Source organism: Nuphar pumila, chromosome 13 (assembly GCF_984573655.1).
Source record: "Nuphar pumila chromosome 13, dmNupPumi1.hap1.1, whole genome shotgun sequence".
In the NCBI taxonomy this organism is placed as follows: Eukaryota; Viridiplantae; Streptophyta; class Magnoliopsida; order Nymphaeales; family Nymphaeaceae; genus Nuphar; species Nuphar pumila.
In genome coordinates, this window is record NC_143261.1 from 5,247,385 (window position 1) to 5,508,341 (window position 260,957).

At 37.3% G+C, this 260,957-nt stretch overlaps 4 protein-coding genes and 2 long non-coding RNA genes across 10 annotated transcripts; 3 read left to right on the forward strand and 3 right to left on the reverse strand.

Moving 5' to 3' along the window:
* Window positions 1–3,256: 3,256 nt before the first annotated feature.
* LOC149817600 (uncharacterized) lies at window positions 3,257–4,717 on the reverse strand. The gene is made up of 2 exons (XR_016427213.1): window positions 4,578–4,717; window positions 3,257–3,337 (listed from the first exon to the last, which is right to left on the reverse strand). It is a non-coding gene; the product is annotated as an uncharacterized LOC149817600 (long non-coding RNA).
* Window positions 4,718–21,565: 16,848 nt separating this feature from the next.
* LOC149817601 (uncharacterized) lies at window positions 21,566–24,029 on the reverse strand. The gene is made up of 2 exons (XR_016427336.1): window positions 22,003–24,029; window positions 21,566–21,853 (listed from the first exon to the last, which is right to left on the reverse strand). It is a non-coding gene; the product is annotated as an uncharacterized LOC149817601 (long non-coding RNA).
* Window positions 24,030–37,660: 13,631 nt separating this feature from the next.
* On the reverse strand, window positions 37,661–42,551 carry LOC149817602 (CBL-interacting protein kinase 1-like). Of its 3 annotated transcripts, XM_089985278.1 has the most exons (13): window positions 42,120–42,551; window positions 41,755–41,817; window positions 41,320–41,391; window positions 41,005–41,112; window positions 40,735–40,815; window positions 40,611–40,664; window positions 40,224–40,349; window positions 39,647–39,871; window positions 39,472–39,573; window positions 39,035–39,151; window positions 38,817–38,879; window positions 38,603–38,677; window positions 37,661–37,963 (listed from the first exon to the last, which is right to left on the reverse strand). In XM_089985278.1, exons 1-13 carry the CDS (start codon window positions 42,267–42,269, stop codon window positions 37,892–37,894), a joined length of 1,308 nt encoding a protein of 435 aa, XP_089841404.1. In that variant the 5' UTR covers window positions 42,270–42,551; the 3' UTR covers window positions 37,661–37,891. The 3 variants fall into 3 exon arrangements, with proteins under 3 accessions (XP_089841404.1, XP_089841406.1, XP_089841405.1); XM_089985280.1 differs by lacking the exon at window positions 41,320–41,391; XM_089985279.1 differs by lacking the exon at window positions 40,611–40,664.
* Window positions 42,552–73,160: 30,609 nt separating this feature from the next.
* Window positions 73,161–83,657, forward strand: LOC149817603 (acyl transferase 7-like). Its single transcript, XM_089985463.1, has 3 exons — window positions 73,161–73,467; window positions 81,434–81,825; window positions 82,800–83,657. Exons 1-3 carry the CDS (start codon window positions 73,161–73,163, stop codon window positions 83,655–83,657), a joined length of 1,557 nt encoding a protein of 518 aa, XP_089841589.1.
* An 18,803-nt stretch (window positions 83,658–102,460) lies between these two features.
* Window positions 102,461–183,442, forward strand: LOC149817604 (uncharacterized). 3 transcript variants are annotated; one of them, XM_089984843.1, is made up of 7 exons: window positions 102,461–102,602; window positions 114,920–115,017; window positions 134,399–134,476; window positions 145,289–145,346; window positions 181,542–181,664; window positions 182,836–183,003; window positions 183,090–183,442. In XM_089984843.1, the coding sequence occupies exons 2-7, from the start codon at window positions 114,968–114,970 to the stop codon at window positions 183,156–183,158; spliced, it is 546 nt and encodes a 181-aa protein (XP_089840969.1). In that variant the 5' UTR covers window positions 102,461–102,602; window positions 114,920–114,967; the 3' UTR covers window positions 183,159–183,442. The 3 variants fall into 3 exon arrangements, with proteins under 3 accessions (XP_089840969.1, XP_089840970.1, XP_089840971.1); XM_089984844.1 differs by having other exon boundaries at window positions 102,463–102,602; window positions 182,836–182,997; XM_089984845.1 differs by lacking the exon at window positions 181,542–181,664 and having other exon boundaries at window positions 102,463–102,602; window positions 183,090–183,362.
* Window positions 183,443–203,020: 19,578 nt separating this feature from the next.
* Window positions 203,021–221,150, forward strand: LOC149817605 (Pectin lyase-like superfamily protein). Its single transcript, XM_089984846.1, has 6 exons — window positions 203,021–203,751; window positions 204,584–204,904; window positions 205,096–205,216; window positions 205,373–205,547; window positions 205,674–205,744; window positions 220,280–221,150. The coding sequence occupies exons 1-6, from the start codon at window positions 203,734–203,736 to the stop codon at window positions 220,987–220,989; spliced, it is 1,416 nt and encodes a 471-aa protein (XP_089840972.1). The 5' UTR covers window positions 203,021–203,733; the 3' UTR covers window positions 220,990–221,150.
* Window positions 221,151–260,957: the final 39,807 nt, after the last annotated feature.

Consider the following 260,957-nt stretch of genomic DNA (forward strand, 5'->3'; position numbering starts at 1 on the left):
TTCATTCAAATCTTCACATAGCGTGATATAGTCTGTTCTGCAAAAAAGGGAAACAACAAGTTTTCAGTTTTTCTTTAGTCACCTGCGTAAATATTCTGTCAGCAAAAAAAAAACAAGGGCTGCAGGAATTTCTTTGAGGTTGAAAGTTGCCTTTCAATATCCTGATTCTTTTAGCTATTATCGGGCTGTGTGCTGGGCATATTGTTCTTATTGTGAAATATAGATTCATTTCCTTCTCCTTTTGGTCTTTCATCAAGCTTTCTTAGTCAACTCGTGTCTGAAAAATTAAACAATTCCAATTTCCTGACTTGGAAGAGGCAGATCATTCATTTTATTAGGAGTCAGGATCTTTCTAGACATCTGGATGGATCTGTTCCAGTCCCTCCAGAGTTTAAATCATGTGAAGAAAAGGACAGTAAAGGAGCATCTACCACAATATATGTTAGAAATTCAGAATTTGTAACTTGGATGAAAAGAGACCAGGCGTTAGTTGCTTATATTACTTCTACGTTGTTACAAGAGGTGCTTGTGGCAATTCCAGATGACTGTACAACCATGCAACTTTGGGACAGATTAGTTCAAACATATTCACAAGTTTCTCAGGCCAGGATTATGTTTCTTAAAAGAGAATTTCAGATGTTAAGAAAGGAATTCATGACTATCATGGAGTACTTGAACAAAATAAAGATCATCACAGATCAACTAGCAGTTGTTGGGTGTGCAGTGAGTGATAAATATATGCTACAACAAACTTTGAATGGATTGGAGCCTGAATATCATATGATTGTTACTTCCTTATTGTGTTTACCTGATCTGCCCAGATTTTAAGACCTGTGTGCAAAACTACTTCAGTATGAGATGAACTTAAAAGGGTTCTCTGAAGAATCATATATGCATACAGGCACACAAGATGTTCTTGCTACAGGGGTAGCTTATGGACGAGGACGAGGAAGTTATGATGTTAAAGGAAGAAGAGGACCAGGAAGAAGTGGACAAGGAGGCCGTGGAATATTACCTACACCCAATATAGCTCCCAACTCACAGTGACATAGGCCAATTCCTACTTGTTTTCTGTGTAATAAAAAGGGGCACATCAAAGCTAACTGTTGGTTTAATCCCCTGAATAAAGGAAAATCAACACAGACTGAAGCAAAGAGAGGAACTGATAGCTCAAAGGCCAGTGGAGAAGTAAAAGAGTTACTATTGTCAGCCTTAGCATGATTAAATCTGAAACAGAATGAGCAGGGTACTTGGTATGTGGACTCTGGAGTAACGACTCATGTTACTGGTGATGCTGGTAAGCTCGTAAACCTTGTTCCTTACATCGGTAGAAATAGTATAGTGACTGAGGATGGCTCCCACCATTCTATCTCTCATATTGGAAATTCCGTTATACCTATGTCAAAGTCTTCTCTCAGTCTTTCAAAGGTTCTTTATGCTCCTAACGTCAAGAAAAATATTCTCTGTTTCTAAGCTTGTCGATGATATCAATGCTTCAATTGAATTTACTCCCTCTTTTGTTCTTGTTAAGGATCTCTGCACGAGGGAAACATTCGCTAAAGGAAAATGACAAGGCAATATGTATGTTTTCCAAGAAGATCCTGCTACTCGTGTTCGCCCTGTTGATCCCAACTTGAAGCTCTCCTCATCGTCGTTTTCAGTGATTCCTTCATATGTTTTTAGTGTCTCTGAGTCCAATAAGCCAAATCTTTGGCATGGTCGTTTAGGTCATTGCAGTAGTAGTTTCATTCAGAAGCTTGTCTCAAATAACCTCATTCCCAAGTCTAGTTTAGGAATGGATATCAATGACAACAAATGTTCTAGTTGTCTCTTATGTAAGAGTCATGTTTTACCTTTTCATTCTATCAATAAAAGAGCTTCGAAACCTTTTGAGATTATATATTCTGATGTTTGGCGGCCAGCTCCAGTTGCTTCTGTATCTGGAACTAGATATTACCTTATATTTGTTGACAGTTATTCTCGTTATACTTGGATTTTCTTTATGAAACACAAGTCTGAGACTTTCAAGTTCCAAAATTTTCTCTTTTGTCAAGAATCAATTTTCTGAAAATATTCTTTGCTTCCAATGTGATGGAGGAGGTGAATTCTCTTCAAGTGACTTTATTAATTTTTTTCAAAGTAATGGAATAAGGAGAATGATGTCTTGCCCTCATACATACAGAAGTGAGAGAATCAATCTCTCGATCCCTCCTTTTATGTGATAATCAAAGTGCCATCAATATGTCCTTCAATCCCATTTATCACAGTCGTGCCAAACACATCGAAATAGATCAACATTTTGTGAGACAAAAGGTAGAAGAGAAGGAGATTGAGCCTGAATTTGTATGAACCACCGATCAAGTGGCTGATATATTCACAAAAGGATTGACTAAAGACAGATTTTGGATGTTAAAAGGCAAGTTGTTCATGGTTCAAAACCATGTACAACTTAAGGGAAGGTGAAAAGACGTGTTTGGATCATGGGTCAGGGTCCAGACCTGTGATCATGCATCCTTTTATTAATGGCACATATGTAATTTTCCTTATTGTAAAAGGGTATTTTAGTACCCTAAATTTGTATTAGTAATAGCATAAAATGATAGGATTAGTAGCAGCCGATTCCTGGATTGGGAATTAGGGTTCTCTGCAGCTCCTTCTCTCTTCCTGTGTTCCTCATCTTCACGCATGGTAAAACTCTGGATTTATAAAATCTAACATTTTCATTCTAGGAGGTTATTGCAACTCTGGTCTCTTAGATCTTTCAATAGGTGAAGTAAATTTGCCATTCTAATCTGGTTTGATTCGGAATAGCTACCATTTTCAGAACAAAGAAATATGATAGTAAACTATTGCAGTGACAAAATGCCACTTCAAAATCTAAGAGTTTGTTGGGCATCTTTCGTTGTTTGTTTTAGTGAAAGCATTTAGGTCTTTCTAATTTTTTAACCGAACTGCAGAGGGATGCTGTTATGGGTATTGCAATTTGCTATCACCAAGTTTTAAAGCAATAAACACTGAAAAACTTGTAGAAAAAGTGGCAAGAAATCCCATAACTTTTGTCAAACAAAAAAGCTCAACAGGAAATTACAGAAAATATCTATGCAGCATTCCATGAATATGCTGGAAATCTAGAACAGAGTTTCAACTCAATGTTGTAAGAGAACTTCATCCTCGATGCTTTCCTGGTTCCTGCATTAATCGAATAATGGGCACTATCAAGCTGCACCTAGCTGACTGTTTGAATTCTTATCTGCAGGCTGCTCGAGTGTTTGCAAATCAAGTAAGGGAATGCAGGAGAAAGACCTCCCAACTAATGTCTTCTAATTTCGAATTCTACCTGTTTCAATGCAAAAAATATAAACATCAAGCAAAGGCGATGAAACATTTGAATAGTAAAAAATGTACTTGTTAGTTTACCTCCTTCAATGGAAATCCATGTATACTCAATACTTCATCAATAGTGTGTTCTGGCTACAATGGTTGGTGCAGTGCAGCACAAAAAACCTTTATAACCTTAATTGTGTTATTCTTTCCACAGATTCTAGGGACAATGATCTTTGGCTCTTATATGTTTAGCCTGTCCGTCTGCGATCAATATCTTCCAAAACTCTTTCTCAAATGAGATCGTTAATTTTCTGAAGATGGGTATTATGGAAGATATCTAGTTTTTTTGATCTCTAATAAATGAAAAACTATCCCCAGTGGGCAGGAGAGAGTGCTTCTGGAGTTTAACCCTGTGGGCACCAAAACAGGGCCATGGTCAACATGGCACCTCTCGACCTCATGTCTGAACCAGAGGGATTATGGATGCAAACGGTTTGGATTCGGATCAGATGTGGCCAATACCATATTTGACCAATTGAATGTTAGGTAAACTTATTAGAATTCTGATGGTGAAAATCTCAAACCAGATCCCTTTTTTTTACATGTAATTGGGTTCTGATATCCATCAAATTCAGATATTTGTCAGATAAAAAATCAAAACCATGTTCACATCGGATTATAATTGGATATGATTTTGGCTTACCAAATGCAACTAAATGGAATCGAATTTGGTCAGATATCGGGTAAATTCCGATTCATTGACATCCATGAGCGCGATGGTTTCTTCTCGTTATCCAAAAAAAGGCTAGGAAAATTTTCACAAACTCATAATTCGTTTGAATGTTACGGGACTTTCATCCCACCGCAAGAAACAAACAAAAAATCATCTGCAAGAACTTGTTTTTTTTTTCTGAAAACTCAATGTAACCCATTTTATTTTGCTTTATTAGAAACTAAGAACATGAAAGATTTTTATGCATACCTGAGCAAGACTAGGACTAACGACTAGGTGGACAAAAGGTCATCATACACCAAAAAGTGAACAACTAAACAGCAAGACATAATTGGTGACTCAAGAAAAAAGCTTCTACAACAATCAGAAAAGGAAAAAGCGATGGAGGACAAAACAAACAGTAAAAAGGAGAGAAAGGAGAGCCAGGGAAGAGGCAGTGCAGGAGAAGGGCAACAACAGAGCTGTTTCTGTTGTAGACCTTCCCATGCTCTGCCTTCACCCTGCCTGCCCTCCACCTTACCTTGGCTGCACCACCACCCACTTTTGAATCCCCAAAATCTTGACTGTTGCTGGCTTTGGTGTATGACCACCCTTAAAGAAAGGTGGCCCAACAAAAGAAGTTGCAATGAATTGAAAGATATATGGGGAAGTAGTATTTTATTGGTTGAGAAGAGAGAAGGGAGGAGGTTGGTATATATTGACGTTCAAGAGCCACAAATTTGGAGTACAGATGCAGTACGCAGCTTCGCATTTCAAAAGTACAAAGGACGTGTTGATTGGTATAACATATACTGCACGTGTACTGGCTGCATTCATTTGAAAGTTTTTCAGTTCACCAATAACGTTCTTACTTGACTTTATTGCGTGATCTTTTTCTTTTGGTGTCAAACAACGAAAATAGGAGCGGTTGGTTAGCCATCATTTGAAATAGGATGGGTTTCATTCTACATTCAATCTTAGCCGTCCAATCGCGGCCAGGATTGATCCACATTTTTATCTTTTCGTGGACTGATTCTAACTGTTTAGATGCATCAGATAGACGGCTAGGATTTCATCCTACGTGGAGTCCTTTAGTAACCAAGTACGGCAATGGTAGTACAAGAACATGGCAAGATTGAATATACGAAAGATTAAAACCATTCTATCTTTGGAGGAGTTAGTATTTGGTACTTGTACGATTCCAGATAAGGAACCTTTGTTGGAAAAGCATCAAAGGTTGATTAGATTTCATTCATGGCCGAGATGAACGGCACTCACTCGAGAACCCACCAAACCTATTTGTCATGCATGGGGATCAGGAACCTTGAACGGCATCCAAAGTTCTTTGATGCCGTTTATGGCCAAGATGAACAACACCTGATGATCCATCAAATTCCATCCAATGAACTTTGGATGCTTTTCTGTCCTAATCTCCTTGGATTCAATTTGCATACTTGGGGTACGTTTGGTTGCTTTTTAAAAAATGAGGAAGTAAATCTCACGAGAATCACTCTTACCCGATTTGTTTTTTCGTGAGATTCCACTTCTCATGTTTGGTTGGTTGGAGAAAAGGAATCTCATTTGTAAGAGATCCATTTTTTTTTGTTTGGTAAGTTGACACATTCATTTCTCATATTATAAATAATTGAATCATGGATCGGATACAGATCATATATTGGATCAATATTTTTTTATTTAATGACCATGAATTGGATCAATAGGTTTTTTGGATTTAATGGATCATGGTCCATGAATTGTATCAATGGTGTATCAATGGATTTTTTTGGATATAATGGATCATGGTCCATGAATTGTATCAATGGATTTTTTGGATTTAATGGACATGTACATGGATTTCTATTGGATCATTGTTTGGGTTTATCATATTTGGATCCTAGGCTAGAGCTTGGATCCAATGAAGTGGTTTTAAATAAATTATAAATATTTGGCCATGGATTTTTAATGCATCATGGATTGGATTTATCATAGTGGGATCCAGTGTTTCAATTTGGATCAAAAAATGGTTTTAAACAAATTATGAATTTAATAAAAGAATACATATTTTAACAAAATAATACAATTTTTTGAAAATTTTCATTCTATTAACCAAAAAATTAGACTGCAACCCCTCCCACTCGACTGAAGCAAAAAAAAAATAGAAAAACAAAAAAAAATCCAGTGACAAGCATGGAGCTCGCCGGAATCTAATGGTAATACACCCGATAAAAAAAAGAAAAACAAAAAAAACCAGTGACTGGCGCATGGAGCTTGCTGGAAATTGGAATCCCTTCTTCCCCTTCCCCCTTACTCTGTTTCACATACAGAGAGAGAGAGAGAGAGAGAGAGAGAGAGAGAGAGAGAGAGAGAGAGAGAGAGAGAGAGAGAGATCATCACCCACCCCGCCTCCCCTCCTCCGCTGCCATCTCCTCCGTCAATTTCATCCCAGCCCCTCCCCACGACGTCGTCCTCACCTCCTCCACCTCCCTCATTGTCTTCTCCTTCACCACCCTCACCGCCTTTCCCCTCGGCTCTTCTTCATCGTACAGGAGAGAGCAGAAGATGAGGGAGATGAATGTTTGTGTGTGTGTGGGGGTGGGGGGGCACATTCACCCGTATTTCACTGGAACCCCAAACCCGTGAGATTCAAAATTGGGAATGATTTGGATTCCACGAGAATCAAAATGAGTTCATTGTTCAAATCTCATGATGTTGAATATGAGATTTCACGTGCTGTGTGATAGAAACAAACGTCCTCTTGGTAACATATTCTAACCCCACCGGTGGCTCATTTTTCTAAGCTTCCCTATCAAGAAAAAGGAGTGAAAAAAAAAAATGAAAAAGGCTTCCTAAAGTTCACCGCAATTCAACTATATTTTAACGTGTTATTAGTGTATTTTTTTTAGTACGTATTTATGCAGTCGGACTGTTAAGCGAATAGGATACTGAACCTGTAACGCTGCAAAATTTTAACTCAAAAATTTTAGAGATTTTTTGTTAAAACTACACAAACAAATTTTTTCTTTAGAAGGGTGTGTTACAGTACAATCAATCATCATAACTGAATTAAAATGTGAATAACATTCACTATTAAAATTTAATTCAGTTTCAATAATTTAAAATTTACATCAGAATCTTTTCAATCTAAAATAACAAAATTATTTTTCCAAAACTATCTCCGAAAAAAAAAGACTGGTGCTTGGCGCCGCCGGAGCATTCTGTATCCACTCCGCAATTATACATCATATTTCACCGAAACCTATAAAACGAGACAAACTCGTGAAAGCCTCATAGAAAATGCTATTCAGTATTCATAAATTAAAACAAGTATGCAAAATAATATTCCTACAACTCACATATATAATCAAACAATCCTCAATTCAACGATACATACACTACAATGAATCAAACGATTTTCAATCCTATACAGTTAAAATTTTATACATAAACAGTTAAATATGCATGCACTTATCATTGCATAAGGAGCAATCATTTATGCATGAATGACTTAATTATTTTTAAATATGTTTTCTTTTTAAGTGATGGATGCTATGACTATCTAAATGCATAATCAATTTAGCTTTTCAATTCTTAGCTCCATGGGTACGACACAGGCAATAACTTAGATCAGGACCATAGCGCAAGAAGTGTATTCATACAATTTATGGCTTCATACCTGACCGAGTACCTTTCACCAATCTCGAGTAAGGAACCACTGTATCAGGAGAGCGCTCCCAACACTGTCATCCTGATGCATCAGATTTCCAATTATGAGTTTCTAACCATCCACCCTGCGGTCTATTATGGAGGCTTCCCTTATATTTGTAGCTGGAGAGGAGCAACCTTCCGTTCTAAAAAATAATATCTACGAAGCCAATATATATCGCTTACCCTCTCCTTGTAAGCATAAATAGTTTAGTATCACATAGTTAACCTTTTTAATTCGTTAAGTCTATGCAGTTTACAATACAAATCCAATTAAAGATTCAGACCCCCTTCCGGGCTCATGGATACACAGTTGCAATGCCAATCAATAGTCATACACTATTGTACATTTTTAACATTTTAAAATTTAAACATTCATTCATCAATAGGCATTGTCTATATATAATTAGATGCATCCATACCCATTCTTATTCAATGCATGTTTCATTCATTTTGATTATAATTTATAATAAGGCATATACGTGCAATGAATGCCTTATCCAGTTTATGCCCCCATCAGAGCACTCACATCTGCATAATATCAGTGTTGGAATTATATTTACACTTTCAATGCATCCCCAAGAATGAAATTCAAAAACCATTCATGCATTGCATTCATTGTTGTTCTAGTCCTTAGCTGGCTTGGGACTCGATTGGCTCCTAAACAGACCTATTTTTATGACTTTCAAGTACTATGTACATTCTAGGAATAACAGAATGTAGAAAATCTTGTCAGCTTTCTGATGCCATAAATCACTCGTAAAAATTCCTCAGAACGAAAGAGATATGACCGACTTAGTGCTCACCTTTAATTTTCTGTTCTGACTATCACTATTTTGTACACATTATGAGAATAGAGCAAAAAATTTTACATATTATGTAAAATTTTCTTACCAAAGCAGCAAATCGTTCGTAAAAACTCCTCCGAACGAGAGAGATACGAATGATTTATCGAGAGTGTATCAGGACGATTATGCAAAATAACAGGTGAAGTGCATTCGGGTGAGTAAAATATGCAAACCGAATTGAACTTTACACAGTCTTTCACTAACAGCATATCAACCATGAAAAGAATAAAATCCACATATGGACAACACAAAAATTGTGGCATATTGACTACATAACCTCAACCATCTAATCGGGTAAATGGCCTATTATCCCGAAAAAGTATTTTTCATTCACTGTGCATTTATTATAAACAACAATTATTTTCAATTTTTAATTTTCTTCCATTGATATTGTAGTCCACAATTGATAGAAAGAGCAACATAAATATTAGTTTTTTCATGAAAAATATAGCCCAAACTGAATCCGAAGTCCTCGACTGAATACATATTTCGATTGGTGCACAGGCACGACTATCCTCAACTTCAGATCAATCCAGTTATGAAACTGGTTAGGGATAAAAACCTAGACTGATCTGGGCTTGATGGATATTAGCCTAGGGTCTGATCCATAATTGGATTAGCCCCCTTTTAGGCTCTCGAACCAATTTTTCTGACTTATTGAATTTCTTAAAAATCAAGCAATTTAAACCCATGAATCTTACTTTTTCTCAGAACTAACCAGACCCAACCCATTCAAGGGCTGATATGGACGGTTTATGGGGTTGATCAGAACTGATCCATGTGTGGATCAGTTCAATACAACATTCCATACCCGATTTCATGAAGGTTTGTTCTAAACCCCTTACCAAATCTGTCTTTTTTTTCAATTGTGCCAAGACCCACAAGATTTTGCACATTATATATTTCATTTTATTTTCTTTAAGGACTGAACCGACCCCACCTGTGGAATCTGATCAGCCCTTTTCCTTCACTGACCAAATCTGATCTATAAGGGTTTTCGTTTGAAACCCCTCATGCATCCAGTTTCGGGCCAATCGGCTATGCCTGATTTCGCCGAATAAGGATATAATACATTAAAATCTATTTGTTCTATTTTATAGCCCCTATCTTAAAACCCAATATATATATATATATATACATATATACATACATATCAAATCTGATATGTAAATTCAGCATATATATGCAGCAAAAAAATTATATTATCACCAGGACTAATTTAGGTTTGAATTGAGTCCTAGAAGCGGTTTTTGATTTCAAAAATCGTTTCTATGCTAAATATGGTAGAACCAACATCGAATCCTCGTATGAAAGGATCAATGCATGGTTTTACTTATTCAGCCTTAGAATATACTCGTGCATATGAGTTTTGATCTACGGGTAAAGAATACAACCCCTACCTTGTTTTGTCGAAATCGGTAGGTGATCATGCATAATATTCACATTTTATTCATCTTTGTTTATGCATGATCCATGATAAAATCACATTAAAAACCTATCTTTATCGTTGTTTTCGAGGTTTTGTTTAAAATTAAAAATTCAGGAAAAATCATGTATTTCAAAGCTTGCCCTGCGTTTTTAGTATTTTTATTAGTTTAGAGTTTTCTTAATGTAGTTTAGTTAGGTTAGGTTTCAATTAACTAATTATAGTTTGTTTAGGAATATTTATTTCAGAAAAACATGTTTTTAATAAGAGACCAAGAAACCTCTTTTTGAAAATTATTGAAAATCTATCAGACTCTTTTTGAAAAACTTGTTTTAACCTAATTATATTAGTATAAATAGTATGTTTTCATTATGGAAAAACATTTTTTCTAGCATTGCATTCACGACCCTTTGCTCTCTCTCTCTCTCCTCTCTCTCTCTCTCTCTGCCAATTTCTTTCTCTACCTATTCTCCTCCTCCTCCTTCTTCTTGCTTCTAACCCTTCTCGTCATCGACAACATCTTCTTCTTCATAGGAGAAGCGTGCGTGTAGCTGGGATAAGCCACATTCTTCTTCTCAACCCCGTTCGTCGGAACTGGATCATCTGGTTTGCTTCTTCTCCCCCATCTCATGAGAAGCGTTTGGACATGCGGTGAGCCCCTTTTTGTACCCTTGAAGTGTCCTCTGAGGTCCCTTCAGACGCTCAGAAGAGCCCTTAATCAAACCATGCAAAAGTGCCCAACATAGAAGAAGATCAAAGGGGACTAAAGACTTTTTCCTTTTTTTTAGCTTAGGAATTATTTTATTTATTTAATTGGGTTTGTAATAAGGCCGTTATTCATTTGTTTAAAGTCCTTCGTAGAGGGCTGCACTCTCTTCCTTATTTATTCAATTAATTGATTTTTCTTTTTGGCAATAAAGAATAGTTTAATTGTATGCTTGAATACAAAGTATTTCTCATTTTCTGAGTTTGACCCAGACTTCACCACTAATGTGAACCAGTTTTTATGATTTAATTCACGGTTTGCACAAATGCTTTTATTGAAAATATATTTTTAAAATACTTTATTGAAAAAGTTACATCAAATTTTTGGCGCCGTTGCCGGGGAACGCCGATTAATACGAGTATTCACTTTATTGCCTTTGTTTGTTCGCATTTTGTTAGGTTGCTAGTTTCCTTTCTCTTATTTACTTAAGACTATTTCATTTTCTTTCCCTGTTCATTATTTAGGATTGTTTAGTTTTTTTTCATTATTTAGGTTTAGAACCACGTGTTTGTACACCCTAGATACCAGTTTACCTTTCTTGCACAACCCACCTATTAGGATACCCTTAGAGGTGACTGCATATGATTTGTACTGTGCTCATAGCTTACTTTTCATAAAATATCTGTGGTGCAAGTGTGTGATGCTTGTTTATTTCCTGTTTTCTATTTATTTTTCTTTTACCTGCTTTGTGGTTTGCGGTGGTTTGACCGCACTGCACGTTAGGTAGGTAGAAAGCCTTTTACTTAGGACGGTTGCTGCATCGATCTACCCTCAGGTGCATGCAAGGGCGATGCTTGCTTGACCCTGAGCTTATAGAGATAGTCGAGGACCATGAGTCCCTTATTATGAGAGATTGTCGATTCGACCCCATGGCCCAAGATCAGCAGTTGACACATTTCCTAATGGAGTACTTCACTCTCAGTGCTTACACTCTCGCCTCCTACATCACGAGATCTGATGTAGGAGCCAATCAGTTTGAGATAAAGGCCAGCATAATCAAAATGCTTTAATTTTTCTATGGCCTGAGAAACGAAGACCCCTACCGCCATCTCGATGAGTTTTTCAAGATCTGCTTTACGGTGCAGATCAACAATTTTAGGGATGATGCATTGAGGTTGATGTTGTTCCCGTTTTCCCTCAAGGACAAAGCCAAGCACTGGCTGAAGGCCCTCGATACTGTTTAGATTACTACTTGGAAATGCATGTAGTGTGAGTTCTTTAAGAAGTATTTTTCAATTGGTAAGATGAACCAGTTTCGTAAAGCCATTACCGGTTTCTCTCAGATTGAGGAAGAACAGTTCCATGAGATCTGAGAGCGGATGAAAGATCTTCTTCGAAAGTGCCCACACCACCAGGTGCCCCATTGGCAACTGGTGCAATACTTTTACGATGACCTGACCGAGAAGGACAGAAAAATGGTTGACTCTTCGTATGGAGGCACGTTCATGCTCAAGAGCGAGGATAAGACATGAACATTATTTGATACATTAAGTGAAAATGCCATGCACCATGCCCTGTCCTCACGACTTGATAGGACCACACATGTTCCTAGTGGTCCTAAGAAGGGAGGGATTTTTGAAGTTGAGTCCAGACATGATTTGCAAATCAAAGTGGACCAGTTGACCAGGAAAGTAGATCAATTACTGGCTAACCTAGCTTCACTAAATCTGGTAGAAAAAGTATGTGAGCTATGCGCTATCCCTGTACACTTTATTTTTGAGTGTCTGGCAACACCACTATATCCTGAATTCATTCAGGAGTAAGTGAATGCTGCCCAAGGTTTCACCAGACCGGTGCACGACCCTTATGTACCCATCCGTAACCCAGGATGACAAAATCATCCCAACTTTGCATGAAGAAATCCACAAGAGCCACCCCACATGCCTCCCCAAACACAGGACAAACAAGGTAACCTCCCACAAGGTTATCCGCATTCCACAGGCCCCTCCCCAACTTAGCTTGCCTTCTTCTCAGGCACCCACATCGAGCCCATCTTTTTAGGAGAAGTTGCTCGAGACTTTTTTTGACATTAGGGCTAACCTCAGTTCCCACACACAGTCGATAGCGAAGCTAGAGACCTAGATGAGATAGTTGGCTGAGGCCTTGAGCAGGTGAAGCGAGGGAAGCCTCCCTAGTCAGTCTATTGTCAACCCGAGGGGTAAAAAACCTATGCTTCACGGTTTGCACCTCATAGAGTCTCACCAAGAGCAGACCAACTCTGTTATGACCCTTCAAAGTGGAAAAACATTTCACCCTACTCAGAAGTCGACCGACGAGCCCTCTGCTACACCTACTGACTAGTCGATCTCCTCCACCAGGCCCAAGGAGAACAGGGAGGGCCCACGGCCTGTGCCTTCTTCGTATATCTCCCGAGCCCCTTATTCTTAGGCTTTAGGAAAATCGATTGATTTCAGTAAGTAGGGGGTGAGATGCACCAAATGCTTGATATGTTCAAGCATGTTCACATAAACACCCCCCTGCTTGACGCCATCCAACAGGTGCCTACCTATGCAAAGTTTCTCCAAGAACTTTGCACGCAAACGAGAAAATTGAGGTCGTTGCCCAAGATGATCTTCTTGACTGAGCATGTAAGCTTCATGTTTCAGCACCAAGCTCCACCTAAGCTCAAAGATCCTAGGGCACCGATTATCTCGTGTGTTATAGGGAACAAAACCATTGAGCATGCATTGCTCGATCTTAGGGGCAACATGAACATTTTGCTGAGTTCCCTATATGACACTTTTGGGATTGGGGATCTGAAGCCCACGACTACTGTCTTGCAGTTGGCTGGCATGTCTACCAAGCATCTGCGAGGAATCTTGGAAGATGTGATAGTTAAGGTTGAGGACTTCTACTTTCTTGTCGATTTTCTTGTTCTGGACATGGTGGGCACTGATGTTGCTCATCAGATCCTCATTAATCTGAGTAGACCATTCTTGGCCATTGCCCATGCTTGTATCAATTATCATACTAGGGAGATAGAGGTTTCTTTCGAAAACAAGTTATTATGATTACAGATCTTTAATGTTGCCACGAGAGTGATATGACATGACGATTGTCTCCAGGTGACAGACGTCACAGGAAAGCAATCCGATTCACAGTTGGATGCATATCTTGCTAGTCGTTCAGTTTATGACTCTCCATCCTTTGAGAATAGTTTCCATATGAGAACTAATCTCGTTCATCCTGCTAGTCTCGAGAGTCATCATAGGGTCCAAAGGGATAGAGTTGAAGGAAACATAGTGCGCAGTGTCACATATGACACCATTTTCCTCAGAGCCCCTGATTGAGTATGACTTCACGTCCATTGATCTCATAGACGATGAAGGGTCACCAGATATCCATCTGGCTGAGGACGTAAAACCTAGCGCTTTATGAGAGGCAACTCATATTTGTGATGTACTATTAGTAATCTTATTAGTTTTCTATTTTTAGTTAGTTTTCTTCTTTCATGAGCGTGAATGATAGAGCATTTATGCATTACATTTTTGTGTATTTTTATGAGTTGCAAACTGTGAGACAGGTGGAACCTCTACAGAACCATTCACATGCCATATCAGGTAAGGTTCCATAGTGTGGATCAGGTGACTTCTACTCCTTTTCTCTCATTTATTTTCATTCTCATCTGCATTCACTCAGTTTCATGCAAGCATGGGGGAGTGCCACTGAAGGCAGTGTCATTCAAGCATGAGGGAGGGTATAGTTTGCACACCCAGATATTTTTCAGTCTTTGTACATGCACTTTTGATGTCAACTTATAAAAACTGGGCTCTTAAGGAATAAGTTTGATCTTATATGAACGCTTTACATAATCTAATATTTTTTAGAGAATTTTTAAGCCCCATATTTTTTTTCCTGACACTGATCTAGAAAAACATGGTTGTTTATATGGATTTTAAAGAAATGATGATAGATGCATGTTAGAGTTTATTTTGAAGCATAAGTATGAATATACACAGTTTTATTTTTGAAAACTAAGCAAATGAACAACATTGAAAAAAAGAGCTCAAAATATGAAAAAGAGCATACATTTAGTTGTTTGATCTCTTTGTACTCCCCAGTAGTTGGGCTTAGACACAAGTTGAAGTGTTTGATTCCTATGTCGAAAAGGATAACAAAAAAAATTACTTCTTTGTCTAAGTTAATATCTGTGGCCTATTTTGTTCGAGCAGGTAGAGCCTGAGGGGTGTTTACACCTGGTGCCCTAAAGCCATCTAGCTCGGGAGTCACCACCCCAAAAGCCCGTTACATGGACTTTATAGAGAGCCTAATAGATGTTGACATTGAACATGACAAGAAGCAGACTATACGTAAAACTATGAAAATTGAAGGTCTAGTGACTCGAGCAATTAAGTCTGAGGGATACTTTGTATCTGGTGCCCTAAGGTCGTCTGGCCTGAGAGTCACTGACCAAAAGCTTGTTACACGAGTCATGAAAACTGGAAATTTGATATAATACTCAATAAAAGAAAGAAAGAAAAAGTGTGAAAAATAAAAAATCATAAAAAAAGAAAAGGAAAAGAGCGTAAAAGAAAAAGTTCACTGCTTAAAAGCAAATATTGAGAAAACCTGTGCAGAAAATATATGAGTGAGGATTAGTAAATAATGACATGTATATATTTGATTTTCTGAGAATAAAGCATAAATGATTATGATATTTAGAAAAGTGAAAGAAAGGGTTTTACTCTGTGGTGGCTTATAAAAGACTCTAATCATGTTTTGATAATGTAATGGCATGAAATATTTGTGAAAATAAACTTCTCAATTGCCTAATGCTTTTTGAATTAAAATCTTTATGCATACATGACAGACATGTTCGTGGGTAGCATCACTGCAAACCCTCACAAGACCTTACTCGTTCATTGAGGTAACCCAGAGATTTAAATGACTTGTTGCATATGCTAAATGCAATCGTGATTCCTACGAAAGTGAGTTAGTCTTTTGTTTTGATTAGTTTAGTATTTTTACTTTTTGTTTCAGTTTGCTCGAGGACTAGCAAACAATAAGCATGAGAGAATTCGATCATGCATAATATTCATATTTTATTCATCTTTATTTATGCATAATCCATGATAAAATCACATTAAAAACCCATCTTTATCGTTGCTTTTGAGGTTTTGTTTGAAATTGAAAATTCAGGAAAAATTATGTATTTCAAAGCTTGCCCTGCGTTTTTAGTGTTTTTATTAGTTTAGAGTTTTCTTAATTGTAGTTTAGTTAGGTTAGGTTTCAATTAACTAATTGTAGTTTGTTTAGCAATATTTATTTTAGAAAAACATATTTTTAATAAGAGACCTCTTTTTAGAAATTATTGAAAATCTATCAGACTCTTCTTGAAAAACTTGCTTTAACCTAATTTTATTAGTATAAGTAGTATGCTTTCATTATGGAAAAACATTTTTTCCAGCATTGGATTCACACCCCCTTGCTCCCCTCCCCCTCTCTCTCTCTTTGCCAATTTCTTTCTCTACCTATTCTCCTCATTCTTCTTCTTTGTCGAGGAAGCGTGCGTGCAATTGAGATCAACCACCTTCTTCTTCTCAACCCATCCATCGGAAGTGGATCATCCGGTTTGCTTCTTCTCCTCCATCTCATGAGAAGCGTTTGGATGTGCGGTGAGCCTCTTTTCGTACCCTCAAAGTGCCCTCTGAGGTCCCTTCAGGTCCTCAAAAGATCCCCTTAGGGATTTCTTAATCAAATCATGCAAAAATGCTCAATGTAGAAGAAGATCAAAGGGGACTAAAGACTCAAGCACTAAAGACTTTTTCTTTTCTTTTTAGCTTAGGAATTATTTTATTCATTTAATTGGGTTTGTAATAAGGCCATTATTCTTTTGCTTAAAGTCATTCGCAGAGGACTGCACTCGCTCCCTTATTTACTCAATTAATTTATTTTTCTTTTTGGCAATAAAGAGTAGTTTAATTGTGTGCTTGAATACAAAGTATTTTTCGTTCCCTGAGTTCGATCGGACTTCACCACTAGTGTGAACTTGTTTTTATGATTTGATGCATGGTTTGCACAAATATTTTATTAAAAAAATATTTATTAAATGCTTTATTGAAAAAATTGCATAAGTAGGTGTTGACGTCGAAACAACCGGTTCAATGGCTCAATCCAAGCTATTTCTTCAATGTGTGGCTGCAATTCCTTGATCAACCCTCCTTTAATAGAGGTTTGGATCTCCTACACTCAATAGAGAAAAGCGCAAGGGAAAAAAAAGGAAAATAAGAGAGAAGAGAAGAGAAGAGAAGAGAAGAGAGAGAGAGATAAAGACTTAGAAAATTCTAAATTGACCAATAGGGGGTAGGTGGGCATGAACCCCTCCATGGCACTTTATAGAGTTTCTCCCTTCTTTCAAACATGCCTAACACTACAACACCACTTATTTGGTAAGATTTGAATTCATTTTTCTTTAATTTTCTCTTTACTTATTTTATTTTTAGGAAACTTTTAGAAAGATATTTTAACTTACACTTTTACAAGGCAGCCTCCAGCACAACAGTCCGCTAAGATAAAATATTTTCAAGGCTCTGGATCTGTGCCTTATATGTCTCCCTCTCATCCTGCTAAGTTAGCAATGTTAGTATTAAGTTTCAATAGTTTTACATCTTTGGGTACTCAGAGGTGGTCATCGCGACAACGAGAAATACTACGGTGTTCATTATATATAGGGATATATTTGTCATACCCAAGTCGTGGCCTCCAAAGGACCGAGAAATGATTTATGCATGGGTAAATTTGGATTGCAATCCCTATTGCTGCAACAACTAAGGTCTACCCTTTGTCTGGTGACTTGGACCTCCTTGACTCCAAGTGACGGAGGTCTGAGGATGCCGTGCTCCTTGTTTTTTAAGTTGGTATGACATGTAGTTATAAAAACTTACATGCAATAATTGTCAATCGAGGTTGTACCGTCCACCCTCTCTTGGTGAACCAATTTGTGAATGGGTGACATGGGCAACTTCATCTTCATTATGAATAATATTAGTAGTCATGCTCTCGTGTCCAACGAGGTGTTAAGGCTCAATAGCCTCATACTGAGCCTCATGCTCCCCACATGGGAGTATGTTATGACAAGGTCTATGCCCAACCCAAATCACGTGCTCCTTTGAAAAGCACCTTGCCAGTGATGACGTAAACATCATATTTAAATGTGTGGGAGTTAGTACAAGTGGAAAGACTTCTTCTCACGGGGTGTGGCTACCCAGATCTTAACAGAGAGCACTTAATGCCTTTTTGTAGTTAGTTCATTCCACACACATATAAGATGTTCACCATGCCTTAGTGCATCAATAATTAGCATGCTAAATTGGGTGCAATAATATTCTATTTTATAAAGGAATCATGTATGAAAGTATGAATATCAATATCATTGGCCTATATGCAACTTATGCGACTTTAGCATGTATTTGTCATATGCACTTTCTTTGTCTAACCTTTGATTTTGCAGCCTCCAGCGCAATAGTTTGCCTAGATAGAATATCCTCTAGGCTCTGGATCTGCACCTTGTACATCTCCCTCTTCTTCTGTTGAGAAAGTCAATAAGGTCAATGGGTCATCCTAATATCAATTCATAAGTAGAAAAGCAAAGAAGAAACAAAAAATGACAAGAGCAAAAGCAAAGAGTACCTTAAGGCTTCGATAAGGCTCTGAACTCGAGACAAACCTAAGTCGAAGGCCATGATGAACTGGCTTCTCCCCCTTTGTTTTCTTAGGATGATCCCAATAAAGCCTCGATGGCTTGTCCATCAGCTCTTCGTAAGAGAAGATATCAGGGTCAGCCTCTACTCTTCGATGCTCTCCCAAGAAGGCTCCTCTAGAAGCTATTGCATCATGCCCGTAAGTGCCCACACCCTGTGCTCCACCCGTTGCCTCTGCTTCATCTTAGTCCATCCTATGGCAAAGTGGGCCCAAATGCACCGAGGCATACCACCTCAAGAACTCGGTGTCATCCTTGGGATGCTGCCTTTAGCACCCAAGCTCACTAGACCTTCCAAGCGTTTTCAGCTGCCATTATTTTCTTGACCCTCGATTTGTACCAAGTTTAAATCTTCTTCCCCGTTGGTGTTGGTGCTGCTAGGATATTCTGTCAGAAACTGAATTGCCTCATCACCCTACCTAAACAGTAAGGCTCTCCAATCCGATCAAACAAGAGAGCACAGGGGCACAGTCCAACAAAAGGACAACTCCTCCACAATGTAGGGTCTCCATAACACTTGGAAAAAAAAAGAGCAAGTAGAGAAAAGTTAGAAGCAAAAAAGATACATAAAAAAGCACTGCACTCAAGAATCAAAAGAAAAAGTCGTACCTTGGAATGATCCAATGAGTCGATCGTCGCCCAGAGAATCGATTGTGAATGCGCTCCCTTCGAATAAGAAGTTGCTAACCACCAAGCCAACTTGGGGCCACCGAAAGGAAATGGAATGATCACCTTGCTAACAAGGATCCGTGTATATCCCCACAACTGAGAATGCCTGAAAGAAAAAATTCAGGAGCAATCAAAAGAAGACCAAAAAAAGTGAAATGTCCTAAAGAGAAAATAGAAGTGCGTACCTCAAGGAGCAGAGTGCAGCTCATGAAAGCATATGCGGTCTTCCTCAGTACAAATTGGCTGAAGTAGTGGTAAGAGTGAGCTAGTGCACCACTGCACCAGTCATATTTGCTCAGCTCCACTACATACTATAAGAACCTAAGAGGCACACAGGTCCTGTTACCTGAAAGGAAAAGAATGGCACCTACCAAGTACAAGAGGTAGGCAGATTGAAAAATGAAAAGAGAATGGAGAACACCATGCGCTAAAGATGCAAACTTCTTCTATAGCCAACTCATCGACACCTTGCTGTCTGAAGAAGGTAGACATCCAAAAGCCTCTTGAAAAAGCTGGGTCAGGTCCTCGCTACAAAGCACCATCAGATTAGCACCCATCAAAAGGACCAATAAGTGGTGAACCTCATTGGGGGTAATGGTCATCTCACCCCAAGGAAAATGAAAGGTGTTGGTCTCTCCCATCCACCTCTCAACCAAAGCCAGGATCAACTTACGGTTGGCCATGGACATACCATACCGAGCCAAGAAGTCAAAACCAATTTTATCCATGGAAGCCATCAGCTCAACATCATCATACAACCGCTTCTCCTGGATCTGAAATTCAAATCAAATTTCAAAGACAGTAGAAAAGTCATTAAGCACTAAAGAAGCAAGTGAAGGGAAGAAATAAACCTCTCCCATAAGGGCTAGGCTAAAGATATGATGCCCCTGGTCCAGAAGAAATGATAAAACTGTCAGAAAAAAAAAATCTAAGCTGAAGTGTTGCTGCTGTCAATGTTCCCCTGGCACTGAGATGGGAATCTCCACAATTGGAAAAGCATTTATGCCTGCTAAGGACTCCAGAATATACCTCTTGCGGCCCTCTCTCAGCATAGTCCTATGCGAAAGAACCTCGAGCTCCTCAGGCTCTCTGATATCCTCTTATATCGCTTTCAAGGGAGATGTTGGTGTCTCTCCATCCCAAGTCACAAGGGCTAGAACTTGCGAATCCTCTAGCCCCTCTATGAAAGAAAGGCCCATGTAAGTTTTCTCATCCAAAAGTATTCCTTCTTTTTAAAAAATTGGACCACGTCATTGGATAGTCTTTAACGACAGTCTTTAACAACAACTCAGGGTGTCGTTAAAGGACCTATGATGATAGGTTTAGTTGTCATCAAAGGCCCTAGAGGGACCTCTGATGACAAGTTTGATTGTCCGCCCAGGACAGCTCCTTAACGACAAGTCCAGTTGTCGTCAAAGCCTTAACCAGAATCTCTGACAACAACTCTTTAAGGCAGGAATTGTCCGCACAGCTCATTCGAGTTGTCGTCAAAGCCTACAACACCGACGACAAGTTTTCGTCAGCATCTTGGTTTTAGATGACAGTTCGACCATTTTTTGGCCAATTTTCTCTGCTAAATCCTAAATCCAGGATTTCTTAACATTCCTAAAATATTTTTAAACATGTTTTTGAGCATTTTAAACCAAGTGATTCAGATTTTTGCAAGGATTTTGGCCCAAAACTGGATTTGGGTTTTTTTCCAAAAACCAAAGGGCCACCCTTTAATTTTTGTTGGTTTTCGATGTTTTCACCCATAGAAAAGGTCCCTATGTTTCTGTTTTTACCCTAGAAACATTTCACATTTATTTAATCAAGTGATTTTAGTGTAAAAATTGAAAATCAAAATTTTGAAAAAAGGGTTTTTTCGTCTTGCCTCATTTTTGAGCAATTTCTGAACATGAAGAGGGTTCATTTTGTCGAATTCGGTGTTCTTTCACTCATAGATGCCATGGATTGCTCAAATCTTTCAAAAAATTTGAGAAAAGATAAAAAATTCTCAAAAAATGGTAGAAAAAGAACCCCAAACGAGTTTTAAACTTGTCAAAGCTCTAACGACAACTGACGCCCACATGAATGTTGCCAGAGATTCTTTAGTTTGTCGTCAGAGATTTGCGTCATCTTACCCAAATCCATATATGGTTCGATAATGACAACCTAAGTTGTCATTAGACCCCTTTTGCATTTTTGGGTCCAAAGACCTAGATTTGGCTTCCGATAATGATAACCCTTCCTCAAGAATTGTCGTTATTGCCTGTCTCTAACGACAAGTCACTTATTGTTCGAACTTGTTCAGTCCACTGAGCTTTGGATTGTTTCCAGAGCAAACTAGGACACAATTTCATGCATTATCATCCATGTTCTTCTTATTTGCATACATTCATCTATTAAATTGCGTGCATTCATCAAAAGTCTATAAAAATTTGCATTCATTCATCTTTATTTAAAATAAAAAAGTGCATTCATTTGCATGACATTTTCACTGAGGACCCTGGGGAGAGAGTGAAGTCAAAATTGGGATGCATATCCTCCCACCAGCGGTCAAAGCTAGCAGTGGTGTGGTGCCCAGAGCCTCAGAAGCCTTCACGGTCAGCACAACAGTATTCCAAGAAGAGGTGACCATCTCCAAGTATGCAATCCACTTGTTGGAATCCAGATTCATCTCCTCCAGCTTATCTTCAGAAGCCCTATTGTTTATGGTCCCTTGAACCTGCGAGAATTGGTGCATGCACAAATATGAACAATACAAGATCCTATATTAAGGGCCCGCCAACCAGAGAACCTTTTGAGGAATCAATATCGTAAACTTGGGAGGACCAAAAGTGGCCAATGATAGGATGTCCCAAGTGATGAACTCACCCTTCAAGTCATTGAGCAACTGTCGATAAATCTTCACAGACCGACGTTTCGAGGATCCCATGAAATCAATATATTTTTCTGGCAAATTTCTCATCATGAGAATTTGAGAAGGTCAAAGATCAGGGACATGCTCGTAGAACCAGATCTCTAAGAGGACTTTGTTGTCAATAAATCCCTTGTCTCGACGATATGCGAAAGAGCTTAGACCCTTGTACAGGCAAGCCAAAGCCTCAATGTCTAATGAAAGATGCTTTCCATGGATTCATAAGCTCATGAGGCAAGCCAATTCTTCAAAAGATGAGCGTGACGAGAATCCATAAGCTCTCAAGTCTCGCCAAAGACAATGAAAGCAACCAGGCACAACATAAAGCTACCTCTCAGCCTTGTCAAGCATTGATCAGACAGATTCTTAGTATCAGTGAAGTTGTAATTCGTTTTTCACAAGGATCATAGAGATAAGCACGAGACTCTGCCACGATTCATGTGCGGCCATTGCACTCCACTGGTTAAGTTCCGTAAAGATGTTCGCTCATCATAGGGAGAACAATACAAGAAAAACTGGTTTTGGAGTATTTCACCATGATATGGAGAAGTGAGCCCCAAGATGGTAATTCACTCATCCAAAGTAATTGTGAGATCCCCCAAGAAGCCAGAACATGTTAGTGTGCAGATTTCATCTTTTTGCAAGTGTCTAAGTGAGCAAGCCATTCACCTTGAAAGAGCAAAGTCAAGCAACCACCAACAAATTTAAAACAATCAGATACTCCTTGTGATAAAACTCAAATACTAGCACCAAGTCCATAAACCAAGGAGGAGGAGTAATAGAAGGCACAATGTTCTTCGAATTCTGTATCCATAGAAAAAAAAGTCAAAGTTAGAGGGAAGAACAAGAAAAAAGTAAGGAGAAAGCAACCCTACCACATCCCCTTCTTTCATGCGATAATATTCGTGAGTCAGCCCCAAAACATTGATGCAAAGAAACAGTTTTCCTTCCCAATCATCAACATAGCTCAAAGAAAAAGAATCACAAGAAAGAAAAGACTGAAAAACTCATTGATATCTTGTGTAACGCCAAGAAATTTTAACCAAAATTTTTAGACACTTTTTTTAATGCACCATTTAAGACTGGGTTTCATCAAGGCATTGCTTTAACCAGATCAAGCTCTAAGGAGTTGACCTATGCAAGCACCAACATTTAATAGCCCCTTAGAATAGAATTCGAGAAAAGACATTAAAGACAAATCTAAAAGGCATTGTTCTACTGAACTAAGTTCTAAAGAGTTAGCTTGCGCGCAAGCACTCTTTCTAGCCAAAAGGAACCTCGTAGAACCTAGTTTACATAAGGAACCACCTTAGCCAAATCAATTTACAAAAAATAGCAAAAGATTTTTTCTTTCGAAAATGAGTTGCAAATCTTGGGAGAGTCACATGTAATATAACATGTATAGGGCTGGATCTTAATTCATTGGACTTGGATCCATATCCCAACTTAGAATCTGGTTCCAACTTGAGGAACCTGAGTTCAAAACATAATACTTATGTATGAAACATGGCATATGCCAAACCATTCAACATTAAGCAAAAACAAGTAAGTTTTTGCATCCATCAAATGTTTAATGTTTTCAAATCCAAAATCTAAAACTAAACTAATGTTGGACAAGTTAAGAGTCTGGTTCAATGGCCTCCCGTCCTTGCACTCCACCACCATAACCATTCATCGTTTGTAGAATTGTTAAATAGGGGGTCAATCTCTTCAAGTCTGATAGGAGAACAATCACTTCATATGTTTGCAAAGAATTGAAATATACAACACATAATCATATTAAATGAGCATGATGCATACACTTGCAAACATATATAAGCTTGCATTAAATCACATAACTCATGCTTTGCATCACATAAACTTATTAATATCTAAAATCATGCTTTATATCACAATATCATGCTTTATAAGTCATGTTCACATGATAGACATGCTACCATATTTCATACATAAGCAATTGCATAATGCAAATAAAACATACTCATGCATACTTAAGTAGTTGAATAATTAGGGCATATGTTCATCACAATTGTGTCAAATAAGGTTTTTGTCTTAGTTTTTGTTATAATACCCATGAGTACAACGTGGATACAATTGCATAGAAGAGAACACTATGGGTGTTTATTATGCTATGTCTTTTGGATTCTTCATACGTCTAAATACTCATGGCAACCAAAATAGGCAATCCTTGATCAGGAAGAAACTTTGCATAGACATAATTTCTAGGATGCATAAGCTAACTACTTCAGTAGGCATGGGATCTTTCACCTAGGATACATTGGTAGTCCAGATCCTTTACCTCCTGAGGATTGATGACCAATGAAATGCCCTTACCCTTACAAATAATTAAAGACAGATATACAACTGACATTCATATATATCATGATTACTTTAGGTTGTACCAATTACCCTCTCCAAGGTAGATTAAGTGAATAAATGGGTTATGAGGTCTCTTTAATTAATGGTTTAGCATATTTTATAACCCATCCACCAGTGCTCTTGTGCCTTTAAACCAACCTAATGAACACTTTGCCTAAGAAGGTAAATCAACAAGTTTTGTATGTATGTGTTCATCATGGTAAATTTTTTGTACTCCATAAGTCCATTGACCTCCGTATCTCATTCCCAAGCTATCACATGTACATGTATACCCTGCACGCCTTGAGGTACGAACATACATCACACGCCCATAAGCATTTGGGCACCATATAGTTCTATGAACCACAAGTTCGTATATGAGCCATATCATGTTTATGCATGCCTTACGTGTCTTATAAAAAAATATTCTAATATCATGTTCATGCTTGCCTTGCACGTCTTATAGAACAATAACATGTAATATCATATATTCATGCAAGCCTTGCATGCCTTATAAAACATATAATCTCATAATATCATGTTCATGCATGCCTTGTACGCCTTATAGAACAATAACATGTAACATTTTTCATTCAAACATCCATGATTACATATACCTCATGCATATGTTCTATGTCATAGCCACATGTAACAATATTATCAATATATCATGATAGTGTATAACTTATACTAGGCATCATTCAACATCATGACCACATACGACATATTCATAGCAAGCATGATAACATGAAACTGATTTTTCATAAGCATACATGAGGCATGAGAATGCTTTTGCTCATACACAAAGCACTTATGTCATAGAATTGATTTGTGGTGCTATTCACAAAGCACTTATCACATGTCATGCAAAGCACTTATTACATATCACAAATTTAGTTGTAATGCTACTTCACAATGCACTTATCACATGGCATAAAGTTGATAAGTAGTGATTATTCACCAAGCACTTGTCACATGACATAGCACTTCACATGTTATAGTGCTTAATTTACAAAGCACTTATCACATGTCATAGGATGGATTTGTACTGCTTATTCACCAAGCACTTATCATATGTCATAACACTTATCATAAGTACATATCTTGATTTTATATGCATATGATCATCTTTAAAAATCCAAATTTGTCTTAGCACAAGCCTTATGTACATAATATTTCATATTTGCATAACTCATTTTTATTTCAAATTGCATATTATAATTGAGTCTAAACAAGTATCCACAATCCGAATTTGGGAAAACCCCAAAGTCCATAATATACATTATATCTCAAACATACAAATTAACATTCCAACATGCTATTGTCATTTCAATTAAGCATGAATCAATACTCTAACAAGTGATTAGATTATGAATTAAGAAAAATCCCTAATTTCAATACATGAACCCATTATGATTTGCATGAATTAATATTACAACATGCTATTGACATTCAATTAAGCATGAATCAACACTAATAATTTATTAGAGTGTAAATTAGGGAAAACCTATAATTTCAATATACGAACCAATTATATTTTGCATGAATTAACATTACAATATATTATTGACATTTATTTAAGCACGAATCAATACTCTAACAAGTAATTAGAGTATAAATTAGGGAAAACCCTTAATTCTAACATAAGAATTGAATCTAATACTCTAACATGGGATACATCACTCTAATATGGGATGATTCAATTTCAACATATGATTCAATTTCAATTAAGCATGATATATGAAATTCAATTTTAATTAAATATGATACAACACTCTAATATGTGATTAGAGTGTAAATTAAGAAAACCCCCTCATAGAATTGAATCTAAATTATATGAATTATCATTCCAATATGCAATTCAATTTCAATTAAACATGATACATGCAATTCAGTTTCAATTAAGCATGATACAACACTCTAATATGGGATTAAAGTGCAAATTAGAAAAAAAACCCTGATTCTAACACAAGAATTGATCTTAATTGTATGAATTATCATTCATATATGTAATTCAATTTTAATTAATCATGATATAACACTCAATCAAGTGATTAGAGTGATAATTAGGAAAAACTCATAATTCTAACATAAAAATTGAATCTAAATTGCATGAATTATCTTTTCAACGTGCAATTCAATTTCAATTAAGTATGATACATGTAATTCAATTTTAAGTAAGCATGATACAACACTCAATCAAGCGATTAGAGTGCCAACTAGAGAAAACCCTTAATTTTAACATAATAATTGAATCTAAATTGCATGTATTATCATTTCATTATGTGATTGCAAACATATGTGAATCGTTTCATGTACTTTAATACACTACAAGAAAAAACGTTGTTAGCGACAAACTTTAGCGACATAAATATTCTGTCGCTAGTTAGCGACGGATTAACAGGCGAAAAACATCTGTCGCTATAATGAATGAAGCTTACGAAAACAGCGACAGAATATAGTCTGTCGCCAAGTCCGTCGCTAATTAGCAGCGACTTTTGCGATATATTGTTTTGTCGTTACGACCGCACCATTTGGCGATGACATTTGCGACAAAAGTCATTCTGTCGCTAATTAGCGACGGACTTGGCGATGGAATATAGTCTGTCGCTCATTTCGTAAATTTGATTTATGTTGGCTTAGCGACAAAATTAATCTGTCGCTAAGCCGTCACTAATTTTCGAATAACCCTAATCCTAGACAGCTTTTCCTTTTCTTCTTTCGCTGCTCCCGCCGTTCGCCGTTTGTCGGTCCCACTCCCGTCGTTCGTCGTTCGCCGGTTCCACTCCCGCCGTTCGCCGGTCCCACTGTCCACAGGCCCCGCCGTCCGGAGACAGGTAAACTCGCATTTTCCTGCAGGGAGTTGACCCCCTGCGTTTTCTGGACGGGGGTCGACCCTCTGCTGTTCCGGCAGGGTGTTAACCTCGTGCATGTTCCGGCAGTAACCCCCTGCCTTTCCGGCAGTAACCCTCTGCCTTTCTGGTAGGGGGTCGACCCCGGCAAGGGGTTAACCCCCTGCCTTTCTGGCAGGGGCTTAACCCCTTGCCGGAATAGGCAGGGGGTCGACCCTCTGCCTGCTCAGGCAGGCATGCGACCCCCTGCTGTTTCAGCAGGGGGTCGACTCACTGGCGGAAAGGTTGGGGGTCGACCCTCTGCCCAAACAGGGGGTCAGTTAACCCCCTATGTTCCGTAAGGGGGTCGACCCCCTGTCGGAACAGCAAGGGAGTCGACCCCTTGCCGGAATAGTTTTTTTTTTTTTTTGTGGTGACTTCATTTTAAAACAACATTTTTTTGTGCAGATTTTTCAACGGAACCAGCTCGTGCTCAACCACCTGTGGTAAGTAAGTGACAAAAACAATGCAAATCGGGTAAATACCTGTGGTGAGTAAGTGATGCAAGCGTATCACATGCTATTTAATTTATTAGATGCAACACTTTATTGTTCACACACTCACTTAGTTGTTGATATTTAGGGTTGCTTTGTTGGAGTTCGAAGATCATGCTGAACATGATTTTAATGTATGAATATGGAAGTGTTCTTATTTTTGGAGTACGGAGTCCATGCTAGGCATGATAGTAGTTAGTGAGATATTGAAGTGTGTTTGCTGCAGTTACATGTTTGCCATTTGTTTGATATGAATAATTACGATGTATTGCAATGTTTGATGTAATTGTATCTATGCTTGCATGTAGTTACTTTCAATTTGATTATGACTTCCATGTGAAATTTTATAATGAAAGCATGCTTCCAATGATTGTATCGTGTCATTAATAGTTTGCACATGAAAATATTAAGTTATCAATGCATGCATCAAAATTCTTGTTATTGTATGACATCATATATTGCATGATAAAATTAATATTTTCTTCATCGTAGCGTTCTGATTGTTCTCTTTTAATTCGTTAGGCTATTATTCGTAACATCATAAGAAAATGACTGCAAACCATGAATGAATGTACCGTAGGATAGTAGACAATGAGTTATCACATGAATATATGGATGGTGTTGACAGTTTTATTGAATTTGCAACGGCAAGTGTCAGTACAGTGGATCCCACAGGTCAGATTAGGTGTCCCTGCAAGATTTGTAAGAATAATCGATTTATAGAACCTCATAGCGTTAGACATCACCTATACAAGAAGGGTTTTGTGAGTGATTATCAGAACTAGATGTTTCATGGAGAAGAATTTAGAAACGATTTTGATGCACAAGTGAATGTGGTGCACAATAATTTATATACGGATTTGATATTTGATGTCGCAGGAACAAAAGTGGGTTCTACTATGACTTCTAGTGATATAAGAACTGCCGTAGATGAAGAATCACCAAACGATGCAGCTAGTAGATTTTATGATTTACTTAGAGATGCTGATGAGCCACTTTGGAACGGTTGCGAGAGTCACACTATCTTGTCTGCAGTTCTTCAACTAATGAATTTGAAGTCCGAGTATAATTTGAGTCAATCATGTTTTGACTGTTTGTGCATGATTGTGAAGAGTATGTTGCCCAAAGATGAGAAATTGCCACAAAATTTCTATCGTGCGAAAGTTATGGTCAACGCTCTAGGTATGGGTTACAAAAAGATTGATGCTTGTCCAAATCACTGCATGTATTTCAAGGAACAGGAAAACAACATATCATGCCCGTCATGTGGGCATCCTCAGTTCAAGCCAAAGACAAGAGACAATGGTAGCACGAGATCAAAGAAAGTTTCATACAAGTCGCTCCGCTACTTTCCTATCACTCCTAGATTGCAGCGATTGTATATGTTTTCAAGGACAGCTAAACACATGAGATGACATGCAAATAAAGTTCGACACGATGAAAACAAGATCATGCATCCTGTTGACGCTGAAGCTTGAAAGCACTTTGATCGTACTCATCAGAACTTTGCAATGGAAGTGTGAAATGTTAGACTCGGTCTATGTACAAATGGATTTAATCCATTTGGGGGTAGATCAACTCCATACTCATGCTGGTCAGTATTTGTAACTCCATACAACCTTCCACCAAGCTTGTGTATGAAACGTCCAAATCTTTTCTTGTCTCTGTTGATCCCTGGTCCGACCTCACCTGGCCAAAATCTTGATGTATATTTAAGGTCATTGATTGATGAACTAAAAGTACTGTGGGATGACAGTATTACCACGTATGATGCCCACAAAAAACAAAATTTCAACATAAAGGCCACTGTTCTATGGACAATCAGTGACTTCCATGCATATGGTATGTTATCTCGTTGGAGCACACATGAGATGTTGGCATGTTTGTACTGCATGGAGGATTCAAAAGCTTTTAGATTGAGGCATGGAAGGAAGCTTTGCTGGTTTGAGTTTCATCGTCGATTTCTACCCAGCGACCATCCGTTCCGACGATAAAAGAATGCGTTTAAAGCAGGCACAACTGAAACAGAAGGTTCATCCTCAAGATTGTCTGGCATAGAGATTCTAAGAAGATTGTGATACTTTCCAGATGTATTAGCAGATGCCCGCAGTCCTACACCCTTCCGTGGATTTGGGAAGGATCACAATTGGACGAAGAAATCTATTTTTTGGGAACTACCGTATTGGCCGACCCTATTGATACGACATAATTTGGATGTGATGCATGTGAAGAAAAATGTGTTTGATAATGTGTTCAATACAGTAATGAATGTTAAAGGAAAAACGAAGGATAATCCGAAGGTCCGTATGGATTTAAAATTAATATGTAAAAGACCAGAATTGGAACTCAAAGAGTATAATGGCAAAGTACTGAAACCAAAGGCAAAGTACGTGCCCAGACTTGATCAAATAAAACTGACATGTATGTCAATGGTTGAGACAATTGAGATTTTCATATGGATATGTCTCTAACATTGCTCGGGTTGTGAAGATTGACGATGGTCATTTATATGGGTTGAAGAGCCATGATTGTCATATCTTTATGCAACGATTGATACCCCTAGCATTCCATGATATGTTAGACAAACCTATATGGGGGGTATTGTCTGAGTTGAGCGAATTCTTCAGAACATTGTGCGCATCAGAGGTCGTAGTATCAGATGTAAAGAATCTCGAGGACTCTGTCATCACCACTGTTTGTCTGCTAGAAAAGATATTTCTGTCAGCATTTGAATGTATTGTAATACTTGATACAAATGATTCGAATACATTGCAATACTTGATGTGAATGATTTAAATTATTTGAATGTATTGTAATTTATGCAACAAATGATTTGAATTATTGCAATACTTGATGTGAATGATTTAAATGCATTGTAATACTTGATGCAAATGATTTGAATGCATTGTAATTCTTGATGTGAATGACTTGAATGCATTGCAGTACCTGATATGAATGATTTGAATGTATTGTAATACTTGTTGCGAATCATTTGAATGTATTGCAATACTTAATGCGAATGATTTGAATTATTGTAATACTTGATGCGAATGACTTGAATGTATTGTAATACTTGATGCAAATTATTTGAATATATTGTATGACATATGTTATTTGTTAGAATATGGTTCGTGGAGGTTATAGTGGTCGCTTATCCAGTAGTAGTCGGCCCAACCTTCATCTTCACGGGCTTCTGTGATAGGTATATCATTTAACTAATTGGATGCTTGATTAGTTCAAATGCACATTCTGAGAATTTCTAACGTATTTTTTTACAGATGATGTTTCGCCTGTACACGACCCACCTACACTAGTTGATCACACAAGTCATGAGCCAACACAGGAAGCAGAGTCTTCTCAGTTTGGCACAAGAAGACTCATTCGAATAGTGTATATCGATAATCGACCGTAAGTATTTCATTTTCAATTATTGCATATCTTATAAATATTTTATATTGATATTTATTGTGTACCAATTCATGTGCAGCACGAGGTTTGAGCCACAAGAAGTAGTACGGGAGATTAAGAATTCACTTATTCAATATCTACCAAGACCGGTTGCTCAATGGAAAGAGTACTCAAAGGAGGTGTTAGACAGATTGTGGTCCTCATTCACGGTATACAGTTGCTTATCATAGTTAATGTGTTTCATATTTAATTTTTTTAAGTAATGTCTACTAACTTTCTGAAAATATTTGTAGGCTTCGAATCGCTTCGCAACTACGATGGAAGAAAATGATGCAAGGAAGGTGTGGCAGAAGGTGGCTGTCAATCGATTTGCAGACATGCTGCACAATATGAAGACTGCAGCAAAAAAAGCATCTGACGTAATAGATGATCCACTACAGTGGAAGGGCCATGACCCTATTACTATCAGGAGAGATTATTGGGATGAAATGTGCGATAAGTGGGCGAAAGATGTATTTCGAAATCGCTCTGCGAAGGCTGCACAAAATCGAGCGAAAATGCCCGAAGCCCATCTACACACAGGTGGATCTAAGACATTTGGGAGCCACCTGAAGAAAATGGTAACTCATTAATATATAATATTAATTTTATAAGTATTGTTGCAAACTTGTGAACTAAATCTTTTGTCCTTTAACTTTGCAGGAAGCAGAAAAAGGAGGCATTATACCATATAAGGATGTGATTGTTGAAACACATAAACGGAAGATCACAGAAGTCTTCGTATCAGAGAAGGCGAGAACGACAATGGTATGTATTTATTCTATTAATAATCATTGCAATATGCAAGTTATCATAATGTTATCATTAATTATTAATGTATACTTTAAACATTATTTTGTAGGAGGCATATGAGCAACAGATGGTAGAGCGATATGGCGATGACGCTACTCAACATCCATCATTTGATCCTGCAGCATAGGTGACTGCAGCAGGTGAACCCAAAAAAGGTCGCGTGTTCGGGTTTGAGAGTAATCTGAACACTTCACCAGTTATTGCTTCTTCCAGTTACGACTCACAAACTTTTTTCGCCCACATAAGCTCCAAGCAGCAACCTATTCTTTCCGGTGATGATGTACACTAGATCATTAAGGACACAATGAATGACTACTTCCATGACACCGTCGCCCCTTTCTCCGAGATGAGATCAACAATCTTGTGCTGAACTGGGGATCTTCAATTGCAGGTCCCTCTCAGGTATAATCACATATTCAGTTTTTTGTCTGCCTTAGAATACATATGAGTATAATCGAATCACATATATAACTTTTTGCCTACCTTAGAGCACATATGAGCATGATAGAATCACATATAGAGTTTTTTGCCTGCCTTAGAGCACATATGAGCATGCTATAATCACATATAAAGTTTTTTGCTTTCCTTAGAGCACATATGAGCATGATAGAATCACATATAAAGTTTTTTTGGCTGTCTTAGAACACATATGAGCATGCTATAATCACATATTCAGTTTTTTGACTGCCTGAGAACACATATGAGCATGTTATAATCACATATTCAGTTTTTTGACTACCTTAAAACACATATGAGCATGCCAAAATCACATATAGAGTTTTTTTACTGCCTTAGAACATATATCATTCATGATAGAATCACATATAAAAATTTTTGCTTTGCCTGCCTTAGAGCACATATGAGCATGATAGAATTACATATAGAGCTTTTTTGTCTGCCTCAGAACACATATGAGCATGCTATAATCACATATTCAATTTTTTGACTGCCTTAGCACACATACGAGCATGATCGAATCACATATATAGCTTTTTGCCTGCCTTAAAGCACATATGAGCATGGTAGAATCACATATAGAGTTTTTCTAGCTGCTTTAGAACTCATCTGAGCATGATATAATCGCATATAAAAAAATTTTAATGCCTTAAAACATATATAATTCATGATAGAATCACATATATAGTTTTTTGTCTGCCTTAAAGCACATATGAGCATGATAGAATCACATATAAAGTTTTTTTATTGCCTTAGAACACATATGAGCACATGATAGAATCACATATAATGTGTAATTTATTTCATTATATTTTGTTTATCAATACTGACTATTTTTTTATTGTACAGGCTGCTAGCGATAATCATCGTAGCGGAGCTGAAGGGACAGATAAAGGCAATGAACAAGAAGACGCACAAAATCTTGGCGATGATTAGAGAACTGTGTTGAAGAAGTTCTGTTTTTTTTTTGTTTCCTAATTATAATTGTTGAATTATAAATAATTAAACTTGTTAATTTTAAGGTGGAACGATTAATTGTTGTAGATTCCTTTTATATGGAATTTTTTGTGTAGTTTATTTTTTATTTACAGGAAATATAAATTGTATAGGAAATATAAATTGTACCATTCTCGGTATTTAATTTTCAAATAAATTTTTTTATTTTTTTTCGTGTTTGCGACGGACGGATTAGCGATGGAAACATTTGTCGCTATGCATATAAATCTAGCGACGGACGTAAATCCGTCGCCAAGCCGAGGTCGCCGTTTAGTACCAGCGGATTGGCGACGGAATACATCGCTCGTTATTCTGTCGCAATTAGCAACGGACCTGGTGACGAATTTATTTCGTCGCCAGTTAGCGTCAAAAAAATCGTGACATAAGCATGCCGTCGCCTCGCCGTCGCTAATCCGTCGCTAAACTGGTTACCGACGGATTAGCGATGGAATGTGGTCGTCGCTAATCCACTGCTTTGTTGTGGTGATAATTTTAAAGGTTGATGTTTGTTAGATTTATGCTTTATGACTTATTGTTGGATTATGCAAAAAAATTGAACGAGAACTGTGGTTCTCACTTGTTGTTTCATACTCACTTGTTGTTTCATATTCTTAGGTAGTGATACTTAGATAGTGTTGGAGAGGACATATGAATTATTGGGTGTTCTTTTTCTAAGCATGATAGGTTGGATATAAATTCTAAACTTAGGTTGAAGTTTATTAAATTTTCTTTATTATTTTGAATTATTTTATCTCATCTTGGTTTGGTGGTGGAACGTGGGTTCTGAATATGTGATGTGTCTCGGATCCATAGGATGTATTTTTGTTTTTATATTAAGATTTTTTTTTTTAAAATTTGTAAAAGAACAAAAAAATTATGATATTTAAGGTGTGTTTTGGAGCCGTTACAACCACCATCAGACCAAATCAGTTACCCCTCGGGCTCAGCAGCCAGTGCTGCAGATGCAATCAAAGTGAAAAACGGGTAGCATATCAACTTTTCCATAATATACCAGCAGAGTCGGACCTGTAAAGAGGCCAATGAGGCTTGGGCCTCAAGGCCCCTGGGCCCAAAAAATTTTTAGGGGCCCATTTTTAAGGCCTGAGCTCCCCCCATTTGTTTAGAAAAGGAACAATCAATTCTTTTAGCAATCAATTCTTTTTCCAATTTACTAGTCCCTATAATGGATCCGAGCTAAAATGTCCAGATATTAAAAGAACCTACTTTTTTTGGCGATAGTGTACGACACACTGTGTTGTATGATATGTATAGATGCAATGCAATGATCTATATGTTACGGTATCATAAGATATGATCATAAATCTTGTCATTTTTATGACAATTTTTACCACATTGCTTCAAAGTAATTTGTTTTTCATTTTCTTTTTCACCTACAATCTCTAGCATCACGTCTCCTTGATATTTTATTGGACCAAATTTTCATTTTTCTTCTCTTGATGGTTTCTGGCTCCTGTATGTTGGGCATATTGTTTCTCAAATTAGACTTTCCTTACATGCTGTGTTTCTTTTCTAATGTTCTCTTGTTTTAGAACTTCCTTTGTCCTTTGAGGAGTTTGCACCACTGACCACTCTCATTTCTCCATTTATTTTTTCCCTACCCTCACCATCTTTCTTGATTTCTCGTGTTCTTTTAGTCAATTTTCCATCATTAGGTTCTATTGGTCTGTGCCCATTTGCGTGCTTACATGGCTTTTTACTTGCTACTGATCTTTTTTTTTATTCTTTTTTTCTTGAAAAAGGCAATTCTTCTGGTTAATTTTGCCACCACCATGCACTTTTTTCTTCATGTCTTACAGTTCTTATAAATTTAAGGGAAATTGTCAATAAAAATTTACCATTTTACTCTTTGGAATGTGCTGTGTGTGATCATGGTGCTACCGTGTTGCCATAAGGGTGGTTCCCATCTGTGGTGGAATTGAAAAGAGTCTCCATTTGATCTTCTGAGAAACCAAATGGGTTGGTGCTGAAACCAAATATTAGTTTGTTTTTTCCATATTCAGAGGATTTGTGCATGAAATCTCCCTCTTTGACCATTGTGGGGAGTTTTGCATTCGCTCCCGGAGTTTCCCATTTTCCAGTGTCATGGATGAAGCTAAGAAACTAGCAAGTTACATGAGGTTTGAACCTAAATTTCGAGAAAAATGCATAACCCGAAGAAAGAAACAGTTTGATGAAAGTGGCAGTGACGATGTAATACTATCAAGTGAAGAATCTTTTAGAGTAGAATATTTTTTGTTTATAATTGATCAAGCTCGATCTTTCCTTCATCTCCGGTTTGAACAATTTAAACAATATGAAGAGACTTGGATTTTTGTTAAACTTAGAGAAGTTGAAGACTGAAGCCGATCCCTTAAATAGCTTAAAGAAGTATTGTGAGAAGCATGATAAATTTTTAAGTCATGATGGATGTTCAAATATTAATGGTTATGATTTATCTACAGAGTTGATGACCCTGATGTGTTATTTAACCACTGAAAGAACGACAATTGATGTACTACGTTATTTGGCGAAACTGAATGGTTTATTCTCAAATGCTTATATTGCTTATAAGATTTTGCTAACAATACTAGTTACCGTTGCATCATCGGAAAGAAGTTTCTCAAAATTGAAGTTAATCAAGAATTATATTGGATCAATTATGTCTCAGGACAGATTGAATGGATTGGCTATGTTGTCAATTGAGAAAGAAATGGTTGAACAACTTGATTATACTGATTTGATAAATATTTTTGCATCTAAAACAGCTAGACGAGTAGTGTTTAAGTAGTTTATATAAATATTTTAGACATTGTTATTTGATATAATATAAATATTTAGAATATCATATTTGTTTAGTAAAAATATAAATCTTATCATTATTTGAACTCAGGTTATGTCTTATTCTCTTGACTTTCTTGTTTCACTGTAATTTCTAATTTCTAATTTTTGTTAGCAGTTAATTTTTGTTAATTAATTACTATTAATTATTGTTAGTTAATTTCTGTTAATTGATGTTATTGCTAGTTAAATATAAAAATAATATAAATATTTGTATTAGTTAATCTCTGTTAATTAATGTTGAACAACTTTATTAAACTGATTTGATAACTATTTTTGCCTCTAAAACAATCAGACGAGTATTGTTTAGGTAGTTTATATAAATATTTTATACATTTTTATTTAATATAATATAAATATTTGGAATATTATATTTGTTTAATGTGAATGCAAATTTTATTGTTATTTTGATTCTTTAAAAAAAAATTGGAGGCGCTGCCCCCCGAACTCCTACTATTAATAGGGGGCCCATTTTTTCCCTCCGCCTCAGGCCCCATAAAACACAGGTACGGCTCTGTATACCAGTGATGGTGGTTTTCATTTTGCAGCCTGTGATAACTGAGGCAGTTAAACATAATTTCCTCATACTTTAGGTACCTGTGGGTAAATTACCCATTTTTTTTTAAAGGCAAGCTGGGGTTAGGCAGACCCTACCAGTTATACAACTATACCATTGAACCTGCAACGTCCCAACATAAGGTGACGTGCACTAGCTGCTCCTATGTCAAGGGATACGGGTGACACGAATTCGTGACTTTTTTAGGAATATGACATGAGATTTTCCTTATTTTGAATGTTTTTATACTTTTGTATGTTTTCTTACATATTTTTAAAATTTAAATATACCGATATTTTCTGAGATTTTTCCTAAAAAATCATTTGTTTATTTAACGCAAGACTTTCCTTGGTTGAAAAAAAAATCCTCATAACGAGATTTGTGACTATGGTTGGAAGAAACCAAGAGTAGCAGGCACGTTGCACATGGAAACCCGAAGGGTTATTAACCCCAATCTTGAAATGATGATTTATGCAAATTTTAAATGCAGCCAAGTTCATGAACCCCAACGTTTTGCTGGTCAAAGTTCAAGTGATCTCAATCATGCATTGGTCGCATCTCAAAGACCATGTGACAGCTAAAAGCTTAAGGCCCTGTTTGGGAGCCGGTGTCGGGTGTGACAACTAAAATCTTCAATCATTTTCTTTTTTTTTTTCAACAGATTTTACTTTGAGTCTCTTTAATATGAGAAAAAAAAAACGCCTTAGATAAAAAAAAATGCACAATGAGAGCTTCAATCCTGTAGAATAATCTTCAGGTCAATCAATTTCTTTTTCCAACAGATTTTTCATGTCATTTCCCTTATTTACAGTATCATGTGGCCCTGCGCCTGCATTCGGCTGCAAAAGCATGTACAAAAAATTACATAATAAAAATTTGTCTTCGCTTAATCACAATTACATTTTATGAAGTTTTATATGAAAGAGAAAATATATAAGAATGGAAAAACTATACACCAAAAGCTTATAGGAACTGGTTGCATCCTTTGTCACTCTTTTTAATAAGCAACTGTAGTCACGAGCTGTTGGCTGCTGCTCACCCCTAGATCATTTGTTAGCTTTGTACATAACTGCAGATGTTCAATTTTACTATCTTAGAATTTTCTTTTTTCCCCAGGCTTTAAAGAAAAAGTGTCAAATAACCACTCTTGCTCTTCAAAACTCACGATTTGAGGTCGAACAAGAGTTTTTTTCTGGCAAAAATAGGCACCATTTCCAGCAATATCTATGCCAGAAATGGATTTTTTTTGCCAGAATAAACTATCGTCTCCAATGAGCTTCTAAACTGACCAGCTGTAGAGTACCCTATGGACAGCTGCTTGTGATAGGGAATTGGGCTAAAGAGGCCTGAGAGTGTGATTCCTTGATAAAGTGATCCACAGGGTCAGACACATGAATCACTTTATCAGTCTTTTTGCAGTCATCTTTCTCAGATGAGACTCAGAATCTCATGTTTGCATTGCCTGAGAAAGTGGCCGAGGGAAGTTACCACTTTCTCAGGTTTGCAATTGTACCCTCAAAGTTTCATGAATTCAGACACTGCCACCAAATTTTACAAATTTGACAGTGGTTCTTAGACCATTCGATCATGGTCTGCACCGACAGCATTCTCCATCTACCAAAGAGGATCAGGTGGAATAATCAAGGGTATGGTAAGAATTCACTAAATTTCCCCATCAAAACTATCAAGAGGATGAAAAGACTCTTACCTGTCTATACAGTGTTGTGTCGCCATATGATTTCCTCAATTCCACCACATATAACGATGGACTTAGCTCAAAAACCTATTACATGAGAGGGGTAACAAGTACATCATCAAAGAGACATAAAAAGAGGAACAAACATTGACCAATAATTATGCAGTTAATACATGCCAATCAAGTAGTCATTAAAGAGTTAAATTCTCAAATGGAGAGAAATTACCTCTATCGCTACTGAGAGGGAACGAGGGTCTTTAACATCCTTGCCTGCCTGCATGACCTTTAACTGGAATATGCCAGCAATTTCAAAGGTTTTAGCATAATATTAATACTTGAGTTACACTTGTAACCATATGCCTGCTGAGAACTCTTACCATAGCAGGGGAAAAACAATGAAATTCACAAGTCCAGCAAGATTAGTGTTTAAAGATCCAGTTTTACCTTGCCATTCTTTTTCAAGACACAGAATCCCATTTGGGTGACGATGTCCTCAATCTTCTCAAGCAAATTTTTTGCTGAATAATTTGATGTGAATCTGATCTTCCTTTCTGAAGCATCCTGTAATTATTAAAAAAAAGGACCTCCATATGAGAGTGCTTGTCTTGAAGAATGCCACAGTGGAGAAAGAGAAAAATAAAATAAATGCAAGCAACTTGTGTTTAGGACTTTTTCTTTCTGACTACTGCAAGGACATACAGGAGAAAACCAGACAGAGACCGTAGTAAGCACTTCGATGAAGCTGATAAAATATTACTTTCAACTGGCTTAGGACCTAGCTCATTTTGGGGAAATTCCTTGAACCAATGGTGTTTTACAAATATGTTTCATACCATACTGTTATCATTTAAAATGAGAAAATAAGGATCCTGAAAGATTACCTCTTTCTCAAAAAACCCAGAGAGATCAAGGCTGCTTGACATTCCAATCAGCGCAAAAGCATTGATCGAGGTGGGAGCATTCTCGCTGCTCTCTTTATCAGTCTGACCATCAAAAGAACAATCAGATAGAGTGGGAAAATGAATGGAGTAAAGGAACAAATAGAGAAACACACACTTCTGAAAATGAGAAAGTCTCATCCAAGTTGTGAATGTCTAAGAAGCCATCATCATCTTCATCTTCCTCAGAAGTTGCAGGAATGTATCCTTGTTTAAACCACTCGTCTTCTTTAATCTCAGCTGCAGTTATCCTTGTCTTGGGATTAGGATCTAGGATTCTCCGGATCATGTTTCGGGCACCAGGAGAAAGCCATTTGGGGACCAGAACATCACCTTTGAAAATCTGAAACAGTTTAACTGGAAATCAGTAAAAAATAGTTAAAAAAATACATCCGCTCAAATGAAGCCTAGCAATGGACTAATCATTAATTTCCAAGATTTGTTCAATGAGAAGCTATAAAAAAGTGAACCATTTTATTTTTGTATTTCTAGTAATGTGAAGGCTACATGAAAATCAAAAGCTAGAGTACACATAACAAACATTTATGCTATGGTCTTTTAAAATCCAATTCAATCCATACATTTCTTCATTTTCTTGGACAATACACCCGGGAATCTCAGACTTCAAGAGTTAATCTTCGATTCAAAGGAAGAAAAAACAGATCCTGCAAAAGTTGAAGGCTAATCTTCATTACCTTCTGATAAAGAACTGCAATATTTCGATCATCAAATGGGAGGGAGCCAATGAGAACAACATATAGTATCACGCCACAAGACCAGATATCTGCAGTGGCACCATCATATCCTCTGTTTGCAAGAACCTATGTCCACCAAAAAAACAAAATCAGAAGACTTATGTTACAACCTGTACGTTTAAACAAGATAAAAGCAAGAGTCTAAAACATGAGAGAACCTGAAATCTGACATCCTACAAGTTCGGAAAATCCTACCCCATATTGAACGGCCAAAAATATTTTTCAAAGTTAGAACAGTTTATATAGAAATGTGGAGAGAAATTGATGAATAGAGACTACAAAGAAACTATATGATCAATCAAGAATTGAACTGAAAACCACAATGACCTCAGGCGCCACATAGTTGGGACTTCCACAGGTTGTATGCAGCAAGCCATCACCCTGAATAAGACGGTAAATCACAATGAATTCGAGCGCGCGCGAGAGAGAGAGAGAGAGATTTGTCGCATACCCTGAATTGTTGGGGCAAAGCACTTAGGCCAAAATCAGAGATCTTGATGTTATCATTTGCATCAACCAGAACATTCTCAAGCTGGTAAAAAGGATTACACTACCAAACGTTAGCCGTCATTCCAACAAAATTATGAAGGATCATATGCATCAGGGGTTCACAAGAAGCAACTAGACCAAAAATGTGCAGACACACACGGATGCCGCATCAAGTGGGGCATTATGGTAACTAACAATTAAGGCCAGTAAAAAGGAAAAAAACAGGATTTACCTTTAGATCCCTATGAAAAACCCCTTTGTCATGGCAATAGCTCACCGCATCAATGAGCTGTTGGAAAAGTTTCAGGCCTTCCCTTTCCTTTAGCCTCCCGTTCATTGCCTGTTTAGTGAAAAATGTGATGAGAACTCAGCAAATGTGGACTCATTCTAAGAAAAACCATACAGTACTGTGCAATCTAAAAGATTCCACACCTGTAATCATTGGTATCTAACAATCATAAAGCCCTTTGTAAATCAATGGCGTCATAAAAAATCTCAAATTTCTGACAGATGGAAAAGTAAGAATAGTGACGCTGTCGATGCTTACAATTTTATCGAACAATTCGCCGCCCGCGACATGTTCAAGGACCATGTATATCTTCGTTTTGCTGGCCAACACCTGAGGTATAAAACAAATTGAAAAGAGGTGCATAGAGTCGCCTTGGAATAATCTGAGTACGTTTTCTTTGCTCTCTCTCTCTCAAAACTTACAATCACAAAAGCGTTCCTTTTAGCACAAGCACTACGAGTTGTAAGTCAAAGAGACAATAAATAGAGAAAAGAAAACAAATAAATCTCTTAATTTGAGGGTGAAATGAAGAAAGATCCGATTTAAGAAGTCGATTGTTGACTTTGATTGGGAATCAGGTAACCCAAAACTCAATCAGATGCATGCAATCCCAAACAGCCAGGAAAAAAAAAACAATTCACCATCATCAAACCGAGCAAACACTGGTTAAATTACCACAGAAGTTTATCTCACCTCATACAATCTGACCACATTGGGATGCTTCAACAGCTTCAAGGTCCCGATTTCTCTCTTTATCTGCACCACCAACAATCAAATTTTAAAAGTACTCGAGCACGAAAGCCATTCCGAACCCAAAATTTGCAGAAAAACAAAACCGCACATAAAAAATAGACAGAAAAAAACCACCAACAATCTCAAATGGTAAAAATTCCTATCCCCAAACCCCAAAATCTTCAAAAACCCACCGAAAAAGATAAGCGGATACAATCACACCCAACCAACCAACCAACAAGACTTTCAAAAAACAACCACCCATCCATCTCCCCACGAGACAGCAAAAAGAAGACTCCCCACCAAAGAAAGAAAGGAGGCCGAACCTGTTCGCCTATTTTGAGCTGCAAGATCTGCTGCTTCTCGAGGATCTTAACGGCGAAGCCCTTCCCGGACTCGACATTCCTGGCGTACTTCACCTTCCCGAAATTGCCTTCACCAAGAGTCCTCCCGAACTCATACTTGCCCACTCTCATTCCCGTTTCCCCCCTCCCTCAACACCAACCAGAGACTCTCACGCCCTGCCTCCTCACCAGAGAAGTGTGTTCAATCAACAAACGAACAAGATGGTGGCTGCACCAGACGATCATGCAGCAACAGCAGCAGGAACCACAGAAGGGCCAACCCTCCGAACCCGTAATATATATATGACAGAGAACCAAACTGCAGAGCAATCAGACGTGCAACAGACGAAGGCAACTGGTCACAAATGGCGTCGCTTCTGAAGCTTCATTGAGAGCTGCAGTTACACGGAGACGCACCTGCAATAAATTGCTCCTTTAAATAAAGTGTGTTTGAAATTGATGGCCATTTATTATTATTTTTTATTCATTGGTGTTTTTGATATTTTTCAAGGGAAGTTACTCCACCGGCTCCACGTTTTTTTTGTTTTCCTTAGTCAAATAAAAATGGATTAGATTTTTCCGTCATTGTAGCGATTCGTGTGAATCGTGAAATTCCACTCTGTTTTGTTCTCATTTGTGTTCGGAGAAAAATATAGGAAAAGTCAGGATTTTCGGAGGCAGAGAAGGTGGACGATGGCGCCATTCAAACGTGAGATTAGTCAGCTGTGCACATGGACATCGTGATAAAAAAAAGTAAAAAAACGGCGCATTCAAAAAACTCGCGAGAAATAGATTTCTTTTTAAACTTGTGTTTTTTTTTCTGCAAAATACTGTTAATAAATTTTTTTATAAAAAAATACAAATAAAAAATACACGATTTTTTATGATAAATAGCCGATAAAAACATGTGATATTTATGTTTCTATAAAAATCGTGATATTTTAAAAAATATCATAAGAAATTAAAACTTAAATCTTTCAGCTAATTTGCGGCTATATTTTCATGAGTTTTTCATAACTCTTGCGATATTTGTCACAATGCACGTGATGACAAGTTGAGTCTTGAATGGAGCTATTTGTTATGGGTATCTTGAATTCATGACTCCAATACATGATTTCATCTGTCTGTCAAATTTTTGAAGATTGTTAAACGGAAATTCATATGATTTGTGGTGGTAGCAAGCATCTATTTTTGTCATTTTTCATATACCATTTTCGAGTTTTTTTATTTTTTGTTTTTTCAAGTAATAGGGCTTTGGGTGTAGTGATTGTTTTGAGGCTTTGAAAGTTCTTATGTCATGGTTGTATTTTTTCACTTTTATTTGTGGTTTTTTTTTGTTCCTTCGTGATTCATAAATATAGGCTTGAGATGCTTTCCCATTCTTCTTCTCTTTTCTTCAATCTTTGTTTACTATCATAGCTGGCCCACTCGCAGGTTCAAACCAGCTGACTCGCCCACTAGGGCCAAGTGAGAACCTAGCCAATTGTTGGTTCAGGTTGGGCCAAAACCCAGCCACCACTCCGTTGGAACTGGTCCACTTGGTAGAGTTCGCAAGTAGCTGGTTCGAACCGAGTCAAGAAAGTTTTTAAAAAAAGTGAGCTACTGAGATTCTCCTAGGCTTATCCTCACTTTGTTGCCCAAGAGACTGAGAAAAATGAAGATTTTGTTGCTTTTTACATCTAGTTCTCTCTCACATCTTACCTCGTTGCATTGTTGATTGTTAATGTGTTGCAAGCTACAGCTTTTTGAGAAACCAAAACTGAAATGAAGCAACCAAAAAGCCTAACTGCACAAAACCTTCAAGGCTTAGACCCTGTTGGTTGGTTGCTTGCAGTCTATTCAGGTTCGGATCTCTCTCTCTCTCTCTCTCTCTCTCTCTCTCTCTCTCTCTCTCTCTCTCTCTCTCTCTCTCTCTCTCTTGCAAGTTTATTCAGTGTTATTTTTTTTATTGCTTGCTGAAATTCACGTTTTATGTGCATGTTTATTAGTTGCATATAATCATTTCTTAATTTTCCTGCACAACTATTATTATGCATTTCATTGATGAGCTTTTAACTACTAAATAACAAAAGCAAGCCTCATTGCTTATTCAAACCGTGTGGTAGTTGAAAATATTAAGAATTTTATTGCTTTTGTTTTTGTTTCTTGGATAATGATTTACTGCTCTTGTTGGATCATAGAATTTATTCTTAGACGGTCCACAATGCTTTGATATGGAGAAGTTTGCATATTGTCTCGCTTCTCATCGACTTTCAAAATGCAGTTTTTATTTTATTTCTTTCAGTGTGAGCTTGAATTTGTAACGTGTGCGGGTTGAATAAGCAATTGGGCTTGCTTGGTTATATAGTAGTTAAAAGTTCAACCATGCATAATAATCACGATATAGAGAATTAAGAAACGATTACATGACCCAATAAACATGGGTCTCTTTAGGCATTCAAGAAAAAGAACTCTGAACACTAACAGGGGTGAACAGTGATTGTCTTTACAGTATGCACCAATTAAAAGAAAGAGAGAGAGAAAACAACAAGGTGAACAGTTGTCTATCAGAGAGAGGGAGAGAGACGTCCAAACCTGAATATTCCTTCTTTTTTTTTTGAAAGGCAAGCTGGGGTTAGGCAGACCCCTACCAGTCATACAAACCCAACACAAGGTGACGTACACTAGCTGCTCCAACCAGACAAGAGGAGGGCCCCGTTGGTGACGGCAAACTACAAGCAAGCAACCAATAGGGTCTATCTAAGCCTCTTATAATGTCTTGGAGCGATTAGGCTCCAAGGGAACCCCCCATCACCTACCACACCTTGCTGGCCTCCAATTGGTAAAACCCTTAAGGTCCCCCTGCGGCAAAGGATGTCACCCGTGGGTTTCGAACTTATGATATCTTGTAATGTCCCACAAACATCCAACATTGTTAAAACTTTTCTCAAAACCCAAATTTTTGAGAAAATTAAAATTTTTTTGTTAGTATAAAACTAAACATGACTTTCAAAGGGTAATGCATCAATGAACTCATATATGATCACATTTCAACCGTTTGAAATACTGGACGACCCGCCTGAGCGCAAGCACAATTATATATTAGCCTCTCAATATCAGGTAAAGTACGAAACTATCCATAGACATAACTCAATTGAGTTTATTATACTATCAAAAATTTTATAAAAAATGTGAAAGATGAAATATATTTAAAGGTCAAGACATTTGAGGATTTACATAACAATATTGAGATTTGAAATATTCAAAGGGGCAGGTTTAATAGCTCTACCATTGCAATTAAAAACAAATCATGACATAAGCAAAAGGTTTCATTCTAGTGTAAAATACGGGTACATGCTTTTCACACAAATCAGGACCTATGAGGCCCTTGTAATTATATCATACGCATCCGCTGATTACATGTAAACAAATAAGTCAAATCCCATTAACTATTTCAGCATATATCATACGTGTATGCTTCTCAAGTAAGCAAGAGATACACGTTTATAATGAATTAAGACATTTACATTTATACTTTCATAAAAGAATACTCAAGTTAATCATATGACAAGTCAATAGATGACAATCACATTCATTCACATGCTTATCATATAATCCACATTTATTAAATGCAGAAAGAACCAATCAATTCTCATGATTAACTATGCACTCATGCATTTTTATATTTAAGGAACAAGTTCATTTTCATGACCTTTCCAGTGTGTGTCACACATATATGCATGTTATACGCATTTCAGTCAACTCATTTGACATTCATCATTCGATCCATCTTATGACCAATTAAGCATGTATTTTTCATTTGCATGCACTCATATATAATGACATTCTTAAACATTAGCAATCTATATGTTTACATCATGATGTTTATGCATATGACAGAAGTGATTCTAAACAATTTAATGCACTGTTTCTCTTGATTTATTTAAACCTATTTGGTAAAAAAGAGGGTATAGCCGCACAAAAACAACCATAGGTGTATTTATTATGCCATGTATTTTCAATTTCCTCCTTATGGCTTAACTGGGTCTATCTCAGGCGGTTAATTCTACAATTCAATGATTAAAAGATGGACACAGAGTCATTGTAATGGCCTACACCAGCATACGTCACTTGAGCTAAAATATAGTGAACATTTTCCCTAACTTTGTAGAGTTTCTTGTCCTACCCTATGAATCCCCAAGTAAGCTTGCCCCTATAACCTCCGTGGGGTGGGGATGAGGCACACGTAGTCCTTCAATATTTTTATACCCTACGAAGTTTGTACCGCCTTTACTTCTTCAAGGAAGACATGAGATCCGGACAAACCCAACCATCTCGTTGAGATCGGGCCAGGCCCATCCATCTTAGAGAGCTCAGTTTCACCAGTGCCTCATAAGGACCCATGGTCTCAAGGTTATCTTTCATTAAAGTTATAGGTCTCATTTTTAGTGTCATTATTTCACATGATAACCTTCTCATGTCCTTATGCATGATATATGTTATCATCATACCCATGCTCTCATGCATGATACATGACAAAATTTTATATATACTTTGTTGCATAATACATGTCATATTTAATTCCTACACTTATGCATGATTCATTCATAACATGTTCTTATCATTTAATATGCATGATATATTTTCATGCATGGCAAGATTCACTCTCATTCATTTCAGCAATGCATTCATTCCATCCATGCATTCAATTCAATCACGTATTCCTATCATATATACATTCATTTTAATTATACATTTATAAAATATGTACTTGCAAAAGTACTCCATATTTTTGCTATTCTAATGTTATGTCAAGCATGACCTTCACACCATAATAAAAAAATTACTTCAATTCTTATACATTTAAATCATGCTCCACATGATCTCAAAACTTCTTTCAATATTTGTATGATGTATTACATCATATGCACTTACCATGAGTAATATACTTGATTTCATAAATATTGTAATTTTCAAATGTGTATTGGCTTATAATTGCTTTGATACTTAGCATATCATATTTTTGCATTAGCTGCATGATAATTCATATATACAAATAGCGCAAGCATTTAAGCATTTTATACATGTCTAAAATTTGAATTAAGATGTACATGTATCTATATTCAAATGCATATATCAACAATGTATGAGCACTTACTCAAAACTGAAAGTAAGATGTTCATGTCTTATTTAACTATGCACATTCACACATGCTCACATGCAATTATGACACATACAAGGGCATAATTAAAACCATAATGTAAATGTATACTAAAACCACTTTAAAACTGAGTTTTAATTATATGTAATCATCACTTCAAAACTGATTTTGAAACATGTTCAATATCACATTTGAATTTAAAAATTTTCTCACTTAGGCATTTTACCAAACACTTAGCATATGATACAATTCACTTAAAAATAAAATAAAATAAAATTCCATAATATATAATGCATAAAATAGAATTTATTATGCTATTTAATCAATTCTAAATGTATATTAGAAATGCTAATTAACCTAAAATTAACAAACCCTAACTAATAGGCATGCACAAACCTATTTACGCAAAAATTAGAAAGTATGCTACATACATATCTAATTATGCAATAAAAATACATGATTGAGATAAAACAAACTAGACAAGCATTCTAACAATACAGTTAAGGGTTTCTACACTCGCAGAATGGTAAAATAATATAGCGAAACCCAAAAATCTAAGGGGTTTCATAATTTTGTAGAAATAGCAACTACAACAAATCGTCGAACACTTGGTGTGTGAATGTAAACACCTAGAAAGACAAGAATGTGGTGCAAGAACGGTTCAGCTGGGGCATTTGTACATACCTCAAAAGTAAGCTCTCTGCAATGATGATCGACATAGTTTTTTGATGGCTTTGAGTTATGCGCAATCGATCATGAATGATCTGAACTTGATCTGTGTAGTGTTGTTATGTTATAAGTGAGTCTACACTGCGACTGCCAACATCGTCCTAGTGGATAGGAGATCTACATAGCCTTCCATAAAGTGCCTCATATGAACCCATACCAATGCTCGCATGATAACTATTGTTATATGCGAACTCAACGAGAATCATATGAATATCTCACTTGCCTTTCTAATCCAAGGTGCAAGCTTAAAGCATATCTTCGAGGGTCTGAATGGTCCTCTTAGACTGACCATCAGTTCGAGGGTAAAAAGTTATGCTAAACTTAAACTTTGTACTCAAGGCTTGCTGAAATTGGCCCCAAAACTGCAAAGTAAATCTAGTGTCATAATCATATATGATCAATCATGACAGGTACACCATGTAAATGAACAACTTCCTTGACATAAAGATCCACAAGACTCTTGGGGGTTTGCGTAACCCGGATGAGTAAGAAATGCGCTGACTTGGTCAATCTATCCATGATTACCTAGTTGCATCATGCTGTAGATGAGTCTTGAATAGTCCCATAATAAAATCCATATTGATCTCCTCCTATTTTCACTGAGGAATCTCGATAGGTTGTAATAGACCACCAGGTCACTAATGCTCGATCTTGACCTGCTGACAAGTCAGACACTTAAAAAAATAAACTGTGATATCTTTCTTCAAGTCATTCCACGAATATCACTATTGAATGTCTTTATACATCTTAGTACTACCATGGTGGATGGTGTATTAAGATTTGTAAGCCTCATCTAGAAGTTTTTGTCTCAATTTGGGATCATTAGGTACCTAAATATGGTCTTTCATATGAATTCCTCCATCCTCTCTAAAGTGAAAAGATGCGTCTCTCACCTGAGTAAGGGCCTTTAACTTCTCAAACAATGGGTCCTTTTGCTTTGTTGTGACTATCCTGTCAAAGATATTGGGTTGTATAACAAGACTGACTAGCTTGATCGTGCCCTGACCCACACTAAAGGGCCTCCAAGCGATGAAATCCTTTAGCTGTTTTCATCCTCCACTAAAACAATTGGATAGAACAACGCTAGACTTTTGACTAAGCGCATCAACTATAACATTAGCCTTACCCGGATGGTAGGATAATGAGAAGTCATAATCTTTAATGAACTTCGTCCATCGACGTTGCTGCATATTCAACTCTTTTTGAGAAAACAAGTACTTTAGACTTTTGTGATCCGTGAACACTTTGAATTACTCTCCATACATATAATATTGATATATCTTCAATATGAAGACTATGGCGGCCAACTCAAGATCATAGGTCAGGTAGTTGTGCTCGAAGATCACAATTCAAGAGGGTTGAATAGTGAGGACCTTCCTGGCGATTGCGTAGCAACGCACGCCTTAGCCCGCCAAATTTGTGTTTTCGCATTTAAAGTTTCCTACAAATTTTATTCTATTTTTTATCTTTTTTAGCATATAATATTTTTGTTGAATAGCTGATTTCCATTAATTTATATGTTTGAATTTCAACTAGGAGTAACTAGATCGAGCCATAGTACCTGGTGCCCTCCATCTTTAGCTAACAGTCTGTCAGTTGTGGGGCCCAAAAGCAGATGGAGGGCAGCCAGGCACCTGATCTAAGTCCAGAATACCAATCACTCGAGTTGAAACCTAAATCCATTAAGACTTAAACTGGTAATGCCCAAACCCGAATCAAAATGGGTGGGGTTTGGCTCTAATTCTTAGACCCCCATTAAAATTCGGATCTATTCAAGACCCAACTTGGTACATACTCGAACCCCCTTAATGCATGTGGGTCCATATTTTCTGGCAATACTTGAGCTCAGACCCGAAGCAAAACAGAAGACCCAATATAGAATTGGGTCTGACAGGACGTATGTCACAGGGATATTCTTTGGTCTCATGTCCTGTTCCCTCATGTACTATTCGATCTCAGTGGAGAATTGCACAAGAAAGAACGACTTGTCCCGGGACGTGTCCCGGGTGCTTTCTACCTTGTCCTTGTGACAATTGCAGAGTAAGAAACTCAAGCTTCAAGGAAAAAATCTGGATTTTATATATGTGTTCATGCAAGCATGTACAACCAAGGAGGGAGAGACACAAACACATGGAGATTCCAGTTCGATCAACGTCGTCATTTTTAATTGAACAATTGTAGTGGCCAATAGGTAGGGTTGCCCCACTAGTTGCAAATTGCAGTGGCTAATGGCTAAGCATTTAAGAAAACGCCAGTAGATGCTTGCGTGGATGGATTTACGAAAGGCTTATCCATACGACACTGCCGGTTTATGGCCAATGGCAGTTGATATGTAAACTGAATCACAATAACCTATGGAGGTAGACTTTCATTTATATATGAATATGATATTCAAAAGCAAAAGCTAAACCATTTAAACCATGATATGATACCATTCCGTGGTACACACTCTTGTCTGTATAGTTTTAGCCACCAAATGGTAAATCTAACTGCAAGTATAGTTTATTTATAATATTAAAAGATTTTATAATGTCTAATGCACTGTATGATTTTAATTTTTATATGGTAAAAATCAACTGCTTACAGTTCATAAAAATAAGGGTTGTTTAAAAATGATATAAAACATAATATTGAAGTTAACTTTAACATATAAAAATAATAAATAGAGCATGCTAAAAATTATCCAATGGTTAGATTTTTCTTTTGAAGCTAAGATCTATGTCAATCAAGGGTGTACGGTGTATCACCATATAAGGGCCCTTTAAATTAGGTTTAGTAGATTCCATTAATATTTTTAACGTGTTAAAGTTGGCTCCAACATGATGTGATGACAATTTCAAGACAACATCATCCTGATCATTTTTTTTATGAGAACCTGAGAAAACCACACCCCCGGAGTAAGAGATCTGGCCAGGCTGGTCAACCCTGCCAGCCCACGGTCATTTCTCCGGCAGCATAAAACCTGGGTGCCCCCCTCGTGCCCAGGGAGTCACCAGGCTTCAACAATATGCATGTGCAGTGATGCCAATGAAGATGGAACCCTAACCACCCCTTTAGTGGCCAAGTCCACACTCACTGCACCAACCCTCTTGGGGCTAACATTTATCCTCATGAATTGTGAGAATCTTGTAGTGTGTTGTGTATGAATAAACCCATTAATATATCCAAGGGCGAAGCCACGTTAGAAGGAGGGTGGGCACGTGCCCACCCTGACCCGCTGAAACCCCCCAAGGGGTATGTTGCCCACCCTGACCCACAGCAGTTTTCACCTTGAGGCAGGAAGGCTTGTGGTAGTAACCACCTTGACCCAGACTGATCCAACCTAGTCTAGGTCAAGGTGGGCATTGAATCCCTGATGCCCGACGAAATCCCTAATCTCCCTACCCCTCTCTCTCATTAACAAAATCCCTAATCCCTCGCTCTCTCAAGCCCTCCGCCCTCCCGGGCTCCCTACGACCCCACTGTGGCGGTGGCCCCCCTCTCCACTGCTCCACCCCTGCCCGCATGACCCCATAGCCAGGTAGCCCAGGCGAGGCGGCCCCACTCTCTAGTTGGGTTTTTCAAATCTCAATTCAAGGTTTGGATTCCCCTTCATTGAACTTCCTCCCTCATCATCTTCGTTTTATATTCTCTCTTTTCATGATACCTCCTGAGTTAAACTTTGTGAATTTGGATTTTGCATTCTGGTTATTTTCTTCAAGGTCATGAGTTATTTATTTATCTATGTTTTGTGTAAAAGGCATATCCTCCAAAAAGAGCACCGAGAGGTTGGGGATCCTGTGTTGGACATAACGGATCTAGGTTCAACCCATTGGGTAACCCGGTTTGACACCATTAGTGGGCCTCTTAGTGGGCCACATAATCAGGAGTTAGTGGGTGGGAGTTACGTAAATGTCGAGTGCCTATTTTCCCCTATTATATAAGGGAGTAGGCTGCCATGAAAATGATGAGAGATTCATAGCTATTAGCCTACCCCAAATTTCACATAAGGTTTACGTGGTATAGGGTCCTACTCACTAGGCCTGGGTTCATCGTGGATGTCGATCGGCTGAGGAGAACACACCGATCACCTGCACTTGCACAATGGTGTCTTCAGGTGTGCTTTTTGTGTTTGTTTCTGCAGATACGCCAACATTGGGTTATGGGCCCACACCATGCATTTTTGTTGCGCATGCGTCAAGCATTTTTTCAGTGTATCTGCAGGCTTGGACCTACTAGCGATTTGTGTGCTGACAATTGACTACGACTGTCATCGTAGGGCGATGTAAGTCACAGGTCGACGACAACAGTCACCGTGAGGTGACTATTTTTCTGACAGTTTGTCACTGTGAGGCGACTGCTACAGACTGAAATTGTCGTCGTGAGGCAACAGTGTTTCCCGGCAGCCTATCCACATTGGCCACCAGTAGATGGTGACTGTCGTCGTGAGGCGACTGTTATTCTCAACAGACTGTCGCCGTGGGGCGACAACATTTCCCAGCATCACATCCACAAAAAAATAGTTGGCTTAAGGGTTTTACCTACGTCGTTGGGCTTCAGGGTGGTCGACAGGCGCCGAGGTCACCGCAGATCATCGTCGGGAGGGGGGGGTCGCCGACTTCTGTTCGGCAATGTGCGACAACAAGGATTTTGAAACCCCCCTTTTACCTCCCTTCTTTGTTTTATCTGCCATTAGGGAGGGGTTTTTTCATCGCCAACGACTGCAGGATGTAGTGGGTGCATTGCTAGGAAGAGGCGGCCTTCAGCGGCCGTTTCGTCGGTGTCGTGGTCTGTCCGGTGTCACGCAGCATCCAGGGCAGTGGGCCCCTTTTCTTGTTCCCCTCTACCGTCGGGCGGGGTGGATGTAGTCGTCGCCGGAGACCGTCGGGAGCGATGGGGGCTGCTGCCACTGGTATCTTTTCGGCCAGTCGCCGACGTGTGTCGTCAAAAGGCGATGTGTGGGCGACGTGGGTCACCGCAGCGTGAAAGTCGTGTCGTTCAGTTTCTGAGAAACTGAACACACGTCTTTTGGTTTTTCTTTAGAGGTTACCCGGGTCGGACTGGGTATTACGACCCAGTGGAGACCCGATCCAACCCATTTTGGGTAGATCGGGTTTGTTGGTTCCATTGGATTGGACCAGAACCCATAATGGTTCTGGGTCTGATCCAGAAAAGACTAGGTCTGAACCGGGTTATGCTTGGACTGGGTCTGACCCGAATCCACTTTATATCGGGTCTGACCCGGATCCAATTTGTACCAGGTCAGACCCGAATTCACTTTGTACTGGGTTAGACCCAGAACCAATTTGTATTGGGTCATACTCGGATCCTATATGGATTGGGTCTGATCCGAGTCTAGTGTGGATTGGGTCTTGTATGGATCAGACCCAAACCTATAAGGGATCTGGGTCTGGGTCTTAATCGTAGGACCTGGGTCTAGTTTGGACTGGGTCCAACTGGGGTCCAGTTCAGATCAGGTCAAACCCAGGTTTCTGTTTGGACAGGGTCAAACCCGGATCCTTTGTGGACCGAGTTATGATCCAGACCCATCAGATATTCGGGTCTGGATCAAATCCAGATAACTCAGATCCAATTTTGGATTGGGTCAGACCCAGATCCTGTTTAGATCGGGTTTGACCCAGATCCTCTTTAGATTTGATCAGACCCGGATCCTCTTTAGATTTGATCAGACCCAAATCCTATTTGGATCTGTAATAGGGTCTAGATTCTGTTTATACCTAAACTGAATCAGGGACCGATACGACCCTTTTCGAGACTAGTTCATAGCTATTTTTGACTGATTCTTTTTGGTTTTTCACCGGTTCTGAAAGGTATAGACCCAGTTTTTCATAATTTCATAAAGATACAGGGATTTTCTCATTCGGTTATAGGGTTTTATGAACTTTTGTTCATACTTGGTACTGGTTCATAAGGTTCAGAACCGGTCCAGACCCTTGGATAACCATTTCGGGGTGTTTTTAGACCGGTTCTAACTTGAGGGCCCCGGGTTTTACCCACATGAGCATGCTTTTGTTATTTCTCATGCTTTATAAAGTGTTTATTGTATAAAAAGCATGACTTATGAATATTAATTTATGTGTTATATGTTGGTTAAGTTATGCATTAAATTTGTAAGCATGAATTATGACTAAATTCATGTCAATTAGTTTATGCATATTAGTTGAAGCATGAACTTGTATTTTTGTCATGAATATACATGCATTAATATGTGTGCATGGGCATACTTCATAATACGAATATATTTTTGGTAAAAGATCTTGATTGACTGATTTATGCTATCACCAAAGTGATTTGAGTTGTGTCGATTAAGGATTCTTTAGACCGTATTAAGAGTCATTATTATAATTATATGTGAATTTATGAAACATCGATTCTATCCAAAGGTAGGTCGTTGTATTCCAAATTCACACAGTGTATAATAATAGATATATATTTGAGCACATAAAGCATGTTCATACCCAAAGGTACAATGCTAAATTGCTTCTGGTTACATAATCTACTAGTTTCACCAACTGAAGTCAATTCCTTGAGAATTGAAGAGATGAAGCAACTATGAGTATTGTTGTTTCCACCAAAGTGGAACAATAATGGCTTAATTATGCTTGTATGAGAAAATATGAAAATAAAGGGACTCACTTTTACCTTTTCAGCACGAGTCTTGTATGAGCAATAATAATAATGTCTTTTTATTTTCGTCCTTTATTATATCAGGTTCCTTCCATATCGATGGTTCTAGTAATATCCTCATTTTATATGGATCAATTTTTTTTTATTGGAAAGAAGTCGTGTTATTCACTTTGGGCTATATGGATCTAGATTTGGCCCTTAGAATTGATGAACCTTCCGCTCTTACAGAGCAGAGTACAATCGATCAGAAGTCTGCCTCTAAGAAGTGGGAGCGCTCAAATAGACTTAACCCGTTGCTTTTGCATTCTCGAGTGGATAAGAATATTCGAGACGCTATTCCTTACTGCAGGACAATGAAGGATTTTTTGGGAGTCATTGAGGCTCAATTCGTTACTTTTAATAAGGCAAGGGACAATATGTTCATGTCCAAATTAGTGTCTATGAAATATTATGGTGACAGTCACATCCGACAACATATTTTGAAAATGAGAAATATTGTGACTCAATTGAATGACATGAAGTTCTCTATTTTCGACTCCTTCTTGGTCCATCTAATTTTAACCACATTACCTACTAAGTATGAACCCTTCAAAGTCTCCTACAACACGTATAATGATGAGTAGTCTTTTAATAACCTCTTGGCCAAGTATGTTGAAGAAGATGAGAGATTGAAGGGTGAGAGTGGCGAATGTTTCTCTTAAAAAGTAAAAAAAAAAAAAAATTTGCTTAAAAGATTATATGTTTAGAACATCTAGATCTAAATGGTGGAAAGAACCAATGAAAGGGGCACCAACAAATTATTCAACAATCAAAATACAAATTGAATGGATATCCCTTTGGGGTGTGATTCACGGCAAACAAATAGATGACCAATTAGCAAACACGGATTTGAATTCAAAACATGGTAACATGCTTATTTTTGGCATAATTGATAATTCATGTCAGTTTTAGGGCCCCACACGGCCCAAAAACAGCAAGGGCATCTTAAGGTGCTCAACCTCTCACAGTTTTACACGTAACTTGTGTGTGTTTCCCAAACACAAGTTTAAAACGTCAAGTAACAACAACCAATTTCTCATGAGAAATTTAAAAAAAAATGTTTTTCTCATGTATTTGTGGGGGGTAAAACGTTGTAAAAAATAAGTCAATTAGGAAGTTAAAATATAAAACTTTTCAAGAAATAGGTGACAAGCGTGGATATAAAAAGTCCAAAAGCAACACGTCCCATGCGGTGGGACCCATGCCACTTTTAGGCGTCATGCATAAAGTTGGCATTTTAGGTTAACATCGTGAAACCAGCGTTTTACCTGATCGTTCTGCCTACGCGAGATGGCCTCAAACTCCGACCTCGGTAACAAATATCATGAGATTTATAAAAATCTTGCGATAATATGGCAAGAAATTGCCTGAAAGTTTAAAACGGCAATTTCTTACAAGATTTTCAAACTATGACAAATATCGTGATATTTACAGTTTTAGCAGATATTTATACTGAGATTTTCATTTTTAAATGTGTTTTATTTATATTTTCTTATAAAAAAATATATTTTTTAATTTATTTTTTATTGCCGAGATTTCGCCAAAAATATGCAAGATTTATGAAAAAATTCAAAATCTCCCGACTTTTTTGACTCCCAAGATTTTGCCGTTTTTTAACTTTGGTCACTATGACTCGGACTTGTGTGTCTCCTCTGCATCTTGTGTCAATGGCGTCAAGGAAGGAGTAGCGTTGCAAAAGAAGAAGGGTTGTTTGTAAATTTTGAATATTCCAGATTTAATCTGATCTGGCTTTTCAATGTATTTTGTGATGCGATATCCGAACCGCTTGCATCCCTATCAAAAGGAGGTCCACAAGAAAACAAATTATGAGAAAAAGATGCATGGCAATGGTGGGACAGAGGGACACGTAAGAATTTAGACTCACCAAGGAGGTTCAGCTCCCTATTTCTGGTCTTCCTTTTCCATGGGATCAACATGCTATTTCAATTAAGGCAGCCGAAAATTTCTGTCAAGGAGAAAACTTTCAGTTTTTTAGTGAAACCCACACGCTCCATGCATCAAACACATGAAAAGTTCTGTCGTTTTATTCTAAAAAACTGAAGATAAAAAGTCCAGAAATTAACTTGGATTGTCCATTCATCAAGAGCCATACATCTTGAAAGATGGACGGCTGGCCTACAGCCCTCTCCTATGCGTATCCTACGTAACCTTGACCTACGGAATGGCCAGGATCATTTGGAATTATTGATGGTTTGGCAGGATTTCAGTGGGAGCCGATATCCAGTGCTTGGAGCAGAACCAATCACGGGGAGCCAGCTGCCTCTCTATAAAACAAAAAGGGGGGCCGGGGGGTGGGGGAATAATTTCAGAAATGTATTTTTACTGAAAATACATATAAAATACTCAAACCCGACGGGGTACTTTGACAAAAAAACCAGGTCGGATCGGATACAACAACAACAACTACGCCTTCATCCCAAAACAATTGGGGTCGACGATATGAACCAAAAAAGAAAATCATTCTGGGTCTTCCACATGAATCCTTCTCCTCCAATCATTTATATCCAATGTCATGTCCTCTTTGAGGTTCAAAGCATTCATATCTTTTCCTATCATCTCCATTCATGTCTTCCTAGGCCTGCCCTGACCTTTTTTTAATTAATATATTTTCTCATTTCTCCATCCTTCTAACTGGAGCATCATTAGGCCTTTGCCGAATATGTCCAAACCACCGTAAATGATTCTCTCTTATCTTATTTTCAATGGGTGCAACACCTACCTTCTTACGTATCTCCTCGTTCGGATCGGATAGTTAGCAAAAATTATAATCCAAACCCAACCAGCATATTGCTCAGCTCGGGTTCGGGTTAACCGGAATATTATTGGGATCGGCACTTTTCATGCTCATACCAGAGAATTTGGGTTCCGGTCTGGTAGGGTAATGTGGGTGTGGAGGACTTCATGACCTCGTGTATGGGCCCACCCGATCAAGAAACTTGGATCATCCACGCATCACGAGCCATGCATCTTGCAAGATATATGGATGGCCGGCCCACAGCGCTCATATGCATGTTCCACGTGATCTTGACCAGCAGAACAGGTTTGTGTTGAATTAAACCGACCAATGGCCTTTAGGTCTGGGTCTGGGTCTGGGTTTTGGTCTTGGTTGCGTGTATGACAAACAACATTATTAATTGTAGGGCAGGGTTGTAGCGGGCCTAGTGGCTTATACTTTAGTTACTTTTCATTAATCTACCGAAACCAGAGGCTCAAAGGATGCTTTATCCACAATCACCTTCTAATAATTGCATAACTCTCTTTTCTTATAATAAGATGAGCATGAAAAAATCCCACTAGGGCTTCAGGTAGGGTCACTTGTGAACGTCATCAAGTTGACGGAACGTTACGAGTTTGAAACCCAACCCACTGAGGCCATCCCTTCCTACAAGGTCGAAGCTGGGTGTACTTCTTGATGAGCAGGAGAGACCTTCAAAGATTTTACCAATCGAAGGCCAGCCAGAGATGGGAGAAAAAGATGGGCATGCAAAAAAGTTTTTAAACCGATATTAAAAAATGGGTTTGGCTTTACATTTATCCAAAAAAAAGGTTAGTACTACTAACCCCATAAAGGGAAATTATATCACAACAAATTTCAATGGTTGGAACTTGGAAGTCAGTAAAAGTGTGTACCAATGCATTTTCAAGGTTAAAGGCATGCATGTTGAAAACACTATGGCGATATAAAAGATATATCAAAAACTAATTAGGGAGCATTTGATTAGGGGTGGCAATTTCTGACACGACCCGCCAACCCACCTCTTAGGCGGGTTCGGGTTGGGCTTAAGCCAACCCGTTTAATAAACGGGTCGACCCGTGTAACCCGTTTATTAAACAGGTCGGGTTCGGGTTGGGGGTATGCCAACCCGCCAACCCGGCTGACCCGTTTAATAAACGGGTTAGGCGGGTGGGTCAACCCGCCAACCCGTCAACCCGCCAACCCAACCCGCCAACTCGACCCGCCAACCTGCCAACCTGATCCGTCAACCCGCCAACCCGACCCGCCAACCTGACCCGCGAACCTGAAAACCCGTTTACCTGACCCAACCCATTTATTAAATGGGTTGGCGGGTCGTGTCGGGTTACCCGTTTATTAAACGGGTCGGGTTCGTGTTTGCCACAGCCGACCCGTTTAATAAACGGGTCGGGTTCGGGTTGAGGTATGCTGACACGCCAACCCGACCCGATTGCCACCCCTACATTTGATTGCACTGGCAGAATTGGGTAGAACAGTCGACACTGCTAGCCAGGCGTAAAGGTGTTTTGGATAATTAAGTCGAATTTTTGTTCCAGGTGTTCTGCTCCTTTTTTCTTTAATTTTGTTTTGTTCTAGGTGTCTTCGACACCTCTGCCCCAGGAGGAGGGATGGAACACTGTATGGCACCTAAAGAGTGTTCTGTTGAATGCATGAGGCACCATGTTCCAAGTGTCCCACGCGTCCGTTATTTGTGTCTGGCGCATGGGGGAATGGACAGCAACAACCCACGAACACAGATGTGGGCACAATCAAACACCCCTAAGGTTCTATAAGCATGAACTTGCAAAAGGCAACGGGAGAACTCTATCCTCGATTTTAATGAAAATAGGTTGCTTTCCATCTTATTTATAGTGAATGGTGGATCAAGAACATATATCAGATTTGGTCCAATTTGCCTCGTCAAGCTCACTGTGCCATTTGTGATGTTGAGCTTGTTATGTAGGAGAAGTAACCATGCAGAACATAGCGGTTTAGTGATCAGTATGTCAGCCACGTGATCTTTAGATGAAGTTGAAGCAATTTGTGGGTGATCATTTGCCAAAGAAACTGAAATTCTATTTCAATGTATTTTATTCAGGCATGAAAAACCGAATTAACATCTAGGTAAGTAACACCAAGATTGCCAAACCATAAAATTAGTGTCAAGAGTGAAAATCGGGTTCACATGATAAAGTAATGGGTCAAATTGACTAAGAGGCAGCACTCACAAGAGCCTGGTATTCCAATTCTGTACTTGAACGAGCAAGAGTTGTATGCTTATGAGAGCACCATGGAACTAGATTATTGCACAGAGAAATGGCATAATTCAAGTTGAACAACAAATGTTTTGGTTGTAACTAGTAGATTAGTATCAATGAGAAGATTAGAAAGGGAAGTCGTGTATCCCTTGTGGATAGCCCATCACAGCGATCGGCTTGGTTGTCTGTATATATTCTGTAAGTCTCTTTTTCAAACATAACAGAAAAATAATTTCTCCTTTCATCCTGTTCTCTGCAATGCCTTCCTCTTCTCTGCATCATCAACGTCGCTGCTTAACATGGTATCAGAGCCTCACAGTCTGTAGGGAGCGCCTCAGAGCAGAGGATCGACGACCTATCTTCGTTGTGTTCATTTCTTTGCATACTCTGTCGTCATGTGATCTAGCCTTTCCCTGTTCCAGCATCACCAAAGCTGCAGTAGTCCGTGGCTTTTCCAGCATGACCAAGGCTGCAGTCTTCTCCATCTTTTCAGCATTACCAAGCTACAGTAGTCCGTAGCTGTTCCAACGCGACCAAGGCTGCAGTCTTCTCAATCGTTGGTCATCATCACCTCGTAACCAGTCATGTCATCCAGTGGAAGCATTGATCAACTGCAAAACACCGCCCTATTTTCACCATTCATAACACCTCGGAACTTGTCTCGTTTTCCAACCTCGCATCAGAGACAATTTCTTAATGTGGAATCGAGTTATGCTTATGGCACTTAGTGCGAAGAACAAAATGGGTTTTGTTGACAGATTCATCCCAAAACTCCATAGTCCACTGAGTTGCTTTTTGGGAATGATGCAACAATATGTTTCAATCATGGATCTTGAATTCTCTCAACAAAGACCTTGTTGCAAGCGTCATATATGTTGAAACTGTGGCAGAAGCATAGAAAGATTTATGGAAGCAATTTTTTCAATCCAATGCCCCATGAATTTACCAAATCCAACTTGACATTATTAATCACAAGCAAATCCAACGTGACATTATTAATCACAAGCAATTTCAGGTAACAGAAAGTGCAACTCAAGCAGTTTTTTATAAGGCTTAATGATAGTTACAACTCTGTCAGAAGCCAAATGCTCCTTATGAGCCCTCTTCCTAGTGTCATAGAGACTTATGCCCTTGTCTCACAAGAAGAGAAACATCGAGACCTGCGAGTCTCACAGTCCTTAGAGCCTCTTATTGTCATTGCAACAAAGCTTAGCTTCCAACCCGAGGAAGATTTCTCAAAGGGACATCAAGTTCACATTCGCCAAAAGTGTGAGCATTGTGGAAAGCTTAGCCATGTCAAGGCAAAGTGCTTCTACCTTCACGGTTTTCCGAATTGTCAAGGAACATCCTCTGGTGCTCAAACGAGTGGTCAAGCTCATGCCAACGTAGTTGATGCTCAAGCTAATTCATATGCTTTGAACGTTTATGGTACTCCTAAACCCATGCTTCTGGTTCTCCAATTCACCCGTGATAAACATGAAAAACTAAAGTTTTTCATCTACCAAGGTAATCTGCAAATTAATTTAGCAGGTAATCTCTTCACCCATGATGTTTTTTTTGTCTTTCTCTCAACGTTGGATCATAAATATGGGTGTCATCGATCATATAACCATTGATTTGTCAATTTTACATGATCCATATGTTGCTTCTTGTTTCCCAATCATAAATATGGATGTCATTGTAATATATGGGGAGGATATTGAACCCACTCGTTATCCGAGATGCATTACTTTTTCATGATTGTTGATGATTATAGTCGTTGCACATGGGTGTATTTAATGTGATATAAGTCAAAAACTCAAAATCTTCTTCAAAGCTTCATCGCATTGATTTATAACTAATTTAACTCCTATGTCTTGATCATTAGATCTGATAATAGATCTGATTTTTTTAAAGAAAAATCAATCTTATCTTAGTAAAAATAAGATAAATCATCAACATAGCTACATTGGAACTCCACAACAAAATGATGTCATCGAACACAAGCACATAGATCTTCTCAACATTGCTCATCCCCTTAGATTTTAGGCTAACTTACCCATACATTTTTTATGAGTGTATTATTACCTTTGCTTATCTCATAAATCATCTTTCTTCAAAACCTTTATTCGAAAAAACTCTTTTTGAGGTTCTTTGCAACAAAAAAACTTTGATATAATCGTATCAAGGTTTTTAGATGTATTTGCTATGATCATAGTATGTATTGTTTACATAAGTTTGACAGGAGGGCTCGAAGATGCATATTTGTTGTTTATTCCCATAGTCAAGCTGCTTACAAAGTATATTATATTGAAAAACAAGAAATATTTTCTAGCAGAGATGTGTGTTTTTATGAAAACATTTCATTTAAAAAACAATGAGATAAAGATAAGAATGGGAATGATGTCATTCCCATGGTTGTTCCTGAATTAGTTGAAACGGAACCAGATCCAAATGTGGAACTAGCTCTAAGTTATGTTTAAGAATTTAAAGCTTAAAGTCCTTCAAAAATTTCAAATCACGAGACAATCAAACCCAGCTAATCAAAGAGTCTGAACACCATTTCGAGAAACTTACAAGAAAATCTCAACGAATTCATACCCAACCATCTTATCTTTGAGATTATCAATGCTATATTGCATCCCTTGTTCTCCAATTGGACAATTCGATTATTGGGGACAAGAGCTCACGACATCCTCTGTCTCAATATTTGAGTTATGAGTCTTTTTTAGTAACCCACATAGCATTTCTTGTTGCAATTACCCAAGTTCTTAAACCCAAGTCCTTTAATTATGTTGTGAAGCACAAGCATTGGCAAGATGCCATGACCACTGGAATTCGAGCACTAGAGAAAAACAATACTTGAACGATCACGAACCTCTTAGAAAAAAAAAGGGCTATCAAATGCAAATGGGCCTATAAGACCAAGTACATATTAGATGGATCCATTGAAAGGCATAAGGCTCATCATGATTAGGTGTCTTCTAGCCATAGCAACAATTCAAAACTGGCATCTCTACCAAGTTGACGTGAATAATGTCTTCCTTTATGGGGATCTGGATGAGGAAGTATACATGCATTTGCCATCGGGCCTTGGTAATCAAGGGGTCATGTTGTTTGTCAAGAAAAAAAGTTCCTTTATGGACTATAACAATCTTCATGCAATTGGTTTTCCAAATTAACCTTGTATTTAACAAAGTTGGAGTACATGCAATCAAAGGTCGACTATTCCCTATTTTAAAAAATGTCAAGGGTCTCTTGCATGTTCTTGTTAATCCATGCCGATGACATAATCATAGACGGAAACAACATAGATAACATTGAAAGCTTGAAAACAAATCTCAATGCTAAGTTTAAATTGAAAGATTTGGGCCAACTCAAATATTTTCTTGAGATTGAGTTTGTCAGATCAAAGCAAGTCATTTTTTATCCCAAAGAAAGTATGTTCTTGATATCTTCAATGATATGTGATATCTCATAGCACGCCCATGTGATTTCCCAATGGGGTAATAGTTGAAGTTAAATAATGATGATAGAGAAATTTTAAATGATGGAACACTATATCGAAGACTTATATATCTGATCAATATCCTCAGCCAGTTTATGAGCAAACCTCAAAAACTACATCTAGACACTACCTTATGTCTATTGAGATACATTAAGGCAACTCTGAGGCAAGGTATTCTAATGTCAACGTCAAGTCAACTCCAAGTTAAGGGTTATTGCGATGCAAACTAGGCATGCAAGATCCATAAATTTTATAAATTTTAATCATTATTAAGAGGATTATTATTTGGTAAAATTGACTTATTATCTGACAATTTTAGCCAATTATAGTGGTGTAGTAATTGTTTGATTAATTAGAATTAATTAGCATTTTTAATTATCAAACTTTAAGCATTTATTAATTCATTAGGATTAATTGGTATTTAATTCTAAATTAATGGGCAATTAAATAAAACTAGGATTGATTAATAATTAAGTGAATTATTATACATGAATTATAAATATAATTTAGAAATTAATATAATGTGAAATAATTTTTACAAACATTTAAAAATATAAAAAAATTTTAAATTCCCTTGGAGTTTGGATCTGAGTTGGGTTGGAATGGACCCAACCATATTTGGATCCAAGTTGGTCCCATATGTGGGGCCCACTTGGAAGGTCGACCATGGTGGAGTGGACCAAGTCAACAAAATTTAAAACTAATCATTAATAATAATAAGGATTTGAAAAAAAAGAGCTTGTTTTTTAAATCCCAAGGAGCCTTACTTCTTTCCAAGAATTTTTGAAAAAATGGATCCTACAAAGCTTATTTTCATAAAGAGAGTTTTCTATTTTGGTGAAAGAGAGCAAGTATCTCTTTGGAACTTGGAGAGGTATGTGGATTTGAGCCATCTCCACCCTCTATTCTCCCTCATCCACTTACCACCCTCTATCTTGTCCACCCTAGGATTCTCCCTTTGAAAAATTGATTTTGGGGAGGGGGTCAAGCATCCCCCTCCCCCATTTTCGTTTTCACTATCTCTCTCCTCTCTTGCTTTCACTTCTCTCCCTCTTCTCTTGGTGGTTTCGAAGGTTGTTGTGGAGACTTTATCATCTCTATCACAACAAGTATAGAGAGAGGTACTCTTGGACTCTTCTCTGCACTAGTTTGAAGGAGATTCCATACCTTTTGGTGGTTTGCTTTAAGGTAGGGTCTAAACACCTTTCTCATAGGTTTTTACATGGTAGAATATTTTTATGTTAAATGTTAATGGTTGAAATACTACCATGTTATTCAAAGATGTTTTAAAGTAGGATTAAAACCAATGTTAAGCCTTGAAATATTATTATGTTGTTCAAAAATATTTTTAAGTAGAATTTCTACCAATATTAATGGTTGAAATACTACTATGTTGTTCAAAAATATTTTTAAGTAAAATTTTTACCTATATCAATGGTTGAAATGCATTTATTTTGTTCATAAATGCTTTTATAAATGATTTGAATGCATAAAGTATATTAAAAATGTATATAAATATGTTATGTATTTATTAAAATCGTATAGTATGTTAAAATACATATGAGCATATTATGTGTTTATTATAATGTATAAAATATGTTAAAAATGCATATCAACATATTATATGTTTATTAAAATACATATAGTATGTTGAAAATATATATGAGCATATTATTAAAATGAATATAGTATGTTAAATTGCATGTGAGCATATTATGTGTTTATTAGAATGCATAAAGTACGTTAAAAATGCATATGAACATATTATGTGTTTATTAGAATGCATATAGTATATTGAAAATACATATGCGCGTATTATTAGAATGCATATGAGTATGTTATGTGTTTATTAGAATGTATAAAGTATGTTAAAAATGTATATGGATATATTATGTCTTTATTAGAATGCATATAGTATGTTGAAAATGCATATAAGCATATTATTAAAATGCATATAGTATATTAAAAATATATATGAGCATGTTATGTAGAATGCACACAGTATGTTAAAATACATATGTACATGTTATGTATTTATTAGATTGCATATAGTATGCTAAAATGCATATAAGCATGTTATGTGTTTATTAAAATAAATATAGTATATTAGAAATATATATGAGTATATTATTAGAATGCATATAGTATGTTAAAATGCATATGAGCATATTATGTATTCATTAGAATGCATATAGTATGTTAAAAATATATATGAACATGTTATGTGTTTATTAGAATGCACATAATATGATATAAATGCATATGAGTGTATTATTAGAATGCATATGGTATATTAAAATACATATGAACATGTTATGTATTCATTAGAATGCATATAGTATGTTGAAAAGCATATGGGGTATGTATATGCATTGAGCTATACATGAACTTTGATCATAAGACATGTATATGCATAATTGATTATATGAATATACCCTTGATTTATTATAAAAAAATGTCTATGTATGTGTAAAAAATGTTTCTTTATGTTGTTCATATGTATGTTATATGAAATACTTATGATGATGATTACATCATGTATGAGATTTTATGTAAGAGTATGTAGCATAAAAAATATGCTTGTTATAATTCCACTATCATTGAATGCATATGCTTGTGTCTAGCATGACCATAAACCTTATGAACATTTCTTCATATCATTATTGAAATGTCACATGACATTAAGGTTTTACGCATACATCAAGAATGTTATGATGCTCGAACATGTATTTGTGTGTGTGTGTGGTATGAAAAGATATTTTTATATTGTATTGTAAGCCATCTAGCATGCATGTATTGTTTTAGCACATGTGAGAGCTTGATTCTAAGATGAACCCTTGGGTATAAAACATATGCATCATTTGGTTGTTAATTCATGCCTACACTTAACTTGGGATTCACCTTTATAGAAGAAGTGCTCATATGGGTTAAGGGTGCGAGAGAAAACTGTAAGGCATAAGTGATTATGTTTTACTTAATTAAGAACCCAATAACCCATTCAGATTTTCATGGTCTACCTTGGAGAGGGTGGGTGGTATAAGCCTTGAGTAACATATGATGTGTTTTCAGAGCAAAGGCATCCAAGTTGGTCTCCAGTCACTCATAGGTTTTGGAGAACGGGACTATCAATGTGTCCTAAATTATAGTTTTCAACTACTACAGCTAGTCCTGGATTACAATCATATTCTTAACGATGCCTTTATGGGATATACTCTCGGCTACAGATCGCTCGCTCTGAATATCTAGTCAGTTAGATACTTCAAAAAATAAAATAAAAAAACTTTGCATAATAAACACCTGTTGTAGTCTCAATTGTTTTCAATAATTGACCCTTGAGTACCCAAAAATGATAATTAAGAGAAACAATGACTTAATAGCATAATTTTTTATTATGTTGATTGATGATATACATATAGATATATGGTTTAAATATACGTGGATTATCTTGTTTAAATGTTCATGTTTGATATCATATAAAGTGTCTCTTGCATGAATGTGGCTTTCATGACTATGTTGTACATCAATATGAGATGCATGATTGTAATATGCATGGTTGTAATCTACTTGATTTAAATGCATGATTCTATCTTGTTAAATTCTTATGTGGCTGGTGTATTCACCTACCAGACTTTCATGAGTCTTACCCATTTTATGAAATATATTCAAGTGAGCAGTGATGATCGATGTGATGGTGCGATGCAACGACGATGCCAAGATACCATGTTCTATCAACTTATCGGTCTTAGGAATTTTGAGTCTTTGTTCGACTGAGATGCTTTGTCTTTTATATTTGAACATGTTATGTTAAATATTGATACTTGATGGTTGAGTTTGAATGATAGTTGTTTTTTTTTTAATGCATGTGGAGTCGGATTTCCCATGGAATCATTTAGTGTGCAGACCTAAACCAAAGTCTAAATGGGAATTGGATCCAGTCTAGTTTAGGTTTTTAGTCTTTGTAATTCACCCAAAATTGTCTAATTCAAACCAAAACAATTTTTGTTGTGTGTTGATCCTCTCGTTTGAGTTGGATTATATATTTCAAAAAGAAAATTTTGATCAAAAATTTATATTTATTTTTTTGTTAAAAAATTTAGGGCGTTACAACTTTGGTATCAAAGCATGGTTGACAAAAAATGGTTCTTGGCTCGTCCAACAATGACATCACACTATAAGTAATTCTATCCTTGAGTACCTTTGCTTAATATTTTATCTTATGCTTACACTACATTAAGAAGTTAGATAACATTTTTTTTTAGTAGATGGCTTGGATCATTAAATGTAATGAGCTTATCCAAGCACTTCATGACCATACGGGGGTAGTGCAATAATATGTGGAGGCAATATAAGCTATGGAGGGTAAGCTTCATCAGTTCATTCATGAGACTTCCAACCGAGAAGGGTTTGGGGAGGTGCAAGAATGCCTTAGATGTCACCAGATCAACACAGGGCAGATATGCATGTGGGAGCTAAGTGAGTGCCCTTTCTATGGTAAGAAGAGGCATTTTATCTATGAAAGTCAAGTGAAAGATGCCCATGACTTGAGGCAACTGAATGTTGAAGGTCTCGATAATGAGATCTCATGTATCAGCCATGTTCCTGAGGCACCAGTGATAGCAAATCTAGCTTCATTGGCAGTGATTAAGGAAGCAGCACCGGGTTCGCTGATTTATATATTGGCATCCTGTGTCTATAGTCCAACTTCATATGACTCTCCTTCATATTCATCAAGATACACACCAAAAATACCTAGATACCCTCCCTCGATCTCAAGACACATAAAAAATGTGAAGCCATACCGCGAACATTAGACAAAAGTTAGGCACATCAGTTTTTGTTATGAGTCATGTTGACGAACTCCTAATTTTTGGTTTCTTTGTTTTGTATGGTTACCAGTACCGCTGAATTTTGAACTCATACTATTACAGAAGCATATTATGATAGATGCGACTAATCTACGTTTTAGATTTTTGTGTGCTCACTTTTGTTCTTATGTCTCATGGTATAATGTCAATTATATATTATCTTATGACTTCAAAAACTTAAAATCATGACTCTTATACGAATTTGTATGTTCGTATAGATGGCTTGGCAAGGCAGATTATAAAATGCACAAAATTTCAATTTTTTTATGAAGAATAAAGGCAAATTTAATGTTAAAATATTATTTGAAGTTAAGATGAGATTAAATGATAATTCAAGCTTTAATTTAGATTTGGAACAAATTTCAAATTAGGGATTTATTTTGAATCAGGTTTTGATTTTAATCAATTTTATTATAGATTTAAGTTAGATTTAATTTGGATCTAATTTTGGAGTTTATTGCGAACAGAATTTTGAATATTAATTTAGTTTAAATTCAACTTAATTATCAATTTGAATCTTATTTGAATTTGAAGTTGGATATAACACCTGCAATTTTTTAGAATATTTTTAATGGATAAAATAATATTCATAAAGATTTTTATGAGAAAGAAATATAAAAATGCAAATTAGTCTAAGTTGAATTTTAAATGATATTTTATAAAGAATTAAAGTTGATTTTGGTTTGATTTTAGTGAAATTCGCATTCAAACTCAAATATATGAAAATTTTAATGAGTACCTTTGCTTAATATTTTATCTTATGCTTACACTACATTAAGAAGTTAGATAACATTTTTTTTTAGTAGATGGCTTGGATCATTAAATGTAATGAGCTTATCCAAGCACTTCATGACCATACGGGGGTAGTGCAATAATATGTGGAGGCAATATAAGCTATGGAGGGTAAGCTTCATCAGTTCATTCATGAGACTTCCAACCGAGAAGGGTTTGGGGAGGTGCAAGAATGCCTTAGATGTCACCAGATCAACACAGGGCAGATATGCATGTGGGAGCTAAGTGAGTGCCCTTTCTATGGTAAGAAGAGGCATTTTATCTATGAAAGTCAAGTGAAAGATGCCCATGACTTGAGGCAACTGAATGTTGAAGGTCTCGATAATGAGATCTCATGTATCAGCCATGTTCCTGAGGCACCAGTGATAGCAAATCTAGCTTCATTGGCAGTGATTAAGGAAGCAGCACCGGGTTCGCTGATTTATATATTGGCATCCTGTGTCTATAGTCCAACTTCATATGACTCTCCTTCATATTCATCAAGATACACACCAAAAATACCTAGATACCCTCCCTCGATCTCAAGACACATAAAAAATGTGAAGCCATACCGCGAACATTAGACAAAAGTTAGGCACATCAGTTTTTGTTATGAGTCATGTTGACGAACTCCTAATTTTTGGTTTCTTTGTTTTGTATGGTTACCAGTACCGCTGAATTTTGAACTCATACTATTACAGAAGCATATTATGATAGATGCGACTAATCTACGTTTTAGATTTTTGTGTGCTCACTTTTGTTCTTATGTCTCATGGTATAATGTCAATTATATATTATCTTATGACTTCAAAAACTTAAAATCATGACTCTTATACGAATTTGTATGTTCGTATAGATGGCTTGGCAAGGCAGATTATAAAATGCACAAAATTTCAATTTTTTTATGAAGAATAAAGGCAAATTTAATGTTAAAATATTATTTGAAGTTAAGATGAGATTAAATGATAATTCAAGCTTTAATTTAGATTTGGAACAAATTTCAAATTAGGGATTTATTTTGAATCAGGTTTTGATTTTAATCAATTTTATTATAGATTTAAGTTAGATTTAATTTGGATCTAATTTTGGAGTTTATTGCGAACAGAATTTTGAATATTAATTTAGTTTAAATTCAACTTAATTATCAATTTGAATCTTATTTGAATTTGAAGTTGGATATAACACCTGCAATTTTTTAGAATATTTTTAATGGATAAAATAATATTCATAAAGATTTTTATGAGAAAGAAATATAAAAATGCAAATTAGTCTAAGTTGAATTTTAAATGATATTTTATAAAGAATTAAAGTTGATTTTGGTTTGATTTTAGTGAAATTCGCATTCAAACTCAAATATATGAAAATTTTAATGAGTACCTTTGCTTAATATTTTATCTTATGCTTACACTACATTAAGAAGTTAGATAACATTTTTTTTTAGTAGATGGCTTGGATCATTAAATGTAATGAGCTTATCCAAGCACTTCATGACCATACGGGGGTAGTGCAATAATATGTGGAGGCAATATAAGCTATGGAGGGTAAGCTTCATCAGTTCATTCATGAGACTTCCAACCGAGAAGGGTTTGGGGAGGTGCAAGAATGCCTTAGATGTCACCAGATCAACACAGGGCAGATATGCATGTGGGAGCTAAGTGAGTGCCCTTTCTATGGTAAGAAGAGGCATTTTATCTATGAAAGTCAAGTGAAAGATGCCCATGACTTGAGGCAACTGAATGTTGAAGGTCTCGATAATGAGATCTCATGTATCAGCCATGTTCCTGAGGCACCAGTGATAGCAAATCTAGCTTCATTGGCAGTGATTAAGGAAGCAGCACCGGGTTCGCTGATTTATATATTGGCATCCTGTGTCTATAGTCCAACTTCATATGACTCTCCTTCATATTCATCAAGATACACACCAAAAATACCTAGATACCCTCCCTCGATCTCAAGACACATAAAAAATGTGAAGCCATACCGCGAACATTAGACAAAAGTTAGGCACATCAGTTTTTGTTATGAGTCATGTTGACGAACTCCTAATTTTTGGTTTCTTTGTTTTGTATGGTTACCAGTACCGCTGAATTTTGAACTCATACTATTACAGAAGCATATTATGATAGATGCGACTAATCTACGTTTTAGATTTTTGTGTGCTCACTTTTGTTCTTATGTCTCATGGTATAATGTCAATTATATATTATCTTATGACTTCAAAAACTTAAAATCATGACTCTTATACGAATTTGTATGTTCGTATAGATGGCTTGGCAAGGCAGATTATAAAATGCACAAAATTTCAATTTTTTTATGAAGAATAAAGGCAAATTTAATGTTAAAATATTATTTGAAGTTAAGATGAGATTAAATGATAATTCAAGCTTTAATTTAGATTTGGAACAAATTTCAAATTAGGGATTTATTTTGAATCAGGTTTTGATTTTAATCAATTTTATTATAGATTTAAGTTAGATTTAATTTGGATCTAATTTTGGAGTTTATTGCGAACAGAATTTTGAATATTAATTTAGTTTAAATTCAACTTAATTATCAATTTGAATCTTATTTGAATTTGAAGTTGGATATAACACCTGCAATTTTTTAGAATATTTTTAATGGATAAAATAATATTCATAAAGATTTTTATGAGAAAGAAATATAAAAATGCAAATTAGTCTAAGTTGAATTTTAAATGATATTTTATAAAGAATTAAAGTTGATTTTGGTTTGATTTTAGTGAAATTCGCATTCAAACTCAAATATATGAAAATTTTAATGAGTACCTTTGCTTAATATTTTATCTTATGCTTACACTACATTAAGAAGTTAGATAACATTTTTTTTTAGTAGATGGCTTGGATCATTAAATGTAATGAGCTTATCCAAGCACTTCATGACCATACGGGGGTAGTGCAATAATATGTGGAGGCAATATAAGCTATGGAGGGTAAGCTTCATCAGTTCATTCATGAGACTTCCAACCGAGAAGGGTTTGGGGAGGTGCAAGAATGCCTTAGATGTCACCAGATCAACACAGGGCAGATATGCATGTGGGAGCTAAGTGAGTGCCCTTTCTATGGTAAGAAGAGGCATTCTATCTATGAAAGTCAAGTGAAAGATGCCCATGACTTGAGGCAACTGAATGTTGAAGGTCTCGATAATGAGATCTCATGTATCAGCCATGTTCCTGAGGCACCAGTGATAGCAAATCTAGCTTCATTGGCAGTGATTAAGGAAGCAGCACCGGGTTCGCTGATTTATATATTGGCATCCTGTGTCTATAGTCCAACTTCATATGACTCTCCTTCATATTCATCAAGATACACACCAAAAATACCTAGATACCCTCCCTCGATCTCAAGACACATAAAAAATGTGAAGCCATACCGCGAACATTAGACAAAAGTTAGGCACATCAGTTTTTGTTATGAGTCATGTTGACGAACTCCTAATTTTTGGTTTCTTTGTTTTGTATGGTTACCAGTACCGCTGAATTTTGAACTCATACTATTACAGAAGCATATTATGATAGATGCGACTAATCTACGTTTTAGATTTTTGTGTGCTCACTTTTGTTCTTATGTCTCATGGTATAATGTCAATTATATATTATCTTATGACTTCAAAAACTTAAAATCATGACTCTTATACGAATTTGTATGTTCGTATAGATGGCTTGGCAAGGCAGATTATAAAATGCACAAAATTTCAATTTTTTTATGAAGAATAAAGGCAAATTTAATGTTAAAATATTATTTGAAGTTAAGATGAGATTAAATGATAATTCAAGCTTTAATTTAGATTTGGAACAAATTTCAAATTAGGGATTTATTTTGAATCAGGTTTTGATTTTAATCAATTTTATTATAGATTTAAGTTAGATTTAATTTGGATCTAATTTTGGAGTTTATTGCGAACAGAATTTTGAATATTAATTTAGTTTAAATTCAACTTAATTATCAATTTGAATCTTATTTGAATTTGAAGTTGGATATAACACCTGCAATTTTTTAGAATATTTTTAATGGATAAAATAATATTCATAAAGATTTTTATGAGAAAGAAATATAAAAATGCAAATTAGTCTAAGTTGAATTTTAAATGATATTTTATAAAGAATTAAAGTTGATTTTGGTTTGATTTTAGTGAAATTCGCATTCAAACTCAAATATATGAAAATTTTAATGAGTACCTTTGCTTAATATTTTATCTTATGCTTACACTACATTAAGAAGTTAGATAACATTTTTTTTTAGTAGATGGCTTGGATCATTAAATGTAATGAGCTTATCCAAGCACTTCATGACCATACGGGGGTAGTGCAATAATATGTGGAGGCAATATAAGCTATGGAGGGTAAGCTTCATCAGTTCATTCATGAGACTTCCAACCGAGAAGGGTTTGGGGAGGTGCAAGAATGCCTTAGATGTCACCAGATCAACACAGGGCAGATATGCATGTGGGAGCTAAGTGAGTGCCCTTTCTATGGTAAGAAGAGGCATTCTATCTATGAAAGTCAAGTGAAAGATGCCCATGACTTGAGGCAACTGAATGTTGAAGGTCTCGATAATGAGATCTCATGTATCAGCCATGTTCCTGAGGCACCAGTGATAGCAAATCTAGCTTCATTGGCAGTGATTAAGGAAGCAGCACCGGGTTCGCTGATTTATATATTGGCATCCTATGTCTATAGTCCAACTTCATATGACTCTCCTTCATATTCATCAAGATACACACCAAAAATACCTAGATACCCTCCCTCGATCTCAAGACACATAAAAAATGTGAAGCCATACCGCGAACATTAGACAAAAGTTAGGCACATCAGTTTTTGTTATGAGTCATGTTGACGAACTCCTAATTTTTGGTTTCTTTGTTTTGTATGGTTACCAGTACCGCTGAATTTTGAACTCATACTATTACAGAAGCATATTATGATAGATGCGACTAATCTACGTTTTGGATTTTTGTGTGCTCACTTTTGTTCTTATGTCTCATGGTATAATGTCAATTATATATTATCTTATGACTTCAAAAACTTAAAATCATGACTCTTATACGAATTTGTATGTTCGTATAGATGGCTTGGCAAGGCAGATTATAAAATGCACAAAATTTCAATTTTTTTATGAAGAATAAAGGCAAATTTAATGTTAAAATATTATTTGAAGTTAAGATGAGATTAAATGATAATTCAAGCTTTAATTTAGATTTGGAACAAATTTCAAATTAGGGATTTATTTTGAATCAGGTTTTGATTTTAATCAATTTTATTATAGATTTAAGTTAGATTTAATTTGGATCTAATTTTGGAGTTTATTGCGAACAGAATTTTGAATATTAATTTAGTTTAAATTCAACTTAATTATCAATTTGAATCTTATTTGAATTTGAAGTTGGATATAACACCTGCAATTTTTTAGAATATTTTTAATGGATAAAATAATATTCATAAAGATTTTTATGAGAAAGAAATATAAAAATGCAAATTAGTCTAAGTTGAATTTTAAATGATATTTTATAAAGAATTAAAGTTGATTTTGGTTTGATTTTAGTGAAATTCGCATTCAAACTCAAATATATGAAAATTTTAAATTATAATGGAATAATTGGTAAATTTCATCGAAATAAAGTTGAATATGATTTTAGATAAATTTAGGTTTAACTTGATATATATATATATAATATAATTTTATTAAATTAAAATTGGGTTTGTTTGGAATTCAAATCCAAATTCTAAAATAATATGAAATATCAAGTAGGAATTTTATGGAATAAAAAACTTAAATTAATTAAGTTTAATAAAATGGTAGAGGTCCATAGGGTGGGGTGTCCCTTTGTGTGGGCCCATTCTATATGGAACCACATGCTAAAATTAAATTTAAAAGTTGTAAGTTAAAACCATAGAAATAGATATTTCAAAAGTTTCTTAACAAAACAAGCAAAGAGAGAAAAAGATATAGAAGTCAAAACCTACCAAATAAGTGGTGTAGTAGTGTTTGGCTAAGTGATTTTGGGATTTAAAAAGTTTGGGCTAGAAATTTAGGAATTAGGAAGGTTTGAAAACAATAAGAAAACATTTATATAAATGGGCAAATGCCCCACTATTGAGATTTTCTAAAGTTTTGCTTATTTTTTCTCTCATTCTCTCTCTTCTCCCTATTTTCCTTCTTGCTTTTCTCCTTAATCCATTAAGTGTAGGAGGTCTGAACCTCCATTAAAGGTGTGTTGATCAAGGAGTTGCAGCCACACATCAAAGGAATTATGTGGATCTAGCCATCAAACCAGTCGTTCTAACTTTTGCACATACCAATTTTGACAAAACAAAGGGTTATATTTGATACTCGTAGATCGAAGCTTGTATTCACGAGTGTATTCTGAGGCTTAATAGGTTTAAAACCATACATAGATCATCACATATGAGAGACCGGTGTCAGTTCCATCCTATGGGATTAAATCAGGTAATTTCGCATAGTCGATTGGTCAACATCTGTTGCACGAGGGATCACGAACTGATTCTCTTATGGATTGGTTTTGATTAACTTAGAAATAGACTGACCAGATCTCGTTGGGCTGGCTCGGTTCAGTTCTTTACAAAAAAATAATAATAATGGTTAAAATCTGTGTAGTGTAGATTTACCAAAAGCGTTTCTGAGAAAAATATTTTTGGGGTGAAGGCTTAGTTGCTTATCTGAGTGGTTGTGTGTGTGTGTGATTGTCATAGTTGTAATCACATGCTAATAATATATTCATTTAATATGTGTATGGATATGTACAGTTGACCAAGGAGTTCGACCATAACCTTGATGCAGAGTTAGAAAAGTATTTTAAAAAACTGATTTCTTCAAAAAAAATTGAAATAATGTATATATTTTTGCAAATCTTCGCCATAGGAGTATTGGATTCATCCCCATTACACATATTGATGTTGTGGAACTATTATGCTTATGAGTACGCGTGCATTCTGTTCGTCATGATTGATAAAAAAATGAGAAAGAATAATTCATATTTGTTTTTGAAGGCCAAACTAGTTTTTTAAAGAACATGTGTGTGTTTATCATTTTAAAATCATTTGTGAGATTGAATAAATCAAAGGTTGGGGTTTTGTTTAATCTCAACTAATAAAAAAAAAAAAAAATCAATAATGTCCAGATGTTTATTTGGAGTTCAGTAAACAAGAAAATAACTTACATGTGTTAATCGTTTCACCCGAGTATGTATTTTTGGCTATATATAAAATATCCAATATATGTCCAGTAAATCAATTGTATCTCTCTCATCAAGAGGAGTTTTTATGAACAATTTATGGAGTTGGAAAGCTGACAAAATTTTGCTTATTCTACAAAGGTTTGAACTCTATTCTAAGAATATACACAGAACAGTGATAGTCGAAATAGCAAAGCATATATGAGCCTAAATTGATTGTTTTCCCCTCATTCGAAGAAGTTTTTATGAATGATTTGCAGAATTGAAAAGATGAAAAAATTTCTCACATTCTGTGAAAATTTAAGCTTTGTTCTCAGATTATGTACAAAGCTATGATAGTCAAAACAATATAACAGATTTGGGCCTAAGTGGGTGTCGAACCGGCTATGGATCGGTGAAGCAATGCATGGAATGAATGTATGATATAAGCCTATGTTTTTAAATCCTAAATAAACATGCATATGTAATGTATAATGGTGTGTTTATGCAGGTACTAAGTGTCTAAAGGGACATGACGTGAAAAGGTTCATTTTCGCATATTTATGATTGAAGACACATTGTGATTGAAGTGCATGTGTTATGCATTATGTTGTTTATGTAATTATGTATGGATGCATATACTTAATCATGAGCAATGCCTATAAGTGAATGCATGAATGAGTTTGATATGTTATAAATTGCACATGTAGCATGATAGCATCTTTGGCATTGAATTTTGCATTCATGAGCCCAAATTGGAGGCATGAATCTTATGTTAGATTCATTCTATATATGTATGAATAAATAATAGAATTAATGGATTAAAAGAACAATCATTTGAACATTAATTCTATTGGGCTTACAATAAGAGGATAGGTGGTACTTTTATCTTTGTGAAATATGTTTTTAGCATGGAAGGTTGCTCCTCTCCAGCTATAAAAATAGGGAAAGGCCTCCATATTTATTACAGGGTGGTAAGTCATGAAACATATGAGTGAAAGTCAGATGCATCAGGATAGACATGTTGAGAGCTCTCTCTTGAGTAAGTCGTCCCCCACCTATGACTGGTGAAAGGTGCCCGACCAAAGCAAAGCTATAAATTATTTAAATATACTCTCCTAAGTTGTGGTCCTGATCCAGGTATCACATGTATAGTACCCACAAGGCTAAGAGGTAAAAATCTTAATTGTTTATATATTTAGTTAAGCATGGCATGCATCACGTAAAAAGAAACTTAAATAAGGGTAACTAAAGTCACTAATGCATAAAATATCTTATGTCCTGCAATGGTAAGTGCATGCATGTTTACCTGCTCATTTATAAGATTTATTTATGAATGATATTCTTGTGATGCAATGAGATGATATATATATATATATGTATATATATTTGATTAGATAATTATTTGCATCATTATGTGAGTTTATTGGAATATGATCATATATACGTGTTTTGGTTTACCTGTGTTAGTATTCTCTACTAGGCTTTCACGAGTCTGACTCATTTTATGGGTTTTCATGTGAAATATGATGTATAGTTACGAAATGGATGCAAAATACTCAGACGGTATCAAGAGTCAGTCTTTTCCTTTTTTTATGATAGTTTTGAAAAAACATTCATTGATTATTTTGGATTAGAAATACTCTGATATGAATTTTAAATTATTGGGACTGAATTAAATTTTAATAGTGAATGTTATTTTACATTTTAATTCAGTTATTCTTGATCACATGATCTTTCAAAAACTTGCAACAATGGTGAAGATCATTAAACTTTTTTCCAAAAGCAATTTCTCGATCGTTTGAATCTATTGTTAGCTACTAAAATTATTCATAATCATTAGGCTTTATTTTACGCAATTGGTTATATAAATGAGATGTCTCTACTTCAATGATTTTCAATTGCTCAGAATTGTATGAGAATTCATTGAACAAAAACATATTCAACCACATCTCATTAGTATAAAAGCATAAACAAATTATACTGCCCAATAAATGTTTATATAATTATACAACATACCAAAGGTTCGACTTCTTAAATGTCATCGGTGCATTCCTTTCACCAACCATTACTCGTCACATATCATCACTATTTTCATCCTCTCTTATCGATACAGTATAATCATCATCATTGATATCATCCGATTCTTTACTGTCAATATGATCATTGTTACCATTAATTAACTGTTTGGTTGCATAAACTAAATAAAATATCATCATATCAATCGCTTCATTTGCTTTCATGTATGCAATATTTTTGTATTTTCAATATTCAAGATTAACCATCAAAATATTGCATTCATAATCACACCTACATCTCTACCATAAATTACATCCAAATTACAACTTGTACCTAGCTTTATCGTATGCCCGAGAAGATTGCATGTCATTCAAATTACTGTGATGAAGATCGCTAACACTTATTTGCCCACGTGGTTATACATCCTTTGCAGTGATCCTTTGATCATGTATAACATCAATAGCATTCACTATTTGAAATAGTTGGATGGTCAACAAAAGACCCAGCTTGATAGATGGTGCTTGAGGTAGATGTACATTCTTCACTTCTTCTTTATCTTTGCGGGCAACTAAGTAAACGTCACCAGGAAATAACACCAATTTCACATCATCATTGTCCAACACAACCATCCATATATGTTGGATATCTAGGTTCGGAGAAAAATTATATCGAAGGAACATTGACTCTTCTACATATCTAATTTTATGAGACATCAAAGCCATACATTTCATATATATATTATTTTTTTTATGATTATAGATCACCAAGTAGGGTAATTAGTGTTGTGATAATGTACACTAACCATTTCAGAGTCCATCATTAACTACTTGCACCAACCACACAACATATCATTCATCTAATAAAAATAACATGTGAGAAAAGATCATCCATATACACTTAATACATTCAATTAACATAACTACCTACAACAACCACTCTAAAAACCAACTACCAACAATAAACTCTCAACCCCTATTCAATGGTTGTGCATAGTAAACCCTAACTCCATTGTACCAACACACAAACATCGAATATTAACTAAAAGACAAGAAAACAAACATAAATTGTCAACAACAAAAACAAATATATATATATATATATAACCTAAACGGTAAATCCGGTGGCTGGGAAAGTCGATAACAATACAAAAAAATATACAAAAAATATGCATAGTAACAGCCAAACATAAATTGTATATATATATAATTTATATATATATGTATATATTATTGGTATAAAACTCACCTTTCAAACCTGTAGATGAAAAAGTCGATGACAAAGATGATACAACAACCTTCTCGAAATACAATGCCAAATTACACGAGAATCGCTGCAAGGAGAGAAGAACAATGCGGAGGGTTCTACATGAAAGTCCTTTGCAGACACAAACAAAAAAAAGAAACTCTAGGTACAAAAATGGGCTTATATATGATTCATGAATTTTGTAAATAATAAAAAAAAAAACTTATATATATGTAATAAATTCGTAAATATTTATTACAAATATTTATAATGTTGTGACATTTAGTTTAAGTAGAGGTTCACACATATATTTATGTGAATTCGTGAAGTATATGTGAATAAGTAGGATATTTGAGATTTTAATAATTTTAGTCTAACAGGATGTGCACAAATATATTTATGCGAATTCGTGAAGTATATTCAAATACATAGGATATTTGTGATTTTAGTAGTTTTAGTTTCACTGAATATTCACAAATAAATTTATGCGAGTTCGTGAGGTCTGCATAAGAAAACGTGTGATTCTAGTTTGCACTAGCCGACGAGTGGTACAATTTTATATAACCCTTCAATTCACAATTGTGAATGGTAAAAAGGTCCTAATGAGGTTTGGTATTTGCAATTTTGGATATTGGGAGAATAGCGAAAATTGTAGGTTTTTAGGAAAGCATGTCAAATTAGTCATAAAGTATGGTCATTTTTTATTTAGATTAAACAAAAAAAACATGCATGTATGTTTTCTAAAAGGGTTTGGGACGATGCAGGAGATAAATGGGCTGAACGATACACATCACTATAACTATATATATATATATATATATATATATATATATATATATATATATATATAACTCTTAAGATTAGCTTATACTATATGAAAATGACACCTCATGAAATAATATTCAGGTTGTGTTTGGATGTCCGGCAGGGATCCTCAATATTTCTGGCCTTGCGTTTGAGAACAATACTGCGAAAGTGAGAACAGATCAGTATCATATTATGTATAACCGTCGCTTGATAGAGATGTTCATATCATATGCCCCACTTCTCGCAGTTACCAAATGAGATGCACAGTTTCCAATGGAGATATGTGGTGTATGGTGGAGATTTGAGGAGAAAGATGGATAAGTCTTGGGTGTGAATGTGCATACGGTATCAACGTGTTGAAACTCATACGTTCAAGTTATTTTGACACAATCGACTCTACAGATGTGTTAACATAGTTAATTTGTCAGAGATCCACCTTAGGATTGTGTTTTTTCAACAAAAAAAAGTGTCTTCTTTAAGACGTGAAAATTTAGTGTATTTACAGCCGTTGATTTTTTGTTCACCAAAAAAACTATACACACTAGGTTCTTGTGATTCAAAAGTCGGTCCCTACCAAACAGACCATGCACATCATATTTGTAAGGTTAGATTCACTTAAAAAAAACACAAGCAATAAGATATTAACCGTTTCAAGTTTCAACCCATTGATACCGTATGCACATGTGCACCAAAGATTTATGATATAAAGATTGATCGGTTACATACATATGACCTAATCTGCTTACTGTGGAACCGTGCAGTTGGACACCCAAATTGCCCCACGACCCCTTGACACCCTGTTATAACCCACATGATTATGAAGCCGGTACAATGACATACATTATTATCAAACGCCAAGTTTGAATGTTCAACAAGACTATCCATGTAAGTATTTATATATGTAAGTTTATATGCATTGATCTCAAAAGACAGATGGTCCATATCATAGTGGAGTGTTAAACAAGTCCACGACCATTCACAACCACCTATGGCCCTAAAGCAACTGAAGGCAATTGAATAAACAACAGCCACACTTGAGGTATAAAATTTCTTTTAGACACAACAGACACACTTGAAATGAACTAAACCATCTTAAAATCCTGTAGGATAAGAAAGAAACATGAAATCTAACAGACAGAGTGAGCCTAAAGCAAGATACCCTAACCAACTAAAATGCAAACAAGAACTGGGAATTTTACCTTCGAATCTAAGCATGACAAACGCCTCACTTGCACACAACAAGCAAGCATGAGGATACTAAAGCATCAAGAAAAAGATTATAAATAACAGTCCTTTATTCATGTTGTAAACTACCTTCCAGCACTTGCAATCTAGCAGACACAGCTTTTGGTAACTATGACTTTCACAGTGAATAAGTCCTTTCCGGTGCTAGTCCGGCCATCCGGACCAACACCATCCGGCAAACTAGATCTGTCTATCATCGACCGCCATCCAGCCTTGATGTGCATGGTTCAAACCTTGCATGTGTACAAGCATGGACATGAAGCTGCAAAGGTCATAAAAGAGGCTTTGTCCAAGGCACTAGTCCATTACTATCCTCTTGCAGGAAGATTGACAAAATCTGACCAGGGAGAAGTCCAGGTCGATTGTGTAAGCGAAGGTGTCTTGTTCATCGAAGCAACCATGAATTGCAGCCTAGAAGATGTCGATTTCCTTGACGGGGCTCTCGCAGTCCGGCAAGATGACCTCTTCTGTGGCTCACGAACTGATAAAGAGATCAATGCCTCCGTTGCCATACAGGTCCATTAGCATAAACTCACACTATGATTCATGCAAACATTGTTAGTACTTTAAAGGAGTTGTCAGTACCCAACCCGGATTATGTTCGGTCAGGAAATGCATCTCAAATCCGACCTGTATAATATAAAAGATGTTTAATATATATATATATATATATATATATATATATATATATATATATATATATATATATATATATATATATATATATATATATATATATATATATATAATTCGCTGGTCCTGCCCCTTTTATGGTTCTGCCACACAAACCCGGCCCACCCGTTGACAGACCTTATAAGAGCCCTATATCCACCTAGCGTGTCATTCCCCTAGATTAGGGTTTGGATTTCGGATCTCAAAATACATTGGAGAGTCAGATCAGGGACAACCAAATTTTGCAAATTTTCCTTCCTGAATCCGACCTGTTTGCAATCTTACCCTAGATACAGGGCCGCCCTATATGCAGACTCTTTTCCTTTTAGTGAGAGAGGATGAGGTCAGAGGCACCTCCGACGGTAACACCATCAGAGGCGCCTTGGATGTCGTTCATCTTAAAAATGAACGACACCCATCAAACACCGAATAAGGCTCATTGTGAGCCATTCATTTTAAACCATTCAGACGCTGTCCATCTGAAACATGAATGCCGTCGGGAAAAGAAGTGGGGCTCATCCAAGTGATGTGCATCTTATTCGTACAGGTATGGGTGCCTTTCATCTTGAGATCAAGATCATTGAAAGGAGCTCTGACGATATTACCGTCAGAGGTCACCCTTTTATTTTTCCTTTGATGCTCCTATAAAAAAAAAACGAAAATTTAACTTAATTTACCTTAAATTCAGGTAATAAAAGGCATTGTGGAATTATGCCATGATGATTCTTCCTGAATCAGTGACAGTGCCAGAGTGCACCCCTATTGATATTACTGCATTATATCTACCATGGGTTAATCCCTGCACGTTCTGTTCACAGGTGACACAGTTCAAATGCGGTGGATTTGTTCTTGGGCTTGAGTTTTGTCATGGAATTTGTGATGGGCTGGGCTCTGCTCAATTTGTAAACACCATTGCTGAATTTGCAAGAGGTGCACAAAGCCCAGCCATCAAACCAATCTGGAGCAGAGGTTCTCTTGACTCACCAATTCGAGTGCTGAAACTCGATGTTGAACAGCTATTACTGGCATTCTCATCTGAGAACCGGATGCAACCTGTCTCCATTGATATCCCCACAAACTGCATTACTAAAGCCAAGAACAAGTTCTTCAGGTTAACTGGAAAAACTTGCACTACCTTTGAAGCTATAGCAGCCAAGATATGGAAGTACCGTATACGAGTGATTGGTCTGGCCCCGGACACAGAAGTAAAGCTCTCTTTCTTTGCGAACACACGCCACCTCTTACAGCCGCCGCTAGCAGAAGGTTTCTATGGCAACTGTTTCTTTCCAGTGACAGCAAGAGTCCCTGTCGGGCGGCTACTGCAACTATCAAATGCTGAGATCATTAACTTGATCCACGAGGCAAAGAAGAGATTACCAGAAGAATTTTCCCAATGGCTTGCAGGACGCATGGACGGTAGTTCGGATCCGTTCAATCCGGGCTTCTCTTATGCCTCCCTGTTTCTTTCAGAGTGGAGCAGGCTTGGATTTGGCCAAGTGGACTTTGGTTGGGGCCCTCCAGTCCATGTCATTCCAATACCTTATTCTGACATCATACCGGCATGCGTTTTCGGACTACCACCTGTACCAAAAAAGGGAATCCGCTTGATGACATGGTGCGTTCAGTGGGCCCACATTGCAGATTTTCATAACCAGCTGAAGAAGCTCACAATGTAAGCAAGCTGAAAAAGCATCATGAACAAGAGATCTGGTGTTTTTCTGTATTAATTTGCTCAACATTTAGTCTGATGCAAGAATGGCATGTCCCATTACTATATATATATATATATATATATATATATATATATATATATATATATATATATATATATATATATATATATATATATTTCAAATTCTGTTTGCAAGATGTTTTCATTTGAATATTGATGACTGAACAATTTACCGGACATGAAGAACCCAGGATTCAAACTCATCAGAATCATCATAAGCATAGTCATTACTACCATGTAGGATTTAGGCAGAGGAATAGTTATCAAAAGCACCGAGGCAGAGTGGCAGGCTTGTTTCATACAAGACCATACAAAAGTGAAAATACAGCCACTTCCAAAACGGGAAAAAAGGAGTCTGGATATTCTAATTCCTGATATTGTGGTCCTCCATATTCAAGAATTGCAATTTTAGTTACTGGGAATCTCGATTTCTCAATTTATGAATTGCAACTGTTAAGATTAAGAAAGTAATACTTGACAATGAGAATCAAGATTCATGATGCGATTGTTGCTGTTTAGTTTTTTGGATAATAACGTGTTCAAATATTATGCATATTTTATACTGTCTATTTAGCCATGTCAATACTTAGTAGACATTGTAGAAAATGTGTAGATTGTTACACAGATTGTTCTCATTGTTCTTTCGGAAAATAACTGTATTGTACAGGGAAATGACATGTTTCCCAAAATACCCTACTTTTGAAATCCACCCCACATCCAAATTCGTAAATGTTTTTCTTTAAGATCATTTTACCCTTTGCACGAGCGAACCCTCTGAAGTTCACATGATATATCGGTATGTTCTCCTAGTATCTCAAACTCACTAAAAGGTAGATTCACATATTGTTTTTGTGGACCTCACAATGTTCGCATAACCAAACTTGCGAACTTCCTGTAACCGAAACCTATCGAAACTTTGTAAATAGTGCACTAACTTCGCATATATAGTATGAAGTTTGTATTACTAAATTTGTGAACTTCTTGTAATTGAAACCTATCAAAACTTCGCATATATAGTTCAAAGTTCGTATAACTAAATTTGCAAACTTCTTGTAATTGAAATCTATCAAAACTTCGCATATATAGTTCAAAGTTCGTATAACTAAATTTGAGAACTTTCTGTAATTGAAACCTATCGAAACTTTGCATATATAGTTCAAAGTTTGCATAACCAAATCTGCAAATTTCCTGTAACTTAAACATGTCAAAATTTCACAAATATTTCACTAAATTCGCATATATAACACGAAGTTCACATAACTAAATTTGTGAACTTTCTATAATTGAAACTTGATGAAACTTCGCATAAAGAAATCTGCGAACTTTCTATTACAAAAACCTGTTGAAACTTCAAAAATATTTCACTAAATTCGCATAGACGGTATGAAGTTTGCATAGAACATGAGGATTTATTTTAAGTAATTGATCCTCAAGGAGATCGGCAAATATGGGGTGATCTACGCAAATTTTTGGCTTGCAAATTTTCTTACATTTGCATGCTTGGTGAATCATATATAAAGTCATTTTTATCACTTTTTTTTTTTGTTTCTATAAAAAAACCTAACCATTTTTCCTCTAGAATCCTTAATATTTTTGCAAAGATTTTTGTGAAATTTTTTTGCTGCATTCCGATGAGATTATGATATCCTTCACATCGACTTTCCAAGTTAGGTCGAAAGGTGAGTTTCATATAAACAATATATAAATTATAGTTAGTTGTTTGCTAATAACTCTTTTTCAGAATGGCGTAACATACTATAGAAAGTGTATGACCAAATTTTATAAACGCATGAGGAAGAAGACGGTCTTGAAATGTGTCAAACAAAAGGATAAGAAGGTGACACAGAGCAGAAAAGAACCGTAACATAAACAAAAGGCGGAGGATGAGGAGACATCAAACACTAAGGTGTCAGATGAAAAGATATCAGAGGCTGAGTTGTGGACAATTCTAGATAGTATAAGTTGATTACTATTTTAAATATTGGATATAAATTTGACAATTGTCAAAGATTATATGTAAATTTCATGAAATTGTTTTATAAATATACTTCAAATATTCATTTCAGGTTTAATGTTATGTATATTTTTTATGTTTTATTTTATTTTATGAAAGATGATCATATTTTGTATGTTTAATTGCATTTAAAGTTTAATATTTTATAACAAGGACATGTGTTATTTCTGCTAAAAGAAGAAAATTTGCATATAAAAAGCATATTCGTAATGACCTATTCTCATATCTGCTACTTTCACATTGTTCAGATGACACTATGCTAAAAGAAGGAAATTCATATTTTATTCATCCTTAATATTTGTGATATTTCCATAAATCTGCAAATATGTCAAAAAATCCGCATATAAAGGGCATATTCGCAATGACCTTATTTGTGAAGTTAGTACCTCATTTGTTATAGTTGTTTCAGAGTGCAAACTTTCTAGAACTTTGGAACATGTTATATGTGCATATTGCCTCATATTTTCAGATTTTCTTAAGGAATAATTATTTAAAGGAGATTTGCATGGTTCTATATGAACTTCATACTTTATGTGCAAATTTAGTAGAATATTTGTGAAGTTTCGATAGGTTTCAGTTATAGAAAGTTCATAGATTTGGTTATACGAACTCGTACTAAACATATAAAGTTTTGACAGGTTTTAGTTATAGGAAGTTCACATATATAGTTATGCAAACTTCATACCATATATGCAATTTAGTGGAATATTTATGAAGTTATGACAAATTTCAGTCACAGAAAGTTCGCAGATTTAGTTATGAGAACACCGTACCATATATGTATATTTTGTGATATATTTGTGAAGTTATGACAAGTTTCAGTTATAGGAAGTTCATAGATTTAGTTATGCGAATTTAGTATAATATTTATGAAGTTACGACATGTTTTGGTTATAGAAGTTTGCGAGTTTGGTTATGCGAACTTCGTACTATATGTTTCAACAAGTTTCAATAATTGAATGTTCACAGATTTGTTTATGTGAACTTTGTGTGTGTGTGTGTGTGTATATATATATATATATATATATATATAGAGAGAGAGAGAGTTTTGATAGATTTCAGTTATAGGAAGTTCGCATATTTACTACAGATACATAATTCAAAATTCAAACTATAACATTCAAATTCACTTATAATAACTAAAAATTATAGCATAATCATTTGTATCATACAAATTCACTTGTAGTAGTCAAATTTAGAGGTATATATAAGGTTATAAGTATTGTATCGTTACACATATCAGTCGAGCCCAAAGTAACACCGTATCATATGATATCGTAAATGCGTTATAAATTTTTAATAAAAAAATTCTAAAAAAATGAAAAATAAAAAAAATAGCAAAAATTCTAAAAACTCATATAACATGAAACAATAATGAATTGCACAAAATATAACCATAAAATCACATGTGAAGCGTTTATGTCTCTATGAGCCGCATAAGACATAATTAAACATCAACTAATGTAGAATAATAAATAATATTTCATGCATATCTCACAAGAACAATGCAAAATATTAAATATCTTGCAATTAAGAACATGCCACAAGACTCATATTATAATATCTGAGAATTTTTAAATATATATTCAGGATTTTTAATGTAAGATTATGTAAGTTTGGATCTAAGAGTGAGCCAAACCCATTGAATTCGAGTTGGAACGAACCAAACCCGATATTTGTTTTAAATCGGAGATGGAGCGATGCAAACTTCATAGGATTGATCCGTATGAGATTCAGATCGATCGAGAATCCAGAAAATCTGTTTGATCGAAGTGGGTCGGATACATACATGGGGTTTGAAATGAGATCCAATAACCCATGCTCAAAGGGGCATTAATGAAAGAACGAATGAAAGTAAGGGTACAATGGGGGTTGAAACAACATAGATATCAAAAAATCGATCCAAACGAGAGTTGGACCAATCCAAACTCCAGAAAATATGTTTAATGAAGCGGGTCATGTTCATAGTGGATTGGATAAAGATCCAGGGAGCCCAGAGCCCAAGGGGGCAACTATGAAGGATTTTTAGGTTTGTGGGGGCATAAAGAAATTTTGTCTTTGAGGGGCAGTGCTACTATAGCAGCCACTGTTGCATTACCTCTGGGTCGTATGGGCCCTGCTAATGCCGAATAGTTTCATTGCCGATCTGCCACATGGAGCCCCTCCTCTCACTACTTTCTCTCTGTACTCTCTCCTCTCTCCTCCCACAACCTCTCTCTCTCTCCCTCTGTATCCTCCCTCTCTCTTCTCTCCTCTCTTTCCTCTCTCCTCTGTTCCTCTCTTTCACGAGTCTGGACCACCATTGTGGCCCCATTTTTCGTTGGCTGCCCACTATGGATCAGAGCCCCCTCCCATCAGAAGCCTCCTCTATTTGTCAGACCTCTGCTTGAGGAACAGTCGAGGCCACATCCCTACCGTTGGGTTCTCATTGAACCTCCACCCCACCTTGTCCTCAGCCAAAAGCAGGGCACCGCCCTGCTCGACTGAGACCACCCGACCAAAAATCAGGGCCTTTAGTCAGCGGAGGGCCACCCAGCCAGTCGGGACCACCTCTCCCAAGCTCCCACCTCACCACTCCAGCCAATAGAGTCGCCTTTGTTGGGGCCTCTTCCCAGTCAGAGCCACCCTCTGCTGGCCACCCCCCTGCCGCAGGCCATCTGAGCTCCAACCACGGAAGCTCTGACCAACCACCACTCCCTCTCTACCATGTCTACTCTCTCTCCCTTCCTATGGTTCATCCGTGGAGAAGAAGAAAGGAAGAAGAAGAGGAAAGAAAGAAAGGGGTTGTGTTTCGAGTGCACCACCAGGTCGAGTGGGCCCTGTTGATGCCGACAAGAGGTCATTGTCGATTGCCATAGTCACAACTGTCTCAGGATCCATGCATGCTGCCTCGAGAATCACACTACTACCGCCTAGGTGTGTGTCGCCTAGTGGTCCACACTGCAGTCCCTTTTTACCACTCACATGGTCAATATGCCATTGAAGTTCATGTCGGGTTCAGAAAGATCCTATAAGTGAAGGACATGACTAGAGAGGTATGGTCCTTTAGTTCTTTGCCATGTTTGTAGGATAATCACACTAAAAACAGGGCAACCTTTGCCCCGACCTTTAACAATATATGTAAACCTTGAATGATGCTTTTTGGAGTTCGTAATATATATTTATAATTTTTTGAACTAACCAAAATTGGGAAATTGGCGAACGAGAATTCATACTTAGAGAATTGGGGTAATCTGTAACTTTATGAAGTGTTTTGTTTTGCATGATCAATGTTAAATTTAAAAGATAAAAATAGAATATAAAATTGTGTATTTTACAAAAAAGAATACTAAAAGTGTATGTTTATTTGTATGTAAGTGTGTGTGTGAGGATGACATACGTACAAGTGTATGATTGTGTGTGTATACTAGTAAGGCATATGCATAGGCATATATAATATGACATGTATGTATGTGATTATGACCTACGTACGGGGTATTATATTGGTGTGTTTTGAGGTCATTTGCGTATAACTATTCCCGGTGTCTTGAACTATAGAACAATTCAGCCATCCCACCTGTCCTTGTCATCCCAAGGCTGGACAGTAGGTCTTGCTTGCTATCCAGTCATGTCCAAACATGTCCCATATATCTCATGTGTTCAAAATGGCAGAACAGTTCTGCCTTCCCACCTATCCCAAGTGTTCTGGATGGTAGAACAATTATGCCACCCCACCCATCCTGCCATCCCAAGGTTGGACAATAGCTCCTGTCTATTATACAGTCATGTCCCAACTTGGCTCACCTATCCTAGGTATCCTGGACGACAGAATAGTTCTACCATCTCAACTAACCCAGGTGTCCTAGATGGCAGAATAGTTTTTCCATCCCACCTATCTCTATCATCCCGAGATAGACCGTCGACCCCCCGAGACAAAACATTGTCCCCTGGAATGGGATGTCCTACCATAAGATAGGGCATCTTGATTGGTTCTAGGCATGGGATGGCACTCTTCGTGCCATCCTGACCCGTTCTTTTTCCTAGTTCTAGGCTAGGAAGGCACAACTTGTGTCGGCCTGTCAAACCTGTCTATAGTGTCCTGGATGGTAGAACCATTTTGCCATCCCACATATCATAGGTATCTTGGACAGCAGAACAATTATGCCATCCCACCTGCCCTAGGTATCTTGGATGAAAGAACAATTTTATTGTCCCACTTATCCCTGGTATCCTAGATGGTAGAATAGTTCTGCCATCCCACCTGTCCCAAGATTGGACAACAGGTCATGCCTGCTATTCAGCCATGTCCAAATATGTCCCACCTATCCCAAGTATCTTGGATGACATAATAGTTCTACCATCCCACCTATTCCAGGTGTCCTAGATGGTAGAATACTTATGTCATCCCACCAGTCCTTACTGTCCTAAGGTTATAGGTCTTGTCTGTTGTTCAATCATGTCCCAACTTGTCTTACTTGTTCCAGGTATCCTAAAAGACAAAACAATTTTGTCATCCCACCTATCCCAGGTGTCCTGGACGACAAAATAGTTTTGTCGTCCCACCTGTCTCTACCATGCCGTGACCTGATTTCGTGGATAAGCCAAATGGCTTATCCCTATCCGATCCTCCTCCCCTACTGTGCATTTTTTCAGGAGGGAGGGTCTCTTTTGGATGAGCTCTATCCCCATTTGAGGATACTCTAATCCATTTGGTTTGGATATGTAGCTAAAAAATCTGGTGATTTGAATCTCATTTAAAACTCTATAAATATGGGCCTCCGCTAGAGCCTAGTCATTTAGAATTTCCATGTCCAAGCGTTATGCCTAGAGAGAATGAGCCCTCGCTCTGCCATACCCCCTCTCTCTCTCAAGCTGCAATACCTGCACAAAGGTGCTACAAAAGTCATTTCAACAACCATCGTATTTACGTGGAGGTACTATCAGACTAAAAATGAGCCTAAATGCTGAACAAATGCTTGAGTCCGAAAAAAAATAAATTTCCAAGTTATTTAATTAGATTATTTCTTTCATTCTAGTTTTTTTCGTTCTAGAATGGATACTTATATACTTTTGATTTTCATTGCATATTTGAGTGTTTCAACAGTGCAGTTCATGCTACGAAGATCAGAGAACTTGATTGGACTTTACCTTCCCATCAAGCAAAGGACGGTCAAGACTCATATATGGTGTCCCCACATTTTCAAAAAGGATTTAATGTAATACGAGTAAGTCCCTTATTTCTCCATTCAAACAAAAAAATTATAAACAGTTTTGGCAATCACGATGGGATGCCATGGTTTTTTTCTCTAATTTTCGTAGTTAGAAAAGCATTCTGGGACTCCTGCCGTCCATTTTTATTATTATTCGAACGACTAAACATTATGGTCGTCTGACCCTCTGACATTCGATCCTTCACCATTTGACATTCAACTCGTGGGACTCACTGTCTTATCCTATGGTCATTCGGCCCTCCGTCATCCTAGGCTCGACCCTCACCTAGCTTCCCCAGGACTCATCGTCTGATCTTGTGGTCATCTGGTCCTCCATCGTCCTAGGCTCGACCCTCACCCAACTTCCCCAGGACCCGTCATTTGATCTTGTGGTCATCTGATCTTCCATTGTCCCAGGCTCAGCCCTCTGACCCAAGCTTCCTCGAGACACGTCGTATGATCCTATGGTCATCCGGTCATCTGCCATCTCAGGCTCGACCCTCTGACCCAGCTTCACGAGGACATGTCATCTGATCTTGTGGTCGTACAACCCTCCACCATTCCAGTCTTGACCTTCTGACCCAAGTAGGACTTGTCATCCCTTCCTCCTTTTGTCAGAGCCTCAGATGGCCCGCCATCCCAAGTTCAGCCCTATGACCCACCATCTGACACCCAAAGTCGGGACCTGCAATCTGACACCCTATTCTCGGTTTCCACCATCTCAAGTAGTCGTCCATTCCCAGGATCCACTGTCTGCCCTGTCTTTGGGCCCATCGACTGACCCAAACTTCATCAGGCTTAACCATGTATTCCTGAACCCCGTTGTCCCCAGTAACCGTCCATTCTCGGGACCAGTCATCCCAGGCTACGGGTCATCTCCCTCTGCATGTTGTGTCCTCCCAAGATCAACACCATATGTGAGACCATGCACCCCTTAGCTATCTGAACTTCTACCATCTAGGCCGCTACCGTCCAGACGCCCTATCATCCAGCCCCCTGTCATCCAAAACCTTGTCATCTAGAATTCCGCGATCACTTCTCTATCATTTTTAGTGATTTTTCAATAGTTTTATTTATTTATTTTGTTTTAGAATCATTTTTTTTACCCATAGAACCCGACAAGACCTGATCCATAGAACACAAAGAGACCTCACAGATCTCGAAAAGAATTATGGTACCCATTGATTCCAAAATCTCTTGTTACTTATTTGGGCTTGTCTGAATCATTGCTTGGGGTATAATGAATACAAGATAAAAAAACCTGAAAACTCCAAGTGCAATCCATCCTAGAGGAACCATCTTTGGATAATCCCACATAAGGGATGCTAACCCATATGATATAAAACATCATATTTGATGAGGATCCAGAAGAGATTATCCATACTGACATTTCTGATAAGTATGGACTACCAAAAAAGAGAAAGGGTCCCGATGTTCACTGAGTTTAGCTCACGTCGGTACCCTCATCGATCTCATAAAAGTCCACATACGGGTTATGAGATGGATAATTTCAGTTTGGATGAGTCTACCAAAAGACGAATTCCCAGGACCTCGTATTTCAAAGCTTGGCTTGAAGAAAGGCACCCTCACCAGTCTCATAAAAGTCTCCATGCAGGTTACGAAACACATAACTATAGCACAGGTGAGTCTACTGATCATGCATATATTTTTACATTTTATTCATACTACTTTATGCATGATCCATAGAAACATCGCATTAAAAACTCATTTTTATCGTTAGTTTTGAGAAATCGATTTAAAATTGAAAATACAGGAAAATCACACATTTTAAAGCTTGCCTTACATTTTTCAATGTTTTGTTTAGTTTAGGATTTTTTTGAAATTGTAGCTTAATTAGATTAAGAGTAATTAATTAATTTTAGTTAGGTTAGAAGTTTTACTTTTTGAAAAACACATTTTCTAGAGGCGACCTCTTTTGGAATTTTTAAAAAATATTTGAACTTCCATAGAAATTATGTAAACCTAATATTCTTAATATAAATAGCATGTTTTCAACCAGATTAGACATTTTTTGCCTCTGAGAAAAATGCCCCATCTTCTGCCTCTTTTTCTTCCCTCTTCTCTCTCTTCCTACTGGTTCCTTTTTTATTCTTCCTTTCTTTTTTCTCTTCTTCTAAACCCTTTCATCGCCGGCATTTTTGTTGTTTATTCATCGAGGAGGCAGTTGCAACTTGAGAAAAAAGCCATCTTCTTCTTCTCAACTCATCCGTCGGAGGTAAATCACACGGTTTGCTTCTTCTCCCCCTTCACCGTAGCATTTAGGATCATGGCATGCATTTTTTTTAGTTTTTATTCATCCTCATCGCATCTAGCATGACTCAATTTGAATTTTTACCTTGTTTTATTTTTAGCATATTAGATTAGGTACATATTGCTTCGTAGATAGTTTAGTTGATTTTAATTTTCTTCTAGAAATAGTCGTAACATTAAAATAGTTGTTGTGTGTATTGTTTATTGCCCACAATAAAAAAATAATCTACATGACTTCTTTGATCATGTAAACTGTTGAGATCGTGTATTGCATATTTTGTGGCTAGAATCTCAGCGGAACGACAACCACAAAACACATTAGCATGATCCGGTGTGATTGTGATAGCGCGTTTGTAGTCAAAGATGTCAGATGGCATGATTCATCAGATCACATAGTTCGGGTGAACCACATCAATAATTTACATCTTTACGCAAGTAGTTCAGTGCAGGTCCAACGAGCTTAATAGTTTTTTTATAGATCGTGCATCAATCATTCATATCAGGCACTCAGCGTCAAGCACACAAGCCGCGTGATTGACGCTGAATTTTGGTAGTTCTCATTTAGTTGCAGTTCTGTCTGGATTATAGTTTCATTGCATTGCATAATACTTTTTTTAGTTTAGACATTAATTAGGGTTGTGTGATTTCATTGTTGATGCACGTTCTATTTAGTTTGGTTAATTTCTTGTCAAGCAACTGCATGTTTTAGCTTTAGTGTTTGTCTTTAGATTAAATATCATTTTTAGCATAAGTTTCTTTAGTAAAAATCAATTTAGCTTAGTTCATAATAGTTAGATCCAATCAGATTGTTAAACTAGTCTAGTCTAGATTCACGTCAGTATGCTTCAAATCTGATTTATCTAGTTAGTTTTCGGAGTTCACGTTTTGCTCATATTAGATATAAATTCTTTCTTTTGTTCACTGCTCAATTAGTTAGATTAAAATAATTTAGACTTATGAATTGTTATTGTTTACTTGATTCTCATTTCCTTTAGGGTTTTAGTTTCATTAATTAGTTTAATTGTCATAGTTGTTCTTTTTAGTAGTTTGTTTTATGATTGGTTACATAGTTAGTTAGTTTTGCTATTTTTTCTTTAGTATAGTAGTTTATTTCATGTTAGTTTCTTGTTTTTATGATTTTTGCTTAAACTAACCTTATATTTTTGTGTTTTTTTTTGTGTTTCGTATTTTGATTTTTGCAGGGAAGCGTTCAGACGTGCGGTGAGCCCTCAAAAGTACCCCTGAAGAGCACTATGAGGTCCCCTCAAAAGGCTCTTCAGCCCCCTCAAGGAGCCCTCAAAGAAGAAAAAAAAGAACATTAGTTAATATTCAAAAAACAATCAAGGGACTAGAGCTCAAAGCATTGAAGACCTTTTCTTTTCTTTTTAGCTTAGGCTTTTATTTTATTTTATTTAATTAAATTCAATTTGGGTTTGTAATAAGGCACTTTATTTTTATTTGTTTAAGCCCTCCGCAGAGGGCCGCACTCTCATTTAGTTAATTAATTTTTATTTTCAAGGCAATAAAGAGTAGCTTAGTTATTTATGGAATACAAAGTATTTTTCTCGTTCCCTGAGATTGACCCAGACTCCACCACTCGTGCAAGCCAATTTTTATGATTTGATATACGGTTTGCACAAACATTTTTATTGAAAATATATATTTTTGAAAATGCTTTATTGAAGAAGTTGCATCATCCACCAAGAGACAAACCCTTTAGGACCTTGCATTTTAAAGCCCGGTCCAAAGAAAGGGATGTGTTTGTGCAAGACAGACAGAACATGAAGAGAATGGAGGAGAAAATAAGAGAGATTCAAGAGAAGTTAAAACAATAACAGACACACTGAAAGGTCAAAAGAGCTTAAGAGTCAGAATATGAAGAAGCACATGCCTACAAGAAGAACAAAAAAGCCCAAAAGTCAGATTTTAAAAAGGGTTATAGCCAATGGGGTGAGTCCCAAGTGTTTGACTGGGATAGTGGAGCTCACAGACCCCGATTGACTCGTCCAGTCCATACCGCATCTTCAAAATCAAATAAGAAAATCAAGTCTTCAAAGGACACAATCTAAAACCTCAGTGCGAGAATGAAATACATGGGTCTGGACCCAAAGTTTTTAAAGTTCAATGCGAAGGAGAATCTAAGAACACACATGGCCTTGTTTATGGGAAGCGTAGCCAAATATCGAAATAACGACACGAGGCTAATTAACTGGTTCTTCAAGAGTTTAAAAGGTCAAGCATTGGAATGGTTCACCACCTTGAACCTCTAGAGTGTCAAAGTATTTAAACAAATTATCAATCTCTTCATGGATCGATTCAGATTCAATCTCGAGGCCCTTCCCACCATCAGTCAGTTGTATGACTTGAAACAAAAGAAAGAAAAAGGTGCCCATGAATTCATTAAAAGATGGTGGTCCATGGTCAACAAGATAAAGAAGCTAATCTCAGACTCATGCTCTGATCATCATAATGGGCAACTTCTCCCAACTGTTGAGGAGCTTAGTCAACATGGCTCATATTGAGACATATGCCAAACTCACAAAAAATGCTATCGCCTTTGAGGTAGGCATAAAAAAGGGGATGCATGATGGATTCCTGAAGAACAACAGGGACAACAATGTCTACAGGAAGTCGGGCTCATTCAAGAGTAAGGTCAATGTTATTTGAGCCTCGAGACAAACCCTATAGAAGCAAAGAAACCAAGGGTAGAAAACATACCCAAAAAATGCCAACTCAAATGAAAATGAGCATGGTGGAAATCCAAAATGGGTCAAAGACTAGAGATTCACAAAGTTCAAGCAAGCCCAGTCACAAATCCTTAATCTTTTATTATAAGATGGCCTAATAAAGCTACCCAAAGTGTCAGATCTGCCATAGATGAAGGGTAATGACCCATCCAAATACTATTGATATCATCGGGCGGTGGGCCATGAGACTGAAAAATCTGTCATCCTTGGGCACATCATACAAAACAACATTGAGAGCATCAAGTTATTGGTTGACGAGGAATAACTTAACTAGGGAAAAAATGACATGACCATCTTTAAAGATCTATTCCCCAATTACAACACAGAAAAGGAAGTCCAAGTTTGTGAATAGAAGAAGAATTAACCTCCAAGAAAGGCCATTGGGCAAGGATCACTTGCCTGCTTAGTGATATTCATTCTTTGTGGCCTCACTGGCAACACCAGTCCTCATCAATTGTGTATGGTTTCACAAATTTGTTACCAAGGAGGGATATAAATACAAGGAAGACAGACACCAAAAAAAAAGTCAAGAAATTTCAAAAGAGTCTCCTTAATTAAGTGTGATTCGTCTGAACCCTCCAAATAATCATTACACCAAGATTCCTCTCCCACTATCCCAACACAAAAGGTCTACATAGAAAAAAAACAGCCTCCATGTATAGCCTGTATTGTTCCGACCCGAGGGGCAAGTTGACATACTGACAGTTCCTTTCAAAGAAAAAACCACCCCGTCAGCAAGCTCAGTTACAAGTGTGGCATCATCTAGTTCGGGCCAAGTATCAGTTATTTTTCAAAAGGCCCAAGGCTTTCAAGAACAGGGGAAGGATTTATGACTCTCACCTCAAGAGTCACCCCTTATACCAGCAGGTGCAAAAATATAGCAACGGATAGAGAATAGCCTTGCACATCAGATATGAGTTGTTTAAGGTACTAGGAAAAATCCAGCAAGGCATAAGAAAGCCTCTTCTAGCAGTGCCAAAATTAGGGACCCAATGTTTAGGTTTCAAAGGACCTGAACAGAAAAGAAGCAAAAAGGAAAAACTCACATGAGTCTTAAAGGATCACTTCAAAAAGGGGTCAACTATCATCAGCTCAGTAGAGAGGCTTGTTACAAGAGATGACATAGGATTGACACTTCCCTTGTATCAACTCAATCTAGACTCACAAAAATCAAACAACCACTCAAGCTCTTACACCTCTCCTGAAAATGACTAGCGTGCTTAGAACAAAACGACTACATGTCAGAATAGAATTATAATGGTATGGAGGAAAAAGACATCTGGCATGGGTCATCATCTCATGACCCCAAGTAAGCCTTTAAAACCTAGATTCTGTGAAATAGTCTTTTCAAAAAAAAAAATCCCAAAAGAATAGAAAAAGTTTTTGAAATTCAAAAAATTGAAATATTCCAAAAAATTCAAAAATTGAGAAAATCCAAATATTTTCTTCTCCTGGGTTCCAAGCTATCCTCTTTGCTGCAGAAGCATGTTATTTTTATTGACAATACTAAGAAAGATTTTGTCAAACCGTTCCTTTGTTTTCTCTAATCACTCCCAATGATGTTTTTTTGTCAAAATTATATGGGAGTATGTCAAAGGAGTGTGAACCTATCTAAAAATCTAGGTATAGGGTACCATAAAGCCATCTAAAGTCTAAATCTCTTAGGCAAGAATGAACCTCTAGCAGCCAAGTCCAAACAGTTGCTCTTAAACTGGCCTAGCCTCATTCGACAAGACTCAAATTGTCTTGAAAACCCGGTTTACCTTTGAACACTGGCCTGACCTCATTCGGTAGGATCCACAACAGTCTCAATACCCAAGTTATCCTTGAATTGGATTGACCTTATTCGGCAAGACCCATAATGGTCTTGACAATCCAGTCCACCTTGACTCCAACAGTCATAGGAGGAGCATATGGATTCTTCATGATGCAAGGTATCTCATTAAAATATTATTAAAGGTCAAAGATCTTATCCCAAAACAGATCCAACTCTCATCAAAATGGTCTTTCCTCAAACTATATCCATGCACTTCGAGAGTCTATCATATAAGACATCCAATTCTTAAAGAAAAATAAGGCAGTGACATAGTGAGGCCAAGGTATTTTAATCAAATAATTCTGGCGCATGAACATATAAGGATTTATTATAGAGACATGAGATCATTATCAATACATGAGTGTAAATCCTGTAGAATCCACTTAGGTAACCAACTCTCTAGAAAAAAGAGAGGTATTGAATACCTTTAATGCTAATCAACTTCATAGGTTGGCCTCCTAAGGAGCCTTTTCTTTTATCTTGATGAGGAAAAACATTAAAAAAATATTTAAAAAAAGTATAAAAAGTAAAATGTCAAAAAGAAAAAGTAAAGCACAAAAAAAGAACAGTAATTTAGGTTGACACCTACTCGGAGTCCATGGCAAGGTGGCAAGCTCCGTTTATGAAACTTTCTCAAGGGTAGAGGTTGGAATAAAAAATAAGAGCTAGGAGAATATCAATACTTACTGGACCTATGGCAAGGTAGTAGACTCTGATCATACGGCTCTCAAGACACAATAGTTGGATTGCTAGGGGAATCCCTCCCAGACTAGGAAGCCATGAGACCCATGCTTGCCAGATCTCAAGTTAAAGGATGGCAAAAGTGAGGAATAAGCCCCTTTCGATCTTAAAAAAAAAAACTCCAAGAAACTTACCTAAGGGAAAGAGGTGTACTTGAATGCATTCTTATCAAGCCTGAGTTTTTCAAAGTTTAAGCCTTAGTGGGAACTATTAGACTAAACAGGAATGCCTTGAGATTTAATCACATATCCCTACAACTAGTCACTTGAAACCAAGGTGAAATTAAAGGAGAAAAATCCTAGTGAAGCCGAGTGTCTTCACCTTATACCTAAGAGGAGAAAAGTCTAAAGTGTGAGTAAAGGAATCAACTTGTTAGGAGGTTTCTAATTGTTCCCAATTGCTTATCTTGATGCCTAAGCCTCTACTAAATTGCTAATCATGATGAGTAATGAATAAGACTTGATTTGTGATATTTGTTGATGGCTAACTGAATATGTATCATGCATAATGAGGCATGATCTTGAAATAGATTAATGCATATGTACAACATATATTTGTGTGCCTAAGTGAAGCATACAATTGATATGTTTACACAACAACGTGGGTCGATATGCACTGGTAATGATTGTATGTACATAGATGTGCATGATATGCTTGTGTGATAGCATGACATAAAAATGATGTTATTTTGCATACATAGAGTGAATTTCAAGCTTGAAATGTTGCATGTATAAGTATGGATGATTAGCTTATCATGATTGTAGTAATGCATGTTGATTGCAGTTACTCATAAATTGTAATGATAAGGACTAATCAAACTTATGCATGCTAGTGCCATATACATATTGTTGCATATGAATATGTGGTTGCATATTTGTATTGGCACATTTAATAAGAGAGTTAATCAAAGAAACAAAATATAAAAATAATTCTCTTGTGGCTTACTGAGAGAAAGTATGGTACAATGGGTGACTCTACGGGGATGTTACGCAAGCACGCAATGTTGCTTTGCCCCCCACCTACGGAGTTAGGAGAAACTAACATGACTTATCTGCAATGTGGTAGGTAAGACTCATGAGAAAATATTGATATATCAGGTTGTGAAGATTGAAAACTCTCTCAAATTTACTGTCCTTTCTCTAGAAATATGACCAATGTTGGAGTGCAACACAGGTTAATAAGTCACAATTGTATATATGAATAAGCTTGAGCCGTACCTCTAAAATGGGGTAACTATGTGTTGTACCTGCAAATGATTAGTAAATCAAAACAAGCATGTGGATTGCATGCAATATCCAAAAATTTCCAATGTTAAATAAAATTTAAAAATCAAGCCTTTATGAATCCTGAACCAATTTAGATATGATTTGACATCTAAAAATCCTGATTTGAATAACTATTGGATCCAAACACTAATCTAAACTTGTATCTAAACTTTTGATGGATATGGATATTACCCAAACAAATATTTTTTAATGAATCTGGATATTTATTTAGAAACATATTTTAGGAACATATTAGTAAATAATTAAATTATCAGGGGCAAAATGATAATTTGTCATTCTAATAGCATATTCAAGTAAATTCCTCAACCATAAAGAGGTGAAAATGTAATTTTCATGATATTAATAAAATTATTAGGGTTAAAATAATAATTTTCCACCCTAGTGGTAAGTTCAGGTAAATTCTTAAACTATAAAGGGGTAAAAAGGTAATTTTCATAACCTAAGTGGCAATCTGGTTATGTAGAATCAGATCAGACAATTTTAGTAAAAATAAATAGGATTAAAAAGAATTAATAAATAAAATAATAATAAAATAATCCAAAACCATCAATGTTGATGATTTTGGCCAACAATTTTTTAGGTGGACCCATCAAAACTATCAAATTTGATGATTTTGGCCCACAGTTTTAGGAGTGGGCCCCACTAGGAAGGGATAAGCTTCCCCTCTCCCTTTTTTCTTTAGATGAGACCTAGGGGGTGTGGGCCCCATAGGGGGGGGACCTCCTTTGAAGGCTATAAATAGCCCCCACTCCCGTCTCTCTCTAACCTAACACATCCCTCCCCTTTCTCTCTCTAACTCCTCTCTCCCTTTTCTCTCCTATTCCCTCTTTTCTTTTTAACCCCAACCCCTTCTCTCTAGATTTTTGACTCAAACCCTGATCAATTTTTTGGTTCATTCTGATAGAAATCCCTGCATCCCTTGCCTCTATCCAACTACGATCTTCGATTTCTCTAAGGAGTGTTGATAGTCTATAATCGACTTTGAGTTCGATTAAAGGAGGTTTTGCTCAATTCGGTATAAATTACGAAACCCTATCACAAAAGCGCTACCCAAATTTTTATAAATAAGGTAAGTGCTCGTATTCCTCATCTAGACCCTACCATGTGCTCATGAAACTTCTTATCCCTTTCCTGAACACTTAGGATTTCTCTTATGTGATGATTTTGTCAAAATTTCATTCCATTTATGCTTCCGTATAGAAGAGGTTCTGGCAAAATTTTTAAAAGTATTCCTGATATTTTCATACTAAAATGACAGAAGTTCTGTCAAAATTTCTAAAACAATCCTTAGAATTTTCATGTTAAAATAGAACAAATTCTATCAAAACTTTTGAAATCTTTTTTGGGTTTCTAAAAAAGAAATAGAGTAAGTGTTGTTCAAAATTTCAAAAAAAACTATAGATATTATTCTATAAAAATAGAATGAATGTTGTTTAAACCTTCCAGAAATTTTGAACTACTCTAGCAGTGGTTATGTCAAAAAAAAATTGTAAATAGGAATCACCGCAAGGGTACAGAAAAAATGGTTAGGGTTCTAGAGGAAAAAAGGTTTATGCTCTTTCCATATATAAACGAAAACAAATGATCACAAATGCCTATATATAAAGGTAAATTTGCATGCTAAAACAAAATCTCGTATCACTTAAAGTCGACAACATGCGAAAGTTCGTGAATTCCATAAACTTTTTATGAATTTTGCATCGAAAGATAGACTTTCACAATTACCAATGGGAAACCGCAAAAATCTTGATGAAATTCGCACTCTAATCGCCAATATATATACACACATAGGTAAAATCGCATGTTAAAACAAGATCTCACATCACTTTAAGTCGACAACATGCGAAAGTCCGTGAATTCAATAATCTTTTTATGAATTTTGCATCAAAAGGCAGACTTTCACAACCACTAACGTGAAACTCTTGATAAAAATTCACACTCTAATCGCCAATATATAGGTAAATTCCTACACTAAAACAAAATCTCGCATGCAAAACTTTTGACAAAATTCACATCGTATATTGAGATGTAAAGTAGCCATTTTTGCATTGTATATTGTGCAACTTTCATGTTTTTTATGAAAATATCATGCAAATTTCATTTTTAGTGAGATTTAGCGAGATCAAGAGAGTGTTGTGACATAACGCACAAAAAGCAAGAGATCCGCGAATGCGAAGAGTAAAAAGGTCCTAAAAATGTCAGGAACCTGCAAAATTGGATATTCAAATTTAGCGTACAGTACGATCATTTTTCGTATTTATAATCAAACCATCGCTTGAAATCCCCATGTCCTAAGTAGGCAGTCAATGGGTCAGACACATGTTGGATTAGGTAGGTATGGGTTTGGGTTTGCGTTTGCAGTATCGATACGTTTCGAGTGTAGGCATGGTTGGACATGGCTTAGGAAGAGATAGACCCAAGTTCATATGCAAATAGCCAAAAACCCCAAAAGCAAAAACCAAACAAATAGTGGATCAGACAATCAAGTGCCCGCTTTGAAAAAAGATAAACCAGATAGGGGTCCATATAAGACCCAGAACTTGTGAGTCCGACCCGTTTAACTAATCGGACCAAATTTTCAGAGCCCAAACCCAGGTCATAACGGAATCGAATCCGTATTAGAATCGGATCATACACGACCCATTGACAGTGTTAAAGACTTGAGCGGTGGAAACAAGAGGCCGTGTGCCGCACCTCCTCTGCAACTTCCCTCGCACTCTCTTTCTCGGGTCTGCACCTCCTCCTCGTGCTTCTGGGAACAATAATGGCAGTAAAATATGTTGTCATAAAACCTTAGATGACGTTTTTGATGTCTCAAGATTGAGGTAGGTAGACATTGCCGTACTTATCTCTGTTCATTATTTCTTCCTTTAGCATATTGTGATTTTGGTGGTGGTGGTGTTTGTTCGATGAGCTTTTTTCTTTTTGTTGGTAATCTCAACTTTTACCTTTGTTACCATCTAAATGATGGCTACCCATCTCTTTTTTTTTGCTTGTTTTTTGTTTGACGTTGCATGAATTGTTTACCATGCTATGAATTCTGTTTGTTTTGCGTTTGGGAACATTTTATTGCAGAAAACATATTGGGATAAACTTTAAGTATTTTGCAAATGCTGTTTGGTAGGACCGTAGTATGAGTGTTGGAATTCCTGCTTAGTTCTCTCTTATAAAGAGGTCAATTTTCCTGTACACCGACATTGCAGAAAGGCTTCGTGCTCTCTCTCAAGAATTGCAACAAAAAAACAGACGTATAAGAAATAATGAAGTGCTATGATTGTAATAAGGTCAATTCTCTTGTTAGGTCACTATATTCAGCTAATCAATCTTCTTATTGTAGCAAACAAGAAACTGAAAGGATTTGTTGTTGTGGGCTCCAAACTGCAGAAGCATTCGATAATTCTTGGGTGGTGCCTAAGCTGCTTTGAGTATAGTTTACTTCCTAAACACTCCAAAGCAATCCACTTTGGAGCTCTACACTGATTTCCATCAATTTCGGGGCAAGTTTAAGCTTTTTACCACCTATAGAGGTATTAAAGAGATCTCTTTGAAATTATGGGTCTACAATATTTTGCAATTCTCATATCCCAGATTTTGAGAAACCATCATCAATGGGATTTTTTAGGTAACCAGTCTTCCTCTTACTGTCTTACCCTATCCTACATATTATAAAAGCAGAAGTGCACCGCAAGTGGCTCAAAAGTTTTCTTTCTAACTTTTTTAAAATGACATCTTTATGCTATGCTCTTGGTATGTAATTAAAAATTTCTTCAAACATGTTTACATTTTTTTCAAGAAAGTCAAAGTCTTACTTACATGGCATTTGGTATTTCTTTTATAAAATGAAACACTTACAGAAATAATGATACAACTTCACAATCACTATTAAAATCCCTTCGCGGACAAAGAAATCAATCCAAACTGACATGCTTGAGACCTTCACTGCTGTTTGGCTGAATGATAATGCAGAATGGATGAGTGCTCAATGTCGCAAGAGGCTATTCACACAGTGTTAAACCTCTCCTTTAATGTCTCTTTGGAGTTTTCCCATGTCTTCTTCAGCAGTCTACTGTAATGCTGCTTCTCTATGTTACCCATGAGTAAATCTCATCCTCATGATCTCTCTCTATTTTCATGCTCTTTCAATAAATTTCTTTTTTTTTCTCCTAAAAAAATCTCTCGTAACGATTCACATTAAAATTTTGCCTATTAAGTAGGTTTTATTAAAATCTCCCCTGGTGATTCAGAGTCCCAAAAGGGCAAACACGTCTCTCTCTCTTTCTCCATAATTAATAAAATCTCAATCTGTCTCCTTCTCAAACCAATCTTCTCTTACTCCCTTTGAAAACTTTTCCTTTTCTCTCTTTTCCTTACTACATGATCCTATTAAAGTAAACCACTCTCCATTTGAAAAAGAACAAAACTGCGAGCTTCACTTCGAGATGAGGCTGAGATTCAAGCTATCATATTAAAGTAAACCACTCTCCATGTCATGGGCTTACTTTTTTCAATAAGCCAATGCGGCGCGACGGTCCTTCCTTATCGCCACAAGCCTACTTATCGCTCTGTCACGGGCATAGAATGTTTTGCAAACCCGCGACGCGCCAAGCTGCCCAAGCTGGACAGCCTAACGGTCAAAGGCCGCGTAATGACACGTTTTCATGTGCTGAATTGTGAAAACACGTGAGAGAGAGAGAAAGAGAAAGAGAAAGAGAAAGAGAAAGAGAAAGAGAAAGAGAAAGAGAAAGAGAGAACCTCTCTTGTGAAATCGGCAGCCCAATCTGTCTCGGTTGCTGCGCTAGTCCTTCATTAGTATAGGGTTACAAAAATCTTTTACAAGGACAACATTGCCCCTTATAAGTAACACATGTTACATTATGATACAACTTTAAAGCAAAACTCGTGGATGGATATGGATCCGATATCAGATCCATATCCAATCCATATTCCACATTCTAATACCCTCCCTCAAGTTGTGCATGGGGTTGAACCATGTGCAACTTGTTCTTCAGATACCAGAAACAATGACTTGTAAGACCTTTTGCAAACATATCGGCAACTTGGTCTTCTGAAGGCACATAAACTGGTTCAATCTCTTTGTCGGCTATCTTTTGTCTGATGAAATGTTGATCGATTTCAATATGTTTAGTTCGACTGTGATGGATTGGATTGAATGCAATTTGTATAACACTTCTATTATCACACATAAGTGTCGAATTTGAGATATCCTCTCCCATCTCTGTAAGAAGATGCCTAATCCAGGTCACTTCTGCTGTGGTAGCTGCCATAGATCTATACTCTGCCTCTGTGCTAGATCTTGCCACAACCTTCTGTTTTCTGCTACTCCATGAGACAAGATTTCTCCCAATGAAAACACAGTATCCTGAAACAGACCTTCTCTCATCTGGATCCCCTGCCCAGTCTGCATCTGTATAGGCAAGTATGTCATGTTTTGGTGATTTCCATGAAGATTGAGTATATGTGAGTCCATCACCCACCGTTTCTTTTAGATAACGAAGAATGCGTTTGACAACATCCATGTGACCAGTCTTTGGTTCATGCATGAATTGAGATACTTGATTGACAGAATACACAATGTCTGGTCTAGTGAAGGTAAGGTATTGTAACATACCTACTAAACTCCGATACTTGACAACATCAGGATATAACTCACCATCACAGATACTGAGCCTTTGATTAACAACACTGGGTGTGGGTAGAGGTTTACAATCTGTCATTCCTGCTTTAGCTAGAAGATCAAGAGTGTATTTATGTTGAGTTAATGACATTTTATCACCTTGTCTATCTACCTCTACTCCAAGAAAATATCTCAGCTCCCCAAGGTCTTTCATTTTGAATCGCATACTCAATAGAACTTTAATTCGCTGAATGTGGTCTGGAGCATTACCAGTGATAACAATATCATCAACATATATGAGTAAGAAAACCACAGTGGTACCGTTCCTATATATGAACAGAGAATGGTCAAGTTGGGAACGAAAGAAACCATGTTTATGGATTTCTAAGGAAAAGCTTTCAAACCATGACCTAGAAGCTTGCTTCAATCCATACAAAGCTCTGGTTAACTTGCATACATATTCTTTTGGGCTTCCCTCTGTATAACCTTGAGGCTGCTCCATATAGACCTCTTCCTTAAGTCCCCATGAAGGAATGCATTCTTAACATCAAGCTGACTGAGGATCCACCCATGTTCAATTGCCAGGCCAAGTATAATGCGAATAGTTCCCATTCTCACCACTGGGCTGAATGTCTCATCATAATCCTGACCATATTCTTGAGTGAAACCCTTGGCCACAAGACGCGCCTTGTACCGTTCAATGCTACCATCCAGTTTATATTTAATTTTATAAACCCATTTGGAACCAACGACATTTTTGTCTGGAGGACGGCCAACTATCTCCCATGTTCGACATTCATGAAGTGCCTCGATCTCCTCATTCATCGCTTCAATCCATTTGTTGGATTGGATAGCTTGATGAAAATAGTGGTTCATCGTGTTTTTCAATCTGGGATAGAAAGATCTGAAAGTCCAAAGAAAAGTTGTCATAACTAACCCACTTTTCAATAGGGTGCCTTATCCTGCCTGATCTTTATGGTGGTTCTCTGTCATTAGACAATGCAATGTGTTCTTCAACAGGTACATTCGTTTGCTCTCTATATCTCCTGGTATACACATTTCCTTTGTATCTTAGACACTCTGCTTGTGATGCATCATCTGAAACTGTCTCACCATGTATGCTTTCAGGAGACAGAATAGTATGCTCGGCAGCATGTGAAATAAGTTCAGCACTAAGCCATGGATCATGCAACTGAACCAGTAGGTTCACGATTGGCATCTGTTTCTTTTCCCAGAAAATTATTTTCATCAAAAACATTTCTGGAAATTCTAATCTTATTTGCAGGATCATAGCATCTGTAACCCTTGTGTTCATCTGCATAACCTACAAATTGGTATATAGAGGCTTTGTCTTGGAATTTAGTCCTCATGGATTTGTCAATATGAACATAACATGTGCACCCAAAAACTCGTAACTCATTATAATCGGGATGTGCACCAAAGAGAACATAATAGGGAGATTGATTTTCAAGAATAGGCATAGGAAGGCGGTTTATCACATGAGTGGCAGTGTGAAAGACTTCAGACCAAAGACTAATGGGTAAGTTACTCCCATGCATCATACTAATTGCACTTTCCACAATATGTCTGTGTTTACGTTCAACAATTCCATTTTATTGTGGAGTGTACGGGCAAGAAACTCTACGATGCATCCCATTATCTTGGAGAAAATCTAAAAATTCTTTAGAGGAATACTCACCACCTCCATCACATTGGAGAATTTGGATATTTTGAGAGAATTGATTTTTAACATAGGCATGAAAGTGACGGAAAATGGAAAAGACCTCTTATTTGTGTTTCATAAAGAATATCCAGGTAAAACGAGAGAAACTGTCAATAAAGGACACATAATATTTACTTCCAGAAGAGGAAGGATTAGGAGCTGGGCCCCAAACATCTGAACATATTATCTCAAAAGGTATAGAAGCTCTTTTATTTATTTGATGAAATGGAAGTCCATGACTTTTGCAAACCTGACAACTGGGACATATTTTATTCCTCAATAAAGGTGAAACAGACTCTGAAAAAAGACCATTGGATACTAACTTTTCAATAAAGACTTGACTACAATGACCAAGACGAGAATGTCAGAGATCTGACTTATTACATTTGGATGTACTTAGGACACTTTTGGAGACGAGATCAGACTGGGGCTTTAGGACACTGGAAGCTGGATCTTCATTAAAGACATACATGTCTCCACGTCGCTCTCCTTTAGCGAACATCTCCTTCGTTTGAAGATCCTTGACAAAGACAAAAGTAGGAGTAAATTCCACAGAAGAATTGGTAGAATCAACAAACTTGGAAACAAATACAATATTTTTCTTTATATTTGGTGCATGAACAACATCAGATAAAGGAATAGATGACTTAGACAAAGGAATGACGACATTGCCTATGTTCGAAATAGGGTGGTGAGTCCCATCTTCGGTTACAATATTAGATTTTCCAAAATAGGGAGTCAGAGTAGAGAACTTACCTGCATTACCAGTGACATGGGTTGCTGCCCTAGAGTCAACATACCATATTCCATCATCATTTTGCTTCAGATTCAAGTTGGCCATAGCAGATAGAAGGAGATCCTTAGCATCTTCACTGACTCGGAACGTACCTGCAGTTCCTGATGTACCAACATTTCTGGTGTTTTGCATTCTATTCCGATTTTGTGGGTTGAACCAACAGTTGGCCTTGATATGACCTCGCTTGTTGCACTGATAGCATGTGGGAACATTCTTTGAAAAATTGGCATTAGAATTTGGTGTAGGTAGTAACCCACGTCCACCCTGGATTGGATTTCCCTTGCCTCTGCCACGCCCTCCCCATGTACGATCAACAAACGTCCCTGTGACAAGAATCTCATGCGTAGATGGTTGCCCTGCTGAAGCGTCAGATATGCTTTTCAATGACATCTCGTATTGGAAGAGTTTAGCACGTAATTCCTCAAAACTGGGCAACGAAGGCAAGCATAATAAAGAAGTGACAAGTACATGATACTCTGATCCCAGGGCATTCAGTGTTTGTTGCACCTTTTCTTTGTCGGACACTGGATATCCAACAAGGGCTAATTGATCTGTGATGCTTTTGACTTGATTTAAAAATTCAATAATGGTCATTGCTCCCTTCTTTAAAAGTTGAAATTCACGCTTGAGAAACAACACCTTAGCCTCTGATATCTGAGAGTAGGTTTAAGCTAAAGTTTTCCACAATACTTTAGATGTGCAATCATCAGGGATAGAAACCAAAACTTCTTGCGACAGTGTGAAAGTGATATATGCAGCGAGAGCCTGATCACGTTTCATCCAAGCAATAAATACAGGATTGCGAATGGTGCTTGACATTGCTCCATCCCCTTTTTCTTCGGTGGTGACAAATTTCGGAGGTATTTGAGTGGAGCCATCCAAGTGACCTGAAAGATCTTGACTGCGAATAAAAGGGGTAATCTGCCTTTTCTAAGTCAAATAGTTATTTGTATTCAATTTTTCCGAAACCAGCTGCCCCAGGAAGTTGGAGGAAAGACTAGAATTGCCTGAAGAATCCATTTGTAGGCTTATGACAAAAATGTGACTGAAAACAAAGAATAGAGTGACGCAACTTATGACAGAAATAGGTACCAGAAGAAACAAATTCAGCCTTTTTGTGTAAAGTGAGAATGAATGAAGAAGAAAAATGACCTGCAGTTGCTCTGGGTAAATTAAGAAAAAGAAGTGCAACAACTAACCCAGTTATGACAAGTTGCTGTGTGTGGATAAAAAAAAAAACAGGCTGTGTGTGGATTAAGAGGAATAAAAACTGCAGGAGGTTGTGTGTGGATTAAGAGGAATAATAAAAAAAAACTGCAGCAGGCTGTGTGGATAAAAAAAACTACCAGTTGCTGTGTGTGAATAAAGAGGAATAAGGAAAACTATAAGAAAAGAAGGTGAAATCAATAAGAAAAACTATGAGAAAGGAAGGTGAAATACCAATTGCTGGAAAAGGAAAATTGAAGAAGACAAATTAGGTAGCAGACGTTAACAGAGAGGGGTCACGTTGTTGAGGAAGACCAGATTCACGACTTCTGGAAGAAACAAGAAGAACACGTTGACAGAGAGGGGAGAGAACCTGATTCACGTGAACAAATTCACGTTGCTGAGGAGGACCAGATTCACAACTTCGAAAAAACAAGGAGAACTCGACTTTTGCTTGGCTGTTCACGTCTCTGAGGGAGAACTCGGCTATTGCTTGGCTGTTCACGTCCCTGAGGAAGATCCTTTTTTTTTTTCTACCCAGGAATACAACGTGCTCTGATACCATGTGAAAACACGTGAGAGGGAGAGAGAAAGAGAAAGAGAGAACCTTTTTTGTGAAATTGGCAGCCCAATCTGTCCCGGTTGCTGCGCTAGTCCTTCATTAGTATAGGGTTACAAAAATCTTTTACAAGGACAACATTGCCCCTTATAAGTAACACATGTTACATTATGATACAACTTTAAAGCAAAACTCGTGGATGGATATGGATCCGATATCGGATCCATATCCAATCCATATTCCACATTCTAATATGAATCATTTTCATTGGCTCTGCGCACCACCCCGTGCGCAACTGCCTAGCAGAAGCTGATCAAGCGCATTTTCAAATGCACATTCCATGTAGTCCATGCCACTTAGTGCATAGCCGTCTCATACCAGCTATCACTTTCGAAAGAGGCATAAACTTTGCCTTAGCCTTGCGTGCCATGAAGCGCCTTGCAGATCCATGCGCATGACATAGCAAAACCTCGCCACTGAAGGAACAAGACCTTGCGCCCCCCAGTCCGAAAATCAGTTGATGATTGAACACCATAGCGAAGAGCACCACTCATTTATTCACCGATGCCTAGGCATTCACTCGCCTAGCCCCGAGTCACCATACTCGGTTGAAATCACTTAAGGTGATTCTTGGGAGAATTAGCCCTAACCCACACGCACCCCCGTGCGTCCAACCGCTACGCGTGGGAAAGATCTTGCAAGCCGAGAGGTCTTTAACCAAATCTCTAAGGGCAACATCCTCTGATCCGCTGGCACTGCTTAACCGAACAACGCTCCACGTCTGTGTCGCCACACAACGATGCATTAATGACGATACCGATGCTTATAGCATGCCATGCTACCACCACATGTCACCGATCAAGCGAATGCATACCGCACGTTCCTACACTCGATGTATTTTTCATTCAGTAGAGCTCCGCACTGCACATGCCCCATTCCGAAAGATCAGCCCGAGATATTCTTCTCTACTCAAAACCATTGTCGTCCACGACAATGCTGGTGCAGGTAAGAATACAATCTTCACTGATATGCCAATTTCTCTTTGTACTTATCTTTGGTTTACTTTTTTTTTCCAGCCTACTCAACTTGTTCTGGTTTACATCCATCGTTGCCACAACCTTTAACATGCCAAGTCCCATACCTTTAGCGCATCACCGATCACTTAGACAACGTTTTTTTGCTCTATCAACATTGAACATTCTCTGCTTGTGAGACCCCATTGCAGTCTCAAACACAAGCGGGTCATCCTCGCCCGCATGACAAACTTGTCGTTTTGATGCTCATGACTGGGGTGCTTTCTAACCCCAGCAAGGGCAAGTCCAAGCTCTTCGTGGTCCTCACAAAGAAAGACGACCACCAATGCATGCCGCAGGGATATAAACTCCCTTAAGCACCAACTTGCGGTTTTTCACTAGTCCAAACTAGTCCTCAAGTGGGGGACATCTTCTTGCGTATCACCCTAATGCGGTCCTCCAAAGTGTCTTCCTGGGCACTCGTCTTCACAAGGGCACTTTGCCCCAATGCTGCACTCTCCTCCCGAAGTCAGCACGCTGTACTCTCTCAGAGTCAGTAAAACGTTTCCGCAGGAACCAACGAGCCACGAACAACAACTTCTACAGGCGCAATCTATTGAAGATCTGCCAACTCAAGGAACCAAAGCAACGAACCTTCTGCTCAATGTGGGCACTCCACTAACGCACAATCTTGGGAGAGAATTTAGAAGTTTAATTGAGTCTCCCATACCCAAAGGTGCAAATCCATCCAGCCGAATCCAACGTGCATTCTCTGCATGCACAAGGCAAACGCCATGCTCCATCTGTGAGCCTAACGCACAACTGGTAGAAATATTTGGCTTATCTTCGTTCCCTTAGCCAACTGAACAACAACCTTACACTTATGCTTTTTATCAACAAAATGTCCCATACCATACTACCAACATCTTGTTTTTGTGCTCGGCCAACCACACTTTAGCTGCGCAAAATTACGTAACCAAGATAAACCATCAATGTTCTCTTCAGTGTCGCACACAATGAAGAACAAGGTCTTCGTGAATCTTTCTGCTTTGATACCAATTTGTCACAGACTTAATTTTTTCAATAATCCAATGTGGCGCGACAGTCCTTCCTTACCGCCACAAACCTACTTATCGCTCTGTCATAGACATAGAATGCTTCACAAACCCGCGACGCGTCAAGCTGGACAGCCTAACGGCCAAAGGGCGCATAACAACACGTTTCCATGTGCTGAATCATTTTCATTGGCCTTGCGCACCACCCCGTGCGCAATGCGCATTCCATGTAGTCCATGCCGCTTAATGAATAGTCGTCCCATACCAGCTATCACTTCCGAAAGAGGCATAAACTTTGCCTTAGCCTTGCGTGCCATGAAGCGTCTTGCAGATCCATGCGCACGACATAGCAAAACCTTGCCACTGAAGGAACAAGACCTTGCGGCCCTCAATCCGAAAACCAGTTCATGATTGAACATTATAGCGAAGAGCACCACCCAGACTCATTCGCCGACGCATAGGAATTCACTCGCCTAGCCCCGAGTCACCATACTCAGTTGGAATCACCTAAGGTGATTCCTAGGAGAATTAACCCTAACCCACATGCACCCCCGTGCATCCAACCGCTACGCGTGGAAAAGATCTTGTAAGCCGAGAGGTTCTTAACCAAATCTCCAAAGGCAACATTCTTTGATCCGCTGGCACTGCTTAACCGAACAACGCTCCACGTCTATGCTGCCACACAGCGATGCACTAACGACGATACTGATGCCTATCGCATGCCGTGCTACCACCGCACGTCACCGATCAAGCGAATGCATACCGCACGTTCCTACACTCGATGCATTTTCCACTCAGGAGAGCTCCGCACTGCACGTGCCCTATTCCGAAAGATCGGCTCGGGACACTCCATCTCCTATAAATTTACCAATATTGCTATCTTCCTTCCTATATGGGCTGGTGCTTGGATTTACCTTTGAAGTTTTAACCGTCGTAGCCATTTTTCTGCAATTGCATCATACCAGGCTTGGCCTTTGAGAAATTGCCTTATTGTCAACTTACGTTGTTTCCTAAGCATTGTTTTTCTGCTAAGGAGAAACAAAATTTTTTGGTTTAGTATGAAGGTGCTGCTAAAGAATGTGTGGGATGCCCTGGCATTTGGGATACCTTTACTCATGCAGCCAAGTATGAGCACAATATCCTTTTGCTATTGCATGCTCGAGGAAGCTTGCAAGTTGCAACTTCTGTTTTTTCTTCTTCTTCTTTTCCTATGTTTTGCCAATGCATGCACTTGTGCAGACATGATCAAAGATGGTTCTAATGGTGACATAGTGGTGGATCCATATCATCATGACAAGGTTTGCTAATATATATATATATATATATATATATATATATATATATATATATAAAGAGAGAGAGAGAGAGAGAGAGAGAGATTTATGTGGAAGAGTTGTACATTAAGACATATGATGCTGCACACCATATGTCGATCATAGCTATCCAATTGAGTGTATCCTGGATGTCCACCTTCTCAGTCATTCATACATATGATCCTAGCCCTTCAGATGCAATCAATAAGATAGCTAGGATCAAAGCATCATATGACATAGGATGCAAAACTTTTGCATAGAGCCTTGCATTTTATTGCACTATCTCAAATAATATTGCATTTATTTTTCTTAAAATAGATTGTAGAGTTTTCATTAACTTTGATGATCACTTTTTTCTTTTCAATAGATTTAGTTGGTGGAAGAAACTGTTTGATCATTGTTTGTTTGATCTTTAGGAAACACACACACACACATTCTGGTAGAATCTTCCTTGTATCTGCATCGTGTCTGTCTGTCCATGCTCCATACATGCATACATATACACAAATGTGTGAATGCACAATGCACAAGTTCGTACATACATGCATATATATGTTTTAAATGTATACATATTTGTATATTATTCTTTTTTTATTTTGACATAAAAAATTAATATGAACATGATTTATCTAGGCCCGACAATATGGATGGGCTGTTAAATATCTAGTACACCATAAAGTCTAGTTTTTCAAGCGCATTATAACCTATAACTATTATCTAGCTTGATGGAGTTTTTTTTAATGACGAAGGAAAACCCTCACTGAAAAGTAGGTCACTTAATGGGCCCACCTCCCGGCGACATAAAACTCCAAGTTGAGGACACAACCACCTAGCTTTATCACGTTCTTGACACGGCCACTCAACCCAGAGTTTTACCTCGCTGTGAGGCGGGCCCATTAAGTGACCCGGTTCTCGGTGAGGGTTTTCCTTTATCATAAAAAAAATTCTGTCAAGCTCGATAATAGTTATAGGTTATAACATTCTTGAAACACTATATTGTCATCTTTTATTATTAGTGAATGCTTATTACAAATGGTATACATAGATGCACAAACAATGGTTGAGAAAATTACAAATATACCCTTATACATATGGGTATTTGCAAAAAAGAGAAAAAAATAAGTTAATGACAAAACTGCTCCTACAAATTGTACATATTTATATAGTGTATACAACTTAACAGTAAGTACCTCTAAATCGGAATGAACCCTAAAGTAACTACAAAATCCTAGAACCAAATGTGTGTTGACTTGGCTTTGTGGATTAAACAAAGTCATTGGTTAAACTCAAACTTGACTAATGACTTGGTAGAGAATCTTTTATTTTCAAAATGCACGATTTAATTCCAGATCACTTAATACTGAAAAACTTGCATTTGATTAGGCAATTTTTTTATTTGATGATGAGAAACCCTTGCTGAAGTGAGGAAACCCCCGGATGGGGCCCCATGACCACCCTGCCTTACATGGCCCACCTCCGAGAGTTACAGACATACCCGTCCACCAAAGGGATTTGATCCGGTGCCTTCATCTCAGCACCCTCACGACCACACCGCTGACCACGTGGGCAGCCATTTGATTAAAAAATTCTTAGTAATCTCCTTGCATAATCATGACGTGGATTTTGATTTGACTCATTGATTTGATAAGAATTCTTATCTATGTGTCTTGATCCACTTTGCAACAAGCTGCTACATTGTAAATCTAATTGGAGTCAACAAATAATTTTGGTATCCACACATGGATCACGCAAAGGCTGGCCCCATTCTTTGAATTGTTCTTCCTTGCCTTTCCTTTTGGGTTGTTTCCTCTCCTCTTTTTCTAACTAGTAATAATGTTGCAGAAACAACTAGAAGCGTCAAGTGATATAGGAGAGGGTGCAATAATCACCATGGGGAGGAAGAGAAAGCGTCAATCAAATCCCTTGAATTCAAAGATTGGGTGGGTTAGATTCTGCTGATTCACTCTCAAATCAATCAATGTTGGGTTTTACCTTTTCCCTTATTTCTTTTTAACTGTTCTCTTGGCGAACCCGTCATTGGCCCTTTTTCTACTTGAATTTTGCTTTCTGAAATTAATGACCGTTCTTAAGCGGTTTTGAAAGCACCCAATTGCATTGTTTTCTTGGTACTCTATGTGCATTCTTAGTGGCTATTTGATTTGATTTATGATACTTGGTAATTCTTATACAAGAAATTGAACTGATGGGTTTTCTATATCATTGCAATGAAAGTAGTTTAATTTTTTAGGTAGTTTTTTTATTTTTTTCCATAAACAAAGCTGGGGGAATTTGGGCCCCTCCCTTTTACAAACATCCTTTAGCAAACCCAAACAGGCCTGAGGCCTCTTCATACTACCAGGCAGTTATTCAACCATCCATGTACCAGTGGGGTTTGAACTTGCAATGTCCCATCACATTGTGACTTGTACAAACTGCTCCTACCAGATGGTTGGAGCCCCCGCTGGTTATGTAGTTTTTTATTTGCATTGATCCTTTTGACTAACAATGTGAAACAAGGAGATCTAAGTGTCTTTTATGTATTTGTTTATTTTTTTTGAATAAAAATCTCTTCAGAATGCCATGGGATATGCACTTTTTATGTTGCTATTTAGTATGTAAAGTTCTAGTTTGGTAACATATGGTCCCAGTTTTGTCCTTGGGGTACATTAAACATTAATCTTTTATTCCATTTTTATTTTTCTTTGTATCAGCATCTCATCATCTTTATCATTATATTATATCAATTCTTTTGGTTCTTCTTATAAGGTCTTGTAACTGTCCCATTCGTCCTTTATGAGGAGGATCATCCTTTGTGGCAAGAAATTCAAAAGTGGGAGAAAAATGGTCAGACACCACGAGGTCCTGTTTGATTGCATGGGAGAAAATTTGGAAAAGTTTCCTTGAAAACTTGTAGTCCCACATGTTTTTTTTGGTGCTTAGCATACACAGGGAAAGCTTCTAAAAAACCTTTTCATTTTAAATAAGGTTTTTGGAGTGGGGAATATCCAACTTTTTTCTCCAGATAGGTTTTATCCAATATGAACACATTTATTTCAATGTATCTTTCAGGCAACAACATCTTGCAAGCAACCCCTTGTGAGTGATTTGTTAAAAAGTGTAACTATATATATAATATAATATATAATATTTATTTATTATATTTTTATTTTTATTTATTTTATTTTTCTTTTTCCTTTTTATATTTTTACTTTTTTGTTTAGTTCACATTGAACTAGACTTTTAACTAGTCAAGATCAAACTAGATCTTGACTAGTCAATATAGTCATTGGAGATAGTCCAACGACTCTATGGAGCTTCTTAGAAGCTTCTCTTTCTCCATCTCATTTGTGTATAAATAAGGGGTGATCCCCCTCTCCATTGTAACAAATGCTTTTATGCATTTCATATGAATGAAATAAAGTTTATTATTTTTATCTTTTATGTTCTTCCATTTATACCCTTTTGTGGGTTATGGTTATAGTGTCTTCAATAGACACCTATTATAAGCATTTGTGCTTTTATGGAAGATCCTTATTTCATTACATGGTATCTGAGCTTGGAAGCTTCTAGATCTTGGAGAGTTTCCACCTCATTTTTCACGCCTCCTTAGCGAAAGTTAATTCATCTTCTTGTTCGCGATTCAAGTGATTCTTGTGCCACCATAGTTGAAGAAAGATGTTTGGAGGATCGATTGCCTACACAAAAATCGTGATTGTGCTCTTGTCTCTTCCTCTCTTCTTTTTTCTCTTATCTATCTTTTTTTCTCACCCTTGTAAAAATGGATGACAATGATAAAGTCACCATCATGCCCATGAAATAAAATGATACTAACTATGTGATGTGGGCTTCAATCATGAAGCATCACATTTGGAGAAAAAGGTTGTGAGGAATAGTAGATGATTCTGATTCAGAACCAAAACTAATTCTCACAAAGATTGAAAATATAAAACTTAAAAAAAAAATTAATTAACTTGGATTCGGGTCGAATTCGGACCTGACCTGGACTCAGTGGAGGCACCGCCCCTCGTGTCTTTTAAAGACAACTCGCATAGGGGGGGAGGTTCTCGAAACCCCCCTTTTCCCTCTGCTCTCTCGTCTCTCTCCCCTGACCGCCTCTCCCACTCTCCTCGTTTCTGCTCGCCGACGAACCATTGCCACCGACGACTTCCTCTAGCGACCCCAGGTACGCCTCTTCTCCCCTCCAGCGACTCCCACGTAGATACCATGATAGCGGATGAGATTCTAGAAAATCGCATGCCAAATGTGGCACAAGCTGTTGGCTGTTTCAAAAGATAAATAATGTCAAAAGTAAAGTTTGAGAAACATTACATCTTTGTGAAACACTTCTATTGAGGCTCCGATTTGGAAGCTATACCCCTTTCATCCTAGAGTACTTGTAGTCATGCACTACACGCTAGTACTGCAATGATCGTATGAGACAGTCATGCGACCTCGAATAGTGCCAAATGCACAATGCTGTAATCACATAAAATGGTGACTGATCGTCTACACATGCTAGATGTTTGAGTGGTTGAAAGACCACAACATAGAATGGGTCGTTAGTTAAGCAACACCTAACACACCCATTCGCTTCTTATTGTCTGTCAAGGGAGAGGACGGAGCAGTACAAAACTTCAATGGACAGGTTGTTAACAACCACCCTACGGGCAAAGATCCGGCCTCCCCAGTCATTAGAGTTAGGGGAAGGGACTATCAAACATTATCTTAGGTGGTAGATCCCATGTACTTCTGCAGAAGTTGGATGCATCCGTTGCCAAGTACCTGCCTTTGGGGAATCCTCTCTCGGCTAAAGCCGTCTTCTTAGGAGCGAACTCAATTAGCTATTCGGGTTATTGAAAATACATAGAATAATAGATGCTCAAACTAGTCTCGGTTGTTTCTACGTTTTGCCTGCGCGTACCCGCAGGCCAGTAATACCGAAACATAAAGTCTGTTCACACTGATTGATGGGTCATGAGACTTGCTTATTGCGTAGTAGTTCACAACTTATGATCAAATGAATCGTCATGCTGCGTTTGACAGTTGCACTGCTTACTTGCTTTGAATTGCCTACCTACTTTGAACTGCCTACCTGTTTTGAACGACTTACCTGTTTAACTGCATATCTGTTTTAAACTGCTTAACATACTGAATTAAATAGATTTAATTCAATTTCCTGTAGTCTCTCTTGTGCACCTACTAGTTTGTTGCGAAACTAACCCATTCTATGGGTACAGGTGATGATTAGGTACACCACGGGCGATGGCAAGATGACTTCAAGATTTCTTCGTCATGCTCTTAGCTCGCGTCCTAGACGTTTTTGGGTTTTGTAACGGATTTTCCTTTCGATATCCAAATTTTGTACTATTTGGAAACTTCTTTTAATGAAAGTGGCTTTTCCAAGTGTTTTACAAGTAACATGGATTGTGAGTTTTGGTTCTTTTAGCGAACGTGCCCAAAGTTGTCAGCTTGCCTTTCTGAATTTAACAAAAGAATAGTCTTCCGCTGATTTCATAAACAAACTCTGAAGGAAAGTGATTTTTTTCTAGTCTCTAGCCTGTTTTCTGAAAGGTTCACAAGTTTGAAATTTTGGGGCGTTACAGATATGGTATTAGAGCTAAGGGAAACAAGGATTCTTGACCATTGAGCATCCACATCGCGTTGTGAGTATACTTTTCCGCTTGCTTTGTAGGTGTATTATGCATTGTTAAGCTAAGTGGCTTGACACGTTCTGCTTATGTACCAACATTGCTGGGTTTTTGTAAACTACTCATGTTTCGCATGAATAACACAGATGTTTTGGCTTCTATCTCGATTTTCTGAAATTTCTGATCTTTTGTATCCCTTGTTTACTTCAAGGATGGTAAGGAACTCAAACGACGATTCTGCTGACGAATGGTCAGAATAGCGAAGATTCGTGATGGATTCCCTAAGTACCCTTGCAGCGGCTATGCGAGACCAGATTCGTTCCCAAAGGGATCAAGCGCCCTTTTCTGAACCGAGCCAGCATACCGCAGTGACTTATGAATTTTTTTTGAAGCTTGACCCCCGACCTTCGACGACAAGCCCGACCCAAACATGGCCGATAACTGGGTGAAGGAGGTGGAACAAGTGTTTGAGGTCTTGTCAGTCCCCGACGACAAGAAGACGTTATACGGGACCTTCAGGTTGAAGGACAATGCTCGCATTTGGTGGGACATGGCTCGGGGTGTGCAGTTTTCGAGAATTTCACCAATTTCTTGGGAAGCTTTCAGAAAGGCTTTCTTGGAGAACTACTTCCCGCCTCATGCGAGGGAGAAGAAGAAGGTGGAGTTCTTGGAGCTCAGCCAGGGCAATGCGAGTTTGACGGATTATATCGCCAAATTCCAGAGTTTGGAACCCTACTGCCCCAACCTATTCGCGGATGATCGCGAGCGGGCATGAAAGTTTATTCGGGGGCTGAAGGAGGGGCTCATGTATCGGGTCTTAACTAGTATGCCATCGACCTTCTTTGTGGCAGTTGCTGCCGCCACCCTCCTGAGTGAAGCCTGGGAGCGCTCGAAGAGTACCCAGAGCAGGAAGCCACCTATTGCGGGTGGTGAGCCGAAGACACCATCCAACGGCCTACGCAAACGGTTGTTCTTTCCCATAAAGATCGAAGGAGGAAAAAAACAATTTCCTTATTCGAAGCGTCAGCGGCCTCAGGGCAACCCTCCAGCCAGGCAGCAGGCTGACAATGTATGCCCCGGATTCTAACGATCTCACTATGGGCAGGCGTGCCCGCTCGAAACAGGCGGATGCCTGTATTGTGGCAAGCTGGGCCACTACCTTCGCGATTGTCGCAAAAAGGCGGCTGATGACCTCAGGCAGAACAATGGAGTACCTCTGCTCCCTCGGCCACAGCAGCAACAACATCAGTCGTCGCAACTGCAATTGAGCAGTCTGAGGAAGGCGCCGGGATGCGTCTACACCGCCAAGGTCGAGCAGTTGACCAAGGGCGACCTAGTGCAAGGTACCCTTTTTGTCGCTAACCAAGCAGCCTTTGTGCTTTTTGATTGTGGTACCACACACTCTTTTATTTCGGTAAATCTTGTCGAGTTTTTGCACATACCTGTAAAACCCTTGCATAATACCCTTGAAGTGTATAACCCGATCGAAAAAAACACCATTTGTGCGGCTTACGTAATAGAGTTGGACGTAGTCTTGGCAGATCGACATTTACCGGCTTGTGCTATCCTGCTAGAGATGACAGAATTTGACGTCATCCTAGGCATGGATTGGCTGCACAAGTATCATGCCAAGATTTTCTACCAAGATAGCAGAATTGTCTTATCTCCACTAGGAATGTCGATGGTGGAATTCAAGATCGTGAAACCCGTTCGGGCGAGCAAGTTGATTTCGTCGCTAAAGGCGCAAAACTACCTGAGGAAGGGATGCACTGCCTTCTTGGTCAGTGTCATCCAGTCTGAGCCGACGCAAGTCCCGATTGGAGACTTGGAGGTGGTTCAAGATTTTCTAGACGTCTTTCCGGAGGAACTGCCAGGACTTTCTCCACCTCGAGAGGTGCAGTTCAACATCGAGTTGCTGCCAGGTACTGGACCAATTTCAAAGGCTCCATATCAGATGGTGTCAGTAGAGTTCGAAGAGCTCAAGAAGCAGTTGCAGGAGTTGATGAATCAGAGATTCATCCGCCCTAGCATCTCGCCCTGGGGAGCTCCTGTTTTGTTCGTGAAAAAGGACAGATCATTGCAGTTGTACATCGACTATCAGATGCTCAATCACGCAACAATAAAGAATAAGTACCCGTTGCCACGCATCGATGATCTGTTCGACCAGTTGCAGAGGGCCAAGACCTTTTCAAAGATCGACCTTAGATCTGGGTACCATCAACTCAGAATTAAAGGAGATGATATCTCCAAGACGACCTTCCAGACCAGATACATGCATTACGAATTTACGGTCATGCCCTTTCGGACTCACTAACGCTCCTGCAACGTTCATGGATCTCATGAATAGGGTGTTCAAACCCTTCTTGGACACCTTCGTGATCATGTTCATCGACGACATCCTGGTATATTCAGACAACTGGGAGCAACATCGGGAGCACTTGAGAGTAATTCTCGAAACCTTGCGAAAGAAGCGTTTGTTCACTAAGTACTCCAAGTGAGAGTTTTGGCTCGAGGAGATCATGTTTTTAGGGCATGTCATCTCCAAGGAAGGTGTGTCTGTGGATCCAGCGAAGGTAGAGGCTGTACTCAGTTGGCAGCAGTCGAGGAATGTTCGTGACATCAAGAGTTTTCTTGGATTAGCTGGGTATTACCGAAGATTTATCCAGGACTTTTTTAAGATCTCTCTACCCATGACGAAGCTCCTAAAAAAAGAAGCTAAGTTCGTGTGGGACGACAAGTGCGAGAGCAATTTTCAGATGGTGAAGGAACGTCTTACGTTACGACTGCTTCTATTTTGGCCTTACCTTCGGGTCAAGGCGGCTTCGTGATTTACACCGATGCTTCCGGGACAGGCTTGGTTTGTGTCCTAATGCAGAACGATAGAGTGATCGCTTATGCATCGCGGCAACTTAAAATTCATGAGAAGAATTATTTGACTCATGATTTGGAGTTAACAACGGTGGTCTTTGCATTGAAGATATGTCGACACTATTTGTACGGGGAGCGATTTGATGCTTTTACAGATCACAAGAGCCTAAAATACTTGTTTTCGCAAAAAGAGCTAAATATGAGGCAACGACGTTTGTTGTAATTCTTCAAGGATTACGACTTCACCCTGTCCTACCACCCAGGAAAGGCGAACGTCGTGGTCGACGCCTTGAGCCGCAGGTCTCCCAGCGTTTCCATTAGCTTGTTATTCGTTGGGTGGAAGCTGATCGAGGATCTGGTATCGTGGGAACCATTTGCGGTCACTCAAGATTCGATCAATCTTTCCAGTATGGTAGCTCAACCTGAGCTATTGTCCAAGATCTTTGTCAGACAGAAGATCGATGCGCAATACGAAAAGCTGAAGGCTCTAGCGCAGCGGGCCGATACCCCCTTCCGTCTGAGTGAGGAAGGAAGTGTATGGCATAAGGATCGTCTTTGGGTGCCAGAAGATCCTATTTTGAGAGATGAGATTCTCGCAGAAGCTCACAAGTCCAAGTACACGCTTCACTCTGGCGGCACGAAGATGTTCAAAGATTTGCAGCGCAGATATTGGTGGAGCAGAATGAAGCGAGACGTAGCCAAGTACGTTTCAAAGTGCTTGACTTGCCAACAGGTTAAGATCGAGCACCAGTGACCACGCGGAGTGATGCAGCAGATGGAGATTCCATAATGGAAGTGGGAGGACATCACAATGAACTTCATCGTCGGTTTGTCGAGGACGCGGAGGAGACACGATACGATACGATTTTGGTGATCATAGATCGACTCACTAAATCAACGCATTTCCTCCCTATCCACCTCAGTCAGTCACTGGACAACTTGGTGGACCTCTATGTCGAGGAGATTGTGAGATTGCACGGTGTTTATGTGTCAATCATCTCCGATCGTGACCCGAGGTCCACCTCCAGGTTTTGGGGGCAGCTGCAGTTGGCCTTGGGCACAAAACTGAAATTCAACACTGTCTTCCACCCTCAGATAGACGGACAATCTAAACGCACGATTCAGACTTTGGAGGACATGCTGCGAGCTTGCATGATGGACTGAAAGGGAGAATGAGACTCTCATACCGGGTTGACAGAGTTCGCGTATAATAACAGCTATCATGCGAGCATCGAAATGGCTCTGTACGAAGCCTTGTACGGGAAGCCTTGTCGATCACCTGTTTATTGAGATGACGTTGGTGCACGAACGCAGGATTCACCATTAGTGCTACAACACTATACTCAGCAAGTGCAGATGATCAGAGAACGTCTGTGTTCCGTGCAAAGTCGGCAAAAGTGTTACGCCGATCGTCGACATCGAGAGCTCGTGTTCTCAATGGGAGATATGGTTTTTGTTAAGGTATCTCCTACAAAGAGCGTTTTCCGGTTCAGGAAGAAGGGAAAGCTGAGTCCTCGGTTCGTCGGACCATTTGAGATTCTGGATCGGATCGGTGAGGCGGCTTACCGTGTTGCGTTGCTTCCTCAGTACGCTCAGATCCACAACGTCTTCCACGTATCTATGCTGAGAAGATACGTTCACGACCCATCGCACATCATTCATTACGATGATGTGGACATTAAAAAAGACTTGACGTTCGAGGAAAGACCTATGGCAATCGTTGATCGTAGAGACAAGTGCTAAGATTGAAAATGATTTCTCTTGTAAAAGTACGTTGGCAACACTATGGAATAAATGAACGTACATGGGAGCCTGAGTCTGATGTCAGAGGAAAATACCCTGACTTGTATTTTGACCAATGAATGCAATAGAAATTTCGCGGACGAAATTATTTTAAGGAGGGTAGGTTGTAAAATTTTAAAAAAAAAATTAACTTGGATTCGGGTCGGACTCGGACCCGACCCGGACCCCCTCGTGTCTTTTAAAGACAACGAGGCAAAGGGGAGGAGGTTCTCGAAACCCCCCTTTTCCCTCTGCTCTCTCGTCTCTCTCTTCCCCGACTGCCTCTCCCACTCTCCTCGTTTCTGCTCGCCGACGAACCACCGCCACCGGCGACCCCATGTACGCCTCTTCTCCTCTCTTCTTCTCCTTTTCTTTCTGTCTCTTTCTCCCTCACCTCTCCATTGCACAGGGAGGGGGCCGAGCCGCCTCCCTGCTGCCCTAAATTGCAGGGGAGGGGCAAAGCCCCCCTCCCTACTACTCCTTTCTGCGAGGGAGGGGCCGAGCCCCTCCCCGCGCCGTGTTTGGTAAGGGAGGGGCCGAGCCCCCTGCTGGTGCCCTCTGGTTGCAGGAGAGAAGTCGAGCCCCTCCCTGCTTGTAGGTAGGGGAGGGGGGGGAGCCCCTCTCTGCTTCTTGTTACGGCAGGGGAGGGGGCCGCGCCCCTCCCTGCTCTCTTTTATGGCAGGGGAGGGGGCCGAGCCCCTCCCTGCTCTTTGTTATGGCAGGGGAGGGGGTCGAGCCTCTCCCTGCTCCCTTTGACGGCAGGGGAGGGTCGAGCCCCTCCCTGCTTCCTCTATTGGTCAGGGGAGGGGACAAGCCTTCTCCCTGCGCCCTTTTCTCTCTTTAGGCAAGGGCATTGCCCCTGCCTCCACTGTTTTTCGACAGCCCAAGGGCAAGCCCCCTGCCTCCCTCTTCTTTGGCATCAGGCAGGGGCTTCGCCCCCTGCCTGTTTGCGTGTTCGACAGGGGCCCCTGCCTTTTTGCGTATTCGGCAGGAAGGGGCGAAGCCCCTCCCACCCTTGGTGGCTAACGAGCATGTGATAAATGTTTAAGTTCAATAGTGAACTATGGTTCATGGAACCTTATTAGTTAAATGTGTGATTTTATGATTTAAGTGCCATATAAAGTGATGCATATTGATTGTATATATATGCTTATGCTCGTGTTGGTGGCTATCGACCCTGAGAGTGGTCAATTGTATTAATGCATGTATCACAATAGTTTTCACTGGATATGGTATCCGTTAAGAAACTGCTCCTAAAGGATTCTCTATGAGGGTCTGCATGACTAGATCAGGTAATTCGGATAGAAAGTTTATTGTCCAAGACCAAATTGTGAGGTTGTATATTTTTCAGACCAGGCAGTCCGGCACAAATCTTGTGAATATTTATATGATTAAATGAAATGGTATGATGAACTGTGATGATCTTCTAAGTTGATTGAGATAGCGAGTTATGAATCTATAGATTTGGTTTTTTTGTTGTAGCATGATTATATACTGAACTCAGATGTGAGAATTAGATTCTTATTGATTTTAAATCTTGATATGAGGTTATGATTGTGACACTTATGTTAGCGTATAGGTAAATGACACATCACGCCTACAAATGACTAGTTTTGATTTATTAGGTGAATGATATATCACACCTACATAGTTTCATTGCAAATGATTGCATTATGATTGTCTGAGTGAATAAATCACACTTATGTATCATGATTGATGTGTATTATGAATATCTAACTAAATTACTTAGAAGGTATGTGCGTGTGTTTCACGTGGGAATGGTTAAATGTGATTTGACTTATTATCTATAAGAATTATGAATGCATATGACAATGATGCAATAATCTGAATGTCTTAGATGCGCACATATATATATATATATATATATATATATATATATATATATATATGCATGGGATGACTTGTATGACTTGAATGCATATAGATTATGCTTTATTATGTGAGTTAAGGTTAAATAAAATATTAAGTGATGAAATGCTTTTAAATGCTTTATGTTCGAATGCTTGAAATGAATGACTCATAGGACGTTGTTCCCTTGTCTATTACTTGACGATTGATGAATAATATATCATGTCTTTACCTTTAAATGTTTGATATATTTTCTTTAAGTTTGAGTTTGGGTTGCTTTACCAGACTTTGGCGAGTCTGAACCCGTTTTATGGAAGACAAGTAAAATATGATAAGTAGTTGGAGCGAAGGACTGGTCGAGCTGCATCCTCGAGGGTCCACTCTTACCTTGCGATCTGGGTAGACATGATCTTTTTGTTTTAAGTACTTGATCACGTAGCAACTGAACTATTGCTTTTATACTCTTATTTGAAATGAAATTAAAACTCTTCATATTTCAGTCTTATATTATACGTGGTTTGAAATGTGTATATCCCATACATTTTGATTTGATTGTTATCTTTAGTGTAACCCCGTCCAAAGTCTTAACCATTTTTTGAAAATCATTTTTGCATTATAAGATCTGATTTACTTATAGTTATAAAAAAAAATAGTATCGAAATTTCAATATTTGAACAATAATTAAGGTTAAAATTTTGGGGGCGTTACAATGCCTTAGTCAAATATTCTAGTCTTGAATCACAGTAACCTAGTACCTTAGGAGATTTACTAAGAAATCTCGACTCTCTTTTTCCCTCAATATAGGGCATGTCTAGCTAAAATATTTTCTTATTTTGAACCCAATTCTTATAAACAAGCCAACGCCCATTTTGAATGGATAGAAGTCATGAACATAGAAATTAATGCTTTAAAAAAATTCAACACATAACAAATAACAGAGTTACCTAAAAGAAAAAAGTCCATATGTTGTATATGAATGTATACGGTTAAAACCAAGAGTGATGGCTCCCTTGAACGATATAAGTCTAAGTTAGTTGCCAAGGGTTATTCCGATAAAGAAGAAGAAGATGGAGGCCATGTAATGAAATGGTGGTCTTCAACAAATGCACAAATAACTCACAAACAAGTGTCTATTGGAGATACTACAAGCATGACCCTTGAAAGGGTATAAAAGGAAGAACACTTGAAAAATAAATAATACTTTATTCATGAACAAAATGCTTAAGAAGCATTATTCTTTACATTGAAGGGGTTCACCCCTATATATACAAAAAAGTGGAAGAGAGAGGCTCCAAAAGAGACGTTGGATTCCAACGTCTCTTAATATAGCTGTTGGACTACAGTCCAACAACATTTATTATTATAGCTGTTGGACTATAGTCCAACAGCATTTATTATAGTTGTTGGACTACAGTCCAACAACTATTTGCACAGTCAAGTTCCAACAGGAACTTGACTGGATCAAATATCTAGTTTCTATTGAACTAGATGCTAAAAAAGAAAATAAAGAAAAATAAAAAAAGAAAAAAAATATAATAATATATATATATATATATATATATATATATTACAATTTACATTTTAACACTCCCCCTCAAACTTACGGTACAATGAGCGAAAGTTTGTCTAAGAGGAAGTGAAATCTGGGAGCAGCGAGAGGCTTGGTAAAGAAGTCTGTTAATTGATATTCTGATGTAACATATGGCAGATCAATGGTTCCATGTAAGTATTCCTCTCTGACATAGTGACAGTCCATCTCAATGTGTTTAGTGCGCTCATGAAATGTCCGGTTGCTTGCAATGTAGATCGCACTTTTGTTGTCACAGCACATCTTTGAAGCTTGCGTTGCTTTAGCTCCCATATCTGCTAGCAATCGTCTGAGCCAAACAACCTCCATAGTGGTGGTTGCCATGACTCTGTATTCAGCTTCGGTGGAGGAAAGAGAGACTTTCTGCTGCTTCTTGCACCTCCATGAAATTAAGGTTTCACCTAGGAACACACAAAAACCAGTAGTTGAGTGTCTATTATTGGGATCACCTCCCCAGTCAGCATCAGTATATGCAATTAAATTTAATGAAGATGAAGCAGACAAGAAGAGTCCTAAAGAGAGGATTTTAAGTATCTAATAATATGCAAAATCGCTCCCATGTGCACGGAGGTGGGAGCATGCTGAAACTGACTGACAGTATGAACCGCATGAGTTATATCTGGCCTAGTAATGGAAAGATAAGAAAGAGCTCCAACAAGCTGTCTATAAGGAGTAGGATCATCAAGAAGTTCTCCATCATCAATTTTCATTTTAACATTGACAACTTCTGGAGTGTCTACTTTCTTATCATCTGTAATTCCAGACCTGGAAACGATATCAAGAGCAAATTTAGATTGAGATATCAAATACCCCTGAGGGGAATAAGCAACTTCAATGCCTAAAAAATATCTTAATAAACCTAAGTCAGTCATTTCAAAGTGAGTTTTAAGAAGAGATTTGATATTTGCAACTCCCTGTTTGTCGCCTCCGGTGATGATCATATCGTCCACATAGAGAAGAAGAATAATGATGCCTGCATCAGATTTCTTAACAAACAAAGCAGTGTCAGTTAAACAAGGTTGAAAACCAATATCAAGCATAACATGACTAAATCGGTCATACCAGGCTTTTGGAGCCTGTTTAAGACCATAAAGAGCTTTTTCTAGACGAAGAGCTTTACCCTTAGGGATACTAATACCAGGTGGGGCTTCCATCTATACTTCTTCAATGAGATTCCCATTCAGGAAAGCATTTTTGACATCTAATTGAAAGATAGGCCATGTTCTAATGGAGGCCAAGGCTATTAAAGTTCTAACAGTGGTCATACGGGCCACAGGAGCAAATGTTTCTTCATAATCGATGCCATACTCTTGGGCATATCCTTTTGCTACTAAACGGGCCTTATATCTTTCCAGCGTCCCATCACTTTTGGTTTTGACTTTGTATACCCACCTACAACCTATAGGTTTCTTACCCGAAGGGATATCTTGTATCGTCCAAGTATTGGCCTTTTCTAGTGCATCCAATTCTATTTTCATGGCTTCTATCCATTCTATATGATTTTTTGCTTGAGAATAGGATGATGGTTCAACATATGATTGTATTAATGTAATGGCGGCCCTATATGTGGGTGAAAAAGATTCATAAGACAAATTTTTCTGGAGGTTTAGAGATTCTAGACGTTCTTCTAGGTGAGACTTCAGATTATTTTTGTAATGCACATGGAAGATTTTGCTCTTTACGTCTTGAATATTGTAGACTAACATCCCTATGGATTTGCTCTTCATTATCATCATTTTCAACAGCAATAGGACTTTGATCATTGTCAAGGTCACATCCAACATCACATTCATTGGATTTTGAAATTGGATCAATTAAAAACGAGTATTCAGTGACATCCTTGGATTTTTCAAATTCAAAGAAGCTTTCTTTTTCCAAAAAAGATACATTTCTTGACACATATAGTTTGTCATTTTGAAAATCGAAACACCTGTAGCCTTTTTGATTATCAGCGTATCCTAAAAAGGCACATGGGATTGCACAAGGAGAGAGTTTGTTATTTCTGTTGGTGAAAACAAAACATTTGCATCCAAAGACTCTTAATCTAGAATAATCTGGAGTTAAATTAACAAGCTTTTCTATTGGAGTTGTATTCTTTAATGAGGAAGATGACATCCTATTAATGAGGTAGGTGGCAGTTAGGACCGCTTCAGCCCAAAAACTTTTTGGAACTTGATTTGCAATTAGCAATGTCCTAGTAGTTTCCATAATGTGCCGATGTTTGCGTTCGGCTAGGCCATTCTGTTGTGGAGTGTTTGGACATGATCTTTGATGTGTAATACCATGTAAATTGAGATAGTCTTTGAATTCGTTGGACATAAATTCTCCCCCTGAATCAGTGCGAAAAATAAAAATATCATTTTGAAACTTATTTTTAACCATTTTATGAAATATTTGGAAGTTAGCAAAGACATCAGATTTATGTTTAAGAAAATAAATCCAAGTATGTCTAGAAAAGTCATCAACAAAAATGACATAATATGTATAACCACCTTTGGAAATAACTGGTGCGGGGCCCCAAACATCCAAATGTATTAACTCAAGTGGTCGTGAGGAAACAAAAGTTCTACTAAGAAATGGTAACCTTTTCATTTTGCCAAGAATGTAGTCTTTACAAGAAAAAATTTCAGAATTACAAAATTTTTCCAAACTTGGAAAATATTGAATTTTAGACATATGAGGATGGCCAAGCCTTTTGTGCCATAAATCCAATTCTAACTTCTGAATATTATAACAAAATGCATTCTTGGGTAATTCCAAAAAGTCCATGTAATAAAGTCCTCCTTCTCTATGGCCTTCCCCAATCAGCTTCCCTGACTGGCGATCCTGTACCTAACAACCATGAGAAGAGAAGGAGATATTACATCCATAATCAGATATTTGCGAGACAGATAAGATATTCAAATTAAGTTTAGGGATATATCTAACTTCTGGGATAAAAAATCTTTTGGATTTTTGAAGATTTTCAAAACATCCTATTCCTTTTACTTCAAGAGATGTGCCATCGGCTGTAAAAACCTTTGACACACTTGAGTTATTTTTAAGACATTCGGATAGACTATTAACATTTGGGGTCATATGAAAAGAAGCACCAGAATCTAAAAGCCAAGGAAAGTTACCTGGACCGGAGAAAGATGCAACTGCCGCTCCAGTTGAGGCTTCGGTTGAGGAGGATACCCCTTTGAGAAGAGGTTGAAGGATTTCCATCAGTTGAGCCATAGACACAGGTGCATCTTGATCTTTTGACTCAGATTCAACAGATGCAACTCTTTTTTCTTCTCTTCTTTTTAACTTTGGACATTGAGGCCTATAGTGCCCCGGTTCATGACAATGATGACAAATAACTTTTCTTTTATCAAAGTCGGTGTTTTGCCTTCCAAAATGAGGCGGCTTGTAAGTACGAGTATGATTCCCCAGTCTAGATATAGCTAAAACAGAGTCATCATCAACTTTTGGAGTACTTTTTCTAAGTCTATTTTCCTCCATAGTGAGCTCTTCTATAGTATCAACAATAGAAGGAATTTTTCTCCGATGTAAAAGGGCCGATTTGGTGGATTCAAATTCCGGCCTTAGACCATTCACAAATTGATAGAAATGTTCCATATCGAGTTGCTTTTGGCGAAGCTCGATGTCTTCGGCACAATGCCATTTGGGCTCAAGAAGAGCCAACTCTTCCCAAAGTTCGGACAACTCATTATAATATTCTCGAATAGTTTTATCTTTTTGAGTCATTGTCCGAACTTTATCTTGTAAATTGCATACATGTGCAATATCTTTAAGGGAATACATGTTTTTGAGGTATTCCCAAGCCTTATCGGCATGCTCAAACTTAGCTTGACTAGAGCATTTTTTAATGTCTATGCTATTGATGAGCCATGACATAATTTTTGCATGCCCTATCCTCCATTCTTTCCATTTCTTTTCATAAGTGGCTAACGCCTTACTCTTCTCTTCTTCCGTTAGAGGAACCTCTTTATCACCCTCTTTCTTGGTAAGAGATAGTTTAGGTTCCAAATCGGAACCATCCACTATACCCCATAAACCTTTTCCCCAAATGTGGTGCTTCATAATCGAAGCCCACATTACATAGTTAGTATCATTTAGCTTCATAGGAATGATGGTGATCTTATCATTGTCATCCATCTTTTACAAGGGTAAGAGAGGAATAAATATGAGGAGAGAGAGAGAAAAATAAAAAGAAAAGAAAAAGAGTAGACAAAGAAATAAGAGAGGATACAAAACCAAATTTTTTTGTAGCATAAGTTCGCCTTTCTTCAAACAAATCTTCTTGAGCCAAGAACAAGGTGATGAAACACCTTTTGTAAATGTGGCACATAAATCGAGGCAGAAGCACTTCAAGATCTAAGGATTTCGTAGCTCTGATACCATGTAATGAAATGGTGGTCTTCAACAAATGCACAAATAACTCACAAACAAGTGTCTATTGGAGACACTACAAGCATGACCCTTGAAAGGGTATAAAAGGAAGAACACTTGAAAAATAAATAAGAAAATAAAGAAAAATAAAAAAAGAAAATATAATAATATTAAATTATATATATATATATATATATATATATATATATATATATATATATATATATATATTACAGTTTACATTTTAACAGGCCATCCAAGTTACGCCTCTTCTTCTTCTTCTTCTTTTCCTCCCATGTCTTCCTTCTTTTGTTCCTCTCCTCTCTCTTCTTCTTTTCCTCCCCTATCTTCCTTTTCTTCTTTTCCTCCCCTGTCTCCCCTCTTCTTTTTCGGCTGAGTGAGGGAGAGTGAAAAAGATTATATGTGTGTGTGTGTTGTGTGGGGGGAATAGGGGTGCTGCACCCGCATCGACTTAGGTGCAACACGAGTGCGGTCAATCACACCTAGGCTCATTTTGGCCCAAAACAAGGACTCAATCAACTTTGATCGAGTCCTTTTTGGTCCAATTTTTTGAAATGTAAAAAAAGAGGTAACAAAAAAGGGCGGGGGTGATGGGGGGGGGTCTTCCCTCTTGCTCCTCCTTCCCTGTTCCATTCCATCACCGCTGCTTCTGAGAATTAAGCCTCCTCCCCTGCACCTTCTTCTTCCTCCTCTTTCCCCTTCATCCCGTTGCAATCACCTCTCTCTCTCTCTCTTGATAGTGTTGAATGGCACCTATACGGCCAGGTGTCTTTCAAGACCTGGTCAGGTCTAATTCAGACTTGTCGAAACAAGTCCAGGTCTGAATCAGTCCTTGGCCTAGACTGACCCAGGTCTGATTCAGACTTGCACTGCATTGACCCAGGTCCGAACCAGACCTGGGTCAAAGCAAACCAGAGTTACCAATCGAGGAAGCGGGAGCGGGAAGCGATACGGGAAACAAGAGCGGAAAGCGAGGCACTTTCAAAAATTTAGGAAGCGGGGAAGCGTGCGACCACTTAGAAGAAAATTCCGAACTGTCTCGGAAGCGACCTAGGAAGCGAACCGGAAGCGAGGGGGAAGCGAAAAAATGGGGAAAAGTGGGGGAAGCGCGCTTCCCAAAAAAGGGGGACGCTTCCCCTCACGCTTCTGAAGCGCGACGTTTCACGTTTCCGAAGCGCGCTTTTCCTTTTACCTAGGCGCTTCTGGTAACTCTGAAGCAAACCCTTATCTGAATCACCTGGGTCAAAATAGACCAAGGTTTGAGTCAAATCTGGGTTCTCTCTTACCAAGGTCGGATTTAACCTGGTCAAAGCAGATTCTTGTTTGACCAAGTCAATCATATATATATATATATATATATATATATAACCTATCCGCTCCCCCGCACCCAAGTTTTTTTAAAGTGCCACACCCGCACCTATGTTACATATATATTTATATCCTATCCGCTCCCCCACACCCAAGTTTTTTTAAAGCGCCGCACACGCACCTATGTTACACACACACACACGCGCACACACACACACACACACACACACATATATATATATATGTATATATTTTATGAATTTTGTGTTAGTATAAATATAACTATATTCTGGACTTTTCTGTTTTTATATATCTTGTTTCTTTGAATATGCATTTGGTAAAAACATGATTCTATTAAGGCTTGTCATGAATTTCGTGTTAGAATATGTCTATATTCTGATTTTTTTTGTTTTTATGTCATGTTTCGGTAAAAGCATAAATACTTGTTCTATTAAGACATTTTATGAATTTTGTGTTAGTAACTTAGTATATGGCCGTATTATGATTTTTTCTGTTTTTACTTTTTACATATCATTTTTATCTAAGTGCATGTTTCAGTAAAAACTTGATTCTATTAAGATGGCATATGAGACTTAGTGAAATGTGATGTTTTTAGATATCATGAACTATTATTCCTGTCAGTGTAAATTATTTAGCTTTTATTTACATTGATAGTTGTGTGGTTTGTTTATTCAATTGTTTTTATTTTTTTAAGTAGGTTATGTAATATAACGGGTTTACAGTATTTGATGACGTTATTTTTTGTCTATTTCTTATTGTTGATTGATTTTATGTTGCATACATGTTTGCTATTAATTTTAGCAATTTATTTACATATTTTGTGTATTTTTTAATTTTTTTAGTTGGGGTACCTCATAGTCAGCCTAGTCCCACCTAGTCCCCAACTAGTCCTTTTAGGGATCACTGCCTAGGCACCACCTACCACTTTTGACTAAATAGCCACCCCTGCATCCCCACAATCCTAAAGAATGGAAAACAAAAAAAAGAAAAGAATTACAATTCACAGATTTTTGCATAGGAATTATAAGTTCTAGTGTTTATTGGAACCTGGGTTTTGGTGGGGCCCAATGTTGTTAAAAGCGTGCCTTGAGACACAAAAGGCGCACCTCGCCTTGAGGCGAGGCCCTCTGCGCCTCAAGGCACCAGCCTAAGACGTGAATAAAGAAGAAAAAAGGCCCACGCAAATAGTTTTTTTAAGTTTTCGATACATACACGTTAGGACATTATATTTTGCTGTTAATCCTGTTATGCTATGTAGTTTTTTTCAAAGCTATATAATTTGTTTTTAAGTTATATAATTAGTTTCTCAGTTATATAATCAGTTTCTTAGTTACTTTTTTATAGTTTTTTTAATCAGGTTTTTAATCCTGTTATGCTGTGTAGTTTTTTTCATAGTTATATAATTTTTTTATAAGTTATATAATTAGTTTCTCAATTATATAATCAGTTTCTCAGTTACTTTTACATGTTAATCTTATATTTTTTAGTATTTATTTGAGATTTTCTATTTTTTATTGGTTGTTGCTTCATCAATAAAGCATTTTTTTATTTGTATTTTTAGATATTTTTCATAGTTTTTTTTAAGTTTTCAAAAAACACATTTTGAGGCTTACGCTTTACGCCTCGCCTCAGTTTTTGGTGGAGCGCCTCGCTACACCTCAACTCTTTTCACAACATTGGTGGGGTCCCTTCAGTATTTGTGACATGACCTCTTTGCTGAGACAATTAAATGCTCTTTTAAGGTCAATTAAATATATTATTGAATTTTTAATCATGGGTTCTTGGTATCATTTTGAGACATTTGTGAATTTTACTGAATTTGATTTTTGTTTTTTTCAGAGGTGTTACTGGTCATGAGATGGGCACATGTATCATTGAAGGAGAAAATCTTATTGGTTTCCTAGAAATGCTTGGAAGGTAAATAGTTCAGAGTTGGCGATCTTGATTAACTTACTAGCATCAAAATATAAAGTAATGCCATCCTTCAGGACGTGATATCAGTCTTTACATGCTGCAGTGTCTAGTAGAAAAAGAGAAGTGGTTGTCACATTTATGCGGGTTTTTGAAGGGTTTCAAAAATCAACAACCCACAATGTATTATAACTTGAAAAATTTTACGTCCAAAAAATATTATCCGTGGCATAATCCTTAGCAAACAGGTTGTTGAATGCATCTATGAGGTCAGATTCAGCAGATGCAACAAACACATGATTTTCAGCTACATTAGAGTAGGTGCTGAAAATTCATGCTATGCTTGATCTATGTCACATGGGTGCGGGGGTGCGGCACTTTCAAAAACCTTGTGTGCGGGGGTGCGGCAAAAAAAATATAATATATATATATATATATATATATATATATAGAGAGAGAGAGAGAGAGAGAGAGAGAGAGAGAGAGAGAGAGAGAGAGAGAGAGAGAGAGAGAGAGAGAGGGGGTCTGGGGTTCCCCCCGGTGCGGGTCCCGCTGCGCGGTCCAGGGGGGCCCGCCCCTGGTGGCGGGTTATAGGGGGGCAGTGCCCCTCCCAAGATTTTTTTTTTTAAATTCCACAGCCCATTTCATAGGGCAATTTAAAAAAAAAAAAAATCCAAAAATGGACCAAAATGACCCTGGGTGCTTTGACCGCACCCAAGGTCGGGTTGACCGCACCGGGTGCCGCACCCGCACCTGCATCGTGTCGCTTCGACGCGGGTGCGGGACCTGTTTGGCCGAATCCCTGTGACATAGTGCTTGATGTATGATGCAGAGGGAGAGGGAAGATGGTGAAGAAGAATAGCCACCTCAAACTTTCTATTCTTGGAGAATGGGGTTCTGTCTTGAGGCTTTCTCGTTATAAAGAGGCTGCATAGGGCTATTTACAATTAGCTACATACATACAAACATTTACAAGTATGGACATTTTTAAGAATACAACAAATGACTAATTAAAACAACTAAATTACATCACTATATCATCCCATCATGTTATAATGACACTTCTGCCTCTGCATATGACTGTCGCAGTATATGGCAAAATGATGGTTTGTGCTCTAGCTAAAGCAAATGAACCTGAGCTTAACCACTCCATCTTTTGGCCAATTGTGATGTCAATAACTGACATCAGCTGATTGCATGTTAGTAGCTCTGGTACCATCTTCAAGATGCTGATTTCTACATCTTTTCTCCCTTGAGTACTTGCAATAAGACGGAAATGTGTGTGAGAGAGAGAGAACCACTAGATCACTATGCTCTTTTATTAAGTCTTAATAAGATAGTTTACCATTTGACATCTACAAAAAAAAAGATCACTAAGATTGATCAAGCAATTCATCACTCACAGGTCCCATTGTTTAGTTTCGTCTTACTCCACCCTGTTCCCATTATTAACCTACCTACACACAACATCATATAGGTCAGTTATGCAAACACATTGGATTTGGGTGGCTATTGTTTGCAAATTAATAGAGATGGATATGCCATTTTACCGTGTTAACCAAGCACTGAATGGCATCAAGCTAGATGAACCATACAACATTTGATTATACATTACTTGATTGGCCTTCCTTGAAAAATTAAAACTTCTTCAATGTTTAAATAAAAATAAAAAACCACAATGTCCCTTGGTTGAGGATTTTAGAAATAACCTCAAATCCCTAAGGTGAAACCTAGCTTTCATATTGTCCTACAAAACCAAAATGGACTATTAGACAAAGAGAACATCTAACAAAATGAGGGAGAGGAAATTGGTGATTGGCCACACATTAAACTTTTGCAGAATGGGAAAGAAAGGTACACAACCACCTTTAAAGCTCCTTAAGACATAGATGGTGAAAATCAATGTCTCACAATTCATGAAAACAAGCGTGGTTCAAAAATGATATAAAACATCATATTTGAGCCAACTTTAATACATGAAAATAATAAATAAAATATGCTAAACATGATCCAACGGTTAGATTTTGCTTTTGTAGCGTAGATCTACTCTAGGCAGCTACCACCATAGAAGCACCATTTATATATATCTGTAAGGAAACGACTTTGAATACATTAGGTTCAATAATGAACCAATACACATGCACATGAAGTGCGTATATACCCACTAAAGGGGAAAACACAAGCACATAATGTGCTAACACATAAACCCACAAAAGGGGCAAAAATGCTTATAAGGCATAAGTTAATATTATTGAAGAGAAGAAGGGTGCAACACCCATTACAATGGAGCAAAAGCTCTTCCAAGAAGTAACAAATACATGGGGGAAAACCCCTATTTATAAGCCTTTGAGGCGCCACATTGGGGGCTCCCAAAAGAGTCGTTGGGAGCCCCCAACGACTCTTTGGGGAGCCCTCCAATGTGGCACAAACCACAAAAAAATAAATTTAGAAAAAATAAAAATAAAAGAGAAAATACAATCATATTCCAAAATGGAATATGCGTAAAATGACTAAACTACCCCTACGGCTAATACAGGAAAATATATATATTATATATAAATAGGAAGATATATAGACATATATACTATATATGTATATGTATTATCTTTTATATATATAAAATATATCTAATTACAATAATTGATGAGTACATTTTAACACCCTCCTCAAACTTTGCGTGGGGAAATGAAAAGATTGAAAAAAAGTCGCAAGACTCCAAGAGGCTTCAGTGAGGATGCCATTGAAATTTGTAAATGCCTTCTTCCAATTGTCTTCTAATGGTGAACACATTTCCCGATCTATCCAGGGTGTTTCTTTTTATCCCATCTCCAAGATCCTCTGGAATAACAACAAAAAAACAAGTAAAAAATATCTTTGCACTTTAATCAAATGGAGCATTCCTAACAAGATGAATTAATCAAAACCATATCGGATGACTCACCCACAAAACAATGGTGCAAAAATATAACTTATGCATAGTAATTTGAAGCACATGATAGGATAATTACTTTAGCATGAAAAAGAAAATTTAGAAAACCAATATTTCAAAAACATATATCATGTTAAAGAGAGAAAACGAATTAAAAGAATGCATAATGCTTTCAAAAGCTCTAAAAAATGGTCAAAACACAACCCCACAATGAGGAATAAAGCAATGGTCCGCCATGAGACCCCATAAGAAGCTCATAATGAAGTGCCAAACAAGCGAGACGAAATCTCCAAGAGTAAGCACAAAAGCACTCACATATACAAGAGGTCACTAATGGGCAAAATAGACCACAAAAGTGGTCAAACACACAAGAGAGGTGAAAAATATATATTTCACTCATAAAAGGCTTCATAAGAAGCTTATAAAGAGGTATGAATTAATTCAATCATTTTGAGGGAACCATATGCATTTTGCAATGCATAATCTACACATTTCTCTATTTTAGTAGAGAACCTTACACATTTAGGAACATCTCACTCAAATGATTGCAATTATAAAAATTCATTTTGGATATTAAATACAAAGGTAGCCAAAATCATAAGCACTTAATATGTAGATTAAATGCCAAAATATTAAATTGGTTTCCAAATATGCATATCAATGATATGATTCACTAGAATATCTTAAAACACAAGTTATGGATGAAATTTTGCAAATTTCAACAATAGTTCATTCACTATAAGCAACTACCTCATTAGTCCTTCAAAACCCATAAATCAAGTGTATAAGCTACTAGATCAAGAACATAAATATAATGCCTTTAAAGGCTAAACACACACACAAAGGTGTGTAAAAGAACCTCTTGTCTACATGTAATAATACTTCAAATGAGTGCATCAACGACAAGAACAAGAGAATACACGCCAACATGGACCAAAAACATCTCTTGTCTACGTAAAAATACACTCAAGATCAAGTATGTTCAACTACTAGAACAAGAGTATCAAGCCAACCATGGGCTAAAACACAATACATCTCTTGTCTATATAAAATGACACTTGAAATGAGTGAAAGAAGCCAACCATGGGCATACATCTCAGCGACTAGAACAAAGACACAAATGCCAACATGGACTAAAATCACACACCATGTTGTGAACCAATGTGCCTTGTCTACATGTAATAACACTCAAGACAAGTGTGTTCAACTACTAGACCAAGAGAACAAAGCCAACAAAGGGCTACCAACACACACAGGTGTAATAAAATTCTTGTCTACATATGATGACACTTAGATAAGAGGTATAAGAGGAGAAGACTTTTGAGACAATAAAACTTGTAATGACAAACATATAAATAAATCCTTGGACAATATTTTGAAATTAGATACGTGCACATACGCACAACAAGAACACTTGAAACACTTGTGCACAAAAAGCGCAAAACACGAACTCACAAATGTGCAAATGCACTTATAAGATTCATAAGCAACAAAAGGTTGAGCAATAGTCCCAAAACCCTTGAATTTAATATACCTTAAAACATTTAAGGTTCCAAACACCATATATCCATCACATTTATGTATAGATAAGAGCATCCATAAGATCAATGGCCAAAAGAAAACGAGTGACACACTCATAATTAGAGATCATATAACAAAACATTTTAGAGTCCCAAGCTGCCCATAAATCACCTCAACAACCATCTATAATATGACAAGTGGACAATCTAAAATGACATAACACGAGGTGCACATAACTCACCTCAACAAACATCTCTAATATAACAATAATAAGGCCAAACAAATGATGCATTAAATAACAATATGTGATGGACAAAAGATAAATGCCATAAAAAGGCAATGAACTCTTAGGGAAATCATTTTCCAAATATGTGATTTTACAAAGAGGGCCGATTCAAAGGTCCAACATAATTAATCACAACAATATGCCTTATAACAATAATTTTACATAAACACGAAATTATGTTCAATCATGATCATTATCAAAAAGACTTAATAAACACAACATGAAATATATAAGCAATGTTATGTGTGAGAACGGATTTGGAATAATCCAAGAATCAAATCAAGCCTTTATAAATTGCAATTATATGCATACCAAGATGTAGAATAGCAATAATCTTAAATGAGCAAATTTAGGACAACATGTAACAAGGTATTGCAGAAGCACTTATAACGATAAAAGAAATAATCTCACAAGTCCATTAAGGGACAAAAAACAAGCCCTAAAGAAGGCAATATAAACATCTCTTTATTGAAAAGAGAGTACCATGTGAAAATGTCTATGAAGAGACAATACACATACAAGCATAAATACTTTATAAAAGATGTGCACGAAGGCACTCTCACAACAACTTGAACAAAATACGCAAAAAGCATAAAAGTAGCAAACATGCACTTAAGGCATGTATTTTATAGAAAAAGAGTAAATGCTTGAGACTCTCAAGCTTTCATAAAGATGGTAATATTTAAGAAATCTCATAAAAACCAATATTGTTATTTAAAAAGAAGCTTATAGCAATCATGAAATCTTCTCAAAGAGTATATACTCATAAGAAGATTCACAATGATCAAAAGGCCTCTCAAAGAGAGATCCAACACAAAAAAAAACAAATCCCCAAATGAGGGTACATACGAAAGGAAGAGGGAAAACTTTATTAAAGTGGAGAAAATTCCCAAAAGAATAATAGGATTGCGTTATGGCATAAATCTATAAACAAAAATTCATAATATTATATGACTTAATAGATTATAACCAACTCCTAATGTAATAAGTATGCAACATTAATGAAGACCATAAATTTTATAATAAAGCATATTCTTGAAATTGAATTGAAGAATATAAAGAGAATAACCATATTTTATGAGATCATTTTTAAAACTTAATTCAACCGGTATTATAAAATGCCTTCTTAATCAAACATTGCTCGTATGAAAAAGAACTCATTAGGTAGGAAAATAAAACATCATTTTTCAAAGACACATGATATTATGAAAAGCCTCATATAGGACATTTTAGAGGGTAAACACATACCTTTAATATGAAATAATTATGATGAGAGTATGTGAGCAATGCTACATATCTCACAAACATTTTACTTCTAACATAACTTTCTTTAAAAAACTTATTTTTCAAGAAAAGACTTACGAAAGAGAATAATATAAAAGGTTCAATGGAATGTTAAGAATCCAAACTCATAATGACAAGGAGAACACATATGCAAAAACATATCTAATTCTTTATAATGCACAACACTTAAAGAAATATAATGCATACCAAATAATTTTAAGAAGCAAAAGAGAGAAACACATGCAAAAACATATCTAATTCTTCATAATGTACAATACTTAAAGAAATATAATGCATACCAAATAATTTTAAGAAGCAAAAGAGAGAAACGAGAACTTCACCATTCTTCTTTAAAATTTCTTGAATAGCATGCTTCCCAATGCAACAAAGAGCAACTTGATCCCAACCTTGCTCTGATACCATGTAAGGAAACGACTTTGAATACATTAGGTTCAATAATGAACCAATACACATGCACATGAAGTGCGGATATACCCACTAAAGGGGAAAACACAAGCACATAATGTGCTAACACATAAACCCACAAAAGGGGCAAAAATGCCTATAAGGCATAAGTTAATATTATTGAAGAGAAGAAGGGTACAACACCCATTACAATGGAGCAAAAGCTCCTCCAAGAAGTAACAAATACATGGGGGAAAACCCCTATTTATAAGCCTTTGAGGAGCCACATTGGGGGCTCCCAAAGGAGTCGTTGGGAGCCCCCAACGGTCACATTTGTGACCGTTGGGGGCTCCCCAACGACTCTTTGGGAAGCCCTCCAATGTGGCGCAAACCACAAAAAAATAAATTTAAAAAAAATAAAATGAAAAATAAAAATAAAAGAGAAAATACAATCATATTCCAAAATGGAATATGCGTAAAATGACTAAACTACCCCTACGGCTAATATAGGAAAATATATATTTTATATATATAAATAGGAAGATACTTATACATATATACTATATATGTATATGTATCATCTTATATATATATAAAATATATCTAATTACAATAATTGATGAGTACATTTTAACAATATCCTACCTCTTTTCTAGCCTCCCGCCAGCCTGCCGGGATTTTGAATGGTTTTTTTCCATGTTTTTCTTAAATCTGACCGTACATGTGTTTTACATGCTTGATTTTATATGAGTGGACTCTTGGATCGCCCGATTCCGGTACACAGGTAGGTTTTTATAAGGTCTAAAAATCAACAGTCTAAGATTTACATAAATATTCAAGGCTTAAAAATCATGTTTTTTATCAACAAAACATGATCCAAGTATCGTTTCCTAGCAAATTGGCCATGCTTAATACATCTGAGGGTCAGATTTGCAAAAAACAACCCGAAAACACCATTCACTAACGGTATGTTGGTGGTAGGCTAGAAAAGTGGTAGGCAACTACCACTTTTCTTATATATATAATGAGAGAGCGAGAGATGCAAGCATGTGTATGGATGTCAGAAAACTGCTTGTGTCATTGTGTTTTGATGCTTCCACTTAGGGGTGGCAATTTCTGACACGACCCGCCAATCCGACCCGCCAACCCGCCTCTTAGGCGGGTTTGGGTTGGGCTTAAGCCAACCCGTTTAATAAACGGGTCGACCCGCGTAACCCGTTTATTAAACAGGTCGGGTTCAGGTTGGGGGTATGCCAACCCGCCAACCCGACCCGCCAACCCGACCCGTCAACCTGCCAACCCGTCGACCCGCCAACCCGACCCGTCAACCCATCAACCCGACCCGTCAACCTGACCTGAGAACCCGTTTACCCGACCCAACCCATTTATTAAATGGGTTGGCGGGTCGTGTCGGGTTACCCGTTTATTAAACGGGTCGGGTTCGTGTTTGCCACAGCCGACCCGTTTAATAAACGGGTCGGGTTCAGGTTGAGGTATGCTGAGCCGCCAACCCGTCGGGTCGACCCGCCAACCCGACACGATTGCCACCCCTACTTCCACTGCCATTCCTACTGGTGGCTATTAATGTATCACAATCACATCCCACACACTGTTTTTGGTACTAAGGAACATGTGCTAAACCAACTTTTGGGTTCCATGTTCAATATCTATTAATATCACAAATTACCAAGGGCATATATTAATGATCCAAGTAACTGGTTTAGAATAAATTTGGGTTTCAGCAATGTCAGCATTTAATTGCTTTGATAATTTCAGGGTTGCTTGTTGCTTTAAAAAAGTGTTTAAAAAAGTTTCAAGAATGTACATAACTTTTTGTTTGAATCTTCATTTAAAAATAAACCATTGTCGCATATATAGGCAATATTCTAAAAATATAGTGATAATATAATTGTAAATTCATAAAACGATATTAAAGGCAAAATATCATGATAGTTTGTAAATATTAGAAATTTATGTCACGATATTATTGCGATAATATTATCACGATATTATGAGTTACCTTTTATTTTTTTACTTCTTTTCTATATGTTAACTATATTTTTCTTCTTTCTTTTATACTTTTTACTTGTTTCTTTTATTATATGTATATTTTATGATCTAAACATGTTATTTTTCTTTCTTATTTTTACTATTTTTATATTTTTTGAATTTTTTTAAGCACTAAGTTTTTCTCGAGATTTATCAACTAGACCCTATGTCACATGGGTGCGACACGGGTGCGACGCAATTTTAAAATTTTTGGACACGGGGACTCGGCTATATATATATATATATATATATATATATATATATATATATATATATATATATATATATATATATATATATCCTGTGTGCATATATGTGGATATTGTCCTCTAAAGTTTGGCACCAGCATGAGTGTTTTTATAAACTTTGCAAATTGTACTTTTGCCCTTGCAGAAGGGGGGGTCCGGGGGCTCCCCCCGGCGCGGGTCCCGTTGCGCGGTCAACGGGCAGGGGTCGAGGGGGGGGTCGCCCCCCGGATTTTTTTTTTCTGGGGCTTATGTTTGAGACTCATGCTATATATATATATTTTAAAAAAATATATAAAAAGATCATTTTTTTTTGTTTTTTACCCTAAAAATGGACATTTTTGGACTCAGTCAACGTTGACCGAGTCCAAAACAAGGACGGACTCGGCCTCGACTCGTTGACTGAGTCCGACTCGGCGTTGACCGAGTCCGGGCCATGTCCGAAGCCGCACCCGTGTCGGGGCGTGTCGACTCGGGTGCGGCGCCTCCCTAGCCGAGTCCGTGAGACATAGACTAGACCTATATTATCACAAGAAATTGCCTTGCCGAGATATAGCTGAGACCGATATTTGTGACTATGAAATAAACTAACTCTTACAACCATAACCTTCCTAGCACCTTAGTTAACTAGAATTTGGCGGACAGGAGAATTTAACTGTCTCTGTTTCTGTTAAAGTTATAGTTATGAGTAAACTGGTAGAAGAAAGATTGAAGATATAGATGAACTAAAATAAGAATCTGACCTCTTTATTGTAAAAGTATCTCCAACAAGATACTAAGATCAAGACCTTAATATTCTTGATAATAAACTCGGCACACATGAACAATAAGAACACTTTAGAACACTTGTGCACAAAAGCACAACTCACAAAATCTCACAAATGCACAACGGCATAAAAAATATTGGAATCACTTTATTGAGCACTTGGGCTTTGACTCAAAGCCATAGAAAAACACAGGGGGGAATACCCCTATTTATACACAATGGGAAGCCATGGAGGGGCTCCCAATATGATCGTTGGGACCCCTCCAACGGTTATAATTATAACCGTTGGAAGGGCCCAACGATCATGTTGGGTGGGCCCCTCCATGTGCCAAAAGGAAAAAAGAAGGAATAAAAAAGAGAAAGAAAGAAAAAGAAAAGAGAAAAAAAGAAAGGGGAAAAAATACATACATATTCCAAAAAGAATGTGTAAAATGACTAGTATACCCCTACGGCTAAGGTGAAATAAATATATATATTATATATATAATAGGTAGATACATATACATATATTATATATATGTATATGTATTACCTTATATATATAAAATATATATTAGATTACATGATTTGATTACATAATTTAACATTTATGAGTCTTTTACGTAATTACTAGTTTGACTTTAAAATACAAACAACCAACTGCCTTCATAAGCTAGGAACAGATCCATAAGAGAAATGCATAGCAGTGTTTCATACAATTTCCTCTCCAACAAATTGTGTTTGATAAGTTTGTGCTAGTTGGGTTGCAAGGATCCTCCAAACAGTGAAACAGATCCTTGTTTACGTTAACTTTTCCTTTTTGTTCACTACTGATTGTATATGATACATATTTTTGCTTAATAATTAATCCCATTCTTTTATATGGTCTGGGTTATTATTTTCTTTTTGTGAAGTTTCTAACTCTTGGCAGTGTAATGTGTCAAGTGGTATGTCTTGTATTTTGTTTAGATGGAATTTGGATTTTATCATTAAAAAAGTAGCATATATTATACTAAACAAACCACACATCTTATGAACTAGGGAATTATTTGTGATGACCATTTCTATAACAATTATATCACAGGGCTACTCCATTTTGACTCTCGTTCCTTATCTCCAAATATACATCATATTGAAAACTTCACAAAAATGGCCGTATCTCCTTATCTGCAGCTGTATCCATGTGACATAGTTCAGTAGGACATTTTTTTTCCAGTTTCTTTTATCAGGACTTTTATATTTTTAGCCAATTTCCCAAACATGTGATTAGACCTATGGATTCTTTTTAATTTATCATTTATCCTGCATGGCATTTTGGAATTTTGGAATATGTTTCTTATTTTATTTTTGATAGGCAAATAGAATTGGCAAAACTTTCAAGGGGAGCTGTTCCTGAAAAGATTTGGACTAAGGTAATTACTACATGCAACTTTAGATGTTTCTATCCTTCACAATAAAAAAGCTCATATGATCTTTCTAATCATCTGCTATCCCAACATTTCTATCTATTCCAGCTGGTTTTCCCCTGAAACCAAATAGTTTGTGTAGTTTTTTACTCAGTTTATCCTGATTCATTGCCCAAAGTCATAAAAAAATCATAGATTTGATTAAAAAGGCCAAAATTGGCTCTTTATTTAAAGTTTATTATATTCAGAATTGCACTTGTTTCCTATGTTGAACCAAATCTACTACGAGTCCACTACTAAGCTTGATTGGAAGCATGCCATGGAAAAGGCGTTGGTTATACATGAAAGAATGCTTGTATAGGATTTAGTTTCCCTTCCAAATAGATAAAGGATGATTAGTTGAAGATAGAATGCAAAAGGCCTGTTAGCTCGGTCAAAGGTATGGTCAATAGTTTGAGATTGATTATACAAAATCCTTTGCTTGTATTATGAATATAAAATGGAAAATGACCATACTGTTTGGATAATTTGACGTTTCCCAAAATTCTCTATAATTTTTTATATTCTCTCCATGTCCAAAATCATAAATAGCCAGCTTTGGAATGTCCTTTTTACCATTCGCATGTGCGAAACTCACGAAGTTCGCACGAAATGTTGCTCCGTTCGTCGGGTGCCGCATACTCCCACTTAAAATAGGTGTGAACATTCGGTTAAACTCAAGCATCGTAACCTCGCAAATACCTAAGTACGCATATATTTAAGAAGTTCACATAAAAATAGGTGCGAACGTCCTCAAAAACTTTGAAACTTTGCCAATATCTGACTAAGTTCGCATAAAATAGGTGCGAACATCCTGTTAAACTGAACCTCATAACCTCGCAAATACTTGACTAAGTGCGCATATATATAAGAAGTTCACATAAAAATAGGTGCGAACATCCTCAAAATCCTTGAAACTTCGACAATATCTGATTAAGTTCGCATAAAAATAGGTATGAACATCCTGTTAAACTGAACCTCGTAACCTCACAATACCTGACTAAGTGAGCTTATTCTTCACGAAGTTCACATATACCTTACGAAGTTCGCACTCAACTATTGGGTATAAAAAATTATTCTCCGCACCCGAGGGTTATTTTCATTTATTTTTTAGGGTACTTTGTGGTCTACAATGTAATAACCCCAACTTATCTTCGTGAAAAGTGGATTTTTTTTTAAATAATTGCGGAAACCAAACCCAAGGATCCGAGGTCTGACAGATGTAATAATTACCAAACCGCAAGAGATAATGCATTGAATCAACGAAGAAATAAACAACTTTTTTACTCAATAGAATAAATGTTATAATAGCATAAATAAATAAATGGTCTGTAACATAGAGCCACTTTGTTAAGAACTCAGAACATGTCACGCTAAACTCGCAGGCTCTATCTAGCAAATTACCCCATCACTGAGCTCCTGGTCCTGAAAAACATTTTTGAAATATAGGGTAAGAACCAAAGTCCTTTGTACGAATTCCTCTAAAAATCCAAACAAAAAGAAAAGAGCATAAACCAAATTCATCCATAATTTCAGAGGAATGCAACAACAATTTCATAATCAACTTACCATTCAAGCATTTAACACAAGTATCATGTAATAACAATTTTCATACGAGACGGAATAAGTATGAATGCATGAACTAATGCAAAACAATAAGGATGCATGATTCAATGCACATAAATGAATGATATATTAAGTCATTAGTCAGAGTTTGTTTTGTATGCATATCCCTATTAAATGCACATAATTTTACTTTTCACTTTTCTTTAATCTCGTGGATACTCAAAATGGGCACAACAATTCTCGAAGTCCAAGTTAGGTTCCTAGTTGTAGCTTAACACATAATTTGTATTTTATTACTGAGTTCTACACTTGTTCTTGGACCGATATCAGGAATCATCACAATCCATCAGAACATTATAAACCAACATTTAATGCCGGAACATCAGAGAAATCAACATCCACTGACGCCACTTTCTTGGTATACCAATAACAATAACTGTGTCAACAACAACAAAGTGACTGAAATCTTCCTAAAACCGTGGCCGGGAGGTGAACCACCATATTGGGTTTAGGAGCACAATCGCACACGAAGTTTTAGTATCCTCATGGTTTTCTCAAAACTGACACCCAAGATTCTCACACTATAGAAAGAACACCTAAGAAGAAATTAATTACACTCTTTGGTCTCTTTTACCTTTTTAAATAATTTCAAGTTCTTTACATAAGAACTGTTTTGCAAATCCATATGCAAAACCTGCGACAGGTCTGATCATATTCACGTGCACCAAAAAATCTGCAGATCTGGATCAGATCTGCGAACCTATGGAAATCGGCAGATCTATCCACACGAACAGTAGGACGGATCTGTCTAGATCTGTCCACACACATAGTGTGATAGATCTGTCCAGATCTATCCATAAGGATAGTGGGACAAATCTGTTTATACGCACAGTGTGACAGATCTATCCATAAGGATGGTGGGACAGATTTGTTTATACGCACAGTGTGACAGATCTGTCCATAAGGACAGTGGGACAAATCTGTCCACATGAACAATGTGACAGATCTGTTCATATGGACAGTGGGACAGATCTGTCCACAGGCACAATGTGATAGATTTGTCCATATGTACAGTGACAAATCTGATTTTCTTTTTGAGTTCTTAAAATATGCAGAATTGGAAATATGCAGAAAAATTTAACATGTGGGACAAATTCAGCTATAAGCATAAAAAAAAACTTCGAATACATGCCAAAAAAAGGAAATAAATGGCTGCTTTAACATCATATCTCTCTCTCTCTATATATATATATATATTCTAAATCAGATTTTGTAACGCCCCAAAATCATGGACTTGAAACCTTTTATGAAAAATGTTGAAAGCTTTGAAATCAATCATTTATCAGAGTTTAAAGCAGAAGTTCAGCGGAAGATCATGTTCCAAAACAACAAGTCCCTAGACCTTGGGCACATTACAACCAAAAGCAGATTCCCCCTTACAAACCGATTTGCAGTTCAAATATATATTTTATTGAAATGAAAAGAAGAACCACATTTTGGTAATACAGTTTTAGAAATGCAGAGTTATAATCAAAAGAGATGCTTTCAAAGAAACCTTATACCACATCCATCAAAAGTATCCCCAGGAGCGCAACGTCAGGAAAGGGCATTGCCTTGAATGCATCGCATCATCGTGCCATCGCAAGCTGTCACCACCTGCCCATGAAAATGGGTCAGTCTCACAACAGACTAGTAGGGGTGCAAAGGACAAGAAAGAGCAAATGCTACAATAAGCAAGATAAACGCTAGCTCAAGCAGGAATAAGCAAGACTAGCAGATCTAACCAAATGTGCTGTGGAGTAAGCAAAGTTCTAGTAAAGCAAACAGCTACATACAAGAGCAATAAGGATTATAGGGCTAGACAAGCAACTATAACAATCCCACAGATATAATAGGTGAAGCGTAACTAACTCTATCCACCAGCCAAGCAAAGCAATTGCATATGACAAGTATTCATAACACTCGTAATACATATACAAGTACCATAGGATGGCTCAATCCATCGACAAGTGATTGCATTAATCGTGAGGCACAAGCTATTGTATCACAAGCAATTCATAAGGTATTACTAAGCAAGGAACTGCGTAAGCAGTTTAACCAACAAGGGTAACACCTCGACAGGCGTACCTAGCTCAACGAATAGTATACCGAACTATCGAGCTAACAAGCAAGCAAGCAACGCACGTCACAACATGCATATCTCATGATTGAGCAGGCCGTTGTGGGTACGCACAAGGCAAAAACGTAGAAACAACCGAGATCGATTCGGGGGTCCATTATGCTATGTATTTTATTATACTCCGAATGACTGATTGAGTCCGCTTCCTAAGGGGACGGTCTGTGACCAAGAGAGTAAATCCCCAAAGGTAAACAAAGGCCCAATGGATGCGCATCCGTACTTCTGCAGAAGTGGCCCAAAGGATTTCCCTTAACCTCCGATGACTGGGGAAGGTCGGATCTTTGCCCGAGATTGCCATATATGACTGTCCATCGGAGTTTTGTACCATCCATCCTCTATCTTGATGAACCGTCCCGAATGAGCACGACGGAGGGTTTCTTAACCGCCGTCCCATTCTCATGCTCTGGTCTCTCAACCCAATCAAGCATCTTGCCTGTGAAGGCGCATGATTATTATTTAGGTGAGTTATACGCGCTATTGCGCGTTCGAGGCAAACACACAATTCATATCCTACTCACCGCAGTACGCATCGTACCTATTCAAATGTATAATCACAATGAAAGGGGTCAATCCCTAGTGAGGGTAGAAACATCACTCTTGTGATCTCAAACACATGCCATTGCATGTTCGAGGCAAACATAGACCTCTCATCCTACTCATCGTAGTACGCAACGTACCTGTTCAAAAGTACAACTACGATGAGAGGGGGTATGGATCTCTCGCAGGAAATCCCAATGCTTCTGCTTTATAGAAGCCTACAGTGAACTCATTCCAGTTCCAACTGATCGTGCTCGGGTCCTTTAGACAATCGCGAGCAAACTGCCCATTAGGAGAAATCAACATAACAGGATTAGCTTAATGTGTCAATACACGTTTAGAGGTTACTATAGACCTCTCGTTCTGCTCTCGTAGTCCAAACATATCGTACGTGACTAAGGGTACAACTACAAGAGGAGGAACATGGATCCCTCGTAAGAGATCCAACAATACCTTCACGAAGGAGGGAAGGCGCTACAAACATGGTTGAACCAGAAAGCCTAGAAACTAGGTCTCGCATCAGAGGTGAGGTAACGCCGATCTAGTGATGGCGCAAGTACCTCGCTAGGATCCCCGCCCCTACTCGTGCACAGGCTTCTAAACCAAGTTATCTGAGTCATATCGAATAGGTGAACTAAAGTTGTAACACACCTATCCCGAATGCATCGATTTGGAAGATCTGACCGCTATCACTTTACAAGCTATACATTCCTGAAAATAGGATCGCACCTAAGACCATCGTCTTTGGAGAACCGAAGTGCATAAGTGTGTATCGAGACCTTTAAGACAAGTGAAACGATATGCACTATACACTCGAAGCTGCACTCAGGGAGTGCAAGCTGACAAGAGGCAAACTCATGCACATACTAATACAAAGGTACAACGAGGGACAAGACTCGGTGGGCGAAGCTGCACCGCGAGGGTAGAACGCTAAAGCTCCACACGAGGTATGAGATCATACCTCGATCATCGTAACGCACAAGCAGGCAACTACGCAAGCAACTCGTGAGGTAGGAGATCCTATACTGACTACGCAAGTGTAAAGGACAACTCACGAGGCATGGGGTTGCACCTCGATAACGATAAGCGTAAGCAAGTGAAGAAGCATACGACGAAGATAGAATACATGCATGAACAAGGCATATGCATGAAGTGCAGCAACAAGATAAAGACGAACACATACAAAAGGTAAGGGCAAGAGCAAGCACGCCAACACAGGAAGGTAAAGCACGAAAAGTAAAGCAAAAGCAAGGCCATGGCGCATAAAGAGACCCGGATCCGAGCTGGACCCGAGCCCGAACTCGGACCCGGCTTCTTGATCGTTCGAGAAGCCTGTGAATTTAAAAGTCACAGGCGTCTCGGGCGAGGGGCAGAACCCCTCGCCCCTTCTCTCTCTCCTCTGCTCCGATCTCCCACCTCACGCCGCTACCGCCAGCGATCGGAGGCGCCGGCGAGCGACTCCGTCCGGCCGCCTCCCCTCTGAGTTCCGGTAGCCTTCCCGGCGACGCTAGCATCCCTCGCTGCCTCCCCATCGCCAGTGATCACAGCCATCAGCATTTTTCCCTTTTTGATGCCGACCTCCCCGTCGCCGGTGTCCTCAGCCGACGGCGGCCTTTGAGCTCAGGCGACCATCTCCAATCCTCGCCCTCGTTTCACCGTCATCGGTGGGTGCTGCCGCCGGCCTTGTCTGTTGTCGACTGCGCCTCCTCTCCGTTCGGCTGGCTTGCCGACGACAGCCTCTGAGTTCCTGTCGACCAGCCGCCAGGGACGCCGAGCACGCCGTCAGCGCCCCTTCCACTCAGCTCCTCCCCCGTCACTGCGGTCTTCGAAGGTATAACCCTCCCCTCTCCTCCTTTGTGCAGGGTAGGTCGACAGGGGGGCTGAGCCCCCTGTCACCTGTTGTCGGCACAGGGCTCCAACCCCCCCTGTCTCTTTTTGTCTCGGCAGGGGGCTCTATCCCCCTGTCCTTGTGCCTGCCTGCAGGGGGGCGAAGTCCCCCCCCTGCATTTGTGTTGGTAGGGGGCGGGGTCCCCATACCTTCGTGATTGTCTTCCGGTAGGGGGCGAGCCCCCCTGCACTCCTTTTGCTTTCTGGTAGGGGGAGAAGCTCCCCCTGCCCTCCGTTGCTTCTCGGCAGGGGGATCGGTCCCCTGTCTCTTTTGCTTTGACGGTGGGGGTGGGGGGGGGGGGCTCTGTCCCCCTGCCGTTTGCTTTGTTGGCAGGGGACTTCGCTTCCCCCTGCCATTCTTGTTGTGCGGGTAGGGGGCTCCGTCCCCCTACCGTTTGTTTCGTTGACAAGGGGTCCCTCTCCCCTTGTTCCTTTTTGTGTTTGCCTGCAGGGGGTGAGGCCCCCTGCATTTGTTTTCTGGCAAGGGGCGAGCCCCCCTGCTCCCTTGTTGGTTCTGGTAGGGGGGAGAGGCTCCTCCCCTGCCTCCTGCGTTGTGCCAGCAGGGGGCGAAGCCCCTCTGCTTTCCTGTTTTCGAGCAGGGGCTTGCCCACTGCATTTCAGTGTTTGTTCTCCGGCAAGGGGCTTTGCCCCCTTGCCTTGTTCTTGCTACCGGCAAGGGGCTGCGCCCCTGTCTCGTGTTCTGACAGGGGGTGTTCCCCCCCCCCCTGCCTTGTTGTGGCAGGTGTGGCAGAAAGCTTCTGCTCCCTCCCCTGCCTTTCTTTATGCTTGACAGACATGGAGCTCCTGCTCTTTGTCTCTGTTGCTGTTGCCAAGCAGGGCTGAGGCCCCTGCCTCTGGCACCCTTGTCTACAGGATGCCGAAGCTTCTGCCTCTGCCTCTTGCAGACAAGAGAACTTGCTGCCTTGTTGCTTGTGTATTTTCGGCATATGCTAATGATCTAAGCTCTCCAGGTTGAACGGTGGATCCAGCTCGCCCTTTGTGGCTCGAGCTCTTGCTTGCCTACGCTGCATGCGTACGAGGACCGCAGCCCCTTAAGGTAGGGGATTCTTGCGTGAAAGGACAATGAACTGATAAATGTTAAAATAAGAAAGATAACTAAAAGAGGACGATATATGTATACGTATAATATATATACGTATGTCTTTAACTCAAGGACGCGGTTTCGCGATCCTTGTCCTCTTTACTTTCCTGCACTTTCCTTTCTGTCGCCGCCGCGCTATATGTGCCTAGGCTTTCTATTTCTGTCTTTATATTCCATGTCTTTTAACTCAAGGACGCGGTTTCGCGATCCTTGTCCTCTTTACTTTTCCGTACTTTACTTTCCTGCTGCCCCGCGCTTTGCGGCCTGGCATTTACTTGCTTATGTTTGCCTTGTTCTCCAGGATGCCTGGTCCTCCTTTACGTTTTTGCACCTTACTTCCTGCAATTACTTGTTGCCCCGCGCTTTATGCGCCATGGCCTTTGCTTCTCGCTTTATTCTTCGTGCTTTACTTTCTTGTACTGTCATGCTTGCTCTTTGTGATCATCGCAAAATTTTTCCTCTCTCGTTGGTTTCTCTCTCTTCCTTCTCTTTTCCTTTTCTAACCTCTATTTTCCTCCTTTTTGAAGGGAGAAAAATAAAAGAAAGAAAAGAAAAGAGAGAAGAGAAAAGAAAGAAAGAAAGAGAGAAGAGGAACTACTTTGCGCGGTCTCACTTGACCTTAATTTGAAAATATTTAGAAATTTAACTCGCCTCCGTTTTGAAAATATTGCGGAAAAAATGGAGAGACGGGATTCGCTCGTCGGTACGAGGTTCGACCGTTCCTGGCGCCTTTACCAGGTGTAATCAAACCAAGGATCGAATCTATGCCTTTTGCTTTGCCTAAATATTATCTAAGAATTTATTCTAACTCTAAATGCACAAAGAATCACGCTTGTGCAATGCAAGGATGTATGCTCTTTTCGAAAGATATTTGGAAATTTCCAAGTATTATGAGATGAACTTGGTAATGGAATGAAAAAATGTTTGAATCTTAACTTTAGAACTTGAGATAGATCAGAGAAGTTCTAAGTTTTTGAAGTAAATCAGAGTTGGAAAAATAAATGAGAAAGAATGACTTGAAGCTTTGAAATGAGAGGAAATGAAGTTTCAAAGTCAGAAATGGATTTTGAATTTGAACTTGGATTTAGGAAGGGAAATGAATACTTGAGATGGAATGGAATTTAGATTTTGAAGTTGGAAATCTTAAATTTAGAATGGATCTGAGAAATCTAAATGGTGTAGAAACGAATTTAAGAAACCCAGATATGATCTATAAGTGGATTTAGATTTGAAATCTGGAAATGAAATGGAATTGGATCTTAAAATGGATTTAAAATCTGGGATCTGAGATCCGATGTAAAATTGGGTTCTGGATTCTAAGATGGATTTGGATTTGAAGTCTGAGATCCAAAGTGTGATTGGACTCTGGATCCTAAGATGGATTTGGATTTGAAGTCTAAGATCCAAAGTGAAATTGGAGTCTGGATCCTAAAGAGGAATTGGATCTGAAGTCTGAGATCCAATATGAGTGTTGAATCATGGATCCTAAAAATGAATTTGGAGTTAAATTTAGAAGATGAATCAAGAACTTCCAAATTTAATTTGAACTTGGAAAATGAATTTTAGAAATTGAATCTTGAATATACAAATGAATTTCAAAGTTAAATTGGATTTTAAATTTAAGATAAAATTTGGAATTTGAAATACAAGATGATTCTGAAGTTTCAAAGTCAAATGGGACTTTGAAATTGAATTCTTGAATCCTTTTGAGAAATAGAATTGAATTTGAATTTATGAATATGATTTGATCTGAGAAATGAAGGAAAGAATTACTTGGATTTATGAAAAAGAAATTTTAAAAATATGATGCAATTCTATCTAAATGATGAATGAATTTAAATTTTTGAAATTGGATTTTGAAAAGCTATTCCATTCTTTAAATGAATTAAAACAAGATTGAAGATATAATACATCCTTGACTATGGTCATTGAATGTATTATATAATAATCTATATTTAAATTCAAGAGAAGAATAAAATACATTTGGTGCTTTTATAGAATTTAAAATGAAATTAACTCTCAATATACCCTGACTATGGCCATTGGTATATATTTTGAGTCAATCTTAAGTTAAATTCTAATAAAAGGAGAAAATATTTAAGGAAATATGATGAATTTTGAAAATGGATCCAGTGTGGATCCAGTGTTATTTCGTAAAAGATAAAAATCCTAAGTTTTGTCCACACCCTGACTATGGCCGTTGATGTGAATCATTAACTTAGGATTAATTTACCTCTTACGAAATGGTGCACGTGCCATTCGTGTAGCCATTTGTGAGAATTTGAAAATAAAGGCGAAAATGCATGAAAAATAAGCAATTTATAGTATTTACAATGCTCATTCATTTTATCTGAAGCAGGAAATTAATATCTGGCTTATTACAATGTTGAAGTTGAAAGCTTTATAATTTCAAGCTTCTTTCATGTTCCTGCGAGAACAGAATTAACACTAGATGTATATAGGAAACAATTTACATAACACTACTTTGGACCTAAGGTGCAGTTGGTGAAGTACTCATGTATATGCAATGACAAAGTATGCACTAGAATTATATATATTAGAACCTACATGTAACATCCTAAAGTAATGATGAAGTTCAAATTTGAAAGATGTGAAAGAATATTCTGATTTAATTAGAGTATATATAAAATGGAAATATGACATTCTCAACCGCTGGGAAAATGGAGACTGACATATATATATGATACCCTAAATTAGTAGTAAGAAGATATGCTGAGTGGGGTGCCATATGCCATGAGCTGAATGCAAATCCAGGTGGTACCGCAATGGGGATGCTAACAAGGGATGGGAAAGGGGAACATGGTGCTGTTGAAAGTGACAGCAGTTTTGCTGTTGGGATATCTACAGCACGGCTGAAGGAAGAGGTGAAGTGGAAAGAGGGCTGGTCGAGGTGAAGTATACCTCTGTGCAATGGGTCATTTAACCATCGCTGGGTTAGTTTAGTGATGACCATGTCCCGCCAAACAGGAGGCTGGGTTTGTACAATCCTGCTAAGAAAGTGATAATCTACAAACAGTTGGGTTGGATAAAAAGGTAGCTGACTGCAGCTGTAAGCCTTGTCAGGATCCCTTTCCCTCTAACTACTGCCCAGTGTCTTCATGCCTGCAGTATATCTCTTTGGTGCTTGACTCTTTTTTTTTTTTATTTGCATAAGCCGGTGCATCAATACTAATAGTGTTCCAACTTTGCACCATGCTCCTTTTGATTGAGGAGTTTCCTATGAATATTTTGCGAACATAATTAAGCTCCAACCTTTTGTCTTCATGTTGACACTGTTACATATTTTCTTTTTAAAAGCAGAGTTAAACTTGGGTTTATCACTGAAATTATAACATAAGTAACTTAATTTACCCTATGTTTGCATTTAGCACCGATTATAAAGGTAGAACACTTTCCATCCATCCACCTAACTGTAGGATAAAATTATACAACACTAGGAAGCATATAAAGAGGTTAGAGATGACAGAAGAAGTTTCTCAGATGAGATTGCCCATCTTAAAATGCTCTAAACGAAATAGTCCAGTAGGGTGAATAACAATATATTTGCACCCCACTAAATGCTAATATCACAGGAATGACTGACAAAGTGAGAGCTATGATCATAATAAAAATAATATCTTACCTCCAACATGACCCGTGCGGCGACCTGGAGATGCAGTAAGCCCAGCTATGAATGCAACAATGGGTTTTTCAGTTCCACTTTCCTTAATTAAGGCAGCAGCATCTTCTTCTGCAGCTCCTTCGATCTCTCCTATCAAGATGATCCCTGGTTTTGGTTCAGCAAGTCTCAAATTTTACAACAAACCAGAAGTCCTGATTGTAAGTCCACAAGGCATCCGATCTCGGCTCAACATGCCATATGTTGCCACAGTAAGTTTAGAAACTTAGAATGAATTTTACGAGTACTTTGCAGATGGCAGAGATTATTGGGATCTTTTGAATACCCTTTACTCCAGCGCTCCCTGAATAATCTGGTTCTCCTCTCGAATTGCTCATTTCACAAACATGCCAGTGAAAGAGTTACTAATACTTGCTGCCAATTGTCTTATGAAGGCATAACATCCTTAGTGAGCAGAAGACAAAATATTAGATAACCAAAGGATTTACGCCAGTAATGGGTATGAAATCAGTGTAGTAATTAGATGAAGGCAGATGATGATAATGGCTGAACATATATATATTCAGGAAATGAAGTAAATCACACAACAACATACATGGATACATGATTCGAATTTCCAATCCTCTCTGAATTCACTTAAACCTCACAGATTTACCCCAAATCTGTGTCCGTGATACTTTTGAAACCTAGATAATTTTATACTTGGTCCTGCAAACTCATCATAACCCACGTCAGATGGTTTTAGCACTTTTCTGGACATCTTGACAGGTTTCTGAAATTATCCCCCCTCCCTCAACGTGTTTCAGCCATAGAAAGAAAAAAAAAAAATTATTACAAATGCTACCTGGAAGGTATAAAGACTACCAATGATACAAGTGAATTGCAGATACCGATGACATTATTGCTTTACAAAACTAGAGATGCATTCAGACATTATGAGCTAATCTTTACCTATGTAATAAAACAAAAGGAAAACATCACACTTGATTATAAGCACATATGTTGAGACAAATACCTGCACAGGGATGCGCCGACTATTGTAGATATGAGGCATGCTCTAGACGCAACTTCAGAATGAAAGGATTACCATGTGAAATTGTAAAAAAAAGCTTACAAACTCGGGTGTGATGTCTGTGTTGTTCTGGTGACAGGGCATGTTACTGGAACACAACCTGATTTAGGTATGTAACACAATACAGGGGATATCGATATAGCATATAATGATCATATTGAATGGAGATTGCGCTATACCGAATGGACTGGTAACCAAGTGAAAGGGGATAACACACAGCTGTTATGAGCAATGCCTCAAATTATCGAAATCAAACAGGAAATTCAAATCAATGAATGATCCAGGCAATACGGGAATTCTAAGATCAATAGGCCATCCACATAAGCCGATTACTAAAATAAAAAAATAAATAAAAAAAATACAAAGGTGGAAAACCGACTGAATCATGTATTTAATACAATGAAGCTCAGAGGAAATTACCATGAGAGGGGAAAGAAAATGTGAAAATTAAATGTCAGAATGGGGCTATTCCTTTTGTTGTAGCACCAGATGGAGGGGTTTGATATTGCTATAAGCAAATCAATCCCTACCCAGTTCATTGATGGGGTGAGGAAGACAAGGATTTAAAGGAGAGGAAAGAAAAGAAAGAAAAGAAAGAAAAAAAAAGAAAAAAAATGAAACGAGGAAATGAAACTACTGTAAGACAAAAAAAAAAGAGGTAATATAAAATGAAAACAAAATTTAAAACCCAAAACCAGGATGAATCGGCGATGCCATTGCGAGGCATCGCCGGTCATCTGTATGTAAGACAAGCTGAAAATCTCAAAAAAAAAAAAAAACTCATTATGAATCGAAAACAGAGATAAACTCTATGGGCCCGAAATGCTGGTGGAGATTTTATGTGAACAGGTGATGAAGTCAAGAAGAAAAAATGGGAGTATCCGAACTATGGGCGTCTATATATAAAAAAAAGGAAAATAATCAATACCATTCATGGAGAAATGATGAAAGAAAGGGGGAAACGGGAATGATACTTACCTTGATCTTGTTGCAGGGATGGTTTCCTTGCTTTGACGATATTCAGAGAAATCAAAAGGAGGGTGGCTGAGACTCTGCTACAGGATTTGCTGAAATTACAGGTGTTTTTGATCTTCGGCTGTTTGGAAAGGGAGGCCTCCGTGCTTGCTGCGGAGGTTTGCTTCTTTCAACTGAATAGAACCAGCGGGAAGAACTTGATATAAAGGGAATCAGAGGGAAAGGGGAAGAAGGAAGAAGGTTGAAATATGATTGATCCGAAGGGGATGGGGTGAAGGCCGATCAAGAAGAAGAAGATGAAGGGGTAGAAGCTGGTTGATTGAGAGGAGAGGGTGTCGTGGTAGGGTGAAAACGGGTGCTGAAGCCTGCCCTTGCGATCCCTTTTTAAAGAAGAAAGAGCAGAATCGAGAGGGGTTGAGCCGTTGAGGATCAAGGGTTGATGGGGGTTCGGTTGGTGATGGGCGGCGGCTATGGAAAAGCTCATGGATGATCGGTGATGGAGGGTGGATGGAGGCCATGGAGTTTTCGAAAAAGGGGGTTTCGGGGGCCAGAGAGGGTTTCGGTGAGAGAGGCGCCCTCACCCTCTCTCTTACGAAGGGTTTTCGTAAAAACCCTAAAGGGATAGATTTTCATAGGGGGGCCTCGTATTTTCGGGACTTTACAAAGAGGGGGCGTCCTTACCCAAAAAAAAAGTGGTTCTTCAGAAAGAGGCTTTCAAAAAAAAAAAACTATTTTTTTCTTCTTTTTTTTTATATTTTTATTTTTTGGTTCTTTTCTCGGTATTTCTACATTTTTTGTATTTTTGGAATAAAAATCCTAAAATGTACGGCAAAACAAGGAAAACTATTTTTTTTTTTTTTTGTATTTTTGAGAAACATTTACAAAAAGGAGGTTTTCTGAGAATTTTAGACCATTTCGGGGAAATTTCTTCAGAAGAATGGGTTTGGACCCAGGTTTTGAGAAAATGTTCGAGTTTTGACACTCGAATCGAGGAATACAATGTGATGGATCCAAACGGATGTCGAATGGACTATCCGAGCTATTTAAGGGCTATTTTTGGTATTTTCTTATAATTTTAATTTAAAATTTGAACAAGGAGATTCAGACTTGGATCTGGATAATGGATCCAGATCCAAAATCAATTTAAACATACGAAATGAATTTAATTTCAATAAAACTAGAGAAATGAACTGGAATTTAGATTTGAAATGACCCATTTGCTCAGAAAATGATATTAGGGGCAAAAAGGGAATATTTAAAAGATTTTGAAAAATTTGGGGTGTTCACACTCTTGCACTTGCCTTTTGCTTATGTTCGTCCTTACCTTGCTGTTGCCCTTCGTACATGTATTCTTATCTCTGTCGTATGCTTTCTTTCTTGCTTACGCTTATCGTTATCGAGGTGCAACCCCATGCCTCGTGAGTCGTCCTTTACACTTGCGTAGTTAGTATAGGATCTCATACCTCACGAGTTGTTTGCGTAGTTGCCTGCTTGTGCGTTACGATGATCGAGGTATGATCTCATACCTCGTGTGGAGCTTTAGTGTTCTACCCTCGCGGTGCGGCTTCGCCCACCAAGTCTTGTCCCTCGTTGTGCCTTTGTATTAGTATGTGCACGAGTTTGCCTCTTGTCAGCTTGCACTCCCTGAGTGCAACTTCGAGTGTATAGTGTATATCGTTTCACTTGTCTTACAAGCCACGACACACACTTATGCACTTCGGTTCTCCAAAGACATTGTCTTAGGTGCAAACCTATTTTCAAGATGTATAGCTTGTATAGCAGAGGTAGCGGCCGGACCTCCCAAATCGATGTATTTGGGATAGATGTGTACAACCTTAGTTTGCCTATTTCGATGCGACTTAGATAACCTTGTTTAGGATCCTGTGCACGAATAGGGCGGGGATCCTAGCGATGTACTTGCGCCATCACTAGATCGACGTTACCTCACCTCTGATACGAGACCTAGTTTCTAGGCTTTCTGGTTCAACCATGTTTGTAGCGCCTTCCTTTGTGAAGGTCTTGTTGGATCTCTTACGAAGGATCCATGTTGCTCCTCTTGTAGTTGTACCCTTAGTCACGTACGATATGTTTGGACTACGAGAGCAGAACGAGAGGTCTATAGTAACCTCTAAGCGTGTATTGACACATTAAGCTAATCCTGTTATGTTGATTTCGCCTAATAGGCAGATTGCTCGCGATTGTCTATAGGATCCGAGCACGATCAGTTGGAACTGGAATGAGTTCACTGTGGGCTTCTATAAAGTAGAAGCATTGGGATTTCCTGCGAGAGATTCACACCCCTCTCATCGTGGTTGTACTTTTGAACAGGTACGTTGCGTACTACGATGAGTAGGATGAGAGGTCTATGTCTGCCTCGAACATGCAATGGCATGTGTTTGAGATCACAAGAGTGATTGTAAAACCCACGTTTTTTTCAAAAAAAAAAAAAAAAAATTTATCGGACCCGGGCCGGGTCGGGTCCGGACCCGACCTGGGCCCGCCTACGATAGGGTTTCATAACCCGACGCAGGAGAGGTTTTGTTTAAAACAAAAACCCCCTGTGCGCCGCATCCCCCCACCGCGCCTTCGGCCCGTTTGGGAAACCCATCGGGTTTCCCCTTTTGTCGCCCTTCCCCGAGCTCTTTAAGAGCATTGCGGGAGGGGAGGAACGATGCCCCGCCCCCTTCTTGTTCCCTGCAACCGACAACCTCGCCGGCAACCCCGACCGACGCCTCCTCCTTCTCTGCGCACGCCGCCGACCGCCAGCCACCTCGCCTCCTCTCCTTCCAGGTATGCAGCCTCCACCTTCTCCTCCTCCCCCTCCCATCTCTCTCTGTCACCTCGCCAGGACGCCGGCAGGCGGCGCACGGCCTCTGCTGCGCCCTCCCACCTCCCTCTTTGCCCATTGGAAACCCGACAGGGGGCCTACAGGGCCCCTGTCGTCCCCTTCCCTCTTTTGGGGGTTCGCCGGAGTGCCGACAGGGGGCCAAGGGCCCCTGCGACACCCCTTCGCCCCGATCTCTCTCTCTCTCTCTCTCTCTCTCTCTCTCTCTCTCTTCGGCAGGGGTTTGTTCCCTTGCCATTGTCCTTTCGCCGGACGGCAGGGGCTCGGCCCCTGCCGATTCGCTGTCGTCGGCAGGGGTGCGACCCCCTGCCGTCTCTGTGTTGTCGGCAGGGGAGCGACCCCTGCCGATTCGTGGCTGTCGGCAGGGGCTAGCCCCCTGCCGATTCGCAGTCGTCGGCAGGGGTGCGACCCCCTGCCGTTTCAGTGTGGTCGGCAGGGGAGCGACCCCTGCCGATTCATTTCTGTCAGCAGGGGCTAGCCCCCTGCCGATTCGCAGTCGTCGGCAGGGGTGCGACCCCCTGCCGTTTCAGTGTGGTCGGCAGGGGAGCGACCCCTGCCGATTCATTTCTGTCAGCAGGGGCTAGCCCCCTGCCGATTCGCAGTCGTCGGCAGGGGTGCGACCCCCTGCCGTTTCAGTGTGGTCGGCAGGGGAGCGACCCCTGCCGATTCGTTGCTGTCGGCAGGGGCTAGCCCCTTGCCGATTCGCTGTCGTCGGCAGGGGTGCGACCCCCTGCCGTTTCAGTGTGGTCGGCAGGGGAGCGACCCCTGCCGATTCGTTGCTGTCGGCAGGGCCTAGCCCCCTGCCGCTTCGCTGCCGTCGGCAGGGGTGCGACCCCTGCCGCTTTAGTATGGTCGGTAGGGGCTAGCCCCCTGCCGATTCGTTGTTGTCGGCAGTGGCTAACCCCTGCCACTTCGCTGCTGTCGGCAAGGGTGCGACCCCTGCCACTTCAGTGCTGTCTGCAGGGGCTGACCCCCTGCCGCCTCGCTGTTTTTGACAATGGCTCATTCCCTGTCGCTCCATTGTCGTCGGTGCCGCCATTGCCTAATTCTACCCTTGCCCCGTTGCACCATTAATTATATTAGCATAATTGAATATTTAACACTCTTGTTTATTTACGCAACAGGTTCCGATCGTGCTCCACGGCTCAACCCTCATATTATCCTCACGCGTAGGCGTACGCAGTTGCACGACATCCCAAGGTAGGGTAAAGTCGCACAAGGGGCAATAAGATCTAATTAAGTTGAAATAATTAAAATGTTTATGCTAGTTGTACTTAGATTTATACTGCTTTTGCGTGACTTATTATTCTTGTCTCCATGTTTATGAGTCAATGTACGGTTTTACTCTTCGAGTAGTAATTTGTGTATTTGCTTACGTGTTGAAGGTGGTTTCGCACTTTTTGCAATACTTATGCCCTAAGTTGCTTGCATGTATACTCGCCTGTACCTTTCTATGGGTGGATGTACAATTTCATTATTCGATTATTATTTTGCGTAGTGTTTATGAATTTGAGGTGTGGTTTCGTATTTCTTGAAATACATATGCCCTTGTTTGCTTGCATCCATTTTTTTGCCTGCACGTTTCCTTTGAGTGAGGTACGACCTTGTGTCTCGTGTATTACTTATGACCTTATGTGTTTGCCTGTCTAAGTGGTCAATGTATGGTGTTGGTACCTCATGTATTACTTATGTGCTTTTCCCTCGATGTGCGGCATCGCAAGTCGAGAGTTGTTTGTTGACATGTTATAACCTGCATATGCTCACACTCATGGTAAATATGTACTTACATAACTGTAGTCTTGTGCATATCCTGTTATCACCTGTTTTCAAAACACCAGAAGTTGCACTTGAGCACTATAGTTCTTTTAAAGAGGATTTCCTTCTGCAAACCCAGGGCTCTTCAAAATGCACAACTTTTGCAAAGTATGATTAAGTCTTGCAGGATTGCGAAGTCACATTTGGCCCCTCCCAAGTCCACACACTTGGGAGAAATGTTTTATAACCTTGACTCAAGTTGCGGCTCATTTTGAATAACCCCGATCAGGGGCATGAGCATATGAATGAGTGGGGTTCTGTTGAAGGACCCATTCTTTATGTATCAATCTAGTGTAACATGTCGATACTAAGATAAATTTTGGATGTAAGATTGATAATGTTGTGTCTTGTGTGAATGATTTAATGTGGCATTATGGCTTTTAAGGATGAATCGTGCCAAATGAGCACTCCTATATTCTTTGAGTTGTTATGAAGTTGTGTGTTGGGTATTCCTTTTGAGAAGCCCACAGACCTCCCTGGTTCAGTATAGCGTACTTTTAGACATGCACAACATGTTAAGTACTTTGTTGATCGGACGAGAGATCCGAGATGACCTTGCATCATGAAATATGAAAAATGTTGTTGAAGTGAATTCAAGATTTATCTTGCCATGCTGTGTTGTATTAATTCTTTTGCAGATAACATCTGTTGGGGTTTCTTTTGTGGAACCATATCCCTTTCATCGTAGTCGTACTTATGACATGTACGACCGTACTTTTTGACAAGTACGTCTTCTTACGTTGCGATGATTGGATGAGTAGGTTGTGGCAACCTCGATGAGCGCAAATAACAAAATGTTGTGATCACCTAAATAAGTGATGTGTTCGCCTTCACCGGCAAGATACTCGAGTGGGTCGAAAGACCAGAGTATGTAGAATGGGTCTTCAGTTAACTACCCCTGATGTACTCATTCGAATCGCTGACTCCTGTCAGGAGAGAGGACAGGAAGGTACAAAACTTTGATGGACAGGCCATTAATGGCAGTTACGAGCAAAAGACTCGGCTTCCCCAGTCATCAGAGTTAGGGGAATGAGACTACTATAATTATCCTAGGTGGTAGTTCTCCATGATTGAGATGCATCCATTGTTTATGCTGCTTTGGGGATTTCTCTCTTGGTCACCGACCGTCCCCTTAGGTGCGGACTCAGTCAGCTATCCGGGTTATCATAAAATACATAGCATAATAAACCCCCGGATCAGTCTAGACTGTTTCTAGAGTCGTGCCTTGTGCGTACCCGCTTGGCCAGTTAATATCGAAACATAAGTTAAATCTGATCGCAATGTGTTCAGTTATGCACGTATGAAAGTTATAGGGTACAACAGGTTCAATACTTATGGAATTGTGTGTATGGTTGATGAAGCATTGTATTTTGCTAGTTAACTTTCTTGTGCAGTGCTTTGCTTGTAATAGTTAGCCTACTGGTGCCAGTAAAATGCGTGTAATAATTTTAACATTGTGTTCATGATAGTTGCTCTGTGAATCTGTTGAAATTAAATTGCTATATAATTGTCTGTCTACTTGACATATTAAATTATTCTGCTTAATTATGTTCAATATTGTCATGTCTGTGCACCTACCAGTTTTTAGTGAAACTGACCCATTTTATGGGCAGGTTTTGGATAGGTAATACAGTCTGCGATGGCACGATGGCGTGATGAGAGCAAGATAGAGCTTTTTCCCTGACGTTCCGCTCCTGAGGACATGTTGGTAAATTGGGTATGAAGGGTATTCCAAAATTTCTCTTTTTATTAAACCTTGAGTTACTAAAGCTGTTTTAGTAAACTTCTTTTCGGTTTCAACAAACAAATTCTTCATCATTGAAATTGCATTTCAAAACCATTTGATTTCAATAGTTGTGCCAGATTTGACAAAGGAAAGTTTACACTGTAATGCGCTCAAGGTCCATTGACTTGTGGTTTTAAAAATATTATTTTCCGCTGAAGTATTATTTAAACTCTGATAATTGTATGATTTCAAAGCTTTCTAAACTATTCTAAAAGTTACAAGTTCTGGATTTTTGGGGCGTTACAGTGATGTTTCTACCTTCACTAGGGATTGACCCCCCTTTTCATCGTGATTATACATTTGAATAGGTACGATGCGTACTGCGGTGAGTAGGATATGAATTGTGTGCTTGCCTCGAACGCGCAATGGCGCGTATAACTCACCTAAATAATAATCATGCGCCTTCACAGGCAAGATGCTCGATTGGGTGGAAAGACCAGAGCATGAGAATGGGACGGCGGTTAAGAAACCCTCCGTCGTGCTCATTCGGGACGGTTCATCAAGAGAGAGTATGAATGGTACAAAACTCCGATGGACAGTCATATATGGCAATCTCGGGCAAAGATCCGACCTTCCCCAGTCATCGAAGGTTAGGGGAAATCCTTTGGGCCACTTCTGCAGAAGTACGGATGCGCATCCATTGGGCCTTTGTTTGCCTTTGGGGATTTACTCTCTTGGTCACAGATTGTCCCTTTAGGAAGCGGACTCAGTCAGTCATTCGGGGTATAATAAAATACATAGCATAATGGATCCCCGAATCGATCTCGGCTGTTTCTACGTTTTTCCTTGTACGTACCCACAACGGCCTGCTCAGTAATGAGACAAGATATAACTTATACACATGATCATGAGATATGCATATTGTGACGTGCGTTGCTTGCTTGTTAGCTCGGTAGTTCGGTATACGACTCGTTGAGCTAGGTACGCCTGTCGAGGCGTTACCCTTGTTGTGTAAACTGCTTATGCAGTTCCTTAGTAATAACTAGCTTCTCATACTAGTTGATTTCTTATCCTATGTGGCTTATGTATTGCTTGTGATACAATAGCTTGTGCCTCACGATTAATGTAATCACTTGTCGATGGATTGAGCCATCCTATGATACTTGTATATGTATTATGAGTGTTGTTATGAATACCTGTCTTATGAGATTGCTTTGCTTGGCTGGTGATAGAGTTAGTTACTCTTCATCTATTATATCTGTGAGATTGTTATAATTGTTCGTTTAACACTATAATCCTTATTGCTCTTGTACGTAGTTGTTTGCCTTACTAGAGCCTTGCTTACTCTTCAGCATATTTGGTTAGATCTGCTAGTCTTGCTTGTTCCTGCTTGAGCTAGCATTTATCTTGCTTATTGCAGTTTTTGTTCTTTCTTGTCCTTTGCACCCCTACTAGTCTGTTGTGAGACTGACCCATTTTCATGGGCAGGTGGTGAAAAGGTTGAGACAGTTTGCGATGGCACGATGACGCGATGCACTCAAGACAATGCCCTTTCCTGACGTTGCGCTCCTGGGGACTCTTGATAGATGTGGTACAAGGTTTCTTTGAAAGCATCTCTTTTGATTATAACTCTGCATTTCTAAAACTGTATTACCAAAATGGGGTTTTTCTTTTCATTTCAATAAAATATATATTTGAACTGCAAATCGGTTTGTAAGGGGGAATCTGATTTTGGTTGTAATGTGCCCAAGGTCTAGGGACTTGTTGTTTTGAACCTGATCTTCCGCTGAACTTCTGTTTTAAACTCTGATAAATGATTGATTTCAAAGCTTTTAACCTTTTTTCATAAAAGGTTTCAAGTCCACGATTTTGGGGCGTTACAACTAATAAGCCAAGACATGATCTTGGCATGTCCTATCCTTTATTCCTTTCACTTCTTCTCGTAAGAGGTTATAGCCTTAGTCTTTTCATTTTTTGTTACAGGTACCTCTTTCTCACCTTCTACCTTAGTGAGGACTAGCTTAGGTTTCGGATCAGACTCATCTACTAATTCCTATAACATTTTTCCCAAATAAAGTGCTTCATAATAGAAGCCCATGTTACATAATTGAAATCATTGAGTTTTATGGGTTTAATGATGACATAATAGAAGTCCATTTGAATTTTAGCCCATTCATGGGTACTAGTCAATATGGATCTTAGATCAGGTCTAGATCCATATTGACGTCAACCTATATATATATATATATATATATATATATATATATATATATATATATATATATATATATATATATATATATATATATATAGGCCGGTCAACTCCGATCCAAGCAAAAAAACCCAAAATAGAGGCTGATCTAATTTGGAAAACATATTTTCTATACCTACCCATATCCAAAATCGCCAAATCAGATCTCCTACGAGATTTACGGCTCATAACGGATCTAACTAGAGTCCTAGTTCCACTTAAACTCTTGAATTTAACCTGAATTTAACTTGAATTTTGCTCGAATTTAAAAGTTAAAATGAAAAAAATTTGCAGGTGTTACATTTCACATATTGATCTCGTCAATAGGCCCTGGACTATGACCAAACCTATATTGATGTCAACCCATATATAATAATTTATTATTTTTAGACATAAATATAATTATTTAATTAAAAATTGTATTTTCGAACTTAAAAATATAGGAAAAATTTACGAGATATTACAACTCATCTGTTAGCATGTTAGACTAGGATGTCCCATGGGCCGATCCATTAACTATACCTTAAAAAGAAAAGTGTTTTTAAGGTCTAGGTTTTCTTCTGCTCAAATCCATTTTAGTTTGGGTATAATGACTAGGGCAAGAGGCTGACCAGTGATTGACTAATAATAAGGCATCAACATCAACAACAGTGGCAGGCATCGATGAGTGCATTCTGCTCGTTCTTCCTCTAATGATTTCATTACCTCTTTCCAGTTAATAAATTTTGTCTCTAATCAGTTCCAACTTTTTGTTGTTATTTGAAGAATACAATGAAGATGTATGTTTGAACAATACACTCTAAGACTATCCGTGCTACAGTGCAGTAGCGGTTAGCTGATTCGTAGCTATTTGAAATGGCTTCAGCAGCAACATGTAGACTTGATGGCTTAAAAAGAGATCCAGTTGAGAATCAAAGTTTTCATGGATTGTGCTTGCTCTTATGACCTAGTGGGTTAACAGGAGGGCCATGGCCTGCCCCTCAGATTCAGGTTGTTGATAAGATCTATGACATAACCCAGCTTGTTCATTAACAAGTGGGGTCAGTCACCTCAAATGGCTGGGCCAAGTGCTAGTGGACTTGGATTGACGAGTCGGGCTGACTCGATGTCCACTAGAGAGTTGCTTAAAGATGCTGCTATTTATTGTCAAATAGTTGGTGTTTGATCTGTTTGATTATCTTCAAACCATAAGATACATGTGTTGGTGTTAGACACTTGAAGCCTTAAACGACCAGATATGTCGACATGTATATATATGGAAAATATATGGTGGTGGTACACACTTGTTTGTACGGATCTAGCCACCAAATGGTAGATCGAACTGTACATGTGTTTAGCATGGTTTATTTAATATGTTAGAAGGTTTTGTCATGTCTAATACACCATAAGATTCATTTTTCAGATGGTGAAAATTGACGGCTCACAATTCATGAAAATAAGGATGGTTTAGAAATGGTATAAAACGTCCTATTTGAGTCAACTTTAACACGTGAAAATAATAAATAGAACATGCTAAGCATCACTCAAAGGTTAAGTTTTGCTTTTGATGCTTAGATCAACGTAAATCAAGTGTACCACCATAAGTTGTAGTGGTACAATACCTTCATAGAAGCACCCATATATATATATATATATAGGGTAAATATTGGCTACTAATGAAGGTACGGAACTAATGAGTAGAAATCACTTTTTTATTAAAAATTTTCCAATTTTTTGTAGAACAAATGTTACAGATGTGATCTATATGGTTGTTTAGTAAGAAACTTGTTTTGAATCATGTGATTATGACAAGTAATTAGGTTTTCAAAGGGGTTAAAAAATCAATGGCCCACAATGTGCCAAAATTTCATAACTCAAAAGATCACATTTTTGCATCAGAAAAGCATGATCCAAGGCTTGATCCTTAGCAAACTAACCATGCAGAACACATCTATGTGTTTAGATTGAGTCGATACAACTGGCACCTATGATTTCTAGCTCAATAGTTTTGAACCTTCATTAGTAATATTAACCCATATATATATATATATATATATATATATATATATATATATATATATATATATATATATATATATATATATATATAGAGAGAGAGAGAGAGAGAGAGAGAGAGAGAGAGATGCTAACCACTTTTCTAGCTAATAGCCAACTAACTGGGTTTTTGAAGGGTTTTTTTCATGTTTTCCTTAAATCTGACCATACTGATGTGTTTGACATGGTAAATTTACTAGGGAACAACTTTTGGATCATGTTTTTTTTTTCGATAAAAAACATGAATTTTCAAGCCTTGAACATTTATGAAAATCTTAGACTGTTGATTTTTAAACCTTATAAAACCCTACCTGCTTATCGGAATCGGGTGATTCAAGAGTTGATTCCTATAAAATCAAGCTTTGAACACATCTGTATGGTTAGATTTAATGAAAACATGGAAAACACCCTTCAAAAGCCCGGTTAGCTGGCGGTTAGCAGCTACCACCTTCTCTCTCTCTCTCTCTCTCTCTCTATATATATATATATATATATATATATATATATATATATATATATATAAAGACATCAAGTACCAACAGCCTTAAGTGAAGAAAGAGAGAAAAGAAATATGTTTGTCGAGGTGGAGAAAAATGTAGGTTTATAAAACTCTAAAGTTTATTAGATCTTCATTCAAAAACCTAGGGTTTAGGCAAACCCTAGAGATTTTCTTTAGTTTTAAGAAAATAAATAAAACAAAACCCGTACTTGAGATTCTGGGTGAGAGGGATGTCAACAGCATCACAAAGTTGAGTACCTCACAGGTCGATGTTCATGACAGAAAATAGGAGGATAAAAATTATATATTTAAGTTTTTTGACACTTCTGTCTAACCTAAGAGGGCACTCACGCTTGCTTCTTGGAGTGTCTAACTCTTGACAACACTTTAATTTTGAAAAATGGCATGTACCAACAGCGTCAAGGGGTGCTGCTGTCAATTTCAGTGTCCAAATTTGTCTTGACATTGACACTCTAGCCCCTCTGAAGTATCTAGGCACCAAGAATATCTTGTTAGGACCAATTCCTTGTTGTATCTACCCATTGGATTATATCATAGACTTCTTTTTTTACTAAATTTCAGTTGTGTTCTTGTTTATGTGTTCCTTCTATTCAAACTTTTTGATGAGAGCTGTCAACAGGTCATACCAGGGTCAACATATTGAACTTGGGTTAGGGTTCAAACTGAAGTAATATCTGGGCCATATATGAGACACCTCATCCTAACCATATTTTTTTTCCAAAACCCCAAATTTGTATTCGGCTTGTTATGTAATTTATTTCCGGTTGGATCAGATTGCTGACCTATCCCAACCATAGTGGAGCACTATGATCTGCCTCTATCTCTATATGGACAGATGTGGTTTCATGATCTTTTAACACCACCACAATCATCGATCTTTGGATGGATGGCTGCTTAGGCACCCATTGGTAAATATTACATATTGCAGAAAGTATTGTCTTTCATTCCAAGTCCAAGATGTGCTGAGAAGCTATCTAGTTGGTATCAGTTACCAACTTTTGGAGACTTTTCAAGAGGATTTGATTGCTGCCCTTGTCATCCAGACACCTATCCTAGTAATGTCATGCATAATATGTGTCATGAAAATGGCACAGTTCCTGATGCACTTCAGAGTGAACACCAAGAACCAAAATATAATGTATTTGAATACAAGCTCACCATAAGAAATAAAAATGAAACACAAGTATTATGAATGAATAATTGTATTAAGAATGAAATTAAAAAACTATAAATAAAAAATTAAGAATACAAAGAACCTTACTACAAAACACTCATAACACTCACAAGGAACTTAAATGTACCCATCACTCTCTCACCTTCACTATGCACACACTCACATATTTATAGGAGAAGAGGGAGGAAAGGAGAGATTGGAGAGGAAAAAAGAGACCACACTTGCCGTTGGACCTAATCCAAGTCAATCATGGTTGACCTAAAGTATATATATATATATATATGTGCATGGAAACTGAGTATCACTGCTTATTTTTTTGCCTGGATTTTCTTTCAAATCAAAGATTAAGGGCTCCAAAATCTTTAATACTGGACCAAGAGTCCAAGACAAACTAGAAAAACCCAGAATATAGTTAGGTTCTTGTTAGGATCAACTTGATGACGATTATGGGATAGGTTAGTAAGGACTCAAATTGGTGGATGATGGAGATGCAAATTGAAGTGAGAGATGAATGTTATGCTCTCTTGTTGAGGAGAGTGGCTGCAATGGAGAACAGAGAGGGAAAAGGCAGCAAAAAGGTAGGTAAAAAGATGACCATAGAACACAGAGAAAGGAAGGGTTACAGGTATGCCATATAATCTTTTATAATGCTATTACCAACAAAAGGCATTGGTGCAATGGATGCTTGTGTAGCTTTCATGTGAGGGCTTTGATCGAATTTCACCTTACATTTATCTTTCTAATATGTATGTGCATGTGTTTCTGTTGAATGCAATTTCTATCAGATATTACACCAAATTTTAAAACTGGGTTAGGATTACCCAATTCTGTATTTTGACTGGATTGGGTACCTGGTCAGATACTTTATGCATTGCCTATATCTGGACTGATTCTGGTTGGGTTTGTGAGAACATTCCAAACCTGTGCATTCTCTAATCTACTTTGGATCCAGCTTGGTTGGATAGATGATCACAATTCCAACCTATTGACAGCAATAATCTTGATGATTTTGTTTGCACCATCTAGAGTTAGGGAGATGTGTATGTGAAAAATATATCGATGTACATTTGTGTACATGTATATAGAATTTTTATAAGAATTTTATTTGCATATATATATATATTTAATGTATAAGAATTTGTTATCATTTTCTGTTTTATGTCTATGATTAGCCTTGAGGCGTATCTGTCTTTTGTCACTCTTTTAGCCGTATTCAGATGTTATAAGCTGTATGTTTTCCTTTCCTCATGTCATTTTGGTTCAAGCACTCATACAATATAGAGCTCCACATAGTTGCATATTGAGGTTAGAACTTGGAAGATAAAGGTTTTCTGGGAGATTGTCTTGGTGGAAATCCCGTCCTGTGAAAAAGCACAGAGATAACCCTGGCTTATTCTGGCATTTAAGACGAGCATATGGCTATGAAGAGGAATTTGTGATGGTGCATTGTTGTATATTTTATTCATTTGCTTATGTCATTGTGTTGCTTTGTGTATAACTGTTTAGTTATACACTGCCGGTCCCAAGCCCGGATAAAGGAGGAGGGTTGCGGTAGGCCTGTGACAGCCAGCATAAAAACTTTGTCATACCTTATGAAAATGAACCAATATGAGAATTTCGTTGGGGCGTTCCCTACTGAGCGACCCGCTGTACTCTCTAGGCCCGGAGGCAGTGATAAATGGGCAAGGGTTGCTAGGTCGTCGCCCAGAAGCGACGCGTCACACCGGCGCCCGGGTGTGGTGTCAAATAGGCAAGGGTTCCCTCACTTGGTTGGACGGGTGGGGGTAAAGAAGTTAGTCCAAGACCATAAAATTAGGTTAGCCACTTGGAACATAGGGTCTTTAACTGGTAAGTTGGTAGAGTTAGTAGATGTTTTGTGTAGGAGAAAGATTGATATTTTATGTCTTCAAGAGACCAAATGGGTAGGTGAGAAAGCAAAAGTGATAGAACCTTGGGGATATAAGATTTGGTATACAGGAATAAATAGGAATAGGAATGGAGTAGGGATTGTTATGAGTCGTCAGTTTATAGATAATGTAGTTGAGGTCCGTAGGAAGGGTGATAGAATTTTACTTATTAAATTAGTATTAGGTACGGATATTATTAATATTATTAGTGTTTATGCACCTCAAGTAGGTTTAGATGATTCCATTAAGCATCAATTTTGGGAAGATTTAGATGGAGTAGTACAAGGGATATCTTATGGAGAAAAGCTTTTCATCGGCGGTGACCTTAATGGACATGTAGGCATTAGTAGGGATGGATTTGAGAGTATTCATGGAGGCTATGGTATAGGAGAAAGAAATGAAAGTGGAGAAAGGATTTTAGATTTTTGCTTGTCCTATGATATGATCTTAGCAAACACTTGGTTTAGGAAGAGGGAGTCTCACCTAGTAACATTTAAAAGTGGGGTTAATATGAGTCAGATAGATTTTTTCCTACTTAGAAAGAGAGATAGGGGTTGTTGCATCGATTGTAAGGTTATACCGGGAGAAAGTGTAGCTACACAACATAGAGTTTTAATTTTAGATCTTAGAATTAGACAATGCCGCAAAAGGGATAGACATAGGATAGATCCTAAAATTAAGTGGTGGGCACTGAAAGGAGCTAAACAAGGAATGTTTGTAGAGCAGGTAGTTAAGGAAGCTGATTGGTGTCTCGAGGAGGATTCAGAATCAATGTGGAATAAGATAGCGGGTGGCATGAGAAAAGTGGCTAAGGAGGTATTGGGTGAGTCTAAAGGCGGTGCACCACTAGGTAAGGATACATCATGGTGGAACGAGGATGTCAAATTAGCTATTAAGGTTAAAAGAGAGTGTTATAGAAATCTAAGTAAGAGTCGTGATAATGAGAATTTGGAGAAGTATATGTTAGCAAAGAAGGAAGCTAAAAAAGTTGTTCGAAACGCGAGGGCTAAGGTATATAAGGAGGTTTATGACAAGTTGGATACCAAAGAAGGCGAGAAGGATATTTATAGGCTTGCAAAGATGAGAGATAGGAAATCGAAGGATTTGGCTATGGTTAGATGTATCAAAGATGAAACGCAAAGGGTTTTAGTCAAAGATGAGGAGATTAAGGAGAGATGAAAAGATTATTTTGATAAGCTATTTAATGGTAGTCATGCTCAAGATCTTGGAGACTTCTCCATTCCTTTTCATGAGATAAATCGTGACTTCATGCGCAAGATTCAAAAGAAAGAAATTGCAGAGGCTTTGAAGAAAATGAAATCAAGGACAGTTGGCCCAGATGGTATACCTATCGAGGCTTGGAAATGCTTGGGAGAGAAAGGTTTAGAATGGTTGACAAATCTTTTTAACTTGATTTGGCGAACAAATAAGATGCCTAATGAGTGGAGGAAGAGTACTTTGGTGCCTTTATATAAGATTAAGGGTGATATACAAGATTGCACAAACTATCGTGGTATAAAACTCATGAGTCATACTATGAAACTTTGGGAGAGGGTGATTGAGTCTAGGTTGAGGAAGGTTGTCATGATATCGGAGAATCAATTTGGTTTTATGCCTGGAAGATCAACTATGGAAGCTATACATCTTCTTAGACAACTTATTGAAAGATATAGAGAGAGGAACAAAGATTTGCATATGGTTTTTATTGATTTAGAGAAGGCATACGATAGAGTACCTAGGGACGTTCTCTGGTGGACAATGATGAAGAAAGGTGTTTCTCTCAAGTACATTAGTATAATTAAAGATATGTATGAAGGAGTAGTAACCAATGTCCGCACTTGTGGAGGAGTGACAACCAATTTTCCGATAACGGTTGGGTTACATCAAGGATCTGCTTTAAGCCCTTTCCTATTTGCGATAGTGATGGATGAGCTTACGAGATCAATTCAAGAAAAATGTACCGTGGTGTATGTTGTTTGCTGATGATATTGTTTTGATTGATGAGTCTAGAGTTGGGGTTAATGCTAAGTTAGAATTATGGAGACAGACATTGGAAGCTAGAGGTTTTAAGTTGAGTAAGAGTAAGACTGAATATATGGAATGTCGGTTTAGTAAGCAATGAAGTAGTGATGGGAGTGTAGTGAAGTTTGGTGAGCAAGAAATACCGGTGAATGATTATTTCAAATATTTGGGATCCATCATTCAAAAGTATGGAGAAATTGATGGAGATGTAAATCATAGGATAAAGGTTGGGTGGATGAAATGGAAAAGTGCAACTGGAGTGCTGTGCGATCGTAGAATGCCATTGCGGTTGAAGGGAAAGTTTTATAGGACGACTATTAGACCCGCTTTACTATATGGTACGGAATGTTGGGCTGCCAAGAGACATCATATTCAAAAAATGAGTGTAGCTGAGATGCGGATGCTTAGATGGATGTGTGGAAATACAATAAAAGATAAGATTCGGAACAAGGAGATACCTAAGAAGGTAGGTGTTGCACCCATTGAAAATAAGATGCAAGAGAATCGTTTACGGTGGTTTGGACATATTCGGCGAAGGCCTAATAATGCTCCAGTTAGAAGGTTGGAGAAATGGCAAAATATATTAGTTAAAAGAGGTCGGGGTAGGCCTAGGAAGACTTGGATGGAGATGATAGAAAAGGATATGAATGCTTTGAACCTCACCGAGGACATGGCATTGGATAGAAATGATTGGAGGAAAAGGATTCATGTGGAAGACCCAAAATGAATTTCTTTTTTGGTTCATATCGCTGACCCCAATTGTTTTGGGATGAAGGCGTAGTTGTTGTTGTTGTTGTTGTATTGTGTTGCTTTGTGTACCAAACTTTTTTGTTTGTTTGTTTTCTTTTAACTTTATTGCATGCTCATCAAAAGTATCTTTCAGGCTTACTGCATGCTCATAAAGAATCAAGAAAAGTATTTTCAGGCATATTCTATGCTTCATTTCTTTTACTTTCCAGAATGTTTACTTTGCTTCTCAAATTATCTCTTGAAATGTTTGAAGATATAAAAAGCTGTATCTGGATTTTATAAAGTATACACCTTTCTTTTAAAAAAAAATGTTCATTAAACATTCAGAATGTTCATGTCTTTTCCATTCAACTTTCTATCTATATGCACTGGCTTGTGTTTTTCCTCTTTCCTTTTTCCCGAATGATTCCTTGAGTTCTTTTTTCAAATGCAGCTGGGCTCTTAATCCTCGTTGTAGGTGTCAAACTTAAAAATTTTCAATATAGATTTCAAGAAACCTGAAATGCCATGTTGAATACGTTAAAAATAATATTTCTTAAAATGTTGGCTCCATACTATTTTTTTGTTTCATAAATTCATGGAATGATCCTTTAATTCAATTTGTAGTCTTTTGCTCTGAGTTATCCATGGCTTGGAATTTTAATTTTAATATAAAAGATGTGATGGGCATATGGAATAAATGTTTAATCGCCACTTTTATTTGGATGAGAAATTACTAGAATTGTGAAAGTGCAAAGCAAAAGTGGAAAATCATGGCGTTTAAGCCAATCCAAAGGCATAAATAAAATGGAATCTGTAACGACCCCAACTCCTACCTTTGAAAAATGCGGAATATATATATATATATATATATATATATATATATATATATATATATATATATATATATATATATATTTTTTTTTTTTTTTAGAGTCGCGGAAAACTTCCCAGAGACTTGGGGTCCCTACAGTTCCAATTTCAGTTGGATAACCACACACCACAAAGCAACTTACATTTATCAATCATAACCAATCCACTGAATTCTTTTATTAATGAATCAATAAGAGTAATATGTTTCATGTCAAAAGTGAAATATCAAATTGCAGGAAATCAGAAGAACTAAAAGAAAATAACAATTGAGCCACTCTGTCCGTAAGTGAAGCCGTCTGAAACAAATGTGACCCTAGTATCCCTCAGAAGCGAGTCGACTTCACTGATCACCTGTGCCTGTGAAAAACCAATAAAATAAGAGGGTCAGAAATCCGAAGAATTCTGCGTACAGGTTTCCCTAATGAATCAAATAAGAAAAAGAGCATAAATAAGATCCATGTAATATTTGGAGGAATACGATTATAATCAATTACTGAGTCAATTAACAATTCATGCATAATTAAACATTTAACAGGAGGGAACACGAAATATGTAACATTGATCACAACTTAATCAATAAGGCAATTAAATGCAAAAGAGCTCAACATCATACAATGATCAATATAAACAACCAAGTGAACAGGTAAACATGCATGAACTAATGCAGAGCAAGAATATGCATGATTTATGTGCAATGCATGAACCATTTATTATCTTCCATTTAAGTTTTCCTCTTTCCATATGCATGTCCTATTAAATGCACACAATCCTTAAGTTCCTCTTTTTAATTACAGTGGCCCGCGGATACACCAAACGGGTACAATCCCCGAGGTCAAGTAGGGTTCCCGGGGTAGCTTCACACACAATTTGTATTTTATTACCGGGTTCCAAACTTAGCCCTCGACCGATATCAGGAAACAACACCATCCATCGGAACCTTGGAAAACAGCATCCAAAGTCGGGGACACCAGGGAAAACAGCATCCACTGGCGCCACTTTCTTGGTATACCAAAACAAACTCACAGCTGTGACTAACACACCACTCCCGGGTAAAGTGGCGGACTCTCCCTAAAACCGTGGCCAGGAGAAGAACCTCAATATCGGGTTCAGGGGCAACAAAATGCACACGGAGTTTTTGTATCCTCACGGTTTCCCCTAAACCGCAATATCCAAGACTCCCATGCTAGAGCAGGGACATCAAGGAGAAAGTGAATTACATTGTTCTTTACTTTCTTTTATCTAGTTATTAATTCATTTCATTTACATTTGCAAATTTTACATGCAGAATTAATAACATACGCTTGCACATCAGCATGCTAAGCTTTTCACGGGACCACAGCCCGTGACAACATAGAACAGTGCGGTAAAACAACAATATCACATTTGATTTGTTGCAATGCATCAAAAACAATTAAAACGGAGAACAACTAGTTCTCGAGGCTCACCCAGCCCCTGATGATCCAATTTATCATCGATGCACCACATGCAAAAACCATGAATAGCATACCACAAAGCATCACTTTTGAATGTTTCACAATGTACATTTATGCATGCCAATTAAAAATGCGCACTAAACAATGATAAGCATATGCATGCATATGAATTCGCAGTCTCATATTTATTGCATGTGTCCCTCGGATTTGCATATTCATGTCAACGGCATGATTTCATTGAGTGTTTGTATGCATGCTTTCCCTGCAATACACACGTACAACGGCTATGTGCACACTCATACATCCACTCGCATGTAGACATACTTCAATTCCATGTAGACTCATGCATGAGAAAACAGCCAAGTGTTACCATTAGTAACGCAGCATAAGCTATCCTACGTATCTTGATCACCATGTAAATGGGCATGAACAAAATGCATAAACATAAATCAATATAGATTTGGTGTCCTAAGATTTCTTTTTATTATGATAAAAATGCACAACCCTTGCACCAAAACTTTTTCCAGGAATTTTGAAGGTTGACAAATAATATGAATATTAGGCATATGGTCTATGTAGCACTGGTGAACACTGGGCGACCTGGACCAAGACCATGTTGGCTTACCAAACAGAAGCTTCTAGCACTGGTTACTGGACCAAAAAGAGTTATGTAGAAAAGTCACCCAAAACACGAGTCAACAATTCACCAATCATACACCACAATCTTAGTAAACCATGTACAATCTTTCTAGGACACTGAACTTGGAAACAGATTTTTTTGCAAAGGTAGTCACATTCATATATATATTGTTCACGAGATAAAGTATAACCAGAACATTTACATATGTTGAACATAAAGTAACATATAACAAGAAACCATTATACACATGTTGGTCATGAGATAAAATATAACCAGGGTAACACTATAAAATCGGTATAACTGTTGTGTGTGTGTGTACAATAATGGGGTAATGATAGGTTCAGCCCCCCCTACATAACCAACCGAGCGTGTATGCATATGTTGCAGTCAGACAATCTGGACATATGTTAAGTCTGGTCCCCCAATTAAAATTTGTTTGGCCTTCATATAAAGAATGACTATTATGCACTTTACAATTAAATAGGGGTATTTCTACTTACAAGAAAATAACATAACATGATGTATATTAACTGGATGGGTGGAATGTAATGTACAGGTTACATGGTCTAATCTAGCATCCCAAAAACAGACTGGTTTAGACTTCCAGACCCAACAAGCATATCAGAGTATTTGATAAGAGTGAGCATTAGCATACCAAAAAGGTTTTCAGTTTGCAGGCATAATAATCATAACTTCTAAGTTATTATTATTCATCTCTTCACTGACAGCAGCTAAAACAAAACACAGAAATGCAGCCTACTCAAAACAACAGAATATGCAAGACCATAAAAAAAAAAGATCAAGTAATCGATATTATTAATAAAAGACCAGATAACTTGGATCATTACAATATATATATATATATATATATATATATATGCAGGATAATAAAAATAACACACCCCTTTTTAGTATAGACAAAACAGAATTTCTAATCCCCATTTCATATCTAAATGAACTGGTCTATTGAAAAATAAATGAATGTAGCCAAAACCATAAAAGATCTAGACAACTTTTGATTTCAGCAAGCACGTCTAATTATATACTACACAAGGTCATATACATTCCAATAGAATAGACAAACTCTTAAAAGAAATGGGATCCCTAAAATCAGTACCTACGAAAAAAAACCTTTTATGATATTCAGCATACACACAGAACTAAGGTTTTGCAATGATTTAGTCCACTCATAGGGAGTGTATTGCAAACCCTTACACATCCTTGGAACAAATACCCCACAAAATCACGATAGACCCCACTTATGCTAAACAATACCAAACCAGCCACACAATCTCAACATGTGCAACTTGATTCCTCAAAAAATACTGAAAATCAGATTACTAGACTATCGGTCATGGAGAAAACTTCTGCTAGACAAACCTATCAGCCACAAAACTAATTTCGATAGCATCTTCAACCCACCCAATAAGGTACCAGTATAACCCATAGCCTCAAATTTCACAAAAATGACGATTTGGGGTTCCGACGACTCAAACCCCCAAATCTGCCCCTCTAGCGATTTTCCTAAAATATTCCATGGAAAACAAAATTTGCACCCTCTTTCCCACTCGAAATCAAGAGGAAAAACCCGTACCTTTACAATCCGATGTTTTGGGGGTTGCGGCTGACGTGAGGAGGCGAGCTATTCCACCGGCCTCGACTGCTCCGGTGTCGTGATGGTCGCACGCAAGGGAAGAGGACAGGAGAAGAGGGCTGGTGGTGGCTGCAGCTTTCCGGCGACCCCCAGCCTTCCACTGTACGCCCACACGAGAGAGAGATGAGGGAAGGGAGAAACGAGGGAGACGAGGGAAGAGGGTGAGACCCCCCTCTTCCACTTCCCATTTATCGCCGAAACCCCCCCCCCCTCTTTTCTTGCCGATATGGGTGGGGGTTTCGGTTACGCCTGCGTAACCCCCCCCCCCCTCTTTCCCCCTTTTCTGCTCTGCTACAACCCTATCGGGCAACCCTATCGGGTTGCCCCTTTCTTTAAAAGGGTTACACAGGGGGTGCGGCTCGGGTCCGGACCCGAGGCCCGTAACCCGACCCCCAACCATATGGATCCATCAGTTGGATCCGAATGGATCCAACTGTGGATCCTCGGATAATAAAAAAAATTTAAATTTAAATTTTATTTATATATTATATTATTAGTTTTATTATGAATATGGATATAAAGGCCATTTTATGGATCTTAGATCCATATGTTGGATCCATTTGGATCCAAACACGGATCCAACCTTCAATACTCGGTTTTTCTTTTCTTTTTCCTTTTTTTTTCTACTATTAATTATTTATTTAACTATTATAAGTATAGTTTTAATACCCCATGGTGGGTTATTTACACGTTCTTTTATGGATCCGGTAACGGATCCGAGGCCCAAATTTAGAAAAATACTCGTTGTTTTCAAATAAATTTGAATAAATAATTTACAAAATTTGAGGTTATTACAGAATCCATGTGAGGAATCATCACACAACAAGGATGGGACTTTTTGAAGTTGGGAAGAGGAGATATGTTGAAGAGACTTCTGACAAATTGGCAGACAATTATTGAATTGTGTCACTAAGTTATGTCATTCAAAGAGAATAGGGTCGGCATCAAAGTTATACCTAATTTTCATAAACAAAAAAGAAAAATCAAATTACACTTCCTAACTACCGTAGATTACATTTGCATTCATGGGGATGCTACTCCAGCTATTAAGTTGGGAATCCCTGCTACACATTGGAATGCCTCTCCACCCATGAGATAAGACCTCCCATGAATGTGAGCATGCTTCCCTAAAGCTTTGTCAGCTTTACAAAAGATATTTACTTTATGCTGCCCAAGTATGCTTTCCACTCTAACCTAATTTACTTTTTCCTACTAGTTTTCAATAAGTCTCCGGAAACCTCAAAAAAATTCCCAAATCTTTTAACCCAATTTTCTCTCTGGAATGATAACAATAAGAGTCAGTCATGTTTTTTGAACAAGACTTTTTTGTCTAGCAAGAGAATCAGGGTTACATCAATAATTCTTTGAATAAGAGCTCATCCTCTGCATTATTTTGGTTTGCATGACGCAAGTCAAAATGCCCAAACTGCATTCCAGCATTTTGTGGAATTTACTTTTTCAATTCATAATACACATCCTTTTTTCATTTATGTGGCATATGTTGCGTACTCCATTGACCAGAAAATTTTCATGGTACTTTGAGGCCGACAGTTAAAGCCAGTTATCTGAAATCTGGTACAGCAACAATTTTCTGTAGGCGTCAATGACACCACACGTTTATTAGAGAGGATGCCTAGGATTAAGGCAATGCCAGAGAGTTCTGCATCTTCTGAAAGTCGGAAAGAATCACCAGTTCAACTTCAAGTAAGTTCCTCTCACTGGGTCCATGAGCTGTTTTACTAACTGTTTCTTTAATCATCATCGACTTAACGTCCATACATAAGCCCTGCATATTGTTATTGGGTAAGAAATTCATGTTCATGCTTTGCGATTGAAAGTTTATGGGCTGTTTACTAACAATTTCTTTAAATCATCAATAACATAATGGCAATACATAAACTTCATTAATGTTTTGTGAAACTGCTGAACATTGCTGCTGGCTTGGTAGCCCATTTTCATGACATGTTCCTTATTCATGTGGTTGTCATTGTAAAATTAGCCTTCATTTTCATTTTGTGTAGAGGTTTTCATGAAAGTTTGGTAACATGAACATGGATTAAAGTCTATTGAGCAGTTTTATTGTGTTTCTATTTTTTAGTTTACTTTTGATTGGTTCATTAATTGAGCACCAATGTCAGACAATACCTAATATTTAGGTGTGGCCTGCCTACTCTAAACCTAGTACCTTGAATACAGAACAGATGTGTACCTTGTGATCGTGGAACCAATACTTAACAGCTCAAGCTAATTCAAGTAGAAGAAACAAAAACATAAATATACATGGAATATTATGGCTCAATTCAGTAATCATGATGGCTTTGTTTGGTGGTAAACAAATGCACCTAAATTATGATTAATTTGTAAAGATGATCAACAAACCATGAAAACACATTTACCCTCTTGTTTTGTAGTTGAGATTCCTCTCAGATCATGTTTAGAGTGACCGGGAGTGATAAATTGAAGAAAGTTATTGTGATTGTGCTTACGGAAAACTTGCATGCCTCTGTTTTCACTTGGGTTTTCTGATACCTTTGTATATGATGTGACTGTGACTGACTTTCTCGTTACTTGCATAGCATTTATATTTGGGTCAATTTTATATTTTGATATGGCCTGTGTGATCAAATGAACTAAGAAGTCATGATATAGTGCTTTATTTTGCATTTATGAGCTAGTCAAGGCATACTCTCTTATTGGACACCAAATTGTTATTCTGTGGTCAGCATTTTTCAGTTCTTGTTTGTAGTTTCATCTTCACCTTTTTGTTTATGCTATTCCGTTGAAATCTTCATCTATTTATATTTAAAAGAAAAGGGAACTAATGGGATGCTTCTTTTGATGTGATGTCCCTCTGAATGCTGTGTTCTTTAAGCAGGCTGTGTTATTAGCATCAGATTGCAATCCAAAGTTGTTGATAAAGCATTTCCCAAGTTTGACATGCAGCAGAGGAGTTCCTTTGATCTCCATTAAAGATAATAGGTCTGGCTCTTTGCGACTAGGTGAACTTGTGAAGCTGAAGACAGCTGTGGCTATTGGGGTAAAGGTCTGAACCTGATAATCCACTATCCTTGCTGTTTTTGTTCCTCATTTTATAAAGCTGTTGTATGTGAAGATTGTGTTTTCACGTAGGCCAATGCGAGCGGTATCAATAAGTTTATCGCAGATGTTCTTGATAGAAGGTGCTTCAGTGGAGAATAAAATGGTTGTTATGGGTCCATATTTCAAGCAAACAATTGTATTTGCATGCTCGGGACCAACAAAAGCAAATGAAAAGGAATCAAGCATCGGGTGCTCAGTAGTTATTTATTCGTTTGCTAGCTGCTGTAATTCATATTACTGTTCTTGTTTCAAACAGTCAGTCTGTTCTTGTGAAACTCGAATAATCCCCACAATTTTAACTAGGATCCTGATGTCATGCAAGAATATGCTGATGCTCTGGGCACTAACAGAAAATTACAAGGATATATTGGATGGCGTTCTTTTCAGCTGCTTCCAGTATAAGGGGATATAGGAGCTCCACCTATGGGTGCTTCGAATATTTCCAGAATAGGGGAACCAATGGAATTTTGGGAAATTCCAAGACCATTTTTGGTATAATACCCTTGCAAAGAATTGAACCGTTATGTAATTATTTTATAAAGAAAATGTCACGTTCCTATTTATTTTGAAATGGTAAGCTTTAAATATAAGAGCTCATTTTAGCTGTCGCCAACTCTTCACCTAGTTGCATCATAAGTAGGCCATAGACATGGCAAGCTCATCTGGCCTGGATGAGTTAGTCTAATTACCCAGAATTCTATCATTAACTATTACATTACACCTTTTTGTTTTTCGGTTGGTGATAAGCAAGCTGAACGATAACCCCGTGTGGACACAAACTCGAGACCCCTTGGTACCTTACCATCCAGTCAACGAATCAAAATTTTTTTATTAGAAAAAATCATATTTCTACATTTGAATAGGTAAAGTTTCCTATAATTTTCAATTAAGATGAGATGATCAGGTCTTGAGTAAATATTAACTACATATGTGCATGTGTGTGTGTGTGTGTGTTTATAGATGCTTTAAAAAATAAGAGATTGAGACCTATTTCAGTATATATTTATTTTGGGTGGATGGCCGAGCTATAAATTACCCACAGTTCGACCTAACCATCCAGGTATCTCATTCTATCCCTATTACGTTGCAATTGTGACTAGTAAGAAATGGATGACTTCAAGGGGCCTTTCTGATGTCATGGATCATTCTCCACATCCTCTTTAATGCCATCAAGCTTAGCAATGACATTGACTATTTTCAATGTCGTGGACGTACAAAGTTAATTTCAAAAGGACGTGCGTATATTGGTGATTATATTTTCAGAAACGTGTCCATTTTTATAAAAGAATTACCTAGGCTGTGGGGATGGGCAACTTTTGCCCTTTTTCATGACGTACAATGATTTATTACAGCTCTTTACACATATAAATGATACAATGATTTTTTTTTCTTTAAGTCACAGATTTAAGGCTTTTGATGTACAGAAGACAGTGGAAAGAAATGACAGGCCGGTTACTATTTTGTTTTAGCACAGCTCATTTTTAGTAGGAGGATATATTGCTTGCTTGCATACCTAAATAGCTAAGGGTGTAAAATAACGAAAAATGATTACTGTAATGCAAAATTGATGCATTTTTAGAAATGTCCCATAATTTTTAAAATTTCACTAGCCCAAATTTGTAAATGTTTGACTTTTTTAAGACCATTTTATCCTTCGTACGAGCGAATCTCTTGAAGTTCACACGATATATCAGTATGCTCTCCAAGTATTACAAACTCTCACTAAAAGATAGATTCACATATTCTTTTTGTAGACTTCATGATATTCGCATGACCAAATTTGCGAACTTGTAATTGAAACCTATCGAAACTTTACAAATATTTACTAAATTTGCATATATAATATGAAGTTTGCATAACCAAATTTGTGAACTTTCTATAATTAAAACCTATTGAAAGTTTATAAATATTTTATTAAATTCGCATATATACACAGTTTGCATAACCAAATTTGTGAATTTCCTGTAACTGAAACCTATTGAACTTCACAAATATTTTTATTAAATTTGCATATATAGTACAAAGTTTGCATAGAACCGTGCAAACCTCCTGTTACTGAAACCTCATAACTTCATAAATACTAAATTAAATTTTTATATATAATACAAACTTTGTGAGATACAATGTGAACCTCCTATTATTGAAACCCTGTAACTTTGTAAATACTGTACTAAATTTGCTTATATAGTATGAAATTTGAGAGACACCATGCAAAACTCCTTTAGCAACGGATTTTCAAGGAGATCCAAAAACATATGGCGATCTGCGTGAATTTCTGTATATTCGCATTCTTGTTGAATCACATATAAAATCATTTTTGTTTATTTTGTTTTTTTTTGTTTGTTTCTAGAAAGAACCGTAACATTTTTCTTTCTAGAACCCTTAGCATTTTCTCTCTCCCCTTCTTGTTATTTTTTTTGCTGCATTTTGATGAGGTTGTGGTTCCTTCACATTGACATCTCTGGTTAGGTTGAAAGGTGAGTCCCATAAAAATAAAACTATATGTGCATAATGTATTATTTCATATCAAACTTTTTCATTTTTTGTAAATATGAGCATTTAGTAATGAAAAATGATCGTATTGTACGACAAAAATGATGTGTTTCTCAAAATGGCCCAGATTTTTCACTATTCTCTCCATGTTCAAAATCGTAAATATTCGGTTTTCAAAAGTTCTTTTTACTTTACATGCAGACTTCCTAAATATATGTGAATTTTCTTTCAAATATGTGACTATTTTCTGCAAAAACAGTCTATGTTCTCAAATCTGTATCTCTTCAATTCAACATTAAAAACTTGTGTTTTTACAGTCATTCAAAAGTTGAGATAAAGACCTGTAACTTTCATATTTTGAGTCATAACTAAAAACCCTTCTCGATTCTTGTTTTTGAGTTCCAAAACCGAAAAGAAGCATGCTTTGTAGATTAAAACAATCAAACAATCTATCTTTCAGATGTTGTTTCGATAAAAAATGAAGGATTTCAAAAAGACACAATAAAGAACAAAAGAAATAGACAGAAATATCTTTTCAAAGACATCTAAATCGCTGAAAAATGATGAATGAGTGCAAAAAATAAAGATAAACAAGCGCGATTATGCCAAACCCAATTATTCTATGTTATTTTTTGACTACTTGCACTAAAAATAAAAAATAATAAAAAGGTAGACAGATCGATGTGTTAGCTTTTTAATGCCACCAAGATTATCTTGATCTCATAAACGATCTGAGAAAAACATCCTATGAAAGATAGACTTTTTAACTGTATCACACTATTTTTTTTGCAAACTTGATGAAGTTCGCATAAAATATAGGAAAAAAATAACCAATGTTTGCAAGGATGACGAAGTTCACATATATTTTATGCGATGATGAAGAAATTCATATATATTTATGCGATTATAAGGAAGTGCACATATATTTTATGCGAGGATGAGGAAGTTTACATATATGCGGACTTCGTGTGGTCTTTCACATAAAATATATGCAAACCTTCTCATCCCTGCATAAAATATATGCAAACTTCCTAATCCATGCATAAAATATATGTAGACCTCCTCATCCTCACAAATATTGGTTGTTTTTTTCTTATATTTATGCGGTCTTTGTGAGGTCCGCAAAAAAAATCATGTGAATCTATATTTTAATTAGCGGGTGCGATAACGTCAAAAAGTCTATCTTTCAGAGGATGTTTCTTCCAAACTGCTCATCAGATCAATGCAATATTGGTGGCATTGAAAAGCTAAAGTGTCGATATCTCTGCCCTTTTTATTGTTTTTTTTGGATTTCTAGTGCATGTGGTCGAAAAATAACGTAGAATAATCGGGTTTGGCACAACTGCATCTGTTCATTTTATTTTTTCAAAACATTATTGTGGATTATCTCAACACTTGTTCATCATTTTTCAGCAATTCAAATGTTGTTGGAAAGGTATTTATGCCTAGTTTTTTTATTCTTTTCTATATTTCTCCATAATCCTTTAATGTATGAGTAAAAAATCAGTAGTAAAGTCTGTCAAATGATATATTGTGTGGTTGGTGTAGGCAATTAATGATGACCTCTAAAAGGGTTAAAGTACACTACCATAGCACTGATCACACTAATTGGAGATCTATATTAGTCTCCAAAAATAGTAGCTTTAACAAATTTATGGCTTTGATGTCTCGTAAAACCGGTTATATGAAAAAGTTATTGAGTCTCTAGTATAGTTATTCTCCAAACATAGATAGCCAATAAATATGGATAGATGTTTTGGATGATAATGATGTAGAATTAATGTTATTTAGTGGTGACACTTACTTAGTTACTTACAAAGCTGAACAAAAATTCGTTCATTATAAAGTTAAACAAGTAGTTGAAAGTAATATATAAGAAGCAGTTGATGAATGAAATGATGGGAATCGTATGGAGAATGTGCATCTATTTCAGACATAATTTGGCAAACATCAAATTATCCCAAGCAATGAATGATATTGATGTCCCAACCATTGAGCTTAGGCACACAAAGGGCATGCAGTTGCCCGAACTGATTAGAGATATAGATTTTTGACATACAAGTAATAAATAACTTTTATAAATAATTGATATTGTACATAATCAAAGGATCACTATAGAGGATGTTGAACCACATGGGCAAACTAGTGCTAGTGATTTTGATTGCAGTAATGTAGATGGCATACAACCTTCTAGGATAGATGACAAAGCTAGGAATAAGTTGTTGAACATTGTAATTTATGGTTGAGATGTAGGTGTGATGATGTATGTTATATTTTTATAGTTAATCTTGAAAGTTGAAAATGCAGGAATATTACATGTATGAAAACAATGAAAGCGATAATTATGATAAATTTTGATTTAATTTATGCAACAAAATAGTTAATTAGTGGTAGCAGCAATGACGTAGGCAGTAGAGAATCATATGATATCGATGATGATGACTATAACACATCTGCTGAGCTGAACTCAGAAACGATAAGAGAGGACCAAGACACTGATGACATTAAAAAATAATGACGATTAAAAATGTTGCACAAAAGGCAATTGGAAAGTCGAACCATTGGTATGTTGTATAAGCTATATGAGCATTTGTTGGGCAGTATAATTGTTTTATATTTTTACACTAATAAGATGTGGTTGAACAAGTTTTTGTTCAATGAATTATCATTTAATAAAGAGCAATTAAAAATCATTAAAGCAGAGGCATTTCAATTATATGACAAGTTGCATAACGAAAAACTTAATAATTGTGAATGTAACACCCTAATTTTTAAATCCCAAAAGTCATGATTTTGTTTTTGAAATATTTTTAATCACTTTAGCAAAATAGCAGCGAAAAAATTTATCAAGACTAAAACTTGGCATTCTACTTCTCGAATACATTCATAACCATACAACATTTGAATTGGAAATCAAACATTCATAAATTGAATTTAAAAGTTCATAATTGTCCAAAATTATTTATAAATATCTAATTAACAAATGAATTTAATTATCAGAGTCTGAAGCAATTAAGATTACTCTCAATCCAAAATGTCGGAGGTTTGGGAAAGGTATGACTCGATCCCTGTCACAACCTCCCGCCATCATATGTAAATCTACTCACTTCCTGAAAAACATTAAAAATAAAGGGTTAGACATACAATGTCTCAGTAGAGTAGATTTATACCGAACAAGTAAAGCAGAATACGAAAGTAGAAATTTCATCTAACTTTTCATACACCTAATCAAATTAAATATAGAAGAATTTAACATGCATTTTAACATCTTAAGTAAGCATTCTATTGCAAAAATAACAAATATGCATTATTCATTCAAACTTAAGCAAGTAAAATGCACGAATAGTTAAAAATGCATGTACTTACCAATGCATAAGCCATTCATATACATGAATCGATTCTTATTTTAAATTATTTTTTTTCTTATATGATGCATGCCATGCCTATCTAATGCACAATCATTTAGGTTACAGTTTTTAAGAGAACCCTGTGGATACAAACACAGGCAAAAGTCTTGTGTCAGGGCCATAGCACAAGTGATATTTTCAATCAAAGGGTAGCTTTTATCCTGGTCAGGCACCATTCGCTAGTGTCGGGTGAGGGACACAAAGAGCGAGAAAAGTTTTCACACTACCATCCCGATGCATCGAACTTTACTCATGAGATTCTATATCCTTCACGTTGCAGTCTAATATGGAGAGTTCTCCTATCTTTGCGGTTGGAGAGGAGCAACCTTTCATTCTCAAAACAATACCCACGAAGCCGGATTAGTACCACTCACCTTCTCTTAATGAGTATCAGTAATTTTATATTACATGTTTAACCATTAATCATTTGTTTACATGCAATATCCATTTATCAATCTCATTCAATAAATTTGGCCACTTCAGGGCCTAAGGATGCATTTTCAAAACCTTTGGTTTGAGAACATGGTACATGTTTCATTTCTTTCAAAATCGTGCATGGATGCGTAACAATGAAATAAAATTTCTTTAAACACTAGATGCATCCACTCATTCACATATCATTTGTATAATGTACATTGCAGTCATACGTAAGGATTTGTAACATGTTTATTATCATACAACATTCTTATTCATTCACATAATGGACACTTCGGTTCAACCACTCGATATAGGCCACGGGAACACTTGTGGCTTAATGTTTTTATCAATGTGTCCCATGAGTGGACACTTACATTTCTTACAGCAAACCCATACCTCTTAACAATTCATAGCATATAGACATCCATTCAAAACAGCATGCATTCACACGTATAGTTCTCGCAACAAATAACTAACCAGGATTGATACCAGATTTCTATCTCGTAAAAACTCAACTTTGTCCGATTGTTATAGAGTCTGCAAAAAAAAATCATTCAATGGTCAGAGCTAAACTTTTCACAATTTATAAGAAATCTTTTCAGCGTTTTGATGTCGCAAACCGTTCATAAAAATTCATTCGTATGAGAAAGTTATAAATGTTTTGGTGTAGACCTGTACTTTTCTATTCCGACTGTCAATGCTTAGTACATGAACAAAGCTAAAAAATTTATAGTAGATGTGAAATTTTGTTAGCTTTCTAACACAATAAACCGTTCATTAAAACTTCTTTGAACGAGGGAGATATGAGCGATTTATCAGTCGGGTGTCAGGCTAAAAACATGAAATACTGGGTATATGCAATCGAGTGTCGCCAAAACGGGTCACCCAAATCCATATCTCTGAATTTTTTTGCATGAGTTAAATTAAACTTTTTTTGAGATTTACACTGCACTAAATTAAAATAATCTCAAATAGACAAATCTTATTTTCACATCTGTTTGGCCAGAAAACAGACCCGTCTCTCATAGGGCTTATTTTTCAAAAATAATTTCGATAAATTTCATAATAAAATAAATAAATCATGCATTTTTTCTAAGAATAAAAAAAAAATTATGTAATAATTCCATAATATCAGCATGCACCTACACTATAATTTACAATTAAATTTTGCATGAACTTAATCAGACATATCATAGTTTTTAGTAAAATTATTGATTTTTTTTTAGAAACCTGATAACATAAAATACGTAATTTCTAAGGAATTCGATCATAGAAATTATTCAAATTTTTACAAAGCATCTACAATAATGTGATCTACTAACCCAAATCAAATTTTGTAAAAAAATAATTAGATAACCTAAGTATTTCAAATTTTTATGGCTTTACTTTATGAGAAACCAATTTTTTAGGAAAAATACAATTTCTAGAGGAGTTTTCTCTCAAAAACCTGTTCTATTTTCATACTCTGATAGCCCTAATCCAAACCCATGTGTGGGAGGCATGGTTTAGGGTCTACACTTATGAAAAAATGATGTAATTCATGCCTACGTATTCTGTTCTATGTGTAGAGCATAGAACCCCTACCTCTTTTGGCAAAATTTGATCCAACAAGCGTAGAATGCTTTTCTTGCACAAACTGACCATTCCATATATACCACAGCCTCGAACATGACCTTCTTATGTCCCTTTCAAATACGTGAAAGTCTCCCTTGCTGAGCCAAGGGTGAAAACACCAAGAGTTTGGTTTAGGGAAAAGGAAGAGAGAAAGAATTTGGGAGAGAGAAGAAACTTGAGAAAAATAAAAAGGAATCAAATGGGAGGGCGTGAGCCCCTCCTCCCTTTTTATAGACTCTTAGTTAGGTCAAGGGATGGGTCTAATCTCAGCCCTTGATCTAATCTAAGCTTAAGTTTCCAAAAATAACCTACCTTCTTCCTTTTCTTTTTCCTAAATTCCTTTTTCTCTTTTTTTTTTCTTGTTAGCTTAACATATAATATATTATGTACATTTCATATTTCATAAGACATTATATATACCTTATATCCTATATTAGGAGGGAATGGTTGGTCGACCCCCATGGGTTGACCCCCTTTTCATTTTTGAAAAATTTCAACTTTCTTGCATGGCAAGCAAGTTGACTAGGTAAGTTTCTTTTTGTTTTGTTAATTTAAGCATAGTGTATAACATATATATTATATATTACATAGTATAATACGTATACTTTAGGCTACAAAAGTAAGGAAGGGGTGGTCGACCCCCATGGGTTGGCCCCCCTTTCCATTTTTCATAAAGATCAACTTGCTTGTGACTTAGTAAGTTTTATTTTGTTATTTTGTTTTTTTTTTCTTTCCTTTTTCCTTTCTTTCCTTCTTCCTTCCTTGGTCCAACCCCTTCTTAGGCCCTTCTAGAGCTCTCTAGGCTAGATGCCCCCTTATGGGGCTTGGTTTTGAAAAAAGGAAACTTTTGACCTTTTTATTCCTCTTTTTAATTTTTTTAACTTTCAATCTAAATTAATTTTAAAGCTTTATTTTCTTATTATAATTTAAAGTTTAAATTGGATGCCACATAGGATGGGATGGCTTACCTATGGACTCCTACCATTTTATTAAATTTAACTAATTATTTGAATTCCATTCCATTAAATGAAATTCCAATTTAATTCAAATTAACTTCAAATAGAACTTTATAAAAATTTAAATATAAAATTACATGAAATATAAATAAACTCAATTTGGATAGGCTTACATGTAATTAAATTCTATTTATAAATTTTTGAACTCTCATATATTTAAATTATTTATTTTAATTATCCCTTAAGGGTTAATTCAAATTTCTCAAAAATAATTTTTGAAACTTTTTGAACTCAATGGGGTCGATGAGACCCTGGGGCGTGTAGGATATTTTTTTTCAAACACTTAAACATTTTTTCTAAATCCCACAAACCCTATAGCACAATACTTAAGTCAAATTATCATTATGAAATTTCTCTTTTAAAAGTATCATTTTCTAAAAAATTCATTTCAAAAACGATTTCTACCAGGGTCGACAGGACCTTTTGTTTTGAATATTTGATTTCATTTTGGTTTTGTACATTAGATTTTAAACTAAATTCAAATTTATTGAATTCACATTGCATGCACATCAAGTTATCCTAAATTCATCTAAAATCCCATTCGACTTTATTTTGATAAAATTTATCAGTTATTTTATTAAATTTTATCTTTTTTAGAAATTCAATTCTGAATGCGAATTTCACTTAAATCAACTTTAATTTTTTATAGGATATTTCTTATATTTTATTTTAGACTAATTTACATTTTTACACTTCTTTCTCATAAAATGTATTATTATTATTATTATTATTATTTTATTCATTAAAAATATTTTGAAGAATTCACAGATATTATTTTTAGATTCAATCAAAGGTTCCAAATTCAATTTCAATAAAATATACAAAATATTATATTATTTCAAACTTCAATTAACATTCAATTAAGTCTTAATTTAGATTTGAATCAAACTCAAATCAAATTATAATATTCGAGACATATTTATTAAATCCAAATTCAAATTCAAATTCAAATTCAAATCCAAATCCAAATCTGATCCAAATTTGAATTTCTAATTCAAAATTCAAATTGATAAAATTTTAAAAATTGAAATTGAGATTCAATAAGTCTCTGAATTGAAGTGTACACTTAATTGAGTCCTGACTAATATTAAAAACTCAAATTAAGTTTTAGTTAAGTTCAACTTAAACTCAAATTAAATCCGATAAAAATCAAGACCTTGATTCAAAATAAATTCTCAACTTGAAATTTATTCTGAATTCTAATTAATACTTGAATTATAATTAAATTTCTAGCTTAATTTTGAATAATATTTTAGCCTTAAGTCCACTATTGTTTCTCATAAAATATCAAAAAATTATGGGTTTTACCGTGAATATTTTTAGTGGCTAAGAATAGGCTCAAAACAATCAAAAATTACTTTCGATAAAAGATTTAATAATCTTCAGCATTGTCACAAGTTTTTGAAAGATCATGTGATCAAGAATAACAATAAAACAAAATTCGTGAAGAGCTGCAATAATAGAGTCATTGTTGTATGCATGGAAAAGAACATGCAAACTATGGTTATTTATCCCTCGAAGATCCATTGCATAAAGGTGTGTAGAGCAACATTCTTTCAAGTAAAGAAGTATAAAAACAAGCATATATGTGGTAGATTATCGAACAACCTTGTAGTAGAAAAAGTATCTTCCAAGTTGATTTCAGGTGTTATTCACAAACACATGCACGATAACCCAAAGATGAATCGAAGAGAAATCATGAATGATATCAGTTATGAGAAAATAGTGAAGGTTACTTACAAATAAGCCTGATGTAGATGGGAATGAATGAGGGAGGTGCTATATAGTTTATTCGAAGAGTCCTTAAGGATGATTTCCTCCTATTTGGTTTATTTGATGAAGGCTAATCGATTATTGCTAAGGTATTTTCAGACCGATCAGAAAGATTGATTTAAATAACTATTTTTATCCTTTCATTCATGCATCGATGAATTTTTTAAAGGATGTCCTCTAGTTCTTATGATAGATGGTACATTCCTAAAAAAATTATACATGGGTATATTATTGTCGTCCCATAATATTGATCATTGTGGTGAGATGTTTGTAGTAGCATTTGCAGTTGTAGATAAGGAGTTGAATGATTCAAGGGCATGATTTTTCTAGCATGTAAAGAAAGAGTTCACTGTCTTCGACGAATATAAAAAGAGATTACAATTTACAGTTATCTCAGATAGGCATGGAAGGCTGAAGCATGTTGTCCCCCATACAACTTATATGTTATGTTGAATATTGCATGAAGCACTTTACAAAGAACTTTGGTTTACCACTTAGTGCACTTTAGTGGAATGCAACCTGAGTAGACATGAAATGATAATACAATTATTTTCTTAAAAAATTCTAGGAGCAAGATGCAGTCATATACTATTATATTGCTACTGATGTGGATATGAAACATTGGGCTAACAGTCACTTTCCAACAAGCTATAGGTGTTTAATGTCTAATATAGTAGAGAGCTTCAATGCATGAATTCTCGCTATACGTGACAAGCCCTTAATTCCTCTCATCTCATGCTGATGAAACTTTTCAGAAAAAGAAAAAAAATTGGAGAGCAAATGATAGGTGTTGTGATGCCTAATATAAAAGAAAAGATAGAGGAACTGAAGATAAAAGCACAACAAATACGTGTGCAAACAGTGTATTACCACCATCATCAATACGAAACTCGTGATTGATCTCACAGTTACGGCATTGATCTTGACTAGCAAGAATGCACTTGTGAAAAGTGGTAGGTGTGATCATTGCAAATTTTTTCCCTTCCTCTTTTCCTTTTCCTTTCAACCTTTTTCCCTTTTTGAGGGGGGAAAAGAAGAGAAGAGAAAGAAAGAAGGAAGGAAACTCTTTTGCAAGGTCTCACTTGACCTTTATTTGAAAAAATATTTTGAAAAATTACTCGCCTCCATTTTAAAATTTTGCGAGAAAATGGAGAGACAGACATTTTAAAACTTTAAATAGGATGCCACATAGAATGGGAGGGCCCACCTATGGACTCCTATCATTTTATAATTTCTAATTAATTTTTGAAATCCATTCCATGGAATTTAAGTTAATTTTTTCTAAATTACATTAAAATGACTTGTAAATTAATTCAAAATTCACATAAATTCACATAAATGTAATTTAAGTAAATTCACACCTAAATAAATTTTATTAGTTTATTTTTAAAGATTTAAACATCTTAATTATTTATTTTTAATTAATTTAACTAAGGTTAAATCCAAATTTTAGTAAAAACATGATTCAAAATTCCAAATTCACCTTAAATTCAATTCAATATTTCATAAATGAACTTGTAAATTCATATGAAATGCTACTAAATGAAATTTAGCTTAAATTATCATCTAAGTAAATTCTCTTAATAAATTTCTAATATACCACATTATTTAAATTATTAAACCTCATTATTCTTTTAAGATTTCTCTTGAATTTCTCAGAATTTCTTTCTAAAAAAATCAAGCTCTATAAGGTTAGTAAGACTCTGAGCGTGTAGGGGTTCTTTTCACTTATAATTTTTTTTCTAAACCCTATAGCATTATCATTATGAAAATTTTCTTCTGAAGTTATCATTTTCTCAATAATGCCTTTTGAAAACGATTCTTACCTGAGTCGGCAGGCCTTGTTATTGTACTGACTATTTGATTTTAGTTTTGTATATTAGATTTCAAACTCAAATTAATACTCGATTAATTCTTAACTTAGATTTGAATCAAATTCAAACTTAATTATAATGTTCAAAACATATTTATTAAATCTGAATTGAAATTGAAATTTGACCAGAATTCGAATTTCCAAATCAAAATTCATACTGATAAAACTTCATAAATTGAAATCAAAATTCAATATGACTTTAAATTAAAATATGCACTTAGCTTGAATCCTGACTAATGTTAAAACTCAAATTAAGATCCGATAAAAATCAAAACCTTGATTCAGGATAAATTTTCATTTGAAATTTACTCTGAATCCCAATTAATACTTGAATTATAATTAAATTTCTAACTTAATTTTGAATTATATTTTAACCTTAATTTATTATTATTTCTCATAAAATATCAAAAAAACTTGAGTTTTACAAAACATTGACATTGGGATCAAATGAAATAGTTGGATGGTTAGGTCACACTACTAATAATGTGAGGGTTGGATTAAAATTCCATAAGAGTAACCTTCAACTTGCCAATAAAAATAAAAGGTTAGCATGGATAGGTTGTACAACTAAAAGGAGAAGGAGAAAAGGAAAAATAAAGAGAAAACAATAAAAAACTAACTAACAAACAAACGCTTGTAGTATTCACATGTATCCCCACCATTTTGATTGATCAGTCCCTCCTGTAAGGCATGGGGATCGATGGACTACTCAGGGGCACAAGCCCATTAGGCGACTTGTGTCACTAGGAAGGTTCTTTGTAAACAGCTTGTCCTTACGAATGGGTCATATACGTGATTAGTAAATACATGCACACACATACAAATCAAACATGATGCTTAAGCTGACTCTCTTAATAAGTAATAAGAATGTGGACAATTTGCGTTCTGGTCGGATGTAGCCAATATCATTCATATTCAATTAATCAGATGTTGGCTAAATAGATTCAAATTCAAATAGTGAAAAGTTCATGGGTTTTTTTATATATAAACATATTAGGATTTCCATCAAATTTGGATATTTGCAAAAAGTCAAAACCATATCTGCTTCAGATTATAATTATGTATGGTTTTTGGCTTACCAAATCTGACTAAAAGAGTCATAATTAGATCCATTGCCATCCCTATCTTCTCTCTCTCTCTTCTTCATAGGATCTTATTTTAGTACCTTCCATAGTTTTTCTCTCTCATAGTACCCATGTAAATCTTTTTTTTAACGTCCTCATAAAATCCCATGTAGGTAGCTTTCTTAATTTCTTTCTAGTATAATATGTTTGCACCACAAGCAATTTAATAAAATGAGAATAAAAAATCAGAACACTGTCTTTTTTATAAAATGTTGTGTGACATGAGTATTCTAATATTACAATACAACTAACTTATGATTTCCTAATGCTTTTCATTGCTCCTTTATAAGTAGAATAAATACAAATATAGATAATAATTATTATTATTATAATATGAGGGTTGAGTTTGAATCCCATGGGCGTTATCCCTATCTTGCCAATAAAATAAATGAATAAAGGTTAGCGTGGATATGCCACTTGTTCTATAGCTGGAAGGAAGAGAAAAAGGAGAATAAAGAGAAAATGGTTAAAAAAAACTATGGCATGCTCATGCATGTGTAGGCCTGCAAACGAATTGGGCTCGTAATGAGCTTGGGCAGTTCAAACTCGACTCATTAAGAAAGCAATTGCTTGGGCTTGGCTCTGGCCAAGCATTGGATCAGTTCGAATCTGGCTCGATCAGGTTGAGATGCTGAAACCATTTAAAGAAAGCATTTTGAAATGTTTGGTGGAGAGGGGATTGGAACCCAACACCTCTTGGATGTAAGACCAACATGTTTATTTGTTTTTTACCCAACAAAACTTGCCCATGTATCGGTGCTAGTGAGCTAATGAAGCTTAGACTCGAGCTTATTTAGCCCTGATCAAGTTCCTCTCATTTATATATGTCAAGCCTAGGCTTGTGTTCTAGCTTGACTCATTTATGTAGTCAGACGAGTTCGAATTGAGCTTAATTGAGCCAAACTCGTTTCCAACTCGGGCTCATTTGACTCGTTGTGGTCATGGCCCACATGAAGAAGCAACAATAACGAGAGAGAGAGAGAGAGAGAGAGAGAGAGAGAGAGAGAGAGAGAGAGAGAGAGACCTATCACCACAATCTCTGACAAATTCCTGGAATGAGAAATACCACCATTGAGAAAACAAAATATCCAGTTAATCCCAAACAGCAGAATCGGGCGTGGTTAGGGAGAATTCTCGTTCCTACACTTTCCGGCTTATCCAAATGCACCCTGTTTGTTACTGGCAGCATTGGCCTTTCGTATGTCCTGATTATTTCCCTAGCTAGGAACCGGAATTGTTGGAACTGCTCATCACATGTGATCGTAACCCGTGTTGATCTTGTTAGAACTTGAATGTTGGTAGCTGCATACGTATTAGATTTAGCATTCCTGGAAAAGTTGGCCGCGCGGTAGTTAATATCGTGGGTCCTACCCGTGTAAGAGTCCTGTGAAGAGGTGAGAAGAAACGCCTTTTATCACCTGTCTTTTGCCTTAATGTGTTGGGTGTTCCTTGCTTACTTTGTATGAAGCAAAATTACAAGAATGTCCAACTGCTTTTGATCAATCGCTTTCCCCTTATTTAAGGATATACCAAGTAATCATAAAAAAGGTGAAAATTGAGAGAAAAAATTACATCAATGTGTAGTAGGCCCTCTCTCTCTCTCTCTCTCTCTCTCTCTCTCTCTCTCTCTCTCTATATATATATATATATATATATATATATATATATATATATATATATATATATATATATATATGTGTGTGTGGGGGGGGGGTAATATTAGCTAATAATGAAGGTAAGAAACTAATTGAGTAGAAATCACTTTTTTCGTCAAAAATTTCTATTTTTTTTGTAGATCAAATGTGATGGGCGTGAACTACATGGTTTGTTTAGTAGTAAACTTATTTTGAATCATGTGATTATGACAAGTAATTAGGGTTTTAAAGGAGTTAAAAAAGCAATGGCCTACAATGTGCCAAAATTTCATAACTCAAAAGATCACATTTTTACATCAGAAAAGTAAGATCCAATGCTTGATCCTTAGCAAACAAACCATGTTGAACACATCTATGTGATTAGATTGCATTGTTACAACTTGCACCTATGATTTATATCTCAATAATGAGATAAAAATCATAGGTGCAAGTTGTATCAACTCAATCTAACTATATAGATGTGTTCAACATGGTTTGTTTGCTACAGATCAAGCCTTGGATCATTCTTTTTTTATGTAAAAATATGATCTTTTGAATTATGAAATTTTGGCACCTTATGGGCCGTTGATTTTTGGACTCCTTTAAAAACTAATTACGTGTCATAATCACATGATTCAAAACAAGTTCCTACTAAATAAATTATGTAGATCATATCCTTAATATTTGATTTATTCACTCTCTACTCATTAGTTCCTTACATTCAATAGTAGAAAATATTTACCTTTATATATATATATGAGTAACTAGAAGATGCTAGAAATATTGGCATTTCCAAAACCTTTTTTGCAAATCCAACCATGTGGATGTGCTTGACATGGTGAATTTGCTACGAATGAACCATTGGATTGTGTATTTTCAATGAAAAAAATGTGATTTTTGAATGCTTGAATATTTATAAAGATTATAAGTCATTGATCATAAAGCCGTAAACTATCAAAATCAGGTTTTATAAAACCAAGCATGTAGATCACATCCATATGGTTAGATTCAAGAGAAAAGAACAAAAAATCCATGAAAATCATGGTTCACACATTAGTTCTCACATTTGAGTCTCTCTCTCTCTCTCTCTATATATATATATATATATATATATATATATATATATATATATATATAGAGAGAGAGAGAGAGAGAGAGAGAGAGAAAGGTAAAATATTTGCTACCAATGAAGGTAGTGAACTAGTGAGCTAGAAATCATATGTGCAAGTTGTATTGACTAAATCCAACCATATAGATGTGTTAAAAATGGTTTGTTGGCCAATGATCAAGCTTTGGATCATGCTTTCTGATGTAAAAATATCATCTTATCAGTTATGAAATTTTGACACATTATAGGGGGTCATTTTTTGACCCCTTTAGAAGCCAAATTACTTGTCATAATCACATGATTCAAAACAAGTTTTCTACTAAACAAACCATATATATCACATCCATAACATTTGATCTACAAAAAAGTAAAAATTTTTAAAGAAAAAAGTGATTTCTAGTCATTAATTCCACACACACACACACACATATATATATATATATATATATATATATATATATATATATATATATATATATAGAGAGAGAGAGAGAGAGAGAGAGAGAGAGAGAGAGAGAGAGAGAGAGAGAGAGACTTTTAAGTCTTAAATCTTGTCAAATTAAGCGGAACGCTATAAAGCCCTCTCATCCACATTGAATTTGGGGTGACACAAAGAATCATGAATTTAATGAGGGATCATACTAGTGGTTTTACGAACACCCCAAGTATATATCCAAGTTTCATGGGGCTTTTGGCACTCCATCTAGCAGTTGGAATTTGGAAAACTAAGGAAATACCTGAAGTTATTAGTTATCCAAACGCCAGCTGAGAGCGGTTGGTTCTACAATGGAATCAAAACTAGTAGAGGGTTAAAAAGTGGGGTTTCCCTATTTTCAGATCCCTTGAATAGAATTCATCCAAGATGGGTTATGAAAGTCATTTTGCAAAAAAAAGATCAGCAAGGTGGGGCTTTCAAGATATGGTCTTCAATTTCATTAATTCCAAAAAAAAAAAAAGAAAAAGTCAAAAGAAAGACATGGTCCTCATCCTGTTTCTTATCACCCATCACAAACATTGGATCCCACTATGGTCCCAATCACAGCAAACACCCGTACCTTGTTGCTTTTACGTTTCTTTGACCTTGTCATCTTCTTTAATAATTCAAAAACTATCCACTCTTTTTATGGTTATTTCATCCCCATTCCTTTCATGACCAAACTGGCCTTCCAACCACATTTACCCCCCCCACATGACTGAAACTGCCCAACATAGCCTTTTTTTATTCATATTTGTCTTTGATAAAATGACCAACATATCTATTTTTGAAATCTCAAAACCTAATTTGTTTTTTTTTTAACTTAACTATTACTTGAACTCATTCCAAAAACCTAATTTTCTTTACCTTTCCAAAACCATGGAGATGAATCTTCTCATTGCATGAGTACATTGTCAATATGCTTAATATGTTTTAGATTAGTAAACCATTGGTTTGAGTACTAATCTACCCATCTCAATGCTTGAAACTTTTATTGCATAATGAGGCATGGTTTGCAATAAAAAGGTGAAAGTTTCATATCACCAAAATTGATAGCCAAAAGTCATGGTACCATTCCATGAGTCCATGTCATGATGCGTCCAATTTGTACGTTACGAACTCAATTTGCACTCCTTTCATGCTAGCGTAACGTTTACTCCAAATAAGGGATGGTACCATTCAATTATTTCGATGTGAATCATGTGGGTCGACAAAGGACCATGAGGAATGGTGCATGGCTTTGTTTCTTATGGAAATTGCACGGTAACCGATCTCATATATATATATATATATATATATATATATATATATATATATATATATATGAGGCCGTAATATTCTACCATGCAGCAGCCATTTGTTTCATTCCCGCATCCTTTAAAAGAAGCTCTATATGGTTTCACTTGTGCACATATCAACATCGAGGGTTCGGTTAGACTCATCCCCAATTTTTCATTAAATCTTATAATGCAAGTTATTTTTTATCAAACCTGACCTTATAGATAGATTCAACGTCGATTTAACAAGAATTGACTCTTGGATTTTATTTTTTTTGATAAAAATATTATTTTTTAATCAGAAAATCTTGCATTTTGTCAATCGTTGATTTTTTTATTGCCAAAAAAATCCTGCATACAAGTAGGATTTAGGCAATTTAAATGTCCATCTTAACTAAATAAATGATATAAATCACTGAACAAAACAACTTATATCAATGACATTCCAAAGAGGGGTACGAAGATAGGGATGACATAGGGGATGAGTGCATTGAGGGATGCCAATTTGACCACACATTGAAAATAGGTAAATATAGAAAATGCCCTCTCTCTCTCTCTCCATATGATTTCTCGTGTCCATACCTACATTGAGAGGATGTCAAAATGGACCACTTATGACATTGGTCAAGTGGAACTCTCTCTCTCTCTCTCTCCATATATATATATATATATATATATAGTTTCTCTTGTGTCCATATCCACAATTAGAGGATGACAAAATGAACCACTTATGACATTGGTCAAGTGCAACTCTCTCTCTCTCTAATGCTGGCACACACACATCAATAATTGACAATTTAAGCAAATATGATACTTGAGGCCTTTCCGATTGTAACGTGGGAAAATCTTGAGTAGGGGGGCAAAAGGAACGAGGATTATGTCACATTAAAGTCCGAATTCAAAATGCAAATAGATTTCAGTTATGGATTTAAATCTGATCCAACGAAATAAGGTTGAATAGGGATTCGAAATATGTGCAGTAATACTAAAGCCAATACAAAAAAGATTAAAAACAAGCTCCTTACATGTAAGAAATACAATTGGGTTTAATCTTGGTTAGAATTCGAATTGCATTCAGTCCCAAAACCTGGAAACGTAGTTGCCCGAAATGAGTATCGGTACGTGAAGGCTTAAAAAATTTCAGGTACGGTTTTATTTGAAACACATTCTATGACTGAAAAATACTAATACCAGTTTCACATGAATAATTGGCATGAGTTTTTAAAAAGTTGATAGGAAGTATATACTTTTATAAAGGTATCCACAAATGAAAATAGTTAAATATACATATGTGATCAATCTTATAGTATAATAAATTTTTATAAATTATAATATTTAAAAATATCAATAAAATAGTGTTTTTTAAAATGAAAATTTTGTTTATATGCAAAAATGTTAATAGAAAGGTGTTTCTGTGTAAGATGATATACATTTCTCATGTAATTGGGGTGAGTTTCTTAAACATTTGTTTCTTCTATTTATGATTTTCCATATGAGCTTAATACTAGTATCTAGTACTGGTATGCCTAATACATAATACACTAGGATATATCGAGTATCAATGCTGCTATGCCAGAACGTAATCCAAACGCTTTGAGTGCAGAATCAGTTCTTGACTTAAAAGATCAGAATCCGAGAAAATACATCAAATTGAATCGGATATCTGACTATATCCGATATCCGATATCCGATCCGTCTACACCCCGAATCTAGAGCCATGCTGATGAGCTCTCCACCGAGGGTACCGGTTGGGCATTTCCCGAGGAACACTCCCACACCCCAGGTGGTACAGCTGTATTTTTCTTGGGTAACAAGGGTCAGGAGACCATCTTTTCCCAATGTAACGAATTTTAAGATTGGTTCCCATAAATTGACTAATTTTTCAATTTCAGTTCGTGACAGATACCTATCAACAGTTGCGTCATGTGATCATCATCTCTCTCTCTCTCTCTAAACTTTCTGCAACTCTAAGCTCTCTCATGGCTGCCACTGGATGACCACCATCTCCCTTCAAGTCATTAGTCGGTTTCTCTCACACCTTAGCTTTCGCTACAGCCACAGTGTGCATTTCTGAGAGAACCCATCTTTGTACAGTTGCCTTTTTATTTTTATTTTTTTTCTTTTGCTCCTTTGGTAAATACATCAGGCACACTGGACTCCACCACCACCACCATCCTTTGTAATTCCTAACGGACATATTTCTTGGGCCACAGTCTGTCTGTTTGTTGTTTGGCGGGTACAACGGTCACTTTCATGCATCATGATTGTCTCTTTGGTGGCTCTCAAAATACCCATCTACTCAACTCCAGCCTGATGATTCTCATCAACAGCAAGGCTTCTGGAAGGTGGTCCCAGGCCTTCAACTCGCATGCACATCAAGCATCCCTTTTAAGTGTCAGAAGGAACAGCAGAGCCTGAATCCTGTGTTGCACAAGAGCAGAAGAAGAGTTTAGCTAGATTCATATGAGGAGATCTATTTCTGTGAGTATCAGATCTGCATTTTCTGTGATATTCCCTTTTTTTGTTTATTTTTTCAATTGTTTCATATATTTGAAGCATGATTTTCTTTCCTCTTTGGGGAAGGAAGGCCAGGTTTGTTGGTATTGTTGATTTGGTCATGGTTTGATTGGTTTTGTGATTGTGGTCTAATTGAAACAGAATTTGACTGCAGTTTTTGTTTATGATCTGTGGATCGCTTGCATGGCTTCATTTGATATGTTTGATTGTTGATGGTGGTTTTTGTTTGTCCTCCCATTGTTCTGATTCTTTTCTGCCGTTAGGATGAAAATACAGATTTTAGTTTCTGAATGCCGACTGAATTCTATTATGTTTCCGTTTAATTTTAGGCTGGCATATTGATTGTTTCTTTTATGTGGCACTTTTGATTGTCTTTGTGAAATTCTATTTCAAATTAAAATGCGTGTTCAATGAAATTTTTTGTAGACGATGCAGATGTGTACTAAATTTCTTTCACGGTTCTGCGTTGCAAGTAATTTGATGTCTTTGCTGTTCCATGCTTGAGTTTATGCATTTTCAAGCATGGGGTCTTTCTGAAATGTTTTTCGATATGAAATACTTCACCTGGATTGCGTAGCTCCTTTCAGAGCTGTTGTTTCCTTTTTCTGATTTCTACAATGTTTCACCGAGTCTGATGAATGACATCATCTATGAATCAGTAGTTATAGATATATTGCCGAATTTGAGGAAGACGATGAAAATTTAGGTGGGCATGCCGGCATATGCATTTGAATCTAATCATCTGATCATTATAGAAAATTATCATACTAACACGAGGTCTTTTTCCTCCCTCCAGCTGTTGGAAGTGCTACTCTTACTTGTATATATCTGTGAGATCAGATGGGCTGTCACAGGTAGCAGCTTTGATTGTGGGCCGACATCAGTCAGCAAATTTAGACCACATAGAGTCACCATAACTGAATTTGGTGCTGTAGGAGACGGGGTCACTCTTAACACAAAGGCATTTCAGAATGCCATGTTTTATCTTAATTCATTTTCTGATAAGGGTGGTGCTCAGCTTTTCATTCCAGCAGGAAGGTGGTTGACAGGAAGCTTTGTTCTCATCAGCCACCTCACAGTGGTACTGGATAAGGGGGCTGTAATTCTTGGATCAAGGGTGAGTATCTTGGTCTGTGTTCTGTCCATTCTGACCTATCTAGATTCTAACTTAAAATCCCACTATACAGTTGTTTGGATTGGCTGTATCATCATTAGCAATCAAGACATAGAACCTAATTATACTATGCATTAGAGACAGTAGCAGTTTTGCACTATGGAATTCTTCAGGTACTTCATGTAATTTTGCAGGATTCAAGTGACTGGCCAATCATTGATCCATTACCTTCATATGGTCGAGGCAGGGAGCTTCCTGGGGGAAGACACAGAAGTCTTATATATGGGTTCAACCTTACAGATGTCATCATAACAGGTGAGCTGATTCCATAAGTATTCTGTTTTATTCTTTTTGTATTTGATGATGTAGATGGTAATACATATGAGAACGATCGTAGGTGAAAAGCAGACTAGTCATTACAAAAACTGATTTGCCATCCTAACTGTGCACTTTGATCCTCGCATGTTTAAGGTGAGAATGGAACAATTGATGGTCAAGGCAGTGTTTGGTGGAGCTGGTTTCGAAACAAAACTCTTGATTACACTCGTCCGCATCTAATTGAGTTGATGCACTCAAATGGGGTGGTCGTCTCAAACTTAACTCTTTTGAACTCACCATTTTGGACCATCCATCCTGTATACTGCAGGTTTGTCCAGAAGAACTCGCGTTTCTTTTCCAAATGGGATTTCAGTTTCCTAAAATATTTTGTAGTTCAATGCAAAACTGAAGTTTATGTAGGGGATACTTGAGATTATTTTTGCTGGTTGAACAGCCAAGTCCATATTCAGCATGTGACGATTACTGCTCCTCATCATTCACCAAACACTGATGGCATCGATCCAGGTGAATTGACAACTTCTAGGCTTACATTTCAGCATGTTCTATTTCTATCTTATTTCCATTTTCTCATGGTTATGCATGTATGTCATTGTCCTAGATTTTGGGGGGTTCATAACTGAAGAAATTTCACCGTTTAGAATTACTGGAACATATAATGATCACAGCCTTCGCTGGACCTTTCTGAAGACGGACAAAAGCAACTTCACAGAGATATGCATATGGATGCATGTTTATTAAACATTCTTAGACAATAATAATGTTCCCATGTTGATAATCCTGTTCCCATGTCTTTTACTGCAAACTGGAGCCTCTTTGATTTCTCAAGCATAATATTTTGACAAATAGGCAAGGGTTCCCTCACTTTGTTGGACGGGTGGGAGTAAAGAAGTTAGTCCAAGACCATAAAATTAGGTTAGCCACTTGGAACATAGGGTCTTTAACTGGTAAGTTGGTAGAATTAGTAGATGTTATGTGTAGGAGAAAGATTGATATTTTATGTCTACAAGAGACCAAATGGGTATGTGAGAAAGCAAAAGTGATAGAACCTTGGGGATATAAGATTTGGTATACAGGAATAAATAGGAATAGGAATGGAGTAAGGATTGTTATGAGTCGTGAGTTTATAGATAATGTAGTTGAGGTCCGTAGGAAGGGTGATAGGATTTTACTTATTAAATTAGTATTAGGTACGGATATTATTAATATTATTAGTGTTTATGCACCTCAAGTAGGTTTAGATGATTTCATTAAGCATCAGTTTTGGAAAGATTTAGATAGAGTAGTACAAGGGATATCTTATGGAGAAAGGCTTTTCATCGGCGGTGACCTTAATGGGCATGTAGGCATTAGTAGGGATGAATTTGAGAGTATCCATGGAGGCTATGGTATAGGAGAAAGAAACGAAAGTGGAGAAAGGATTTTAGATTTTGGTTTGTCCTATGATATGATCTTAGCAAACACTTGGTTTAGGAAGAGAGAGTCTCACCTAGTAACATTTAAAAGTGGGGTTAATACGAGTCAGATAGATTTTTTCCTACTTAGAAAAAGAGATAGGGGTTGTTGCATCGATTGTAAGGTTATATCGGGAGAAAGTGTAGCTACACAACATAGAGTCTTAATTTTAGATCTTAGAATTAGACAATGCCGCAAAAGGGATAGACATAGGATAGATCCTAGAATTAAGTGGTGGGCACTAAAATGAGCTAAACAAGGAATGTTTGTAGAGCAAGTAGTTAAATAAGCTGATTGGTGTCTCGAGGAGGATTCAGAATCAATGTGGAATAAGATAGCGGGTGGCATGAGAAAGGTGGCTAAGGAGGTATTGGGTGAGTCTAAAGGCGGTGCACCGCTAGGTAAGGATACATCGTGGTGGAACGAGGATGTCAAATTAGTTATTAAGGTTAAAAGAGAGTGTTATAGAAATCTAAGTAAGAGTCGTGATAATGAGAATTTGGAGAAGTATATGATAGCAAAGAAGGAAGCTAAAAAAGTAGTTTGGAATGCGAGGGTAAGGTATATAAGGAGGTTTATGACAAGTTGGATACCAAAGAGGGCGAGAAGCATATTTATAGGCTTGCAAAGTTGAGAGATAGGAAATCGAGGGATCTGGGTATGGTTAGATGTATCAAAGATGAAACACAAAGGGTTTTAGTCAAAGATGAGGAGATTAAGGAGAGATAAAAAGATTATTTTGATAAGCTATTTAATGAAAGTCATGCTCAGGATCTTGGAGACTTCTCCATTCCTTTTCATGAGATGAATTGTGACTTCATGCGCAAGATTCAAAAGAAAGAAATTGCAGAGGCTTTGAAGAAAATGAAATCAAGAAGGGCAGTTGGCACAAATGGTATACCTATCGAGGCTTGGAAATGCTTGGGAGAGAAAGGTTTAGAATGGTTGGCAAATCTTTTTAACAAGATTTGGCGGACAAATAAGATGCCTAATGAGTGGAGGAAGAGTACTTTGGTGCCTCTATATAAGAATAAGGGTGATATACAAGATTGCACAAACTATCGTGGTATAAAACTCATGAGTCATACTATGAAACTTTGGGAGAGGGTGATTGAGTCTAGGTTGAGGAAGGTTTTCATGATACCGGAGAGTCAATTTGGTTTTATGCCTGGAAGATCAACTATGGAAGCTATACATCTGATTTGGAGAAGGCATACGATAGAGTACCTAGGGATGTTCTCTGGTGGACAATGATGAAGAAGGTGTTTCTCTCAAGTACATTAGTATAATTAAAGATATGTATGAAGGAGTAGTAACCAATGTCCGCACTTGTGGAGGGGTGACAACCAATTTTCCTATAACGGTTGAGTTACATCAAGGATCTGCTTTAAGCCCTTTCCTATTTGCTATAGTGATGGATGAGCTTACGAGATCAATTCAAGAAAATGTGTCGTGGTGTATGTTGTTTGCTGATGATATTGTTTTGATTGATGAGTCTGGAGTTGGGGTTAATGCTAAGTTAGAATTATGGAGACATACATTGGAAGCAAGAGGTTTTAAGTTGAGTAAGAGTAAGATAGAATACATGGAATGCCGGTTTAGTAAGCAACGAAGTAGTGATGGGAGTGTAGTGAAGCTTGGTGAGCAAGAAATACTGGTGGATGATTGTTTCAAATATTTGTGATCTATTATTCAAAAGTATGGAGAAATTAATGGAGATGTAAATCATATGATAAAGGTTGGGTGGATAAAATAGAAGAGTGCAACTGGAATGTTGTGCGATCGTAGAATGCCATTGCGGTTGAAGGGAAAGTTTTATAGGACGACTATTAGGCCCACTTTACTATATGGTACGGAATGTTGGGCTGCCAAGAGACATCATATTCAAAAAATGAGTGTAGCTGAGATGCGTATGCTGAGATGGATGTGTGGAAATACAAGATAAGATTCGGAACGCGGAGATACGTAAGAAGGTAGGCGTTGCACCCATTGAAAATAAGATGAGAGAGAATCGTTTACGGTGGTTTGGACATATTCGGCGAAGGCCTAATGATGCTCCAGTTAGAAGGATGGAGAAATGGGAAAATATATTAGTTAAAAGAGGTCGGGGTAGGCCTAGGAAGACATGGATGAAGGTGATAGGAAAGGATATGAATGCTTTGAACCTCACCGAGGACATGGCATTGGATAGAAATGATTGGAGGAGAAGGATTCATGTGGAAGACCCAGAATGATTTTCTTTTTTGGTTCATATCATCGACCCCAATTGTTTTGGGATGAAGGCGTAGTTGTTGTTGTTGTAATATTTTGACAAATTTTCATAACACTCAATCTTCTTGTGATGTGATTTGACATATATCTAAGTTCACTTGAGAAAGAAGACCTCCACCTATGCACTTGTTAGAAGAGGGATGCCATCTATTGCAATCACTTCTCTTGATTGTTGACTTACTGTTGCACCCTCCTCAAGATCCGGTTTTAAAGGTTGGGAACTTGGACCTGAAGGGAGCTTCGGGCTAGCAACAGATGAGTACTCTAGTTTGAGCCCGACATAAGCGAGATGATTGAACTTGAGGTTTTTAGTCCTCTGAGGCTAGGCCGGACGTGTCTGAAGTGCAGACCCTCGCTAGACACGATGGAGTAGAGGTCGAAGGGCAACCGTGGTGAAGATTTTGAGTGGTTATTAAAAAGGTCTAAAGAAACAGAAAAATCGAGTAGACTAAAAATGGCCCCGGGGTCCAATTGGGAGAGAGCTTCGGTTTAGATTTGATATGCACTGAATCAATGGCTTTGATGGACACCTAAGGACGTGTTTCAGAGTTATGATAGGATGCTGGAGGTCATGGATCACTAAAATAGGTCGTTGGGTGGTTTGGATGCTCAAACGGTGCAAACTACACGTTTTGCCGAATTGACATAGCGCGATTTTGGTGTTTTGGGTTCCGGGCATGGGTATGGTCTTAGCTAAGGCTGAGATCAGTTTAAGGGATTGTGTAGCAGGTCTAGGGAGATCCTAAAGGGGTCTACATGTTTATGTGTGGTTCGGGTATGTGCAGAAGAATTGAAAAGGCAAAACAGCCCGTAGAACGAGACTACATTGTTGTTTCGGGTGCGATCTTGACCTAGATGGCTTAGGCAGCTTTAGAGAAGGATAGTGACTGGTCCTAGGGTATGATAGGGGTCCATGAAATGTATAAATACTTGGGACAAGTTTGAGAGGATGACTGATTAGCATAACCATGGTTAACAAGGCTCCAATGTTAGCTTCCGTAGGTAAGGAGATGCTCTACTGCATGTCGGAGATACAAGAAAGGCTTAGGCCCTTAGCAGAGGTGGATGACTAGATCCACGAGTCTGATCCACACGTGAGCTCAGAAATGAGAGAAGAGAGAGAAAGACGTTAAGGAGGTAGGGACGCCCATAGAGAGAGAATCGTCTAGAGAGAGGGGGACGACTAGAAGGAGAGGGAGAGAAATTGAGAAACTTATTTTCTTATTCAATTCAATGATTCATATAGCTTCCCAAAACCTCCTTATATAGATGGATCTTGAGTTGAGTCCTACTTGAATGAAACTTCATCTACTTAGAGAAGTCAAAATACCAACTAGACTAGGACTCCTACTTAGCTAAGTACTTTTCATAAAAACAAACCCAATAAAAGACTTTCATAATTAACTAAACTTAATTAATGCTAATTACTTTTAGAACTAGGGGATGTCCCATAGGACTCTACAACATGACACGTCCCCCTAGGTGGACCTCACTTCTTAATTGACATGCCCTCTAAACTTGACATATGTCCTGCTTCTCCTTTTCTTGCCTTGGACTGTGGATCTTTGACTTGTCGACCATTAAAAAATTCATGTCAACTGCCACATCATCATCTTAGGATCCACCTAGGCCTGAATGACCCTCAATGCCTTCAGGGAAAGGCGTGTAGATCCTGGAGTTCAGATCCACACCATCTTCTAAAATTCAGGCGTAACACTTACATAGTAAGTATAACTAATTTTTTTATAATGTGCTCAATTGAGGAAGAAAGGAAGGGAAGAAGTCGAAAGAGGATAAAAAATAAAGAGGAGGATCTTTAGCTCACATTGCATTTCTGACTCCTATCTCAATTATGCATGAAAGATAATTTGTTTTACATGCTTAAAAACACCAAAAAGGAGTAAACTACCCATTGACTAGACAATGAAATTTCCAAAGTACAATGGTAGGTGGAGAGAAAAGGATATGGTCAACACCACTTATCTCATTATCATCATCATCATTTGTTTCCAAGTGCTTCCCTTGATTATGATGCTACGGCTCTTTCCCTTACATTGAACCACAAGTACACAGGCTTGTCTGTTTTCACTTTCTTAGTGGAGTAATGGTTATATCTGAAATGACTTGCCTGGTAGATTTCATTAGATTGATTCATCAGAAAAAGTGTTTAGAAGGTGTAATCCAACTTCTCATGTTTCATTGATCATGTATTAGCAGTATGAAGGTAAATCATGTATACGTTGTATCACAAAGGTAATGAGCTGGAACTCATGGATTATTGCAGGTAGTGAAGGATCTTGTTGATACATCTTTCATAGTAGTAAACTATATTTTTGCTGCTCTTGGGCTGAAGTGCAGAAAGTTTGAGAATGGACTTCATTTGGATGCTTCAAGCTGGTCTTTTCTCCAAGATGCCAATGACTTAGTAGTTACTTTCTCCAAGAGGTCTTGTTTTTCTAGTTGGATAGGTTTTGAAAGCTTTCTTTTTCTTCCTTCTTCTTTCATTGGATGGTATCATCTTAGACTTGGAAGAGCTTTATGAGTTCTCAAGTCAAAGCCTTCTTCTTACCTTCAATAAGAAGCCCTAGGATCAGTTCTCTGCATCTCTCATGCATGCAGTTGCTTCACCAACAAACATGTGTGGGAAGGGTAAGTGGAAAAGTGAGTGGAAAGGGGGATCTATCATCCTAAAAGATGATGCTATGTTTGGGTCAAAATGGTTGGAGGAAAGGGACAAGGAGTTTGGAGCTTCCACAATCCAAAATTAAGAAAAACCAGATTCTTCTCTACCTTCCATAAAGGAGGTAAGTTCATACGGACATTATAGAAACCAATATTGTCTTCTCTAACCCATTTTCTTAGATATGAACATGAGACAAGCAGGTTTTTAGAACAAATCGATCAGTATTTCTCAATCTCCTTCTTTGTCCCCATATGAGAAGACCCTAACTGAAGTGGGAAATGTGAAATCTTTGGGAAGAAATGGGGAAACATGAATGAAGGAATTGAGGATTGTCAAGTCCCTAGGAAGTTATGGAGGACAAAACGAGATGGAAGTAGTTAGAATGTATGACACCCCGAAACTCGCTTTGAGAAAAAAACATCATTTTCTAACATGGTTTTAGGAATGAAAATTTCTCTTGTGCATGTCTTAAAAATTATGATGTACCTTAGATTCTAAAGTTATTGGCTTCCTCAAACTTGAGAAGAAGTTTGCTTTTGAAATCTGATTCTATACAATACAAGGCTTTACACCAAATCAAGGGTCCTTATTTATGCATTGATCAAATCTTTAACTAGGGTTGAGTTGCGTTTGATGCATAGAAATTTGATAGTGTAGCACTTTCCTGAGTAGTATCTAACTCATATATTTGTAGGGCATGATATTCGTGGATGGTCAAGCAAGTATATAGCATGTGTAGATAAAATCCATGTGCCTATTAGAACAGAGACATGGACTTAGCCACTCAAGTATATTTGAAGGATGTCTTGTTATAATAACTTGTCCTTTTCTTTATTATTCTTGAGAAGTTTTCACTAATGCCAGAGTACAAGTCATTGTCTCTTCACTTATAACTGGATATTCTATTTTTTTCATTCATTTTAGAATCATAATAGAATCCCCATTTACCTAAAGCCTAATATTTAGAACCCAGTTGTTTCAAAACTTCAACTAACTTGCTTAGATCTTGGGGGATTCAATGCAAAATTAAAAGAACTTCTATGTTCTTTTTAACAACTTTCACATGGGTCTCTACATTTATTTTTGGCCTATCCTGGTCACCACCATGACCGTGGACTTTCCCTGCACGGAGGGAAGCCCATCAATATGTCCTCCCAAATGCGGTATGACACTGGAAGAGGCTGCATCAACCCGACGGGGAAAGCGGTCTCGTACTTGACCCTCTGACACACATCACACCGCCCCACAAACTGCCAAACCTACTTTTTCATACCCCTCCACACAAACTCCATACTCAAACGCTGATAGATCCGCTGGACCCCCTCATGACCCGCTATAGGAGTCACGTGGTACTGCTCTATAAAAAAAGCCGTCAGATCGAAATCAGGAGGAACTACTATCCGCCCACAGTGCATTACTAAGTTCCTCCAAATTTTGAGTCTGGGGGCCTCTTTGAATCTGCGCCCTGACTCTAGAGAGGAAGTTGTGCATCACATACTCCCGCTAGAAGTTGTCCAGGAATGGGAAAGTAACGATGGTCATGCTGAGACATATCAACTCATCCTTGTGTCCCTGCCTCGAGAGGGCGTAGGCCATCTGATTACTGGCCTACTTGCGGTACTTGATCTCAAAGTTGTACCCCAAGAGCTTCGAGACCCACTTTTGCAAAGTCTTTGTTAAATCCGGTAGGGCCTAAATGGGCGTTCGAGTCATGGCTTCCTTCAAAGACTCAAAGGCCGTGGTAGCCTCTTAGCTTCAATGAAAGGTACCCTTCTTTAGCAGGGCTGTCAGGGGGTGGGCGATCTGAGCATACCTCTGAATGAATTTCCGGTAGTACTCGGTAAGGTTGAGAAATCCCTGCAATCTCTTGAGGGATTGGGTACTGTCCAACTCTGCATCGTCTCAATTTTCTTGAGGTCTACCTCCATACCCTAGCTGGAGATAACATATCCCAAGTAATGGATACGGGACTGACCAAAGCTGCACTTGGTTTGCTTAGCATATAACTGATGCTCAACGAGGGTTTCCAGGGCAATCTGCAGGTGATGCATATGGTATTCCCAAGAGGGGTTGTAGATCAGGATAGCGCCGAAGAAGACTAATATGAACGACCGAAGGTAGGGTCAAAACACATTATTCATCAGACCCTGAAAGGTTGTTGGTGCATTGGTAAGACTGAAAGGCATTATCAAGAATTCATAGTGATCGTCATGAGTCCGGAACGCGGTCTTATGCACATCGTCTGGGGCCATGCAGATCTGGTGGTAGCCGGATCGGAGATCCAACTTCGAAAAGTAATATGTCCCATGTAGTTCATTCAGCAATTCATCGATCACCGGGATCGAGTACTTGTCCTTAATCGTGATCTGATTAAAGGTCCAGTAGTCTATACAGAACCGCTAACATCCGTCCTTTTTCACCAATAGAACCAAAAAAGAATACAAACTATTGCTAGCTCTAATGATCCCATCCGAGAGCATCTCCCTCACTAGCTGCTCAATCTCCAACTTCTGAGCGTGTGCATATCTGTAGGGCCGACGAACATTAGTCATCTTGGACTGAAGCTCAGTCAAAATTGCATGGTCATGAGACTGAGAGGGGGGTAGGCCCTTTGGCTCGCCGAATAACGTGCCAAACTTTTGGAGCAAGGCCTCCAAATCGTTTTGTGTCTCTGTTGGGGTTATGGGCACCCCATCCACTGCCCTCATCGCAAATATCTGCTACACACCCTCCCGAACCACCTTGGCGAGTTGTTTAGACTCAACCAGAGAAGGTGTCTGCGAAGGAGCTTAGATCGACACTTGATGACCTCCATAGTCGAACTCCATAATCATGTCCTTGAAGTTTCACCAGACATAACCTAAGGACTAGAACCACTGCATCCTTAACACCATATTTGTACCCTTAATTTGCAATACAACATATCCATGGTTAGGATTGTTCCTTAGATCTCCAGCTGAACTCCAGGACAAAGGGCGTTGCATCTGAGTTTGTTATCATTCCCAACCACTACCTTGAAGGGCTGCTAAGGGAAAGTCGCAGACCTGACCCTCTTAGTCGTCTGCACACACACGAAGTTATGCATCGAATTGGTGTCTATCAACATTGAGATAGACAGTTGACCGATTCTACCTAGCACTATCATGGTTTATGGTACCTCCACACCGATTAGTGCATGGTACAAAATCTCTGGAACCTCCTCCGAAGTGTCATCGATCGTATCAGTCAACTTGGCATCGCTGGTCTCACCATCCTCAGCCTCACTATTGCATAGGTACAAATTCAGGACTTTACACTTGTGGTCTCTTGTCCATACCTCGTCGCAATAGTAGCAGAGGCCCTTCTTGCGATGCTCCTCCATGTGTTCGCGAGAGTGCCGCTTCACTTTAATCTTAGGGAACCACTCTTGCGTACGCCTTGACTACGAAGGGGGAATTATGGTCCGATCAACAGGCCTGTGGGGGACGGTCTCCCGAGAAGGACGAGACACTGTCTTGCAAGGGGACGAGTTCACCTGAGGCGTGAACATTTGGCTGGACATCCCACTAGAGCAAGTCCAGTGCGAGCTCATCGTGGAGAGCTTCTCCTTGGACATGTGCCAATTTTAAGCCTTGCATCAGGGAGATGGATCTCACAGCCTGAACCTCGATTTGCAGGTTTGGCTTAAGGCCCGCAATGAATGTCCCAATCAACGATTCCTAGACCACTCGGTAAAGAGGTCACTCAACCTCTCAAATTTTGCATGGTAGTGAATGATGCTGCCCTGTTGACGGATCTTGGACAACATAATGTGGTGATTAACGTAAGTTAACAGTCCAAAGACTTCAAACTAAACGAAGGCTCTAGAAAACCCTTCCCAAGTTGTCATCCCCAATTGGGTTTCCAACTAGTAATACCATCAGATAGCCTCTTCCTCTAAGTAGACTAAGCCAAAAGCTACCCAGTATTTGTCAGGCGTCTTCGTGATGCAGAAGTACTACTCTGCTCGGAACAACCAATTCATAGGGTTCACTCCGACAAACTTTGAAAACTTTAACCTGGGTTGACGAGCCTGATAGGGGGTCCATTTAAGGAACCTGAAGTCTGGCCGCTCGAGTTGGACTCCCAGCGACGATCGTGTTGTTCGTCCAACTGGTTCTGGATAGCATCTATGGCCTTGATGAGCTGCCAGAAATGCTCATCCAGTTTTCTGTTGAGCACTGGCACAGTCTCCTTAAGGCTACCCATGGTCTGATTCAAGTTGGTAATTTGGTCATCCACTTTATTAGACTAGGTTTGAAACTCGATATGTAGTTCCCCACCAACTCTTGAGCCCTCGTTATGTCGCGGGTTTCCAGGGTTACAGATCCAAGAAGGGCTTGGGCCCTTGCTGTCTAGGTTCGGATTTAACAGGGCTGACTTGGATGTTGGGACCAGAGTTACCGGAAGCGCCTAGCTAAAAGGGGAAGCGCGCTTCGGAAGCGCGAAACGTCGCGCTTCCGAAGCGTGGGGGGAAGCGTCCCCCTTTTTTGGGAAGCGCGTTTCCCTTTAATGGGGGACGCGCTTCCCTTTAATGGGAAGCGCGCTTCCCATCACGCTTCCCCCTCGCTTCCCCTGTTTTTTTCAATTTTTTTGTATTTTTTATTTTTTATTTTTATTTTTTTCGCTTCCCCCTCGCTTCCGAGACGCTTCCTAGGTCGCTTCCGAGACGCTTCCTAGGTCGCTTCCGAGACACTTCCCGAATCGCTCCTAAGTGGTCCCACGCTTCCCCGCTTCCTAAAATTTTGAAAGTGCCTCGCTTCCCGCTCCCGCTTCCCGTATCGCTTCCCGCTCCCGCTTCCTCAACTGGCAACCATGGTTGGGACCAGTCTTAGAGGGAACATGAACTCTGACAAGACACACGGGAAAGAGGTATGGTAACGCTGAATGCATATACGGTCGGGTAGGCGTGTGACTCCTACACTCGAGGCAGACACATCTCGGAATAACTGTCAAACACCTGGGTTGGTCAAACCCTCCCAAAAGTGCCTAGGTTGCACTAGAATATGGATTCAGACTTGGTGGAAGATGAAAAAATTCAGCCACACGACTACAATGTCGTTGGGACGGTCCTCTGGGTCTCAGAGACTCACTAAAGATGTCCAGGGGACGTGAACAAGCTGACTCCTTTGTATTCGGGGTAGATTAGCGTTGGGTCTGATCTAACTCCACACACGGTAAAGGATCCAACACGACTGAATAAAACATGATCCGAAAATTTAATACGAGCGTCAAATCGAATATGTATATAAATCATGAAGGGCATGGGCCCTTGTTGCGGCGTCCAAAGCGAAAAGGTAGATGGTGTGGTTCTCGGATTGCTACACGAAAACTGAGAAGGTTGCATGGGTCCCAAGGAGGATGCTCTGATACCATTGTTAAAACCTAAACTCCCACAGAGGACGGTTTCTACGGATCCAAGCACACGGAAGGGGGGCACGAATTATGGAGGTGCACACACGCACAACTACGAGGCTGGGCGAGATCAGGGCAATGGCTGGACACTATAGTAGCAACAACGTCAGGGCAGAGGGGTAGCATGTTCAGGTATCCTCGGACATGCTGCAACATGTGACAAGGAGGAGCAGGCGGGAGAGGCATGTCCTTGGGAGGGGGACATGATCAAACAAGTGGAAGGTGGATGGGGGCATCGTCGGGCATAGGACACGACAAGGCAGGAGGGCGAAAGTTGAGGCGTGTGGCAGGGGCATGTCCCCTGCCCTAGGACATGACCAGGGAGAAACCGACAGGGAGGGAGAGAGACGTCCTCCTGATCCTCTCCAAGACAGAAAAAGGCTCGTAGAAGCGGGGTGGCAACTTGTGTTGTTGTACTCGACGTACTGTACCTTGCCGGTTAGGTGAAAACTTGAGGAGCACAAGGTCACCCACCTGGAACTTCTGTGGTCGATGCGGTGGGGGTGTATCCCAGGGCATGAGACACAACCCGGGAGAAACTGATAGGGAGGGAGAGAGATGTCCCTCCTTGCGGGTTCGGAAAATGAGGCAGGTAGCGAAGGATGTCGGCTGGAAGGGAGAAACATGTTCCCGACTAGTTGGCGATGGCGGATGAGTGAGGGAGAAGAACTATTTCCTTGGAAGCAATCACTCACACGAACAAAGAAAAGAGAAATCACTCAATAATCTTCATTAAATAAACTAAGCTATACATGCCTATTTAAATAAACACAGAAGGATAAAACAGTAAATGTACAGACACAATCCCACCAGAGTCTCAGCCTGGGTAGGACTCCAGGCTGGGATGAACTTTTGCTTATTCCTGTAGAGTCCTCATTGGCATGGGATAGACGAGGTGGCTCTTCTGGGATGGATCCTGTACTTGGCGGATCCAACACTGGGGCGGATTCTCTAAGTCGGACCTGGAGCAGGAAAGGGTCCGTAATAGTAATCATCCCAAAATGTATAAGCTTGAACATTGTTTTCCATGAGGGTTGGGGTTATTAGGGGGCCAACAAGATGTTTGAACCTGATAGTACCATTATGTGGGGTTCAACCTAGGGGAACCCAAGGAATGTTGCAGGCTCACCATGGGTGTTAAACTTGGGAATGTGATTTGTTGATTCTATCGGATCTTATCTTCTCTAGTTTTGTTTTTGTTTTTTTTCTGTAATTGATTTACCATTGAATTGTAAAACTGCATTAATAAAAGAAAAGTCTTGGAGTATTCAAAGCATTTGTTCTTTATCCTTCTCATCTAGCTTTGCTCTCAAATCATTTCAGTTACTTTATAATTGTACCATAGATGAATATGTATAAAGATAAGTGCAGAAAACTAGTTGATGTAGTTGAGAAAGTACCTATTTTTATTACTTTGGAGATAACAGCCTGGGATTGAACCAACCAAAATAATAAGGTTTTAGGGTTTAACCATTTCTAATTACCTGTTACATGAATGTCTGCCCCAACATATCAGGTCAATGAGGGAGGCATTTGGTGGTTATGCCAAGCTTAGTTGTCAAAAGCGGTACTTAGTGCCGCCTAGGCAGGCTAGTCCCAGGGCCACCACCTAGGCTTATGGGTCTAAGTGGTAGGGCCTTGTTTTCTTGTCTAGGCCACCAAGGTGGTGCCTAGGTTGTTCTCACATAGGCCGAAGGGACATGGTTGTTATTTTGTTCTTTTTTGGTTTTCTTCCTTTCTTTTTTCTTCTTCATCCCCAAACGCTTTTCTTTTTACCTTCATTTTTTTTCCTTTTATTCTTCATCCCTCCACTTTCCCTTTTTCTTCCTCTCTCTTCTTTTTCTTTTTCCCTTTTTCCTTCTTATTTTTTTCCATTTTCTTCTTCCTCCTCTCGCCTCCCCACTCTCTTCTTTTTTTATTCTTCTTCTTCATTTTTTTCTTTTTTTTATTATTGTTTATACATGTATGCTTGTGTTTTTCACAAATATATATATATATATAAATATATATATATAAATATATATATATATATATATAAATATATAATCTGTTTTTCAGTGATATATGTGTGTGTGTGCACACATATATAGTTTTATGTTCAATGTTATGAAAATTTATGAATTTTACGATATATGTTACACTGAATTAACCACTTCATTCATAGTTACAATCATGTGTTTGCTAAATTTAACAATTTATTATAATATTTCTGCTTTTCTTGATGCTTTATTTTTTTTTTTTGGTCCCACCTAGTCCTTTTAGGGGTCTTCTGACTAGAGCTTTTGACAACTAAGATGCCAAGAGAATAAAAGTTTGTTGCATAATACAAATATATTATAGATATGGATCATATATTTTGAGAACGAAACTCGAATACTAGTCTCACAAAGGAAAGTTGTCCTTCATGTTTGGCATGCTTCTTGTCAAAGGTCTTCTTTATTGTTCTCTGTTTGGCATGCTTTTTGGTATACTTTTTGTGTTGGCAATGCTTTTGACTGCTTGAAAGAATTAGGCAAGGTGATCTTCCATAGTTTTTCGTAGTATGTCGACCGACCTTCACATTGAAAAAGTTGCTAAGCACTTGATAATTCAACATTGGAAAATATAAATAACAATTGATGCTAGTCGCTAGACTGGACAAACAAATCGTGTCAAGGGGGGGGGGGGGGTACTAGGTTGAAAAAACATTTTTTTACTCAGAAAATAAATGCTCTTGAACATTCATTTTTGTGTAGCATAAAGGCACATTCAGTTTGCAACTTATACTGAAATTCTCTGGGGAAATCCTATGCTTCCTTTCCATGTTATAGAACGTCAGATTAAATGCATGAGAATCTTCATTAGTTTGTTGCCTATAATTATCTTGAATTAAACTGATGGGCAGTGTGTTTTCCAAAGGGAAAAACTGGAGTGTTAACTACACCATGATCACCTTTTCCCAGGAAGTGATTTGCCATCTTATGAATGTTTTAAGACATGGTTGATGAGGGAATCACAAAGATCTCACTTGTTTTTCTTTATCAAACTTTTCTCTTTAACTATGCAAGTAGACGGTCAACTGCTATAACGATTTTCTGCAGATACAATATTTAAGCTGTTGAAATGCACATGCTATCTTCTAAAGTTTTATTAGGTGTGTGTGTGTGTGTTGATGTGTGTCCATGAAATGCATGTATTTTTCTAATTCATCTTCATTTCAGATTCATCTAATGATGTTTGCATCGAAGATTGTTACATTAGCACTGGTGATGATTTGATATCCATCAAAAGTGGCTGGGACGAGTATGGAATTAACTATGCCCGACCTAGTTCTAACATAATGATAAGGAGAATCAGTGGAGAGACGGGAAGTAGCTCAGGCATTTCATTTGGGAGCGAGATGTCCGGGGGCATATCGGACGTTCATGTTGAGGATGTTCACATTTTCAACTCTGTCAGAGGGATAAGCATAAAGACCTCCCCAGGTAGAGGTGGTTTTGTTCAGAACGTGTATGTCTCCAATGTGGTTATGTCTAATGTGAAGATGGCTTTCAAATTCACTAGTCACTATGGTCAGCACCCAGATGAGAATTATGATCCAAGTGCACTTCCTACCATAAACAGAATTACATTCAAAGATATAAGAGGAAATAATATCAGTTCAGCTGGCATTTTGGAGGGAATTAAAGGAGATGATTTCCTTGATATTTGTTTTTCCAACATCACTCTCAATGTTACATCATACCCTCCATGGAATTGTTCATATATCCAGGGGTATTCTGACTTTGTTACTCCAGAACTATGTCAGCCTCTCCGTCAGAAAATCCCAATAGGTTCTTCGGCATGCTATGGTCCAAAAGATCTGCGGCCTCAAGTGTCGCGGGGAAACCGCCTGATCAACACTATAATGGGGCTTGTGTGGGTTACCTGATCATATTCTGCTGAAAAATTGCAATCAAATTAGACCTTGTGATTAGCATTTGATTCTTTAATATGTAAGTAACCGAGATATGCTTTTCATTCTGCTGCCAAGTTTGGAGTTGAACGCAAGATTTCAAAAACTTGTCTTTTACCTTATAGGTGAGCCCAAAATTCATCTCAAGATCGTGTGTATATATATATATATATATATATATATATATATATATATATATATATATATATATATATATATATATATATATCCAAGTAGCTTCATGTTTTAAAATTTTTGGGTTGGGAGCAATAGATTGAGGGGGCCAGTTTTCACACGTGAAAATGTACTTAGCTTTATAAGTTGACATATTGAAACATGATGCCTGGATGGTAGAGTTGCTTCATTTTAACAAGGGGCCTCATGTCCAAATCCTTGTGGCGCGCACACACAAACACATGGATTTAAATTTGCTACAATCATTTGTTCCGCGGGAGTATGTTTAACACTTGTAAATTTTATTGTCTAAATAGTCTTGAATTTCATGGCCAAAATGTGGTATGAGAGCATTTTCATTGCTTTTATTTTTATTTATATTGGATCTTGGATATTTTTTTATCTTCAAAATTGGATTTCAGATATCTTGTTTGGATCTTCAATTTTAGATCCTTGATATCCTATTCGGATCTTTGATATTGGATCCTGGATATTTTTTGGATCTTCGATATTAGATTCTAGAAATCTTGGTTGGATATCCAATACTAGATCCAAAATGCATTGTTTGGATCTTTGACATCGGATTTTTGATATCTTAGTATAGATTTTACATCGAAATCGTAATGGTCCAATTAAAATTTTAATGTTGGATCCACAGTATTTGGATTCATATTGAAAGTTTGAATCTCTAAGTTTAATACTAGAAGATTCAGATCTATAGACCCGAATAGTCTATACATGAATCCAAAAATGGAATAGATTGTAGGTCCCCGTGTAGAAGATCCAAAATTGCAATTCTTTAAAAAAAAATATGAAGTGGAACCAATCAAAATACAATAAAGAATATGTTTAATATGCATGTCCAGCATTGAAACAAAAATTGTAATGGGTTCAATATCTTGATATGTGTATTTGGCATTGAATAATATGTTGAAATCCCTGTTTTGTGTGTTTTTGTTTTGATAATGATCCGCAATACTTGAAATACAATAAAGAATATGTTTAATATGCATGTCCATTATTGAAAAAAATTTGTAATGGGTTCAATATCCTGATATGTGTATTTGGCATTGAATAATACGTTGAAATCCCTGTTCTGTGTGTTTTTGTTTTGATAATAATCTGCAATACTTGAAATACATTAAAGAATATGTTTAATATGCATGTCCAGCATTAAAAAAAAAATTGTAATAGGTTCAATACCCTGATATGTGTATTTGGCATTGAATAATACGTTGAAATCCCTGTTTTGTGTATTTTTGTTTTGATAATAATACGGTTGCCTTGGCCTGCGAGTACCCGCAGAATAATTAAAGAGAAACTTAAATTAACCATTTATGTTCTTGGTTCATGTGAAATTTGCAATATACTGTACATGAATATGCTTATAATGAACTTTGTTTGTTCATATGTCAAAAATGAATCATGACATCGATTGTTTATGGTGACATGCAGTTAGTTAAGATATGAGAATGATTGTTTTATTTAATTTTTCAGTTGATCATGTCATGATATGTCATAGTTCAATTATTGAAAATTCATATTATCATATTTCCTTGCTATATTGAACTTATGAACAAGTATAATCCTACTGCTCAGACTAGTTGTAGCTTGATACTATCATTTTATCATTTTAGGTGATGAATAGAGAATGTAAAGCGATTGCGGGATGATGTAGGAACTATGATGCAAGAATTTTTTATGTTTTCGGGACAAATTAAACATTGTTGTTATTTTTAGTTTTGCTTTTGTAATGAACTTAATATTTTTATTAATTGCTAAACTCTATTGGTAATTGGAATGTTTTTATTGGTTTGAATGACCTCTGATGTACCCAAAATGATACAGTGCACTATGTTTTTTTTTTTTTAAATTCTCAAAATTCAAGTAAAATTTTGGGTCGTTACAGTATATGTCTAGATCGGATAATCGACTGACCCGAACCCGTTTGATTGGGTTTGGTAACAACTTTTATATGTGAATAATTAATAAAAAAATGCTTGTACTGTATAACAAAATTGTCGTGTTTTTCGAAAAAACCTACAATTTTCAAAAATATGCTTGTGTCCAAAACCACAACTTTTTGGTTTTAAAAGGACATTTTCACTCCTTGCACATGTAAATTTTCTCCAGACACACGAACTTTCCTCTCAAATATTCAAATATGCGAATTTTCTCTTTTATTTACAATTTTTTCTCAAATATGCAAATTTTCTCCTATACATTTGCAAATTTCCTCTCAAAATATGAGAATATGCACATGCCCTCCCAAATATGCGATTTTCTCCCAAAATATGTGAATGTTGTACTGTATTTTGTGATTTTTTCCAAATATATATTTTTAAAGCTGCACTAAAGGTTTTAGCAGCTCTTTTGAAGTGTCGCTAAAGGCCCATCTCGCTTTGAAGCTTTGTTAAAGGTTTTAGTGGCACTTTTGAAGTATCACTAAATGCCCATTGTGCTTTTGAAGTGTCAATTTTTTCCAATAAACTCTTTTTCTTAAAAATCACATAAGGGGCTCAAACAGGAGAACATTCACGAATGTGTGAGGACATTTGAGTGTGAAGGTCAAGACATTCACAAATATGAAAGTATGCAGGAGGAAATTCACCAATGTATGGGAGGAAATTCACAGATTTGAAAGGAAGTTCGTAAATATAGGAGGAAATTCACATATTTGAATATTTGAGAGGAAGTTTGAATATCAGAGGAAATTTGCAAGTGAGAAGGGTGAAAATCTTCTTTTACAACCGAAAAGTTGCAGTTTTGGACACGAGCAGATTTTCAAAAATTGAAGGGGTTTTCAAAAAACACATCATTTTTTGTTGTACAAAATGCTTATTTTTCGATAATTAATCAGGTCAGATTTAGTATGTCCATCAGATTCAGAGTAAGGTTCGATTTTACAACATAGCCCAAAATGATGTTGGACACTAGAAAAATTCAAACATTTAGGTTGTGTTTGGGACTCAACATTTGCACGAATTTGCAAGGAGTTGGGAAAATCAAATACTGGAATTTAGGGGAAGTGGTTTTAAGGGAAATAGAGAATTCTTCTTAATGCTTGGAAGACCTATCAGAGATTCTGACTTTCAATTCCTCTTTCTTCTTGATCTTGTTTGGAGGATATGCTTAACTTAGGTGGTGGTGGCTGTTGCAATATTCTCATTGCTTAGGTGGTGATTTTCATAGCATGAAGATTACTCCTCAAGAGGCAACAATAGTGGAGGTTGAAAGTGATATGGGAGGGATAGAGTTTAGTGCTTAGATGGTGGTAATGGAGAATGGTTGTAATGTTGAGGTGGTGGTGAATGCTTCAATGGTGATATGAAGGAGGCAACAAGTGGATTGATGGTTGTGGAAATTTCTGGTGGTATAAATGTCGTGAGAAATACTGTGTTAGTGGCTGGTGGTATGGAGGCATTGGTGGTCATGAGGAATGATCGTGGTATATGATCATGCATATATTTTAGGGTTATTTCATATCAAAAATATGCATGATTTCATAAAAAAATGATTTAAAACCCAATTTTATGTTGGTTTTAAGTGAATGAGCTAAAATGAATTAAAAATAGAAAATGCTTGAAAATTAGTGTTATTTTGTAATTTAATGAATATTTTAATGTTTGTCATTGTGAGTTCCTACAACAACAACAACAACAACAACTATGCCTTCATCCCAAAACAATTGGGGTCAGCGATATGAACCAAAAAAGAAATTCATTTTGGGTCTTCCACATGAATCCTTTTCCTCCAATCATTTCTATCCAATGCCATGTCCTCGGTGAGGTTCAAAGCATTCATATCCTTTCCTATCATCTCCATCCAAGTCTTCCTAGGCCTACCCCGACCTCTTTTAACTAATATATTTTCCCATTTCTCCAACCTTCTAACTGGAGCATCATTAGGCCTTCGCCGAATATGTCCAAACCACCGTAAACGATTCTCTCGCATCTTATTTTCATTGGGTGCAACACCTACCTTCTTACGTATCTCTTCGTTCCGAATCTTATCTTTTATTGTATTTCCACACATCCATCTAAGCATCCGCATCTCAGCTACACTCATTTTTTGAATATGATGTCTCTTGGCAGCCCAACATTCCGTACCATATAGTAAAGCGGGTCTAATAGTCGTCCTATAAAACTTTTCCTTCAACCGCAATGGCATTCTACGATCGCACAGCACTCCAGTAGCACTTTTCCATTTCATCCACCCAACCTTTATCCTATGATTTACATCTCCATCAATTTCTCCATACTTTTGAATGATGGATCCCAAATATTTGAAATAATCATTCACCGGTATATCTTGCTCACCAAGCTTCACTAAACTCCCATCACTACTTCGTTGCTTACTAAACCGACATTCCATATATTCAGTCTTACTCTTACTCAACTTAAAACCTCTAGCTTCCAATGTCTGTCTCCATAATTCTAACTTAGCATTAACCCCAGCTCTAGACTCATCAATCAAAACAATATCATCAGCAAACAACATACACCACGGTACATTTTCTTGAATTGATCTCGTAAGCTCATCCATCACTATCGCAAATAGGAAAGGGCTTAAAGCAGATCCTTGATGTAACCCAACCGTTATCGGGAAATTGGTTGTCACCCCTCCACAAGTGCGGACATTGGTTACTACTCCTTCATACATATCTTTAATTATACTAATGTACTTGAGAGAAACACCTTTCTTCATCATTGTCCACCAGAGAACGTCCCTAGGTACTCTATCGTATGCCTTCTCTAAATCAATAAAAACCATATGCAAATCTTTGTTCCTCTCTCTATATCTTTCAATAAGTTGTCTAAGAAGATGTATAGCTTCCATAGTTGATCTTCCAGGCATAAAACCAAATTGATTCTCCGATATCATGACAACCTTCCTCAACCTAGACTCAATCACCCTCTCCCAAAGTTTCATAGTATGACTCATGAGTTTTATACCACGATAGTTTGTGCAATCTTGTATATCACCCTTATTCTTATATAAAGGCACCAAAGTACTATTCCTCCACTCATTAGGCATCTTATTTGTTCGCCAAATCAAGTTAAAAAGATTTGTCAACCATTCTAAACCTTTCTCTCCCAAGCATTTCCAAGCCTCGATAGGTATACCATCTGGGCCAACTGCCCTTCTTGATTTCATTTTCTTCAAAGCCTCTGCAATTTCTTTCTTTTGAATCTTGCGCATGAAGTCACGATTTATCTCATGAAAAGGAATGGAGAAGTCTCCAAGATCTTGAGCATGACTATCATTAAATAGCTTATCAAAATAATCTTTCCATCTCTCCTTAATCTCCTCATCTTTGACTAAAACCCTTTGCGTTTCATCTTTGATACATCTAACCATACCCAAATCCTTCGATTTCCTATCTCTCATCTTTGCAAGCCTATAAATATCCTTCTCGCCTTCTTTGGTATCCAACTTGTCATAAACCTCCTTATATACCTTAGCCCTCGCGTTTCGAACAACTTTTTTAGCTTCCTTCTTTGCTATCATATACTTCTCCAAATTCTCATTATCACGACTCTTACTTAGATTTCTATAACACTCTCTTTTAACCTTAATAGCTAATTTGACATCCTCGTTCCACCATGATGTATCCTTACCTAGTGGTGCACCGCCTTTAGACTCACCCAATACCTCCTTAGCTACTTTTCTCATACCACCCGCTATCTTATTCCACATTGATTCTGAATCCTCCTCGAGACACCAATCAACTTCCTTAACTACCTGCTCTACAAACATTCCTTGTTTAGCTCCTTTCAGTGCCCACCACTTAATTCTAGGATCTATCCTATGTCTATCCCTTTTGCGGCATTGTCTAATTCTAAGATCTAAAATTAAGACTCTATGTTGTGTAGCTACACTTTCTCCTGGTATAACCTTACAATCGATGCAACAACCCCTATCTCTCTTTCTAAGTAGGAAAAAATCTATCTGACTCGTATTAACCCCACTTTTAAATGTTACTAGGTGAGACTCCCTCTTCCTAAACCAAGTGTTTGCTAAGATCATATCATAGGACAAACAAAAATCTAAAATCCTTTCTCCACTTTCATTTCTTTCTCCTATACCATAGCCTCAATGGATATTCTCAAATCCATCCCTACTAATGCCTACATGTCCATTAAGGTCACCGCCGATGAAAAGCTTTTCTCCATAAGATGTCTCTTGTACTACTCCATCTAAATCTTCCCAAAATTGATGCTTAATGGAATCATCTAAACCTACTTGAGGTGCATAAACACTAATAATATTAATAATATCCGTACCTAGTACTAATTTAATAAGTAAAATTCTATCACCCTTCCTACGGACCTCCACTACATTATCTATAAACTGACGACTCATAACAATCCCTACTCCATTCCTATTCCTATTTATTCCTGTATACCAAATCTTATATCCCCAAGGTTCTATCACTTTAGCTTTCTCACCTACCCATTTGGTCTCTTGAAGACATAAAATATCAATCTTTCTCCTACACATAACATCTACTAACTCTACCAACTTACCAGTTAAAGACCCTATGTTCCAAGTGGCTAACCTAATTTTATGGTCTTGGACTAACTTCTTTACCCCCACCCGTCCAACAAAGTGAGGGAACCCTTGCCTATTTGACACCACACCCGGGCGCCGGTGTGACGCGTCATTGTGAGTTCCTAAAAATAAAATAAAAATTAGAGTTAAAAATAGAGTTAGTTAGTTAGTTTTAAAAAAAAAGTTAAAATGAGGTTTAGTGTAAATATTTTTAAGAAGTAGTCTTTAGATTAAAATAGTCAAATGAGGTTTTTAGCAAATAAGTTTTTTTAAACAGTTTTTTTTAATTTTTGAAAATAAATAACAAACCAGTTCAAAACCGGTTTGCGTTTCTTTAAAAACCAAAATAAACGAAAAACAAAGGGTCTTCACCCATTTACGCTGAAGCCTTTCTTCTTTCCCCTCTTTCCCTCTCTTCTCACCCTTCTCCACCATCGCCGGCATTTCTTACCTCTTCCTTCCCTTTCTCCCTCTTTCTCTGTTCAATATCCAGCCGGTGGTGGTGGTAGATCCTCAATCCGGCGACGGTGTGACAGTGGAGGCCACCTATTCTCTTCTAACCCTTCCGATTCACGGTAATTTTTGCAACTTCTTCTTCTTCATCATCTTTTTCTTCTTCAGATTCTTCATTATTCTTCTTCTTCTTCATCTGTTCAATCGATTTTGTCGTTCTGTGTTTGTTTCAGAAAAACAAAAAGAGGAAAAACGAAAACGAAAAAAAAACTCGATAATTGCTGTTTCTGAATTTTTTTTCATCGTAATTCGTTCATTAGTTGTTTGATTAGTCGATTCATTAGTTGTTTAATTGATTCATTCATTTGTAATTTTGTTTACTCTGCTTTCATTCATCTTTTTTTTTTAACGTTTTGTTATCTTCATTTCTTGTTTTCTTTCATTTCAGTTTCCTGTTTTTCTGTTTAACGTAATTCTGTTTTCATTCATAATTCGCAGAGATTTTCTGTGTTGATTTCATTTCTGTTTTGTTTTCTGCGTTGTTCATTTTCAGCTTTAATGCTTTTCATTTGTTAAAGATTAAATTTCTGTTTGTTTTATTTTATTCTCTTGTTATGATTCCATTTCATGCGTTTTTGTTTTGTATGCACACTGTTTTCAATTCCGTTGTTTATATTCAATAATGTTCTGTTCCATGTTATCACGATTTCCTATTTGATGTTGTATTCCCTGCTATTTGCAATTCCTGTTTTTTTTCTTTCATATTGCAGTATTAATTTTCATTTTCCTGTTCATATTTTTTTAGTTAATTTCCTCTTAATTCCATGTCATTTAAGTCATTGTTTTCAATATCCGATTCCTGATTGTAGTCTTTTCTTGGTTTGTTGTTTGTTTTTCTTTATTTGCAGTGCATCGTTTGTTTCCTGTTTTTCTTTACTGTATTTTCTGTGTTAAACCATTTGATTTACTTGTTTTTAATATTCGTTTTCCAGTTCTAGAGTCAGTTATTGTTTTCACTAATCATCTTCATTCTTTGTTTTCAATTTTTATTGTTGGTTCATTTTCCTGTTTAGTTCATTCAGTAATTTTTCTGCTTTTCAAGTCATGCATTTTCTACTTGTTTTTACATTCTGAATACTTGCTTTTCATTACATCTTTTATATTTTCTTGTCTTTCAATTCTTGAATTCCTAATCTCTTGTTTTGTTTTCTTAATTAGTTTACTTTATTGTTAGATACTAGTTAATCGAGTTTTAAGTAGTTGTAGTTAAGTAAATGTTAGATAATTAGTATTGTTACTTAGCTTGTACTCAGTTAGTTTAGTTGTTAGATGTAATTAGAAATCAATTTCAGTTAAAATTGTCATTAGATGTCTTTCATGATTTCTTTTATGTTTTTAGCATTTAATTAGCATAACCTGATTAGTATAGTTTTTCCTTCTATCTCTTGTACTGCTTGTGTTTCTTTGTTTTGTGCAGGATAGCACAGGAGTGGAGCTGAAACGCATATGTGACACGAAAGTGCAAGAATAAAAGCTTCTTTTTACTTTTCAGTTTAGAATTAGGAATTTGATTCTGGGTTTGTAAATATTGCATTTTACACCCTCTGCGAAGGGTATTCATTTGTTGTAATAGATAGTTATTTTTACTTTTCTCGTACATTTTACATTTAATAATTTGGCAATAAAGAATAGTTTAGATTTGTGTACTTGAATACGAAATATTTCTGTTCCCTGAGTTCGACCCGGTCTCATCCACTAGTGAGAACCGGTTTTTATTATTTGATGTCTGGTTTTCACATGTTTTACATATAAAAGTCTTTTCAAAATTACAACGATTTGAAAGAAGACATCAAATTTTTGGTGTCGTTGCCGGGGAACGGCGTAATATTGGTATTCACTTTATTGCTTAGTGTTTGTTTGCATTTAGGAGTAGAACCACGTATGTGCATATCTTAGAGACGAGCTTACTTTTCTGTTCAGCCCACCTATTAGGATCCCCTTAGAGGTGACTGTGTACGATTGGTACCGTACACATAGATTTCATATTCATTTTGCATAATCTCTGTTATGTGTAATTGCATGGTGTTTGTTTAGTTTTTATTGTTTTTAGTTTACTCGCTTTGTGGTTTGCGTGGTTTGGCCGCTTAGTGCGTTAGTTAGGTAGAAAACCCAAAGTTAGGACGTGTGCTACACCGGTCTACTCCAAGGTGTACGCAATGGCTGACGATCATCATTTGATCCATCCTTTGAGGGAATACTTCATGGCAAATACGTATACTCCCACCTCCTGCATCACGAGACCTGATGTAGGAGCGAGCCATTTTGAAATTAAGGCCAATGTGATTCAAATGCTACCTTTGTTTTATGGTCTTAGCAATGAGGACCCATATCGTCATCTCGACGAATTCCTTGAGATTTGCTCGACTGTGCGAATCAATAACTTTGGAGATGATGCTATGAGGTTAACTTTGTTTCCGTTTTCTCTCAAAGATAAAGCCAAGCACTGGCTAAAATCTCTTGAGACGATTCGTATTACTACTTGGGAAGGAATGCAGCACGAATTCCTCAAAAAGTATTTCCCAATTGGTAAAATGAATCAGTTTCGTAAAGCTATAACCAGTTTTTCTCAAATTGAGGGAGAACAATTTCACGAGTCTTGGGAGATATTGAAAGATCTTCTCCGCAAGTGTCCCCATCACCAAGTGCCTCGTTGGCAGTTGGTGTAGTATTTTTATGACGGGCTTACTGAGAAGCACCGTCAAATGGTTGATTCGTCTTGTGGGGGCACTTTTATGCTCAAGAGTGAGGATGAGGCATGGTCTCTATTCGAGACCTTGAGTGAAAACATGATGCATCATGCTTTGTCTTCACGGCTCGATAGGACTACGTCTGTGTCTAGTGGTCCTAGGAAAGTAGGGATTTCCGAAGTAGGGTCTGAGTTAGATTTGCGTACCAAGGTCGACCAGTTGACTAGGAAGTTAGATCAATTCCTAGCCAATTCTTCGAGAAGTCCAATAGAAAGAGTGTGCGAGCTATGTGCTAGCCCTGCATATTGTGTTTCGAATTGTCCGGCAGCGCCGCTATATCCTGAATTCGTTCAGGAGTAGATGAATGCTGCCCAAGGTTTCGCTAAACTCATGCCTGATTCATTTACACCATCATATAACCCAGGTTGGCGAAACCAGTCCATTTTCCCATCCCATCAGCCCTCTCAGACACAGTATAGACACAGTAACCCTTCACAAGGTTACTCGCATCCTATATTTTCACAGGTTCATCCCCAGTATAGTCTACCTTCTCTTTAGGAGCCCATTTCAAGTTCATCATTTCAGGAGAAGATGTTAGAGGTCTTTTCTGATATCAAGGCCACTCATTGCTCCCATACGCAGTCAATAGCCAAGCTAGAGACTCAAATGGGACAGTTAGCTCAGACATTGAGTAGACAAAGCCAGGGGAACCTTCATAGTCAGTCTGTTATCACATCCAAGGGAGAGGAACCCATGTTATTTGACTTGCAACCCACCGCTTTACATCATGAGCAAGTCAAATCTGTTACATCCCTTCAGAGCGGGAAGGCGTATCATTCCATTCAAGAATCGACTCATGAGCCCCATATCATTTCCACTGACGAGTCGATCTCTATGATACCTTAGGAGAAGGGGCCTGGCCCACAACATGCATTATCATCACATATTCATAAAGCCCCATTCTCTCAGCCTTTAGGATCACCGATTCTTTTTAGTAAGCAAGAGGTACAGATGCAGAAGGTGCGTGACCAAGTCAAGCCTGATCATATTCACCACTTGTCTGAAGTTGCATTCATTGATAGTCGGTCGATCCTAGACTCTCATTTCTTGACTAGTCTCTCAGATGAGACTAATCTTCGTTCTTCTTGTCAAGAGAGTCATAATATTACATTTAGAGGTAGAAGAGATGGAAACACAATGCGTAGTGTCACAAATGACACTCTTTTCTTCATAGAGTCTGATTGAGCCTGACTTCATGTCCATTGATCTTATGGACGATGAAGGTTTTTCCAGGGATCCATCTGGCTGGGGACGTGAAACTTAGCGCTTTATAGGAGGCAACCCATATCTTGTATAGTATTAGATTTGCCTTAGAATTTATAGATTTTATTTTGTTTTTCCTTTTTCGTTTTATTCATGAGATTTTATTTTGTACAGTATTACATTCGTTGTTAGGATTTGTAGATTTTATTTGGTTTTATTTTTGATTTTTTATCTCTTTCTATGAATTTCATGTTTTGTCATGTATACATTGCATTAATTACATTCATAGAACGTGCATTTTTAATTCATGTCAAGTTGATTCTACTCTTTTCCCTCATTTATTTCCTCTCATGTGCATTCACTTAGTTTCATATAAGCATGGGGGAGTGCCACTGGGACAGTGTCATTCAAGCATGGGGGAGGGTGTAGTTTACACACCTTGATATTTTTGTTTATGTTCTTGCACATGTTTACACATATCTCATGAAAAGTAGATTTTTAAAGAAAGAGTTTGAACTTATATGAATGTTATTTCAAATATGATGTTTTTAGAGGATTTTTAAGCCCCACGATTTTTTTTTCTGACATGGATCTAAAAATTATGGTTGTTTATGCGGAATTCGAAGAAATGATGATAAATACATGTTAGAATTTATTTTGAATCATAAATATGAATATGCATAAATTTATTTTTGAAAAACTAAGCAAATAAACAAAAGCGTAAAAAAAGAGCTCAAAAAGTAAAAAAGAGCATGCGTTAGGTTGTTTGGATAATTCTACAATCCTTAGTAGATGGGACTTAGATGTAAGTTGAAACTTTTGAATTCCATTTCGAAAAGGAGAGTGGAAAACTTCGTGATCTTAAGTAGCTGAGAACAGATACAAGTTGAAATGTTTGACTCTCACGTTGCAAAGGTGAATGAAGTCACTTTTATGTCTTAGTTGATATATTTTGGTATGTATTGAAAAAATATAAAAGATATTGACATTGCACAAGGCATAAAAGCAGACCACACACAAGCTATAAGAGAAGAATGAATACGCAAAAAGAAAAAGCGTGAAAAAAGAAAAAAAAGAAAGAAAAAGAAAGAAAAAAAGCAAGAAAAGAGCTTAAAAAGAAAGAAAAAATTCAGTGCTTAGAAGTATGATTGAGAAAATTTGTGCAGAAAACATATGAGTGAGAATAAGTAAATAATAACTTGTTTTTATTGGATTTTCTAAGAATAAAACATAAATAATTGTGATATTTAGAAAAGTGAAAGAAATTCTATTTCTGTGGTGGTATATAAAAGACTCTAATTATGTTTTGATTTTGAAATAACAGGAAATATTTATGAAAACAAAGTCTTTAATTACCTACTACTTGTGAAGATGTGTAATATTATGCATACATGACAGAGATGTTTGTGGGTAGCATCACTGCAAACCCTCACGAGACCTTACTCGTCCACTGGGGTAACCCAGGGGTTGAAACGACTTGTTGCATGAGCTAAATGCAACCGTGATTCCTACGAAAGTGAGTTAGGTGATAGTTTGATTTCTTGCATTTTTCTAGTTTGCTCGAGGACTAGCAAAACATAAGCATGAGGGTATTTGATCATGCATATATTTTAGGGTTATTTCATATAAAAAATATGCATGATTTCATAAAAAATGATTTAAAACCCAATTTTATGTTGGTTTTGAGTGAATGAGCTAAAATGAATTAAAAATAGAAAATGCTTGAAAATTAGTGTTATTTTGTAATTTACTGAATATTTTAATGTTTGTCATTGTGAGTTCCTAAAAATAAAATAAAAATCAGAGTTAAAAATTGAGTTAGTTAGTTAATTTTAAAAAATAAGTTGAAATGAGGTTTAGTGTAAATATTTTTAAGAAGTAGTCTTTAGATTAAAATAGTCAAATGCGGTTTTTAGCAAATAAGTTTTTTAAACAATTTTTTTTAATTTTTGAAAATAAATAACAAACCGGTTCAAAACCGGTTTGCGTTTCTTTAAAAACCAAAATAAACGAAAAACAAAGGGTCATCACCCATTTACGCTGAAGCCTTTCTTCTTTCCCCTCTTTCCCTCTCTTCTCACCCTTCTCCACCATCGCCGGCGTTTCTTACCTCTTCCTTCCCCTTCTCCCTCTTTCTCTGTTCAATATCCAGCCGGTGGTGGTGGTGGATCCTCAATCTTGCGACGACGTGACAGTGGAGGCCACCTATTCTCTTCTAACCCTTCTGATTCACGGTAATTTTTGCAACCTCTTCTTCTTCATCATCTTTTTCTTCTTCAGATTCTTCATTCTTCTTCTTCTTCTTCATCTGTTCAATCGATTCTGTTGTTCTGTGTTTGTTTCAGAAAAACAAAAAGAGGAAAAACGAAAACGAAAAAAAAACTCGATAATTGTTGTTTCTGAATTTTTTTTCATCGTAATTCGTTCATTAGTTGTTTGATTAGTCGATTCATTAGTTGTTTAATTGATTCATTCATTTGTAATTTTGTTTACTCTGCTTTCATTCATATTTTTTGTTTAACGTTTTGTTATCTTCATTTCTTGTTTTCTTTCATTTTGGTTTCCTATTTTCCTGTTTAACGTAATTCTGTTTTCATTCATAATTCGCAGAGATTTCCTGTGTTGATTTCATTTCTGTTTTGTTTTCTGCGTTGTTCGTTTTCAGCTTTAATGCTTTTCATTTGTTAAAGATTAAATTTATGTTTGTTTGATTTTATTCTCTTGTTATGATTCCATTTCATGCGTTTTTGTTTTGTATGTACACTGTTTTCAATAACGTTGTTTATATTCAGTAATGTTCTGTTCCATGTTATCACGATTTCCTATTTGATGTTGTATTCCCTGCTATTTGCAATTCCTGTTTTTTTTTCTTTCATATTGCAATATTAATTTTCATTTTCCTGTTCGTATTTTTTTAGTTAATTTCCTCTTAATTCCATGTCATTTAAGTCATTGTTTTCAATATCTGATTCCTGATTGTAGTCTTTTCTTGGTTTGTTGTTTGTTTTTCTTTATTTGCAGTGCATCGTTTGTTTCCTGTTTTTCTTTACTGTATTTTCTGTGTTAAACCATTTGATTTACTTGTTTTTAATATTCGTTTTCCAGTTCTAGAGTCAGTTACTGTTTTCACTAATCATGTTCATTCTTTGTTTTTAATTTTTATTGTTGGTTCATTTTCCTATTTAGTTCATTCAGTAATTTTTCTGCTTTTCAAGTCATGCATTTTCTACTTGTTTTTACATTCTGAATACTTGCTTTTCATTACATTCTTTATATTTTCTTGTCTTTCAATTCTTGAATTCCTAATCTCTTGTTTTGTTTTCTTAATTAGTTTACTTTATTGTTAGATACTAGTTAATCAAGTTTTAAGTAGTTTTAGTTAAGTAAATGTTAGATAATTAGCGTTGTTACTTAGCTTGTACTCAGTTAGTTTAGTTGTTAGATGTAATTAGAAATCAATTTCAGTTAAAATTGTCATTAGATGTCTTTCATGATTTCTTTTATGTTTTTAGCATTTAATTAGCATAACCTGATTAGTATAGTTTTTCCTTCTATCTCTTGTACTGCTTGTGTTTCTTTGTTTTGTGCAGGATAGCACAGAAGTGGAGCTGAAGCACATACGTGACACGGAAGTGCAAAAGTAGAAGCTTCTTTTTACTTTTCAGTTTAGAATTAGGAATTTGATTCTGGGTTTGTAAATATTGCATTTTACGCCCTCTGCAAAGGGTATTCATTTGTTGTAATAGATAGTTGTTTTTACTTTTCTCGTACATTTTACATTTAATAATTCAGCAATAAAGAATAGTTTAGATTTGTGTACTTGAATACAAAATATTCCCGTTCCATGAGTTCGACCCAGTCTCATCCACTAGTGAGAACCGGTTTTTATTATTTGATGTCTGGTTTTCACATGTTTTACATATAAAAATCTTTTCGAAATTACAACGATTTAAAAGAAGACATCAGTATAGAGGCATTGAGAAAGATGAACATTGAATCTGCCCGAATAAGAAGTGTGAGGCCATCAAAATCCTCTAGAATCGAGGGTTTTCAAATACCTCCTCTCTGATAAGGAGTTAAAATTGTAAGGTTGATGTATCTATGTAAAAGGGCGAACCTAGGGTTTTGGGCATGCACTGTTAAGTAGAAAATCGCTTCAGACAGTTTACTATAAATCACAACCGCTTGCCTTACTTTTAATTTCGTATTTCAAGAAATCTATAAGTACAATTGTTTGTGAATTCTTTTCACTTATGTGTCTTGTAAATCTGGCCCAAGGGCCATATATACTCTAGAAGGGGCTAGATTAGGGACGTCCAATGGAGAAATGTTCCTCAAATTCCAAGGGTCATAACCCTTGAACTAGACATGTTTGGGTGTTTTTTTGTATGTTGATTATCTTTAAATCTAAATGAAGTGTTATGTTTGTGTTTTTTAACTGTATATGTCTGTTGGCCCAATCATTGAGAGGATGCAACCGTTGGGGTGACCCTTTAAATGGTTGTCTTATGGCCACTATATTCACAATAAAGACTCTACTCTGACACACACTCTTGAGTAGTATTTTATTCACATTTTATTCACACAATCTATGCGGACTTTATACACTCACCAAATACCTAAGTTGTAATATCTGGGTTTTTAAAAAATAAAAAAAAATGAATGTTTGGATCCCGGTTGAATCCAACTCAGATCCGGGTCCACCACCATGCCCCCCCCCCCCCCCCCCCCCCGATTTCTATTTAAACCCCCTGTAGGGAGGTTTCTTTTTATCGCAGGCCTACACCCCCTTCACTCTCCTGTCCCTCTCTCCCCCTCAACACCTTTGACCCCCCCAACCCACTCTTGTTCACCGAAGCCCCTCACCGGGAGCAGCCGACTCCCTTGCCCTCTCTCTCCCCTATGCTCTCCCTCTCTCTCTCTCCCGACTTCCTGTTCTCCCCTCTCGCTCGCCGAAGATGCTGCCACATGTACGTCCCCCCCCCCCCCCCCCCCCCCCCCCCCTTCTTATTCTTCCTCCCCGTCTCTCTGTTTAAATTAGCAGAGGAGGGCCACCACCCCTCCCTGCTCTCTCTTCTATGTTAGCCCTGCTGAGGAGGGGGCACCACCCCTCCCTCTCCCTCTTTTGTTAGGCGCAGGAGGGCGTTGCCCTCCCCCCCCCCCCCCCCTCTCTCCTTTTTGATATGCGCAGGAGGGCAGCACCATTCTGTCCTCTCTCTCTTTTGACAACAGCAAGAGGGCAGCACCCTCCTGCCCCCTCTTCTTTGTTGGCAGGCAGGGGAGACACCCCTCCTACCCTACCTCTTCTCTGTTAGCAGGCAGGGTCGACGCCCCTCCTACCCCATCCTTTTCCTCTCTTTTTTTGCCGCAGAAGGGTAGCACCCTCCTGCCCTCTCTCTTGTTTGACAGCCGCAGGAGGGCAATGCCCTCTCTCTTCTTTTGACGGTAGCAGAAGGGCAGCGCCCTCTTGCCCTCTCTTTTTTATCGTAGCAGCAGGAGAGCAGCACCCTCCTGCCCTCTATTTCGGCTATGGCCTGCCCAGCCATGCTGGGTAGGTCAGACCGAGGTTACCATGCCCAGCTTGGTCCCTGCCTTCTGTTGGATGGACACGCAGCCAAGCTGAGCCTAGCTAGAATTGAGCCCAACTCGGTTCACCCTTGGCATGAACCCGACTCAACCTGGTTGGCTTGAATCATGATCGGGTTTGATTCCTGGCAATAAGAACATTGTTTACTTTTACAATTTAGAAAGAGTTTCATCATTTTTTTGTAGTACGTTAAAATACCTACTAGCGCACCCATCCGCGCAACGGACGTGACACGCGCACCAAGGCACGAACCCTTGATAACTTATGCTTGAAATTGTCAGCGAATCCAACCATTTTTGAGGTAGGAAAAAGTTGCATACAAGACAATAGCAGGACCATTCTAAAACATGTGTATAAGCATCTCTCTCTCTCTCTCTCTCTCTCTCTCTCTCTCTATATATATATATATATATATATATATATATATATATATACACACTTTTAACTCAATGATGCAGTTTTGTGAATCCTTCTCTATTTACTTTTATGCCATTTACTTTACCGCCACGCTATTACGTGCACGGACTACTGCTTATGCATTTATTTAATCGAGGTACGATTTCGTACCTCGTGCACTAATGCATTTATTTAGCTAAGGTACAGTTTCATACCTCGTGCATTGCTTACACAATTTATTTAACTTGATGTGTGGTTTCACACATCGAGTCTTACATTATGTCATTTACTTTGTCACCGCACTATTACGTGCACAGGCTACTGCTTACAAAGTTATTTAATTGAGGTACAGTTTCATACCTCATGCACAACTTACACATTTATTTAGCCGAGGTACAGTTTTGTACCTTATGCACTACTTATGCATTTATTTAGTCGAGGTATGGTTCCATACGTCGTGCACTGCTTACTCATTTATTTAGCTTGATGTGTGGTTTTGCACATCAAGTCTTACTTTATACATTGTCGTTGCACCGTAATGTGCACATACTTATATTTTGATATACATGTAGTACACCGTCGCACTGTAATGTGCACAGGCTTACACTTGCTTTAAAGACGCAGATTTGCTCATGACTTGCCCAGTCTTCTAAAAGGAGATTTCATTCAAGATTTCAATGTTTGAAATATTCGTTGTTTCAAAATGCGAAAAATAGATATCTGGTGGTTGCCTATTCGAACCAGGTCTTTCCCCTCAACTCTGCGTAGCCCTAAGAGGTACATACGATCTTTTGTTGTGATATCTGAATGACTCGGATATCCCCGACCTAGAGCACGAGACTTGATATTTCAAAATATTATTGGGGTTTCTTACTAAAAAATCGATACCCCTTTCAACGTAGCGGTACTATCAGACATGCACGACATGTTAGTACTACGATGATTTGGATGAGAGGTTTATGATAACCTCGTAGCATACAAATATAAAATGATAAAAAAGAAATCACATAAATAGTAATAAACGGAACATTGGAATTTCTAAATGATGTTGGGGTTTCTTGCTGAAAAATAGATACTCCTTTCATCATAGCGGTACTATCAAACATGCGCTTTATGTTAGTACTACGATGATTGGATGAGAGGTTTATTGTAACCTCATAGCATGCAAATGCATAATGTTAACATGAAAATCACATAAATGGTGATCATCGCCTTTATAGGTAAGATGCTCAATTTTGTTTGAAAGGCCAGTGCATGCAGAATGAGTCATTAGTTAAAATAGAACCTGACATACCCATTCGTCTCTTGGTTCCATCAAGAAAGATGATGGGATGGTATAAAAACTTTGATGGATAGGTTGTTAACAACTATCATCGAGCAAATGACTCAGTGTCCTCAGTCATCAGAGTTAGGGGATGTGGTTACCAAAAATTATCCTAGGTAGTAATTCCCATAGACTTCTGCAGAAGTTGGATGCATCCCTTGCCATGAATGACTCTGGAGAATTTTCTCTCGGTCACTGGCCATCCCCTTAGGAGTGGACTCAGCTAGTTGTTCGGGGTATCAAAATACATAGCATAACAAACCCTCGGGCAATATCAGTTGTTTCTATGTTCTATCCTATGCGTACCCTCAGGACAGTTTAATATCGAAACAAAGTTATCATGTTCATTTTACTTATTTTGTTTTGCACACCGCAAAAGAAACAATGTATATGTTAATTTTGTTCTGAATTTTGTTAGCATGCTCATTTTGCTCACTCTTTAGAGACATCTAATAAAATTAGAACGATATAGAAACAAGATTAGTATGTTCATTTTTGCTTATTCTGAATTGCATATTATGAATGAAACTACGCATGTGTTAATCTTATTCTGAATTGTTATATCTATACACCTACTAGATTTTTATCGATCTGACCCCATTTTATGGGTATAGGTGATGATTAGGTCGGTACGATAAGCGATGAAACGATGACATGATGATATTAAGATAAGACTCTTTCCCTGAGGACATCATTTGTAATTTAGTAAAAGGGTTTCTTTGAAATTCCACTTTTCGTATAAACTTTAAAAGCTCATTTTGAATCTATTGGGTTTCAATGAATACACAAAGTTACAAATCCATTGTGTAAAGGAAATGTTCGCAAGTAATGCGCCTAAGGATCGTTGACTTGTTATTTTAAAACACAATTTTCCGCTGAATTACTATTTAAAACTCTGATAAAGGAATGGTTACAAGGCTTTCAAATTTTTTTTAAAAAGTTACAAGTCTGAGATTTTGGGAGCGTTACATGAGTCTCATCTGACTCACATGCCTAGTGAAAACTTCTTCAATGATTGTCTTAGTTAATGGATTTGCTACCATGTCACCTTAAAGAATATAATCAATTGTTATTTAATTCTTTATAAGCATATTATGCATATATATTTGACTTCAATATGCTTACTCTTAGAGTTATTTGCTCTTGTATGAATCAAATGTATATCAACTTTGTTAACACAATAAATTTGAACTAGATATTTTAGAATGTCCAATTTCAAGTAATTTAGAAAGTGATTTATCCATACACCAAAAGTGGCTACCATGTTACAAGCTATATATTCAATTTCTTGAGTATGTTGTATCACATACCTTTGCTTTTTACATGACCATGCAACTGCCTCACCTCCTAAGATAAATATGCAACCATAGATGGATTTTGCTTCATCTATATCATTAGTAAAATTTGCATCAATAGTTGGAAGCATGATAGCATAGCTTGAGTTCTTTACTTCCCTTTAGATACTGGAATATTCTCTTCACTGCTTCTCAATGAGGGAGCCTAGGATTTTTCTGGTATCTACTTACTAGACTCACAACAAAACTTAGATCATGTCTAGTACATAGCATAGCATACATCAGGCTTCTAATTGCCTGAGCATAGGGAACATCTAATCTTTCTTGTTCATCTTTTAGACAATCATTCTTTCTTAGTCTCAGGCCTTTAACCACAGGAGTTGACTTTGTCTTGGTGTTTTCCATTCTAAACTTCCTTAGAATGCAATCAAGACATTTCTCTTGACTTAAGAATATCAATCTCGATTTTTTATCTTTCTAAATTTTAATTCCAAAGATATATAAGGCTTCACCCATATCCTTTATTTCAAATCGATAATTCAACTAAGCCTTAGTTTCATTTGTCATTTTTTGGTCATTTTCTGTAATTAATATATCATCAACATAGAGGGATAAAATAGTAAACTTACTCTCACTTTTCTTGGTATATACACAGTGATCCAAATTATTTGCCCTATAACCCAACTTGGCCATGGCCTTATGAAATGTCAAGTACCATTGTCTGAGTGACTTCTTAAGCTCATACAAGGATTTATTCAACTTTTATACTTTATCCTATTAACCTTCAATTTCAAAGTCTTCTAGTTGTTGCATAAAAATAATTTTTTTTAATTCATCTTTCAGAAATATTGTTTTCCATTTGATATAGGTCAAGATCAAAGTAAGGCACTAAAGCCAAAATAATATGAATCAATTTTGCTATAAAATAATAGGTTTCTTTATAATATATACCCTAACGCTGAGAATAGCCTTTCACAACTAATCTTCCCTTGGACTTATCGATAATTCCATCAACCTTGAGTTTTTTTTGAGAACTTACTTTTACTGTAGTTAGTTTCCAAACTAAATTTCTTTATATGGAGTCCAACTCATCTCTCATTGCCTCTATCTAATGTTTAGATTCATTAGAGGCAATTGCATCATTAAAACTTAGATTATCAAGAGTTTCATCTAAGTCCATGAATAATATAATTCTTCGCTCAAGAGAAGGTAATAATCATCTAAATAAGGAGGAGCTCTTGACGTTTTCTACCCAATCATAGGTTGTGAAGACTACTGATAATTCATAATTGGGTCAAAATGCTTAAACTCTTGATTATATACCCCTGAATCATTTGTGATGTCAAGAGGGACTTCATTATCCTCATGATTAAAGTCACACTATTTACTTTCTAGGAATTTTACTTCCCTGCTTTCTGTAAATCCTTTTTCATAATTATATAGTCTATAACCCTTTGATCTCTTTGGGTATCTCATAAAAATATATCTGATAGTCTTTCTATCCAATTTATCCATCATCTAACTATGAATTAATACATGTGCTGGCGACCCCTAATTTCATAGATAACTTAGATCGAGATTTTTGCCAGTCCATAACTCATAAAGTGTAAGCTCTACAATCTTAGAAGGGACCCTATTTAGAATATACATGGCAGAGCTTATTGCTTCTCTCCAAGACTTCTTGGAAAGGCTTGCATGTACCATAATGGATCTTGTCATATTCATTAAGATTCCTTCTATCTGCTACACCATTATGTTGTTGTATATAAGACATAATGGTACGAGGGGTTATGTTGTTATCATAGCAGTATTCATCAGAGTTATATTCATCACCTCTATCAAATGTAATAACTTGGATCGTTCTTCCTAATAACCCTTCAACCTCATGTTTATATGCATTAAACCTTTCTAGAGCTTTTGACGAGCGACCTCTTAGTTTCACTTTCTCATGTTTCTTAAATGTGACCTTATCACCATGGAAATGAATTTTGAAACCTTTTTTTAACAAAGTCTGCTACAAATAAAAGATTCCTTCTCATAGAAGTACATATAATACGTTAGCCAACAACAAGCTGGTCTCTTCTAATTAAAGCTTATAGGTTCCTATTCAGACCACATCACTATAGATGTTATTTTCCATATACACCCTGTGGTCACTTGACTTCAACTCTTTCATTTTCACAAGTCCCTCCTTTGTTTTGATAATATGCTACATCACCATTAAGTTTATCCACCATCCTAGGTCACCATATGTACAATGCATATCACTTCACGCTTTTCTGTTACTTGCTTTCTTGGATTTTTATTCTTTGATATGTTTGGGTAGTCCTTCTTGAAATGCCTGTCTTCCACAGGAAAACATGAACCGTTTGTTATAGCTCACAAATTCTTGTTTTGCACATGATGCCCCTTGAAATTCTTCTTGAATTTCTTGAAGATTAGGCCCTTAGGCATGATTCTACGCAAAGGTTCAAAGAAGGAGGCTTGTGTGTTCATAACTTTTACCCCTTTATCCTTGTTCATGTGCTCTTGTTTAAGAGCGAGATGCAGGGGAAGCTCGGTTAGGGTGAGGCTCTTTTGGTTTAATCTCATGGCTACCAACACCATTTTTCATGATGAAGGGAGGTTGTTCAGTATGATGGAGATCTGCATGCACTCTAGAATTTCATTTTCAGCTATGGCCAAGTCCTTGGCTATCACCAACATATTCACATGTTGACTACATTGTCAGACTTGCATGAGTTGTATTTGTAATATAGTGTATTTTTGGACTTAGTCGAATTTGAGATTTTCAAAAATTTGTCTAAGTATGAAAGAAAAATTGAGAAAACTTCGAGATTAGAAATATGTTATTTGAGTCTGGGCTTGGCCCAGGTCTCATCGATAAGGTCTAAATGAGCCAACAAAAAGGTAATAAAAAGTTTTATTTTTGACCTTTAAATTCAAACAAAATTTGAGAAAAATTCAAGCAAATTTTAGAGGCAAAATTTGAATTATATATCATTAGGTGCATCTCAAAATTCTGAGTTAAACAACATTTTATTTTTTCAAATCCAGGCTACAGTTGGCTCAAAAATTGTAATTTTTAAAAAAAGGACTGCCTCAACGAACCAGGTCGGAATTTGGATTGAACAAAATTCAATGCATATGGATTTGGACTCTATCAAAGGCCCATATTAATTAGGAATTGATCCAGCTTAGGATCTAAATGGGTTTTGGGTATAGATTTGGATCTTGGATCCGAATCCAAATCCAAAACCCAGATCTAACGAAAATACAACTTTAAATTCAATATACAGATTTAAATTAAAGATATTTAAAGTTTAAAAAAACTCTCAAAGGGATAAGATATCCTATGGAAGCTTTTGAATATTTAATTAGTCATAATTAATTAATTAATTATTAAATTATAATTAATTCTGAATTTTAAAATTTGATAACTAATTTGGACTTCCTAAAAGAGTCCTTACTAGTTTGAGAAAGGTTTAGAGTAGAGAAGTCTAGAAAGAAGAAAGACTACATGTATTAGGAAAGAAAAGTCAACAAAGTTAGAATTTTTAAAAAATTGGAAAGAGGGTGGAGAAGGACTCCCAAATGGAAAGTCCTCTCTCCAGTCCACTTTAGAAGGGGTTGGGAAATGTGGGGGGGAGGGGGTCACCCCCCTATTCCTCTATAAAGAGTCAAAAAAAAAGAAAGAGAAGAGAAAGAGAAAGAGAGAGAGAGAGAGAGAGAGAGAGAGAGAGAGAGAGAGAGAGAGAGAGAAAAGAGAGAAAGGAAGAAGGAAGAAGAGGATATCCACTTCCTCTCCCATGATTTGACGTTTTATCTCTCTCTTTTTGAACGTCAAAAGGTATGGGTGTTCTCTTTTGTTTTGTATGAGAAAAAAGCCTAAATAAGCCTTAGACAATAATTTTGAAGGAAAACCATGGATTTTATTTTAGATTTACATGCTTTGATTCATGGAAATTGATATATGCATGCTTAGAATATGTATTTTTTATTTCTACATTAGTTTACATGCATATATTTATGTATATATATATGTATATACATATGTGGAACATATGTATATAGGTATATTTTTGGATAGACTTGAACAGATCTGTCCCATGTGATAAGCAGACAGATTTGACCATCGTGATGGTGGGCAGGTCTGGACAGATCTGAACCCTTGTCCATACTATTCGTTCTGAATAGATTTGTCCACTGGACTAGTGGACGGATCTGGACATGTTAACAAGAGACTGCGACTCTTGAAATTGAATTTGAACCATGAAAAAAATTATACAACAAAAAGAATAAATACAACTTTATTTGGTGGCCAGTCGGCCGAGCCGAGCCGAACCTAGTTTTTGCATGTTTATTGTTGATTGATTATGCATGGTCAATATTTTTAATGCAATATTAATTACATATGCATGCAGTGCGCATGAGCAAATCTTGAAATCTGTTGTTGTTCTGCATATGCAAAATCATATGAATATTGCATATTGACCATGAGATGATTCATGAAAAGAAATAGGTATTTAGTATAATCAACTGAAAGCATGCATGTGAAATTTGTTATTCACGTACATTCTTGTTTAGTATGTATGAATGTACATTTGAAAGCATGTTAAATGAATGTATAAGTGGCATGCTCATTATGGTTTTTGCATTAGATGCATCGGTGGTCAAAAGTCTATCACTGTAGGTCATGTGGGCCTTGAGCAGGTATTGCTCCATGTTTAGTTTTCTTATGCATCATAAAAATCAATTTAATATTTATTGAACTAATTATATTGTTTCATGTTGCCACGGGTTGTTGTTCCGTGATGTGTTTCGCATGTTGATTTGCGAAATGGATGTTATGTTTTGCATGCTAATTTACAAAATAAGGAATTGAAATTAGTTATTCTTTTAATAAAAAGAAGAGAACCGTGTAATTAATATTTTCCTAGATGTCTCTTCTTTAGTGTGAGAATCTTAGACTGCAATTTTGGGAAACCATGAAGATACTAAAACTCTGTAAATGTTTGTGCCTCTGAATCCAACTAGGTGGTTCACCTTTTAGCTACGATTTTAGAGAGATTTCGCCACTTTGCCTGAGTGTAGTGTGTAGATACAACTGTTGTTATTGGTATACCAAGAAAGTGACATCAATGAATGCTGATTTCTCTGGTGTCCCAATATTAGATGTTGATTTCTAATGTTTCGATAGATGGTGTTGATTCCTGATATCGGTCGAGGGCTAAGTGTGAGACCTAGTAATAAAATACAAATGGTGTGATAAGCTACAACTGAGAACCTAACTTGACATCGAGAATTGTTGTGCCTATTTTTTAGTATTCGTAGGTTTTTGATAAAAAGTAAAACTAAAATTTTATGCATTTAATAGGGACATGCATACAAAAGAGAACTCTGATAAAAGATAATAAATTACTCATGCATGTGCATTTATATCATGCATATTCCTGTTATGCATTAGATCATGTATATTTACCTGCTTCTTTACTTATATTATATTGATGGTTGCATGATAATTGTTCTCTATTGCATGATGAAGGTTCCCTGTTGCATGAATGGTTAATGGAATAATAAATTTGTTGTAATTGCATCCCTCTAAAATGTTGCTTAAATTTTATTTATATTCTTTTTACTTATTTGATTTATTAAAGAGACTTGTACACATGATCTATGATTTTGACACCCTATTTTTTATGTTTTTCACAGCCTTTGAGACTCAGTGATGAGATAATTACTTAAGGGAGCTATGACAGCTACACGACTGCTTAACAGTTTCACTTAGGGAAAGAGTGACTTCACTTTTTGGTTTATTTATATTCATTTACATTTTGTTCTTTGACTCTATAATTCTAATTAATAAAGTTGATTTGGTTTTGTTGATGGTAGTGTAAGATCCTTTGTGGCTGTAGATATGTTATGACTATAAGGCCTCGGGTCTCTGAGATTGTTTCTGTAATTATTTTTTTTAAAAAATCATTTTTTAACAGGTATAAGTTAGGGTCATTACAATATAATTCTAGGAAAAGTTGAATATGTGTTTTAGATGTCATGTTATATTTCTCATTGATCTCCTCCATTATTTTTTTGGTAGTGTCAAAATCTTCAAATGCCTGTATAGGATCATCTTGCATGAATGTTTGAGTGAGTATATGCAGGGTTTTATCATGTGTCAACAAGTATCCATTTTTCTTCTTCATATTTCAAAATTTATCCTATTTAGTTTCTTAATTTTTGATAGTTCAGCCGTGATAATTTTGTTTGTCATATGCCTAAACATAAAGAAGTACTAGGATTAACATTTTCTTCATCTAGTAATTCTCAAAATATATTCATAAAATATCTAATCAAATATTTTGTATTTATATTCTTGTTTTAAGCATGCAATAAGAACTGTTAACATATCTCAATATTCAAAAATGCTAAATCTCATGCAATTTTCATTAAAATAACACACTAGGACAGATTCAGCAAATCAGAGACCTTTTTCTATAATTTTAGAAAATAGAAAACAATTATGTGCAAAAAATAACAAGAAAAAACTTAAAACTATAATTTTGTAATTTTTTTGAGTTAAACAAAAAGACCCAGACACCTTTCTGTAATAACAAAAAGTCCAAAAGGCTGTTTCTAAAAATCTATCAGATAGTAACCCTATTTTGGTGATTTTCTAGCAAACAAGCCTGCATCTAAAAATACTCAGAAACAGAGCCCTGTTTTTTAATGAATAGAGGTCTCTTTAGGTACTTATTATATAATATATGGACTAAAATAAAACATGTAAGTAAAATATTATTAAAATAAACTTTAAAACAAAAATCAGAAGGGGAAGCGTTCTCGACCCTTCTCCTTCTCAACGGAAATCCTACACCCCTTTTCTTTTCCGGGCGATCTCCTTTTTCTGTGACAGATGTTCACTGTTGGGAAGTCTGTCCGAGCAGCGACAATAGTCTGGTGGTGGAGATGATTATCACTCGCAATAGAAGAGGGTGACTATGCCCTTTTCTGACGATAGGGTTAAGCCTTGGATTTTCTGGATGAGAGATTTTTGGCATCCTTTGTTGATCAGCAAGTACGTCGAGAGATTTATTCACCCTTAACTTGCTGGAGGTGAATGCGTGCTCGTCGGCGATGATTATGTACTTGTCCCTCTTTTTGCTCTCTCTCTCTCTCTCTCTGAGACGACGTGTTTTTCACACCGAACCAACGGTGTCCGCATCCCCTTGCTTGTTGTTTTGCCTGTCTGAACCCCTTTTTCAGCGTTCAACGACCTCTGACGACCCGAGAAAAGATTTCTCTGTTTTAATCTCACCCCTTTGATTTTTGTTTTTTTGTTTCACAACAGTGTGGATTTTGTGTCGTCGAACACGACTCCAATGATTTTTGATCGTCGGTGACCGGAAAAACCCGGGTATATAAGAGATTTTTTTTTTCTTTCGTACCCTAAAACAAATCAGGGTTTCCGCAATGGGAATCCCTGATTCACTGTTTGCCTAACCAGAAAATGAATCAATGACCTGTTTTATCTAAAATCCCTTTTTATTGTTTTAATATTTTTTATTTGCAGTGGTGGCCGAAACTTTGCTACGCACGCACGATCATCAACAAGGGAGGGACGCGCCATCTCTGTTACCATTGTAAGGTCAATGTATGTGTGCGGAAGGGTGAACTTGCGGTTTTGGGCATGCACTGTTACGCAGAAAATTGCCACTGACAGTTTGCTATAAATTACAACCTCTTGCCTTTCTTTGATTTTAGTATTTCAAGAAATCTGTAGGCACAATTGTTTGTGAATTCCTTTCACTTGTGTGTCCTTTAAATCCAGCCCCAAGGGACTGGAGACATGTCCAGTGAGAAGTGCCCCTTCAACCCCATGGGTCACAACTCTTGAACCCCAGGTGCTTTGATTATCTTTGAATCTAAATGAAGTGTCATGTCTGTTGGTCCAACCGTTAGGAGGGCACAACTAATGGTTGCCTTATGACCACTATATTGCTTACAAAAACCAGAGCAAATCAAGGATTCAGAAGCAGTGATTTCCATGCCTGTTTTCAAGTTTCATTCATGTCTCTTCTCCCAAACAAGTCTCAACTCCTTCAAACCCAAATAACCACCTCCGATGCCCTCTCTTCCCAAAGCAGGTTATATGTTCCCCCCCCCCCCCCCCCCCCGAACAGAGACGTGGGATTCAGTGAATCATCGGGGGCGAACATACACCACCCTCTCCTCTCTTCCTCCGACACCCCCCTTCCAAACGCAGCCTTAAAGCTTTGTCCCATCATCAGCCACGTACGTTTTTTACCCGTTAAAAACGTTATGCAATAAATGCTCCGAGCCACCTATATTCTTTTACACGATACAAAGCGTTGTCATAAACGCAATGCTAAAAAAGTAAAAGCTATATCAGAACAGATTTCTCTAAAAATTGAAAAGAGGTTTTGCTCGAATTTCAAAGCAATTTCTTTTATTTTTAATTGGATTCAGATTCGCTTTGAATTTTTTTCATCTAAATTTGTGCTTAATCCAAATCCTATTAAGCAATACCCAGCTGGGTAGGATTTAGTAATGAATAGATGGCTCGTTTACACCCCTATTTGTACCAACAATTTAGTTGAAATCTCACAATGCAAGTTGTTTTGACACAATTTACCTCATAAATGTGTTCACCATGTTCAATTTATTAGGAATCAACCCTTGGATGAGTAAAAAAAAATTGATGAATTCATAGTCATTGATTTTTTTTTATCCACATTAAAACCTGTACACAGGTTGGATTTTGGGGATCCAAAAGCCGGTTTCAACTAATAATTAAAACAGGCAAATCACATTTATGATGTTATATATGAGTTAAAAAAAGAAGAAGGGGGTTCCGCCACTTTGCTAAGTCCATTATATTTACAATGGACTATATATATATATATATATATATATATGGAAGGGGTATCATCCAACCAAAGGAAGGTCCAAAATCTACAACCGATGATAGATTGTGTTCCTTCTATATATATATATATATATATATATATATATATATATATATATATATATATATATATATATATATATATATATATATATATACCAACCAAATATGTTTGTTGGTATGAATCAAGATTTTCATAGTTTATTTTGCAAATCTAACCTTGCAAATGCATTTCATGTGGTCTATTTGCTAGGAATTTAATGTAGGATCATCATAATTGGATCAAAAAATGCATTTTTTATGCTTGAATATTTATAAAAATTCTAACCATTGCGAGGGAGGTTTTCATTCCCATATATATATATATATATATATATAATATATATATATATGGAGAGAGAAATTATCTCCATTTATCACTATGATCATCAATTGGAATAAAAAAATTACATAAACAAGGTTATGTGTTTTGATTTTATTTCTATTATGCATAACCATTTTTTTGCTTTCTAGAAATCGCACAAAGGGGTCTATGGCATGTAGAATACCCCTTAAAGTCCTTATTAACTATAGTTTGTTTATTATTTTTTGTATTATATTGCATGCTTAAACCTGCATAAGTAACATAGAATAATCCTTGTATTGCTAGTTAAAAATTAGTTTAATATTAATCTTAGCATCTTTAAATTGTTTAGGCATACGATAAACTGAATAGTCATAGTTGAATTGTCCAAAATTGAAAATCTCAATAGAACGAACTTTGGAATGTAGAGGAAGATGGAGTATTTATTAACCCATGACAAGACCTTGTATGTGTTAACAAAAGTAAAACCTTCACCAAATAATAAATTTAGTGAAGAAAAGAAGAAAACTTATAATAAGTTTGTAAAGGATGATCAACTTGCTTGAGCAACTCTTCTCAAATAATGCAAGACGACCTCATATAAGTATTTGAAGAGTATGACATCACAAATAAAATAATAGAGGTAGTTAAGAAGTATGATATGACTTTAGAAATGCATATCTAGCTTCTCATTGAGTAGTACAACTCTTGCAAGATGAAAGAGTCAGATAGTCAATCATGTGAATCATATGTTGATAATGGCTAAGGACTTAACCATAGCTTAAAATAATATTCTTGAGCGAATATAAATTTTTACCATATTCAACAATCTTCCTTCATCATGAAAAATAGTGTCAATTGTCATAAGATTAAACCAAAAAATGAATATTCAACTGACGAGACACATACACAATAACCTTCTTATACTGCATCAGAACATATCTTAGGCATGTGCCTGAGGCATTTGTGTAGACCACAAAACCTCCATTGCCAAATGGCAGAGCCAATATAGGGGTTGTCGTGAGCTTCTTCTTCAGAGTTTGAAAACTCTCATCGCACTTGACGTCCCACTCAAACTTGGTTTCCTTTAATAGGAACTTGGTTATTGGCAAAGATATCCGTGAAAAGTCTTGCATAAAATGTCTGTAATAGCCTGCTAATCGAAGAAAACCCTTGATGTTAGGCATTTTTCGGTTGCTCCCAGTTTAAGACTGCATCTACTTTCAAAACCATCCAAAATTATTTACTAAATTCAACAAAATATGATTTTATGAATTTGTTTGATCGAAACAAAAGTTGGAAAAACTCAATTACCTTAGCTGGGTCTACTACAACACCATTCTTCGAGATCACATGGCCCAAGAATCTAACCTTCTCGAGCCAAAACTCACACTTAGAAAACTTAGCATATAGTTGGTGTTCCGTTAGTGTACTTAGTATAATCCTCAAGTGGTCTCGATGTTGTTCCCTACTCTCAAAATATACCAAGATATCGTCTATAAAGTCAATAATGAATGAATGAATTAAGGTATGACAAAATACTCGATTCAACAAGGCCATGAATGCAGCTGGGGCATTCGTAAGGTCGAATAACATCACCACAAACTCGTAGTGCTCATATCTTATCCAAAAAGTGATCTTTTGGATATCGTTGTCCTTCACTCAGAGGCTGATAGTAGACAAAACAAAGATCGATCTCCAAAAATATCTTTGCTCTACGCAATTGATCAAACAAATCCTTAATTCGGGGCAACGAATATTTATTTTTAATGGTGATTTGGTTGAGCATGTGGTAGTTTATGTACAACCTCATAGGGTCATTCTTCTTCTTAACAAACAAAACTGATGCTCTTCAAGGTGAAACACTCAGTCTAACAAACCAGTTTAAAGGGTTTGTTGCATATGCTAAATGCAATTGTGATTCTTATGAAAGTGAGTTAAGTTTTACTTTGATTAGTTAGTTTGTTATTTTTTTTTGCTTCAGTTTGCTCGAGGACTAGCAAACGATAAGCATGGGGGGATTTGATCATGCATAATATTCGTATTTTATTTATCTCTATTTATGCATGATCCATGATAAAATCACATTAAAAACACATCTTTATCGTTGTTTTTGAGGTTTTATTTTAAATTGAATGTTCATGATAAAATTGCATTTTCTGGTCTAGCCCTGCATTTTTTAGTGTTTTTATTAGTTTAGAATTTTCTTAATTATAGTGTAGTTAGATTAGGCTTTAATTAACTAATTTTAATTAGTTTAGAAAAAACCCTTTTGAAAAATATATTTTTGAGGAAGACCTATTTTGGAATTTTTGAAAATATTTTGGACTTCCATAGAAAATATATTTTTGACCTAATATTTTTTATAAATAGAAATTTTCTAGCCCTAGAGGCTATTTTTCCTCTTAAAAAAATGCAGGCATCTTCTCCCTCTTCTCTTCTCTTCTCTTCTCTTCTCTTCTCTTCCTCCTCCTATTCGTTCCCAACTGGTTCTCCCTCATTTTTCCTCCTCTTCCCTTTTGATTCATCTTGCTTCTAACCTTTCTCTGTCACCGGTTCTTCTTACCTTGATCGACGGAGGTGTGTGATGCTCAAGAGAAAGACCATCTTCTTTATTTCAAACCCTCCATTGGATGCAGATCGTATGATTTGTGTCTTCTCGCCCATCTCTGCAGTATTTAGGATTATTGCATGCATCAAAGATTAATATTTTTGTTGTTTTATTGCATCGTTAATTCATTTAGCATAATCTGATTTTTCTTTTTTTATATATGTATTCTCGTTTTCTGCATAGTAGGTTAGGAATAGACTGAATACTTGGCATCGTGTAGTTAGTTTCTAGTAGTTTAGTCTCATTCCAATTCATATCATGTTTCTTTAAAACAAGTAACATAAATTTAAGTTTTTTTTTAAAGGGCCTGAAAACAACTTGTGTGACCTGCATATTCGCACAAGGTTGTTTGAAGTGTAAAATGCCTAAACGATCAGATTCGGTGAACATCGTTCACACAATTTTCAGAATCTTGCAAAACGGCATATTGGGTGGATATTAAGTTTTGATTGTTGTTGCTAAGCAAAAGAAAATTTGGTCTGTAGAAACCAGCAAATACGCGGTGAAACAAAAACAAATTTTTTTTTTCTTCATGCTGGATTGCCTTCAGCAAACGGTGCATTTGACTAGATCTCGCACACTAGCAGCGAGGCCACGCTGTTCGTGTGTAACTTGAACCACCGTGATTTCCAAAATCTCGTGTTTGATTTTTCATCAGACTTACAGTTTGCACAAAACGCCGATCCATCATAGCACGTGGTAACCCATTGCGTTCAATGTTTTGGTAAAAACATGCACAACTGCGTGAACAACTGATCCCATTTTAATTCAGGCCAACATACCTTACGTTTCTTTTTAACGTCAGCTAGCTTGCTCATTTTAATTAAGTTGTGTTAATCATTCAGATTGTTTTGATTTCTTTTCTTTTGAACGTCAGTTAGAAAAGTTTGACTTTTTATTGTAGTTGGTTAGGTAGTTTAATATTTCATCTTGGTTAATTAGATTAGTTTATGTGAATTTGTCTTTGCCTAGTTAAGTGTAATCCACATTTTTTTTGTTAGGATAATTAATTTGTTTAATGTAGTACATGTTTACTTAGATTGTAGTTAATTAGTTTAAATTTATATCGTTAGTGGGTAATTAATTCTTTCTCGGTTATAATTTAGCTAGCTTAGTTTACATTTTATTCTTGCCTAAACTTATTTAGTTAGTCACACCAGTTAGTTTCATAATATGTTATAAGTTTGTTAGGTAGTTTTGCTATTTCGGCTTTTAGTGTAGTTAGTTTGTGTAGTTTAGATCTTCTTTTCTTGCTGATTTTTATTCCATTACTCCTAGATTCTGTTTAGTTTTGTTTCTTGTCTGCTGCGTTTGGTTTTCGTGTTTTGCAGGGGAGCGATCGAACATGCGAGAGCCCATTTTTGTACCCCCAAAGAGCCTTTTGAGGCCCCTCAAAAGGCCCTTCAAGCCCTCTATAGAGCCCCTCAGAAGGACTACAACAGTGATATGCAAATAAGAAAAGCAAAAGATCAAGGAGACTAAAGACTCAAAGCACTTAAGACTCTTTTCTCTTCTTTTTAACTTAAACTTTTATTTTTATTCAATTCAATTAATTTGGGGTTTATAATAAGGCACTATTCATTTATTTGTTTAAGCCCTCTATAGATGACAACACTCTTTTAGTTATTTATTTAATTAATTTCTTTTATTTTTTGCAATAAAGAGTAGTTAATTGTTTGTTTGAATACAAAGTATTTTGCCCATTCCCTGAGATCGACCCAGACTCCACCACTTGTGCAAGCCAATTTTTATTTTTTGGTGTCTGGCTTTCACATTGTTTTTACATAAAAATATTGTTTTAAAAACCGTTTTTCAAAACTCACACCAACTGACTTATGGTAGGAAGGGCCTCCATATTAAATCTGAACCTCTCCATGAACAAATTTATGATCTGCTTGAATTCTCCTAATGCATCTTCCTTCAGGCTTCTAGGGAACCAATTAATTAGGCTCCTATCGTTGTTTCGATATTTGGCCATGCTTCCTATGAATAGGGACAAGTCCTTGGGTCCCCTTTCTTATTGAACTTTATGAATTTTGGAGGGGTCTCTTCATCGTCATCACATTCCTCAAGCAAGAAGTCGTGTATAGAATATTTTCTCTAGTCTGTGTCCATGTATCTCATCCTCGACGTTAGGCTTTGGACCATGTCTTTCAGTGATTTGATCTTTCTATCTGCTTCTGATGATATAGTTTGGATTAGACGAATCAACCTAGATCTGTGGATTCTTCTCTCCACATCGAACACTTGGGATTCTCCCCACTGACTATACACTCTGTCTTCTTGTAGCTCTGGAGTCTGTCTAATCCTTATAATCTCCCTATGAGACCGTGCCCTTCTCATATTCTAACTTGTGAGCTCTTCAGGCTCTTCTTTCAACTTTCGTCTGTTCTTGTCCCAATTGCTTTTGTCCTAGTTGCTTTTGTATCTCTCTCATATTCTCCTCCATTCTTTCGATGTTCTATCTGGCCCGTGCTACCACATCCTCTTCTTTGTACCAGACTTTGAAATACGGAGTCCTACGGGTTCATTTCTTGGTGGACTCACCAATGCTAGAGTTGTCTTTCTCGTAACCCGTGTGAGGGACTTTACAAGACTGATGGGAGTGTCGTTCTTCAGAGCAAGCTTTGAAATGTGAGGTCTTAGATATTCGTCTTTTGGTAGACTAATCCGTGTTAGAACTATCTATTTCATAACCCATTTGGAAAACTTTACAAGATTGATAAGGGTACTACATGAGATGTGCTCAAGGAACATTGGGGCCTTTCCCCTTTTTCAGTCGTCCATAGACTTATCTAGGATGTCACTATGGGTCCTTTCTTCAGGATCCTCATCAAATATGATGTTTTGCATCATATTTAGTGACATCCCATATATGAGATTCTTCAGAGGTGGTTCCTTTGGGATGGATTGAATTCAGAGTTTTTGGATCTCAGATCAGGAATTCATTATACCAAAACAACCTATTTGCAACATAAAATAAATTAAACAGAAAAGCTACAAAAAAGAAGCAAAAGAAGGCATAGACGTGAGGGTCTGCAGATGAGACTGCCTGTCAGCGGACAACAGAACTTGCATATGTGAGGATCTGCAGACGACAATGTCTGTCAGCGGATGACATAACCTGTAGATGCGAGGATCTACAGATGACACTGTCTGTTAGTAGATGACATAACCTACAAATGCGAGGATCTACAGACAGCACTACCTGACAGCAGATGGAATTGTCCAATAGTGAATGACCAAATATACAAATGTGAGGGTCTATGGACAGTGTTGTCATACAAAAAATGACCAAACGTACATACGCAAGGGTCTGCGGACGATGTTGTCCTACAATGAAGGACCAAATGTGCAGACTCGAGGGTCTGCAGATGGCACTGTCCCACAGCAGACGACCAAACATTATCGGATGGCACTCCCAGCGAACAATGTTGTCTTGCAAAACTCAACATACAACAAAACCCAGATTGTTGTTCAGCAAAGATATAAAACTTGAGAGAAAAAAAAAGTTTTCAAAATTTGTCTGTAATGCAATTCTAGCTACAAAAATTAAGAAAAAGTACGATATCCCATTTTGGTTGCCAAAAACTATTAATAAAAATATTTGAATGTTTGGAAGATGAGATTTACCCAGATTCATGAAATCCTCTATTAAATCGTAGGGGACGCCGTTATGAGCTTTGACCATCCTTTGCCCGAAGGAAAGGTAAAGTTAAAATATGTTTTTAAATCTCCGTAGTTTGAATCGCGCCACTGTGGATTCCAATATGCAAATAAAAGATAAAAATGTGTATAAAATACCTAATCAAAAGAATAAATAAAATATGAATAAACATATTAAAAATATGGAAAAATACCTTTTTCGGACTCGGGGGTCTGTTTTATCGTTAAGGTTCTCTTTTGTTCGTTAGCACCTCCACGTAGGTATGAGCATTCTAAAATGGCGTCGGGATAAAATAACGGTAAGGCTAAAGTATGCTTGATCTTGCAAGGCTAGCATGTGGGAATCTAGTTTCTAGATTTCTTCGATAATTTCACGATTATTTTTTAGATGATTAAAGTATAGGGGTAAGCCCTTATTTATAGAGTTCTAGGAGAGTTTTTTCTTGAAAAGAAGACTCATCCAAGAAGAGTCCTCCTACCCTAGAAGATGTACCAGGTAGTTGGATGAGATAGTGATGCAGAGCATCCTGAAGATCCGAGCTTTAAAGATGAATTGGATCCAAATCCAATTCCCAAAATCCGATCTAGGATGCGATCCATGGAAGATCCAATCGAGCAAGACCATCTGGGTCCAATTAGATCTCCGCGTACCCAGATCTATTTTTAATATCGGGCTGCAATATCTGAGATGTTTTGTATATGTCTCAGAGATTGTAATTTTATGTTTCGATTCCATTTTGTCATGTTACGGAATCACATTAACTTTGTTTTTATTTTTATTTTTTTAATTGTTTTTTAGGAATCATATTCTACGGATCCAAATAGTTCTGGTGCCCTATAAGATTATTTTGTGGCACTAGAGGGTGTATGGGGAATGCAGATAGTTTTTATTTTTTTGCATTTGCATTTTCTAATGCATTTTGTGCAGGATCCAGTTCGTTGTACATTTGGATCAGGATCAAGATCCATTTTCAAAAGGGGTCCTAGTTGGCGCCAATTTGGAGTGGACCATATTGGACCTCATTCAAAATCTCAGCCTTGACTGGTCCAAGTCAAATATAGTTGTTGGACCTTTTAATGCTCATGGCCAAAAATAGGCTAGTCAAAATCGTGAGTTGTGCTATGCTTGGGAAGGCGATTTTTCTCTTTAATGTGGCTTTTCCCCAAGCTCCAAGCCTATTAATGAAGGGAGGTCGACCAAGGGAACATGACTTTGGTGATGGAAAATTTGAAATTTTCTTGGTGGAGAAGAAGTATTTTGAAGGGTGAAAATAGTCTCAGTATGTTGACCGTATCTCCCTAAATACCGATCCAAATTACATGATCTTTAGCTTGTTGGAAACCTAAGAGCGTGCCCTATAAGTTTGTTGTTTACCATTTTGCGTGATTCATCTCAGTTAAGCCTCTAAAATCCCTGACAAGTTTTCTGCTGACAGCATCAACCCCTTTGGCTGGTGGAAAGCTCGAGTTTGTGAGTTTTTTTAAGAATCCCTTTGGTGAAGATCGACCTTGTTGTATTGTGAAAGCTTGAGTTTGTGGTTGTTGTTTGTTCGATCTGTTGTTCATGAATCCCCATTGGTGTCGGTTGCTTCCCAACGACACTCATTATCATTTTCATCCGGATACTATTCACTGGTTCATGCGTTTTCATTTTTTTGTTATTTTGATCATATGTGGGTTGTGTTTCTCATTGAAGATTGCTTGAAAGTTGCAATAGGTTATGTGTTGTTTTTCTAGTGAATGAATAGAAGTCTTTTATGTTATGGAGTGATTCTATTGTTCACAAATATCCAATTTTATTAGTTGTCATATAACTCAGATTTTTCTGTCAAAACTCAGAGTTTCGAATCCCGAGTTGTCAGAAACATATCCAAATAAACAATCGTATCGGGCTCAATACTGGCCAGTTTCCGACATTCTTTAGGTTCTCGAAAAGCTAAAACATTTTCCTACAACTTTGTAGTTGAGGCTATTTCGTGAATCGATCATTTGAGTCACCAAAAAGTGTTGTCAAAGTCTCTAGTGGTGTTTGGTATTTTTCCATTATCTGGAGATTCCTTGCATGAAAATTTATTTTGTTTGATTCTGTGGAAAGCTAGAATCTAGATTTAAAACTTTCATGTTCTGAGTTATAGATGAATCTTCGTTTAGGGGTTTCAAAAATATCAATCTTTGTTGTTGTTGTCGAATAGTGAAAAATTTAGCTCTTTATCAATAACTCATACCATTTTCCAGAATTTAAAAATTCATAGAGCCTTGTAGAAAACTCAAAAAATTCCGAATTTTAGTTCGTTGGAAAGGTATGGATCTGACCTTCGATTTCTCAGTTGGAAGTTTTTTCAAACTCTACTGTTTGCAGGGTCGAAAACCCCATCAAACAGACTGTCCACAGAATCCAAAAGTCTATCATAACCTTGTTCATCAGTCCCAGTTTCGAGTCCGTAGAACGGACACCGCTGATTCGAATCAAGTGATTTCAGATTCGTTGAAAAGTTGTGCGAGTTGCACACAACTTTTATTTGAGCTGCATCTATCGAAGCAGAGTGCACGAGTCTCAAAATTTTGTTTCTCAGAGTCCTGTTCGGACTCATTATCGTATAAGCTTCTGCGCATGTCAAGATCCGTTTGGATCTTGGGTCATGGATTAGTGCGTACCGAGTCTACATCGTGATATTACATCAGATAGGGATAAGCCACAACTTATTCAGACGTTCAGTATAGCGGACAACAGTTTGTTCTGTCGTCCCGTAGCAGATGACACTCTGCTTTGCCGTCCCATAACAAATGACACTCTACTCTGCCGTCTCGTAAGAGACGACACTCTGCTCTGCCATCCTGTAATGGACAACGTCCCATTCTGTCGTCCAGTAACGAAAGTCGATTCGTTTTGCCGTCACATGTGATAGTGTTCAATTCTTCTCATGTACCTGCAAACACTTGTGTTTACAATTGTACATTATAAAATTTTGGTGTTTATATATATATATAAAGAGAGAGAGAGAGGGCTAGGCCCCCTCAACTCGATTTTCTTTTAAGTCATTCCCTCCATCCTGTTCACAGCGTAACTGGGGGTGGAACACTTGGATAAGTGAAATAAGGATGCGGTGGACGACCTGCCTCGCATCCACCACGTCCATCGATTGATCCATCCCCCATTCTCAGCAACTGCGCCGTTCAAAAATGGGCATAGGATGGGGGATCAAACAACCCTTTAGAGTCCAGGCTAAGCGCAATGCGTTCATAGTGCTTGGGCTTTCTTTGATGGCACCATTGGGATAAAGTAGATTTAAGATTGGCAAGGAAAGCAGAGTTAACGTACATTGCCTGCCTCCAATGAATCCCCCAAGTGTCTGATTCAGCTAATTGAATGAATCTCTTGGAGGGATACAGATTGATGCCGCTAGGAGAGGCCGACTAAGGAGGGGGGCGACGACGCCTTACAGGTGCACCCTTCAAACCAGAGTGAAGAGCACGACAGGTCTTATAATGGGAGGGACAGAGGCCATTGCCGCCTAGATTATCAGTGGGCTCTACAAGTTCCACACCCAATCACTCATCATTAATTATGCATGTTATGTATCAATTTGTCTAGTAGCCAAAAAATGAAGAAGTTAAGCCTACCTTTTCAGCATAGCGGTCATGCAAAATTAGCAATTAAGAAAAACATGAGAGAGAGAGATTTATGGACGGATAGAAAGTGGGAGAAACGTTTTAGGCAGGGGAATCAATGGTAACTCTGGAAAGAGAGGGAAAGAGAGAGCTATAAATGAAAACTTGACAATATTACGATATTGCCATGTCAGTATCAGTTTTCATTTTTTGAAAAAAAGCATAGAGAATTCCCAAACAAAATTTTAATTATATTGTCAACATACATGGCAAGGATGATATTTGGAAAAAGTTAATGAAGCACTTGATTATTTTCACTTGTTACCCTCATATATACTTTTATAATATTTAGGATTTAGGATTTGATTCTTTCAAGACATTAAGGAATGAGAGTTTAATGTTTTTGTGTGACTATTTGCACTTATTTATTTATGTTTTATATGAATACAGTTTGGAGTCCTAAATGTTCAAATATTTTTAACTTTTAGGCCTTGAAACACATTGAGGCTTACACCCTATTTGTATTTAAAGAAAAATCTTCATTATGCTTCACACCTTTAAAAACCTTGCTCAACTCTTGAGCGATGTGGGATGGATCAAAAGACTCATATTAAATTGGGCTTGGACCATCCACGACTAGTTAGAAAAACAAGTTGTCACTAGGCTAGGTTGCAAAAGAAAAATCAGATACATGCTAAATTATAGTTGCTTCAAATGTCAATATGAATTTTAATCAAAGAATCTAGATTCAAACAAAGAAATGAATGCTGATAAGAATTTTATATGGTAGCTCGGTAAAAAAGGACTAGAGTTTTTTTTGGATAAACAAAAAGGACTAGAATTGAAACAGCATTTTACTTAAAAAAGTGGGCTTGATTCAAGTCCAAAAATAAATGTAACAAAATATTGATTTGAATCCAAAAGGTTTGACTAGATATGCTTGAGCATGATCTGTATAAATATTTGGCTAAATTTAAAAGGCATGTGAAACATTA

Coding starts and splice junctions, on each gene's coding strand:
- LOC149817604 (XM_089984843.1), top strand. CDS start 114,968: ATGGGGAGGAAGAGAAAGCGTCAATCAAATCCCTTGAATTCAAAGATT. Junction 145,347..181,541: donor CTGAAAAGATTTGGACTAAG/GTAATTACTACA, acceptor AATCTGGTACAG/CAACAATTTTCTGTAGGCGT. Junction 181,665..182,835: donor AATCACCAGTTCAACTTCAA/GTAAGTTCCTCT, acceptor TTCTTTAAGCAG/GCTGTGTTATTAGCATCAGA.
- LOC149817605 (XM_089984846.1), top strand. Junction 204,905..205,095: donor CTGTAATTCTTGGATCAAGG/GTGAGTATCTTG, acceptor GTAATTTTGCAG/GATTCAAGTGACTGGCCAAT. Junction 205,745..220,279: donor CACTGATGGCATCGATCCAG/GTGAATTGACAA, acceptor TCTTCATTTCAG/ATTCATCTAATGATGTTTGC.
- LOC149817602 (XM_089985278.1), bottom strand. CDS start 42,269: ATGAGAGTGGGCAAGTATGAGTTCGGGAGGACTCTTGGTGAAGGCAAT. Junction 39,574..39,646: donor AGACTTTCTCATTTTCAGAA/GTGTGTGTTTCT, acceptor TTTGATGGTCAG/ACTGATAAAGAGAGCAGCGA. Junction 38,678..38,816: donor CCCTCTCAGTAGCGATAGAG/GTAATTTCTCTC, acceptor CTCATGTAATAG/GTTTTTGAGCTAAGTCCATC.
- LOC149817603 (XM_089985463.1), top strand. CDS start 73,161: ATGGAGGGTAAGCTTCATCAGTTCATTCATGAGACTTCCAACCGAGAA. Junction 73,468..81,433: donor GATTAAGGAAGCAGCACCGG/GTTCGCTGATTT, acceptor TGACTTTCACAG/TGAATAAGTCCTTTCCGGTG. Junction 81,826..82,799: donor ATGCCTCCGTTGCCATACAG/GTCCATTAGCAT, acceptor TTCTGTTCACAG/GTGACACAGTTCAAATGCGG.